A 247,947-nucleotide genomic window follows, 5' to 3' on the forward strand; every position below is an offset into this window, starting at 1 on the left:
ATGGCATGATCTTGGCTCACCACAACCTCTGCCTTCTGCGTTCAAGCGATTCTCCTGCCTCACTCTCCTGAGTAGCTGATTACAGGTGTGCGGCACCATACTTGGCTACATCTATGATTTCTTTCAGCAGTGTTTTGCAATTTTCATTGTAGAGGTCTTTCAATTCCTTTGCTAGATATATTCCTAAGTTTTTGTTTGTTTGTTTTTGTTTTTGTTTGTTTTTTTGCAGCTATTGTGAAAGGGGTAGAGTTCTTGATGTGATTCTCTGCTTGGTAGCTGTTGGTGTAGAGAAGAGCTACTGATTTGTGTATATTAATCTTGTATCTGGAAACTTTCCTGAATTCTTTTATCAGTTCTAGGAGCTTTCTAGGGGAGTCCATAGGGTTTTCAAGGTGAAAGATCATATCATCAGCAACTAGTGACAGTTTGACTTCCTCTTTACCGATTTAGATTTCCTCTCCTTCTTTTTTCTGATTGCTCTGGCTAGGACTTCCCATACTATTTTGAAGAGGAGTGGTGAGAGTGGGCATCCTCATCTTGTTCCAGTTCTCAGAGGGAATGCTTTCACCTTTTCCCCATTCAGTATTATGTTGGCTGTGGGTTAGTCATAGATGGCTTTTATTACATTAATATATGTCCCTTGTATGCCTATTTTGTTGATGCATCTGTTGATATGTTCATGTGAGTTTTGTCTTTAATTCTGTTCATGTGGTGTATCACGTTTACTGACATGCATATGTTAAACCATTCCTGTTTCCCTGGTATGAAACCCATTTGATTATGGTGGATTATCTTTTTGACACATTGTTGGATTCGGTTAGCCAGTATTTTGTTAAGGATTTTGGCATCTGTGTTCCTCAAGGATATTGGTCTGTAGTTTTCTTTTTTGGTTATGTCCTTTCATGGTTTTAGTATTGGGGTGATGCCGTGTTCATAGAATGAATTAGGGAGTGTTCCTTCTTTCTCTATCTTGTAGAATAGTGTGAAAGGATTGGTATCAATTCTTCTTTGAATGTCTGGTAGAATTCTGCTGTGAATCTGTCTGGTCCTTGGATTTTTTTTTTTTTTTTTGGTAATTTTTAAATTACCATTTCAATCTTGCTACTTGCTATTGGTCTGTTTAGGCATATAATTCTTCCTGATTTAAGCTAGGACATTTGTATTTTTCCAGGAATTTATCCATCTCTTCTAGATTTTCTAGTTTATGTGCCTTAAGGTGTTCATAGTACCCATGAATGATCTTTATTATTTCAGTGGTGTCACTTGTAATATCCCCTGTTTCATTTCTTAGTGAGGTTATTTGGATTTTTTTCTCTTCTTGTCTTGGTTAATCTTGCTAACGGTCTCTCAATTTTATTTGTCCTTTCAAAGAACCAATGTGACAAGAATTAAAATAAATTAAAGAATGTATAAGCAAAAACTCACTTGTATGTAAGAAGACTCAATTCCCCCTGAGAAACAGAAAGAGGTGGAGTACTTTAAGAATTAACTGCCTGTTTTTCTGTCTGGCTAGTGAGCCTTATTTCTCCCTTTCCCAGTCATTGTGAAGACCTGTTTCTCTAGCTGTGCAGCTGCAAGGTCACTAGACAGATAAACTCAAGTTGTAAAACATGTTTTTTCTTGAAAAGGAACAAATGGTGTAACACAAGTCTCAACTGAATAACTGTCTTTGTTTCTCACTTCTGTAATATGTTCCCCCACACAGATCTCCCCCAGCCTTATGAAATGCTTAAAAGGTAACTTGACTCCTTGTTTGGGGGCTCAGTCATTTTTGAATGTTAATCTGACTGGGCCAGTGCACCTAAATAATAATAATAATAATAATAATAATAATAATAATAAATAATAATAATAAATCCTTCTCAACCCCTTAGTCTCTCTGATTCCTAAATTATCCTGAAACATTTCTGGTGGCCCATACAGGGATTGGAGATGACAGATTTACTGTCTCCTTTGCCTGTGGGACTAGAGCCCCAGGGCTGGGGGAGACCCAGCATGCAAGGTGCACCATGGAGGTGCTTCACCCAGACAGAGACCAGCTCTCCCTGCATCCTGGCAGCCTACCCAGTAGTGCAAAGAAACTGCAGAAAAAGCTGCAGGACAATACTAGCACTTCAGGAACTGTGGTAAGGAGAAACTGCCCAAGGCAGGAAAGCCCCTCCCATAGGGAGGAAATGGAGCTTGATCACCTCCCAGTGACTGACCACTAATCCAACCCAGAGTGGCTGGGTGTGGTAGGAGTGGCCTGCCAATTTGGATGAACCTCATATTCCCCTAACAGAGTAAAAGTGGTTCACTGGTGGAGAAAAAGGGCTGATAGAGAGGCAAGTGCAGCAAGGAAGAGTTTGCTGGCAGGGTGGCAAGAGTGGCTTGCAACCCCAACTGGGAGTGGGTGTGTGTGGACCTAACCGGGACACAAGAGAGGCTCATTTTGTCCCATGAGGAGTCCTAGGGTAGGAGTGGTGTGTGTATGTGTGTGAATGTGGAAGCCTAATTAGTTTCACCTGGGACATGAGAGAGGCTCATTTCATCCAATGAGGAGTCCTTGGGTGGGGGAGGTGTGTAAAAGTGGGTGAAAGAAATGGTCTTGGAAGAGGCCAATGTGGGGAGTGACGTGGGGGAGGCACAGAGCCCTTAGTGTGGGCTGTGTTCTCTGAGGCAATTGTGGGGAAAATCAGAACCAGAACATTCTGTATGACTGATAGGACCAGCTCCATGGCTGCAGCAGGCTGTAAGAGGTGAAGGCATGTTCCTGGCTAAGCAGTGTCCAAAACTCCTGTAATAGGACCCGGTATGGTGAACCTGAGAGTAAAAGTAAAAGTGAAAGTGCACCACAAGGGAGAAAATGAAAGGAAAAGTGTATAAATGAACTCCATTGGAGTGCACAATAAAGAATTTTCAAAAGGATTTAGAGGTGATTATAGCATAAAACTGGATGCTCAAAATTTAAGAACATACTGTGAGATAGCCTGGCCTGCTTTCAATGAGGGCTGGCCCTCTGAAGGTACAATAGACAGGGTATGAATTGACTGCATGTTTAAGGTGGTCACTGGAGTTGAAGGACAACCAGGATACCCAGACCAGTTTCTGTATATACTCTTGGCTCAATGTGGCACAAACTCACCCCAAGTGGCTGCAGCCTTGCCTAGAGGGATATTGCAAGGCATTAGTGGCTCGAGCAGCCCAACCAAAGGAAGCAGAGGAAACTAAAGCCCCTAGCATCTCCCTGGAAAGGGAATCCTTGAAGCCTTAGCCAAAACCAGTTCTTCAGGTTCCACCTGATGAAAGGGAATGTCTGCCCCATATGTGCCAGTCTACTCATCTTTGGTCAGAATAAAGCAGGAGGCAGAGTCAGGATCATCCGGAGAGTCAGGCTCAGAGAAAAGTGAGGCTCAGTGTCCCCACACCCAGAGGAACAGAAACCCCTGTTAGAGAAAAACAACCAAAAAATGGACTGGGTGAGGCAGCTGGGCATCTCCACTCAGGCCGACCCTGGGATTTGCAGATGCCACTTTGAGAAACCAGGACACAAGTTTATGATGACCAGAGGCAGATACAAGGTGGCCCTAGGCTTTATGTTTATCAGCCTTTCTCCACTACTGATCTCTTAAATTGGAAACAGCCCACCCCCTCCTATACAGAAAAGTCTCAGGCTCTTATTGATTTGGTAAATTCTGTTATTAACACGCATAACCTGACCTGGCCAGATTGTGAATAACTTTTGCTAACTTCATTTAATACAGAGGAGCATAAAAGAGTTAATCCGGCAGCTCTGATCTGTTTAGAAGGGGAGCCCCAGAGACCACCCCTAACCCTCACCAGTTCACCGTGGAGTGATACCCAAATGAGAACCCTAACTGGGAACCAAATGAGGCAAGGAACATGGAATGGCTGCCGCTATATAGAAAGGCACTCCTAAATGGGATAAAGCAGGAGAAAGGAAGGAAATAAATACAAGTAAAATATCAGAAGTGAGCCAAAATTCTGAGAAAAGCCCAAGTGCATTCCATAAAAGGCTTTGGGAGGCATATAGACTGTACACTCCAGTTATTCTGGAGGCTCCTAAAAACCAAATTATGATAAATATGACCTTTATCGGGCAAGCTCAGGGAGTCATAAATCAAAAGTTTCAGAAGCTGGAAAGCTTTGCAGGAAAAAATATTAGTAAACTCCTGAAAACAGCAAACAAAATATATGTAAACCAGAAAGAAGAGGCAGAAAGAAAGAAAAAATAAATAAAAATAAAAACCAAAAGACAGCTCAATTTATAGCTACTGCACTAACAGAAATTAACCCTGGATTTGCTAGAGGGTATAGCTGAGGCAGAGGCCAAGGAAGAGGGCAGACAAGACCGGGAGAGGAAAGCCAGTCCCGGTTGGACAGGAACCAATGTGCAAGATACAGGCAAATGGGCCACTGGAAAAATGAGTGCCCCGATTAAAAAAAAAAAAATGAAGATGACGGTCAATTGTCTAACACCCGAGTGCAACTTTCGGTTGCTAGTCGTGGTGCTTCAAAGGCAGATCTTGATCTGATCAGCTTAGTGGGGGCCAAAAATTTAGAAGACTAAGACAGACCAGGCTTCATCCTTTTAGGCCCCAGGGAGCCTATATTCTCCATGGAAGTACAGGGCCGATTAATGAATTTTTTGGTCAATACTGGTGCTGATTTCTCTGTGGTAACTCATCCAATTAACTGCCCCACAAAAAACTGTCCTACTGTCATACGGGCTACTGGGGCCAAAGACAGGAGACCTCTCTACAAATTCAAGAGATGTGTTATTGGGGGACAAGAATTCAGCATGACTTTCTATACATGCCAAAATGTCCAGTGCCCTTATTGGAAAGAGACTTCCTCCAGAAACTGCAGGCACAGGTTTCCTTTACACCTAAAGGGGATATGACCCTGGAGATAGGGAAGCCAAAGGCAATGGTATTGACTCTAACTGTCCCAAAAACTGAGGAATGGCGGCTCTATAAACTGTGTACCAGGAGGCTGCCAGAGCCTGACCTACACAATACGTGGGGAATGCTTTTCGAGGTACCAGGTGTATGCGCTGAGGACAACCCCCCTGGACTTGTTGCAAACAGACCCCCAGTGATAATAAAGCTTAAATCTCATGCTGCCCCGGTACTAGTCCGTCAACACCCCCCACCCAGAGAGGCAATTGATGACATAACGAAACATTTAAATCGGCCCTATAAACATGGGATTATAATAAAATGAAAGTCTTCCTGGAATACTCCTCTGTTGTCTGTGCGCAAGCCAAATGGTGAATACAGGCCACTGCAGGACCTCCAGGAGGTAAACAAGGCCACTGTCACTATCCATGCCATAGTACCCAACCCATACACAATGCTGGGACAGATTCCTGCTGACGCCGCCTGGTTCACGTGTCTGGACTTAAGGCATGCTTTCTTTTGCTTGAGACTTGCTCCCCAAAATCAGCCTATATTTGCCTTCTAGTGGAGACAATCGCAGTATACCTGGACAAGGCTGCCGCAAGGGTTTAAGAATTCTCCCACTATTTTCGACGAGGCTTTGGCTTCCGACCTTGAGGCTTTTGCGCCACCTAGTGACAATTGTGTGCTATTACAACACATTGATGATTTGCTCTTCGCTGCCCCCACGAGGGAGAAATACCTCTAAGGAACAGAGAGCCTTCTTCACCTGCTTTGTGAAGCTGGTTACTAAGTGTCCAAGGACAAGGCAAAAGTCTGATTTTGGAGGTTGAATATCTAGAATTCATGGTATCCCAAGGCCAGCGCAGACTTAAAAGTGCATGCAAGGAGGCTGTGCGTGCATTGCCCACCCCAGTTACAAGGCAGCAGCTCAGGAAATTTCTAGGTGTAGCGGGATTCTGCCGAACCTGGATTCCAAACTTCTCCCTTACAGCAAGGCCCTTATATGAGACTACCAAAGAAAAAGAAAAAGAGGGCCCCTCCTATGGAAAAAGAAACAAGAAAGGGCCTTGAAAGGTATAAAGGAAGCTCTCATCCAAACTCCGGTGCTAGGGTTGCCAGATGTAAAAAAGCCCTTCCTTTTGTATGTGGATAAACAAAAGGGAATGACAGTCGGACTCTTAGCTCAATTGTTGGGTTCTTGGCATCAGCTGGTAGCATACTTACCCAAAAGACTGGACTTGGTGGCCTTAGGTTGGCCCCACTGCTTCAGGGCGTTGGCAGCTACTGCAATCCTTATAGAAGATGCCAACAAGCTAGCCCTAGGTCAAAAGTTAATAGTTCAGGACTCACATGCTGTAATCACCTTAATGGAGCAAAGAGGACATCATTGACTGTCCAATTCTAAAATGCTAAAGTATCAAGGGCTTCTGTATGAAAATACCCAGATAACACTAGAGACTGTAAATACCTTAAATCCAGCTACCCTGCTGCCTGTGGAGAAACGGGATTGAAAGGACAGTGGGTTGCCTCACTGCTGGCAGGAACTTCCCCACTGTTGCATAAATACGGTGGACAAAGTCTTCTAGAGCCAGGAAGATCTCAGATATATCCCCTTGGAGAGCTCAGATGTTAAATACTTCACTGATGGTAGCAGTTTCATAAGAGATGGGGTACAATATGCAGGGTATACAGTACTGATCCAACACTCGGTGGTCCAGGCTCAGGCCTTACCTTCTGGGACTTCTGCTCAGAAGGCTAAATTAATAGCATTAACCAGAGCACCATTATTGGCCAAGAAAAAAAGTAAACATATATACTGAAAAAAAAAGAAACATATATACTGATTCAAGATATACTTTTACAATCCTGCACACCCATGGGGCAGTATACAAAGATAGAGGAGTTTTGACTACTAAAGGCCAAAGAAAAAAATTTACAATTATTAAAAGCCATATAGGCTCCAGAGAAAGTGGCTGTCATTCATTGCAAAGGACACCAAATTGGGAAAAGCTGAGACACAGGGCAATAGAAAGGCAGACCGAGAGGCTAGGCAGGCAGCAATGATCAAGGCTTTACCTGAAGAAAAAACTTTAGCAATTCCTCTCCTTATAGAGCCCCCTTGGCTGGAGCTACCCAATTACTCTTCAGTAAAAAACTTGGTTTTGTCAGAAAAACAATATATATATATATATATATTAAAGGTGGATGGTGGCTGTTGTCTGACAGCAGGCTAGCCATCCTGGAAGTTGAGTAGTCCACACACGGCCAAAGCTAAGAGGGCCATCTCTGAATAAGTAAATATGAACACAATTTATAACCCTCATTATAATTATGTTAATACTGATTTTTCTGTTGCTTTGTTATTACTGCAAATGCTGCAAATGTCTATGCCCAGAGGAAGGTTTCCCATGCCCACGTGTAGTGTAAGCATGTTTCTAATACATACACTGATGTTGCTATCATTTCTGCCTATGCTAGAAGGGGAAAAATCTTTAGAGGGATGCCCACACTGTGTACACACTACCTCGGTAAAAAATACCATAGTTAAAACTCTACTGTACCATACCTACTATGAATGTACAGAAACCAAGTTAGGGACATGCACATACAACCAGACCACCTGTTCAGTCTATGACTGAGGAAATAATCAGCTGTATGTATCTTATGACCCTGAGCCCTTACCCTGTGAATTCTGGTTTGAGGTACATATTAAATCAGAAAAGAAAAAAAAACTTATAGCTCAAACAAAAGAAACCTCACCCTCCTATAAGGGGCCTATTTCCTTGTACTTTAATTCCTGCCATGCTGCATATGTTCCTAATCCTAAAAAAAACAGAAGCTGTCTGCAATGGTTTAACACAAAAGAGGCTTAGCAGAAGCAGACCTAAACATCTGTATGAAAAAACACAAATCGGATGCCCAGACTGTAATATTCAGTGTTCTATGCTAACACAGCTCCAACACTTATATTCAGGAAGGACTCTTCTGCTAAGTAGTATGCCAACCAAACCAAATTCTAAGACAAGGACATGTACTCCTTTAAATTTTACTTTCCTAAAGCCAGAGCTATCTTTTTGGTCTACAGGACAGATGACACTATTATGGGTTAATAGACAAGGAGCAGACCTTGGAGTTCTACTACTAATTGCCAAAAAGAATAGAAGGACTCAAATGCATCCAACCCTGAAATTCCGGGTTTATAAGTCATTCTGTAAGCATTTTGATCAGTCAGTGACTGAGTTTCCTTCATCAACCAAAAACTTATTTACTCAACTAAGTAAAAACATAGCTGGCAGCTTAGGAATTTCCTCATGCTACGCATGTCAAAAAACTGATATGGGGGACCAGTTGCTATGGGAGGCTAAGAAATTGATGCCACAAGTAACTTCACTTCACCTAACCATGCCAGTGAACCCACAGCCTTAGCCAGTGTTTGGTTGTTAAAAACCTCCATAATTGGAAAGTACTGTATCGCCTAATGGGGAAAGGCTTTTCACAGAGGCAGCAGGAAAAACAACCTGCCTAGGACAACAGTATTATGATAAGACTAAAAACAGAACTCTAGGGAGAAATGCCCAGAACGACTCCTACTTACCAGATCCAAATGCTTTCTCTTGATTCTCTACCCTAAGCCACTCTTGGCATCAGCTAAAGACTCCAAATGCTTGGAAAGCACCCTCTGGCCTATATTGGGTCTGTGGAGCATGGGCATATCGGCAACTGCTGGCTAAATGGACAGGGGCATGTGTGTTAGAAACAATCAAGCCATCCCTCTTTTTAATTCCTCTAAAGCAAGGGGAACTCTTAGGGTATCCAGTTTATAGTAAAAGTTAAAGAAACTAAAAAAATACATAATCACAAAACTAAACACAAATGTGAAAAAGTGTAAACACAGAAGACTACAAAGATAATAAATGGCCTCCTGAAAAAATCATTAAATATTATGGGCCAGCTACTTGGGTGCAAGATGGGTCATGGGGGTATCGTACCAAAATCTATATGCTCAACCACATCATAAGGTTACAGGCAGTCCTAGAAATTATAACCAATGAAACGTCAAGGGCACTAAATTTATTGACAATACAAGCAACACAAAAAAATGCTATATATCAAAATAAATTAGCTTATCTCTTAGCCTCAAAGAAAGTATGTAAACATTTAATTTAACCAACTGTTGCCTAGAAATTGATAATAATGGCCAAGCTGTCATAAAATCCACAGCTAAAATGCACAAGTTGGCCCATGTTCCAGTTCGGACTTTGTCCAGATGGTTCCCGGATTCCTTGTTTGGAAAATGGTTCTCAACCTTTGGGGAATTCAAAACCCTCATTGGTGGGTTTTTGTTTATTCTTGGCATCTGCCTCATCCTCCCTTGCCTTTTAACTCTGTATATTAGGAACATTCAGTCAACTGTAGAGGCAGTAGTAACCCAACACAGTACCACACAGTTGATGGCATTAACCAAATATCAGCTGCTGCCAGTAAAACTATCTTCAGTCTGCACTTTTCTCCAGTGCATTCTGAAACACTGGAATTTCTTTACCTTCGAGGCTCTGAGAAAAAAATATGGCTTATATTATACTGCACAAAGGCATGGAAATTACACTAGCTCTAAGACAAAAAGATGTGGCCTTCTGAGATAAAAGTTTATTTTAATAGTATATAATTATCAGGTCTCTTTTTCAGATGAAAGAGCCATTAGTATGAGTTTCTGATGGACAAGCTTTCTTTACCTTAGGCGATAACCCAGACCTTTGTAAGCATTGTAAAATATTTTCTGGCCTTTTGGCAGTCTTGTCAAGCAAGGTTACAGAAGATAATTTCCCAAAATCAGAGAGACAAACCCCTAGGTAGCCCTTAAATGCAACTTTTAAACACCCTACCTGCCCCTCTTTTAAGGGCTTTCCAATATTCCTATCATGAGTTTCTCTCCCTGTGCCACCCAATAAACCCCCACCTTCACTGTAGGCCCTGCAGAAAATGCCAGATGGTACTACTAAACTTCAGGTTTCCTTTTTATTGCAGGATTAAAAATAAATAAATATACATCTAGTCAAGTTATCTGATTACTCTGATAGATATATAGAGACATTCTGAAATCTAACAGAGGTGTTTCATTTTATGCAGAAAGATGCCACATTACTCCTAAACCCAATTCTATATTTGGCAGAAAATTTGGCAGCTTTTCAGGCAACAGAAAGATTTGAAGATGAACAGGGTATTTACTACAGCCAGTCTAAAAGTATACAGGGAAAAATCTAGAACAATGGAGGGTGAAAGACAAAAGTAAGGTAAACAGCAGAATCTTTATTCCCAACAGGAAGAAAGACATTCCTCTTTGAAAACTTAGTTGGAATACATACACGCAATTTAAATGATTAAGTAGTGTGAGAACAAGTGTAAAGTTTCAGCAAATGTTTAGTATATAAAGAAGAGACAATTTTGCCAGCAAATTGCTACATGATTTCAGAGCTACTAATGCACAGATTAAATCAATGTGTGCATTACAACAAGGTCTGCAATTCCTGGCAGCCATTCCAAGGGACTGGTCTCTCATAGGAGTAGATCTTTAAAATTCTTTTCTTACTATACCCTTACATGTGAAGGATAAGCCTTCATTTGCCTTCTCTGTGCCTTCTATCAAACAAAAACAGCTTGTTTCTCATTACCAGTGGAAAGTTTTACACAAAAACATGCTCATCAATCCTATGTTATATCAACATTTTGTAGGACATTATGCCATGAGAATCCGACCTCATGGCATAAACTTCACTGACACTGGTGAAGAAACTTTAGCATCTCTTCACTACATCTCACTGGGATTCAATCCCAATGTGCAGCAGACCTTGCTTGGAACAGGCTTTAGACCACCTTTCCTCAATGACATTATCAAGGAAGACAGTTCCAGTTCAGGAGTTGATAGGGAAGGCAGCACTCCCCTTTATGGATGGCAGCTTTTGTGTCGGAACACTATTTAATTATAGTAATTCTGCTCAACACAGTTTTAATGTTACTTTTGTAGAAAATATTACCACTCAATTTGCAATTTGTGTTTTTAAACCTTACATTTTTTTAGCAGCAAAAAAAAAATTAAGGTAAACGATGCCCATTTGACTTGTGATTCCTTTCAACCGTATAATTCCCTTAATTGTAGCACAATAAAAACATGCAGCATATCCACCCTAATAATTCTAGGTTGCAACCCCCAATTACGGATTCTTGTAAATCTGTCTGAGTCTTCCGTGGCCACCTCTGGTTTACATTTTGTAAATCTTTTTCTTACTCAGCTTACTCATAGTGCTTGTAGAACCTTAGGCATGATAATTTTTGTGAAAGTCTCCTTAGGTACATTAATCACTTCTGTTGTGGTGTCCTTAGTAGCAATGCACAGCTCCATTCAAACAGCTAAATATGAAGAAAATAGGATGTGTGCAGCCAACCAGGCATGGATGCTTAAAAATAAATGAAACACGGAGATACAAATGGAGGTAGCAATGTTAAAGACTATAGTTCTGTGGCTAGGAAAACAAGTACAAAGTTTGTAGTTGCAGCAGCAATTGCATTCTCATTTTAACTATACTTGTATTTGTTTAACCAATTTGGAATAAAACTAACGTGAATATCAATGAAACCTTGTAAAGTCCCATTTGCAGGGGGCTTTCACATCAAATGTTACTTTTGATATGAATGATTTACAAAGTAAAATCCTTAATTTGAATAAACATTCAAGTATTTCAGCCCTCTTTAAAAACTTGGGTGGTATTCCAGCAGGGTTTAGAGAGCCTTAAGCTTTGGATCTCCTCCAAACAGCACCTCAATGTCTTTTCTGTGATTATCAGAGTGATATTATTGTGTCTCCATTTTATGTCTATTGTCTGTAAAATCAGCTGGACCACCAAATAGCAATTGAGAGCTGCACAGTCTGCAATTACCTTTACTCAACTAATTCAAAAACAAAAAGGAGGAGACGTTGGAGGTCAAAAGAATGAGGGTTGTGACCAATTCAGTAATGACTGGAGAGTCTATGAGCAGACAGCAAACTCTTCTCATGAAAGCAGGATGTTGGCAAACTGATACACCACCTCTGGTGCCAGAAGGAATGCTGAGGGCAGTCATGCCCCAAGCACAGCTTTCCTTGTGGTTTTATATACAGGAACAACTGAAGCCTGTAGTATAAAGCAAGCAAGTACGTGAGATTGCGATAAATCGAGCAGCTGACCAATAATTACCTTTCCTCCCTATTGATTCTGCCTAGTCAATACGAAGTCCTGTAGAAGCTCAGGACCTTTGCTCCCTGGAAGGAATAAGCCCCCTGACTCTTCTTTTAAAACAGAACTTTTTTGTCTTTGTCTTCATTTCTGCATTCACTCCCCTTCATTTCATCCTATAGTAACTGACTGCCACATTGTCGCTATTAAAATCCAAAAAAAAAAAAAAAAAAAAAATAGATGGGCTTGTTGGAAGGCATATGTAATTCAATTACTCAGGAGGCTGAGACAGAAGAATCCCTTACACCCGGGAGACAGATGTTGCATTGGGCCAAAATCATGCCTTTCCACCCCAGCCTGGGTGACAGAGTGAGGCTCCATCTCAAAAAAAGCAAAAAACAAAAAAGTAAAAAAGGAACAAAACAAAACAAAAAATATGATTCAATTAGAAGAACCAAAAAATAAGATGCGGGCTGAGAAAAGTCTAGGAAACATATCTGAAAAGTGACTTTCATGCGAAATATACAAAGAAATAAGTTGACCCAATTAATAGGTAAAGACCTGAATAGATACCTCACCAAACAAGATATGGAGATGGAAAACAGGCAAACGAAATACTGATCGCTAAGCCCCTGTTTCATCTGCTGAAGGCTGAAGCTCCAAGCCATTTTCTGAGGAACAACAGTGGCTGCCAGAGTGGCAGTGGCTCCAAAGACTATTCCAACCTACCCCAGCTCTACCCTTCCTCCAGGGTGCAAGCGTTCCCCAGACATTAGGCATGATCTCCAGGAAACAGCCAGAAGCTGGCTGTTTTCTTTCTCAGGTTTTCTTAATTTTATCTATGCCAACAAGTATCCTTTGGTTGGAAGTTTTATTTTTATTGTAACAATCTTGAGGCCTTGGCAAGTATTAGAAAAGACAGTTTTCAACCTACACTTGTCCCATAAAGAGATAAAATAATGGGCTTGGCCAGAGATGGTGGCTTGCACCTGTAATCTGAGCACTTTAGGAGGCTAAGCCAAGTGGATGTCCTTAGGTCAGGTATTTGAGATCATCCTGATCGACATGATGAAACAAGCTCTCTACTAAAAATATAAAAAATTAGCCAGGAGTGGTGGTGGACTCCTGTAATCCCTGATCTCCAGGAGGCTGAGACAGGAGAATTGCATGAACCCGGAAAGCTGACATTACCAGAGCCTAGATCACGCCATTGCACTCCAGCCATGGGAACAGAGTGAGACTCCATCTCAAACAAACAAACAAACAAAAACAAACAAACAAAACTATTCAATTGCTTTATTAGGCAGTTATTTTAGAATGATTGGTAGAATTCATTATTATTTTAGTATGCTGAAGATAGAAAACACAGTGACAGCAATAAGTAAAAACCAAATAACAAGTCATTATAAATTCCTGGAATTAATTTCATCTATCATTCTTTCTGGCTTTTGTTATTTAAAATGTGTACTGCTGAAATTATCAGATGTTTTATTTGTGACGTCTAAATGCAAAAAGAGACAAAAGTTAGTAAACCATTATTAAATGAATCTCAGTCTTCAAATTTCATTCTGATACAGTGGAATGTTTTGTGAAAGATGAAAAACTAACAGACCAAACACATGTGATTTCAAATTTTGGCTTACTTTTGTAGAAGCAGATTTAAGAACCAAAACCTTCATAGTTCTAATCTTTGTCAATGATTCAACACTGCAAGATAGGTACTGAAGTTGAAATCAGAGCTTTTTGTCAATTCCAACAGAAACTAGCTTGTGCTCTAGAAATTCCTGTTGCTCCCCTGACATCTGTAAAGAAATAATTTGATTGAAAGAGATCTCAACAAAGTGAAGCATCACACTAATACACCACGTTGTCTTAGTAGCTGCAGTTCACTATTTTATTGTAGTAACCATAAAATTAGAAAAAATAGCAGGATAAATGACTATGTGGACCAGCATAATGTTCTGAGTTTTTACCAAGTAGAGCTTATAATGTGTTTTTAAAAATTGATTTTCTGTGGCACAATACATGCATGTTTTTTGGCAGCAATCATAGATTAATGAACAAGCAATAACAGCAAAATAATGCTTAACAACAATTGTCATCTGGGGAAGGCAAATTAACATAAGAATGAGAGCACTAAACAGCTATACTATGTCTAAATATCTTTTTAAATATAATCAAAACTGCAACAGAAAATCTCATTCATTGCTGATGGAATGCATAATTGTACAACAACCTTAAAATATGGCTGTTTTCTTCTGCCACAGTTTGGCAGTTTTTTCCAAAGGAAAACATGATCTCATCATATAGGCTAACAATTGCACACTTAGGTATTTAGACAACAGATTTGGAAACTCGCATCTAACCAAAAACCACATGCATTTATGTATAACTGCTCTCTTGACAATGGCCAAATACTTTAAGGAAACAGGATACCCTTCAATATTAACCAAGCCAGATAAATTCATAAAATGTGATACTATTCATTAAAAGAAAAAGAGTGATTTATGAAGTCATGCAAAGCCATGGAAGCATCAGGTATACATAAAGCTAAGTGATAAAAGCCACTCTGAGGAGATGACATATTGTGTGATTTCATTTCTGTTGCATTACAGAGAAGAAATGTCTACAGAAACGGTAAATAGATTTGTAATTTACAGTGGTTTGTAGCAGGCAGGTAGTGAGTTGAATAGGAGAATGCAATGATGGAAAGAAACACAAATGGGCTGGGTGAGAAGGGACTCATTCTGCTTGATGAGATCATGCTGGTCGTGCGGAAGAGCTAGGAATGTGTATAACAGCATGAATAACTAAATAGGCTTCTACTCATGATAAGAGAGGAGTGTCTTCTTTCATCACACATGTAACTATTTTAGGACAACTTCTGAGGAAGCTTTTGTTGAATGTGATAAAACATACATAAACAAATTTACCATTTCAAACATCTTTGAATGTATAGTTCAGTAGCATTAACTATGCTCACACTGTGCAACCGTTACCACAATTTCTCATTCTCACTGGCAATGTATAAGGGTTCCAATTTCTCCACATACTCTCAAACTTTTCCTTAACAAAAATAGATATTCCAATGGGGATAAAGTGGTAATCCCATGGTGGTTTAGGTGTTTATTGGCTGTGGATTTGTAAATGATTTCTTGGCTTTATCACTGAATGAACATAAAACAAAAGAAAAGATAGATCAATCGAATTTCATCAAAACTAAACACTTTGGTGCATCAAAGGACACTGTCTAGTTAAAAGGAAACCAACAGCATGGGACAAAATATTTGCAAGTCTTATGTATGTTATATATTCCAGTCACCCACTTGGATCTCTTCCAACTGCACTTTCCATTTTTTCTTACGCTAAAACTTTTTAAATAAACATCCACGTTTGCTGTGAAACTTTTCTCAGTCTCTTTTGCTACTTTATTCCCCTCAGCCAAATTCTTTCTTCTGAGGAGGCAAGAGTTGATGTTACTGCAGACCATGATAGATTTGACAGCAGTAACAGATACTTTCACTGGTAACAGGTCGAGGAGCTGGTGGATAGTGTGGCTGGAGTACATGCCTAGTATGTGGTGGGCCTGGCCCCAGGCAGTTCTGGACTGTGGAGGGACCAGAACCCCATTCTGAGAGCACTCTGTGGAATGCTGAGGAAGAAGTTTTGTCTTTTTAGTGAGGTGAAGTTCCTTCACATAATATAAAATTAACTGTTTCTTAATGAATTCTTTAGTGATCCTTAGGACATGCACATTTGTATGCAACAACCACCTCTAAGTTCCAAACTGTTTTCATCATCCAGAAAAGAAAAAACCCTACCTATTAAGGAGCTACTACCCAATCTGTCCTCTTTCTGACACCTAGCAACCAGTAATCTGCTTTTTGTCTCTATGGATTTACCTATTCTAAATTTTATATAAATAAAATCATACAGTATGTGAATTTTGTCTTCAACTTCTTAAATCAAAATGGTTTTGAAATTTCTCCACATTGTAGCATTAGTGTTGTAATCCTTTTTACAGCTGAACATTATGCCATTGTATGGATATACTACATTTTGCTTCTTACTTTTTGTTGGTGAATATTTATTTGGTTTCTTTCCACATTTTAGTTATTGTGAATGCTGCTATGAACATATGTATACAGCTTTTGTTTGAATACCTGTTTTACATTTTGTGTGTATAGCTTGGAGTGGATTTTCTGCGTTCTTTGGTAATTTTATATTTAGCACTTGCAGAACCACCAAACTACTTCCCACAGCAGTGGAAGCATTTTACTTTCAAATTTTCCCACTTCCTTTCAACAACTGTTAGCTTTTGTTTGTTTGTTTGTTTTTTGGAATTATAATGGATGTGAAGTGATATCTTACTGTGGTTTTGACTTGCATTTCCATGAGGTTAAAAGGGGCAGGAGGCATAAGAGTTGGCGGAGCAAGAGGAAGGGTCAGGACAGCCAAGTGGAGAGGGTAGGCAAGTGCCAGGGACCACAGTGGTTGTGGCAGCCTCTGCCCAGTCTCAACTACAGCAGTGAATAGAAAAGTGAGCCCATGTTTGTAGAGTGGATTTTTTCACAATCTAGCTGTTTCAACAAGGAGAGCATGTGATTCGGGGGACTTCTCTCCCTCTTCTCATGCATCCCCTATATTCAGTCCTCACTGGGCACCTGCCTGGAGCCAACCTGGTCTCAGCTCCCAGACAAAGGAGAGCTTCATGCCCTGGGAACCTGATCCCTGTGGCCCCTAATGGACACAGGCCTGGAGGGAGGAGCACAGCTCATATGTGCTACAACAAGGACTGTAAAGTATGGAAGTGGCCACAACATTTAGCCCAGTCATACCAGGCCACATGAACCAGGCTCACCAGTCACGGGCCTCAGCCTCCCTCTTGAGACAGGAACTGCCACAACCATCAATCTCAACAGCCTTTCCAGGATTTAATAGGCCAAACACCTTGGAATTCTGCTGATTTTAAATTCTGCTGTCATTCCACATCTCACGCAACTGTAGCGCTAGAGACTGGAGTCAGAATCTGCAGGTTGCTTTCTCCTGCTGGTGCAGGAGAATGTGCCAAGTCAGTCTCCACTTATGGCTGGTACACAGAGCTCCACTTGTGGCTGCTTGGCCACCAGCATTTAATTATTTCCACTGTTACCTCTAAGGTTTACCAAACTGTATCTGTGGTGTAAGCTGTCACTACCTTCCCTTCCTTTGGGCCTTCCAGAGACTACCTCAAAACACCTATCACACTCAAAAACAAACTACTGTGGATTTGGTCAACTCTGGGTTGACATTTAGAAAAGCTGTGGCCTCAGAAAGCAGCTTCCTTTCTGCTCCAAATCTACTAGGCTCTACAAGGAGCATTAAGATGGCCCTGCGCTCAGACACAGAAAAGTTCTGGGTGCAAGTCTTAGTCCTCCCTTCTGCAAACCAGATTGATGACCTAATACAGTACCCAGCTGCCCAGTGCCTCCCTAAACCTAAACTTAATCATAACATTAACCTTAACCCTGCTTCTACCCCTAATCCTAATCCAGGATCCCTAACACTAACAGCAACCTCAAGCCTCAAACTTGACCCCAACATCAACCCTATGCCTAACCACTCACCAAAACCGAAGCCCCAAAACAAATCCCAACTCTAAATCCTAACTCTAACAGCTAAACCTGAATTTGACCCTGACCCTGATAATAACCCTAACCCAAGGGTAATCCAAACATTACATAAACATGAACTTAAACCCTAAGACTAAAACCCTAACCCTAAAGCCCTAACCCTAAGACAAAAACACTAATCCTAAACAAAAAACCCTATCTCTATCCATTAAAAGCTAATGTTAACCCTAAAATATTACCCCTAACACTAACCACAACACCTAACACCTAGTCCTAAATTCTAGCTCCTAAACCTGCTTTCTGAACAGGAACATAACACTCATATTAAGTCTAATACTAAACCCTAAGTCCAATCCTAGAACTCTTATTACAACCCTAACCCTACACCTACCCAAAACCTAAACCTAGCTGTTACATAAAACCCAAACCCTAATCCTAACATTAATCTTTAGCCCAACCCTAACCCTACACCTAACCATAACCCCTAACCCTAAGCCTAAATAGTAACATTAACTCTAACCCTAATGTGTTACCCAATTTGTACCCTGATGCAAACCCTAACCCTAATTCTAACCAATAATCATAACCCTAACTGTAATCATAATTCTAAACATAACCTTAACCCCTTAATCTAAATTTAAACACTAACGATAACTATAACCCTAAAGCATAACCTACTCCTACCCTAATGTTAACAGTAACATTAAACAATAATTCTAAACATAATCCTAATTCTAACACCATCTCCTTTCTATAACACCAACAGAACCATATCAACAAGCCCAATGAAAACACGAACAGTAACACTAAACACCAACCCTAACACTAACCCCTGACACAAATTCTATATCCTAAAGCTAACCCTAACCCTAAATTTTAACCCATATCCTCTAGCCCTAACCCTAAAACTTACTCTATCTGGTAACCTAAAGGTAATCCTTACCCTAAATACTAACCCTAACTTAACTCTAAAACTAACCTTGAAACCTTAACCCAAAGCCAATCTCTTATTTTTATAAGTAATCTTAATGCTAACAATGAAACACTGAAGAAGTGAACCTAACCATAAGCTCAACACATAACCCTAACAATAACACCAATCCTAACTGTAAAATCGTAAATCCTGAACTTTAACACTAAAAGTAACCTAACTCTAAACCCATCCCTAAAAATAAGCCTAAACCATGTCTCTAAAACTAAAACCTAACCATAATCCTAATCATTTCATAAATTGTAATCATAACCCATAATCCTAACCATTAACCAAAACCCTAACCCTAAATGCTAAACTAAACCTTAGTCGCTAACTGTAACACTAACACAAACGCTAATCCCTAACACTAATCCTAAACCCTAACACTAACAGAAAACTCAATCCCTAATACCTACCCCAAATCCTAACCCTAACTTCAACACTAACACCAACACCAAATGTATGCCCAACCCTTACCACTATTCCTAAAGCTTTTACCGTTAACCCTACACCTTCATGAACACAACCCCAAATATAAACATAAACCTTACCTTACTCTAAACAGAGATTCCTAAGCCCAAATCCTAACCCTAACTGTAAAACTCACCCTAAAAAATACTCTAAACATTAGCCAAACCATAAACCCTAACTCTAACACTAACACCCAATCCCAAGCCCTACTCTAACCCTAACACTAACCCTAATCCTAATCTTTAGCCAAATGCTTTAGCCAAACACTTTAAAGATCATCCTAACCCTAACTAAACCACAACCAGGTACCCAACGTTAAACTGTAAACCAGCACTAAACCCTAACCCTAAAATTTAACACTAAACCAAACACTTTAATCATAACACTAACACTAAACATAACGCTCACCCTACTTTTAACCCTCATTCTGAATCCTAAACCTAACCTTAATCCAAACCGTAATGCGAACCCTTACACTACCACCTAAACCTAACCCTAATTCTAACTATAAAATCTGAAATCCCAAAAACACTTAAGATAACTTTAAATGCATCCCATAACTCTGAAACTCAGACTAAACACTAACCCCAATACCCTTATCCTAACAGTAAAACGAACATAATTCTAACATAATCTTAACCTTGGCACTAAACCCAAAAATAACTCTTACCCTAAACACTGAACCTAATCATAACCTTAACCATAGATCATAAACCCTAACCATTAACACTAACCCTAGCCCTAAAACAAAACCTGTAACCATAATTAAACCTAAACCCTAAACCTAAACCTAATCTTAGCCCCTAACTCTAGAAAAACCATAATACCAACACTAACCATAAATGCTCACCCCTAACCCTAACAATAAACAAAACGCTGACACTAAACTCTAACCCTAGTCCTAAACTGTAAACCCAAACCTAAGTGTAAACCTAATCATGACCACTAACCTCAACCTCAAAACAGACCCAGCACTCTCATGCTGAACCTAAATACAAAGTCCTAATCGTATGTCCAACACTAACACTAACATCTAGCCAAAAATGATGAACATTAACCTTAACAATAACCCTGAACCCTAACCCTGAACCCTGAACCCTAACTCTGAATATGACCATAAGCCCCATCCTAATGCTAAATATTAACCCAAACACTGAAACCTAACACTAACACTCTAACCCTTACCCTCACACTAACCCTTAACACCAACCCTAACCCTGGCCATGATCCTAATTCCTAACCTCTAACTGTAAGCCTGGCTTTTTATGCTAAACCTAAGCATAACCCAACCCCAAACCTAACCTCTAACCCTGATTATGAACCTTAACCCTGAAGTCAACCCTAACCCTAGCCCATAACCCTAATCTTAACTCTAACTGCAACCGTAATCCTACCACAGCACTAAATCTTATCTCAAGTCCAGCGTTAACCCTCAGTCTAATACTGAAGTTGTTCTGCAATTGTAAACCATATCCTAATCCTCCGTTTCTATCCTATCCTTAAGGTTACCCCATTATGCTTAAAAAACTTTAAATACATCCTCTATGACTCTAACCTCTAACCCCTTATACCCATAAGAATACAAGCAGTCATACCTCTTTCTAAGCCCAAGTGAGTATTGAATTAAACATATGATATCACTAGCATAAAAAACTAAATATTACTGAATCTGATAATTATAGACATCATAAAGTTTAACCAAATAATAGTACATGGAATTTTTTACACAGCGAAGACATTATAGACCACAATATTTAAGAAATTTTCTCAGAAAATCAAAGAATTTTTACCATTCCAATGCCATCCCTTTTCAATATATTATGTAAATCAAATGATGGAACCATGTTTGTCTCGACTTTTACAGAAAGTAAAGACAGCATATTTAACAATTAAAAATCCAATAAACTGTGGTTCAAATTTTTTTCACGTGCTAAAACGTCTTTATGCAAAACCCATAACAATCATCTAAATTGTTGAGAACCAAGGCTTTAAGATGAGGAACACTGCACTGATGCTTAACTATATTAAACCCCTTACTAGAAGTCCCAGTAGGTCAACTATATAGATATACTTATATATGTATATTTACACACACACAACCATTCATATGCAAAAGAGAAAAGTAAAACTACTCACAGATCTCATACACAGAAAACCATGAGGAACCATCTAGAAATTATGAAATCTAGTAAACAAATTAAGCAAAATAACAGGAGAAAATTTCAACAAATGAAATCTTTTTTTTTTCCTTTTTATGGCGTTATGCTGTTGTTGCCCAGGGTGGAATGCAATGGCATGATCTTGGCTCACCACAACCTCCATTTCCTGGGTTTGAGTGGCTATCCTGCCTCAGCCTCCTGAGTAGCTGCAATTCAGACATGCCGCACCATGCATGGCTAATTTTGTATTTCTAGTAGAGACTGGATTTCTCCATGTTGGTCAGACTGGTCTCAAAGTCCTGACCTCAGGTGGTGTGCCCGCCTTGGCCTCCTAAAGTGCTGAGATTACAGGTGTGACCCACTGCACCCGGCCACAAAATCTATTTCTATTCACTAGCAATAAACCATGTAAAAATGAAATTAAGACAACAATTTTATTTCTCAAAAAAACAAGAGGCTGGAATCTTTCCCCCTGCCCTGGAAGCCACAGATGCAGGCAGCTGGGGGAGGGACAGCCTTGGAGTTGAGGCTGTGCTGCTACATTGGGACCTGGCTGCAGTGGCTATGGGGCTAACAAGAAACTCTTCAAGTTTCTGAGAAATCAAAGTAGAATTACTTTAAAACGTAATGGATGAAGAAGAGAAAACTTCCAGTGCTTTTGAAAGCCCTAACCCCATGATGTCATATAAATATCTTTTGAGTCATAATTTTTTTATAAAAGAACATGAACAGACATCAGCAATAATGAAACCCTTGTTGAGTGGCCCAGGTCAATTTGCTGAGAAGAAAACCATTGAGGTCAGTTTGAGAGACATCCCTTCATAAGTACTGTCAAGAGCATGCACATATTTTACCTACACATTTTACTACACCTACAGCTCCACAGGGATTTTTAAATTCCCATTTCATCTGAAACTGCACTAGAATTTCTGACAGCTGTAAACTTTCTAGATTGTATGTAAATACAATTGATGTTTTATAAATACAATATATTGATATAATAAAATACATTTTAATCAACTGGAAACTCTTTTCAGTGTTTAAGACCAGCAGTTGAGTTTGTACTTTTTCACAGGTAGTACATTCACTGTATGAAATGTAACTATAAAATTAATTGCTAAGAAGGTTGTCTTCTGTTTTTTTCATAACAGAGTTGAAATTTGTTTGCAATGTCAACAAATTGAGGACATTTTCACAAATGCAGAAATAAACAAATATGGCAATTCATAGGTGGTTTTGCTTTATCCTATGGATACAATTTTTAAAATGAAAAACGATCTAGAAAATGCTGAAAACTAGAAATAATAAACATGTACTACAATTAAACAATTTTGCCAAGTGTTTTTATGTATTTAGTTGCTTGTTAATAAAACTATTTTTATGTTGTGGCTGCCCATAGCATTGATGGAGTTATACAAAAAATTGCATTATAGTTATTTTCATACCTTAGCCGAAACATTGATTTACTTTTAATGACCCTAATGCAAAAAGTGTTTTATTAATGCCTATAATCTCAGCACATTGGGAAGTCAAGCAGGCACATCACTTCAGCACAGAGGTTTGAGATGAACCCAGGCAACATGGCAAACCATCATCTCTGCACTCACACACCAATAAAATTGTCCAGGTATTGTGGCTGAGGCAAAGGTAGAAAGATAAAAGGAGCTCAGGATTGAGAGGCTGCAGACTTCAGTTAGCCATGATGGCACCATTGCAGTCCACCCTCGAGAAAAAGTGAGACCCTGTGAAAGAAAGAAAGAAAGAAAGAGAGAGAGAGAGAGAGAGGGAGAGAGAGAGAGAGAGAGAGAGAGAGAGAGAGAGAAAGAAAGGGAGAAAGAGAGAAGAAAGAAAGAAAAAAGAATATGAGTTGAAAATTTTTAAGTGCTTTTATAAACTTCAATGTTGTATAAATATGTCTTGTCTTGTCATTTTTGTATTGTTACAATTTAAGAAGTTTATTTAAAGACAATTTTGGAATGTTACCAAGTCCAAATTTTAATAAGTAATTGAACTTTACCCAGATCGTCAACAAGTCAATTATACAACTTAGAGTTCTTGTGCGTTATGTCTTCTGGGCAATTCAAAGTACTGTGTTTTCGTTGATTATGAAGCAATTCATCCTTTTCAACTTTCAAAACAGAAAGCAAAAAAACAACAGGCTGAGTGTGGTGGCTTATACCTCTAATTCCAGTATTTTGGGAGGCCAAGGTGGGAGAATTGTCAAGTCAAGGTATTTGAAGCTGCAGTGAGCTATGATTGCACAAGCATATTCCCACCTGGGCAAAAGAATAAGGCCCTATCGCAAAAAGCAACAACAAAAAATCGATGACTATAATGTGTTCAAGACTATATTTAACCAAGGTGCAAGAATTAGACATGAAAAATTATGAAATACTGCTGAAATAAATTCCAGAAACATTAAATAAATATAAAGACACTCAATGTTTCTGGACTAGAAGATGATTTTTATGTGACAATACTGCACAAAGCAATCTACAAATTCATTATAATTCCTATGAAAATACCAAAGTCCTTTTGGTAGAAATGAGCAAGCCAGTTCTAACACTCACATAAACTTCAAGGAATCCTGAATAGCCAAAATATTCTTAAGAACAGAAAGCAACTTGGAGGCTCGTATTTCTCAATTTCAAATATTACGGCTAAGCAGCAGTCATCATAACAGCATAATACTGGCATAAGGACATACTCAGAGTTCAATGGAACTGAATGTTAAATCCAACAATACCTCTATGGTCAATGGATTTTTGACATGTAGGCAAGATCAGTAAATACAACAAATGCTGTTATTCAACTGACTACCACACTCAGACAAAGAAACTGTACTCTTTTCTCACAACAGAAAATTAACTCATAATGGTTCAAAGCCTACATAGTAGAGGGAAAAACATAAACTCTAGAAGAAAACATAAGAATAAATCTTCATAACCTTGGATTTAGCAGTGGTTTCTTAGATCTGATATCAAAAGTGCAGAAAACTAAAGAAAACATTTTCTCAAAATTAAACATTTTTGTGCATCAAAAGTCACTATCAAGAAAATGAAAAGACGTGTTACAGAAAGGAAGGTTTCCATGTTACGTATGTAAAAACAGTCTGTTATCCACAATATATGAAGAACTTGCATAACTCAGCAACAACAACAATAAAAAAAATCCAGTTACAAAATGGAGAAATACAATTCACCAGAAAGACATGTATATCAAGCACATAAAAATATGAACAGTAAAATATATAAGTTTTATTCCATGAAGTGTTTCATACTTTCGCTTTTCTCATAGTCATGAGGTTCTTTGTGGTAAAATTAGTCCTGTCCAGGTCCACCTGAAGAACAGCTAAGGTAACAATACTGCTGGGGAGCATTTTTTCCTTAGAAGAGAAAATAAAATATCTGGCAGGAAATAATGTTTTGAAATTAAAACTTTCATGCTGGACTAAAGTTTCCAATAAAGGTGACAGTTTGTCCCTCAGCCTTCATGGGCCCAAAATTTATCATGCAGCAGGAAGTAAGAAGGGAAGTTATTAAGTTAACGGGGTACATGGATACACAAATGCCCCATTTCCATACCAAAACTGTGACATAATTACATACCCTCACAGTATTTCAATATTTAAATATTAATAATTCATCTATGTAAATAACTAAGCTTACTTTATTTACTTCACACTGTACAGTTAAGGAGGTTTACAAATATTTATATAAATTGTCATGATGTGTGCTAGGACTTTTTTTTCTGTTAAATGTACTGACAGACTACATAAAATGTAAGTATTTAAACCTAACATAACTTGGAGCTAATAACACACAGTTAAGGAAGATAACACGGTAATAGTCTGTCCAATAAATTCTAATGTAATTTCAATATTTACTTGTGTTATTTGTCTTCAGCACTAAGATTTTTTCTTTACTAATTATCCCAAACATGGACTTTCATTTCATTAACTATTATTTCCTTGATTTATAAGTTGAGAGTGATCTCATCCATTAACAAATAATGAACTTCTTTTTATCTTTAGAAACAGTGCATTATTAGCTTTTCTACAGTTAGATATCAGAACCTCTGACTTTAAAGTCTTAGCTGGACAAAGCCTTGGACAATTAGATAATGGTGGGCACTGGGTGAATAGATTGAGAGATTGCACATAAAATTCCTGAGACACCCAAAATCCTGTGTTCCCACAGTTGAAAGCAGACGAGACTCCAGGCAGTTGAGCAGGCTGAATGGGTAAGAGAAACAGTTAGGAGAACTTGGGGTCTGCAGCCATGGTGCATTCTATGGTTCTTCTTCTAAGGTCAGTGGGAAACCATGGGCAAAATTAAATCAGGAGGGTGACAGGATGAAATTTGTAATTGTAAATGAATATTTTGTCATTACCATTACCATTACTAACCCTGTATTTCCTGATTTAATAGTTATGTGATGGTATCCTTGGAGAGTGTCCTCACTTTTCATAAAACCCCTGGGATATTTTGCATAAAGGTTCAAATCTGGCACAGCAGAAACCACTGGAGATTCTGAGAGAAAAGATTATACTAACAGCTATTGGAAGTTTCCTAGAAGTATAAAATTATTGAGAAGTAAACTACTTTTAATAAAAACAACCATGTCCATACCTTGTCACTACTGCAGAGACAACAACATTAAACTTCATTATAGAGGCCAAATCCTCCCCAAATCCAGCTTAGTGGAAGCCGTGAAACCAAGTGCCCCCATAAGAGTAGGAATGTTATGTCAGTATTACTGGTGTTACATCTTTATGATGAGTGTTATATCAGTAACTGTGGGTGTTACATCAGTATTCTGGTTGTTCTATTTGTATTACAAATGTTGTATTATTATTATGGGTGTTAATATTACAGGTGTCACTTCAGTGTTTCAGGTATATTTGTACCTCAGTATGATATATTGGAATTCTGAATGGTGTATTGGTATTATTAGTGTTACAGTTGTATTACAGGTGTCAGGACAGCATTACAAGCGTTATATAAGCATTATGGATGTTTCATTTGTACTGTGGATTGCATATTGGTGTTATGAGAGTTACAATTGTATTATGGGTCTTAGATCAGTATTACAGATGTTATATTTGTATTTCGGATGCTATACTGGTATTATGAGTGTTTTATTGCTGTTATGAATGTCACAGTGTCATTATGGGTGTTGTTAATATTATAGGTGTCACTTCAGTATTTCAGTTGTTATATTTGTACCGCAGGATGATATATTGGAATTCTGAATGGTGTATTGGTATTATTAGTGTTACAGTTGTATTACAGGTGTCAGGAAAGCATTACAAGGGTTATATAAGTGTTATGGATGTTTCATTTGTATTGTGGATTGCATATTGGTGTTATGAGAGTTACAATTGTATTATGGCTCTTAGATCAGTATTAGGGATGTCATATTTGTATTTCGGATGCTATACTGGTATTATGAGTGTTTTATTGCTGTTATGAATGTTACAGTGTTATCACGGGTGTTAGATCAGTATTTCAGGTGTTACATTAGTATTACAAATGTCACATCTGTATTATGGGTGATATAATTATTTACAGATGTTATATTTCTATTACAGATGTTATATGACAGATGATACATTTGTGTCAGGAGGCCACTGTATGGACCTGGCATTGTGGCCACACCTTGGGTGTGGGGAAGGACGTTGGGTTGCATTAAAGCCATTTGATTTTTATTGTTTAATTTTCCACACGAAGCCCTTCCACTGGTCCCTGATTTCAGCAGTCAGCCTCCAGCTGTCCCTCAGCAAGGCGGTGTTGCTCTGGTCTGTACTGAGGAGAAGGCAGCTGTAGCCCTCGGGCAACACGAGCTGAACCCGATGGTGCTCCCAGGGTCAGAAAAGGCGGACTCATGCTCCCCCTGCTGGCAGCCAGAAGAACTGCAAGACCCCCATGGTCAAGGTGAGGCAGCCGTGCGCCCCCTTCTGGCTGAACTGCGGCACCAAATAAAAGCAGAGTTCAGATTGTTCAGTGCCATCATTTTGGAAATTCAAACGGAAATGTTGCCTATTATCCTGTTTCGTAAATTATTATTTATTTTAGGTTCAGGGGTACATGTGAAACTTTGTTATGTAGGTAAACTCGTGTCATGGGGCATTGTTGTACAGATTATTTCATCACCCAGGTATTAAGTCTAGTAATTAATAGCTATTTTTCCTGCTGCTCTCTCTTTTCCCACCTTCCACCCTCAAGTAGGTCTCATGTCTATGGTTCCCTTCTTTGTGTTCATGAGTTGTCATCAGTTAGCTCCCACTTCTAGTGAAAACATGTGGTATTTGGTTTACTTTTCCTACATTAGTTTGCTAAAGATAATATCCTCCAGCTCCATCCATGTTCCCTCAAAAGGCATAATTGTATTTTTTTTAATCTCTGCATAGTATTCCCTGTGGGCATGTACCACATTTTCTTTAATTCAATCTGTCATTAATGGGTAGTTAGGTTAATTCCATGTCTTCTGTTGTGAATAGTCCGCAGTGAACATTTGCATTCGTGTGTCTGTGTGGTAGAGTGATTTATATTCCTCTGGGTATGTATCCAGTAATGGGATGGCTGGGTTGAACAGTAGTTCTGCTTTCCAGTCTTTGAGGAATTGCCCTACTGCTTTGCACAACAGTTGAACTAATTTACATTCCTACCAACAGTGCATAATTATTCCTTGGTCTCTATAACCTCACCTGCATATATTATTATTTTACTTTATGATAATAACCATTCTGACAGATAGGAGATGATATCTCATTGCTCTTTTGATTCGTGTTTCTTTAATAATCAATAATATTGAGCTTTTTAAAATAAGTTTTTTGGCTGCCTGTATGTCTTTTGAAAAGCGTCTGTTCACACTTCTCAAAAGAAGACATTTATGCAGCCAACAGACATATGAAAAAATGCTCATCATCACTGGTCATTAGAGAAAAGCGCCCATCAACCCATCATCTACATTAGATATTTTTCCTAATGTTATCTCTACACTATCCCACCACCCACCACCATGTTATGTTTTCCTCTCTGTGTCCATGGGTTCCCATTGTTCAACTCTCATGTAAAAATGAGAACCTGTGGTGTTTGGTTTTCTATTTTTCTGATAGTTTGCTGAGAATGATGGTTTCCAGCTTCATTCATGTCGCTGCAAAAGACATGAACTCATCCATTTTTGTGGCTGCATACTGTTCCATGGTGTATATGTGCCAGCTTTTCTTTATCCAGTCTATCATTGATGCACATTTGGGTTGGTTCTAAGTCTTCACTACTGTGAATAGTGCTGTGATAAACATACATATGCATGTGTCTTTATAGTAGAATGATTTATAGTCCTTCGGTTATATGCCCAGTAATCAGATTGCTGGGTCAAATGGTAATTCTAGTTCTAGATCCTTGAAGAATCACCACACTGTCTTCCACAAGGGTTAAATAATTAACACGCCCACCAACACTGTAAAAGCCTTCGTATTTCTCCACATCCTCTCCAGCATCTGCTGTTTTCTGACTTTTTAATGATCGCCATTCTAACTGGAGTGAGATGGTATCTCACTGTGGTTTTGATTTGTATTTCTCAAATAATGAGTGATGATAAGCATTTTTTCATATGTTTGTTGGCTGCATCAAAGTCTTCTTTTGAGAAGTGTCTGTTCATATCCTTTGCCCACTGTTTGATGAGGTTGTTTGGTTTCTTCTTGTAAACTTGTTTAAGTTCCCTGTAGATTCAGGATGTTAGTCTTGTTTCAGATAGATAGATTGCAAGATTTTTCACCCATTCTGTAGGTTGTCTGTTCACACTGAGGATAATTTATTTTGCTGTGCTGAAGCTCTTTAGTTTAATTAGATCCCATTTGTCAATTTTGGCTTTTATACCATTGCTTTTGGTGTTTTGGTTTTGCACATGCTTATGTCCTGAATGGTATTGCCTGCGTTTGCTTCTAGGAATTTTATGGTTTTAATTCTTACGTGTAAGTCGTTAATCCGCCTTCAGTTGACTTTTGCATAAGGTGAAAGGATGGGGTCCAGTTTCTGTTATCTGCATATGGCTAGCCAGTTTTCCCAATACCATTTATTAAAGGGAAAATCTTTTCCCCATTGCCTGCTTGTTTCAAGATTGTCAAATATCACATGGTAGTAGATGTCACATGGTAGTAGATGTGTGGTATTATTTCTGAGGCCACTGTTCTGTTCTATTGGTCTATATATCTGTTTCGGTACAAGTACCATGCTGTTTTGCTTACTGTGGCCTTGTAATGTAGTTTGAAGTCAGGTAGCGTGATGCCTCCAGATTCATTCTTTTTGCTTAAGATTGTCTTGTCTATGCAGGCTCTTTTTTGGTTTCATTTGAACTTCAAAGTAGCTTTCTTTTTCCAATTATGTGAAGAAAATTAATGATAGCTTGATGATGATAGCATTGAATCTATAAATTACTTTGGGCAGTATGGCCATTTTTCCAATATTGATTCTTCTATCCATGAGCATGGAAGCTTTTTATTTTTCATCTCTTTTTATCTCTCTTATTTCCTTCAGCTGTGGTTTGAAGTTCTCCTTGAATAGGTTCTTCACATCCCTTGTTAGTTGTATTCCGAGGTATTTTATTCTCTTAGTAGCAATTGTGAATGGGAGTTTACTCATGATTTGTCTTTCTGTTCTCTCTTATTGTGTGTAGGAAAGCTTGTGATTTTTGCACATTGATTTTGAATCCTGAGGCTTAGCTGAAGTTGCTTACCAGCTTAAGGAGATTTTATGCTGAGATGATGGGTTTTCTAAGTGTACAATCATGTCATCTGCAAACAGAGACAATTTGACTTCCTCGCTTGTGATTTGAATGTCCCTTATTTCTTTTTCTTCCCTGATTACCCTGGCCAGAAGCTTCAAATACTAGGTTGAATAAGAGTGGAGAGAGAGTGCATCCTTGTCTTGTACCAGTTTTCAAAGGGAATTCTTCCAGTTTTTGCCCATCAGTATATTGGCAGTGGGTTTGGCATAAGTAGCTCTTATTGTTTTGAGATATATTCTGTACATTTCTACTTTATTGAGAGTTTTTATCATAAAGCGGTGTTGAATTTTGATGAATGCCTTTTCTGCATCTATTGACATAATCATGTGGTTTTTGTCACTGGTTCTGTTTATTTGGTGCATTAGGTTTATTGATTTGCATATGTTGAACCATCTTTGCATTTCAGGGATAAAGCTGACATGATCGTGGTGGATAAGCTTTATGATGTGCTGCTGGATTGAGTTTGCCAGTATTTTATTGAGGATTTTCACATCAATGTTCATCAGGGATACTGGCCTGAAATTTTCTTTTTTTGGTGTGTCTCTGCCAGGTTTTATTATCAGGATGATGCTGGCCTCATAACATGATTTATGAAGGATTTCCTCTTTTTGCATTTTTTGTAATAATATCAGAAGGAAGGGTATGAGTGCCTCTTGTTATGTCTGATAAAATTTGGCTATGAATCTGTCTGGTCCTGAATTTTCTTTCTTGGTAGGCTATCAGTTACTGCCTCAATTTCAGAATTGTTAATAGACTATTCATGGATTTAACTTCTTCCTGGCTTAAACTTGGGAGGGTGTATGTGTCCAGGAATTTATCCATTTCTTTTAGATTTTCTAGTGTATTTGCATAGAGGTGTTCAGAGTATTATCTGATGATCAGCAATGATATTCCCTATGTCATTTTTTATTGCATCTATGTGATTTTTCTCTCTTTTCTTCTTTGTTAGTCTGGCTAGTGGTCTATCTATATTGTTGATCTTTTCAAAAAACCAGCTTACGGATTTATTGATTTTTGAAAGGTTTTTGTGTCTCTGTCTTCTTCAGTTCTGCTCTGATCATAGTTATTTTATGTCTTCTGCTAGGTTTTGTATTCGTTTGCTCTCACTAAACTAGTTCTTTTAATTTTGATGTTAGGGTGTCAATTTTAGATCTTTCCTGCTTTCTCTTTTGGGCATTTAGTGCTATCAGTTTTTCTCTAAACACCATTTTAAATGTGTCTCAGAGTTTGTGACACATTGTGTCTTCATTCTTATTGGTTTCAAAGAACATCTTTATTTCTACCTTATTTCAGTATTTACCCAGCAATGATTTACAGCCTGCTCCTAAATGTTCAGTTTCTATGTAGTTGTGCAGGTTTGTGTGAGTTTCTGAATCCTGGGTTCTCATTTCATTGCACTGTGGTCTGGGAGGCTCTTTGCTATAATTTCCATTCTTTTGCATTTGCTGAGGAGTGTTTTCCTTCCAATTATGTGGTCAGTTTTTGAATACATGTTATGTGGAACTCAGAAGAATGTATATTCTGTTGATTTGGGGGTGGATAGTTCTGTAGATGTCTATTAGGTTTACTTAGTCCACAGCTGAGTTCAAGTCCTGACTATCCTTGTTAATTTTCTGTCTCATTGATTGCTGGCTATTCTTTCTCTGAAGCTATATCCTCAAGGGGCATCTGTCAGATGCTAGCCAGTGCTCTCCAATACAAGGTGTCTGTCGGCCCCTGCCAGGAGGTGTCTCCCAGTCAGGATACACAGAGGTCAGGGATCCACTTGAGAAGGCACTCTGACCATTAGCAGAGCCAGTGCACTGTAATGGGAGGTGTGCTGCTCCTTCAGAGCCATCAGGCGGGGATGTTGAAGTTTGCTGAAGCTGCATCCATGGCTTCCTTTTCCCCCAGGTGCTCTGTCCCAGGGAGATGGGGGTTTTATTTGTAAGCCCCTGACTGGGGCTGCTATCATTTGTTTCGAAAATACCCTACCCGGAGAGAAGAAATCTGGCAGTCTGGCCACATCAGCCTTGCTGAGCTGCAGTTCAAACTTCTCTGAGGCTTTGTTTACACCATGAGGTAAAGCAGCCTACTCAAGCCTCAGCAACGGAAGATGCCCATCCCCCCACCAAGCTCCAGTGTCCCAGGTAGATCTCAGACTGCTGCTGTGCTGGCAGCGAGAATTTCAATCTGGTGAACCATAGTTGGATTGCCACCATCGGGGATGGCACCTGCTAAGCCAGATCACTTGGCTCCTTGGCCTCCGCACTCCTTTTCAGGGGAGTGAACAGTCCTGTCTCCTTAGCATTCCAGGCACCACTGGGGTAATAAAAACAACAACAACAACAACAACAAAACACTCCTACAATTAGTTCATTGTTTTTTCTAACAACCCCATTTTTGTGCTTGAAACCCACGGCCCTCATGGTGCAGTTACCAAACGCAATCTCCTGGTCTGCAGGTTTTCAAGACCATGGGAGAAGCACATTTTAGGCACAGGGTGCATGGTTCCTCAGGCTAACTCCCTCACAGCTTCTCCTGTGTAAATGAGAAAATTTCCCGACCCATTAGGCTTCCCGGGAGAGGTGATGACCTACCCTGCTTCAGCTCACACTCCATGGGCTGCAGCCACCATTCAACCAGTCCCTATCAGATGAACAGTGTACCTCAGGTGGAAATGCAGGAATCACTCACTTTCTTCATCAATCTCCCTGGGAGCTGCAGTCTGGAGCTCTTTTTCTTCAGACGTCTTGCCAGCAATTCCCCCTTTCCTGTTTTTTTCTTTTTTTTTTTTTAATGGTGAAGGAGCCATTAACTGGAAATGTAAAACTATGCAAATTCTAGAAGAAAGTACAGAAAGAAATTTATGTGACCTCAGGTTTGGTCATAAGTTTTAACAAATGACACCAAAGCTGATCAGTAATGGTAAAAATAATTAATAATATTAGTTTTCTTATATTAATAGTTTGTACTCTGAGTAAAATCTTATTCAGGAAATAGAAAGATAAGCAAAAGACTGAAAAGAAATATCTGCAAAATACAGATCTAAGCAAGAACTTGCACTGAAAATACACCGATCTTGAAACTCAAAATTAAGATATACTACCCAATTAACAATGAGTAAAGAGCTGAACACACCAATGAAAATACACCGACAGAAAGCAAACAAAAAGTTGCTCAAACTCATATATCTTTAAGGGACTGAAAATTACAACAATGAGATAGCATGGCCCATTTATATTTGTTGGAACGGCTAAACCATTTTTAAAACATGACAAATGATTTGCTGGAGGGAAAACAGGAATTCATTCATTGCTCATGGAATGCACAATGGTGGAGAAAAAAAGAACTCACATTCTCAAATTAATCTGAAAACCTCTTTCTCACCTCTACCATGCACAGAAGGAGCTATCTGGTCTACCTTTTGATGACAGACACGAGATTCAATGTAATCTGTGCATTCGCCAGCAGCAGTTGGGATCCAGGCAGAAATTAGATGGGCCCCACAATCAAAGTCATCTAAGAACTTTTTAATAAAGAGTGACTTATTCAAGGTACTCACAATAGATGGCAGAGTTCCCGGGGATAGTAGCAGGATGACACTCTTAGCACTCCTTGGGAGTGAGATTTAAAGGAGGGAGAAATTCTCAGCAATGGAGAGAGGCGGATGGTGCAGAGAACTTGAAAGATGTCATCACAGGAACTATGACGTCACTTGGCCTTGAGACACAGCAGCAAGTCCAGTGCCACTGTATGCGTAGGCTGGTGTCCCCACTGGCCAAACCCAATCAGCAGGTAGAGGGCAAAAAATGTCTTGATACCACCTAGAGGCAGGTTAGCAGAGTTTAATCCAGAAATTTTAATTTTATAAATCTTCCCAATTTAAGCCTCCCCTTACAAGGACAAAGCATAGTTTTATAATACTGACCTAGTATGAATCACTAAAACATGCAAGCCGTGCACAGTGGATTGCGCCTGTAATCTCAGCAACTCATGAGGTGAGGCTGGTGGATCATTTTGGTCAAAAGATTGAGACCAGCCTGGCCAATGTGGTGAAACCCTGTCTCTATTAAATATTCAAAAATTTGCCGGGTGTGGGTGGTGCATTCCTGCAGTCTGAGCTACTTGGGAGGCAAAGGCAGGAGAATTGCTTGAACCTAGGGGGTGGACATATGGTTTAGGAGATGCATGTTTTCATTTTATTCTCTTCCAATTTTTCTTCTTTTAGTAGTAAATAGTCATCCATCTCTTAAACATTTTCATTCAGCATATGTTTGTTTTGTTATTGCCAAAGACTGTGCTTTGACAGACATTAAGTCAACCTGAAACTTAAAAAGGAAATTTTACAATTGAATGATGACTTCATAGTGAGCAAAAATAAAAGCTTGCAGGCTCCTTTAGGCATAGTGTCACAATTTAACTAAGGTCAGTAAACAGATGTCTGAATCTCTGCAAAAAAAGGCCAAACTACAGTAACAGAAATTGTCTTCTGCCCTACAACTGGGGCAGAGGAAGTTTTATGGACCACATCCCATGAAGCAAGTCCTTCTAAGATTATCACCCCATTTTTCAGAAGCAGCTAAGAACCTAACAACAATCACTCATAATAGAAATATAGCTTTGTTTTAAATATGAAAAGTTAAGGTAAAAATGTGCAGGCATGGTGTGTCCCGCCTGTAACTCCAGCACTTTGGGAAGCCAAGATGAGAGGATTGCTTGAACTCAGAAGTTACAGACGACCATGTACAACATGGAAAACTCCATCTCTACTAAAAATACAGCAGGGCACTGTGGCTCAAACATGTAATCCCAGCACACTGTAAGACCATGAAGGGTAGATCACTTGAGGTCAAACATTTGAGAGCAGCCTAGCCAACATGGTGAAACCCCATCTCTACTAAAACAACAAATATTAGCCGGGCATGGCAGTGGGTGTCTGTAATACCAGCTACCCAGGAGGTTGAAGCAGGACAATCATTTGAACCCCAAGGCAGTGGTTGCAGTGAGCCCAGTTCACATCATTACACTCAAGCCTGGGTAACAGACTGAGACTCCATCTTAAAAAATATAAAAGAAAGAAAGTAAAAAAAGAAATACATAATTTGCTTGGTGTGGTGGGGCATGGCTATAATCCCAGCTTTTCGGGAGGTGGAGACACAAGAATTGATTGTATCTGGGAGGTAATGATTGTAGTGAGCCGAGATCACACTAGTGCAGTCTAGGCTGAATGACAGCATGAGACTCAGTCTCAAAAAACAAACAAACAAACAAAAATAACATTTTGTGTAGTGCTTTTCTTTTCTTAGTATACTATATCTCATATTTGCATATGAAGGCCTACAAAGTTCTCACGTAAGTTAAACTTGCAAAATAAACTTTAGATTTAAAATGTTTTAAGTGCCTAAAGTTCCAGCTTCATCTTCAGACAGCAAGCACAAGAATAAACAGAAAACTAAGGAAGCAATGGCGTGTGATAAATGCAATACATTTTGTTTTAATCTGTGAGATAACGCTGTAACGACAGAAATTTTTAGCTGCTGCTGATGGAAAGAGAGACAAGGCTGATGTAGTAACAGAGCAGTAATAATATTGGCCACCTGCTATGAATTAGGCATATAAGTTAGCTCACTGAATTCCCTCTACAACCCTGTAGTGTGGAAAATATCCTACAGTTTACAGCTGAGGAATACGCAAAGGACCGCCCAAAGGCACACAAGAAATTAGACACACAGATAAGATGCAAGAAGCACTCTAAGAATCAAAGCACTATCTACATTTTCCTATATGGCGTTGACTGAAGTTAAGAACTATTGAATTAACTTTAGTCATCCCCTTCTTCGCCATAGAAATGGCAGTTTAAACATCAAGAGGAAGACTTTGGATAAATTACGTATAACTAAAATTTTATATATTGCTTAAAATCTATTTCAAAAAATATGCTGAACAATGACGTCAAGTTCTTACATAAAATTTACTGATTCATTGAGTTCCTCCTTTTTGAATTAGTAACTGTGTTCTCCTCTTGCAAGTAAACAGGTTTTCCTGAAAGAAGGAGCCCTTTAAACACCATAATGTTTTCCTGGTAAATACAAAAGCTATTTAATATTTATGGCCAGTATGTCAGACCTAATGACCATTATTTTGTAATAGAAATAGCCTGTGTAGGGGACAAAACTTTCACAGGCAAGTAAGAAATAAGCCCTGTTAGCTAACAGGTGATGTGAAGCTATAACTGTCATCTATGTGGTGAAATTCCACCATCTACACCTGCTAACCAGAGAGGTTTTAAGTTCCTTGAAGAAGAAGATCTGTCTGTTACTATATTGTAAAAGACAATATTGTTATTGTATTGTAGGTATTACTTTCTCATTTTCATTTTATTTAACTTGAATCTATGTAGATATAATATCAAGGCAAAATTTGTTACATAGATGATGGTAGTAATTTATAAAAGAAGGGTTAGTCTCCACAAGATAGTAGTAAAAGGGGAAACCACACACTGGGTGTCTGGACAACATCAAATAACTACTTTGGTATACTCCCAATAGTCTAACTGAAAATTCCAACAAAACGTCACCTCTCCTTACAGGCAATTTCCTAGGAATATATTGAAATATGAAATATATGAAGATTGAGAAAGTACTCACCTTCCAGTCTCAAGGGCAATATATACAAGATTCCAGGAGGTTATATATACAGTAAAAATATTATAAATAAAGAAATACATTAGAAGCCAACAAAATAAGAAGCTATGTCACAGGAGACAGAGAAGTTAAAATTTTCCTAAGTGAAAAAGAAGGTATCTCAAGGGTAAAAGTAATAGGTATCAGAGGCAATAAGTTGCTGTCGACTTCTTGATAATTATAGATTTATCAACATATATTCAAATAAAGTTTAATAAAATATACAGAAAAAAAACTGGCCTTTCTGATTATATAAAATATTAAGGATAATGGTTTCTCAAAAGTCAGTGAAAACCATTTTGTTAATTTTTACATAATTAAAATTACAAAAAAAAGTGAACTATAGACAAGACAATGAAGTGTGACGTATTTTTTTTTAAGAATATGAAACAGACCCAAATTGGGAAGCTGATAACCTGTATCACAACTGAAAACTATGGCTTCTTACCGCATCCAAACATCACTTTTATTCTTCCTTTCATCTTCAGTCGATTAATTCTAATGATGTAGTCATCTGTTAGTTCAAGTTGATACCTGAGAATCAGAACGACTAAATATAAGTTTCTGAGTTGTCTTTCCAGAAAGATGAATATCAATGTACGAGCTTATCTATGGTACAAGTGTACCTGAGGGCACTGAACACGACATTGTGTGAACATCAAAGTCCCTCAGTACTAAAGCCAGGCATATGAACGTCAAACATAAAATGTCCAGTAAAACTCTGCCTTGATGTTGTAAAGCACAATCATACAAAATGGAGGGTTGTGCTGCCATAAGGTTACTGAAAGCATCACTTCCCAGTTGGTCTCAACTGACCCAAAAAGCGAGGAAGAAAATTAAAGTTACACAGCACACAACAGACTCAATCCCAAATGATAATTAGACAGCCACTTTCAACCCACCTGTACTATCTGCCCACCTGTACTATCTGCCCAGCCCAAACAAACATAAAGAATTCTGTGCCGAGGGACCAATCACAGTCCAGGGAACCAGGTGCTAAGAGCATTATATCTGAAGTAGCAATACCCGAAGGCACATTTTCAGTTTTACTTTTCTTTTCCAGCTTTTATAAGCTGTCTTTTGTTTCCAAAAGGATAAAGAAACACTCCTGTGGTGAACAGTCCCCAAACTCCAACACTTGCCAAAGTCATACGGGAATTCCCAAAGCCAGAAAGACACCATGCAGGCCGTGGAAGCTGTCACAATGATACCAAATAGTTCACCAGCTCCATAACTATATAAAATTAACAAACATACTTTAATACATGTATTCCTAAAAATTCAGTAACTACAGAAACTTCATGTTAGCTATTTTAATATAGAAACTGACAAAAAATTGGGTAAAATACATCATTTTCATATGTAAAAAATAAAGTTTCTCATGGCTAAGAGTAATATGTACCAGAGGCAATAAGCTGTGGCCAACTTCTTGACAACTACAGATTTATCAAAATATATTGAGAATATATTGGGAATTCAGAATCTATGAAAGAAGTGTTCTATTTTTAAAAAACATAATTTTTTTAATAGAATAACCTCAAGAAACCTTTGCAAGCTCTGTGTAATGGAATATCCATGATAAATTATGAGGAAGGCAATAAAAAGAGGCCAATAAAATGCCCAGAACACCTGAGTTGAGTCATTTCCTCCTAACACATTAACAGCAAATATTAACTGAGCATTTTTTATGTGTAAGATGCTTTTGAATGCACTGAAAATTTACCACATGGACATAGTGTCTTAGCACTGAGGTGTTACTCACTGATACACAAGGTCAAAGTAAAGCCAAAGTAACCATACTTGTGCATGTTTTCCTTTCCCTATATCAATTACTTAGTTAATTTTAGCTCTTTTCTTTTGATTCTGGCTTTGCAGAATCATCAAGGAATACAAGGCACATGTTCACTGACAAACAATCAGACCACTAAGTATAATTTATACATTGTTAGATATCCCCATCATTGTGGCAGTATGAGTGGGGTAGAGGAAAAGCGATTATAATTCAAACTTTACAGCTTATCAACTATGCAACCTGAGCAAGTCACGATGTACCATGAAATTTAAAGCAAATCACAGCCCTCAATAAATGTTCAAGAAGCCATGAGTAAGAAGAACAGAGGAAGTGCTTTTCTATACCTTATCTTTTAAAAACAACCCTAACTCAAATGCAGGAAAGTATTGGCTATTGATAAACATATGTATTTTTTCAAACATTAAAGTTTGCATAAGATGTTCATCAGAGAATACTTCCATAGTTTTTGTTATGTTTCTACCAAAGTAATTTAAACGTATTACTTCTTCAAACGTGCCAAGCAATTACTTTAGAAGTTTGTTCTTCAGCTTTCAGTCATCGTTCTCCTCAAGACACTTTGTATTGTGCTCCCATCTCCTAAGTCCTCAGTCATGCTTTTATGTTTTTCTTCCTGGAGTTTCTGGGTTTTGAAATTAGTAAAAAAACATAAAGTAAATAAACTATAAAAGCTGAGTTAACAAATTTAGGAAGAATATCACGTGACATGTTTTTAGTTCAACCAACTAAAACTGCTACATGACAATTACTACTGAGAAGTAGAAGAAAAGAGCCAGAAATCCTCAGTGTATTTTATGAACTGACCTAGTTACAATGTGTTGAAACTAGCAGAAGCAGGGGCCTGTGACACATGACTGAGAAGAGTGGGAGGGTCTCTTACTGAGGGGAGTGGAAGAGTGTCAATGAAGAAGTGGTTTCTCATAGAAGACAATTAACACTTAACAATAGTTAAAGGTGATAAATGGTCCGAATCAATTCTGGGATGAAAGAATGATATTAGCTACAAAGTAATAAAAGCACACTTATGGCTGGGAGCTGTGGCTCATGCCTGTAATCCCAGCACTTTGGGAGGCCAAGGCAGGTGGATCACCTAATAATAGGAGTGTAAGAACAGCCTGGACAACATGGTGAAACCCCATTTTTACTAAAAGTACAACATTAGCCAGGCATGTTGTCACACACCTGTAATCCCAGCTACTCAAGAGGCTGAGGAAGGAGAATCGCTTGAACTCGGGAGGCAGAATTCACAGTGAGGTGAGATTGCACCATTGCACTCAGCAACAATACCAAATCTCCATCTCAAAAAAAAAGTGTACTTATGTATTTGAATCTTTTATAATGCTGTTTGTAAGTCTGGAATTTAATTAATAATCTCATGGATATTTAAGGTACAATTCTTTTTTCTTGCTTAATATTCTATCAGCTTTAGCCAAGTTTGGTGTATCCAGTTTTCAACTATAATCCTAGCTTTGCAGAATGCTGAGGCAAGAGAATCACTTGAGTCCAAGAGTATCAGACCAGCCTGGACAACATAGCAAGACCTTGTCTCTTAAAACCAAAACAGCACCACCACCACCAACTTACCAAAAAAAAAAAAAACAAAACAAAAAAAACTATTGATTGAATACTCATCTAGTTCCCAAAGAGAGGGCAAAAGATATGGGTCATTCAGGGCTTTCAAGTGCTTAAGAATACTCATCAAGTTCCCAAAGAGAGGGCAAAAGATATGGGTCATTCAGGGCTTTCAAGCGCTTAAGAATAAAATGATCTTCATAGTGAGACTTCAAATCACCAATTGTACCAATTCCCTAGCCAGGGAGGTGGATTCACAGGTGATGAGATCCAGCCATCCTAAGAAGTACTGCACAACACTGACTAGTCTAAGAACGGTTAAAGACTCCAGGTATTAGCTCCCTCTGCTGGTTATCTGGAAAGCCATGAAGAGGTAAACTACATTGAATTTAGTACATATGCTGAAAGAATGGAAAAGAAGTAGAGAAATTGAGGGTGAAAAAAGTGACACACTCTCTCCGCTTAAATGTTGTTTCTCTTTTTTTTTTTCTCTCTCTCTGGATTAATTTACCTTTTCATTATTGCCAAAATGAGAGTAAGGTACACAGCTAGCTGAAATAAAAAAAATCAAACCTATAGAAGTGAGAAAACAACATTAAATAAAATGGAGACAAATTCTTTAATGAGCAAAAATTCCTAAAGTATCTATGGGTGTCAATTAACGGCACATTCCCCATGGAAAAGACTTCTTGTGCAAACTATAGACAGGTGACCTTGCTGTCAATCCCAGGTAACATATGGATGAAACATCTGTGAGCACGTAGAAAAACTGAATAGCACTGAGAAACACTTTCATCCAGTACAAGTCAAGTCAAACCACAATACTTCCTTTTTTTGAGCACAGAACTGGTAAAAGCCACAGGCCTAGATATTTGAAATCCAGTTCCAATACATAAACACACAAAACTATCAAACCAGGAGGACTGAAGTTAACTTTAAAAACATATGACCTGTTCAAGTATTAACAGCTTCTCCAAATTTTCTGTTTGATGTTACTGTAGCCTGGTGATAGCATCTCATTCTGCCTTTCATCTTAATGTTCAATATTTCAAAAGCACAGCCCTAGTGTTTGTTTCTCTTAATGTGTAACTTCTAATGCTGTGTGATATCACCTTTATAAAAAACAACTCCACCTGGCAATAAACATTAGAACATTTAGATATATATTTAGTAATTCTTTTTAATCTCATCATTCTGAATGTCTAAAATAATCATGCATACAGGCAATCCAAAATCTTCAACTGTCTGCTTCAGCTCTGCTTTTCCTTCTCTTAGCAAATCTATATCTTTTAGTAAAAGAAGGCTTTGAGCATGAATTTTCTTGTTTCAATCTGTAAAAAGCATTAATTTTGGCTGGCTCTGGTGGCTCACGCTTGTAATCTCAGCATTTTGGGAGGCTGAGGCAGGTAGGTCATGACATCAGGAGTTTAAGATTAGCCTGGCCAAGATGGTAAAACTCCATCTCTACTAAAAATACAAAACTTAGCTGGGTGTTGTGGCAGATGCCTATAATCCCAGCTACTCAAGAGGTTGAGGAAGGGAATTGCTTGAACTTGACAGGCAGAATTTGCAGTGAGCCAAGATTATGCCACTGCATTCCACTGGGTGGCAGAGCAAGATCTGTCTCAAAAAAAAAAAAAAAAAGGCATTAAGTTTTAGGCAGCAAGTTAATGAAAACATAACAAATTTAAATAAATATAGTGCTTCCTAAATTCCAAAAACCAATATACAGAAATTGAGAATAACAAGTTTACCTTCAAATTATTCCAACTCAGCTGGGCACGGTGATTCACTCCTGTAATCCTAGCCCTTTGGGAGGCTAAAACAGGCCGATCACCTGAGGTCAAAACTTGAGACTAGCCTGGCCAATATCGTGAAACCACATTTCTACAAAAATTACAAAAATTAACTGGATACAGTGGTGGGCACCTCTAATCCTAGCTACTTGGGAGGCTGAAACAGGACAATCACTTGAAACTGGGAGGCAGATGTTGCAGTGGCCACGGTAGTGCCATTGCACTCCAGCCTGGGCAAAAGATTAAAACTGCATCTCAAAAAAAAAAGAAAAAAAATCCACTTCAATGTATTCCTCAACTATCTATTCCAGCTTCATAAATATTTAGTCTCTCAATTTCTGTTAAACTACATTTCCATATATTTTAACACCCCTTGTGTAATTTATGCTATTTAATTAACATATTTCAGTCCCTTGTGTAATTTTTTGGGGAGACTGGGTTCTGCTCTGTTGCCCAGGTTTGGATCCAGTGTTGTGATTTCGGATAACTGCAAACTCTGCCTCCCAGACTCAAGGGATCCTCCCATCTCAGCTTTCTAGGTAGCTGAGACTAAAAACACACACCACCAAGTTCAGCTAATTTTTTTGTAGTGATGGTGTTTTGCCATACTGCCCAGGCTGGTGGTGTACCGCTGGGCTCAAATGAGATCACCATCTCAGCCCCTCAAAGTGCTAAAACTACAGGTATGAGCCACCATACCTGGTCCCCTTAACTAAAATCTGGTAAGTTCTTCAGGGAAAAAAATAAATAAAATGTACATTTAGAAATAAAACTCCAAAATAATAAAATCCCCATCATTTTTTGTGATGGTGCTTTCTGAATGTTTTAGTTCATGAGTCATTGTGACTCAGAGTTAGCAAGCTCATATGAACCAGTAAATGAATAAGCCAACCTTCCACTTATGTCTTCACAGAGCAGAAATTTATTAACTATGTATCATATATCAAGCAGCATACTGGGAATGGATATAAAAATGTAGACAGATACAGTCCTCCTCTCTGAAGACCTCACAGTATAGTCAGGGAGAAACAATCAAACTAAGATAGGATAATTTTATAACTGAGGTAATAATGACTGCATGTAGGAATGAGCCATAAATGAGCTGCTCAGTGGGAGTCAGAGAAGGCATCACAACAGTGACATCCAAGCTGGGCCTTGAATGACACTATGGTTTTATCAAGGAGAGGAGGAGATTGACATTCCAGGTGAGGAAACACAGTCATGTTGGGTTTTATGAGAATGAGAATCTTCCTCAAAGGCTTCAGATACTCTAATTTGAATAAACAGAATTCTAGTCAGTCACCTATCTTGAAGATGAAGTTATTAGTCTAAATACAATGTAATCACCTCAAATATCTATGCATCCAATATTCAATTTTATAGCTGAAGAAAGCCTTATTCCCAGAAATGCTATAGAAAATTTTAGAGTGGGTGCCCTTAGCATTAAACAACTATGTCTCATTGAGAAGCTTCAAGCAAGTGTGGGCACTAGGGGGAATCTTTTCTACTTTTAACATCTAGCAGCAGCTGTTTTAGATGTATGTTTGAAATACTGCTGTAAATACCGTCACGTCTAAGACACACACTTGGAAAAGGAATAAGATATCTTAAAGGAGCAGCCAACATAAACTCCCTGCCACTCCTCATCATCTTAATCTCCTTTGCAGTTACTTTCCCAGTGATGAGATCAAATGGCCACATGGATGACCCTTGGGGCCCTGGTGACTCCCTCACCCCAGGGATCTTTACTCTTGCGCATTTTCATGTCTCCATCCAATGTCAGCCCACTGCCTTTGATTTCCAGTCTCCACCTGATACCTCACTCTGCAAATCTGCACTCCTGGATGATCTTTATTCTTCCACCTGCCAATCTCTCCAGATCTAGTTCTTGATCACTGAGACTGCCGCCCAAACCTCCCTTTTCCCCTAGGTTACCAGCCACTTGCCATCTTCTCTGCTTACCTTCACTACACAGGAGAACCACAGAATCTCCAATTAAATAGGCTGCATTTCTCAAGGAAAATGAAGTATGCTCTGCAAAGCTCCACTTCCCGCGTATCTCCATCTTTCCACCCTCACTGAAAGGGGCAGCAGAGAGAGACCCTTAAAATTCCTTCCCAGAGGTAGAACAGAAAACTCACCTACAAACATGTGGTTTTGTCTCTCTCAATTCCTGGTTACCCTAACCACAGCTGGGCCATCAGTACAGGTAATCGGTGCACTCTCCTTTAAAAAGCTGTTCTTACCTTATCCATAAGAGCTACTCTGCACCTCCAAGTTGCTCCTGAAACCCTTGATCTGTCTCCTTAATTTGCCTGAGAAGATGAAGCATCTTTATAGCTGAAGCAACCACTATTTCCAGAAATGCTATAGAAAATTTTAGAGTGAGCGGAATTATGTTTCTCATAATTCCAACTTGACTGGTCACCTCTTCAATTCTTGTCTCTCCACCAGCCTCAAAGGACACAAATTGGTGTAGCCTTCTCAAGGCCCATCATTCTTTTTTTTTGCACTCTTCGCCAATGTCCCTACTGCTCTTCAGGGGCCTTGTTCCATCATTTGAAACATCTCATTCCTGGATCTTGAGTCAATCCAGTAATAGCTGTAGAAAATAGCCATTCAGTAAATTTTTTTCTAAATACAACTTCTTGGTGCTTTTGATTTCTCTCAAGGATACTCTTTTCTCAAGGAATGAAGGCTTCAGATTCTGCTTGACAAGCTTTCTCAAAACTTCAGAACATAGCTAATTCTGTCTCATACTCTTATCACTTCCATGAAAAATTCAACTGCAAATTTATTACAAAAAAATAAAAGCTCCAATCGTTATACTATAAGAACAGTAACAGATTCTCTCTCTACAGCTAGGCTCTACATTAATGTTCTGTCCAAATACGTTATATTTATTTAATCTATAGTTTTATATCATTTACTGTATTTGTAGAATTCAATCCAAAGGCATAAACAAATCTCATCAGAAAAAATTGATTTGCACAACACTGAAGTACTCCATTTTTTAATAAAAGTTCCAAGTATTTTTTAATATACCTAAGATTAAGTCTTTAGATGACAAAAACATGACTCTTGTTAACTGCAACATGATACAGATTACCTTTTGACACATTTCTGCCAGAAGTTGCTTTTCTATTTCTCTCTTATATTCATTTAGCTTTGTTTCTAAAGACTCAAACTTTGTATTCTAAGGGTAAGCAACTGTCAGTTGATCATCAATAAGCTGAAGGTTGTCAGCTATTAAAAAGTAACACATAAAATTAGGACACAGAAGCATGATCAGGTGTGTAAGAGGTCAGATTTCTGGTTCAAAAGTAAAGAGTATAGTTAGGGGAAAGCATACGTGTCATCAATTTACTTTGAAATATAAAAAAAAAGTAAGATAGATGAATAGATGGACAGATAAAAATGATGAAGTATATATAATACAAATGTAATAGTGAAATTTAGGTGGTAGGTATGTAAGTGTTGACTAGAATTGTTTCAACTTTTCTATGTGTTGAAAATACTCAGGCATTTACCAACATCCACCACACGCAGATTATTTATTTATTTATTTATTCATTCATTTATTTTGTGGAGACAGGGTCTTCCTATGTTGCCTGCCTCAGCTGATCTCAAACTCATGGCTTCAAGTGATCCTCCTGCCTGGGCTGGGATCACAAGAATGAGCAGCTTTGTCTGGTAATAGCTTTTAAGAATAAATCTTCAAGAAGTCCTTCCCAAGCATGATACAAAACCTGGAAACAATAAGGAGAAATATTCATCAATCTCACTACATAAAATTTAAAAATTTACATGTGGCATAAAATAGAAAAACATACACTCAAAAATTAGTTGCAGTAATATGGAGGCATAAGCAGGACTAAAGTTACAACATTGTAATATCGTTAAAGAGCTCTTACAAATCAGTTAAAAGAAAAGAAAACAAAACTGAAAAATGTGAAAAAAATGGACAGATTGTAGAAAAAATAAAATGTCAAACAAAGATAACCAAGATTATCAGATGTTGAATAAACATGAACAAAATCATAAATGCAAATTAATAAAGCGAAGAAACCATTATTTTCCCTATAACACCATTAAGATTAAACTTTTGATAATGCTAATGTTGGGAATGGAGTGGAAGTATAGCTGTGCTCATTCACTTGGGAGAGGAATGTGTCAGTGCTTACATATATTCAAAATGCAGTAATCTATTCATTCCAATTCCATGAATTCACACAGCTGTACTTTTACAAGCACACAGAGCGTGCACACTGCATACTGGTTGCCTCTATTGGAAAAAAGCATACAATAAGACAACTCAATCTCCATTAATAGGGGGTTAAATATTTACTTTAAAAATAATGAGTCTCAATATACTGCTACAGATAGATATATTGGTTGATAGAAAAAGCAAATTGCCAAAAGGATCTATAATATAATTTTATTTGATTGTGTGTTTTAATTAGAAATACATAGAGTTTTAAACTCCATCAATTCTGCAAAAATAACCAAGAAACAAAATTATTAAAATTGTAGTTATCAGTTGAGAGTCAGATTAGAAAACATGGGCACAAATTGCTAGTTTGCTTTCACTTTATATCCTTCCAAATAATCTGAAACTTTGCTTTAAACGAGAAGCGTAAATTATTTTTGAAATTTTTAGTTTCTTGAAACTAAAAACATTAGTCGCTCAGCACCTCATCCCCATCCCCATCCTCTTCAGTGAGTGGATTACAGTTAGATTGTTTTGACACAGTCTGCATTCTATCCAGGGATCAGCAGACCAACATTTGCAAACACTAATGTTTATTCTTGGTGATGTAAAACTTTATGGGTTTGACAGTAGGTCTTTTCATTCTCTTAACAGTGTCTTCCACAGAGATGTTTTAATTTCAATTAAGTCTAACTCAATTTTTTTCTTTTATGTATCTTGCTTTTGGTGTTATATCACATCATGAAACTTAGGATCACATAGACTTTCTCTTGTTTTTATTTGGAAATTTTATAGTTTTGCAATTTACATTTAGATTTATGGTTCATTTCCATGCACATGAATATTCAATTATTTCAGAGCCACATATTCAAAAGACTATCTTTCCTCTATTGAATTGCCTTTGAACCATTGTTAAAAAAAATTAATTGACAATATTTGTGTGAATCTATTTCTGGATTCTCTATATCTGTTCCCATTGATGTATGTGTCTATTCTTTTGCCAATTATAGATAAGGATTTTAACTTTCAGAAAGCAAAGTGTCAGTGTCCAAATTTTCTTTCTTCATCCAAAATTTGTGCATATCATTGTCTGTGTATCTTTGGCTGTCAAACGAAATATTAAGAGGGGGAAGAACGGGTGACTAGAGTCTAGGAGGAAAGTACTGTTAGTATCTACAGCTTAGCATCTCCTGAGTGTAGATATACTAAAATAGGATAAGATCACAGGTCTCTGACTCAGGGGGCAGAAGACAGTTCAGTACAATATATCTTCCTATAAGTTTTCTGTTGTTTAATTAGAAGCCATTGCTTTTTAAAATGATTTTAATTTACCAGAAGTTATTTTATTGTTAGCTAAGGGTTCTATCCAAATTTTGCCACTAGGATGACTAGCACTACTCATCATTTTTCTGACTTCCAGAAATTTTACTGGGATGCTAGGTAAAGCTGGTAAGGGTTGTCACCCAGATATCTTTCTGAATGAGATGGATGTAAAGAGACTCTGTAAAGATAGAAAGACTATTTCTAAAGATAATGTAATATAGTAAATGTATAGATTCTTTCCTGTTAGGGGGCTCAGTCAGTCTGGGGGGAAAAATATTAAAGATAATTATAGTAATAGCCACAAACCATCTTGGAAGGCCAGAGACTTTGCATAACCTCAGTAATAGATACGGTTGAAGGTGACTTTCTTTACCTTTAGTTAAATAAATTAAAGTACTGACAAAGGAATGTGGGGAGGTTATGCAGCTAGCTTGTTTACTCATGTGGTCTGAAGACTAACCTTTGAGGTACCCTGGGTGCTTAAGTGCTTAGGGAAGTCCGCAATGTCAGTGTTGCCCCAGTGATGTTGACTCAAGTCTTTGTCAATTAATCTTTACTGATAAGTGTGAGTTTCACTTGCTGGTCAGGGCCACTGTTGCCACTGTTTACAAAACTCTACTGGAGTCTGTAAGTGGCTCAGACACTCAGCTTCAGCTGGACTGGCAAAGCAGAATATTTATGTTTCAGTGTACTTTATTCATCCGTTGCGGGTTCAGGGGTCTGCAAGGGACAGACCCCCAAAGTTGGTGCCACAGCATGAGAAGTGTGAGAAGTGTTACCACAGTTTCTCCTTCCTTCCTTCCTTCCTTCCTTCCTTCCTTCCTTCCTTCCTTCCTTCCTTCCTTCCTTCCTTCCTCCCTCCCTCCCTCCCTCTCTCTCTCTCTCTCTTTATTTCCTTGGTGGGGAGTAAAATGGCACCTAGCTAGGTCACCCAGGCTGGAGTGCAGTCACATGATCTCAGCTCACTGCAAATATCCCCTCCCAGGTTCAAGTGATTATCTTGCCTCAGCCTCTAGCATAGCTGGGATAAAAGGCACTTGCCACCACACCTCGCAAATTTTTGAATTTGTAGTAGAGATGGGGTTTCACTGTGTTGGCCATGCTGATTTCTAACTCCAGGCCTTCAGTGTTCCTCCTGCTTCAGCCTCCCAAAGTCCTGCATGAGGCACTTTTCCTGCCCCATAGATTGTTCTGTAATATCTCCTTTTCTTTTGAAGTAAAAATTAAGCAATAGCTACTAACTATATACCTTTGAATTATGCTGTTCATTGTGATAGTCAATAAGCACATGGAGCTAATTAAATATAAATTAAAAATTGAATTATTCAGTTACACTAGCTACTGTTCAATTGCTCAATAGTCGCATGAGACTAGCAGCTACCACATTAAACAGTATAGATAAAGACATTTCCGCCATCACAAAGAGTTACAGTGGATGGTGCTTATATATAACAGAAGTTATATTACACATTACTGAACACATATTTTCTTCTTTAATGACATATTAATACAGTTAATACTCTATCAATTGTACTTGAGAGGCATACCTAGTATACAAAGACACTTGGCCTAAAAGTCAGATTTTTGAAGTTTTTTTTGGTTTGTTTTTTGTTTTTTTTTAAGAAGTGTTCCCAATAGTGGATATTTTTACAAACAGTATCTTTCAGTGTGTCTGTAGGGCCCTTGATACCGTCTGAAGTTTTCTTATTTGACTATCTGAAAGTTATTACAAAAATGAAAACATGGGAATAATGACCTGCAGAACAGGTGAACTATTGTTTAAAAAGTAAGATATGGTCAGCAAGGAAAAACATGTAATTTAAATCTAATTAAATTTCTTACTCTTCTCCCTCAAAATTAGCTTTATTACTTTATAAGGAAAAGTACATAGAAAAACCTTGCTATAGTTTACAAATATGTAGGCTCCTATATTTTTGGTTTTCTTTATCAGATCCTGAGACCTGTTAAAAGGAAATAGTTTACCTTTATAAAGCTATTCAGTTATAATTAACAAACCGAAGTAGATTATATAAACTAAGTAATCTTACCAGTGATTTCTAGAAACTGGGAGTAGGGTGAATTTTATAGAGTGCAATCAATCCTGCATATTAAATACCTTAAGAAAATAAAATGTTACTAATTAGACACAGTTTTATAGCAATGTTTAAATGATACGTTATAATATATTTATGAATAAGAGATTAAGAAAATTCCTTCAGAAAAGATAAGATTACAACTATGCTAACAAAGCAAAATACAAGCTCTTTCTTACACTATTAGATAAATTACAAAAAGTTTGAGTTAAAATAATAAAATTTCTTTCTTGATCATGTAATTAATCTCTAAGTGTTTTACATCAAATGTTATTCAATTACAACTTTTTAAAAGTAGTATTTAAAAATGTAAATAAACTAAATTTTCACTGTCCTTACAATCATGACTAAAGTGCACTTAAAATTCTGTTAAACAGATATTTTGGGCAAGCATTTATACATATTTCTGCTACAGTATATATCAATAATTATGTCTACTCTAAGAACATGAATATGTTTTCAACTGGATTTCCTTTAAAGAAAATATTTTACATTGTTATTTTATGTTAGCAGAAACCATTTAGTTGTTTGAGTGGGATTAATTCCTGTTATAAGAATTTTACAATTGCTAAGTACACGATAAGTAGAAGTATATAATTATTAGAAAGTTAGAGAAAGATATATCAAAAAAGAATTCCAGACAAGGCACAGTGTCTCACAGTTGTAATTACAGCACTTGGGCAGCCTAAGAGGGGAGATGACATGAGCTCCGGATTGAAAACAACACTGCCCACCAAGAGTAACCCAGACTCTATCAAAAAAAAAAAAAATTAGCAGAATGTGGTGGTGTGTGCCAGTAATCCCAGCTGCTTGAAAGGTTGCAGTAGCATAATTGCTTGAACCCAGGAGGGGCAGATGTTTCAGTAAGCTGAGATTATGCCAATGCCCTCCAGACTTGGTGACAGAGAGAGACCCTACTTCTAAAAAATAAGTATGTAAATAAATACATTCATAAGGCTGATAAGTAAAATTTGGTTGTGTATGAAGAAACTCAGCACATTTAAAATTTGAATTCAAAAACTGTACTAAGGCTACGCATTGTGGCTCACATCTGTATTCCCAGCATTTTGGAGGCCAAGGCAAATGGATCACTTGAGATATGGAGTTGGAGACAAACCTGGCCAACACAGTGAAACCCCGCCTCTACTAGAAATACAAAAATTAGCCAGGTTCTTGGGCAAGCACCTGTCATGCCAGATACTTCGGAGGCTGAGGTGGGAGAATCGCTTGAACCCAGGAGGTGAAGTTGGCAGCCTTGGATCAGGCCACTGCACTCCAGCATGAGCAACAGGGTAATACTCCATGTCAAATAAAATAATTATCATACTAAGCTTCTCGTGTCCTTAAAACTTTGGAATATGAAACTCTTAGATAACTATACACAACCTAAAGAAAGTAAAAACATATACACACCACCAAGAGTGAAATTTAATGTAAACGATAGACTTTGGCAATAAAGACTTTTTGGGGAAGGTTTATCAATTGTAGCAAATGTACCACCTTGATGAAAGATGTTGACAGTGGGAAAGACTGTGCATGTGTAGGAGCAGTGGGTGTATAGGAATTCTTTGTACTTCTCCATCAACCTAGCTGTGAACTAAAACCTGCTCTAAAAAACAGTCTACACACACACACACACACACACACACACACACACACACACACATTCACAGGGAAAGTTTGCTGCATCTTCCTTTAAAATAATAAACTGGGACAAATGTTTAACCATAATGGTGAAGAAATATCGTTAAAATAATTAGAAATGTATTAAAAAATAAAATGACAGTCACTTTATTATTTGGAAAATTTACAGATTTTTAAGGATTACATCACTTAAGTTACTTGATTCAACTCTTCACAGTCTGGTTCCTCATCTGTAACACACGAAACATCTGTCGTGTGTCTATCACAGTGTCAAATTCAGAGCAGACATTCAACAGATGGGCAGAGTCTTATTAAAAAACATGGAAAATAGATAAATCAATTTGAGCTCTTAAACATTTAGAGATTGTAGATCATAATTTTACAAAAGACTAAATGTGATACCAATAAATTAATTTCAAATTTAGTAATCACTTGTTATATAACAAATGCATTATGTGCAGGTACAATGGAAATTCAAAGAGGAATGAGAAGTGGACCTAGTTTAAAAGCAATTATCTATAATGCAGCATGTTACACTCAGCTGAAAAAAAAAAACTGTTAATAAAAAGTTCAAAAACAGAAAAGGAAATATGTTACCTTTTCTTTTGCTAAACCAATTTCTGGAAAGAAAACAGAAAGTGAAGACGCATAGCCATATCTTTGTTAGTGATCAGCCACTAAAGAGTTAGGGGTTCCTAGTAAGAGGGAGTTCCCTTGCAGTGAAATGGACAGAGGGTGCAACTCTCCATTCAATACAGGGTGCATCGACTCATGAATTGGGTGGTTTTGAATTTGTGTCTTGCAAGGGAGGAAGGAAGAAAGAAAGGAAAACAATTAAGGAAGGAAGGAAGGAATAAAGGGAGGGAGGGAGAAGGGGAGGAAAGGAGAAAGCAAGAAAGAAAGGAAGGAAGAAAGGAAAGAAGGAAGGAAGGAAGGAAGTCAAAAAAGGTAAAATAATTTCAGTAGGATTGTCTCAGTAGAGATACACAAAGATGTGTTACATTCATTGGAAAACTTCCTTTTCTTTCCATAATGTTTCTAGATCCATGGCCAGAAATTAGGAATCTTCCCCTACGCAAGCCGTACCCCATGAGACAAGAAGGTCAGTGTGTTCTACAAAAATGTTTCTTTCCTCAGCTTCCAAGTGAAACGGGTGGTTAGCCAGACCCATTTGCAGACTCTTCCTTCACTTCCCTAGAAGTCCATTTCAGCAGCTTATGCTTGGGATATGAAGTATAGGAAAAAATTCTGCTAGTTCATCCCACCTCTATGGACTGTTGCAAAATATAACCAAAATATTTAACAACAAGGGACTGCTATGTGTGTTACAAAAATATCCAAAGATAAGACTGTTGCCACTAAAAATGAGGATTTCAAGAAACTTTTAAGGAAACAGAGAAATGCTCACACCATATAACTTATATTTAAAAAGGATATATGCACAGTATATATCTACATATTTTAAATGTAAAATATGCTTATGGAATGCATATTGCAATGAAAACACGTTGAGCTAATCCTGTTCCTAGCTGTTAATCCAAATATAAAGTATACTAACAAATATTTGCTGCCCAAATGAAATATTCAGGCATATCAATATAGTTTAAAGATGAAAGTGTTCATTCTCCAGTTGAACTATTAGAACACTAGTTTTATCTATATGTTGCCAATGTCCCACATCCAAACGCATTACAAACCCACTTGTTAGTTTAGGAACCTGTAAACCAGATTTATAAAAGAGGCCTATTCTTACTAAAATGTGTTCATTATATAAATGCTTTCTGCTCCTGTCTTACTGGCAGCTCAATTAATTATTCGAACATTCTCCTTTAAGTCGACTCAAATGTAACATTTTCTCAATGGTTTCAAAGAGACCGTAATGTTTCAGGGTAGAGTTTTGAAACCCAATCATTGGATGAATTTAAATGTGAACTACCTATTACAGGTTAGACTTCTAAAAGTTATGGAACAGATAAATCTAAATCCGATACTTTGAGTGTGCCCAGTACACCCACATTCATCAACATTTCATCTAGCTTTTTGGGCAGCTCATCTTGACTCAACAGACATGGGGAGCTAGTTGGATTAGAAGACAAAATGGTTACAGGTTACTTGGGGGGTAGAGGGAAGGTGAACGACTGAAAAACAACGCGAGATTACAGCTGTCGCATTGCATCCTGCCCCTCTTGGGGACCTACTTAGTACAGTCTTCCTGGTCTGAAGATACATGGCACATGCATTTGGTGGCCTAGCACCGGCCAGAATCTCCACCCCTATCTCGAGGGAGCATATCCAGGGTATCCAAAAATCTGCCCCCGGGGCTCTCGGCTGAAGCAGCCGGGTGCCGGTCTTCACAGCGGGACTGAGATTGTCTTTCCCTCCTTGGCCTGTCGCTTCAGGTAGAGGATGGAGTGAGTCGAAACAGGCATTTTGAATCCCTGTGGGAGTTCACTGGCCCTGCCTGACGGTACAGGCTGGTGCTATATCTCCACCCCTCCCTCGGGTAGCCCTATCAGATCTGCCACGCCCTGGCCGGCTCATCCACTCACTGAGAACTTCCAGCTGCAAGTTTCTGCCCTCCTGGGGTCTTTGCTTTGGTGGTTAACAGCCAAATATTCAGCTGACCCAGGGTTTCTTAATGGAGCCACTGTTGCCTTTTGGAGCCGGCAGATTCTTTGTTTTGGGAGGCTGTCCTGTGCTTTGTAGATTCAGCTGTATCCTTGGTCTCTATTTTTTCAATAGTACCTTCTCTTCCAAGCGAGACAACCAAAAGTGTCCCCAGACATTGCCAGATGAACTCTTGGAAGCAAGATGGCTTAGGGTAGAGATCCACAAAGCTAAATGTTTTTGAGTAGCCACCATTGTGTATTGTGAGGAAAGGCGAGCCTGACCTCATAATGTTTACATGTAAATAAAAAGAAAAGCAACCGAACCTCTCAGAAGCAATAATGAACACGTTACAGCCAGATAATTGAGCAAGAGCTAAGAAATATATATATATATATATGAATATATATCTTACGTAAGATATATATATATATGAATATATATCTTACGTAAGATATATATATATAAATTGAGTAATGAGTTTAAAGGAGAGGTGGTTGAATATGGAAGGGATTCAGATCATCTCTTGGAAAAAGTGTAAACTCTTCAGGGTCTTGATGCGTAGGATTTGGGTGGTGGGTCAAAAGAATAGCATGGCAGGGATGGGGAAAAATGAATAAAGTAATAAAAACCAACCAACCAAACAAACAAACAAAAATCTAGGCCCTTCTGGGGGCAGTGAGGAATCTACCCTGAGTCCAGAGTTGTATGCTGGGAATATAAGCCTGAAAAAGTATCTAAGTCCTGTGAGGACCAAATTTGATCAGTTTCAGCTTTGTACACAGCATTGAAGAAGTGTACAGTGAATTTTGATCACTGGCTGTGAGAAACTTAAAGTCTTTGAGAGGCAGTATGAGTGACAGGACTTCTTAGGAAGTGGAGAACCTATAGGTTTTTGGTGGAAATAATTGAGGAGGAGAGACTTAGTTGGATTTTAAAAAATAGGTAGGAGTTGCAGGCAGAATCAGGGAGAACATTCCAGGCAGGACGAGAGAAATAATAGTAGCTCTGAAGTGGATACAGTCAAAGTGGATTTGGGGAAGAAGAAACAATAAACAACTAAACTCTAGTGGAGGTGGAACAATAGGGCTGAGAAAAGACATGACCAATGTGAGAGTCTGCTTTGAATACCAGTACATGATCCTGTAGTTGAGATGCATCCAGGCTTTTGAATGGGATAATGAAATGATGAAAGCAGTGTTCTAAAAGTAGGTTGATAGCTTGTAAATGTTGTTAGGTAGTATCACCAGTCCACTGTAGAAAAAGTAATAATAATCGGCTGGGCATGGTGGCTCACACCTGTAATCCCAGCACTTTGGGAGGTGGAGGCTCAAGGATGACTTGAGGTCAGGAGTTCCAGGCAAGCCTAGCTAACATGGTGAAACCCGGTTTCCACTAAAAATACAAAAAAATTAGCGAGGTGTGGTGGCATAACATCTGTAATCCAAGCTCTCTGGGAGTCGGAAGCAGAAGAATCACTTGATCCGAGGAAGTGCAGGTTGCAGTTAGTTGAGATCACACCATTGCACTCTAGCTTGGGCAACAACAGCAAACAAGCAAATAAAAAGATTGTGTCTGAAGATCCCCTCACTCCCGACCGCACTCCCACTTTTGATCACACAGTTGAATATATGAATACAATTAGATAAAATGCTCTTCAAAAACTAGCATAACTTCTCCCAAAGGTGGGATAATTGCTTATAATATTAACAGAAAATTGTCACATTAGACACCTATCAACAGTGTTCAAACTGCCCCTCCTTATTGCAACAGACATGTACCATGCTAGATCAGGGACCCCAGGTCTATGGGATGACTGAAAACACTGCTGTTGGCAGGAAAGAACAGTTTTTCCAGAAGCTCTTCTGTAGAGTCTCTACAGAGGCCAGCTACAAAAAGGGATGTGTTTGGAACGACAGTCCATGAGTTTTGTCGTGCATTGTCCTGCAAATTAAACTAAGAGCAGGGACTTCCAAGTTCATTAAGCATGCTCTTACTCTGCCACTGGTGGTCTTCTAGCCACCCATTAGATTGTAGTTTTCAGTGACTTCAACTGAGCAACCCTGGGCTTGACCTATGTAACGGTTTGGAATAAGTCTGTCAAGTTCAGCCTCAGGTAGGTACTGTATTTCTTGAAATCCATATGAGACAAGGATAAATGATCACAGCATTCTTTCCTACATTCTTTTCTACACAGCATTCTTCCCCTTTTCTTTCCACACTTAGTCTCAGAAAATTTCTCAACCCCAGTTCATGGCAGTCAATACCAGTTGATTAGATTTCACTCATGAGAAGAAACTCATTTGCCATTCCAAGCCAAATTCCTTTTCCATTAGGCAGCTTATTGTATTTAAAGATAGTACTATGCCATACCCCGCTCCCCTTCCACCCCAAAAAGGTCTTCTCAGCACCATTTAAACATCCTCAGTTCCTTCAATTGCTTTTGTCTTCTTTCCAGAGCTTTCCCCAGCATAAATCTTGCCCTCCCCTCACCTATAACACACACAGGTCAGAGTTATGGATTAATTTACGATAGATTTCCAGAAATGAGTTTCTTCCACAAAGATGATATGATTCCCAGAACTCACTTTCTTCCCCTAAGAGAGCATGAACATTCTCCCCGATCTTGCTCTTAATACCACCTAGAATTGCCTTAGCTTTTTGACCAAACTCTCAGACTTTTATATCTTATAGAGCTTGCAGTAAGTTAACACTTTTCTTGATGTAGGTGAACTGTTCTTAATCTAGGTTTCCCTTGTCCTATTGTTGTACAGTTGATTTCTAATCCAAAGCACAGGGCTTTCTTTACTATTTGCTTAACTTCTATCTTGTTAATTGCATTCCACTCTCTTAGCCACAGAGATCATTTTGAATCCTAATTTCTGCCTTCTAGTGAATTCTAATAAATAAACCCTTGGTGTTATTTTTAAATGTGATAAATTGTCTTCATTCAAGTTATTGATTTAAATGCTTAGCTAGACTAAGTTACGGTCAACCCCAAAGCCTGAGATAGATATATATATATATATATATATATATATATATATATATATATATATATATAGTGTGTGTGTGTGTGTGTGTGTGTGTGTGTGTCATACTTCCACTCACTGGAGGCCTTTTAGCCTTTTGATTCTATACTCACTGATGTCTGGTCCCATGCGTATGTTGATTACTAGTTAGTGTATGTAGACTCCTTAAAGTTAAGGTATTGGGAGATCTCCTCATATCACCAAGTTGATTTCTTTAGACTTCTCCCTGTCAAAGACCAGGTTGCCCACCTATCAGAGACAGCTGCTGTTTCCGTCGCAAATAAGGGTCCTGGCTCCCTCTCATCAGCCAGCAAGCCCAGTTTCTTGTTATGCAGGATTTCTTCATAGGTAACTTAAAAAACTTCAGTAACTTCTCACAAAGTTGCTGTCGACCACCTGAACATAAACTTCATCATGGAGCCTCTGAAACCCCTGAGACATCAGCATGAGAAGTTTCAGAAGGCTCTTTGCTCTGTTGAGTCTACTTAACACTGAAATCTTGCCATGTCTGTCATTCTTGCATTTCAGCACTGTCTATGCTGCAGGCTATGCCACTACCCTCCAGTACCATTCAGCCAGCATTGAACACTTGCTGTGTACCAATTTCTGTATTAGTGGTGGGGATACACAGTGGAGAGGAACCACCCCTTTCTCACACTCTCATTTCCATATTGCTGCAGATATCTTCACCTTGATGCCTCATTGCCTCTGTGCAACAACTTATCTACAGTGCTTTGAAACGCATTCCCCCGGCAGATGAACTCCCTTTGTCCCCAGTCTCTTAAGATAATGTGCCTTCTACTCATTTGCTGACACTTCCTTGAGTTTCCTTCCTTTTCTCTCATATCTACAGGTTTTTCTGGCTTTGGCCTATTTTAGTTTCCTACTGCCACTGTAACAAATTATTACAAATTTAGTGGCTTAGACAAGTGTATCATCTTACACTTCTGTGGCACAGGAGTGCAACACAGGTACTTGTTGGGCTACAATCTAAGTGTGCTCAGGACTGTGTCCCTCTTGGATGCTCTAGAGGAGAATTTGTTTCCTTGTACTTTCTAGCTTCTAGGGGCCTCCTGCATTCCTTAGCTATAGCCCCATCCTCTGTTTTCAAAGCCATCAATATCACATTGCTTTTCCATTCTTCTGTGACTTCCTCCTGACTTTCCTCTTTTGCTTCCATCTTCTACCTTTAAGGCCATTTTAATGGCATTGATCAAGGTGGATCATCCTGGGCAATCTTCCTATCTTAAGGTCAACTGATGAGCAACCGTAATTTGTCTTTGTCATGAGCCCTAACATACTCACAAGTTTTACAGATTGGGATCAGGGCATCTTAGAAGAGAGGCCACATTCTGTTTGTTCCCCTCAGCTAGACATTTGGAAACTATCCTAGGTTCTCTTCTTGTCCTCAATTTCCCAGTGTAATCTGTCATCTAATTCTGAGTAGCTACCTCCTCAGGGTCCCTGGGACAAGTGTTCCTTGGAGATTCTTCAAAGGCCCCTATTTTGGAATTCTAACATTTTGTGGGTGAAGGGAAGGTGGAGGATGTCACAGAAATTTTATAAAACAAGTTGAAATTGGGCTGGGCATGGTAGCTCATGACTCTAATCTCAGCACTTTGAGAGTCTGAGGTCTGCAGATCACTTGAGGCCAGGAGTCAAAGACCAGCTTTGGCAATATGGCGAAACTCTGTCTCTCCTAATATTACAAAACTTACCCCGGCATGATGGTACATGCCTTTAATGCCAGCTACTCAGGAGGCTGAAGCAGGAGAATCCCTTGAACCTGGGAGGAGGAGGTTGCAGTGAGCCGAGATCGCTCCCCTGCACTCCAGCTTGGGCGATAGAGCAAGACTCCATCTCAAACAAACTAACAAACAAAGTAGGTTTAGTCTTTTCAAATAGTCCCATATTTCTTGGAGACATTGTTTGTTCCTTTTTATTCCTTTTTCTCTATCCTTTTCTTCATGCTTCGTTGCATTAAATTGATCTTCAGTCTTTGATATCCTTTCTTCCACTTCATCGATTTGGCTATTGATACTTGTGTATGCTTCATGCAGTCTTTGTGCTGTGTTTTTCATCTCCATCATGTTATTTATGTTTTTCCTTTAACTCTTTATTCCAGTTAGCAATTCCCCTGACCTTTTTTTGAGGTTTTTAGCTTCCTGGCATTGGGTTAGAACTTTCTTTCTTGCTCGGAAGAGTTTGTTATTACCCACTTTCTGAAACCTACTTCCATCAATTCCTCAAACTCATTCTCTATTCAGTTCTGTTTTCTTGCTGGCGAGGAGTTGTGATCCTTTGGAAGAGAAGAGGTGTTCTCGTTTTTGGAATTTTCAGCCTTTTTGCGATTTCTTTTTTCATCTTTGTTCATTTATGTGCCTTCATTCTTTGATGTTGGTGACCTTTGAATATATATATATTCAATATATATATATAACATTATATATATATAAATTTATATATATAAAATAAAACTTGAATATGTAGTATATATGTGTATTCCTATATAGAGAGGAAATCCTTTTAGTAGATGTTGATACTATGCCTTTCTGTTGTTAGTTTTCCTTCTAACAATCAGGCCCTTCTGCTGCAGGTGTGCTGGACTTTGCTGGCAGTCCACTTCTGACCATTTTTGCCTGTGTATCACTATCAGAGGATGCAGAAAAGCAAAGATTGCTGCCTGTTCCTTCCTCTGAAAGCTTCATCCCAGAGGGGCACCTGCCAGGTGCCAGCCAGAGCACTCCTCTATGATGTGCTTGTCAATCCCTGCTGGGAGGTGTCTCCTCATCAAGAGTCATGAGCTTCATGGACCCACTTGAGGAGGCAGTCTTTTGGAGATCTGCAGCTCTCTTCAGAGCCAGCAGGAAGGAAGGTTTAAGTCTGCTGAAGCTGTACCTACAGCCACCCTTTCCCCCAGGGGCTCTGTTTCAGGGAGTTGGAAATTTTGTCTATAAGCCCCTAACTGGGGCTGCTGCCATTCTTTCAGAGATGCTCTGACCAAAGAGGAGGAATCTAGGTAGGCAGTCTGGCTACAGCAGCTTTGCTGAGCTGCGGTGACTTCCCAGTGGCTTTGTTTATACTGTAAAGGGAAAAACCACCTACTCAAGCCTCAGTAATGGTGGACATCCCTGTCCCCACCAATCTCAAGCATTCCAGGTTGGCTTCAGACTACTGTGCTGGCAGCAAGAATTTCGAGGCAGTGGATTTTAGCTTGCTAGACTCCATAGGGGTGACATCCACTGAGCTAGACCACTTGGCTCCATGGCTTCACCCAATTCAAGGGAGTGAATGGTTCTTTCTTTCTGACATTTCAGGTGCCACTGGGGTATGAAAAAAAAAAAAAACTCTTCAAGCTAGCTCAGTGTCTCCCGAAACCTATTTTTACATTTTTAATCAAAATGTACATTTTTATGTCTTCTTACAATTTTTAACTTTTTACTGTTTTTATACACCTTGCATGAAAATTTATGTTTAGCACTTTCAGTTACATGTTATAATACTTTTATAATACATGTTATAATATACTTTTGGCAATTTTTACGTTAATGTAAAACCTGTTAAGTTTGTTTGTTTGTCTGTTTTTCTTGTAAATGTCAGTAATACTAAACCTTTCCTATGTGTACAACTGAATGATAAATTTGTACATTCACATACTTAACTATTAATGTTTGTTGGAAGCTGCATTTGCTATAAAGGTATTTTACGATAGCTCTGTTTTGTACTAGATGTCCCCAGACAATAGACAGAGACCCGGAATCCTCCTTCTGAAAGAGGACACTTATGCTGGGAAAGCACTTCATGTCCCCACGATTTCCTTGAGCTTATCCCATTGGTCCTTTGAGGAAGTGGACAGCAGTCTGGACTTTCTATGGTACCACGAGAAAGGCAGGAAAAGGCAGATCTTACCAGATGGCTGAATTAGTGTTGTCTTTTGGATATTCCAGTTGGAATTGGCAAAGGGACTGCCAGACTAGCGATATATGAGGAACAGAGAGTAAGAGAATGAGAGAGAGAGAGAGAGAGAGAGAGAGAGAGAAAGAGAGAGGAAAGAGGGAGCCAGTGTTAGGGGTGGATTCCTGAGACTTGAGGGATTTAGAGCCCTGGCCTGAGCCTTGCAGTTTCCTTCAGGTCAGTTGTCCTTCTCACACAAATCGCTTGAAGAGTAAAATGAGCAAAAAGATGGGGCAGGTGGCCAGAGACTCTCAGGATCCAGGAGTTTGCTTAGGATAAGCTGCCATTGCCCACAGCTTCCTGGGATGTAAGGGAGCCTCTGCCACCAATACCGGTCCTGGGTATCAGCAACCAATGTAAGGATTAAAGAAAGAGGAGAGAAACCTGAAGGGTAGCTTGACAGTCAACAGGGACAGGTTTATTTTTAATCAGTGTGAGAGGGGCGGCTGGCCAGGTTAAGTCAGAGCCACACTCTGTTAACAGACTAAGAGTATTCCGTGATTCAGTCTCACAGTGCTTATCAGAGGGTTGGACTGCCTCTGTGTCTCTTTGTTGTGGTTATCTGACAGAGAGTGTTGTGTGTCTGTTTTCATACAGCTTTCTAGAGTTGCAGGCATGTCCCCCATGTCTGCTTCTAGCTTCCGTATCTTAGTGCACCTGAAGGGAAAGGAATGTGCTTATTATTTGTAGTAAGAAGAGAAGTGATTTCCTTGAAATGCATGAGGCTAAAAAGAGAGCTGGAAGTTAATGTGGCAGTATTTGTTCAAGATGAAGGTGCTCCTGCTCTATCACTTTCTAGTCAGGTAATTGCACAGCTGTTAGTTTTGTTTTGTTTTGTTTTTTGGAGTAATTATATACTTAGATGTAAATTCTGTTGTCTGCAAATTCAAATCAGAAAATTTATATGATTCTATTTGATGTCTTTGCCATACACAAATGCATGCTTACATATATTATAACACCTGTGAGTTTTAAAAATTATTTTATGGTAATAAATAGTGATTTCTCAGCCCTCTGAAAAACAAGATTAAATTATTTTGTGTATTGAATATTCACAATTATTTAGGAAATCACTGAAGTTTATATTTTCTTAAATTTACTTTTCTACTGGTTAAATTGAAAGGTATTTTAGTAAGAAAACTGTAATAGAAAATTAAAATTACTGATAATATAAATCACTAAATGGTTTAAATTATTCTATTGAAGTTGTGGAAGTGTTGTTGTTGTTTTAATTATAGCAGCATAAAAATATACAATAAAATTTACCACAGCTCTTTATTTTCTCTCTCAAAGAGGAATTGTATTTAATCATTTTCTTTGTTAGATGTTTGCTCTTTATAAGAACGAGACTCTTTTTATTCAAATAGAAGCTGTTTTGTAATCTTGATTCTATTACACCAATGAATACTTCTTTTTCACAGAAATGCAACAACTTGAGCAAGAGTGATCAGTTACTAAGAGGAGTACCTAACGTCCTTAGAAGAAAAGATTCAGATCATAGGGATTTTATTTACAGAAATGTATTTACCTGTTTGTAATGTATGCCAGTTTAGGTAAGACATTTTCATGTTATATCAATGATGTTTTTATTTTTAAATATAAAATGAGAATCATTTTTTAATCAAGTTATTACATGTAATGTGTCCTAAAGTACAGGCAATATTCCATATACATATATACATATAGATACATATATATATATATATAAAAATGCATAGCAAATCTGTGTAACTTTAATGTATTTCATGTATTCTTAGGTTATTTATGCATTTGTTTTATTTTTCTGGTAATCTTTAAGATTAGATATTGTGCCCGATTGATGTTATCTTTCTCTCTCTTTTATTTATTTATTTATTTTGGAGATGGAGTCTAGCTCTGTGTCCAGGCTGGAGTGCAGGGACAAGATCTCGGCTCACTGCAACCTCCACCTCCTGTGTTCAAGTGATTCCACAGGCTTAGCCTCCCTAGAAGCTGGGACTACAGGTGTGCCACCACGCCTGGTTAAATATATATGTATATATATATATCTGTATTTTGTAGAGACGGGGTTTCACCATGTTGGCCAAGATGGTCTCAAACTCCTGATCTTGTAATCTGCACATGTCGGCCTCCCAAAGTGCTGTGATTACAGACTTGAGTCACTGTGCCCAGCCGATGTTATCTCTTAATGTTGCTTTTTGAAAAGTACTAACTTCCAGGTCATATCCCACACTATCTAAATCAGAATTTCTAGAACTTGGGAAAGGTATCCACATCCTTAGGGGATACCAATTAGTTGTTTTGCTTTTCAGGTTTAAAAATGACATCTATGAGAAACTTAGCGCATATGTATGCTTTTGTTAAAATAAAGAAAAAGAAATTTGGTGATAATGTAAATAAATAATTCACTTAAAATTTTTGTTGCTATTAGCATAAATTAAGAAATGCAGGTTTAAGTAAATGTCTCTTAGGGTAGTCTGATTTTCCTCACATCAGCCTATTGCACAGTAGTCCTAAAGGCATGGATAGATTGTCAGAAACGTACAACAAAAATATTTGTACTGTATTCAATGTTAGTGCAACATTTCAAAATTACTAATTTATGGATCTATTTAAAATTTAATTACTAGATAATATCTCAGTGATATTGATAAATATTAGGTCATATTTATATGAATGACTCAGACAATTAGCAGATCATTTTAAGTAATTTGTTTAAATTACAAATATTTTCCTATCAAAACTAATTTCTATGGTCACACATTCCTGTAATGAAAGTGTTATTTGTATTATTAATATTTACCTTCAAGAGGAAATACATTTTACCCTTTACTCTTCCTGCTCTAACGATCTCTGTGCTTTCTTTTCCTCAGCCTTGCCTGACTACCTCTGAGATGCTGGGATACTTTTAGTAGAGTAGGAGCATATATTATACAAACATAAACACAATAATTATTTTGAATGTAAAAGTATCATACTCAAGAACTCACAAAAATTTTGTCTTGCACAATTTAACTTGAGATTTTAGTTGCTTTTACAAAACCCATGATTGGTTTATAATATAACCTAAGTTTAATTTTAATTGAGGAAGTTCATTATACATTTATACATCTTAAGGCATTTAGGCAGTGTGTTTTAGGTATTAGGAATTTTTAAAATTTGAGAAAACTGAGTCAACACAGTTGCATCGCATCGTGTACCATTCCCTGTAAGGCCCCCAAAGTACCCAAGAATGAAACATACTAATGTTTCTATGACGAGAAATGAATATTCCCTTTATGGGTGAAGACTTAAATAGCTTCCCTCAATTAAGTCTTTATTACATCAGAAATTGAGTTACATAACAACCTTATTTTTAAAAGCCTTGCTTACTTGAGCTTTTCGAATTTCAGATAAAGTATTTTGAATCCCTCCTAATTATGATTTTGAAAATACAGTACTGAATAAACAGTCCAGGTGGGATAATATTAAAGGATTGTAATAAACAAACAAACAAACAAAATACAGAGGGCTCTGCTGCCTGTTGTAGGGAGTATGTGTCTTAAATTTGGAGAGTAAAAAGCACTTGCAGTAGAAAAGGGTTGCTTTGTTAATTTTTTTTTCTAAGTAGTTAGTGGGTACAGACTTAGTATTGACATAACTTGGCTTTTCTAGCATTTATGTGAGATATTCACTGTGACTTGATAAACCATTAGAGAATCACAAAAGGCATACATTTGTAACAACTCACAGGCTATAGCATAGAAAGTTTCACAATAGACCACAGTAAGGAAGTATTCAAAATTATCTGTATAAAAACTTTGTGGGTGCTCTATATTACAAAAACGGCAATGCAGAACATATGTGTGGACAGATTTATGAGCTCTTTATGAGTTAGTATAGTCAGGTGTCGGTAATTGGATATTTGAGGAAGTGGAGCAGGAAAGAGACAACACCTACGCCCCGGATGTGATTTGATAAGCTGAAGGAATAGTAATGCAATTTACTGACAGAAAAAGGAGAACCTCTTCGAGCGGATTGCATTTTAGAAACATATGGGAAACCAAATAAAAAATTGTAATGGGGAGTTGGATACATATGTCCAGAATTTGGAATCATCTAAAAGGATACATGTGTTACTATAGATGTAATAATGAAAAAAGTCATTGGAAGGAATGTCTTAGAATGGAAACTTTTTTTAAAAAAGTTAATGTTAACATGGTAGATAACATTAAGTTATCTAAAAGCAATCCGTAGCCTCTAAGTAGTTTAAATTAGTATGTAAGAAGAATAATTTCTTTCTTTTTCTTTTTCTTTTTCTTTTTTTCTTTTTCTTTTTTTTTTTTTTTTTTTTTTTTTTTTTGGGAGAGAGTCTCGTTCTGTCACCCGGGCTGGAGTGCAGGAGGACAATCTCGGCTCGCTGAAACCTCTGCCGCCTGGGTTCAAGCAATTCTCTGGGTCAGCGTCCTGCGTAGCTGGGATTACAAGCGCCTGCCACCACAGTTGGCTAATGTTTAAAAGAGATGGGGTTTCACCGTCTTGACCAGCCTGGTTTTGAGAAAAATCATAATTTTAAAAAACTGTGCTTATGCTAAAAACAGATCCTTAGCATTCTTCCAGTATTCTTAGTTGTGTCATTTGCTTTAAAATAAGCCTAAGAATTGCACCAGAATTAGCTGCACAACTCCGCCAGGAAATGCAAAGTTTTATTGTTATAGGATTCTAGAAACAATCATATTATATATCTGGAAACTCTATACACACATGCCCACACACACAAAAACACACACAATTTTCACTGAATAGACATCATAATAAGCACACTGAAAACCTAATAAAGTTATTATAAAGCTGTAGAACACAATGATTAAAAGCAAATGATAATCTTAAATTTTAAAGAACTGAAAATATTAGAATTTAAGAATTAAAATGTTCTAATTGTTCTTTGGTCCACTATCATAGATTTCAAGCAGATTAATTAATGTAGTAGAATGACATTAATAGTTCCTATCAATGGGATTTAATTTATACCATTTTGAAAATAGTTTGTTGTCATATATTGTTTACTGTGTGACTTCTTGTATTTGCTCTAAAGTAAGGCTAAATCACATCTTAGCCTCATCTCATCCAAGGAAGTGATTACAGTAAAGGTATCCATGTTGGGTTAATGTGTAAAATAGTGGTTGTGGATTAATGTGGGTTTGATGTAGGAATTTATTATTCTCCTTATTAAGATTAGCTTGAAATGTACTGTGTGACGAATATTTAGTCTATTCAATAAGTGGTATTCAACAGATATATATCAACAAGTGCTATGTACCAACCACTGTTCAAGGTGGCAGATAAAAATATAGGCAAAGATAATATTAATCCAAATTGCACATGAAAACATTTGATACTATTGATAATGTGGCAGATGAAATGATTTTCACTTTATTATAATTTTTAAGAGAATGAGATAATTAAATGTGTACTGTAAGTGTTACAAGAAGCCTATCCATGTTATTCTTTACTGAAATAATTAGATTACAAAAATCACCTTTTTCAAAAGAAATTTATATTATAAATGCTCCCATGGCAAAAACAAAAAGCCTGGTCTTTGACTTGGAATATATTCTTATTATATAAAGTAAGATACATGGCAGAGAGAAGAAAAAACAATTTTATTCATCTGTCCTGGTAATGACAAAAAAGACAGAAGTCATATTTTTTTTGCAATTTTAGATTGGACTCCTAAGAATAGCAGACAGTTGGCAGTGTAAATATGTTGTAAATTAGCTAGCCCTGAAACAAAATGACTGATCATTAGCAAATCGGGCAACTTTTATTATTGCCATTGTAAGTTGCTTTACCTATCATGAGTGTGCTCTTATACTATTAGAATTGAAATCTATTCTGTACTGCCAATTTATATCCCTGTTTTATAATCTTGGGATTCTTGCTTTACATTCTAAAATGTTGTCTCTGAACAATTAGTGAATATCAAGTAAGTTTTTTATTTTTTTTAAAGGTAGTCTTAAAAGTCTAATGATCTTTAGTGAAAATAATGAGGAGATTTGGATATGGTGGTTCATTTCTGTAATCCCAAGTAGTTGGAAGGATGAGGCAGGAGTATATTACTTGAACCCTGGAGTGTGAGGACTGATTGAGCTATGTGCTATCATCATGCCACTGCAGTCCAGCCTGGGCCACAGAGCATAATCTGAATAAAAAATAGAACTATAAAAAGTAATATAGCATTGCTGTTTTTAATTCACTTGTAGTAATGCATAGATAGCATATTTAGCCAAAACGTTTTAAACTGGTAATATGCCAAGAGGTCAGATGTTTGAGTCAGATTGCTAGCTAGCTCCTCAACTGGCTAAATCTGTAGTATTTTGCAAAGTATTTCTCCTAAATGTAATTAGTTTTTTTATTTGTTAAATGGATTTACTAATGCTACCTGCTTAGGAAACTAACTCTGATATTAATTAGTTTACCTCAAAAACTTGTTCTGAATGACATATATTAGGCAATAAAATATTAGCTACTACTTGATATTACAAATTCTTTTCATCTGTTTACTTTTAAAGCTCATAGTGAGCACAATAAAATTCCAGAAGACCGATGATGGCTGTTAGATATAACAGAACGCTCTGAGAGTCACTATCAGAAATGAGCATATCAGTGCATAAAATGTATGGTAGCTTTATTTAGCAGCTGTTTCATTGTTTACCATAGCATTTTTTCTTACAATTTTGTAGAAGCCTGTGTCAGAATCAAGAAGTTTTTTTTAGAAGATGATAATCATGGATGATTGAAATCATACTGAAAATTATTCTAAATTCTATTATATTTATAGTTGTATTTTCTTTCAAAGGATAATGGAAGTCTTAAAAAGAAAATGGATACTTCTCTGCCAGGGGAGATACTGTGATCATGAAGGTGGCTTTCCCAGGGCAAGGCTGATCTATTGCATTCTGGATGTGCTGACTCCTACGATTTCCCCAAGTGTGGGAAACTCAACTGCATAATTTGTGGAAGTAATGACTGTGTTTGCACTTTCACGTGGAAAAAGAAAAGGAAAGGAAAGGAAAGGAAAGGAAAGGAAAGGAAAGGAAAGGAAAGGAAAGGAAAGAAAGAAAATTGACTCGTTTAGTGGATATAGAAACTTGAAAGAAGACCATATACTGGAAACAATTCCATGTGTCTAAAAAATGGTCTCCTCCAGTACACAAAAATAAAACATCAAATGTTTATTTCTTAGAAAGATCAAATAGTGCTAGGATGACACTTACAAAAGCTTTCAAACTTTGGATGAGTGGGCAGGGGGAAGCCCCCAAAGGGCAGCAGATAAATCTGGGAAAAAGAGAAATAATTTTTAAATGTGTAAGCCAATGTTTATGTATTAATATTGCCCTTAAAAATATTTATTTTATTAAATGGTTAGCATTGGTTTGTTTGGTCTTAGAAAGTATTTCCTTTTGGAAATGACTTGTGTGAAATGGTCTAGAAATTATGTAGCTAAAATAATTCATATTTTTCCCTGTATTACAAATCATTTGCAGGCATTGCAAACATATTAAAGATGCCAGCTTTTTTGCACTTCTTAACGTTTATTCTAAATGAAGAAAATTAAATATAAGGTACAAAGTTACTTTTATAATCAAATAAATCAGTCTTTTTAAATATTTAGAATTTGAAGCCAGATGACAAAGATGCCTTAGATGAGCATAAGTCCTCTCCAACAGAATATGCTCCATTATATCCTCATCCAACAGGCTTTATGTATCAATAGGTAAATAAATAAAGTTTTTATTTTTCTTTTTTGAACTCATTTTCATCTTTACTTACGTGGTTTTCAATTATTATTTTCTTACATATTTTGTAACGTATCAGCTGTGACTGTAAATTAAGAAAAACATTATCTAGGGCAGCTTTGGCAAGATGATCAGAAGAAGAATGCTTCAAGTGGGGTCATGTTTTATTTTACCCTTTTGATATTTTGTTTGTAATTAGGTACTACCTTGTCCTAGTTCATAAAAATGTGTCATATTTCAATAAGATCATAAAGTAATTTATTTAATCTCTCTCAAAATCCAGTGACAGTAAAAATTAACAATTTTACGAGTTTTCATACAAAATTTACCAAAAAACAAATACTGACCAAAAATATAAATAAAAACCATTTCTGAGCACTTCTAAGTTAAAACAAATATTTTTATTAAAATATTATGGGAAGACTAGACACGACGTGAGTAATGCACTTTTCTCTTTCTTTCTGTCTTTCTTTGTTTCTTCCTTTCTTTCTCTCTTTCTTTCTTTCTTTTCCTTTCTTTCTTTCCTTCTTTTCCTTCCTTTCTTCTTTCTTTCTTTTCTTTTTCTTTTCTTTTCCTCATTCTCTCTCTCTTCTTTCTTTCTTTTCTTTCTTTCTTTCTTTCTTTCTTACTTTCTTTCTTCCTTTCTTCCTTTCCTTCTTTTTTTCTGATGCAGTTTCACTCTTGTTGCATGGGCTGTACTGCAATGTTTGCGATCTTGGCTCACTACAACTTCCACCCCATGAGTTCAAGCGGTTCTCCTGCCTCAGCCTCCCAAGTAGCTAGGATTACAGGCATGCACAACCACGTGTGGCTAATTTTGTATTTTTGGTAGAGACAGGGTTTCCCCTTGTCAGCCAGGGTGGTCTGGATCTCCTGACCTCGTGATCCACCTGCCTTGGACTCTCAAAGTGCTGGTATTACAGGTGGTGAGCCATGGCACCTGGCTAAGTTAATCATTTGAAAGGTTTTCTTGTGCTGTAACATTTAGCATGACTTCTCACCAAGTTCATGTAGCCAAGGGATGGAATCACCCAGAGTAACAGCTTTATTGCTCAGAAACCTTATTTTTTAAAACCAGAAAAATGTAAAAAACAAGCAGATTATAATTCTACACGTTCTTCACCTTTAATATAGTTTAATTTCTTGTTGAGATAAGGAATATTGCCATATGTTTAATAGAAATTCTAAAATATTAAAACCAACATGAACACTTTTCATATGTCACAATGTGTGGAGCATGGTAGACTGTATTTTTTTTTTTTTTTTTGGACTGGGGCACTTTTGTGATAGAATTTACTAAGTGATGCTTGTGATGCTTTTAAAACATGGCTTCATCTAATTCCAGTGAAGTGCATATTATCAGAATCCACAGTATTTTGAATTACCAGTGTGCCAAGATTTCTGACTGCTTTGCTACCCAGTCACAATTTTCCTTGAAAGCAGTAAGGCTCGTAGTTTATTTCTATGTTATTTTAAAGTGTTTGTTGTTAGAGGTAGGGTTTACTGAAGATATAAGCTCCTTCCGATTTTAAATAATTCATACAATTTTTTTCATTCAATATAATATCTCTATGCCCATTGTTGGAAACAATAGGATATGAAGTGTGTTGCACAGTGTGAGGAACAGCAATTCGTTTGTTTGAACTGGTTAGAATATACTATGTTTTTATCTTTTTATAGTATGTAAACATTAGCATTGAACATTATGAATGCCAAATGCAGTCTACATTAGTCAAGACCTATAAATACACTATCAGGGCTACTGATATTGGTACATTGTAATCCAACTATGTCATGGGCCTTCCTATTTGGCCTATTGTTATTTGCAGTCTACATTTCTCTCCAGGCCTAGACTTAGATTTGGGAATTTCTGTTCCTTAAAGAGTACAAAAGAAATAAGTGTAGATTAATTCTATTCCTGCTTTACTGCTGCACCTCTATAAGGTTGCCATCTCAAGTGAATACATCATGATGTCCTGGTTCTAATCACCTTCCAATCATCCTGGAGAGGATTCTTCAAATGGGAACCAACATGTCCTTTTTTAATGTACCCCTTAAATTTGTACTATTAAGAAGATGCCAGGATGTGACTCAGCCCATTGAAAGTCCATGTGTCACATACAGGCTTCTGTTTGAAAGTCCAGTTTTCTATTGTTCACATGGCCAGGACGTTGATTACTATTTACTACTCATGAATTCAAACAATTGCCTTTATAAATCATGGTTTAATGTTTTTAATCCTTTATTTAAAAAGAAAAAAAACAGCATGCAGTTCAATCATTGAGGTAATTTGCTCATTCCATCTTCAATTGGTCTTTTTATTTCTGGTCTCTGTGAAAGCCTGCCAACAGGACATTGTTCATCCACCTTGAAACGGCCATTCATCAACCAAGCAGGTTGTTGTTGTCAATAGGGAGCTCTTCAAAGGGCATTGCCCATGTGACAGTGGGATCCAGTAATTCCTGAGGTGGTTCCAGACTACATGCTAGAAAATTCCCTACTACCTGCTCTTGAACAGGATGAGCAACTCCTTGCACTTCCCTGGTAACGTTTTTCTCCTATAAAGCCATTTTTTATGTTATCTTGGAAGTGTTCTGAGCACTTCCTCATTAGACTGTTTCCTTACTTTGCCCAACACGTTATAGGTGTTGCAAGTTTTATAATTATTTTATGGTCTTCAGTCAAAGAAGCAGGCAAGGCAAGCTAGTAATTATCTTTCCAATGGCACGTATTATTTCATGGCATCCAGGAGTGCCCTGGACCACAATTTCCAGCTAATGCTGAAGAGGGGCATGTGTGGGTTTTCTCTCATCACCTTAGTCTGCCCAAGAACATGTGCCAGTACTTCTAAAATCAGAATTTGGATCACAAAGCCCCAACGTGTGGAGAGAAAGAGCTTTTTACAATTCAGAAGTGGACAGCTTTAGTGAAATTTCTTATTTAAATAGACCATTATTTATTGTTTCTTTAAATTGATGCATTATAATTTTACCTATTTACAAAGTAGAACTATTATTTTGATACATGCACACAATGAGCAATGAGCAAATTTTTAAATGGCTTATTGGTAATTGGTATATTAGTCATTTCAGACATATATGACATATTTGTTTCAAGAACTTTCCAAATCTAAACTTCTAGTTATTTTGAAATCTGTAATAAGTTATTCATACCTATAGTCTCCCTTCTATACAATCAAACTTTAGGACCTATTCCTTCTAACTTTATTTTTTACACATTAACTAGCTCACTTATTTGTTTGCTCAATGTCTTTCACAGCCTGTAATAATATGTCATGCTATTCTCTACCTCCATGAGATGAAATTTGTTATTTCTGAGATATGAATAAAAACATGCAATCCTTGTCCTTTATATTTTTTGGCTAGTTTCACTTAATACTTGTCCTTTAAATGAAGGCTTTTTTCTGACTAATGTTTAGTTAATGTATTGAGGTTTTTATACAACTGAAATAAGCACTCACCTAAAATTTCTCTTAACTGTTGCCAAAACTCTCTGGGTACATAGGATTGCAGTTTGAAAACGGCTAAATGAACAAAGATGTCTTGAAGGTGTCCTAGGACATTAATATTGTACGATTTTCTATCTCCTGTCTTACTTAACTCTGGTTTGTCTTCAAATTAATAAAAATATTCTAGTAAATTATCTTGGGGATCAACATTAAAGACCAAAAAAAAAAAAAAAAAATCAGTAATGCACTAGTTTAACTTTATAAATATAAGGAAAAAAGTTGAAACAAATACCAAAAGTTACTGAATAAAATGAAATACATTTTTATACTCTTAATTTTAAAAGCACTTTATTTACTTTTTATTTTTTACTATTATTGCTTATTTGAAACATGAACTGTTATAACTGGGTTCACGGAGAAGTTATCATAAAAGAGTAGCAAAGAAATAACATACACTGCAGGTAATATAAAATAGTAAAATTTTGTCAAGTATGCAGGAGTGAAGACAAATGAGTCCTCTTCTACTTTGGGGGAATACGTTACATAGGGTTTGTAAGATGGATTCAGTATCTTTTTTGAGAATAATGCATTTTCCAAATTACATAAGATTATTTACTTGAGGAGATCAGTATTATTAAGACTCAATAAATATGCCTATTAACCGTAGTTGTGGAAGGAATGAGAGCATAGACAGAAGCTCTAAAATCAAAACATGATTGTAGCCATAGAGCAAAATACAGTTGGTTTACAAGTGTCTGAGAGGTTTCTGTATGCTTTTCATTGTGTCTTAGGTTTGTGATGAAGAAATAAACAATGCCCAGTTCCTGCCCTGGAGAAGCTCATTGCATAGAAAAAGGAAAAAGGCAGATATACATGCCACAGTACAGTGCTGAGACAACATAAATCACAAGCAACCAAGTACAAAGGTAAGATATGTAATTTGAAATTTTATATTCTGTTTCTATTGCTTCTTGCTGTTGTGAGTAGCCATCTCTATATGTGTTAAATTCAACACCCTAGGGGTAACACGGACTATGGTACCAGAACTTACATTCCAATTTTTCTTCCAATAGTGGCTGTTAACCAAGTATTGGTGAATATCCTATATGAAGATTCTGCTAAAAGTAAAGCTACCCTGACTGCGATGCATGGATGATACAATTTACTGCGTCTAGGAAAGAGAAAGAAAGTGTGTGGGCCGGGCGCGGTGGCTCCCGCCTGTAATCCCAGCACTTTGGGAGGCCGAGGCGGGCGGATCACGAGGTCAGGAGATCGAGACCATCCCGGCTAAAACGGTGAAACCCCGTCTCTACTAAAAATACAAAAAATTAGCCGGGCGTAGTGGCGGGCGCCTGTAGTCCCAGCTACTTGGGAGGCTGAGGCAGGAGAATGGCGTGAACCCGGGAGGCGGAGCTTGCAGTGAGCCGAGATCCCGCCACTGCACTCCAGCCTGGGCGACAGAGCGAGACTCCGTCTCAAAAAAAAAAAGAAAGTGTGTGTTTTGTAATTTCCATAAATGATAAGTGTTGATACACTAGTAGCTGAAAGACAAACTATTTCTGCCCACTGAAAGGAAAAAATGAAGAATTATAGGAAAACCATTTACTACAGTTAAACTAGACTGATTTTTAAATTTACCTTCTGTCGATATCTATACAAAAAGTAAAATAATAATAATAAAGGGCTTGAGCATAAACATTACCAAAATTTATGTATTCCATGTTCACTTATTTGGAGGTATATCCTAAATAGGTGATCTGCTGACCTAACTTCTTTACGCTTTATTATAAAATGAATACTTTTCATAGGCAGTGTGATCATAATTCTTAACTAATATTTTTTACAAATTCACATAGCATAATATGAAGAACAAATTTGTTTCTTTAGCAGAAAAAGCTTTCATTTGGGAAAAATATAGAGAGAATTTTAAAAATAAGCACAGCTTCTGAAATGCAAATAATATAAATATGTCAGTTATAGTATCTCAGAGATTTTAGCTATATTATGAAAACATACTTCCTACATGATTATTTTAAAGCACAATAATTTCAGAGACAAAAGAGTAGCTGCTATCAGAATCTTCAAACACAGTAACAGAAATTAATAATTAGAATTTACCTCACCGTTCTGCTTCTCATCTTCAAAAAATCATTGTCTATATTTTTACCTATGCATTCAATTGCGAGAACACTGCTTCCAGTGGAATATATATATATATATATATATATATATATATATATATATATGTGTGTGTGTGTGTGTGTGTGTGTGTGTGTGTGTGTGTGTGTGTGTATAGCTGCTGGATCACAAAATTCATGTGATAGGTGGCACCAGCAGTTTGAGTCCCACAAATATTTCTGGTGGGTGAGATCTAACAGAGTGCAGATATTCCCCCTGAAAAAGTGCTTCACAACCTGAGATAACAAGAAAAAATAGTGCTTGTACTATGAAAATAATAACTCTGCCTACTCTTCTTTCCGTCAAGTGACAAATTAATATTAACAACAACTCATTTATCAACACTGCCGTTTTGAAAGAGTACTTTAGATTTTTATATTAACAACAAATCAAGTGACTATTATAGATTTTTAACTTCAGACCCTTTAGGTCCATATTTTAATGACATAACATCTGTTTGTTTAAAAAGGAAAGTATTTGTTTAAAAAAACCTCTTTTGAATATACATATAACTATGTCAATTCAATTGTTAAATAAATTAACATACAAAGTGTTTTTAAAAAGAAAACTCTTCTCTCTACATGGTTGCCACAAGACAAATAAAGATCTGATCTTTTAAGCAGTGAGTTTAGTACAAAACTCCTACAATGTGCTAGAAAATATGCTCACACAGAGAAAAACATAAATATAATTTCACATTTATCAATTAAAGTTATGTACAGAATGCTGTTGTTAATTGTATTCTAAAACCTCAGTTTTCTCTTGAAATAAACTAAATTTTGTTATCATTTGTTAATTTACTTATATTACCTCCCACCCTGAGTTTCAGTTCCATGTAAGATTTGAACATTGCTACTTACTTTGCTGTACTGACGTGGATATTTAGAAGTAATACAATGCACCCCAAAGTTCTCTTCTCGTATTATGAAAGTGGGTTTCATTGAATTACTTTCAAAGTAAACTATTATTAATGAAGAAAAACAGCTTTATAATTTAAAAACTCACTAGTTACTGCTTTGTCTATGTAATATATTGCATTCAATCAGTCTACTATCTTTCTGAGGTTCTTTCCACAGCCCATAGCTAGTGCCACAAGTAGATCAAAACCAGGATTGATGGCAATGGTAGAGCTACAGACTGGAAGAGCTGGCTCTGCTGGCAGTTCTTTACTTCTTAAATACTACAGTTAAACTTGATGCAGGGAAGAGAACAACATCAATTAATTCCTAGTAAGTTAGAAAAAGAAATCACATGTTATTAGTAGAAAACATATGTTAAGAAAAATATGTCTTTTCAAGAAAATACTTTTATGTTTATTTGACATAAACATCTCATTATATCTTGAAACAATTTTGGATTGTGTTCCAAAGAAAAATCATTTAAAAAAAACCGAGGACAATCAATAAATGTAATTCATTTCCAAAATTAGATTTTTGAAGAAATTTCTAAAACTTGAGAGTTTTACCCAAAAGAAAAATAACATTCTAAATTAACCTACTCTTTTAATTACACATTAATGGAAGTAAATTTATTTTCAAAAAAAGAAAATGCATTAAAATTACGTTATTTTTCTTGAATTATGAGACATATAAACAAAGTCATCAAAAAGATGATATAAAAATAAGTTTTTGCAAGATGGATGTTTTCTCAATTAGAAATTCAATCAAGGACAAGGCATGGTGACTCATACCTGTAATTTCAGCACTTTTGGAGGCGAAGGCAGGGAGCATACTTGAAGCCAAGAGCTTGAGACAGGCCTGGCCAATATGGTCAAATCCCATCAGGTGTGGTGGTGCTCACCTTTAATTTCAGCTAATCAAGAAGCTGAGGCAGAATAATCACTTGAAACTGGGAAGCAGGGGGTTGCAGTGTGCCAAGATTGCACTGCTATACTCCAGCCAAAGACACAATGTGAGATTCCTTTATAAAAATAAAAGAAAATAAATTAAATCAATTAAGAATTGAGATATACTGCTTATTTACTTTTCAATGCAGTTTGTGGCAACTCTGAACTGCAATTACAAAAATGTCCTAAATAAAGCGCAGCACACATTTCAAAGTTACTATAACCTCACCTCTGCAGAAAGAAAGCTTTTTATTTTTAAATGCTGCTCCTCTTCCTGTGTCTATGTGTCTTTAATGTTCAATGTGAACATTGTTGATTGTGAACATGTACTGCTTGTTTTTGTTTTTAATTTCTGTGTTAGTTTGCTGAGGATGATGGCTTCCAGCTTCACCCATCTCCCTTCAGAGAACATGATCTCCTTCTTTTATTGGCTGCATATTATTTCATGGTATATATGTGCCATGCTTTCTTTATCCAGTCTGTTACTGATGGGCATCTGAGTAATTCAATGCCTTTGCTACTGTAATTAGTGCTGTAACACACATACACATGCACCTATTATTAGAATAGAATGACTTTTTTTTGAAGGGGGGCTATATACCCAGTAATGAAATAGCTGAGTCATTTGGGTTTAAGCAATTGTCCTGCCTCAGCCTCCTGAGAAGCTGAGACTGCAAGTGCCCGCTACCATGCCCAGCTCCTTTATCTTTTTAATTATTGTCACATCAAATCTAGAACTAAGCATGTGAAAAGAAAACTAGGTATGAGGAAAATGAAAAGCAAACCACAATGAGAGATATAAATGTATATTAAATAGAATGGCCTGTAATCAGAAAGAAATGACAGATGTTTGTGAATATATGGAAACATTGGGAAGCACATCCAAATTGCTAGTGGGAATATAAAGTGAGGTTGCTTCTTTAGAAAACAGTCTGTTTCTTAAATAATTTGAGTACATTTGCATATTTTCCAAAAATCAAGGTGTATTTATGCTAATTTGTATAGGAATGTTTGTAGTAGCATTAGTCACGATATAAATGTTTCCATCAACTCCTAATGTGGAGGTAGACCTAGGCCGATGCTACCCTTGCCGTGCATTGGCATCATACGTTCACCTACCATATATCTGATATGATTGATGCAAATCCATATATTCTATAATGAAACCACCAAGATAAAGAATTTAGACAAAATACTGAAACTTTTTTGCCTCAGTATGCCTGGCTTAATAACAGGAAAGAATAGCAAGCCTGTTGCAGAAATCTCAAGCTTAGGAGACCCCAGCATTGTAAAGAAAGGAAACTCTGCCTTAGAAGGAGGCATTGTCTTTACCTTTCATGGGTGTTTCTTATACATAGCCCCTTGAGGATAATCTGCAACAGAAGGCTGTAAGTCACAAACAGCCTCATACTGTATGAATCCATTTATATGAAGTGTCTGTAATAGGCAAATCCATAGTGACAGAAAACGGCTTATTGGATACCAAGGGCTCTAGGAAACGGGGAAGCTGGGAGTTAATGGTAATGGGTGCAGAGGTGTTTTCATTTTTTTGATGATGGAAATCTTCTGTATTTAAAAAGTGGTGATGTTTGCACACCTTTGTGAATACCCTGAAAAAAAACAGAGTATGTACTTTAAAATGGCTAATGTGATAGTTTGTGAGTTATCTCTCAATTAAAAAACTGTTGAAAGCTTGGTCAAAGTTTTGAGCACTACGAGCCTTAGCAGGAATGTAGATGCAAGTTAAACACGAGACAAAAGTATTGAATGGGCCTCAGTCACATAAAGTGGCAGAGAAGTGAACAACTGAAAAAACAATGTGAGCTAAACTCAAAATTGGAATTGAATAAGAAAGAATGCTTTCTCCAGTCTACACAGCAAAACTGGGGGAAATGGCCATGTAGGTGGATGATGGTTTACTTATAAATAATGCCTAGAAATATGCCCCTAAATGTTAAACCATTTTATATAAGAAGGCGAAACTCAGAATCTAGAAAGAAGTTGGCAATATCCGTTTTAAATTATAAATTGTGGAGCATACACCTGAAGAATTTAATGTACCTTTTAATCCTTGTTATACATAAATAGAAGCAGACAGAATTATCTAGTTTGACAATAAAACCAGCAGGATAAATAATTTAGACAAATTATGTAACTTTTTATTGCTTCAGTCTCCACAGTTTAATAAGAAGACCAAATAATAAGTCGTGTTGCAGATATTATGTCTTTGAACCTTTTAGAATAAAGGTCATGCCAGGCATGATTACTCACACATTCAATCAAAACAATTAAGTGTGGGGGGCCAAGGCGGGTGGACGACCTGAGGCCAGGAGTTTGACATCAGCCTGGCCAACATGGAGAAACCCCGTCTGCATTAAAAATGTCAAAAACAAACAAACAAACAAAAAAACTGCCAGTTGGTCTGGGAGGCCCCTGAGTTCCCAGCTACTCAGGAGGCTGACACAGCAGAATTGCTTGAACCCAAGAGGCAGAGGTGGCAGTGAACTGAGATCCTGTCACTCCAGCTTGAGCAACAGAGCAAGATTTAATCACACTCCACCCCCGGGCCATAAATAGATAGATAGATAGATAGATAGATAGATAGATAGATAGATAGATAGATAGATAAATTTAAGTGCAAATATATCAAGTATTGTTTATGCCAGTTCACCTGACAAAAGACAAAAATCCATGTTCTGATGGAATTTACATTTTGGCTTTAGTGAAAAGTAGTGACAACAGCTAGTGATTTTATTTTTAAGTAATAAAGATAAGGTTGGTGGGTTCATTTATAAGCAGGTAAATAGTATAAGCTCAAAGGAGATCTGAGCAAACTTATTGAAACAACAAGGAGTGCAAAACCTCTGAAGTTGTAGCCTACACTGAGGCTCAGAACAAGAAAGAGGACGGTAGAAGAAGATAAGCAAAATATAAGAAGAAGAAAATAATATGCAGTGGTTTATTACATTATAAAGACCATGGTTTTATCTTAGGACAAAGGGAAGCTGGGATTGAATGCTAATAGGTAGATTTACTTTTTAAGGTAAGGACAAATAGTGATGGTTGCATAACGTTGAGAATATCGTGAAAATCACTGAATTTGTACTTTACAATGGCTAATTTTATAGTATCTGAGCTATAACTCACATAGTTGTAATAGTGTAATAGTTGTAATAGTGGAAGATAGGAGATCACTAAAGAGGCTGAGTTAATCAGATGGGAAATGTGGATGACCTGTATCTGGGTGACAGCAGGAGAAACAGGGAAAAGTGGTGAGATTCGGGACCCGTTTTAAAAGGAAAACATGCAGAATTTGGGGATTAATAGAAATGATGAGATGTAAAGAAAAGCATCACTGTTGACCTTACAGTTTTAGGCCTTTGCAGCGGGATGTAATTACTATCAGGTGAAATGGGAAACACCTGGGGAAAGTTTTTTGGCAGGAGCATCAGAATTCAGTGTGTAGCCTTGAGATCAAATTGTCTGTTAAACATGAGTATGTGCATTAGAGTCATCCATGATTTGGGCTTTAGTAAGAGACTGGCTGGAGATAACAATCTGGGACTCAGTACCATTTAGAAATCCATGGTACTGAAGAGATAACTGGGAGATTGAGAGTAAACTCACTAGGAATAGTTCAAAGAAGAGACAAACTAAGAAATAGTTGTTACATTTGGCCAGGACTGGTGGCTCACACCTCCAATGGCAGCACTTTGGGAGCCTGAGGCAGGCAGACGGCTTGATCCCAGGAATCAAGACCAGCCTGGGATACAAGGAGAGGCCGTGTTTCTACCAAAATTAGCTAGTCTGGGTGGCCTGTAGTCACAGTCACCCTGGAGGCTGCAGTGGAAAGATCGCTTGAGCCTGGGAGGTTGAGGCTGCAGTCAGTTCTTGATAAAGCACTGCACTCCAGCCTGGAGAACAGAGGCAGACCATGTCTCAATAAACACACAAACAACAAAGACAAGAAATTTAAAAAACAAACTATTATATTTGGCAAAAAGGGAAGCTAATTATTTTAAATATAGTACATTTGGTAGACTGTTGGGGATGAAAGCCTGACTGGTAAAGGTAAGTAGAATTTTCAAATGAGAGTGTAATATCAATGGTAAAAATATTCACCTGAAATTCAAGGTAAAATTTTAAATTTAGCAATTAGGGTGTCACTGATGACCTTTGAGAAAGGACTATGACTTCACTGTTGTGGGATAAAACTTGAGGCAGAATAAGAACTGATGGAAAGGAAATAGCTAATAGAAATTCTCTGTGCAAATTAAAGCAGAGAAAAAGGTCAGTACCAAAAGAGACAGTTTTTTTTTGTTGTGGATCATAAAATATGGAGTTTTTTATACATGTGTGATAAGGAAATCAGGGCAGTGAAGAAGAGAATAAAATTAATTATGCAAAAGAGGAAAATATCAATCATATTGATGAGTTGGGTCCAGGAGGATGTATTTTAAAATGTGATAAATGTTTTGTCTTTGAATAAATAAGTGCATATAGATAAAGGTGTGATTAGGATCAGAATAATGAACAACAGAAGTTGAGGAATTTAATACTCTGCAGCATAAAACTTAGCAAATTGGAGGAAAGCATATTTATGATAAGTTATGAGAATAAAAGCAATGCAAAGAAAGTTCAGGAAATAAACATCTTATCAAATAAAAATAAAATAGTAACTTCTTGATTCTTCCCTTCCACTTACTTAAACTACTGCTTCTATTTTTCCCATTGTTATATTTTAACAAAAGACCAATGTCTTCTGGGAAAATATTATGTTTTCTCTCTGGTAATTTGCATTAGATTCTTACACCTTTCATGCCTTTTTATTATATTAACAACCTTTTTAGTCAGAAAAAGGTTTCTGTTCCAATATTTACTTGAGTTAAAAGTCCTGTTGCCTTTTCTCTTCCTTCTTATTCATTTTTGTTTAATATTGCTTCCCACACATAATGACTAATTGACCTTGACAGTATATCAGTAATTTCTCTGGCAGTTTGTCTGCAAAGAACCTAATAAGAGCTATTTCACCCCACCCCTACCCCCCCCCAACAAAATAGAATTTGGATCTTCTATAACCATTCAAATCTGGATTTCATATCTATTTAAATTGAAACTTTTCTTGATTAATAACTTCATTAATAACTTGATTAATAACTTCATAACTTTACTTGATTAATAACTTCATAACTTCTGCATTAAATCAAGCCAAGAATCAGTATTTTAAATGAAAAATGGCCAACAACTAACAATAAGTGGTACTTAAAGGGCTCACTATTTTCTATTCCTCTCTCAATCAGAAATACCTGTTAGATACTTTTCTCAGTGTCATCATGGTTAGATTTGGCTTAGACATTGTGCCCTTTTGTTTTAGTTGATGTCAGCAGGAGACACTGGCTGAAGGTCACAAAAAGGAAACTTAGGAGAAATGTGCACCTTTTTTCTTACTACTTGAAGACAGGACTATCATCTTGGTATTAAGGGGTAGTCAATGCCTCATACAAGTTTTATTGTCTATTTCCTTTAAACAATATGTACTGAAGAAATAGTACGTCAAGTTACTGGACATATTGACTGAATTATGTCAAATGCTTTAATTGACTAAATTATGTCAAGTCATGGTTTAATATTTCTTAAACAAGACATAGATTTTTAAGTTGTGATTAGTGAGCCGTATTTACTTTTTTATATTTTCCATGAACAGTGAATTATACAGAATCTGGTTTTCTTCTGTTTGGATTTGATACTGAGCTATACTGGATTCACTGACAAGAAGAGTTTGAATTAGCAGCATGCTGAGAATGGACACAGTGTTTGAAGAGACTGATAAAGAAAGTACAGGAGGAGTTTTATTTTTGGAAGAAGAAATGGTCCTTGGGCACAGACCCCATATGAGTTTTCCTTTCAGCGTTCTCTGCTCAGCTGTTCTCTGCTGTGGTGAGGCGCCTATGCTTTGTATATGTCTGAAATTAATTGAAAAGCTAGTGACAGATTCTGATGTCATTTGCCATGAGCTTTATTGTTGTGCAGGTAATTTTGGATCAAATCACCCTAACGTTTTTCAACAAAGACTTTAGAAGAAATAAAGCTGCATTACTTTTTCTTGGCGCATTCTTCCTTTAGGACCTATAGTGAGGTAAGTGACACAAATATCTCTCATTCTCTGTTTCCAAACAGTAAATAGAATATAAATAGTTCACGAACAAGATTAAGGAAGTGATAATCATCGTTCCTCTAACTGAAATGCACCCTCTGTTTAGATTTATTTACTTTTCACAATTTTGAAAATTTTCCCATGCAATTTTTATCAGTCATAAGGTAATGATAGTTTTTTAACAATGCAAATGGGATTAAGTCAGTCGTTTTTTCTGTTCCTTTTAATATTATTCTAATTCAGCCTCATGGGCATTCCAAATAGTTATGAGGGATAGAAATATAACATTAAATTAAGGGATGAGAGTAGAGTGAGAAGAGAGTATGGCTCAAAATTAATCTCATAAATTTTATTTGTCAACTGACGTGATTTAACACGTTAGTGGTAGATTTTCTAGATATCCCTAAATTTGTAGCTATGACTTGGAATATCAAAACATAGCTAGGCAGTTCATTTCCATCTGACTTCTCTCTGTTACTATGCTGATTTGCACGAGTACTGTAAATTTTGTAAGAACTAATTTCATTCAGATGTGCATTTAGAGTTCCAAGATAGTAAAATGTATAAAAATTATATACATTTTATATAATTAGGAGGCAATGGGGATAAGTGTTACCTTTCAATAAAAAGGTAAGTGCAGAAGTTTATAAACACATGCAAAAATGTGTAACCTCACGATTTAATCTTCTATGCAAATACAAATTAGTAATAGGAGGAGCAATTACTAACACTAGGAGCAATTAGTAAAAGCAAGAGCAATTAGTAACACTAGTAACACTAGCAATTAGTAACACTAGCACTAACAGATGTGCATGTAGAGTTCCAAGATAGTAAAATGTATAAAAATTATATACATTTTATATGATTAGGAGGCAATGGGGATAAGTCTTACCTTTCATCAAAAAGGTAAGTGCAGAAGTTTATAAACACATGCAAAAATATGTAACCTCACGATTTAATCTTCTATGCGAATACAAATTAGTAATAGCAGGAGCAATTAGTAACACTAGCAGGGCAATAAACATTCCTGCAAAGCCAAAGGCTTAATCTGAGTGACAATGCATGCAGTGATTCTGGACCATACTCTGGAGCTAATTTAAGTTTAATTGACTGAATCTCCTGAAAGAAAAGGACTTAGGCAGAAATAACAAAAAATGAACAACACAATAGCCAAAAAACTCAACAAATAAATAAAACTCCTGACAATATCAGAACCAATAAATCTCCATGTAGTAAAAACACACCTCATTTTGTTGCTATAGTTGTTGTTGTTTGGAGACAGAGTCTCGCTCTGTCACCCAGGCTGCAGTGCAGTGGTGTGATCTCACCCCCCTGCAGCTTCCAACTCCCAGGTTCAAGGGATTTTCCTGCCTCAGCCTCCCGAGTAGCTGGGACTACAGGTGCACACCACCACGCCTAGATAATTTTTGTGTTTTTAGTAGAGATGGGTTTTCACTATACTGGTCCGGCTGGTCTTAAGCTCCTGACCTCGTGATCCACCCACCTTGACCTCCGAAAGGGTTGGGATTACAGGTGTGTACCATCGTGCCTGGCCAACTTTTTCTTTTTTACAAGGTCAACTTATGAAATTTTATAAATTTCTTAAATTTCTTGCAATAGACCGAGCATGGTGGCTCACACCTCTAATCCCAGCACCTTGAAAGGCCGAGTCGGGTAGATCACCTGAGGTTGGCAGTTCCAGGCCAGCTTAGCTAACATAGTGAAACCCCATCTCTACTAAAAATACAAAACTAGCTGGGCGAGTGGCACGTGCCTCTAATTCCAGCTACTTCAGAGGCTGAGGCAGTGGAATCGCTTGAGCCTGGAAGGTAGAGTTTGCAATTCTGTGATCATGAGAAATGTTAAGATTACTATATGCATATATATGTGTGTGTGTATATACATATATATAGTAATCACCTACATATATATACACACAGCCACAGACATGCACACACCCACACACACACACGTGCACACACACACACACCCGTTAGCTCTGTGTATATATTCTTTTGAAAACAGAAGATACTTATTTTTAATTAGGTTATTATTTCCTTGTTCTTTTGAATCATTTTTAGTTCCTGGTATATTTTGATTAACTCCTTGTCTGATGTACAGTTTGCAAATATTTTCTCTCATTCTATCACTCTGGTGATTTATTTTATTTTATTTTCATTTTTGCTGTATGGAAGTTTTCTAGTATAATGTAACCTCATTTTTCTGCCTGTGTGTTTTTTGCTTGTGCTTTTGAAGTCTTATCCAAAAAACATTCCTGCCCAGACCAACGTCATTAAATGTGTTTTGTGATTTATTCAACTAGTTTGACAGTTTTGTGTTTTCATTACATCTTTATTTTTAAATGTTTTTTAAAATATATTCTTATAGGTGAGGTCTCACTATATTACCTAGTGTGGAGTACAGTGGCATAAGTGTTTCATGCTACAGCTTTCGACACCTAGGCTCAGGTGATCCTCGCATCTGAGACTCCTGAGTAGCTGAAACTACAGGGGCACACCACTGCAGTAGGCTTTTTAATCCGTGTGAGTTAATTTTTGTACGTGGTGAGAAATAGGGTTTTAATTATATTCTTTTGCATGTAGCTCTCTTGTTTTCCCAGCACCACTTATGGAAGAGATTGACATTTTCTCATTTTGTGTTCTTGGCACCTCTGAGGAATATCAGTTGGCTATACAGGTGTAAATTTATTTTTGTTCACTGTGTTCTATTGTATTGGTTTATAGCATTGTGACATCTCCAGTTCTGTGGGTTCACTCCCCAACCGCACTGCCATCTTCACGATTGCTTTGACTATTCAGGGTTTTTGTGTGTGTGTGTTTGTGGTTTTGTATTAATTTAGGATTTTTTCAATTTCTGTGAAAAATGCGATTGGTGTTTTGATAGAGATTGCATTCTATCTGTGCACTGCTTTGGCTCATATAAACATTTTAACCATATTACTTTTTCCAATCAACGAACATAGAAACATAGATATATTTTCATTTAGTTATGTCATTTTAACATTTTATTAATGTTTCATAGTTTTCAGAATGCAGATTTTTTTACCTCCTTGCTTAAATTTACTCCTTTTTATCCCCCATAGCTATTGTAAATGAGATTGTTTTCTGAAGTTTTTTTTTTAATACATACTTTGCTATTAGTGCATGGAAATGCTATGGAATTTTATATGTTGATTTCATAAACGGAAACGTTACTGACTTTCAGAATTAGTTCTAACTACTTTTTAGTGGTATGTTTAAGGATTCCCTTATATGTCATTAGCATATATGGACAATTTTACTTCTGCCTTTCCAACTTGGGTGACTTTTCTCACTTTCTCTTGACTAATTTATCTAGTTAATGACTTTCGGTTTTATGTTACTATAAGTAGTGAAAGTGAACATCCTGGTCTTCTTTCAGATCTTCACAGCAAAGCTTTCAATTTTAACTCTCACTGACTGTGATACTAGCTAAGGGTTCATCATATATAGTGTTATCTGGTTATTTGGGTCTATGTCATTTGTTGTGTTGAGTTACAGTTGTTCCACGCATGATTTATTAAGAGATTTTATTGTGAAAAATGTCGAATTTTGTCATTTTTTTCATATATCGAAATGAATGCATAGACTTTGTTCTTTATTTTGTTGATGTAATCTATGACATTTAATAATTCTCGTGTATTAAACCATTCCTGCATCCCTGTAATCTCGTTTGATCACGGTGAATGATTTTCCAAATGTGCATTATAAGTCATTTTCCCAGTATTGTGTTGAGGATTTTTGCATTATGTTTATTAGATATAGTGGCCCATAGTTTTCTCTTTTTTCTTGTATCCTTGTCTGGTTTAGTAATCAGCGTAATGCCGTCCCCATGGAATGAGTTGGAACGGTTCCCATATCTTCCTTTTTTCTTTTATGTTTTTGTTTTCACTAGGTTAAAAAAAAGTGGCAGTAGTTTCCTTTTTGTGGTAGGTAGAATGCAGCAGTGAACACATCAGGTCCTGGGCTTATCTTTAACAGGTGACTTTTTACAGCTGATTCGATTTCTTACCATTAATTTATTTCTTGGTGTCAGTTATGGTATCTCTTTTTTGGCTCTGATTTTCTTTATTAGGGGCTTTGTTTTTTTTTTACTTTTAAGTTTAGCTTTTTGTTTTTCTGATTCCTTGATTGAAACATCAAGTTGTGTATTTGATATCTTGTTTTACATGAAGGCATTTATTGCCATAACTTCCCTCTTAAAACTGCTTTGGTTGTTTCCCACAGGTTTTGCGGTGTTGTGTTTCTATTTTTGACTCAAGAAACACGGTGTTTTATCCTTATTGTCTTCATTGATTCACTGGTTGTTCAGGAGTATGTTGTTTAATTTTGATATACTTATGATTTAGTGATTTCGGAAGAGATACTTGATATGACTTTGATCTTTTCAAATTTGTTAAGATGTGACTTTTTTTGCCTAATGTATGACGTATCCTGGAAGATCTTCCATGTTTGCAGTGGAGAAGAATGTTTATTTTATAGCTCTTGGATGGATAGTTCAGTAGCTGTTTTTAGCATTTGCCCTACTCGGCATTTTAATCCAATGCTTACTTATTGAATTCAGTCTGCATTATCTATTCTTTGCAGAGAGTAAGGTGCTGAAGTTTTCTATTATTATCTTGCACTTTTTATCTGTCTTTGGATCTATTAACATTTGTATTATATATATGCATATATTACTTATATACTTGCATTCTTGAAATAATATTTTCTTTTCTTTCTCCTGCTTAATTCTGTATCCTCTCTTTGACTTTGATATTTGGTGGTTAGGTTATATTAAGTCATGCAGATATTTTTATTGATATTGAATATGATTGGAAGCCCTTGATATTCCTGTAGCAGAATATTTATATTTCTATGTAAGTTTGGAAAGGTTTCTCATTATTTCTCTAAATAAGCTTTCTACTCTTTTTTATACATTTTTTTGTTGAGATGGAGGTTTGCTCTTGTCTCAGGTTGGAGTGCAATGGTGTGATTGTGACTCACTGCAACTTCCAAGTCCTGGGTTCCAGAGATTCTCCTGAGTTCAAGTGATTCTCCAAACTCAGCCTTCTGAGTAGCTGGGGTTACAGATGTCCACCAATATAACTGGCTAATTTTGGTATTTTAATAGAGAAACAGTTTCACCATGTAGCCAGGCTGCTCTCAGGCTCTTGGCAACATGTGATCCTCCCACCTTGGCCTCCCAAAGTGCTGGGAATACAGGCATGAGCCATTGTGCCCAGCTCTACCACACTCTTGAATGCTAGTGTCTGATACCTTTGCTGTTTGGATGTTATCCCATTAATCTCATGAATCTTATTTATATTTGCTCCTCTGACTGTGTACTTTGAATTGACCTATCTTTGAGTTTTGCTGCTTGACCATTTCTGTTGGCATTGCTGTCAACTGCATTTTTTATTTTGTGGTGTTTTATTCTTCAAGATTTTTGTTTGTTTTTTTCTCCCATTATTTTAACCTCTCAGGTAAGTTTCTCTGATAAATTTCAGAATCCTTTGTGTTTTCCTGAAGTCCACTGCATTGTCTTAAAATAATTATTTTGAATTCCTTGTCAGGCAATGTGTCCATGCCCGTCTCTTGTGGGTCAGTCACCACTGACACCTTATTTTGACCACTCGATGCCATCATCTTTCTCTCATCGATCCTAATCCTTGGGACTACGCATCAATGTCTGCACAGTGATGTAGGTGCCTAATTCAATGTTCATGGTTTGGCTGTGTTTGGAAGCTTTCTTCCACGGTAAGCCTGTCCAGAGATTCAGGGCAAGGAGAAGAAGGAAATTAAGGTGTTTAAGTCTAAGATAGCTTCAGCCCTGGTAGCACTAGGGGAAACACTAATGAGCAGACTTTCATGGTTGGTGTAATTTGACCGGCAAAGCTGAGTCAATGCCAGGCTCCATCTGTAGCACACAGTTGAGCAATGGGTGCACTCAAGGTCTGTAGCTTCCATGGTCTGCCCTGTGTCGTTTATTTGGTGCCTGAAGTTACTGCAGTCAATCAACAGGAATATTGACAGGAACTGAAGTCCATTCTGCTGAGGTCATAGTTTCTGATCTGTTGCCGGGGTTGGTCTATAAGGTTAACCCTGAGTATCAGCCTCCTAAAGTGCTGGGGTCAGGGGAAAGGGATATAAAAGTCCCAAGGCAAAAAAGCTCTATGCCTACTACCTTTGCACAAGCAATCCTCCCACCTCTGCCTCCTGAATAGTTGAGATACAGGCATGTGCCTCCATGCCTCCCTAACATTTTTTTGTGTATTTCCTTGTTGTTACTGTTGTTCTTTGTTGTTGTTGTTGTTGTTGTTGTTGTTGTTGCTGTTGTTGTTGGGCTCAAGTGATCTACTCACCTCAGCCTCCTAAAGTGCTAGGATTACAGTATGAGTCACTATACCCAGCTAAAATTACTTTCTAAGACTTAATTTTTAGGTCATTTATTTTTATTCAGTCTTATTTCTCATAAATACAGTTCAGAATGTTATTGCTTTAGAGTTTCTCTTTGGGTATTCCTGAAGGAATAAATGGACTGTTGATATTCATTTTCTAAATGGTGTTATAAAATGAGTAATTACTTTAGGTAAGTGATGACTATTTGGCCTCTTTTTGTTTTCTAGCTTCATTTCATTGTGTATGAAGAGTGTATTTTTTTAACCCACCTGCATATGTGAAATGAAGTTTTACTCTTTCAACTGAATGTAGTACAGAATTGTTTAAACTGATTATTCAACTACTTCATAATTTTGGTTTTCTTTCTTGTGCATATTCGTCTAATTATTCGCAGAACAATGTCAAAATTAAATTAATTTGCTTATGAAAAATTTTTCTGATAAAATTACATACATACATGCAAACAAAAGCACATACACATGTAACACTTAATTTCTAAAACTTTTAGTTTTTCTTCTTCTCTAGTACCTGGTATTCCATCACTCAGCAAAATCTGTTCAGTTCTACTTCCAGGATTTACTTTAACTCCACAGCTTATTTCCTACTTTCTGTTATCACCATAATCTAAAACACAGTTTATATTACATTTGCCTCCTATTTTACTCTGTAATTTCTTACTTTACACTCTAACTTTCTATAAAAAAGAAGCTACATTTTCAAGGTCTAATTCAGGTAATTTGATTTTTTCTTTGTTGAGAAATCTTTCTATGTGCTGTCACACCTTATAGCATCAGATATGAATGTATCTATCTAATTTCATCTGTTCCAGCTATTTTCTTTGAGGGAATATGTATAGAAGTTTATAAATATGAATATATATGTATTCCCTTATTATTTGTTTTTCCCAGGAGTAATATATGTTTTGCATGCATAGATTTACTAAATCCCTGATAATGGAAAGTTAGCACTTTTTTTTTGTTTCTTTTAAGTCAATTATTTTCTGAAGGAGGTGGGTTGGGAGGCATATATGTTAACATGTCAAGTTTAAAAGAGAAAGTGGCCATTACTAATACAAATTATTCTCTAACATTTTCATATTTACCGTTAATAGCATCGCTGATTATATGTTCCCTCTTATCAGTTGTGTATGGGGCCATTCACCGCAACATACTAGCAATCCACACCTGCAACAACTTTGCTGCCATTAAGCTATGGGTAATAAAATTCATCTTTGTCATGATATGGCATTCCTTGGTGACTATCTCACGTGTAGTGACTCTGGCATTTTTCCCTGCATCTCTGAAACTGAGGACCCTACACTTTCTATTAATCATATATTTTGTATTATTTTTGGCATCATGGCCGGAGATTTGGAAAACTGGAGTTCATTTTCATAGCAACACAGAAAATAATTCCAGCATGGCGGGTACAGTATGGATGCTTATCTTAACCATGCTAGTATAAGCTGCCATCAACTTCTCTGCTGGTCATCAGTTAAGCTGCAGCTGTCAAATAAGAAAATAATTGACAAGAGACAGAGGTGGACCACACAATCCAACACTGCAGCTTTCCGGTTTTAGAAAATGTGATAATAATATTGGTATTTTGGTTCTTTGGAGGGAAAATTTTACTGAAGCCTTGCGACTCATTAATTGCCATGTAGCTCATCATAACCTACCTATTAGCCATTGGCTTTATGCTCCTCTTCTGTCAGTGTCTGCATCCAAGGTGATCAGACAAAGTATTGCCAGGACATACAGAAAATCATCCAGAAGCACTGTGATATTGTGTAAACATCTAGAGAAAACTCAAAAGAATAAAAATAAGCAGCTGAGGAATTACTGTCATTCATGGAGAAGGGTTGGATGTTATCAATAAAAAGTATGCAATATCCATAAAATATACATATATACTTTCACAGAACAAAGAGTAAAGAGGCTGGATATGACTTTATAAAGATACTCATAAAAATATAAACAGCAAAGTCTTGGAAGTAGTTTCTAATAAAATTGATTTTTCTCCTGTTACTATGCATTAGCAATTTTTATTTTCTTCAATATAATTGTACAAATTTTTAAACAAAACAAAACAAAATCAAAAATCCCTCTGGGTCCAAAATCTGGGCAGAAAAAAAACCCATAATGCATTTTTCACCTGGTACACTTTTGGAACATGTGCCTTTAATTTAACAAGTGTTTGTAATCTAGCATATACATTATCAGCGAATATTTTCTTTTCAGAAAGAGTACTTACCATAGTTTTCATTCTGTACTTAAGGAGAACCTGAAAGAGAAGTCTTATGAGCATGCTCCTACTTATATTAATTTAAGGTAACCAAAGTGTTTCTCATTAAACTGACTAACAGAAAACCACTCATATTAATGCATCTTAAAGCACAAAACCTGTTCTCTTAAAAATAAATCATCAGGTTAATAACGTAATATATTAATTTACATTCCTACCAATAGTGCACAAGCATTCTCTGTGCCCTACATTCTCAAAAACACTTGTCGTTTTTCATCTTGATAGTAATGGCCATTCCAACATGTGTGAAAGCAGGTCTCATTGTTGGTTTCAATTTGCATTTCCCTGATGGTGGTGTTGAGCATCTTTAAACATGCAGTTGTTCAGAAATTAGCCGGGTGAAGTAGCACACACCTATAATCCCAGCTACTAGGGAGGCTGAGGCAGAATTGCTGGAAACCAGTGGGTGGAGATTCAGTGAGCTGAGATCACATCACTGCACTCCAGCCTGGATGACAGAGTGAGAATCCATCTCAAATCAATCAATTAATCAATATTTAATTTAGAGTTGTTTGCTAGTTGTATGTCTTCTTTTGAGAAATGTAAATTCAGGTCCTCTGTCCATATTTCATAGGCTTAATTTTTGTTGTTGTTGTTGTTAAGTGGCTTGAGTTCCTTGTATGTATTTATTATTCACCTTTTATCATGTATGTGGTTTGCAGATATTTTCTCCAAGTGTTTTAGTTGTCTCTTCAATCTATTTGTTTCCCTTTTCCCTTTGCAGTGCAGAAACATTTCAGTTTGATGTAATATGATCCAATTGTTTTTTGTTGTGCTTTTGTAGCCTGTGCTTTTGGGGTCATAGAATTGAGGTTTCAAAAATAAAGTTAAATTAAACATAGAATTACCACATGATCCAGCTACTCTACTTCAAAATATGTGCTCAAAGCATATAAAATTAGCATGTCAAAGAGATAGCTGCAGTCCTATATTCATCTCAGCGTTATTCATAATAGCCAAGATACAGTAACAACCCAAGGGCTCATCAACAGATCGACAGATAAAGTGTGGCACATATATACAATGAGATATACTACACAGCCTTAAAAACAGGAGGAAGTCCTGTTACTTATTTGTGACCAAGTGAATGGAAATGGAAGATATTATGCTCAGTGTAATAAGAGAGGCACAGAAAGACAAGTATAGGGTGATCACAATTATATATAAAAAAGTTGAACTCATTCAAACAGTGAATATGTCAGATATGGTGGCTCATGCCTGTAACTCCAGCATCTTAGGAGGATGAGATGGTTGGATCACTTGGGGTCAGAAGTTTGAGGACCCAGTGAGCCATACTTGTGCCACTGTACTCCAGCCTTGGCAATGCAGCACGGCCCTGACTCTAAACAAACACGGAAAAAAAGAGTCCGAGATTGGAGTGAGGGGTGGTGATAGGAGTGGATAGAGAAAGGGGAGATGTTCATCAAAGGGTAAAATATTTCAGTGAGAAAGGAAGGAGTTCTGGAGATCCACTGCACAGAATGGTGACCACAGTTAATAAGTCAACTTCAAAGTTGCTTAATAAAGAAAAGGGCAGGCATGTTGGCTCATGTCTGAAATCCAGGCACTTTGAACGCCTATGGTGGGAGGATCACTAGAGGTCAGGAGTTCGAGACCATCCTGGCCAAAATGAGGAAACACTGTCTCTACTGAACATACAAGAATTAGCCAGGTTTGGTGGCATGCGTATGTCATCCCAGCTACTCGAGTAGCTGAGCAAGAGAAAAACTTCAACTCGGGAGACAGAGGTTGAATTCTATCTCAGACAAATAGGTTGTTTAAAAAGTAGAATTTATATATTCTTACCACAAGAAAGAAATGGTAAGTATGTGAGGTGATAGATATGGTAACTAGCCCAATTTAATTCTTTTGCAACATATACATGCATTATAAAATCAGTTTGTGTCCCATAAATATTTACATTTGTTAATTTAAAATAAAAATTGTAAAAGAATGAATTATAATTAAAATAAAATGGGCTTAATGTATATAGACAGTAATATATGCTAAAGGTTTCTTCTATTTTGACTATTTGGATTCTGTTATTTCTTGGGGAAACAATCACAGTGGGAAGGGATGAAGAACGCTAAAGCTTAATGTTATATAATTTACATTATTTTGTTGTTGTTTTCTCCTTTTTTTTTTTTGTTTTCTACCAACCAATGGAGACTACTTTCTTATTCACACTTTCTTTTGTGTTTCTTTCTCATGAGAAATCACCACCAACAATAAAGCTCCTGTAGATTTGTGTATTATTTTTCTGCTCCTATCTATGACTCTCTTCACCTGTCCTTTGGATTTCAGAACTTCTTAAAAGACTGATTTACTTATTATTTGTTATCTCTCTGTACCATTACTTCTTCACTCTACCTACAGGATCATTATCCTTACTCTTTTATTTTAGTTTAGTTTAATTTTTTTTGAAGACGGAGTCTCTGGCACAATCTCAGCTCACTGCAACCTTAGCCTCCCAGATTCAGGTGATTCTCCTGCCTCAGCCTCCTGAGTATCTGATGTTAGAGGCATGTACTGCCATGCTTGGCTAAATTTTGAATTTTTAATTGTGATGGGGTTTCACTGTGTTGCCAAGGCTGGTCTTGAACAAACCTCGAGTGACCCACCACCTCAGCTTCCCAAAGTGCTGGAAGTACAGGTGTGAGCCACCAAACCAGGCTTGATCATTTTCTTTACTAGATCTACATGCTGTTAGTCTTAGTCCTAGATACGGCACTCTCAACTCATTTGTTTATTTGCCGTGATAACAAGACTCATGGAAAGAGTTTGCCCTGACAAGGTTTAATTTTATTTCTCTTAACCCTCTTTTCTTCAGGCATTTACCCTGTTTTTTAGAATCATATCTTATACTTGTCACTAAATCCCATATTTCACTTGTCTGTTGCATATTACTCAAGCAGTCATGTGTATCTACAGAACTGATTCACACCCTCATTCCTGAAATACTATTTTGCTTTGGATTACATGACTCAACTTACCTCTGATTTCTCTATTTAACTTTACGTGCCCTGTCTTTCATTTTATCTCATAGATGTCTGTTCATGAGACCACTAAGGTAACTACACAGAATACCTCTTCCTCCTTCCCTTGCTCATTTCCCTTTTCCCTTCCTTTTTTCTTTTCTTTCCTTAAGAAAATGTTCACCCAGCCTGGAGTGCAGTAGTGAGACCTGGACTGACTACAGCCTCAAATTCCTGGGCTCAAGAAATCTTCCTGCATTTGTCTCCACAGTAGCTGAGACTACAGATGCACACCACCACACCTGGCTTTTTATTGATGTTGTTTTGAGACAAAAGCCTCTTCTGTTTTAAACTTGTAGTTCTAATGAATTCAACCAGTGTTATGACCTTTGGATTCCTATACATTATGCTTTTATTTTTTTACAAGCACCCCAAGATTAAGATAGCTAAATTGATAACTTCCCCTGAACTTCTTTACACTTTCTACATGCCTCTCTCTTCCATCACTATCTTGTCTAAAAATACATCATCTGTATAACATAAAAACTGAGGTATTCCAAATATATTATTTTCCCTCATATCTTTCATATTTTATCTACAATAACTTTTTTATTATATACCACTTACAAATTTTTTTTCTTGTTGCTGTTTATACATTCCAGTTGAGGTCATCATTCATTGTTCCCTAAATGATAGTATCAACATCTTAATTTATTTCCTACTTCAACTGATTTCTCACTGAGGGTCTAGAATTATTCTTCTTTTCAATGGATAAAACACATCTCTTTTCTTTTTCTTTCTATTCTTCTTCCTTTCTGCTTTACTATTAACTGTTATTGTATACAGTGAGGAGCTATTTCAGTGTTATTTACTATTATATCCACCATTTTAAGCTAAAATTCAGAGATATAATAACTTCTCTATAAGTGCTTAATATTATAGTAAAAAATGCAACTTTGTAATTTCAGTGTTAAATATTTGAATACCACGTCTATAGATTATTTATGAAACAAGATTTCAGTTGAGTTGCAGATAAGCTTATGTTAATTTTTTATTCACTCCTTCCATTTCTATCCATCCTAGCTATAAGACATTTAGAGGTGGGAACTTGGCATACTCTTCCCTATACTTGAGAGCCTGTTGAAGTCACATGAATAACGAAATGTACACTGACCATTTAATTCATATAACTAAATATAAATATTTTATATTTAAAATGTATTGAAAAGTTTTTATTGCTTAAATTTATTATGACAGTTATTATTTAGATTTTTCATTATTTAAAACTCAAACAATACAGGAAACAAACATGTAGGGAAATCTCAAGTAATTCATTATTTATTGTTCTTTTTATCACAGAAGACACAAGCCATCTCCTTACTGGTTAGGGCCATATTATCCAGAACCGTCAGAACATTTCACTTTTCATTTCCCATTGAAATCTGAGGAGTGTGTTTTGAACTCTATAGTGAAATGCCTACAACTACCCAGTGTAACTCTGTCTTCTTAGGAGGGTATGATTCTGCAAGATGAATATGATAATGTCCTAAAATATCACCCTTACATTTAATTATATAAAACACCACTAATGCAATAATAATACATGAGCTGAACGTTACATAGTCTAATTATAAAGTTAATTTTTACACTCAAATAGTTGAGTTAGAGACTGTGAGATTAAACTGGTGGAAGATGGAACTTAATTTTTTGTAACAACTACCATACCGTGGTGAAATGAATTAACTGAGCTCTTAATAATTTGGAAAATAATAAAGTTATATCTATTAAAATTACTAACAAAAACGTACATTTCTTAACTGTTTCTTATTATGTGAAAGACAGAATGGCTCTCGTGATAATGATGGAAGCAGCCTGAAATAAAATCTAACAAAACAGTCTGGACATGATGGCTCATGCCTGTAATCCCAGCACTTTGGGAGGCTGAGGCAGGTGGATGACTTCAGGTCAAGAGTTTGAGACTAGCCTGGCCAAAATGGTGAAACCCCCTTTCTACTAAAAATAAGAACATTAGCCAGGCGTGGGGGTGCATGCCTGTAATTCCAGCTACTCAGGAAGCTGAGATAAGAGAATCCCTTGAACCTGGAAGGCAGAGGCTGCTGGGAGCTGAGTTTGGACCACTGCACTCTAGCCTGTAGGACAGAAGGAGACTCCATCTCAGAAAACCTCTCTGAACATTAAAAAGCAAGGCAAATTTAATCAAGTTTCTATTTTATGCTGTCATTAGAGTTCATTGGGTTAAAAGTGCAGAGATATAAGGAAGAGAAAAAGACCTCAGACTTGACTTTTGGAGCTCTGGAATCTAATAACATAACTCAGGAGTGTGTTTAATGAAGAAAGACCTGACCTCTAAGTCTGGGCGAGACAGTATGTGTCATTTTAACTTCCCATCATCACCCACTCCATGGCTTCATGGCCACTGTGAAGAAGATTAAATTATAGATGCAGCTTTTGATGCATATGGGGAAAATAGAGAGCTTATCTCAAAGAATTATGGTTGTGTGATTTAAAATGTCTGAGGTTCCCTTGGAGATTATTAGCTCAGAGGCTTTTCTTTAGCCCACCTCAGAGCTTTCTTGTGGGCAGAAGTTGACTCCCAGGAGGCATTTATGGAAAGGAAATATACTAGTCAGAGCCACTTGCAGCAAGGAAAAAGAGTCAGGTCAAGCGGTACACAAACAAAAGGCCTGCAAGAAGAGTCTGGGAAGAAAATTGAGGCGGAAAATCAGCTTTGAAAAACTCTCACGGTTTATTGTTGTTTGTTTTGGATTAGGTTTTAAATAGAGACAGAACTTGCCCTGTGGCCCACGTTGGAGTCCGCTGGCATGATCGTGATCCACTGCAGCCTCAACTTCTTTGGGTTCAAATGAACTTCCCACCTTAGCCACCTGAGCATCTCGCCTATCTGGACTCCACCTATCCTCCCCTGTCAGCATCTCACAGCATAGGCATGGGCCACCAGAACCAGCTTATTTTTGTATTTTTTTAAGCAGAAGAGATCTTACCATGTTGTGAAGACTGGTCTCGTACTTCTGGCTGAAGTGATTTGTTCTCCTAAGCCTTCCAAATTGGTGGGATTACATATGTGAACCACCACACAAAGACTCCTACTGGTATATTTAGAAGGATATAAGTATGCCGGTTTTTGGATGCATGCATGGAGAAGACCCCAAAGCTTTTCACTTTTCCCTGAGTTTGGGCTAAACACTAGAGTTCCTCAAAGAGTCCATATCCAAAGTCTGGGCAGTTTTTCTTTTCTTTCTTTTCCTTTTTTTTTTTCTTGGATTGTTTTTAAAAAATATGTCGAGAATAGTAGACCATCAAAAAGGTGACAGAACACAGATTAAGTGGATATACAACACAAAGAATGCAGACCACAAAAATAGCTCTGGAGGGTTGCTACACAAGTAAACAACCCACAAACTAAGGAATTGTGGATGTTAAGAATTTGTTATCCAAATATGCTGAATACTATCCAATATTTCAATTCACTTCATTTTACTATTCTCAAAGACCTAAGGGAACCCAGGAGTACAGTGATTCAAAACTGAAAATACCAGTAAAGACATACAGATTATTTTAAAAATGAAATCAATAACCTTGAAGTTACTAGGAAGCTGTGTGATTGAAAGTCAGTCACTCAATCACATGATCCTGGGATTTTCCTCTACATGTGGGACTACCCATACCTTGCAGCATTGCTGTGAGTTCACCTGAGCAAGACACCTGCACATGGTGGTGCTCAGGAAATGTTAATTTCCCTTTATTGAAATGGAACAACCCATGGGTATTATGTCTTGAGGTCTGGATTACAGTTGAGCAAGATACAGAAGACGTTGTAAACCCTGAGGAGGCATCACTGATCACTGGGAGTCTGGAAAGGCAGCAGAGAAAAAGTGACCTGCAGCTGGAAATGGCCAATGGGTCTGTTACAGGAAGTTACACAGGCATGAGTGGGGCAGAAGAGAGTTCTCCCATCCACCTACCAGGAATGTCAGGCCATCGGGTAATGGTTGGACAGTTATCACATTGCTTTTCTAAAAATAATAATTTAGCAGCAGAGCCAGGGATAGACAAGTTCCTACTGATACACAGCTGGTAACATTAAAGTGTTAACTAAAGTCACACTCCCGGGAGGGGGAAAAAGGGCTTCTAGTAAAATTTTACATACTGGGTGAGTGAACTGAGACATGCACATTAAGAGACGAAATGGTACAGCATGACTTTCTGGGGTCACTCCACCAAAAAAAGGGAGGAAGCTTCAGATGGGCATGCATATAAATGCTCAAACACACTGCCTATGCTCACTTCTCAAGGGTAAGGAGGGCACTGTGCCTGCTGGCAGCCCACACTTAGGAAAGAATCATGGAAAAAGGTGCACCAGATGCTCAAGGTGGGCCAGCCTATAAAGTCCCAGAATGAAGAGAAATGGCCACACTTGTTCTTCAAGTCACCCACTTGGATCTCTTCCAAGTGCACTTTTCATTCTTTCCTGCTCTAAAGCTTTTTAATAAATGTCCACTCCTGCTGTGAAACTTGCCTCAGGATTTTTTTTCCTTCTTTATGCCCATCAGTTGAACTCTTTCACCTGAGGAGGCAAGAACTGACATTGCTAAAGACGCAGATGGATTTGCTGCCAGTAACTCCGATACTTTCCACCAGTAACAGATCTAGGAGCTGGTGGACATAGTTGCTGAAGCATGTGTCCAGAATGTTTCTGCCCAGGCCACAAGCAGTCCTGCACTGTAAAGGGACTTGAACCCCAAGCTCAGGGGACACCATGGAAAGAGACTTCAGCCCGCTGATGGAATACTGGAGATAGGAATTTTTTATTGAGGTATAATTCCCATAATATGTTAACTGTTTTTTAAGGTATAATTCAGTGACACAGGAATGTGCATGTTCTACCACTTCTTAATTCCAAATTATTTTCATCATCTCAAAAGGAAATCCCCTACCTATTAAGGAGCTACTACCCAATCTGTCCTCTTTCTGACTCCTGACAATTAACAATCTGTTTTCTTTCTCTGTGAAATTATTTATTTTGGATATGTTTATAAATAAAATCATACAATACGTGACTTTTGTGCTTAGCTTCTTTAAACACAATGGTTTTGCAGTATCTTCACATTGTAGTATGAATGTCTCAATCCTTTTTATGGCTAAATATTATGCCATTGTAAGGATATGCTACATTTTGTTTTCCTGTTATTTATTGATGGACATTTGTGTTTTTTCCATGTTTTAGTTATTGTGAATAATTCTGCTATCAATATATGTGTACACTTTTTTTTAATACCTACTTTACATTGTTTTGTGAATATACCTGGGAGTGGATTTGCTGGTTTCTATGATAATTCTATGTTTAGCTTTTTGCAGAAATATCAAGCTATTTTCCACAGAAGAGGAATTATTTTACCTTTGTGATTCTCCATTTCCATGTCAACACATTTTAGTTTATGGTTTTAAATAATAATAATTATAATGAGTGTGAAGTGGTGTCTTATTGTGGCTTTGATTTGCATTTCTCTGAGGTGAGTGATGTTGAGCTAATTTTTATGTGTTTTTTTGTGTATCTTTGGAGAAAAGTATTTTCAATTAATTAATTTATTTTTTTAATTGGATTGTTTGTCTTTTTGTTCTTGAGTTGTAAGAATTCTTTCTATATCCTGGATAGTAGACATTTATTCTTATATATGGCTTGCAAATATTTTGTCCTACACTGTTGGTTTTCTATTGACTATCCTGATAGTGTCCTTTGAAGCATGAAAGATTTTAGTTTTAAGGAAGTTCATTTTATCTATTTTTTTCTTTTGTTTTCTGTGCATTCTCTGTCCTACCCAGGAAACCATTGTCAAATTCAATGCCACTAAGCACATAAAAATATGTTCCACATCATTAGCCGTTAGGTAAACAAATATCTAAACCACAATGAGCTTACCACTTTATACCCACTAGAATGCCTTTATTTTTTATTTATTTATTTATTTATTTTGGAAAAAAGGAGAGTTGGAGAATATGTGGAGCAAATGGAACCCCTGTGCATTGCTGGTGAGAATGTGCAATGGTGGTGGTGGTTGCACGATAACATAAACATACTTAATGCCACTTACCTATACACCTACAAATGTTTAGATTGGTGAATTTTATTTTATGATTCTTTTACCCCATACAACAAAGGCTTCCTGAGAATTGGTCCTGAAATAGTTTAATGTGTAGTGAAAGAAGATCCTTCTCTTCTAGAGTGAGTAGGAGCCTTTTATTTTTCTTGAGACAGAGTCTTGCTCTGTCACCCAGCCTGGAGTGCAGTGGCGCAGTCTCCACTCACTGCAAATTCCACCTCATGGGTTCATGCCATTCTCCTGCCTCAGCCTCCTGAGTAACTGGGACTACAGGTGCCCACGACCATGCCTGGCTAATCTTTTTGTATTTTTTAGTAGAGGCAGGGCTCCATCGTGTTAACCAGGATGGTCTCTATCTCCTAACCTCGTGATCCACCCACCTCAGTCTCCCAAAGTGCTGGGATTACAGACATAAGCCACCACGCCAGGCAGAGTAGGAGCCTTTTTATTCACGCTGGTACTACACACTACTGGCTCTTCCAAACACATAGCATGATCTCACCAACCAGAGGGAGCTTAATTCTAACTGGCCCATTTGTACTTCTTTCCAACATCCTATTCCCCTATTCAACTCACTCCCTGCCCTCTACAAACCACTGTACATCAGAGGTCGGTTTACCTTCGCTGTAGACTTTTCATAATGTCATAGAAATGCGATCATACAGTACATGACATCTTCAGACTGGTGCTTTTTGTTATTATTGTTTTCTCATTATTCCATAATTGCTGCCAAAAGAAGCATGCATATGTTTTGCCACAGAAAACTGATCGTAGTCTGAGCTCTACTTAGTAAACATTAAAAAAAATATGCTAGTACCTATTGTGGCATTGATCCTGTTTTTTAATTGATGATTTCTACAATGAGATAGTAAGTTGTAGCTAATAAGACAATGTGCTGAATTAGTGTGATACTTCACTATGTAGAGATCTCATTCAACAAAGTGATTCCTTTACAGGTGTCTGCAGGGGTCTGTCCCACAGACCCTGACTCAATGGTGGGTGAATAAAGTACTCTGAAACGCAGATACTCTGCTTTGCCAGTCCAGCTGAGCATTTGGGCTGCTTACAGACTGCAGGCAGAGTGGTGTAAACATTTTTGACTGTGGCCCTGACCAACTACTAAGACTTGCATTTATTCAGTAACGACTAATTGACAAAGGCTTGAGTCAAAACCACTAAGGGGTAATTGACAGTGTGGACTTCTGATTAGAAAGAAATTAAGCACCTGTGGAAAGTCAAAGGATAGTCTTCAGACCTCACGAGTAAGCAAGCTAGTTACACAAACACCCCATATTCCTTTGTTTCTACTCTAACATATTTAAATAAAGGGAAAAGGCTGCCTTCATCCAAGTTTATTACTGGAGCTGATGCCAACCCCGCAGTCATTCCAGTAAGGTTTGCATCTGATAATTTTCCCCACCATCCTGACTGAACCCCCACAGATGTGAAAGCAGCAACAGGAATTGCTACAGTACAAACTAGTTTCTTTGGGAACTGAAAAAAACCATTGATTTCAATTTCAGTACATATTTTGCAACACTTAATATTTGATACAGAATAGAACTCTGGAGGTTTTCCTTCTTAAATCTGCTTTTTCAAAGTGAGCCAAAATGTGAAATCACATGATTTTGGTCTGTTAGTTTTTCCTTCACCTTTCACAATGTGGCACTGATTTTGATTGACATTTGAAGACAGAGACTAATTTATTAAAATATTTCTCCCTGTTCTTTTTCTTTTTGCTTTTAAACATCACAAGTGAAACTTCTGGTAATTTCAAGAGTGTACACTTTAAATAAGAATAAAAGCCAGTGGGCATCTGGCAAGATGGTTGAAAAAGAAAAGCTTTTGTTGGCAGCTCCCACAGAGACCAACAAAAGACCGGTAATTTCTGCATTTCCACCTAAGGTACCCAGTTCATCTCGTTGGGACTGGTTAGACATTGAGTGCAGCCCACAAAAGGCAGCAGATACAGGTGAGTGTTGCCTCACCAAGGAAGTGTGAGGGGCTGGGGACTTCCTCCCTAGCCAAGGAAAGCCATCAGGGGCTGTGCTATGAAGTCCACATCCTGCACATTTCTCACAGGTTTTGCAACTCACAGACCAGGAGATTCCCTAGTATGCCTATGCAACCACAGCCTTGGGTTTCAAGCACAAAACTGGGTGCCTGCTTGGGCAGAGGCTGAGATAGCTGCAAAAAAATATTATGTACCCCAGTGGCACCTGGAACCCCAGTGACAAAGAACCATTCACACCTCTGCAAAGGGGGCTAAAGCCAGGGAGCCAAGTGGTCTCACTCATCAGGTCTCACTCCCATGCAGCACAGCAAGCAGAGATGCACTGGCTTCAAATTCTCACTATCCACCTAGAAGTCTGAAGTCAACTTGGAATGATTAAGCTTGGTGGGGAGATGGTTGATCACCATTACTGAGACTTGAGTATAAGGATTTCCCCTCACAGTGTTAAGAAAGCTGCCAAGAAGTTTGGACTGCATGGGACTCACACAAGCAAGCAAAGCAGATGTGGCCAGGTTGGCTCTCTAGATTCCTCCTCACTAAGTAGGGAATCTCTGAAAGAAAGGCAGCAGCCCCAGTCAGGGACTTATATGTAAAAGTCCCATCTCTCTGGGAAAGAAACTGTGAGAAAAGGGATGGCTGGGAGTGCAGCTTCAGCAGACTTAAACATTCTTGCCTGCCTGCTCTGAAGAGAGCAGTGTATCTCCCAGAAGTGTGCTCGAGCTCTGCTCAGGGACAGACTGCCTTTTCAAATGTGTCCCTGACTCATGTGTCTCCTGACTAGAAGACACCTCCCAGCAGGGCTCAACAGATACTTCTACAGGAGAGCTCTGGCTGGCACCAGTTAGGTACAACTCAGGATCAAATCTTCCAATTACTGTTGTTCTGCAACTTCAGATGGTGACACCCAGGCAGACAGCATCTAAAGTAGACTGCCAGCAAACTCTAGCAGATCTGCAGAAGAGATGCCTGACTGTTAGAAGAAAAACTAACAAACAGAAATCAGTCACATCAACATCAACAAAAAGGACACACACACAAAACCCAATCCAAAGACTATCGGCATCAAAGATCCCAGGTAGATAAATCCACAAAAAATGAGGAATATCCAGCATAAAAGTGCTAAAAATTCAAAAATACTAGAATGCCTCTTCTCCTCCAAATGATTCCAAGCACTCTGCAGCAAGGGCACAAAAGTGGATGGGGAATAAGGTTGATGAATTGACAGAAGTAAACTTGAGAAAGTCGGTAATAACAAAATTCTCTGAGCTAAAGGAGCATGTTCTAACCCAATTCAAGGAAGATAAGAACCTTGATAAGTCATTACAGGAACTGCTAACAAAAATAACCAGTTTAGAGGAGAACATATATGACCTCATGGAGATGAAAAACACAGCGCAAGAAACATTGTGAAGCAAAAACAGGTATCAATAGCTGAATTGATGAAGATGAAGAAAGGATATTAGAGAATGAAGATCAACTTAATGAAATAAAGGATGAAGACAAGACTAGAGAAAAACGAATAAAAAGGAACAAACTAGCCTCCAAGAAATATGGGACCATGTCAAAAGGCCAAACCTACAATTGATTGGTGTACCTATAAGTGATGGGGAAAATGGAACCAAGTTTGAAAACACACTTCAAGGCATTATCCAGTAGAACTTCCACAACCTAACAAGACAGGCCAACATTGAAATTCAGGTAATACAGATAACACCACTAAGATACTCCTTGAGAAGAGCAACATGAAGACCTATAACTGTCAGATTCTCCAAGGTTGAACAAAAATAAAAAATGTTAAGGACAGCCAGAGAGAAAGGTCAGGTTACCTACAAAGGGAAGCACATCAGAATAACATCGGCTCTCTCTGCAGAAACCCCACAAGCCAGAAGAGAGTAGGGGCCAATATTCAGCATCCTTAAAGAAAAAAAAAAATTCAACCTAGAATTTTATATTCAGGCAAACAAAGCTTCATAAATAAAACAAAAATAGAATTGTTACAGACAATCAAAGGTAGATGGTTTTTGTCATCACCATGCCTGCCTTAGACAAGCTCCTGCAGAAAACAGTAAATATGGAAAGAAAAAACCTGTACTCACCACTGAAAAAAATGTCAAAATATAAAGACCAACAACACTATGAAAAAAGTGGATCAACTAGTATGCAAAATGACCAGCTATTATTGCTATGCCAGGACCAAATTGACACATAACAATATTAACCTTCGATGTAAATGACCTAAGTTTGCCAATTAATGTACACAGACTGGCAAATTGGATGAAGAGTAAAGACCCTGTGTTATTCTACATTCAGGAGACCCATCTCATGAGTGAAGACACATGTAGGCTCAAAAGAAAGGGATGGAGGAATAGTTTCCAAGCAAATGGAAAGTTAAAAAAAAAAAAAAGGATTGTAATCCTAGTCTCTCCTAAGACAAACTGTAAACCGACATAGATCAAAAAAGACAGAGTAGTTGCATAATGGTAAAGGGATCAATGAAACAAGAAGAGCTAATGATCCTAAATATATATGAACCTAATACAGTAGCACCCAGATTTATAAAGCAAGTTCTTAGAGACTTACACAGCCTAGACTCCCATACAATAATAGTGGGAGACTTTAACACCCCACTATCAATATTACACAGATAAATGAGACAGAATATCAACAAGAATACTCAAGACTTGAACTCAGCTCTTGACCAAGCAGAGCTAATAGATATCTACAGAAGTCTCCACCCCAAATCAACATAATGTACATTATTCTCAGCACCATATAGCACTTATTCTAAAATTGAGTACATAATTGGAAGTAAAACACTCCTCAACAAAAGCAAAAGAACAGAAATCAAAACAAACCGTCTCTCAGACCAGGGTGGACTAAAATTAGAACTCAGGATTAAGAAACTCATTCAGAACTGCACAACTACATGGAAACTGTAAAACCTGCTCCTGAATGACAACTGGGTAGATAACAACGTTAAGAAAGAAAGAAGTTGCTTGAAACCAGTGAGAACAAAGACACAACCTACCAGAATCTCTGGCACACAGCTAAAGCAGTGTTAAGAGGAAAATTAATAGCACTAAATGCCCACATCAGAAAGTGGGACAGATTTAAATCAACACTCTACAGTCAGAATGAAAAGAACTAGAGAGACGGGCATGGTGGCTCCTGCCTGTTATTTCAGCACTTCGGGAAGTTGAGCCAGGCAGTTAGCCTGAGTTCATGACTCCAAGACCAGCCTGGACAACCAGCATGGTGAATCTCTGTCTCTACAAAAATGTAGCCGGGCAAAATGGTGCACAACTTTAATCCCAGATACTCAGGAGGGTGAAGTTGGGTAATCTCTTGAACCCAAAAGATAAAAGTCGCAGTAATCTGAGGTCGCACCACTCCACTCCAGTGTGGGTGACAGTATGAGACACCTTAAAAAAATGAAAGAAAGAAAGAAAGAAAGGAAAAGAACTAGAGAAGCAAGAACAAACAAATTCAAAACCTGACACAAAAAAGAAATAACTGAGTGCAGAGCGTAACTGAAGGTGATAGAAACAGGAAAATCCTTCCAAAAATCCATGAATCCAAGAACATTTTTGTTGTTGCTGTGAGGATTAACAAAATAGATAGACTGCTAGCCAGACTAATAAAGAAAAAAGAGAGAAGAACCAATTAGACACAGTAAAAAAAAGGACAATGGAGATGTAACCACTGATCCCTAGACACACAAACTACCATAAAAGAATACTGTAAACACCTCTATGCAAATAAACTAAAAAATCTGGAAGAAATAAATTAATTCCTGGACACATACACCATTCCAAGACTAAATCAGAAAAAAAGTAGAATCCCTGAAGAGACCAACAAATTCTAAAATTGAGGCAGTAATTAATAGCCTACCAAACAAAAAATTGCCAGACCAGAGAGATTCACAGCTGACTTCTACCAGATGTGCAAAGAAAAGCTGGTGCTATTTCCTTCTGAAACTATTCCAAACAATAGAGAAAGAGGGACTCCTCCTGAACTCATTTTATGAGGCCAGCATCATCTTACTACCAAAGCCTGTCAGAGACGCAACAAAAAGAGAAAATTTCAGGCCAATATCCCTGATGAAAATTGAAGTGAATATCCACAATAAAATAATGGCAAACTGAATCCAGCAACACATCAAAAAGCTTATCCATACGATCAAGTCAGCTCCGTCCTTAGATTGCTAGTCTAGTTTCAACATATGCAAATCAATAAACATAATCCAGCATATAAAGAGAACCAATGACAAAAACCACATAATTATCTCTATAGATGCAGAAAAGGCCTTTGGTAAAATTCAACATCACTTTTTGCTAAAAACACTCAATAAACTGGGTATTGATGGAATGTATCAGAAAGTAATGGGAGCTGTTTGTGACAAACCCATAGGCAATGTCATACTGAATGGGCAAAACCTGGAAACATTCCCTTTGACAACCTAAAACAAAAGGCACAAGACAAGCATGGCCTCTCTCACCACTCCTATTCAACATAATATTGAAGGTTCTGGCCAGGACAATCAGGCAAGAGAAAGAAATAAAGGGTATTCAAATAAAAATAAAGGAAATCAAATTGTCCCTGTTTGCAGATGACATAGCTGTATCTTTAGAGTACCCCATTTTCTCAGCTCTGTACTCCTTAACAATAGACAAGGAACTTGTCTATTGTATATGTTTCTTAAGCTTGTAAAGAACACCAGCAAGGTCAGGCTACAAAATCAATGTGCAAAAATCACAAGCATTTCTATAAACCAATAGTAGACATACGAGAGCCAAATCATGAGCGAACTCAAATTCACAATTGCTCCAAAGAAAATAAAATTACTAGGAATGCAGCTTACAAAGCATGTGAAGGACTTCTTTATGGAGAGCTACAAACCACTGCTCAAGGAAATAAGAGAGGACACAAAAATATGGAAAAAAAATTATGTTCATGGACAAGAAGAATCAATATCGTGAAAACGACCATAGTGCTTAAAGTAATTCACACATCTACAATGATCTGATCTTCGACAGGCCTAACAAAAGCAAGCAACGGGGGAAGGATTCCCTGGTACTGGGAAAACTGGATAGCCATATGCAGAAAGCTGAAACTGGATCCCTTTCTTATAGCTCATACAAAAATTAACTCAAGATGAATTCAAATCTTAAACGTTAAATCTAAAACCATAAAACCCTAGAAGAAAACCTAGACAATACCATTCAGGATATAGGCATGGACAAAGGCCTCATGACAAAAACACCAAAAACAATGGCAACGAAATCCAAAATTGACAAACGGGACCTACTTCAATCAAAGAGCTTCTCCACAGCAAAAGAAAATATTGTCAGAGTGAACAGGGGACATACAGGATGTGAGAACATTTTTTCAACCTATCCGTCTGACAAAGATCTAATATCCAAAATCTACAAGAAACTTAAAAAGATTTACAAGAAAATAAAAAACAGACAAACCCCATCAAAAAGTGGGCAAAGCAAATGAACAGACACTTCTCAAAAGAAGACATTTAATCAGCCAACAAACATACATAAAAAAAGCTCGGCGTCACTTGTCGTTAGAGAAATGCAAATCAAAACCACAATGAGCTATCATCTCACACCAGTCAGGATGGCGACCATTAAAAAGTCAGGAAACAACAGATGCTACTGAAGTTGTAAAGAAATAAGAATGCTGTATACTGCTGGTGGGAATGTAAATTAGTTCAATCATTTTGGAAGACAGTGTGGTGATTCCTCCAGGATCTATAACCAGAAATACCATTTGACCCAGGAATCACATTATGTGGTATACACCCAGAGGATTATAAATCATTCTGCTATAAGGAAACATGCACATGTATGTTTATTACAGCACTACTCACAGACAAGAAAGACATGGAACAAACCCAAAAGCCCATCAATGATAGACTGGATAAAGAAAATGTGGCACATATACACCATGGAATACTATGCAGCCACTAAAAAGAGTAAGTTCATGTCCTTTTTCAGGGACATGAATGATGCTGGAAACCATTATTCTCAGCAAGCTAACACGGGAACAGAAAAGCAAACACTACCTGTTCTCATTCATAAGTGGGAACTGAACAATGGGAACACAGGGAGGGAAATATCACACAATGGGGCCTGTCGGGGAGTAGGGGGCAAGTGGAAGGAGATCATTAGGACAGATACCTAATGCATTCAGGACTTAAAACTTAGATGATGGGTTGATGGGTGCAGCAAACCACCATGGCACATGTACAACTATGTAACAAATCTGCATGTTCTGCACATGTATCCTAGAACTTAAATTATAATTAATAAAAAAAGTCGGGATAAATAACAAATCAAATAGTATCCATGAATTTATGATGACTCCCTATTTGGTTTTTACTAAATACTTTTTCTGTGTTTTGTGTCTCCAAGAAAGCAAAATAACAATGCATTGTACCAAACATTTTAAAAGAACTTACTAAAAAGCAATTCGAGTCAATCAATTCTTTTATCTCTTAATGAAAACAAGTGTGGGTTAAAAACCAGCTCTCCTAATGCTTGTCAGTGCCTCAAGGTGCTTAGGATAAAAATAAAACTTCCAAACTAAGGACACTTGGCAGCCTCCAGAACTTTAAGAAAAGCTGAGATATAAAGTATCCAGCCTCTGGCTCTTTCTGGGACAGCATGTCCAGTACCTTGGGGGCCCCTGGGCCCTGAAGGAAGGGCGGAGGTCGGGTAGGTGAGGGTGGTCTTTGGAGCCACTGCGGCTACTCATGGGACAGGTTGGAGTCTCAGCCTTCAGCAGAAGCAGCAGGCTTTCAGCCAGCAGTGTTTGGGGTGCCTGCCTGTTTTCCATCTCTATGTGATGTATCTGCTCAGGTTTTTACCCTGGACTTGGGTTGCTTATCTTTGTCAGTTTTAGAGTTTCTGTGAACTTTGTGCATACAAGTCACTTTTCAGGTGAGTTTGCTACATTTTTCTATCTGTGGCTGGTTTTTTGGTTCTCTTAACCAGATTTTTTTTTTTTTTTTTTTTTTTGAGGCAGAGTTTCATTCTGTCGCCAAGGCTGGAGTGCAATGACCCAATCTAGGCTCACTGCAACACCTATCTCCCAAGTTCAAGGGATTCTCCTGGCTCAGACTCCTGAGCAGCTGGGATTATAAGTGCATGCCAGAAATTCCAGTTAATTTTTTGTATTTTTAGTAGAGATGGGTTTTCACCATGTTTACCATGCTGATCTGGATCTCCTGACCTCAGGTGACCCAGCCGCTTCGACTTCCAAAAGTGCTGAGATTACAGGCTTGAACTGCCATGCCCAACTGTAGAAGGGTATTTCACAGAGTAGACATTTCAGCTTTCAATAAAGCCACTATTATCCTTTTTTTTTTTTCATGGACTTGCTAATAACTCATTACCAAACCCAAACCCATGAGGACATTTTCCAATTACAACTTTGCATTGAAAAATTTTAATGTATGGCTATTTTTGACTATTTTTTTTAGCTATGAAATTTGTATATATGTCCATTTGTTTCCATATAGTTTCCAGCTGTTTTCTTGCCCCTTGTGGAATAGACTTACCGTTTCCAAATTTTTTACATTTTTTTGACATGTTTGTCACAATTTTGACAAATTTTTTTTACATTTTTGACAAAATCAGTTGACTTGGGCCTGTGTGGGGGCTGTCTATTCTGTCCACTTAACTACTTGTCTGTTAAATCATCAATGCCACACTCTTGTTTGCTAAGCTAGCTTTAGTGTAAGTATTCATATCCATATGTGTAAGTCCTTTAGCTTTTTTCTTCTTCAGTCTTATTTCATCTATTCTAGGTTTAGGAAGAGATTGTTGATATATTTGCCTGGAATTTGATTGGGATATGACTGAAATATTAATACATGTGTACTTCTCCAGAACAAGACACATCTCTTCCTTTATTTATTTATTGAGAAAGAGTCTTGCCGTGTCACCAAGATTGGAGTGTAGTGGCACGATCTCCGCTCACTGAGATTCTCCCACTTCAGCACCACAAGTAGCTGAGATCACAGGCATGCACCACCAAGCTCAGCTTAATTTTTGTATTTTTGGTAGAGATGGGGTTTCACCATGTTCCTCAGGCTGGTCTCTAACTCGTGGACTCAAGTGATCTGCCCACTGTAACCTCCCAAACTGGTGAGATTATAGGCATGTTCCACTGTGCCTGGCCTGTATGCATTTACTAATATTTCTTTTGATTTCTCTCAGTTGTGACTGATTGTTTTCTGAATGAACTTTGCCTATTTTGTTACATTTATACTTAATGGATTCAATTTTGTAGGAAGTATTGTAAATGGTGGTTAAGTATTTCAAATTCCAATGATTTCTATTCATTATTGCTGATATAGAGAAAATCAACTGAGTTTTGTCTATTGACGATCTTCTTTGCTTCTTTTTATATCCATTCAAGGTATGGGAAGGTTGGCTCTATTTCACTTCCACTTCCTGAGATGACCGCCTGGATTAACCCACCCTGAATTTCAAAGATTTCCCAGGGCTACTACCGGGGGAGGGGGCATGGGGCAGATGCACTGAGCTTGCAAACCAACTCTCTGAGGGGCAGGGTGTTCTCACAGTGACTTGGACAGAGATTCCTTCTCCTCAGGACACACCCAGAAGAGGCCGTTGTTTTAGGGTACCTGGGGAACCTATGGCCACGTTCATGGTGCAGACTAATGCTACTTCATTTCAGGACCCACCCAACAGTGGCCTCAGCTTGGGGACATCTGGAGTCGCATCCACCATGAGGACGAAGCCTCCTTCTCTTCTGGACCTGCCCAGGAGTGGCCGTTGCTACAAGACCTCTGTTGCTACGTCCAGGGTGAGAATAAAGACTTCTCCTCAGGACTCTCCCAGGAGAAGACATGGCATTGAGACATCTGGTGGCCAGGTGAGGAAAAGACACCCTGTCTGCAGCACCCAATACTGATGAGGGGCACTGTCCTGGGCCTTACTTCCCAGTCCTGGCCTCCACTTCTGACTTTACAAAAGTGTCCCTTGAGTGAGGCAGTGACCACGCATTTTAACGGCTACCAAAGTGTGGTTTGCAGATGATCTGGACTTGTTTCTGGGGGTAGAGTCTGTTACAGAGAAAGGAGAGGTGCTGAGTGGAGCCACCGTGACAGGCTCTATCAATACTTTTTTTCGTGCTTTAATGACTCATTTTTCTTAGAGAACTAAAGTATATAGTTGAAACAATATAGAAAAATTTTAAGTAGGCATATTAGAACTCGAATTATTATTTAAATTTAAATATATGATGTATGCCTGGTTAGCAACATTTTTTCTTTTCCTGAGACAGTCATAGTTTAACTGAGAATGCATTGGTAGTGATAATGAAAATGTCTGTTTTATAAGGATTGACATCCTACATTAGCTGAGATATACTAACAATATCAAACTTTGATATTATACCATAAAATTAATTGAATTCTGAGCCAAATATGAGTGACAAATGGTCCATGACACAGCCCTACTCTGGAGATCCTGAGAACATGTGCTCCAGGTTGTGTATTCACAGCCTACATTTATGCATTTTAGGGAGACATGAGACATCAATCAAACGCATGAAGATGTACATTGGTTTGGTCCAGAAAGGACGCACAACTTGAAAATAGCCATGGTGCAGGTCTGGGCTTTCAAGTTACAGGTAGATTTACATATATTTTACTTGGCAGTTGGCTGAAAGAGTTAAGTTATTATCTAAAAACATGGAATCAGTAGATGGGAATGACTGGGTTACAATAAATAATAAAGGCTGTAGAGACCAAGTTTTATCATGATGATGAATCCTCCATGTAGCATGCTTGAGAGAATAAGAGGTAAATATTTCTTATTAGACTTAAGGTATAGGTCGCTGTTAATGATGGTCAACTTTTTCTAAAGTTCAAAAGGGAGGAGCGTGTAATGAAGCATGTCGGTCCCTCTTTCCTGTCAGGACCTGAACCAATTTAGGAATGCCCCTGGTCAAAAGGAGGGCTCTATTCTGATGCCTGTGGTGGGGGCGGGGGAGGAGGGGCAGAAGAGTTATTTTTTTTTTTTACAAGTGTTTCACTTCTGTTTACAAAAGTATAACCTTCTAAATTGTTATAAATTATAATTAGTCTAAGACCTAAAAGGGATTTCTTTCATCAAAAAAAAAAAAAAAAAAATAGAACATTAAAAAACCTAAGCCACGACACCTTGCCAGATTATTTTTTTCTTTCTGTTTCTACAGTTGCCAAGGATGCTTTGCTTATAAGTCATATAGTTGACTCATTGACCATCTGGGTATAGTTCTGTTGCTTCTTCCAAAATTGTACCTAGTAACCTTCAAAAATTGTTATGAAAAAGTGTCTTAAATTGTAGAAATAAACAAAATGAAAAGACACTTTTAAACAATGCTGGGATTTATCAAATGACAGAAGAAATTTCTACTGTTTTTTTTTCTTTTTGAGACAGGGTCTCACTGTGTGGCCCAGCCTGGAGTGCAGAAGTGCCGTCATGGCTCACTGCAGCTTCTAACTGCCTAGCTCAATTAATCCTCTGTCTTAGCCTCAGTCACCATGTCTGGCTAACTTTTTGTATTTTTAGCAGAGACAAAGGTTTGCCATGTTGCCTGGGCATGTCTCAAACACCTGGAATCACAAGATTTGCCTGCATTGGCCTCCAAAAGTGCTGAGATTATAGGCATTGATAAGACATTTATGTTAGGGTTAGATAAAAATCAATATTTTGGCTAAGTTATGAAGATGCATATAATGCAATTATTAATTTATGCCTAATTTTCATCATTTTCTTTCCTTTTTTTTTTTTGAGACGGAGTCTTGCTCTGTCACCCAGGCTGGAGTGCAGTGGCGTAATCTTGGCTCACTGCAGGCTCCGCCTCCCGGGTTCACGCCACTCTCCGGCCTCAGCCTCCTGAGTAGCTGGGACTACGGCCGGCTACTTTTTGTATTTTTAGTAGAGACGGGGTTTCACCATGTTGGCCAGGATGGACTCCATCTCTTGACCTCGTGATCCCCCCGCCTCAGCCTCCCAAAGTGCTGGGATTACAGGCATGAGCCACCATGCCCAGCCAATTTTCATCATTTTCAATGTCAACATTACTCATTTTAAAATCATACTCAAGGCATAAGGCAAAACCACTTATGAACTGGCATATTTGTTTATTTCTCTGTGAAAATGTCCTTAGTTTGTTCACAGTACAAAAAAAATTCAATTATGTTATGCAAAAAACAGAAGAGAATCTTCTTTGCAATTAATTTTATAGTTACCTTGATACAGGGAATGTACTATCTATAAAAAATAAATGTTAACTGAACTACAGTTAGTTAAACACTGAAAAAAATTAAGTTTATTATATTTTATTTTATCCTATCAATTAATTGTATTTATATACAATCTAGAAAGTTACAGCCATCAACAGTTCTAATGCAGTTTCAGGTGAAATGGGAATTTGGAAATCTCTGTGGAGCTTTAGGTGTAGTGAAATATTTAGGTAAAATATGTGCATGCTTTTGGCAGCACTTGTGAAGGGATGTCTCTCAAATTGACCTCAATACTTTCCTTCTCAGCAAAATGACCTGGGCCACTCAACATGGCTTTCATTGTTGTTGATGTTCGTGCATGTTCGCCTTTTACCATAAATTTTTGACTCTGAAGATATCCATTTGACATCGTGGCTTTAGGGCTTTCAAAACCACTGTAGGTTTTCTACTCTTCATCCACCACGTACTTACATAATTCTACTTTGATTCCCCAGGAACTTGACTACTTTCTGGTTAGCCCTATGGCCAGTGCAGCCCAGCTCCCAGTGTAGCAGCACTGACTCGACTCCAGGGCTATCCCCCACACCCAGCTTGTGGCTCCTATGGGTTCCAGGGAAGTTGGAAGACAGGCTGCTTGTTGTTTTCACAAATAAAATTGTTGTATTAATTTCATTTTCATATGGTTTATTACTAGTGTACAGAAGTAGATTTTATTATATTGATATTTTATAATGTATGTTTGTTTAGTTTGTTTACCAGATGTCATGATTTCTTGTTGGTTTCTTATGATTTCTTTATAGGAGATCATAAGACCCAAGGGTAGATAGTTTTACTTTTTTTATTTTTATTTTTCCACATATGAATGGCCAAAACAATTGGAAATATATACATATTTTGCTAGAATATCCATCCAAAACAATTGGAAAAATATATATTCACATATATATTTATATATAAATATCTATATGTAAAAATATATATAATAATATATGTGCATATAAATATTTGTATATGTATATATGTGTATATATAAATATTTATATGCACATATACTACATATATCATATATATATATATATTTCCAATTGTTTTGGATGGAAATTCTAGTACAGTGTAGAATACAGTGATGAAATTTAGCATCAATGCTTTGTTCCTCATCTTAAACTTTGATTCCCAACAATTCAGATGCTGATTGTTACAGGTTTTGCACAAAGACGTGTTATGTGAAAGAAATTTGAAGCACAGTTTATTGGATGTTGTTATCATTAAACACGTTGACTAACTTTAAGTATTTTCCATAACAGTTGAGATAAACATGTACTGTTTTCCCATGATTTAGTTTACATGGTATATTGAAAAGGGATGGCTTCAGAATGTTGAAAAACCCTCAATTTTCAAAACAAACAAACAAACAAACAAACAAACAGAAAAATCTTAATCATTGAGGTGCATAATGTCTTCCCCATGTAGCAAATTTCAGGTACTAGTTTTTGGTTAAACATTATAATGACTTTAATTGTCATATTTCTTAACATTTAGTGTTTTGTCCTAGTGATATCATCTGTTTAATTCAATTTTCAATTGGAATTAATGAGAGGTAAGGTTTAGTGTACTCTTAAGGGCATTAGGGGTTAGAGGATAGAGTCAAAGGTTATATATTTAAAATTATTTTGAAGGGTGATATGGTAATACTAAGGATGGGAGAGAAGTTTGGGATTAGGAATAGGGGTTTACAATTGCAGAAAAAAGGTTAGATTGAGGGTTAGGTCTGGGGTTGACTTAAAGGTTCGTGTGGTGGTAGGATTAGGGTTATGGTTAGGATTAGAATTTGGGACCGTTGTCGAGGTTAAGGTAACGTTTAGGGCTAGAGTTAGAATCAGGATTAGAAGTTAGGTTTGGGTCAGGTTATGCTTAGGCTTAGGGTAAGAGATAGGCTTACAGTTAGATGTTGGGGTTAGTGGAGGGTTAGGTTCTGGGTTAACTCCATGGTGAGGGTTATGGTTAGTGCTAAGGGTGAGAACTAAGGCGACAGTAAGGGTTAGGGTAAGAGGGTTAGTGTATTAGCGTTAGGGTTTGGGTTTACTGTTGGTGTTAGGATAAGAATAAGGATTTGGTTTAGGGTTTAGAGTTCAGGTCCTGGTTAGGGTTTCAGGTTAGCATTAGGGTTAGTGTTTAGGGTTCAGTGTTAGTTTTAGGGTTATTGTTTAGCACTTAGGTTTAGGTTTAGGGTTGGTTGAGGGTTAGGATAAGGGGTTAGGGTTTGGCATAGTGTTAGAGTTTAGAACTCTAGGATAAGGGGTTAGGGTTAGGTTTAGGGTTGGGTTAGGTTAAGGGTTAGAGCTTAAGGTTAATGTTGGGACTGGATTTATTGTATAGGATCATAGTTTGGATTTAGATTTTAGTGTTAAAGCTAGGGTCAGATTACTGTTTGGGTTACGTGTTTGGGTTAGGGTTTATGATTAGGCTAAAATCAATGTTTAGTATTAGGTTTAATATCAGGGTTTAGGGTATGGCTAGGGTTAGTGTTCTAGGTTATTTGGGTTAGGATTAGTGTTAGGGCTTTTGGGAGTTAAGGTTAGTGTTAGGGGTTACATTTAGGTCTAGGATTAGGTTTACATTTTAGTGTTTGTGTTATGGTTATGATTAGTTGTGAAAATAGGGGTGGGTGTAATATTTTGGGTTAACTTTAGGTTTAGGATTAGGTTTACATCTTAGTGTTTGTGTTATGGTTATGATTAGTTGTGAAAATAGGGGTGGGTGTAATATTTTGGGTTAACTTTAGGTTTAGGTTTACTGGTAGAGGTTTTAGCTTAGGGTTAGTGTTAATTGTGAGGGCTAGGTTGAGGGTTTAGTGTGTATGCTTAGGTTTAATGTTAGGTTTTGTGTTAGCATTGATTCCTACTTTTAGTTTCAGGATTATGGTGATGTTTATGTTAAGATTATGGTTAGGTTTATTTTTTAAGCTGATGGCTTTGGTTAGGGATAGTGTTAGGTTTTGGGTTGAGTTGCGGTTGGAGTATGCATAGGGTTAGGGTTAGTGTTAGTGTTACAGGATAAGGCTATGGTTAGCGATTAGGTTTAGGGTTAATGGGTTAGGGTTATGGCATAGGTTTAATGTTAAACTTAGTGGTTAGGGTGAAGCTTAGTTTTAGGCTTTAATTAGCGTTAAGGTCAGCATCTGGGTTCAGCATTACATGTTAGAGTTTAGGTTAGGTTTTATTGTTATGGATTAGTCTTTAGGGTTGTTGTCAGCTTTAGGATTTTGGAATTAGTGGTTGTGTTTGTTTGCAGTTGGTGGTGTGTTTGCATTTAGGGTCAAGGTCAGAATTAGAGCTTAGGGTTAGGTTTAGCATTAGGCTTGCGTTAAGGATTAGGGTTACATGTTAGTATTTAAGATTAGGGTTTTGGTTGGGTGAGTGTTAGTGTTTGGTTTCAGTGTTTAGAGTTATGGCTGGCATTGCAGATGGTTTAGGGTTACAGTTAAGGTTTTAGGTTTGGGGTTAGGAATTGGGTTTCCATTAGGGTTATGGTTAAGGATTAGGTTTGTAGTTAGGGTTGGTGTAGCGTTGGTGTAGGTTATGTTTGGGATTATGGTTTATTACTAGGGTTTAGGTTTGTGTATCTGTGTTTGGGTTAAGTTTGGTGTTTTGGTTAGTTTTATAGTGCTAGGCTTAGAATTATAGGGCTAGTTTTTCAGTTAGGGTTTGGGTGAGGTAATGGTAGTGGTAGGGTTATAGTTTAGCATTAGAGTTAGGGTTTTTTGTGTTAGGGTTTGAGTTTTTTTTTGTTTTGGTTAAGGTCGGCTCAGCACTACTTTTGCATCAGTGTCAGTGTCATGTTTAGGGTTATGGGTTGGAATTGGGTTTAGTGTTATGGCTTAAGGTCTGGGTTGTTTTTGGCATTGGGGTTAAAGTTAGGGTTATGGTTGGGGTTGCGTTTGATGTTGTGGGTTAGAGTTAGGGTTAGTGTTAGTGTCAGTGTTTTAAGGATAGGGTTATGGTCAATGAATTGTTAGAATTAGGGTTAGGGGGTAGAAGTTTGGATTAGGGATATTGGTTAGATGTTGGACTTACATTTTTAAGGTTAGAGTTTTAGTTTTATGGTTACAATTAAGGTTGCTTTTAGGGTTAGTTTTGAAGGTAGCTTTTGGGGTTAGAGTTAGAGTTGGGATTAGTGTTCAGAGTTTACAGTTAGTGTTCGATTTAGGGTTTGGTTTAGTATTTAGGTTAGGGTTTTGGTGAGTGTTATGGTTTAGGGTAGATTCAGGGTTTTAGTAGGTTTAGGTTTAGTGGTAGGTGTATGTTTAGGGTTATAAGTAGGGGTAGAGTTACATTTAGGGTTAGGGATATGTTTTGTTAATGGTGCAGGTTGGGTTTATGTGAGGATTAGGATTAGGGCTTGAGGGTTATTGTTAGTGTTTCAGCATTAGTATTAGGGGTCATTTTTAGGTTTACACATCTTTTTCTTTTTCAGCCATCTCCACCCATGGACCAACCAGCCCATTCTCTCTGCCCATGTGCATTCTGAGGTCCATATATATTCCATACTTATTTAGGTTATTTATTTAATTACATATGTATTTATTTATATTTGTATTTATTTATTTTTACTTGTATTGATTTATTTTTATTTTGTTTTTTTTGGAGATGGAGTTTCGCTCTTGTTGCCGTGGCTGGAGTACTATGGTGTGACCTCGGCTCACTGCAACCTCTGCCTCCCAGGTTCAAGCGATTGTCTTGCCTCAGCTGCTGAGTAGCTGGGACTAAAGGCATGCACCATCACATCTGTCTAATTTTGTATATTTATTAGAGACAGGGTTTCTCCATGTTGGTCAGGCTGGTCTCGAACTTTCAACCTCAACCTGACTTAACGTAGATTTACCAAGTGTGTGCCACCTCTCCGCTGTGAGGTGTACACTTATTGGGATTGCATGGCTGCAAATAGATAGGTCTCCTCCAAACTTAAAGCTGCAGATGCATTTCAACAACATTCCTGCAGATAGAAGCTACCCACTCTGAAACTTCTCTCCACTGAGGACTTCAGAGATGTTTTAACAACCTACTTTTCCACTGAAGCTGGTCACTATTGGTTCTGTCTTCAGTGAGTGTTGCACAGATGCAGGTATGTCCTGTTTTTGAAATGGAGTTACCTGCTTTCTGTCTCCTGAGAGCTGTACTTTCACTCAATGAAGCATCTATTTACCTTGATTATTCTCCTGTTGTTCACATACCTCATTGTGCCTGGATATGTGTCAAGAACTCAGGACCCACTTAATGGTGAACCCGAAAGATTGCTAACAGAAACAGCGCCGAAACACACAAACCCACACTTACCACATTCTCGGTTACAGGGATAAAACAAAAAAGGATAGAAGAGGTTCAGGTAAATTATGGGTGATTTATCAGTTTAATTTTGATGAAATCATATGTACATTAAATTTTTAAAATATATCTTTAAAATACATAATTTATTTGATGGGCAATATTTAAACAATAGTAATATTTTAGCTGTCTTTCTCGGTCATTTTTATTATTATTATCCTAATAGGAAAAGGTTAAAATTGTCACAGCAGAGACAGGCACTATATTATTGATCTCTTAAGGTGTCATTAACTTCTTAATATAAGACAATTTATAATCTATATAATCAAAATATAAAAATGAAGTCATCTCTTTGATTTAAAAGTTCTCAGATGAAGCAATTGTCAAGTACATATTTTTATCTCTATGGATATTTTAAGGCAACTCTAAATATTTTTTAAAAATATGACCAGGGCACTGTTATCACACATAATACAAATTAGTTTACAAGCTTGGGAAAAGGGGCAGAACCCTGTCCTTACAAAAAAATACAAAAATTATTCAAGTGTCGTGATATCAGCCTTGTAGTATCAGCTACTTGGAAAGATAAAATACCATTTCATTTGTTAACTTTTGATATTTGTTTACACTTTCTTCATTACATTGTTCAAGTTAGAGTAGTTCATCAATGATGTCTTTTAGTTTGTAGAGCAACATTTATCTTTGAGATTTTGTATAATAGTCACCTCAAAAGTCAACATTTTCATCATCAAATAAACATTTTTATTATCAAATGAATATTTTAGTCACTGACAAAAAAGTACTGCTTCCTAGTCCTGCAAGAAAATATATTTATATGATATACTTATATGTAAATACATAATATATAACTCTATATAATATACATATATGTTTTGCAAGCCTGAATGTAATCATAATTTTTGAGCCTTTTACAAAAGTGACCAATAACACTTGGTCCGTTTTTAGATTTGAAAATGTTCAATTGGGCCAGGCTTAGTCATGCACACTGATAGCCTTAGCACTTTGGGAAGCCAAGGCAGGTAGATTACTTGATCTCAGGAGTTAAAAAAAAAAGCCTGAGGTACATGCTGATATCCCATCATTACTAAGATGCAGTAGAATGGCTGAATGTTATGGTCTGCACAAGTAATCTCATCTACCTTTGACACTGAGGTGAAAACATCCCCTGAGCTGTAATTGTTTTGCTACTCTGCAGACTGAGTAATGAAGAGAACACATGCCACACACACACACACAAAACTTACACACACAACCACACACACACACACACACACACAGAGAAAAAAATGGCTTAATAACATCTTAATTTTTTTTTCCTTTGTTTCACTCATTTTATCAAGGCCACATTTGTGGCATGTATGGTAATAAAACACTGTTGCACAACTTTTTATTATATGATGTAGTACATAGCTCTTTCTAGTTTATAGAAGAAGCTGCACCCCTTCATAAGAGTTTACTGTTCTTTCAAGAAGGTAGTTCTTAGATAGCTCAGAGACAGGAAGAAAAAGGGATCTTCTGATTTCTGGGCTGCCTTCTGTTTCACTCACAGCAGTTCCACTTCTATGTACTAGAATATCACTTAGATTTCTTTTAAAAGTCATTAGTGCACCAGTAATGCACTGACTTCCCATTATAACTTTCAGTATAAGTTTCTAAATTTCATAGCTAAACTGTAAGCCTACGTTATGAGTATGATTTGCATATATAATTCTAATTTACATATTTCAGTTCTTTATCCTCACATATCCCTCACTCTTGTTTTTTCTTGTGTCAACAATTTATTTTCTTTCTTTTTTTTTTTTTGCAATCCTTCTTTGAGAATTTATTTCATCTCTCTTCTTTTTTTTATTATTATTATACTTTAAGTTTTAGGGTACATGTGCACAATGTTCAGGTTAGTTACATATGTATACATGTGCCATGCTTGTGTGCTGCACCCATTAACTCGTCATTTAGCATTAGGTATATCTCCTAATGCTATCCCTCCCCCCCTCCCCCCCTCCCCCCACCCCACAACAGTCCCCAGAGTGTGATATTCCCCTTCCTGTGTCCATGCATTCCCACATTGTTCAATTCCCATCTGTGAGTGAGAACATGCGGTGTTTGGTTTTTTGTCCTTGCGATAGTTTACTGAGAATGATGATTTCCAATTTCATCCATGTCCCTACGAAGGACATGAACTCATCATATTTTATGGCTGCATAGTATTCCATGGTGTATATGTGCCACATTTTCTTAATCCAGTCTATCATTGTTGGACATTAGGGTTGGTTCCAAGTCTTTGCTATTGTGAATAGTGCCGCAATAAACATACGTGTGCATGTGTCTTTATAGCAGCATGACTTAGACATTTATGCAGCCAAAAGACACATGAAAAAATGCTCATCATCACTGGCCATCAAAGAAATGCAAATCAAAACCACAACGAGATACCATCTCACACCAGTTAGAATGGCAATCATTAAAAAGTCAGGAAACAACAGGTGCTGGAGAGGATGTGGAGAAATAGGGACACTTTTACACTGTTGGTGGGACTGTAAACTAGTTCAACCATTGTGGAAGTCAGTGTGGCGATTCCTCAGGGATCTAGAACTAGAAATACCATTTGACCCAGCCATCACATTACTGGGTAACAAGTTATTTTCATTAGTTTTCTCTATTCAAAACACTCCTTTTTCTGCAATCTAGTCAATGTTTCTGTTCTTGTTCTTTGAACTTATAATAATACTTTGAGCTTCTGTCTTCAAAACTTTCACTCAAAAATTTATGTGTGCGTACATCTACGTGTGATTATTTGCAACAGTTTGGCACCAGGGATGGGTTTTGTGAAGACAAGATTTTTCATGACCTGGCGTTGTGGAGACAGTTTTGGAAAGATTCAAGTGCCCCGCATTGTTTTTTTGCTTTATTACTGTTATTATTACATTATAATATTTAATGAAATAATTATACAATTCACCATAATGTAGAATCAGTGGGAGCCCTGAACTTATTTTCCTGCAGCTAGATTGTTTTCTCTGTGGGTGATGGGAGACAGTTACGGGTGATCAGTTTTTTGATTGTTATAAAGAGTGCAAAAGCTAAATTTCCTGCATGTGCAGTTAATAGTTGTGCTCTCACTTCTATAAAAATCTGATGCTGCCACTGAACTTACAGAAAGTGGATCTCAGGCAGTAATATGCACCATACATAGTGGTTTAAATAGAGATAAAGCTTCCGTACTTGTTCACCGCTCACCTGCTGATGTGTAGCCCAGTTCCTAAGAAGACACAGATGAATACTGGTTGAGGAAACCCCAACTGAAGCCAAAGAGTTTGAGACCATAGTGAACTGGAATTGTGCCGTGCATTTTAGCTTCAGTGACAAGGAAATAACCTGTCCTCACAGGAAAAAGAAGTAAAGAATATATTTTATAATTTGTATTTTAAATACTATCTTTTGATACAAACGTGAGAAATCTTTTACAACTTTAAATGGGGACATTAACAGTCATCAAAATGTTCTTGATTCTTGGGAATAGGATATCAAATGGAAGGTGCAAATGCACATCATTGTAAAATGTGATAAAAAGTACGTTTTTTTCAGCTTTGAAAAAAAAAATTATCTCTTTGAACACAACCAGAAGACATTAGAAGTGTTTGTGCTCATGCAAAAAATTAACTTCTGCTTTCTCTTTACTCTTTTAGTGGTATCAGAGAGGTAGTCAAGATGATAACTTGTTTAAAGGGAAATGCTATTGACAAAATAGAGTGACTGACTAGGGAAAAAAAGTGATTCTTACTAGGTTAATAATTTTGGATGTAAAATAATCTCCCAGATTGCTTTCATCCCTACTCTAAAATAAATTGCAATTTAATGATTGAATCTTGAAGAGTTGACAGAAGAAAGCATTTTTCTCTTTCTAGTATAGATACATCTATACTATAAGCAAAAACTTATAAGTCTAAAAGCGAAAAACTTCCTTAATTTTATGGGGTTACAACAAATTTTAACAACCACTTGTTTCACAAACAGATTTCTTTCTTTAGGCCTAACCAGCTAATTTTATTTCTCTGCAATTTGATTGGGAGATGTAATGGTAAAATATATTTGAAGATATTATATGTTAAATAACATGTATGTCTTTCTTGACCTTCATAACATCTGACCTCCAAGCTGCCTGCATTATTTCGCACTTACCTGCCATTTAAATTGTGGTTTATTTTTAACATCATACTGCTTGCTATTTACACCTCTGAGACTTGAAACAATTGCTTTTCACCCTACCTGCCACTCAATCCACACCTTTTAAATTAATTATATATAGGTTTTACCTTTTTATAAGACAGACAGAACAGCCTTGCCAACAGGGTGAAGCCCCATCTCTACTATAAATATGAAAATTAGCCAGGTATGGTGGCAGATGCCTGTAATACTAGCTACTGGAGAGGCTGAGACAGGTGAATCGCTTGAATCTGGGAGGTGTAGGTTGGATCTGGGAGGTGTAGGTTGCAGGGAGGCGAGATTCTGCCATTGCAATATAGCCTAGGTGAAGAGAGTGAAACTCTGTCACACAAAATGGACAGTGAGGATTAAATTTATTAATATGTGTGCGGCTTTTTAATGTATTACCTTGTCTTTAAGCACTATAAGTATTAGCTGCTATTATTATTGCTTACTATATATCTTTAGTTTATTCACACCAAATTCTGCTTAATCGCATACAAGAAAACATTAGAGAAGTAACACAGATAGTAGTGGCTATATGGAACCACATAGCCATCAGTGTCTGTGTCAGTAATGTTTTCTGGTGTGCAACAAATAAGAGACTTTTTACATACACACGTTCTTCAAACATAGATTTCTCTAAACATATATTAAAATGTTTGAAAACAAAAACAATACTACAGTAAAATGTAACAAATTTAAAAGCCATTAGATTATAACTGTCTACATAACATTTACATTTTACTAATGATTTATGCAAAGTTAAAGTAAACTACACAGGAGGATGTGGGTGCATTATATTTACATACTACACCATTGTAAATCAGAAGCTTGAGCAGACACAAATTATAGTATTTAAGAGGGTTCTGGAGCCAATCCCCTACAGATACCAAAGGATTGCTATATATAAATATTTTAAGCTTTGGTAAGAAAGTATTGCTTAAGTTAGTTATGGCATAATTACCCTAATGATGTTAATGATTATTTACTTTTCTTTTTAAAATAAATTTAAAAGATTATAAACTTTAAAATTATCATTAAATTGTTTTAATGTTTGTTCAGGAAATGAGAACATTTGTACCTGTTCTCTGTTTATGGTATGTTAACACAGTTAAGCACTTGCTATTTAAATAATTTTCTTTTGTTTCTGTGGCCAACACAAATGATTTGAGTACGACTAAAATAATGTGCAATTACATTCGGTGATTATTTTGAATTTCCTTGGGAGCTGGATATGGGACCTTACACAGCAGCATGCATTGCAAAGCTGGAACAGAATAATTTCAAGTCAGAAAATCAGTTGATTCAACAGAAAGAGTAACCTGAAAATAAAACTACAAAGATCACAAAATACAGACTTGCAGATGTGCCTGTACACAGTGGTCTAGCAAGCAGTGGGTATTATTATTCTTATATTATTCAAACAATGGTAGGATGATGACTGCGATTCCTGGTATAAATTTGATGATGAAGATTTAGCAGAATTTAAAATGGATGATGATCAAGAAATTTTAAAAATCAGTGTTTGGATGGAGAGTACATAAATATATTTGATCATACGCTGAAGTGCATGTCACATAGACGGTAAAAGAGCTGGTAAATTGCTTATATAATTTTCAAACAATAAACAAATGGACATGATAGATGAAGATGATGAGATGATAAGATATATATTATGGCTAACTCTTGTGAGACCTCATCACATTATTATGTCACCAGCCTTTGAGAAAAGTGTATACTAACAAAATGTGACACTTACGCAAAAGTGAAAGCAATAAAGTTGAGAGCATTTGCAGTTTGTGAAAGAACTGCTTATATATATTGGTGTTTATTGAAGTCCTGTTCATGATAAGCTTTTTGATTACCTTCTTAGTAATAAAAATAATGTATGCTTGGCTTGTATGATTCTTTACAAGGCATCAACATGTGTTTAATACTTTTCTTCAGTCTTCTTTTAGCTTTTTTCATGGCATCATTAGCCTTAATTTATGTGAATGTGTAGCCTTTCTATTTTAGTTATTTCAAAGTAAGAAAAAATTAAGATGTCTGTACCTTAAAATAGTGGACTTTATGTATGGAAATATGAAGCACTTTTATTTATTACACAAATTATTATTTTTTACTGAAGCATGAGCTTGAAATGCGGGTTAGTGAAGCGGCAGGATAATCACTGAAAATTGGTCTTACCTAGCAAAAATTTTATTAAGAAAGAGCTTGAAAATACAAATGTTTTTGACTGTATATATACTTTTTATTTAGAGCAGAATTATTTTTCTGCCTGCATCAAATTAAATGACTATCATTAGCATACAGTTTGCACCTATATTCCTCATTACCACTGGATTTTACATTAAAAAAATAGCTTGTGGTCCTGCCAGTGACTGGTATTTGGCTTTGGATTTTATTCACAGGGAACTTATAATTGGTTTGGTTGTCTATTATCCTGCTTTACATTTTCCTAACCATAAAAATATTATTTCAGATTTTAAATATGCATAAACTTTTTTTCAGTAATTGTGAGAGAATTCTTAGTACATTTAAAATTGTCTAATCTAAATGTGTGTTTATTATGTAAAAATTGGCTTCTACTCCAATACATTTATATTACACCTTTTTCCACTTTATCATTAAGTATGAAGTTTTACCTTTACTAGATAAAATATTAAGTGACAATTAAAAAGATACAACATATTTTAGATGACATTTTTTGCCTCACATTTGTAATTCCAATAATTTGGAAGGCCAAGGCAAAAAGAATGCTTGAGGCCAGGAATTTTGAACCTGGTTTGGCAAAATGTGAAACACTATCTCCACAAAAGCTTTTTAAGAAATAGGAAGATATCGTGGCTCACACTGGTGACCTTAGCAATTTGTAAGTCCAAGGTGGGTGGATCACTTCAAGCCTATAATTTCGGGCCAGCCTGAACAACATAGCAAGATTCTGTCTCTAAAAAAATTAAAATAATTCATTAAATTGAATAATTATCTGAGCCTACTAGGCGTTTCCTGCAGAACCAGCTAATTGGGAGGCTGAAGCGGCAAGAACATGGGTAGCACAGGCTGTCACTAAGAAGATCAGACAGACATCTTATTCTTTTTTATAGCTAAGTGGATACAGCCTACTGAACATTTATGTTTTTCATATAAAATTTCTTATTTTCTTGCTTTTTTATGACTAAAAGTAGGCTTCCAGTTTGGAGTCAGGGGACACCTTTAGCTGAGCCATCTCCCCCTGAACACACCAAGGCATTCTTCCTCCCTAAACTGTCACCTATCTTAGCTCCCCAAAATGCTCAGCCACAATTTGTCTTAGATTATCCTACATTTAATGTGATTTTGTCTTCTGATTCTCCTATTAACTCCCTCTTTCCTCCACACCCATGTCCTATCTTTTGCTGCTCTCAGTAATCATTCATCCTCTCGCATCACAAAAGAAGTCTGTACTCCCTTCAGCTAGAGCAACATGAAAATTCCTGAGAAGAACAAAAAAAAAAAAAATTTTAATTTTGCACTTTTTTAATTTTAAAAAACTGTCAAAATTGAGAAACCACATGCATCTGGTAGGGGCACCTGTTTCATCTTCACAGAGTTTACTGATTTGAACATTTTTGTTACATAATGTTAATACAGAAAATTCTGAATTAAACAGGCACACACACAAAAAAACAAAACCTAAACTATATTAAACCAAGGCAATTTTCTAACAATGACTCCTCTTTCCAGTATGAGAGAACTGCCTCCTACAGTATGAGAAATATCAATACTATATTTCTTTCTTCCACACATATTCAACACTTACCAATGCTAAGGAGTTCGAATTTTAATATACCAACTGTCAACCATGAACATATAAAAATTCTGACTGTAAATGATCCATGGTTATTTTACTCAATACTAAAATTATTTCACAAATTCAAGTCCTGTTTTATAATGATACCATTATTTGCATGGCACAAAGATTATTCCTTACAAAATCTATTCTTTAATAGAGATTTGGTTCTTGGAGCCAAATTAAAAAAAAATATGCTGCTTAGACACACATACATATTTACTTTTCTTAAAACATTTTCTCAATATTTTTATTTTTATTATTTTTTTAATCTCCCACTCTTTGGGATCCCCTTACAAGTAAGTCACCCGCTTTTAAAATCTCTTTCATCTTTAACATTTGTCAGATATTTAGAGACATACCAAATTAAATCATTATATATTCTTCTGATATGACTGAAACATGTTTTGAAGAGATATGCATAAATATAACGTTTCATTCTGAAATATAATCAGTTAGTTTTATTCATCTTTGTCTTCACCTTAACTTTTGAAGGTAAGTTTCAAATAACATAAAATTACATTTGAGTGTATAATTGAATGGAATTAAATATGTTTATAATGTCATACGATCATCATCTATCAATAGTTCCTAAATATTTCTATTGCCCAACCAGAAACTCCATATCTATTATACAGTTCTTTTTATTGTCCAGCCCCTGACAACCCGTAACCTACCTTTTATCTCTATGGCCATGTCTTTTTACCACACAGGTTTAGCATTGCATCAGTTTTCAATCCAACATGCCAAACTAGTTTTAAAATCATTCATATTTCTTTTTCTTTCCTTTATTTTATTTTATTTTTTTGCATTTTGCAATTACTAGGCCTTGTGCTCCTCACACCAATCTAGTTATAATGAGTGTGTCAGGAAGAACATTGGATTTATTTCAGGGATTGAGGACATTATTTCCTTATTTATTTAAATAATGATGCAGGCAAGAGATTTTTGCAGCTTACATTGTGTAAGTGAGCAGTCTATATTTTATTTTCACTGGATACATTTCTCAGATTGGGAAGGAAACCCTTTGGGCTAGAATTTTGTTGGTTGCTAGGAGACCAAAGTCCCCTTGTGATGTCATTGTTACTCAGTTTGGGAACCATTGTGATGGTCTAGATAAGTGTACATGCTTAGGCCTTCTGAAGCAGCATTTGAAGCTGCAGTCCTGAAAACCATGCAGGCCGGAAGAGTAGATAAAGAAATATTTATTTGAGATGGCACATGTTTCTTCAGAAACTCAAGATGTTTCCCCCAAAGATGAATTAACTGCTTCAGAAGCCTCCACTAGGTCTCCATTGTGTGAACACACCTTCCCTGGGGACTCAGACTTACGGTCAATGATTGAAGAACATGCTTTTCAGGTTTTGTCACAAGGATCCTTGTTAGAAAGTCCAAGTTACACAGTTTGTGTCTCTGAGCCAGATAAAGATGATGATTTTCTTTCTCTGAACTTTCCCAGGAAACTTTGGAAAATAGTGGAAAGTGACCAATTCAAGTCTATTTCATGGGATGAGAATGGAACTTGCATAGTGATTAATGAAGAACTCTTCAAGAAAGAAATTTTGGAAACAAAGGCTCCTTACAGAATATTTCAAACTGATGCTATCAAAAGTTTTGTTCGACAGCTCAACCTTTATGGATTTAGTAAAATTCAACAGAATTTTCAAAGATCTGCCTTTCTAGCCACCTTTCTGTCAGAAGAGAAAGAATCGTCTGTCTTAAGCAAGGTATTTGACATATTTGAGTTACCACTTTATGTAAAGTATATATGTAATTTTACTTTGTACATCAGTAAATATGTTAATACATGCAGTAAGACCAGCTTTTGAAAATTATATAAAATATTAAGGTAGAAATTTTGTTTTGAAATTATTGTGTTCAGCTTGAGCGTTAACCTTTTAGTGTTTTAAGAAATTTTGCTAACAACTTTGAATCTTACCAGTGAATTCCAAATAAATGTACCAAAGCCACTTAATGAAATATTACTATTAATATATAACATGTTTTCACTTGAGGGCTTAACAACTTGAGTGGTTTTTCACAATAAGCACATTCTTAAAAATAGTAAACGATGTTTATGAGTTATTTGATGACATTAAATTTGTGTGATGAAAGAGAAATCTGATATTTGATGTGTTATGTTTGTTATTTTCACTTGTCTCTTGGCTTAAAATGGCACTGAATTATGTTTTTCTTTGGTTTTAGTTAAAGTTCTATTATAATCCAAATTTCAAGCGTGGCTATCCCCAACTTTTAGTAAGAGTGAAGAGAAGAATTGGTGTTAAAAATGCTTCACCTATATCTACTTTATTCAACGAAGATTTCAACAAGAAGCATTTTAGAGCAGGGGCTAACATGGAGAATCATAATTCTGCCTTAGCTGCTGAAGCTAGTGAAGAAAGTTTATTTTCAGCCTCTAAAAATTTAAATATGCCTCTAACAAGGGAATCTTCTGTCAGACAGATAATTGCAAATTCATCTGTCCCCATTAGAAGTGGTTTCCCTCCTCCTTCACCTTCAACCTCAGTTGGACCATCAGAACAAATTGCAACAGATCAACATGCTATTTTAAATCAGTTGACCACTATTCATATGCACTCTCATAGTACCTACATGCAAGCAAGGGGCCACATTGTGAATTTTATTACAACCACAACTTCTCAATACCACATCATATCTCCCTTACAAAATGGTTATTTTGGGCTGACAGTGGAACCATCTGCTGTTCCCACACGATATCCTCTGGTATCAGTCAATGAGGCTCCATATCGTAACATGCTACCAGCAGGCAACCCGTGGTTGCAAATGCCTACGATCGCTGATAGATCAGCTGCCCCTCATTCCAGGCTAGCTCTTCAACCATCACCACTGGACAAATATCACCCTAATTACAACTGATCTGCCATTAAAAGAGGACCAGATTATGAATGACAACAGAGACTAACATTTACATTGACAAAAAACCCTAAAAATTTCTGCAATTATCTTATTGAACAATAAAATTGCATGTTTACTTCTATGTTTGCTTTTCCTTTATTTCTAAAAGTATGGTTAAGAAAAAAATGACATTTTGTTTCAGTGGGAGGCTATTGTACTACTTTTTAGCAAAAATATATATGGGCTTTTTGATCCTTTGAAAGCAAATTTGACATGTGCCTTTGTAAGTTAAATAATTTATCTCTCTAAAGAGGAAGAAATAATAAAGTTTTGTGGTCCATTTTCTGCTGAAACAACACAATACCACTGCCTGGGTAATTTGTAAAGCAAACTTATTTTGCTCACTTTCCTGGAGGTGGGGAAGTCCAAGGGGTTGCATCTGGTGAGATCCTCTTTCTACGTTACAACATGGCAGGTCGGCCTCCTACGGTGAAGGGCATGAGATGAACAGAAAATCGGGGCCAAACTCATCCTTTGATCCAAAGGCCACTCACACAATAACTAACTTGTTCTCCATATAATACCATCAAGTCAGTCATGAGGTTGCACCCACATGGCTAATCAACTCTTAAAAGTCCTACCTCCCAACACTATCACAATGGACACAGAATTTCAATGTGAAATTTGGAGGTGACATACCAAACAATGACAGCAGGCAAGGGAGAAGAAGCAACCGGAGTTAGGAAAAAATAATAAGTGACTTCTCAAGTAGTCTGGCATAAATCAAATGAGGGTATAAATTTGAGTGGCACAAAGGGAATAAATGGACACATACACACAGACAAACACACACACACAGACAAAATTTAGAGAAGAGTTAACACATACTATACACTTCAGTATTTTCTCAATTACATTTCCCCAGTTATTTTAAACTTGGATTTTAGTTGGCAAAGATTGTCTTCATTGCAATTCATCCCTAGTGAACTCAGTGACCACGATCACAACTGTTTGTGTCATCACTTGAATAATAAAGTTTACATCATATTATGCTCATGGATTGCATCACTGTCAGAACATTGTGGAATTTTACAGCTGGCATTAACAGTACACCTTTTTGATCCTACATCAAAGCATTCCAACCTGTTTGTGCCTTTAATTACCTCCTGTTAGAGTCCACTTTTCATGTTTTCTAATGCACATTTCCTTCTGTTTTTTTTTTTTTTTTTCTCTGAGACAGTCTCTCTGTGTTACCCCCGCTGGAGAGCAGTGGCATTATTTGAGCTCACTGATACCTCAACCTCTAGGTTCAAGCAATTCTTGTACCTCCATCTTTTGAGTAAGTAAAATTATATTTGCCCAAGATGCTGGGCTAGTTTTTGTACTTTTAGTACAAATGGGGTTTCACCATGTTGGCCAGGATGGTCTTGAACTCCTGGCCTCAGGTAATCCACCCACCATGGTCCCCAAAAGCACTGGGATTACAAGCTTGAGCCACCAAAGACCACCTCTAATGCAGATTTTCAACACGTTGGTTCCATGCTCCATACAAAGTCAGATTTAATTGTTTTTGTCAGGATTTATTAACTTTTAGATTCTGAGTCCAGATCATGAGCATGGCTGAACAAATCCATTCCAGACCTGATATTTGTTTTCCTTTCAGCTTCATGTCTTTGTGTTTCACCACAGTCTATTTGGAGCAACATTCGGAGAACATCACTTTCAGCCATGCCCTTTACCATCTGGTAACAAGGCTCCCATTTCTACTTGGAGGTAAAAGGCTCTCTCCCTGTTTGCCTACTTAAGACTCATACAACACAGATATCACTCCTTCTAGGAGGTGCTTCTCATCTATCATATTAGTTTTCTTGTCTGTCTGTGTGCCTTGGACAACCAGCACTGATGTAATACAGTATCTGACACATATATGTATGTGAGTGTGTGTGTATATACACACACACACACACACACACACACACACACATGTATGTGAATTAGTTGATGTTGACTGCGGACTTACAATCATAAACTCTATTTTCGTTGTCAAAAACACATATTCTTGGTATTGAGGCATTATTTGTTATTCTTCGTTCCTCACCACAACTTATCATAAAAGCGTACCTCACAGTATCCTTCACTAGAGATGCAATATTTTGGACTTACTGAGGCTAGCGTCCCTGCTTATCCCTTTGACTATCATGCTTTCTTTTTACATCTAGTTATGATTTTCCCCTGCTTCTTCTAAAAATTCTTTTTCATCTTCTGCTTTGAGTAGCAGGTCCTTGTCTGAAAGAACTAGCTGTATCCTTACCACTCCTTCCTTTATTTGCAGTGGAGATTCCTGGTTGCTGTGATGAAATGGGATACACTGGGGATCCAGCTGCACAACTTTTCGGAAGCAGCATTCACTGTGGATTTGGTATATTATGCAGCTTTTGGTGTCACAGGCTAAGGTCTGACAAGATTCACCATGCAGTTTTCTGGGATAGCAGAAAATGAACATGGATTTGGACAGCCAGATTCCTCAGGATGGAAACCTAGTGGTGCCATCTAACCATATACGTATATTTCCAAGTTGTGCATAAGTAGAAAAAGTTTAGAATCCATCATCTAAAAAGGGAATCCTGATTTCCTTTCCTGGCAGACCATGACAGAAAGACAAAGGTCATTTCACCTATATCCACATGCTATTAACTTTTTAGTTCTCAAACTGGGTTTTCAGAAGGTAGTGTGATAGACATGGTTAAATGGTTAACAGGAAGAATGTTTAAAAAAAAAATTCCGGCTGGGGTGGTGGCTCAGGCCTGTAATCACAGCATTTTGGGAGGCCAAGCTGAGTCAGGAGAATCGCTTGAACCCAGGAGGCGGAGGTTGCAGTAAGCTGAGATCCTGCTTTTGCGCTCCAGCCTGGGTGACAGAGTAAGACTTCATCTTAAAGAAATCCACAACAATAAAAAGGCTAATGCCAGACACAATAAAAAATGAAAAGAATAACTTGGGTGAACAGCAAGGCAAGAAAGAAAAAAGGAAATGACAGTTTAGAAAGTGAGGATAAAGTAATGAAAGATGGAATGAGACAGGTTAACATGTGGAATACATTATTGTAAGTTTAAGGCCCGAATAAGACGAGTGTCAAACAACAAAAGCAACAGTAAAATAAGCACAGAGAGGAGGAGAGAGAGTGTGAAGGAGGAAAAAGAGTAAGCAAATGCAAAACATAAAGTGATCAGCATGATTAGAAAATCTGTCCATTCCCACCCTCGGAAAATTCTTTGTATTTTGAGGAACATCCTTACAAGATTTTAATGTAACCAATCACAGAGCAGTCTAACCCAGAAAATATCCTAGCTTCTTCTAGGATTCATACAAAGACATTGTACCTTCTTAAGTATTCTCTCTCTATCTAGGTTAAACTAGCTTAAACTGTTTCAATAACAAAAATTACTTTGAATTTTCTGCCCAAAAGGAACATCACGGACGTTCTTCATCTTGAGTCATCACTTGAGTAATAAAGTAGATGGAGAAGATGTACTTTCTCCCTCACATAAATGCAATTAATATCCGTGCGTGATATATATAAAGCAAACATAAGACTGAAGGATGGAGCAAGAAGATAAACTGGTGAGGAAATTTAAGATGCAACAAGTGATAAGATGGTTGAGTTCCCTGAATTCTTTTTGCCTGGTGTTATCACAGACTTGATCCTGAAGGAGCTGGTACCGACAAATATAAGTAGGTATAGACAGAATTGTCCCCCAAAAGCTCCAGCCTCTATAGACACAGGTCTAGGAAAGGGACACCTTATTAAGACAAAAATCTTTGTACAATAGCCATCCTACTTTCGTCAAACATTACAACACAAAACAAAACGACCCAAAAAAGCTAGCCAGGACAACAAAGTTTAAGTTGGAACATAGAGAGCACCAGGCATTAATGAAGCAACCCAACCCTCTGCCGGAGTGGAATCAGGGAAGGTAAAGTAGAGAGCTAGAGTTTTCAACCCTGCCGTGTGGTAACAAGATACCCTTCCACTTCTAGCCAGGAAGGTACAAGTAACACCTAGGTTGAAGCTGGAATCTGCATATTTATTTATCAGTAATGAGGAGCACTGCCTTGGGTGTCAAAGGAAGTGAAGACGGGAAGTTGGAATTGTGGCCCTACTTGACAAGTATACACTTCCCTCTGTTAGGGTGGTATCAGACAAAGCCAGCTACAGATGAACAAATAGGATGTCAAAATATGGTCCGGAGTCTCCTAACGGTCCCCCAAATGTTTAACTTTCAAGTAAAAATCTGAGACAGAAATTCTAGTGCTACTGTTATGGGATCACTGTGGTGTCAATTTTACTTGCCAGAAACCTCTGTGACCACGATGCCTTTCCTTGAGTTCTTGTCCTGTGTGCAGGGAGAATGAGATAGAGAGTCAAGTGAAGGGTAAAGAAGAAGAAGAGTTCTATTTAGTGTTAAAACAGTTCAAAGTATTGGTGTTCACTCAGGACGGTAGCAGAAATACTAAAGGGAAATATTAGGGAAAGATATAGGGAATAGTCACAAACCTTTTGGAAGGCTGAAAGGTTACATAGCTTGTAATAATTGAACAGGCTGAAGGCAGCCAGTTCTTACCTTAGAGCATTAGGTCATAGGATAAATACTAGGGACAATAGAGGCTTCCCCATTTAAGCTTGTTAACCTTACCTCCATTAACTAACCTTTAAGGCAGATTGCCCTCTTGGAGGAAGGTTGACCAAGGATATTGCCCTTTAATGGAATTTACTTTAGACCACGGTACCTGAGCTTTAATCATTCATAGAACTACTCTCTCAACCATGTTAATTATGTACAAGTGTGCTGACTCAGAGTTTCTGTTGTTAATCACATACTAACTAAGTGACTGGAGTGCAAGCTTCTAAGGGCCGGTCACAGTAAAAAACATTTCTTGATGTGCAGGCGCTTGGACACCCAGCTGTACTGGCAAAGCAGAATATTTGTCAGTTTATGCTTTATTCATCCATCTTTTGGGTCAGGGTCTGCAGGCAGACCCCTACAGCTAGTGCCCTCTTGTGAGGAGCAATACCTCACAAAGGAGTGGGTAGCTCTTCTCTATAGGCAGGTCTTCCCATGGTGTGTTCACTCTATAGAGAGGGAGGCTCCTCTCTGCAGGCAAGTCATTTACATGACTCTGCAGGTCTCTGCAGCTCTCTGCTGCAGCTGCTGCTCCCAGCGGAGAGGGTACTGCTCTCCTCCCATGGTCTGCAGGGATCAGCAGGAAGGGTACCCCTTTCTGCAGCAGACTGGCTTTTTAGTGTCTTCATAAGAACTTTCACAGAGCAATAGTTTTTAATTTTGATTTGATCCAGTTTATCGGTTTTCCTTTTATGGTTTATGCTTTTGGTATCAAATGTAATAACACTTTGCTACAACTAAGAGGCTTCAATTTTCTTATGATTCTTTTATTCTGAAAATGTTTTATAAAATGTCTTATAATTTTATATTACATTGAAGTTCATGAGCCATTTTGAGTTAATTTGTGTAGAGTAATGTTTATGTTAAGGCTTTATTTCTTAAATTTATGGATGTCCACATGCCATAGCACCATTTGTTGAAAGGCTGTTTTTCCTCCACTGATTTTTGCTTGCCAGATTTATGTCATATTACCTGGTCATATCCACACCAGTGTGGCTCTATTCCTGGGCTTTCTCTTCTGCTCCATTTTTTACACGAATCTGTCTCTATGCCAATACTAAACTGTCATGATCACTTTAGCTGTTTAATAAGTCTTTGAAATGTTGTTGATGGATTTCTCCCACTATATATTAAACACTAATAATTGTCTTAGCTATCCTAGTAAGTTTGCATTGTCTGCAAAAATTCTTGCTGAGATATTGATAGGAATTGCATCAAATATATAGATCAAGCTGGGGAAAATTAACATGATATATTATATCTTTACATCCATGAACACCGTGTATCTCTTATTATTTCTATTTGATTTATTTCACCAGTATTTTATATGCTTCAGCATACAGATCTCATACCTGTTTTCTTTTGTTTAAATGCATATCAAAACATTTGATGTTCTTTGGAGCAGCTGTAGATGATACAGTTTCTAATCTGGGGAAATGGCAGAGTGCTAACTAGTTTAGATTTACTTTGTCTGTTCAGTTCCTAGGAGGGTGGTTTGTGGTAGATGGTTAACTCCCCACTGAAGCCTTCTGACAGGATAGGTTAGAGGAGGGTAGTGGGGACAGCAGGCAAGACACACAGTGCAATCTGTCCTACTTAGCTCTGGCTCTTTAAAAACTGTGGTTGTTGGGTCGACCTGTATGCTCAGCTTGCTACCGGAGTCTGCTGACATAAGGGAATTAGAATGCTCTCCTCTGCTTTCTCCAGGAGGGTGATAGAATATTCTCTCTGGCCGGGCACAGTGGCTCATGCCTGTAATGCCAGCACTTTGGGACGCCAAGGTGGGTGGATCACCTGAGGTCAGGAGTTTGAGACCAGCCTGACCAACATGGAGAAACACCATCTCTACTAAAAATACAAAATCAGCCGGGTGTGGTGCCACATGCCTGTAATCCCAGCTACTTGAGAGGATGAGGCAGGAGAATCATTTGAACCAGGGAGGTAAAGCTTGCAGAGAGCTGAGATGCTGAGATTGTGTGTCATTGCACTTTAGCCTGGGCAACAAAAAGAAACTCCATCTCAAAAAAAAAAAAAAAAAAAAAAAAAAAAAAAAAAACACAACAACAAAAAAAGAACGAAAAGAAAAAAAAAAGTTGCTGACTAGTTTGACTTCATGGGGAATGAGAGCATCACTGACATGTTGAGAAGACTGTCTCTGTACATGGCTCCACAGAAATGGCAATACTAGTTAATTTTATTTTATTTTATTTATTAATTATTTTCTGGTAGTGTTTATCTGGAATAGTTTGGTTATTACCTTTAGAAGTGTTTCATGCTATTGTGTGTGGTTAGGTCATCCTCTCCTTGTCCTTTGGTTGAGAGAGAAGAGGATTTCCTTGAAGTCCTTTTCTTCTGTGCCTATTGGAGATTCTGGATTGGAAACTTCTACAGTCCATCATCTGCGATATACGGAAGACACTAGGAAAACCAAGTAAAGTGACCATGATACCACTCTGCAAGTCCTTATGTCCCCAGACAAACTGTCTTCCTTTTTCTATCTTTCAGATCCTGTCCTTGTTTTTTGTCTTTACATCTGTGGTGTTTCAGTTGTTCAGAGGAAACAATGGGGTGTTGCATTGTAACTAGAAATCCTAGGAAGTGAAAGTTTGAGAATGGCTTTTAAAGTACCATGCAAACCAAATCTCATAATGCAAAACATGGGAAGATATGGCATGACATAATTTACCCAAAATAAAGTGATTTTTATAAAATAAAGTCTTCACCAAATTTAAATAATCTCAAAGAAGTCTGCTGAGATCAGCTTGGTCATGGAGACCTTAACCCAGCTGTGCTAGAGGAATTAAAGACAGACACACAGAATTATGAAGTACAGAGTGGGAATCAGTGGGCTGACAGCCTTCAGAGCTGACAGCCATGAACAGAGTTTTACCCACATATTTGACAGTAAGCCAGTGATAAGCATTGTTTCTGTAGATTGTAGATTCAGTAAAAAGGAAGACAAAGAGTTGGGTTCTCACTAGTTATCTGAAGCAGGAGCAGGTCCTTGAGGCACAGATCGCTCATGATATTCTTTGTGGTTCAGGAATGCCTTAAGCGGTTTTCTGCCCTGGGTGGGCCAGGTGTTCCTCGCCCTCATTCCAGTAAACCCACAACCCTCAGTGTGAGTGTCATACCCATCATGAGCATGTCATAGTGCTTCAGAGATTTTGTTTATGGCCAGTTTGGGGGCCTGTCTATGGCCAGATTTGGGGGTCTGTTCTCTACATATTCCTCTTTTTGGTTTTTCCAATTCGATAAAAGCAAAGGTGGCTTTATCACGGTGAACTACGTCTCACAGGACTTGGGATCTGCATCTGCAGACTATACAAAGACAAACAACACAGATTTAAAGCACAATCATCTTTAAATCAGAGTCTCCAAGTGTTTTTGTCCTTTTTAATGGGTTAATAGCAGCTAATCCATCCACAGCTCTTTCAAGCACTCCTGTTCCTGGCATTAAGATCAAGCGTGCCTGGGATAATTCAAATATTTGCTCTTCTTAATTTTGCAATATCCAAAGACATATTTGTAGAATGTCCTTCTAGATGCGTTTTTATTCTTTCCCAAATTTTGATCAGATTGCCGTTCTAGATGCTTTTTTATTCTTTCCCAAATTTTGATCTTATTAAGAGCCAATAACAGTTTCCACAAATCCTAATGTTTAGCTCCTAGAGCGGGTTGTATCATTTGTTGTTGAGGTGCCATTTTACCTCCATGTTTCCAGAAGATCTCTTGCTGTATCTCTTACCATTTCTACCATCTGACCATTTTGGTCAGACAAGCTGAACATAGTGTGGCCTTGGCACACAGACCGAGAGGTGCGATTTAAGCTAAACTTCCCCTTAGGGGACAAATCAATAAATATTCCATAGGAATCGTTGCAGAGCACCTCTGCATGTTCTGCAATGCAATTTTCTAAAACAAGTACATTCATTTATTCTGGCCGTGTCTATTTCTGTTTACAATTAGATTCTTGAGGGCAGTATGCCTCAATTCTAGGAGCAGATTCATTATGATAAACACTGAGACCAGAAAGCATATGTAACTGTGTCAGCCCTGCAAAGGAATACTCATGGCAATGGTGATCACCAGTATCATAGCTATCATTATATGGGGGACTCATTGTCCTACTTTCCTCAGGTTTTCTTTTGCCATCTGTGGCAGCTTCTTGATCTGTCCCCAGGTAGGTGGCTGTGTTCAATGCGTGTTGCTCGTGATAGTTGGGGTACTCCTCAGCATCAACTTAGAGAATGCTGCCACCGCTGGATCTTTGAGATCCTCCTAACACCTCTTCCAGGGTATCTGGCTCATAAGCAGGGCTTTAGGCATCTCAGTAGCACCCACATTGGCAGTTGATCAGTCCTGGAGAAACACAAGCATAACCTCTACCCCATGTTATTATTTTACCTATTTCCTAATTTTCTGTTATTGGATCTCACCACCAAACCAGTTTTTCTGCTTCTGTCTTTGCAGCTGGTTTCTGCAGATGCTGATCAGCTGCTGATAGCATCTGGCCTCTAGACAGGCTCAAAAAATTTAGAGTCAATAATGCTACATTCAATTTCCTATGTGGTATCCCGTAGTCCTTGATTCCCCCTTTGGCTTTTGCAACTGCTCTTTCAGGGAGAGATTCATTCTTTCCGCTACGGCTTGTCCTTGAAAATTATATGAGATACAAGTTATGTGTCTAATATTCCATATAGAGAAAAATGTCGCTACAGCTTCATTAGGGTAGCCTAGGGCATTGTCCATTTTAATAGAAGCTGGACTGCCCATCAACACAAAACACTGCAAAAGTTGACATTTAACACAGGCAGAAGACTCTCCTAATTGGCACGTAGCCCAGACGAAGTGAGAAAAGGTGTTTACACATACATGTACGTAAGTTAGTCTCCCAAATGAGGAAACATGTGTGACATCCATTTGCCAAAGATCCTTAGGTTCCAATCCTCAAGGATTAACTCTTCCTGTAAAAGATGAGGAATGCAAGCTGGGTATTGCTGGATAATAGCTTTAGCTTCTTTCCAGGTAATGCTGGACCTGCATTTGAGACCAAAGGCATTAACATGGGTTAAATTGTGAAAGTGTTTGGCATTAGATATTGTAGCAGCAAATAGGTGGTCAGCCATTTGATTCCCTGCAGTCAAAGGTCCTGGAAGAGATGTATGAGCTCTAATATGAGTAATGTAAAAAGGGTGCATTCTACTCCTAGCTGCTCTTTGTAATTGGGTAAATTCATCAGTCACTCATCTGTGTGGAATCATGCTGAGCATTTTCAACCGACTGTGTAGAATGAACCACATATGAAGAATCAGAAATCACATTTATAGGCATATTACAAGCAGTCCATACCTCAATTACAGTTACAAGCTCCGACTTTTGAGCTGAAGTATAGGGCATTCAGAAAACTTTACCTTTCGAGCCAGAATAAAAAGCTTTGGTATTACTAGACTCCTCTGTGAAGATATTTTTAGCATTTTCAATAGGTTTAAATTTGGTTATTTTAGGGAGAATCCAATGAGTTAATTTCAAAAATTGAAATAATTTTGTTTTTGGAAAATGGTTATCAAGAATACAAAGTCAGATAAATGTGTTTGTCAAGTAAGGCTATTTGTAAAAGCCTGTTGTATTTGTGTCTTTGTAAGGGGGACAATAATTTTTCCAGGATGATATCCTTGTAATTTAATGATCTAAGTTCTTCCATTTCCTATCATAGTAGTGATTTGATCCAAATAAGGAGTCAAAGTCCATGAATTAGTACGTGGAAAAAAAATCCATTCTACAAGGTATTGCCCTTGAACAATAACACCAGTAGGTGAATGCTGAGTTGAAAAAAAAAAATCTGTAAATCTAGAACTGGAGCCCACACTTGTCCCATTGTAACCCTGATGCTTCCGAACTTCTCTACTTACTCACCATGGGGATTTCTTAAGAGTAGCCAGGTGTCCTTCAGTGTAGTTCCACATTCTCCCACCCTCACTTTGGTGACTCTTTGACCTGGGTTTGATTCCCCCGTATGGTCACGACTTGCCGAAGCCACATCAGTCATGGAGACCATAACCCAGTAGCGCTAGTGGCATTAAAGACACACACACAGAAATAGAGAGTGTGGAGTGGGAATCAGGGGGCTGACAGCTTTCAGAGCTGAGACCCATGAACAGAGTTGTACCCACATATTTATTGACAGCAAGCCAGTGATAAGCATTATTTCTATAGATTATAGATTAACTAAAATGGGAGACAAAGGATGGGCTCTGGCTACTTAACTGCAGCAATAATTTGTCCTTGAGGCAGTTTCAGGAATGCCTTAAGAAGTTTTCTGCCCTGGGTGTGCCAGCTGTTTCTTGCCCTCATTCTGGTAAACCAACAACCTTCAGCATGGGCATCATAGCAATCATGAGCATGGCCTGTTCCCAACAAATTTGTTATAATATATGTAAACTAGCCAATGATTTATAGCATATTAATAATATAGATCAATGAAGAAATGATAAAATACCTCTCCTACACTTGGAAATGAAATAAAGTTGGCAAGGCTTCCAGAAAATGTAATCAAAAATATGTACTTCCTCAACTGCAGAAGGGTTATAGTAAAAATACCTTTCTCAGAGGTTTTATTTGTTAAGTGGCAAATGATTTAATAGAAATCAAGCACTTATGTCTAGTTCACTGGAGCAAAGTTAAAAGTTGCAAAAGCAACTCTTATGAAAGCCAGAGATTATAACTGTATGACAAATTTTAAAAAATCACACTGACTATCAAGAAAAGAAACAGCTCTGAGGTTTGGACTTTAGCAATATTAGTTTGAGATTAAACTTGGTCGTTCATTGAAACAGTCAACAGAGCAGTAAATTTAGATATATTCCCAGGAAAGAGACCATTTCTGTGTTCAGCGGGGTTGGGCTCCCTGCCTAAATACTTGGTGAAAAAAAGTGTGGTTCAGACATTTAAGTAAAATATTTAAGTCAGTACAGAACATCATGTCCTGCAGATAGCAGGATCTAACACAGAATGCGGTTTTTTATTGAAATTGATGAGAAAAGATTTTTATCTCAACCTCTATCCTGTGGGATATGCAAGACTGAGGTTAGATTTTTCATGTTACCTACATAATATAACTACCCCCAAAGCAGAAACTGGTATAAAATACTAGATTGCACAATTAAGTTCCTAAAATCCTGAAAAGATTAACATAAAACTCCCCCCATAAGTATCACTTTACACTCAAGAACTAAAGATCGCTTTACCACTTCACAGACAACATTAACAATTCACTGATGGATGTTCCACGTCCTAGGAGGTAGCCAGGGAAGACACACTTAAGGGTCGTACCCAAGGATAAAAAGTTGAATAAAAAATGAGTAAGTTTAGGTGTTCTCTGAGATGAAGAAATGGAATCTAAAAGCAAAAACAGGTGGTAGGAGGACAAAAATAAATTTTTAAAATAGACAATTATACATTTTTGAAAAGTGAACCATATATGAAGGTTCATGAACCATATATTATAGGAACTCAATTTTTTTTTTGTTTGTTTCTTATGCAGTAGATTCCACACAAATATAGCAAGAATAAGTACTTTCCTAAGTAGATCTGTAAGTAAGTTTGCCAGGTGCAGGGTGATAATAATACATTTGAAATGTCACCTTTCAATTTAAATTTAATTACTTGTGGCTGGGCATGGAGGCTCACACCTGTAATCCCAGCGCTTTGTGAGGTGGAGGCAGGCAGATCAGGAGGTCAGGAGATCGAGACCATCCTGGCTAACACGGTGAAACCCCATCTCTACTAAAAATACAAAGAGTTAGCCGGGCGTGGTGGCAGTGGCCTGTAGTCCCATCTACTCGGAAGGCTGATGCAGGAGGTACTGGGTATTAGTGATGGTAATCTTTGTGTTTTTCATTATGAAATAATGTATGTAACTGTTGGGTACATCAGTGCTTTTAAATGGGCTGCTTAATTTAGGATTAACTATGTATATTCATGTTAAGAATTAACACGATTTGACTGTTTCCTGTATTTTATAGTATACATGTGCAGAAATATATTCAAAATTGAGGAAGGAAGCATACCTTTATCAGGGTGCTATTAAACTTGAACATCAAGTATCATATATCAGTTGAGGGTTTTTTTTTTTTGATTACTCCATAAAAACGCCTATTTGGGGTGTTTTTTTTAAAATTGGGAGAAGCTGTCTTCTGTGTAGGACGGCTATTTCAAAATATTTTAGTGTTTTGTTTCCTGTTGCATGACAGATTTAACTTTTTTTTTTTTTTTCCAGCAGTCGTGGTACATCAGAGTCCAGTGTTCTAGAAGAGGCAGTGTCTCCACCCTAATTTTACTTTTCTAATTCTGGTAGCTACAGGAATTTTTGAAAGTTTTGTTTAAGTAGTCTGACATTTTTATGTAAAGAGCATGAAATCGTGCTATGTATAAATTTTCAACATCTAAAAGTGAATCAACATTTTCAATCCTTGAATCCCAGCATTTTTGGGAGGCTGAGGTGCATGGGTCATGAGGTCAGGAGATCGAGACCATCCTGGCGAACACGGTAAAACCCAGTTCCTACTAAAAAGTTAAAAAATGAGCCAGGCATGGTAGTGGGCCCCTATAGTCCCAGTTACTCCAAAGGTTGAGGCCAGAGAATGGGAGGAACCCAGGAGGCGGGCTTGCAATGAGCTGAGATCCCACCAATGCACTCCAGTCTGGGCAACAGAGTGAGACTCTGTCTAAAAAATAAATAAATAAATAAAATAAGAAAAAAAGAAAATATTTTCAATCAGTGCCAAGGGCTTCTTGAAGTTCCAATCAAGTGTTACAATAAATATTTGTAGATAATGGTCGATACTTATGCATACTTATTTTAAAGATATATTTAGGTGGGAATAGTTGTGGATGTATTAAGAGTAATGAAATAGAATGTTAGCTTCATTTACTTGTGTTTTTACCATATAATAAATCCTATCATTTTTTTTTTTTTTGTCCTCAGTATGGTGTCACATTTGAATAATGTGCATAACAAAGATTTCACATTGTTATAAAATCAAGTCTGTGAATGCTACTTGTTTTATTTCTGGCAAAAATCTCTTCAGCAATTTAAGAAAATATTATAATTCACTGGTGCAGTATTGGGCATAAAATTGCCACTAGCACTTTGTAGTTATCTGTATAAAGTTAAAAGTTTTCTGACCAGTTTTGTAGCAAATTAAATCCATCTACCTGTAAGATTAACAAGGCTGAAACTTGGGCAAAGTACAAAACAAGGGCCCCTGTGCAGTTGCTTATTTTTCAAATGGATGGTACAAAAGTTGATGGAAAGATTTACTCAGGAATATAAAGAAACCTAGTTCTAACAGTTACTCTCTAGAGTAGCAGAGCTAAATATGTTACTCAGGATTTTATTTAACCTGTTAAATTATTAAGGGAAAGACCACAGTTATGATAGAAAAAAATCAAAAATTTTGTTTCGGGTTTATTTGGTATCTTCATAATGTTCTCAGTTTCTTCCCTGGGGAGTTTCTGCCTTAGCTTACAGGTTTTATAGTCAGTAATTCTTAATGAATCAATAAATTCTTTAATGCAAATTTCTAATAGTTTCTCTTGGCTGACTAAAGGAACCATTCAGGGTTTGTGTATGGAACACGCTGTGTTGGGAAACCAGGTACATTTTGACTTTGTCACTAGATTGAAGCATGCCTGCAGGGAGAATTCTTGGACCATCCTTCTTGAGCACTGATTACATGGGGGAAAGGGAATGATTTTGAAATTAGGTATGCATTAATTTTATAAAATACATTGCCCTAAGAACCATTATTGGAACATATATGTAATTTAAAAGCCTAAAAACTGTGGTGACTTCTAAAAATAAAATTTAGCAAGTACATCAAAATAAACCATCAGGTATGCTTTTAACACCAGGATACTTCAGACTTACATAAAATATTAATGTCAGTACTCATGTACTTGTTATATGATGATAAGTCTTTTCTTTCTTACTCCTAAAATAGTAAGTCATCTCAACCTTTACAAACTTTGACAAATCAAAATCTCTTAAATATTTTATCTTAAGCAAAAAACTATAAATTTTTCTCAAAAGAGTGAAACATTTGAAAGACGCAAGGATCCATATAAACTTTGGATTTTTAATGCCTTTTTACCTTCTTGTCTTCAATGGGGAAGAAAGATACCCATTGCAAGCAGTTAAAATAAACCACAGAAGCCCTGGATGTCTTCCACCCACAGATTCCCCTGTCCATGGGCATTGGCAACTTATCTGTTGACTCCTGGTCTTGCTTCCACTGAATGATTTTTATGTATTTCTCTAAGGAATTTTCACAGTGAGCACATTTGTCTTTGGTTTCTTCATTACTCATTCTTAATTCATTTTTTAAATCTAATTCATTTTTTCAGTGTTCACTTATTCCTGAATCATCCTCTTTAAAACACATGGGCACCAAAGCAGGAAATACACAAATACATTTGTAAAATATTTTAAGTGTTTAAAAAGGCCGTAATATAATCGCAATTTTTAAATTACAGCATGTATGTCAGTGAACTGATTTTTAAAATTGAAGTCATTGCTATCATCAACAGAAGGCAAATAGGTCATCTCAATGAAGGAAGCGATTAATTTCCTTCAAGTGGCCTGTGCTTTAGATTTGAATTAACCAGGAGTCTTGGGAACATCATATGTTGGTGTAATTCAAGCAAGACTTAGAATGTGTGTTAACTGGACAGAGAAATGTATCTGCTAAGCCAGAATCAGAACACAGAAGGGAAGCAGAGGTGCAGAGGAAGGAGGGAGGCGGTGTATGTCCCTGTAAGCAACCTTGGAATGGAAGCCACCTCCACCCTTGGTTTCTTCTACTGCCTGCTATCTGACGTTGACAACCTCTTGTTTAAGCTCCGTTTTTTGTTTAATTGGCTTTTGTTTATGTTTTTTGTTTTTTGTTTTGTTTTGTTTTGTTTTGAAACGGAGTCCTGCAAGTGGACGGCGGCCCCTCCTAGGGTTTTAGCAATTACTCGGATGTGGACCCTTTCCATAACTTTTATTCTACTCCTGATCTCTATACATAGCCTCACATCCACATTTCTGATAGTTTCCCTCCAAACACATGCAGAAACTCCACAGCACCAGCTTCATCACAGGAGTGATTATCCCAGTTCTTCGCTCACGCTCTATCTTCCATCCACCCAGTAACCAGCGCTGGCACATTCCCACTCCCTGTCCTGTGGCTGCAAGAGGGGTCTTCCTCATCATCTGCCTGGAATACTGAAACAGCCCTGTCAAGGCTCTCTGTGAATTCAGTCTCTGCCTGCCAGATACCTGTGGTCATCTGCACTAGGCATTCCCTGAAGGGAAGATATGTATCTCATGTGCAGTGTCTCCGTTCTGGCAGAGTCCAATGCCTTGGTATTCTGGGCTCTGATAATCTGCCTTTTTCTTTCCAGATTGATTTCCCACAACACCACCAACGTTGTACTAGAAATGTTTCATCTGTACCAACCTGCTTGCTGGGGCTGGGCTATGGCTGTATCTTCCTTGCTTGGCATTTGCCTTCACTGTCTCCTCAACCTGTGGCACTCTCATTCTGTCATAAAGCCTGATATGCTGTTGGAGACCCAAATGAAATTTCATCTCCTCCTTATTTCTGAATTGAAAAGTAACCACTCCAGCACCTTACTTGCACAATATCTTGTACCTGCTTCTTGAAAATATACACATATTTGTTTCTCCTACTTCTATTTTTTCCAGGGAAGGCCCATATTTTAACAAATTGTCTTTTCCCTCTGCATCTTGGCATGGGTCCCTACATCTCAAATATTTAAATAGACCTCATTCTCAGAGACAACTATGCTGACCTTTCTCTTCTGGTTCTAGCCATAACCTATTTTTTTTTTTTTTGGTAAGTTAGCAATGCAAATAAGCAGAAAAATATATAGGTTCACCATAGGACTCTGAACTTTTTGCTCACCTTGTTCTAAAGTCATCAACAGGGACTGAGTTAGTTTCAAAAATAGGAGAAAAGCAACACAGTTTTTTCTCTATCTACTCTATCTACACCTGCCATCTCTTCTCAATCCTTCTCATAAAATTAAAATAACTGAAGAGACAGTTGATCATTTCCACAGGCAGAAATGTAACATCCTCTGTGCTAGAAGAACAAGAAGAAAAAAGTTACTCATAAATGAGGTTTCTTTCTTATATGGAATAGTAATTTCAAGATAGCAATGTTATTTAAGCACCTCTTTGTTAAGAAAGAAAGAGGAAGAAAAACTACTTCTTTGCTCTGGTGTATATTTTGTAACTACACAGTGGAATACTGAAGGATCTTTGGACACAACGGAAAGAAATGAAGTACGTCCATTGGGCACCTTATATCAGAAACAGTAAATTTCAGACTTTTCAATTTCCTTTGAGCCCAGATGAACAAGTGAAATGAGGAATATAAAAATTTCTCAATAACACCAATGCTACTCACTATGCTGTTTAATAAATTATTTTTATTATTCTTATTTTTTTTTAGATGGACTCTCACCAACTTGCCCAGGCTGGAGTACAGTTGAGTGGTCAGCTCAATGCAACCTCTGCCTCCTGGGTTCAAGTGATGCTTCTGCTTCAGCCTCCCAAGTAGCTGGCACTACAGGTGCATGCCACCACGCTTGGCTAATTTTTGTTTTTTTTTAGTGGAGATCTGGTTTCAACCATGTTAACCAGGATGGTCTTGATCTCCTGCCCTCATGATCCACTTGCCTCAGCATCCCAAAGTGCTGGGGTTACAGACGTGAGCCAACGAGCCCAGTCAATAATTTTTAAAGCCAATATTATAATCGACATTCCATCTCAGAGGCAGAACACCAAGTTATTCAGTTGAATTCCCTCATCTTATTGTGTTCTTTTTACTCCCTTTCCCAGGTCTGTGACAAATGGCTGCCTGTCAGAAACTCCCTCTTGTGGCCATGGCCCCTACTCACCTGCTTCAGCCCACCCCTGCTGCAGTACTGAGTAATAGCTTACTGATCATCTGCCTCAGTGGCTAGAAATTCAGGATGAAACGAGTTTGGTTTGATTCACTGTCATATGATCAGCCCCAAGGAAACTGCCCAGCAGAGACAGGCTCTAGATGAGGACTTACAGAGTGCTTTCCAGAGCACATTTACTCTTGAATCAGCAAAATCAAACTTCTCAAAACCCCTTGCCTCTTTAAGTAATTCTGTATGTTTCTGAAAGCCATGACTTTAACCAGAAAACTGCTAACCAGATGTTTGGAAATGTTTGTAAGATGATGTATTTCCAACATTTGGGAGGGATGAAGAGGTGGCCTTACTTGTGAAAACAGCTTTCATATTTGAAGAGTAACACTATGGTGCCAGAAGAAAAGGGCCTGGCTGTTTGCTCATCCCTAGAATAAAGGACAAATCTCCTACTGTTGTGGGAATTAAGGAACAGGAGAGACCAATGAGTGGAACAGGAGGATTTTATTGGATGTAGCTTGACTTAGTGGAATAGCATTTAAAGGCTGAGCCCTGAACAAAGACAGGGCTTGACTTTTAACACAAGCACCCAAAGAGGGTTGGCCAGCTAGTGGCATGAAATCTGCAGGATGGGCAAGCAAGCTTATAGAAGCAGAACAAAGACACTTTTTTAAAGAAAGTGACAGGTGTTGTAACTCACGCATGTCTCATGACCTTTGCAATAATACTTGGATAGAAAAACAACAGCAACTTTCAAAATGTTTGTAAACCTCCAGAAGTGGTTATAAAAATAGCTGTGAGAGCAGCACAAAGAATATTGGTGTGGCATGAGAGTTCTAAAGAGGGGAAATTGATAAGAAGAACTTGTTTTTCTCATTCCTGCTTCTCAAATCCATTCTTTCCAGGCCCTAGCTCTGCTAATAGTGCTATTAGAGCCCCAACAGGTTCTGGCTTATCACTGGGTGTTGGAGTGAGTCACCTCAGTACAGAGAAAATTTTTTGTGTGTGTGTGGTGTTGTTTTTTAGCATTCCCCAATTCATTTCCACCTTTGATGCTTTTCTTAAATGAGGTTTAATAGAGAATATAATCACCATTTAATTCTTCAAGGTGGGGCAGTTCCCTATTTGTCAGTGGTTGGTATTTAGTTAGAGCCATTAGTTGAGCGGTCGTGCATGGCCTCCATGGCTGCTTGAATGTTTCTAACAAGGAAGGTCAGAGACAAGAGAGAGCAAGGGAGAATCCTAGTATGGCTAGAACTATTTTTGCTAAGGTCTTAAATTCTTCAAGGGATGAAAACGAGACCCTGAATAGGAAAACTGGAGACTATCCTTTCCAGGTCTGGGCTGTAACATGGGCCAGTTTTGGGATTTTGGCAGTTATATTCTTGATGACCTTTAATTTGATATTAATTTCTAAGCAGCAATTTTTTAGACTGAACTTTCCACATGCCCCTCCTTCCTGGACTAGGAGGTAGTTTAAGGCCAGTCGATTTTGATGAGTAGCATTCTTCATTTTTGTGGCTTGTTGGGCCAGCAGATTTAGGGCATTTGCAGTATTATTAATAATAATTTTCAGCACCACCTGTAACCTTATGAGGTGGTAGAGCATGAAAATAGGGATGCACTATCACCACATTCCATTTTCTGCCTGGGTGGCTGGGCCATGGTATTCGATTTTTTTTTTTTGTAGGGGACCATTTATTGTTTTACCGATTTCTTATGGTTATGTCTTTTGAATTTTTGTTTGTTTTGTATTTGTTTTATCATAGACTGGGTATCCTAAAGATTCTCCCTGTTCCAAGGGGATTAGAAAGAAGACAGCCTAATTGTTCCTGGTACCCAGGCCCCTGACCATTTAGCCAGCAACGGCCAATATGCCTATGGCCCACAGATACTATAGAGGCCAGTGGGCACCTGCCAGGTATTGGGAGCTTTAAGTTGGTACAAACAATGGTTTAGAGAAGGGAATCAGGAAAATGGGCTTGGTTGGGGTGGTTTGGAATTATTTTTACTCCAACAGACAGTGTTTCTTAGTGTTTTAGTGTAATATTGTTCTAGGCAAGTTGACTTTCCTGCTGGGTCTGTAAATGTGTTTCTCCGACGAGCAATGCAGAATTTTCTGATAATGGAGGTCTTTAAGAACCAGATGCTCTTGCTTGTGAACACAGGTTCGGGGGAAGAGACAGTACGAGTGAAGTTATTTTGGGGCATTAGCTTTCTTGCCTCCCATGGCCATTGGTGCCCCGTCAAGCATAGCATGAGGAGTTATGTAGGCTGCCGGCTATGTTTTCAGCCAATTAAGCAAACGGGATTGTGGTTAAGGGAGAGGGCTCAAATATTTTCTGGTTGATATTTTTAAGGAATGACTTATAAACTTGGAGTTTTTGGGTGGAATGTATCCAAGATTTCTTGATAATATATCAATAGACTTCTGAGTCTGTTTTCTGGCCACTACCTTGTATTTCCAGCAGAGTCTTTAAACCTGCATTCCATATGGGCAGATCCGGTTTAAGATGGTGAGATTTACAAGATTGCAACAGCTTGTCTTACAATTTTTTGTTCAGGTATTTTGGTAAGTATGACTGGCCCCGGCGATTGCAGGTTAGAGGACTGAATTATGCAGTTCCAGCAAGTTGTCTGAGAAATTGGCAAAGCAAGCAAGGGGTGCACATATATTTTTGTGACAACTATTACGGTGCTCTTCAGAATTGGAGATTATGGGAAAGGTTGTGCCCATCAATGTTAACTGGCACATATTAAAAGATAAGGACATAACTCCCCTGTGGGAGGGTGAGGCCTTGGTTTGGTGTGGCAGGTTTCCTTCTTTTGACCCATAAACTTTAAAAGAGGTCCCAGGTAGGAATTTTGGGTTATAACATACATAACGCTGGCCGTTTCCTGGGTCACAGACTGAGTAAGTTGTCTGGTTGTGAGTACAAGTTCCTAGGTGGGTCCCTGTCTACTTTTGATAAATGTGGTATAACAGGGTTTTGGTTATGGTGCTCCCTGACTGAGTATTGTGAGTGTAGTGGGGGCACTCTTCTATGGTCTCCTTTTCTGACACAAATAAGGGGAGTATTACAGTTAGGAGGGAAAGAAGTGGGCTTAGTTATCCCTGTGCCTGGAGTAGGAACTAAGTAAAGAGTAACATGTTTATATCCAAGAGGAAAAGAAGAGGTTTTTACCCAGCGGAGGAGTTTGAAGAAAGTGACAGAACGATAGTAAAACAACGATTTGATTTAAGATTTTAATCATTATTTTATTATTATTTTACTCCAGCTTTGACCGTACGTAGACTAGTCAACTTCCAGGATGACTAGAGCAGGGCTGTTGACTCCTCAGATTTTAGCTGAGCAGAGACTGGTCAGCTTTTGGAGTGACCAGAGCAGGGCTGTCATCATTTCTCATGGCAACTTGGTCCTGTCACAGGATTAACTGGCTCCAGTGATCTGGGTCATGTTGGCTGCCAGTTTTAACTGACTGTGGAGGATCCAGCGCACAGTTTCTGCAACTTTAACTGCCGTGGAAGTGGACAAGGTTAGAGTATAGGGCCCATCCCATGTGGGTCCTAAAGTGGTTGGATTTTATTTCTTATGTGCACAGAAGCCCCAGGTCTAAAGGAGTATGCTGGTTTTGCTAGGCTTATGGGCAGTTTTTCCCATACTCAGCCATGGACCACTTGCATGGCTGTCTTTAAGGCCTGCATTTGCCTTCTTAAAGTTAATTTCCCTAGTTCACAAATGTCACCCCTAATTTGAGCTATGATTGGGGGTGGCCGGCAGAAGATTCCATAGGACAAATATCCAGTTTGTTTTGTGGGGGTATACCTGACTCAGAGGAGCACCATGGGCAGGACTTGATTCCATTCCAGATGGGTTTCTTGGCAATATTTTTTAGAAGCTGTTTGAGTGTCTAGTTCATGTATCCTACTTTTTCTGAGCTTTGTCACAGGTAGACTGTGTTTAGTTTCCATTTTATTTTTAACAGCCATGTTAGTCCCTGAATTATCTCAGCTGTAAATTCCAGCCCATTTTCTGACCTCAGAGTTAGAGGCAGTCTAAATCTGGGGATAATATCTCTTAACCGTACTTCAGTTACTTCTCCTGATTTCTCTGTTGGGGTGTGGAAAGCCTCAAACCATCCCAAAAAGGTACAGACAAGCCCCAGTAGGTACTGATAGTCCCCTGATTGGGGCAGTTTGGTGAAGTTTATAAGAAGTTTTTCACAGGGTGTGGCTCCCGTTTCCTGAATTCCCAGGGGCCTAGTGGGCCCTTGTCATAGCTTGTTCTGGGCACAAGTTAGACATTGTTTGCAGATGGATCAAGTGATGGCAGGCAGCCGCAGCACATAAACATGGTGTCCTAATAGTGTTTTCAGTGACGTTTTACCCATATGGGTTCCTTGATAGAATTGTCTTACAAATTTTAGAGCCACTGTTTCATGGTTGGCTAGCCTCCTGTTGGAGAATTTTCACCATAACATTTTATATATTTTCCAGACTCTTGGGCAAAGCAGGGCTTCTCATTTGGAGGTAACTTGAAACCTCCGAGAGGAGAGGCTTTGGAAGTAGAGGCATAGCTATGGCTTTCTTCTTAAACTGAAGGGTAGTCATTGCTGCCCCTCTTGCCTCTCTGTCTATCTTTTTGTTCTTTTTGGCCTCCAGTGTTCCTGCCTTTTGGTGCCCCCTGCAGTGCATAACAGCCATCTTCTTCGAAGCACATACAGCATCTAAGAGTTGCAGAATTTTTTCTTTGTACTTTATTTTTTTGCCTACAGCCATTAAGAGTCCTTTTTCTTTATATATAGCCCCATTGTCATGCAACGTGGCAAACGTATATTTGGAATCTGTATAAACATTGACCATTTCGCCTTTTGCTAGCAAAATGGTCTCCTTAGGGCTATTAGCTCTGCCTTTTGGGCTGACATTCTGGTGGGCAGTGGCTGAGCTTCTACCACTGAGTCTAATATCATCACAGCATACCCAGCTTGCTGGACACCTTTCAGTGTAAAGCTGCTTCTATATGTATAGCATTTAACATCTGGGTTCCAAAGGGGTTGTTCTGTAAGGTATCTCTGGATTCAGAGTACCGTGTCTACTGTTTCCATAGAGTCATGAAAGGGGACTCCAGGTTCAATCGGGAGCAGGAGATAGCCAGCTTAAGGGTGTTTATTATTTTGAAAGTTATGTGGGAATTTTTGCATAAGAGCACCTGGTACCGAGTCATTCTCGGACTTGATAACTAATGGTGCCCTGTCTAATCCATTAAAGTTAGAACTGAATGCGGTACCTGGATGGTCAGTTGTTGTCTTAGAGTCAGTTTTTTAGCTTCTTGTTCCAATAAGGAGGTGGCAGTTAGTGCCCTAAGCCAAGGAGGCTACCCTAGGGCCACAGAGTTCAATTGTGTCGATAAGTACACCCCTGGGTGATGTCATGATTTCATGACTTGACTCAGGACCCCTATAGCCAATCCCTTTTGTTCATGAAGAGAGGCTTGATTATATTTGGCAGTCCTATGGCTAGGGCCTTAGTTAAGGCTTGTTTGGGTTGTTTAAACACCTTCTTCTCCTGGACAACCTCCAAAAGGAGGGGTTCCCTTTCCCCCCTCTTTGTGCCCTTATGTAAGGGCTTGGCCATTAGTAACAAATCTGGGATCCATATACAGCAGAACCATGCTTTCCCCAAGAATTTTCTTATTTGGCACTGGGTGGCCTGAGTTGGGAGTGCATAAACACGTTGCTTTTGCTCACTGTTAAGCCAGTGTTCCCCTTGGCTTACTATGAATCCCAGATTTTTTATGCTTTCTTGGCAAAATTGGGCCTTCTTTCTGAATACCTTATAACCAGTTTTCTATAAACATGGTGGAGAAAGACTTGGGTTCCTTGGTAGCAGTCCCCTGGCGTTGGGTCTGCCAGGAGAAGGTTGTTAACATATTGTAGCAAGGCACAGTTGTCATTTGGTGGGGTGTGGGCCTTAAGGTCTGATTCCAGTGTGTTTCCAAAGACTGTGGGAGTCTAGCCCATGTGAGCTCCTCCCCCATGCCTGTGACTGAATCGTGCCATTGAAATGCCAAGATGGGCTGACTAACTGGTGCCAGGTGAAGACAGAAAAAAATATTCTTTAAGTCCAGGCTAGTAAATTAGGCAGCACTTGCCAGAATGAGTCCTATTAGTGTGTATGGGTTTGGTACCACCAGGTGGATGGTTACAGTAGCCTGGTTCACATCATGTAAGTTTTGCACTGGCTTATATTTACCAGACCCTGGATTTTGTATCGGTAGGAGTAGAGTGTTCCAGGTTGACTGGCGCCAGACGAAGTTTCTGTGTTTGAAAAGTCACTTTAAATGTTTGTGAATGCCCTGTGTGTCTTCTCAGGGAAATGGGTATTGGAGAACCTCAACTGTGGTTGCTCCCGGTTTTAGCTTTACTATTACTGGTGCCTGATTTAGAGCCAGCCCCAGTGGGTTATTCTTAGCCCATAGTCCAAAAATTTTACCAGGTAGCATAAATAACTTCTCCAGCCCAGGCTTTTGAGACAATTCCGGTGACTGTTATGTGTATATTCTTTATTCCTCAGCCTGTGTAATGATGAGGGTTAACACCATGACCTTTGGGTGAGTTAGGTTTAAAGTTATATCCTAGTGTGTCCCAAAAGCAATCTGTGCCTGCAGTTTCTGGAGCAGGTCCCTTCCAAGTAAGGGAACTCGGCAATTTGGGAGGTATAGGATTTCATGTTGGACTTCTTGTCCCCCTATGACACAACTCCTTGGCCAGAAAAATGGCCTCTTTTCTGGGACCTCTGTAGCCCCAATAATAGTTGCATCGTGTTTAGATAGTGGCTCTATGGGCTGTATCACTTCTGAGTGATTAGTGCTAGTGTTCACCATAAAGTCCATCTGTTGATCCCCTACTTCTGCTGTGATCACGGGCTCCTGGGGGCCTTGGGAGATGCAGCCCAGTCTTGCATTGTCTTCATATTTTTCAGTCTCTACCAGCCTCATCAAGTTGATGCCTGGCCCCCTTAGGGTGTGGTGGTCCTTGGCTGGCCATTTTATAGATTTATGTCCACTGTTATTTCTTTTACTGCCCTCTAAACACTTATTTTTCCAGTGTCCCCTCTTTTTGGATTGTGCACATTGATCCCTATCTAGTCTCAGCTGACTTTTGAGTCTCTGCCCTGTTTGGCCCCTTCCACATCTGCATCTGTATCTGCGTCTGCTTGTGACGATAGCTTCCCTTTCCATGAGGGCTGCCGCTAGCAGATTGGCCCGCTTCCTGAGTCTCCAATCAGCCTCCCTTTGTGCCTCCTGGTCACAGTTAATGTACACCTTGGTGGCCACTTCTAAAAGCTGGGTTGCCTTTATGCTTGCAAAACCATCTAGCTTCAGCAGTTTTTACCTGATATCCCCCTGGGCTTGTCCTACAAATGCTGTGCTTACCATCTGCCGATTCTTAGTATCCTCAGTGTCGAAAGGAGTGTAAAGCCAGAATGCCTCACAGAGTTTCTAATAAAATTGGCTAGGGCTCTCATCAGTTTCTGGAAGCACTTTAGAGATTTTTCATATACTGACTGCTTGTTTTCTGCCTTCCTTCAGACTTTGCAGGAGGGCTCCTCAGTACCTCTGCAGGTGCTGAAACTGGGTCAAAGCATGTGAGTCCCAGTGGGGGTCTTCCTCTGGGAACTGGAACTGAGCGTATGCCTGGAATGGCACATTGGCTTCTAGCCAGTGGAGGGTTGACTGAGCCATCCATCGGTGCTCTTTAGTGTTGAACAGCAGCAACAGAAGCTGTTTACTATCTGGCCAAGTTGGATTATGTGTCTGGAAAATAGACTACATCAGATCTAAGAGGGCCTGGGGCTTCTCCATGTAGGAGGGAATATGGTATTTCCAGTTTAGGGGATCAGTGATTAAAATAGGCTGGCAGATGGAGGTCCATTGCCCCCCATTGAATATGGCCATGTTCATCATAGTAGAGGGGTCCCCAAGTCTCCCTGAGAGGCATCTGCAGAACCGGGGCATGGCCAGACCAGAGGCAGCTCTCTTGATTATTCTGACAGTCCTCCTTGACCTCCTGGGACAGGGGCTCTGATTTCTCCCTTTGGGGTGAAACCTGGGGTGTGTCACCTTCTGAATTGACTCCTCAGAGGCCGTTGGCCTCGGTAAAGGGAGGCAGATAGGGGTATAGGGAGGAGGGATTTCTGTCTCCTCTTGTGGTTTCTGTAAAGCCAGTTTTTCTTGCCCTTTTTGTGGCTTTTCCTTTCTCTCCATAGCTGGTGGTGAAGCTAATTCCTCTTGTACTTTAAGCTCGGCTCAAGCCACAAGTGTTTTGCAACAAGCCATCAGGTAGGACTGTAGCCATCCTGCTCAAGTTTGGAGGATATTTAGCCATGAGTGAAGATAAGAAAATTAGTCTAGATGCCCTGGCTGTCCTCTGACCCCAGTCACCACTTGATGTACATGGCCAATTGTTCCCCTATCTGTTGTTCTTTCAGCTGGCCACGTGACACTAAAAGAGGGACACTCCATTTCACAAACGGTCTTTTATCTCTGGGGAGTCAACTTGATCCTATAATTCCCTTCTTAAACTTTTTAACATACATTATAATGCGGTGGGTTTTGACGACTTCCCTCCCATTTCCTCACAGTTATGGCACCATGCACTTACACTTTTACTTTTGTGCTTCACACTGATTAGACAGCCTCCCTTGCAGGAGTATTTCAGATGCTGCTTAGCTTTAATGGAGGGTTTGTATAAACCCTGAACCCAGACCACCACAATCACTAAATTGTGGGGTGCCTCACTAAGCCATATGTGCTAGTTCCAGAGGACGTTTGCCCGTAGTCCTGGTCAGTCCCACACTTCACTCAGGATGTACGGTCTACGCTAAGAGGCCTGCAGCCCCACACACATCACCCTACTCTTGCACACACATTCACCCACTTCCCTACCCTCAGTTCCTCTTCATAGGTTGGGGTGTAGGTTTCATTTGAATTAGCGAGCAAATCTTGCGTCCTGGGTCGGATAACTAGGTACACCCTGGGAGGTGATCCGGCTCCCATTCCATCTTTATGGGATGGGTCCTTCCTTGGGCCCCGAACCTTCCCATGGTTCAGCAGCACGCTGTCCGTGGAATTGTTCTGTAACCCCTTAGGTTCCATCGTGCTGGAATAGCTTCATTATTCCTTCTAGAAGTGTTTTGTGGATTTGTGTGTTGGGAAGGTCATGCTCTCCTGGTATTTTGACTGGGAGAGAAGAGGATTTCCTCGAAGCCCTTTTTATCTGTGCCTATTGGAGATTCTCAACTAAAAGCTCTTACAGTCCATCATCTGGGATATTGTATGGAAGACCTAAAAGAATCCAATAAAGGTATCATACTATCACTCTTCAAGTCGTGAAGTCCCTAGAGAAACTGTCTTCCTCTTTCTAGATTTCAGAGACTTTGTTTTCTAACATTATGTCAGAAACACTGGCGTGCTGCATTGTAACTGGAAATTCTAAAAAGTGAAAGTTATAGAAAGGCTTTTAAAGTACCATGGAAAGGAAATCTCGTAATGCAAATCATGGGATGATATTATTACACAGAATGACATGATGTGATTTACCTACAATAAAATGATTGTATAAAATAAAGTCTTCACCAAAATTAAATGATCTCAAAGTCTTCATAATATATGTGAAACTGATTGATAGCATATAAATAATATAGATCAAGGAAGAAAAGATAGAATACCTGCCATACACTTGGGAAGATAATATAGTTGGCAATGCTTCCAGAAAATATAAGCAAAAATATGTCTTGCCACAATTGCTGAAAGGATATAGTAATAACACCTTTCTAAGAGGTTTTATTTGTTATGTAATGAGTGAATTAAAAGAAATCAAGCACTTATTTCTAGCTCTCGGGAGCAAAGTGAAAATTTGCAAAAGGAACTCTTATGAAAGCAAGAGATTATAAGTGTAAGACAAAATTATTTTAAAAATAAACTCAATATCAAGAAAGAAATCGTTTCTGTGGTTTGGACTCCAATAATATTCATTTGAGATCAACATTGGTAGTTTGTTGAAATAGTCAATTGAGGAGTAATGTTGGATATATTCCCAGGAAAGAGACCATTTCTTTGTTCAGTGGGGCTGGACACCCTTCCTAAATAATTGTTGAAAGTAGGTGTTGTTCAGACATTCAGTGGGAACATTTCAGTCAATACCAAAAGCCATGCCCACAGATACTAGGATCTAACACAAAATGAGATTTTCATTCAAATCCATGAAAGAAAGATTTATAACTCAACCTCTATCCTGTGGTATATTCAAGACTGAGGAGAGGATTTTCACAGTACCTAAAATATATAACTTCCTCGAAATCAGACTGGTATAAACTACTAGATATGAACAATTAAGTTCTTAAAAATCTGGAAAGATTAACGTAAAACTGCCCCCCAACAAGAATAACTTTGCATTCAAGAACTTAAGATTGCTTTACCACTTCAAAGGCAACATTGCTAATTCAATGGTGGACATTCCATGCCCTACGGGCTAGTCCAGGAAGACACTTAGGCGTCACACTCAAAAACAAAAAGTTAAATCACGAGTCTTCATAATAATTAGGCTTAGGTATTGTTTGAGATGAAGAAATAGAATCTAAAGGCAAAAACAGGTGAGTAGCAGGACACAAATAAATATTTTAAATAGACAATTATTCATCATTGAAAAATGAAGCACATGCTAAAGGAAATCAAAGAATTTTTTGTTTGTTTCTTATACAGTAGATTCAGTATAAATATAGCAAGAATAAGTAGTTTCCTAAGTAGATCTCAAAGTAAGGTTGCCACATGTAGGGAGAAAATACAGGAATTTAAATGTCACATTTTAATTTGAAATTTGACAATTTGTTGACAAAAAACAAATAATTATTTTTAGTATAAGTCTGTCCATGCAATAATGAGAATATTACTAAGTTACAAGAATATTGACAATTATACTAAAATGCTTTTTGTTGTTTATTTAAAATGAAAAGGTAACCGAGAAGCCTTCATTTTATCTGGTGACCATCTATGAAAGAGAAGTTATGAAAGTCAAGCTCAGAGTAGGAAGCTTTCATCTACATTCATGAAAAACACCGTAAGACAAAAATGTGTAGAAAGGGCAGCAGGCAGAATACAAAAATAATCTCTACACAGAATATGATTCCACATACACTGTTGGTATTTAAAACAAAGTTTCAACTCACAAAGATTATGCAAATATCAAAGACTTATCAAAAGACCAAGGAAAAGAAGAATAAAAGTTTCCTTCTTTCTTTTTACAGAATGAAGGAAAGTAAACCTCTAAATGAAGGAGGTATTACAAGAATTTTTTTTTATGGGGCTAATAAATGTTTTACTTTGTTAGAAAAAAGTTAACTAACTGGGTCCTACTGACTAACTACAGAAAGGGTAGAAATATCGTGATTAATGTCAAAAGCAGGAAAAGAAATAAATATGAGTAAGACAATTAAATCAACACAGTTAGGGAAAACATGTGGTGGGTGGGGAGAGGAAGAGAAAAACTAAGGCAAATGGGAGGCAAAGGCAGAGACAAAGAAAATCCAGGGTAGAACAACTGTCTAATCGGATATCGGTTATGGAGATAACAGAGTAACCATATTAGATATAAACTGTTTAAATTTCTGTGTTAAAATATAAAATACTCATATTAGATTGAGAGAAAAAATTGCTTTTACCTTGAAATAATGACACTGAAATATTGAAAATGAAGGTTTAGAGAAAATTAACAAGTATTTGTCAAAAAAGTAAGGCCACTGATACTATATGAGGCAAAGGAGATTTTTAAGAAAAATGCAAGCAATAAAGAGGGATAATAATATATAACTTGTAAGGTGACAGACAAAATAAGAAATATCAACATATGAACAAACTTTTAAAGATAATATAACAGTCAGGAATTTAAATGCCTCAGTAGCATTGACTCAATATACACTGGAGGCAAATTTTATAAATGTCTATTTAGGTAGACAAATCCCAGTTGTAGTGAGAGGTGTTTATTATATTACTCACCGAGACTGATGAGTACACAGACATTTAAGAGTTAATAGAAAGACTTTGCAATGTTTGTGTACTTACTTTTCTTCAGTTTTTTAATGTGAAGCCAAGTAGTAGAGCACACTTTTAGGATTCTACTAGCTCTGCTAGCAGAGCAAGTATTAATACAGAATAACCCTCTTCCCCTTTAACATCAAGTACGTCTCATCTAACTAGCACTTTGTTTTGCCTTCTCACATGCTCACTAGACATCATGCTCAACCTTCTCTTCCAGATCCACTTTCTCATGATACTGTTTTCTAACTGGTCTTACTTGGATGCCAGCAAAATGCAGGCTTACCAGGATATCAAAGCAAAGAAAGAACAGGAACTACAATATATCCAGTTTCAGTAAAAGAAGTAACTCAATTCTTACACACGAATGTTTGCCGGGGGGCTTTCAGTCAATGCATTTACAGCCCTGACAAATTATGAGACAGCTGCTCTGCATTACACATGAGTATTCCACCAAACTAATGTAGACATTCAAACACCTCACTTTCTCTCTCAAGCTGCTGGGATGCAGCGCCTGGAATACCTTGCAGTGAGGAAATCTTTTTCTTTAGAGCAAATATTGGAAGTTTCATGTTAGCCATTTTAAAAGGCAACACTTTGACAAAATGACCTTTCACTCTTTGGAAACTGGGGGCACATTCACATTTACTGCTAGAACATTTCTCCCAAAACACTCAGTGTAATATGTGGTACTCTTTGATATGGACTGGTGACATGCCGGCATCAAAAGATGAGACCATACATTTACATGTACGTCATTTATTCTCAGTTAAGTGTTATCTACATAGGAAATAAACTGAAATTGTTGTGCAGTTTCAATTCTGACTGCTGACATTTATTAAACTTTGGCTCAAAGGTAGTGTGATTCGTCTCATGATTGACTTTTTGTACTAGCTTTCTCTCCCAAGTCCGTGTTCCATTAATTTCCTCAGCCAATAAGAAAATATTTTTCAATAATGCTAAAATTAGCTCCATTTGCTGACCCTACTACTAAAGAATCTGGATTCGGATTCATTGACAAGAATTCCAGAGGCACTTTTATCATAAGTTTTATTTCAACAAAATACTGATCCAGTTTTTATTATCCTCAAGAGTTAAATGTCAGCTCTGCCTTAAGGAGTATTTGGTATATACATTTTTCAGAATTTGTATCATAACCAGAGATGCAAATATCTTTAATAGAATTTTGTTCTGTATATTTTTTTTTAATTAAGAATTGTTACCTTACTCAAACGACCACCTTTTTAAACCATTTTTCAGTGGTCTGTGTAAACAGTTTCATATCAATTATCTGAAACCTAATTTAAAATTGGCCACAGACATCTAACCTCCTACTGTTAACAGACTTGAAGATGTAGATAATTTAAATTAGGGTTGGCATTTCATTTTTTCTTACCTATATCTTAATTTCTTGGAATAATAAAGTTTGATGTTCCACAAGAAAACTACTTAAGTCATTTTCAAAAGAAACTTGCCATCTGCATTACTGTGTTCCAGACATTAGGTGACTATAGGTACTGGGTGTTAGCAATGGTAAACTCCGTGCAGTTCTTTATGAAATGCTATATGTAACTGTTGGGTACATCAGTGCTTTCCAAATGGGTTGCTTAATATAGGATCCACTATGTATGTTTATGTTAAATGGTAACTTGTGATTTGGCTGTTTCCTGGGTTTTAGAACACCACAATGCAGAAATATATTCAAAATTAACAAAAGTAAACTTTTATCTGGATGCTATTAAATTTGAACATCAGGTATCATACATCAGCAGATCTTTTTTTTTTTTTTCTTTTTCTTTTTGTTACTCCATAAAAACACCTGTTTGGGATTTTTTCTTTTAACTGGGAGAAGCGCTCTTCTGTACAGAATGGCTATTCTAAAAATAGCTACGTGTTTTATTTTCCTCTTGCATGACAGATTTAACTATTCTTTCCAGCAATGGTGGTGCCTTCAGAGTCCAGTACTCCAGAAGAGTTAGTGTCTTGAGCCTAATTTTACATTTCTAATTCTGGTAGCTATTATCAGAAACTTTTGAAAGTTTTGTTTATGTAGCCTAGTATTTTTAATGTAAAGAGAATTAAATTTTGCTATGTATAAATTTTTGTAACCTAACAGTGAATCCATACTTTCAATCAGTGTCAAAGGCTTCCTATAGTTCTACTCAAGTGTTACAATAAATAATTGTAGATAATAGTCAATATTTGTGTATGCTTAAAGATCTATATTGGTGAAAATAGTAGCGGATGTAGTAAGAGAAATGAAATAAAAGTATAGCTTCATTCACTTGCCTTTTTACCATATGTACATCCAATCTTTCTTTGTCCTCAGTGTGGTGTCACTTTGGAATAATGTGCATAGTAAAGATTGCACATTGGTGTGGAAATCAAGTCCGTGAGCGCTACTTTGTTTATTTCTGGCAAAAATCTCTTCAGCAATTTAAGAAAATATTATAGCCTATTGGGCTGTATTGGGCATAAAAGTGCCCCTAGCACTTCTGTGGTTTTCTGTAGAAAGTAATAGCTTTTCTGATTAGTTTTGAAATAAATAAATGCCACCTACCTACGAGATTAACAAGGCTTGAACTTTTGCAAATTACAAACGATCAAGGCCTGTGTGTAGTTGTTTATTTTTCAAATCAAAGGTATAAAAATGGAAAGATTTACTCAGAAATATATAGAAAACCAGTTCTGTCACTCTCTAGAGTTGCAGAGCTAAATATGTTACTCAGAATTTTATTATATAATCTGTTTGAACTCCTTATCTGTCAACATAATTCTGAATTTGGATTCTCTGCATCTGACCTTCCTTAGTGAGGCCTAGGATTTGTCACTACTGACACATGGCCACTCCTAATTGAGGTGCTGACTCTGGATCATCACCCTTTATTCTGGCATGACAGAAAAACCGTCAGCAGTTCAATTAGTGTGCTATCTGTCACACTGCTTACTGCCTATTGTTTAAGTAGCGTTTTGTGCAATTATTTGTCACATGAATAGATAGAGGAAACTGTAAATAATACACAGATGAGATCACAAGCACCTATAAATTATCCATAGTGATTCTGCCACAAAATCTAGGACACTCTAGAGGTCTGAGTAGAGATTTTTTCCAGTTCTATGTTGTAAAAGCTAACTTTTAAAAAATAAAAATGAGATCAATTGTAAAGGAGGAGCCCTGTTTTTAAAAACTAACGAAATACTTGAAGCCCATTCATTAAGTATGAGGACCAAAATTTCCACAATAAATATGCCATCTCAGTATGTTCCTGATGCTATAACACAGTACCTTGGACTGGGTAACTTATGAAACTGGAAAGAAATAAATTTCTTACAGTTTTAGACACTGGGAAGTCCAAGATCAAGGCACTAATAGGTCCAATGTCTGGTGAAGGTGGGTCTCTTCTTCCAAGATGGCACCTTGTTGCTGTGTTCTCCAGAGAGGACAAATACAGTGTCCTCTAATGGTGGAAGGGCTAAAAAGCCTAGCTACTTCCATTGAGTTCTTTTATAAGGTCTCTAATTGCACTCTTAACCTCCTCCCAAAGTCCCCACTTTTTAATTCTATCACACAGGGGCATTTAAATTCCAACATATAAATTCTGGAGCGACACATATATTCCAGCCACAGGTGTCAAATGGAAAGACCACAGGCAATATTGTACTATTTCTAATGCCTAGAAAAATGTGTATCTTAATGTTTAGGTAGAAAACAGAAATATGCTGGGAAAAACGACGTCTCGTTGTAAAGATCACAGCCCAACTCTTCGGAGGAAAAAACACAGCTTACCCTTCTCAAATGTAAGCCTAGATTTGAGGAATATAGTAGGTTATACTTATCTAAAAATTTAGTAGAAAAATAAGAAGGCTTTTTTAAAAGAACAGCTCCTTTTAGTATAATGAATGAGACATTTTATGACTGGAAAAGGGGGTTTCACTTGACTCGATTATTCTCGGTTCATACACTATAGTACCAAATACATTAGGAAAAACCAGTACACTGGATTACCCACCGGTTTCTATTCAGAGTTTTGTCTGATGACAGAGAAACCTTTACAAAGGAGTAAATGTTATGTAACTTCTCATCATATTGAAATTAGAAGCTGGGGAGCAAACCTGGTTACCAAGAGTCATCTGGTTCGTCATGAGAAAAGCCTGTTAAATTAACAAAGGAAAGAGAAAAATTAAAGGGTAAAAATTTTGAAAATTTGTGTCGGACTTTTCTGGTATCTTTATAATGGTTTCAACTTATATCCTGGGGAGTTTCTGGCCTAGCTTATAAATTACATTAGGAACAATTTCACACGTTAAAAATATCAATCCATTCTTTTTATAGTCAGTAATTCTGACTGATTCAATAACTTCTTACGGGCAACCTCAAATTTCTATCCATTTCTTTAGCTGACACAATGAGCGATTAGCTGTTCACATATAAAACACAGTGTTGGGAAACCAAGTCCATTTCAACTTTTTCCGTAGATTGAAGCATGTCTATAGGGAGCCTTCCTGAACCACCTTTCTTGAGCTCTGATTATGTGGCAGAAAGGGAAGATTTTTGAAATTTGGTATGTATTAATTTTATGATATAAGTTTCTCTAAGAACCATTTTTGAAACATATATGTCATTTAAAAGCCTAAAAACGTTGTGACTGATAAATACAAAATTTAGCAAGCACATCAAAATAAACGATCAGGTATGCATTTAACACCATGATACTTCAGACTTATATAAAATATTAATGTCAGTACATATGTACTTGTTATATGATAATAGTTGTTTTCTTTCTTGTTCCTAAAAAACATGAAAAACCCTACCTTTACAAACATTGATAAACCAAAACCTATTAAATACTTTGTCTTAAGAAAAAAAATCCATAATTTTTTTCAAAACAGCATTACCTTTAAATGACTCAAGGTTCCATGTGAAATTTAGATTTTTTATGCTTTCCACCTTTTTGTCTTCAATGGAGGAGAAAGATTACTCAGATGTGGATTCCTGTTCCAAGGAGTTAAAATAAACCACAGAAGCCCTGTGTGTCCCCCACCCACAGCATGTATGCTAGTGAAGTAAGTTTTTGTAATGAAAGTCATTGCTGTCATCATTGGAAAACAAATAGATCATCTAAATGCTGGGAGCGATGAATTTCCCTCAAGCGTCCTATGCTTTAGATCTGAATTAACCAGGAATCCAGGGAACATCCATGTGTTATGGTAATTCAAGCAAGACTTAACAACTGTGTTAAGTGGACAGAGTAATCCATCTGATAGGACAAGAATGAGAACCCAGAAGGGAAGAGAACCTGCGGAAAAAGGGAGGCACCAAATGCCCCTGGAAGCAGCCTTGGACTGGCGGCCATGTCCGCCCTTGGGGTCTTCTGATGCCAGCTAGCTGACATTGACAGCCTCTTCTTTAAAGTCTGTTTTCAAAGCAACATTCTGAAGCAAAGCACAGTCTACATTTTTTACAGACTTATTTAAGGATCAAATAGAATGCACAAAAATTACCTTCAAAAACAGTCATATACTATGAAACTCCTAAGCTCCATATTCTGTGCAGCCTTTCTTACTGCTTGTAAGACAAGAAGAGAACAGGGGTGCCTTTCAGGGCACATGCCACTCTTCTGACTTTGGACACTAATTGACTCCCTTCCCTGACCTCAACGTACTTATGAAAGCTGTACAATGCTGGAACTTGTACAGAGAAGCAACTCATTACCCTTTTGTGATCTAGATTTTCTAGCTCCCTTTGTTCCCTTGCTAAAATGTAGGTTACTCTGCCGTTTTTCTTCTCTGCCTTTGTTCTTTCACTTGCTGTTGCCATATTTTTTCTTCTTGCTTTTGTTCCTCAATTGGTTTCTGAACTATACCTAACAGTTCAGAAAATAAAGAGTAGCTGCCCGTATCAGATTGTTCAAATGAATGTGAGACCAGTCTGCAGGAGTCCTTGCCAAGACCCGGGGAGACTCTGCTTGGCTTTTGTTTGACACGTGACCTACTTCAAGTCGCTGTTCCATGTTCATCGACTTCAAGCCCCCAATCCCGCTCCTTGCCACTGCATCCCACTTCACTTGGCTGAGATGAGTTGTACTCATCCCAGGGTGACTTGTAGTCACCCTCATCATGACCGACTCCAAGTGACATATCCTCCCTCCATGTCGCAAGTTCTTGTCCTTTACACGGATCTCCTTCCCCTTTTTCAAAGCAAAGCCTACATTTCTGCCTCTGCCTTTGATTATAATCCCTCTCCTAACTTTAGGATCCTGACTGAGCCACTGATCCCTATTTCTGTACAGAGCAGTTTTATAACTCTTACTCTCATAAAGGTGCTCAAGTCTGTTCTCCCCTGAAAAAACAGAACAGACATCACACACCTGCACTCCCCCAGACATTCTAGCCAACTCACTTTTCATTCCCCACTTCCACCAAATGGACGGCAGTCCTTCCTGGGTTTTTCACGATTACTCAGATATGGATCCTTTCCGTATCTTTTCTTCTACTGCTGGTCTCTCTACCTGCCCTCACATCCACAGTTCTGACAGTTTCCTGCCATATACATGTGAAATCCTCACAGCACCAGCTTTGTCCTGGGTGGGATCATCCCAGTTTTTTTGTTTGTTTGTTTGTTTGTTTTTCTCATGCTCTTTCTATCCTCCATCCATCTAGCAACCAGTGCTGGCATGTTCACATTCCCTGTCATTCAGCTGCACCAGGGGCCTTTCTCACCATCTCCCTGGAATACTTAAAGAGCCCACCCAGTCAAGACTCTCCGTGAAGTCAGTCTCTGCCTTCTAGTAACTTGTGGTCATTTGCACCAGGAATTTCCTGAGGGGAAGGTGTGTATCTTCTGTGCAGTGTCTCTGCTCTGTTAGAGTTCAACACCATGGTAGTCTGGGCTCCAAAAATCTGCCTTTATCTTTCCATATTGATTTCCTATAACACCACCAGCTTTGACCTAGAAATATTTCATCTGTCTCAACCCACTCACTGGGGCCTGGCCATGGTTATGTCTTCCTTGCTTGGTATTCACCTTTACTGTCTCCTCGGCCTGCGGCCCTCCCACACTGTCATAAAGCCTGTTATGCTATTCAAAACCCAACTGAAATGCCATATCCTCCTTATTTCTGAAGGGACAAGTAACCAAACCACTCCAGCAGCTTACTTACACCATATCTTGCACCTGCTTGTTGAAAACCTACACATACTTGTTTTGTCCACTTCTATTTTTTTCCAGTGAAGCCCCATATTTTAGTAAATTGTCTGTTCTCTCTGCATCTTGGCACAGATCCCTACATCTCAAATGTTTCATTAGACATCATTCTCAGAAACAATTATGCTGACCTTTCTCTTACAGTTCTGACACATAACCGATGTTTTTAAAGCTAGAAATGCTAATACGAAGAAAAATTCATAGGTTTACCAGAGGACTCTGAACCTTCTTGCTCTGCCTTGTTTTAAACTCATCCGCAGTGACTGAGTTAATTTCATGAATAAGAGAGAAGCAACACAGTTTTTCCTCTCTCTCCACCCCCCATCTCTTCTCAATCCTTCTCATGAAATTAAAATACAAAAGAGGCGTTTGATAATTTCTGCAGGCAGAAAGGCAACTTTCTCTTTGCTAGAACAAGAAGTGAAAGTTACTCTAAGATGAGATTGTTTTCTTTTATGGAATAGTAATCTCAAAATAGGGATGTTGTTTAAGCACCTCTATATTTAGAAACAAAGAGGAAGAACAAACTGCTTTTCTGCTCTGGTGTATGTTTTGCACCTGCACGGTGGAATACAGAAACCTCTGTGGACACAAAGGCAAAGGAATAAAGTATGTTCATTGGGCACCTCATATCAGAGACACCAAATTGCAGCCTTTTCCATTCCATCTGTGCCCAGATGAAGAGGTGAAATGATGAATATAAAAATTTCTCAATAACAACAATGCTACTCACTATGCTCCTTAATAATTTTAAAGCTAGTATGATAATGTACATTCTCTCTCAGAGGCAGAACACCTCACTACTCAGTTGATTTTCTTTATTCTATCACATTATTTTCATTCCCTTGCTCAGGCCTGGGACAAACGGCTGCCTGTCAGAAACTCCTTCTTGGGGCCACCTTCCCTAATGATCAGCTGCAGCCCATTTCTTCTGCACTCCTGGGTAATGTCTTCCTGGCAATCTGCCTCAGTGACTAGAAATTCAGGAAGACAAGGGCTTGGTTGGGTTCACTGTTGTGCATTCAGCCCCAAGGAAAGTGCCAAGGAGAGATAGGCTTTAGATAAAATCTCTCTGAATGCTCTCCAAAGCAGATTTACTCTTGAATCAGCAAAGTCCAACTTCTCAAAACCCCTTGCCTCTTTAAGTAATTCTGTATGTTCTCGAGTGCCATGACTATAAGCAAGAAACTGCTAACAAGAGGTTTTGGAAATGTTTTGAAGATGATGCATTTTCAATATTTGTGGGGAAGAAAGTGTGGTTTAACTTGAGAAATTTTCTTTCGTGTTTGAGAATTAAACACTTTGATCCCAAAACAAAAGAGCCTGGCTGTTTGCTTAGCCCTAGAGCAAAGTGCAAAGCTCCCACAGCTCTCTTCCAGTCTCCCTGCACCTCCAGCAAGGAAAGTGGGTAATCTGAAAGAAGACTGGATTGAGAAAGTGGGCCAGACAAGAGAAGTCTGATGGCCAGTTTTTCTCCAGTGTTAAGTTAACTCAGCGTAACAGCTTTTCCAAAAATTAAAATACAAATATTTTCCCTAATTTCTTAAGACACGAAGGAAGCATATAGGTGGAAAAAGAAATAATATTTAAATGTTTCAATCACATAAAGTTCTCTAATGGGAGTTAACTATTATTTCAGTGTTTCATCATGATCTCTCAAGATGATAAGGCCTTCATGAAATAGTTTTTGCCAAAGAGTTTTGGGGAAAAGTCTACCTAGTATGCTAGACACTGAATAGTTAATGAAAACACTTTCAAGAAACTCATCTCGGAAGCCAAAATGAGAAGTCCTTCATTGCAACGTGTGCTTTCCTCAGCATGGTCTTTACAAGATAACACAGAAGTTACTTCAGAAACGTCATTAACGACATAACGACACTATAAACCCCACACCAATACTTTGACTAGATTACACCTACAAAAAGACCTTCAGTGATACATGAAATAATTCACAGAGTACACATTACACAGATGTGACCCTGCAGACTGTTAGTTAAAATAAATAACTTACTTGGGTATTGATATGAGATGGGCACAGCAGCTGCAGCAGCACCCACAAGAGGCATATCTCCAGATATGCGTACACATGAGACATATCTCCAGAAGAGAACTCATCCATTTCAAGATGCCCGGGCACGTTTCCTGCATCTGCATGAGGCACAAATGGTTTTCCCATGAGTCGTTCCTTAGCAATAACCTCCTTCAGAAATAAGGAGGATATGGCATTTCAGTTGGGTTTTGAATAGCATATCAGGCTTTATGACAGTGTGGGAGGGCCACAGTGCCATGTGGGGGCAACTGGCTGGAGCATGGGAACTGCAGCCAAAGTAACTAGGTGGACTTTTTCCTGAGCGGATTTTGTGAATTTCCAAACATAACCACTTGCCAATGTATTAGCTTGTCAGAGTCTTCTTGTACTTAAAAGAATTAACTTTGTTTACAAAACTAGATTTCCCAACAAGAAAGTCAACCCAGTGACAGTGAAGAATCCATATGGCTTGTTGACAATAATCTGAATTCTTTTGAAATGTCAGTGATTTCACCCAAATACTTTAACAGATATTCACGAAATTTACGGAGCCCTCTCATTGACTTTTCAAAATATTATACTTCCAGATTTGAAGATGACTTTTACAAGACTAACCAATGGGTTACATACAAATATAAAGATTTCTCAAGCTGGAAAGAACCACAGAGATGATATGCTCTACATGCTTATTTTACACTTACAAAGTGACTACAAAGTGAGACAGTCTAAGGCAGGGCCACAGCCAGAACACCAGTTTCTGGACTCTTAATATTCTTTTATCTCCACTCTTTCACTAAAAATGAGGTTTTCTGGATCTGAGGAAATCAACAGAATCAGTTAATTTAAAGAAAAATAACATCCTTGTATTCCATATAAAGGAAGAAATACATATTTTAAAATCACTTATTTTAAATCTTATAAGTTAATGTATTTATGAGCTTAGCTCAAACTTTAAAATTAGTCATGCTGAAATACTTTAAAAGTAAACAGACACAATCACAAAAACTTCATGATAGAAAAATGAGCTGATATAGCTGTATTTGTAGTTTTGTCACAGAATAAAAATGATCCAATTTCTAACTGCTGTTTTGTTTTTATATCAATAGATACGCTTCACCAAAATGAAACTTTCCAGATCTTCAACTTATGAAAACAGGTATTTATGTTGCAACTTACATTTAAAAGATGAGTCGAATTACTCATAATCCTTAGAAGTTAGCTTGTCCGCATCTGAAAATTCACTTTTACCTTGAAGTTCAATCTGTCTCTGGGAAAGACTAGATTGGAAGAATAAAATTCAAGAATGTGATGTTTTAGTAATGGAAAAGCCAAGAGCGTCAGGTGGCAAAAGTCCTTCTGTTACTCAAGAAAATGCTCTGAAAAATTCCTTTTCTCTTTTTTTTTTGTAAAGATTAACTCCACCTCACCACCACAATGAGGTATTTTTCTCAGCAATTGACACCTGTTTACTCAGTTACTCCCTGTAACTATGTTATGCTGTGAAGTAGGCAATACAGTTGTTAAAGAAGAATAATGTTGGACTCTGAATGTTATTCCGAGGAGTTTCATTTTTCAATAGTAATAAAACATTTCTAAAAAAATTCTGCATATTACCAGCATGAACCAGCTGAGGTGGCAATAGCAAAAACTTGAGTGATTAGAGTGCCCTACTCAGCATATGTGTATGTTTTATCCTTCCTTTTGGCTTATCACAAGTACAAAAAAAGAAAAAAAAAAAAACACCTGGCCATGTGTGGTGGATCATGTCTGTAATCCTAGCACTTTGGGAAGCTGAGGCTGGAAGATCACAAGGTGAGGAGCCTGAGACCATCCCGGCCAATATGGTGAAAACCCATCTCTACTAAAAATACAAAAATTAGCAGAGCATGGTGGTGCGTGTCTGTAGTCCCAGTTACTCATAGGGTGAGGCAGGAGAATTGCTTGAACCCAAGAGGCAGAGGCTGCAGTAAGGTGAGACTACACTCAAGCCAGGGTGACAGGGCAAGACTCTGTCTCAAAAAAAGAAAAAGCTTTGGAAACATGACTGGTGTTGCTGGAAACAGCAGACTAGAGAGGTTGATGTGGGGAAACTGGGGGATTTATTTATGTGCACCAGCTCAGCGAACTTATAACCAAAAAGGCTGAGTATTGAATAAAGACTGAGCAGGGCTCTTTATAAGCAAACTTTCAGAAGCAGAAGTAAAGCAGTTGATTATACAATGAAAGGTTATGTAATTTATAGCATAACTTTTGACTTTGCATAACATCTTGCCTTGCATAGCTGGGTTTTGCAGCTGTGTTGAAAGAAAAATGAACCTACAAATTTTACTAAATACAAGCATTGGTAAACATAGTCATAATTAATGCTTCAGAAGAAGGAGAGACAGTAAAGTAATTTGCTTTTAATTTCAACTTTGCTCCAGTAAGGGGTATTTGCAACCCATTCACTTGGCCTCAACTTTTTAGACACTGTTATTTTATGACTGTCCTTGAAGTGAGCTAGATAGATGGAGAAAATACTTGTTTTTTTTTTTCTTTGTCATACGTGTCTTGTCACATTTTTCTATTTTTTTTTGATACCATTTATAGGAGAAATTTAATAGAAGGCATTCGTATTATTTTATTCTTTATGGGAAAGCATGTTTTCTTCTTTGGTCAAAGGTTGATATTTAGTTAGGGCTATTAACTCAGTAGCAGTATGCCTGGTCATATTGTTTTTGGACTATGTAGTATGTGTAGAAGTTGGGAATCCTTTTATGGGTACTTTTTTTTTTTATCAAGGTTAAGTGGGGAAATAACAGCAAAGCAATGAGTAGCATATTTATGTTTAGTGTGGTTAGAAGAGATTCATACCCAGGGGAGGAGGTTGAGTATAGTGACAGAATAACAGTAAAATAATTAGTATTACAGTGAAAATTAGATTTAAGATTTTTAATTATATTTAACTTGCCTGATGAGTTTTTAAGTTTTGGCTGTGCGTAGACTAGTTATCTTCTGGAGTGTGATTAGAGCTGGGCTTGTTGTCCTCTTCTTCATCTTTAGTCTTGTGTGGATTCGTCGGCTTTTGGAGGGACCAGAGCAGGGCTGTTGTTCTCAGTGACAACTCTGTCTTGTTGCATGATTAGCTGCCTGTTTCAGCAAACCATGATGGATCGATTAAGGCATGATTCCTGCAATTTTAACAGCAGTGGGAGTGGATAAGATTACAAAATGGGACCCATCCCTTATGGGTTCTAGAGAAGTTGGGTTTCATTTTTTAACCCAAAGAGAGTAGTTAGGTTTAAAGAAGCATGCTGGGCCTGTCGGGCTAATACGCATTTCTTAATGTACCTGACGCTGAATACTTCACATGGCTATTTTTAAAACCTGCATTTGCTTTTTGAAGATTAATTTCCTTAGTTTGCAGAGATTACTTTTAATTTGACCTAAGATTTGGTGTGGCTGATTGAAAAAAATTTTATAGGGTGAATACCTAGTTTGTTTAGTGGGGGTGCACCTGACTCGGATGAACACCATGGGCAGGATTTGATTTTATTATAGTTGATTTTTGTGATAATTTCTTTTGGTAAGTGCTTCAGTGATTTGTTTATGCATTTGGTTTTCTTTTTTTTTAACTTTGTTGTTGGTAGGCTGTGTGTAACTTTCATTTTATTTTATGCAACTTTGCTAGATTTTAAATTATTTCAACTATAATTGCTAAACTCTTGTTTGACTTCAAAGTTAGAGGCAGTTTAAACCTGGGGATAATGTTTTTAAACAGTATTTTAACTACTTTTTTGCCTTTTCAGTCCTCATTGGAAAACCTTAACCTATGTTGAAAAGGTGTAAATAAGTGCTAGTATAAAACAATAGCACCTGACATGGGACAGTTTTGTGAAGTTTACAAGTAAGTTTTTACAAGGCATAGCTTTTATTTTTTAGATCCCTGGGGGCTGGGTAGGCCCTTGCCCTGGGTTGTTTTGAGCATAAGTTTGTTTCGGGAATTCAGGGACCCTGAATGGAGGGACTGGCTGGAGCTGCGACAGAAGAACATAAATTGTGAAGATTTCATCGACATTTATCAGTTCCCTAATAGTACTCTTATAATTCCTTACAGCTGTCTTACTTTAGTCTCTTAATCCTGTTTTCTTCGTAAGCTGAGAATGCATGTCACCTCAGGACCACTACTGTATAAATTGATTGTAACATATGTGTTTGAAAACGATGAAATCAGTGCACCTTGAAAACGAACCAAATAACAGCAGTTTTAGAGAACAAGGGAAGACAACCATAAAGACTGACTGCCTGTGGGCTTGGGCAAAAAGAGCCATATTTTTCTTCTTGCAGAGAGCCTATAAATGGACTATAAATGTGCAGGTATGACAGATATCACTAAATTCTTTTACTAGCAAGGAATATTGATAATTGATCCTCTGGGAAAATAATTGCATTCCTGGGGGGAGGTCTATAAATGGCCACTCTGGGAGTGTCTGTCTCATGCGGTTGAGATGAGGACTGAAATACGCCCTGGTCTCCTGCAGCAACCTCAGGCTCACTAGGGTGGGGAAAAACCCCACCCTGGTGAATTTGAGGTCAGACCATTTCTCTGCTCTTAAACCCTGTTTTCTGTTGTTTAAGATGTTTATCAAGACAATAAGTGCACAGCTGAACATAGACCCTCATCAGTAATTCTAATTTTTCCTTTTGCCTTGTAATCTTGCTTTGCCCTTTGCCTTGTGGTCTTTATTGGCCTCAGAAGAATGTGATCTTTGTTCTCCTATTGCTTTTTGAAGAGTGTGATCTTTGGGACCTACTCTCTGTTTGTACACCCGCCTCCCCTTGTGAAGTCCTTAGAAAAACCTGCTGGTTTTGTGGCTCAGGTGGGCATCAGGGTCCTACCTGTATGTGATGTTATCCCCAGTGGGCCAGCTGTAAAATTCCTCTCTTTGTACTCTTTCTCTTTATTTCTCAGGCTGGCCAACACTTAGAAATATAAAAAGAACCTATGTTGAAATATTGGGGGCAGGGTCCCCAGATATAAGTTAAGTTTGTTCACAAACACCTTGAATGATGGCAGTGAGTTCTGGCATGCAGAAGTGGCATTTCAGTAAGTTTTTAGTGCCATTTTTCACATATGAGTTTTTTGTATAATTTGCTTGAAAAATTATTTCCGCAATGGCTAATTTACTGTTATACAACTTTTATCAATTTTTGTTAATATATTTTCTAGTTTTTTTGATAAACGAGGCCCTCTCATTTGGAGTGTAACTTGGGATATTTTGGAGTGGAGGTTCTGGGATGAGAGGCATATTTAAGGTTCTTTTAAAAATTATGGCATAATTATTTCTTCCTGTTTTGCCTTCCTGTTAACTTTCCTATTTCCTTTGGCTTTTGATGTCCCTGCATTTTGGTGCCCCCAATAATGCATTATTACTACTTTTTCTGGAGCCTATACAGCTGTTAAGAGCTGTAGAATTTTTTCTTAGTACTTTATTTTTTTGCCTCCAGCTGTTAAGAGATTTTCTTTTTATACACATTTCTATGAACATGTAGTGTTGTAAAAGTATATTTAGAGTCTGTATAAATATTCAGCTTTTTGTCTTTTGGTAGCAAAAGGGCACTTGGTAGGGCTATTGATTTTGCCTTTTGGGCTCATGTTCCAGTAGGCAGAGATTGAGCTTCTACCATTGAGTTTAATGTTACCACTGCATACCCTGCTTGTTGGATATTTTTCTAGCTGAAAACTACTTTAATTTATGAAGTATTAAACATCTGAGTTTTTGAGGGGTTGATCTGTAAGGTCTCCTTTTCCAGAAAATATTTCATCCACTTTTTAGACACAGTTATGGAGGGGAGCTTCAGGTTCAACTAGGAGCAGCGTGGTTGGGCTTAAGGGGTTTACTGCTTTTTAAGTAATGTAAGGGTTTTCGTACAGAAGCCCTTGGTACTGCATTATTCTCAGAATTGATAACCAGTGGGACCTTCTTTGGCTCATTGATGTTTCGACTGAGTGTGGCACCTGGACGGTTAGCTGCTGTCTCAAATTAAGTTTGTTAGCCTCTTGTGTTAGCAAGGCAGTGGTGGCTAATGCCTTAAGGCAAGGAGGCCATCCTAGTGCCACAGAGTCTAATTGTTTAGTTAAGTATGCCGCTGGACAATGCTATAATTTTATAATTTGGGTTAAGAACACTGAAGCCATTTCTTTTCACTTATGGATGTATAGAAAGAAAGGCTTAGTTATGTTTGGCAGTCCAAACGCTGGGGCCTGAGTTAAGGCTTTTTTTTTTTTTTTAATTTGTTTAAATGCTTTTTGCTGTAGATCCTTTTCCAGAGGAGGGTTTCTTTATTTTCCCCCTTCATAATTTTATATGATGGCTTAGCCATCAGTGAGAAATTTGGGATTTAGATATGGTGGAATTTTTCTGCTTCTAAGAATTTGTTTTCTTTAATGCCTAGTGGTTGGGGTTGGGAGTGTACAAATGGCCTGCTTCCACTTATGGCCAAGGTGGCATTCCACGTGGCTTACAATGAAACCTATATATTTGAAATTTTTATGAAAAATTGGGCCATTTGTTGAGATAATTTGTAACCTGTTTTTCATAGGAGATAGAGGAGGTCTTGGGTTTCTTGATAACAGCCCTCCTGGATTGGTGCTACTAAAGAAAGATCATCTACATACTGCAACAAGGCACAGTTATCCTTTGGCAGGTTGTAGGCTTTAAGGTCAGTGCTTCCCTAAAGATTGGGGGTGAGTCTTTGAACTTGTGAGAGCCTGGTCCAGGTGAGTTGCATAGCTTTTTTGTTTGATTGAAAGGCAAATATAGGTTGATTAACTTGGGCTAAGCAGATATAACAGAAAACATTCTTTAAGTTTAGGACTGTAAATCAGGTAGCAATGCTGGAATGAGATTTATTAAAATACATGCATTTGGTACCACTGGATGGATGGTCACTGTGGCCCGGTTTGTGGCACACAGGTCGTACACTGGTCTATACTTATTAGACCCTGGTCCTGACAATGGTTTTCATATTGGCCAAAGTGGAGTGTTCTAGGGCAATTGACATCAAACAAAGATTTCATGTTGGTAAAGTGGGTTTAAATGTTTACAGACACCTTGAATAGCCTCTCGGGGGACTGGGTACTGTCAAACATAAGTCAGAGTTTCTTTTGGTTTTAACAGGACTACCACCTGTGCATGATTTACAGCTAACCCAGGTGGGGTGTCTTTAGCCCATACTCCAGGAGTGGTATTAAGTAACTGAGAGAATGGTTTTTTCATTGCACCTGCATGTCTAATCTGCTGCTTGCACTTGCTTTGTATAAAGTTTCCATTTCTTAGCCTGCAGGATGATAAATGTTAACACCAGGGTTTTTGGGTGAGTCAGATTTAACGTTATACTTTTTGCACATGAAAAGCAATTTGTGCTTGCAGTTTTTGGAGTAAATTTTTTTCTTAGCAAAGGAACTGGACAATTCAGGAGGTATAGGAATTCATGTTGGATTTCTTGGCCTTTTATAACACACCTCCTTGACTGACAGAACAGCTTTTTCTCTGTGACTCCCATGGCTTTTATAATAATTTTATTGCTTTTGGATAACGGCCCTATGGGTTGAGTGACTATTGAATGTGTACCCCTGGTGATTACCATAAAGTCCGTCAGCTGGCCTTCAACTTTTAATGTAACCATGGGCTCGTGGAAGTGTAGTAAGAAGGAGCCTGGTCTCTCCTAGTTGCTATATCCTTTAGTGCAAGCCAGCCTATTTAGATTAGTATTTGGTTTTACCACATTGAGGCAGCCTTTAGCTGGTGACTTTTTTATACAACAGTCCTTATTATATTTTTTACTCCCTTCTGGACATTTATTCTTTCAATATTTTTCTTTCCCATCGCACATATTGTTCTCTCTTTAGCCTCAACTGGCTTTTTGGACTAACTTGACCTCTTTCACATGCACATGCAAGTCCATGTCCTTGTATATACCTGGTCACTTTTTTTTTTTTTTTTTTTTTTTTTTAATGAAAGTGCTGCTAAGAGATTGGCCTCTCTTTTTTAGCCTGTGATTTACATTTTTTTTTTTTTTTTTTTTTTTTTTTTTTTTACTTCCTGGTAATAGTTAACATATATTTTGACAGCCATTCCTATAAACTGGGATGTATTCATGCCTGCAAAACCCTGTAGCATTTGCAGCTTTTGCTGGATGTCACCCTTGGCCTGTCTTATAAATGCTGTGTTTACCATGTGCTAATTTTCAGTAGCCTCAGTGTCAAATGGGGTTTAAAACCAGATTGTTTTACAAAGCTGTTTAAATAAAACTGGCTTGGTTTTTTATCTTTCTGAAGCATTTTGAATTTTTTTATATTAATTTCTTTTTTTTCCACAAGCTTTTGTCTCTGGCAAATGTGCCTCCCAGTACCTCTGCAGGCACTGATGCTGGCTTGCGTTATCTGGGTCTTAGTTGAGGCCTGCTTCTGGAAACTGATCCTGAGTATATGCCTGAGCATTTTCTGTGTTTGCTCATGCATTGGCTTCTAGCCAATGAAGGGCTGCCTGAGTTATCCCCTGGCATTCCTTTGTATTAAACAACATTAAGAGAAGTTGCCTGCAATTTAGCCAGGTTGGATTGTGTGATAGAAAGATGGACTGCAATAGGTTTATGAGAGCTTTGGGCTTTTCCCTGTAGGAGGGAGTGTGATGGTTTAAATTTAGTAGATTGGTGGTTGAAAAGGGCTGAGAGAGGAAGGCTTCTTGCCCCCCACAACCTGGATGTGGCGCTGGTCATTATAGTAGATGAGTCCTCATATTTCCCTGAGAGGCAGTTGCATAGCTTGAGGATGACCAGATTTGAGACAGCCTGGTTGACTATTGTGACTTCCTTCCCTGGCCTCTCAAGTCTCCGATTCTTCTCTCTGTGGTGAAACTTGGGGAATGCTGGCAATGGAACCAGGCTCCTGGGGGACTGTTGGCTTCAGCAAAGGGAGGTAGGCTGTGATATATGCAGGAGAAATTTATTTTCCTCTTCTGGCTTTTGTAAAACTGGTTTTTCTTGCTGTCCTGAGGACTTTTCCTTTAACTGAGTGTTTGCTGATGAAGCTGCTTTTATTTCACTTTTGGTTCAGCTAGCGCTATAAGTGTTTATCAGTAGGCAGCTAAACAGGGCTCGGTACATGCTGTTCCTGTTTGTATTATATGTAATTATGAGTAAATATAAGAAAATTGGCCTGGGTGCCCTGGCTGTCCTTGGACCCCTGTCATTACCTCAAACTCATTTCCAGTTGTTTCTCTGGGTAGTCTTTTTGGGTCATCTATTTAACGCCAAAAGAGGGCTATTTTAGGTTACAGAAAGTTTTTCACTTTTGGGGGGTTAGCTTAATTTTATAGTTCCCCGTAAAACCTTTCTCATTTTTTTTTTTTAGCATATATTTGAATGGTATATGTTTTGATGACTCTCTTCCCATTTTCTCCCAGTTATGATGCAGTACACTCGTGCTCACTTTTTACTTTTGTTTTGCACCAGCTAGACCTAGTCCTATTATGGGGGTTTTTAGATATCACTTAGATTTGGAGAGTTTCTTAAGCCCACCACAAGTGCTGTAGTTGTGAGGTAGCTTCCGTTAGCCATATGCGGATCACAACTAGTCTTAGTCAGCCACACATTTGGCTTGGAGTACAGTCTTCACTAAGAGACTTGTGGTTCCTCACTTCGTGGCTGATGAGCCTAGTTAGGCCTCTCCATTCACACACTTCCCCACACCATCCTGCTACCAGTTCCCATGTTCCCAGTTGGGGTGGTGAGCCACTTTCCCTACGTCCAGTTTCCTTCTGAGCTGACTTAGCAGGCTACTCTCACATGCTCTGTTGGTTGGGTTGTAAGTTTCTTCTGAATTAGTGAGACACTCTCGTTGTCTGCAGCCCTTCTTGGTCGGATTACCAGTTATGCCCTAGGAGGTGATTAGGCTCCTTTTCTGTCCTTATGGGACAGGTCATCCCTTGGGTCCCAATACCTTACTGTGGTTTCTGAAGTGAGCTGTTCCTGCAATCATCCTGTAGCCCATTAGATACCATTGCATTGCTGGGTAGGGGCACTGGGTCACAAATGGGCTGATCTCCCAACCAGGCTGAATTTCTCCCGATGGTGCTGCTGGGTCTCAGGACTCCTGAGACCCAGGGCTTAAGCTCCTAGAGGCAAAGGAGACAGTAAACCTGTCATCTCCTCTCCTAGCTGGCTGGTCAATAATGTTGCAAGAAGCAGAGGACCAAAGAGACCTATATGGGGAAAAAGGAAGATTTAATTAGGTGCCCTGGCTCAGTGGACTGATATCCCAAAAGGCTGATCATTGAACAAAGACTGAGTGGGGTATTTATAAGCAAAATTACAAAAGCAGAAGTAAAGAAGCCACTTAAACAATGATAGGTTACATAATTTATAGCATAAGATTTGACTTACCGTAACTTGTAGCCTTGCATAGCTTGTGGCCTTGCAGCTGTTAAAAAACTAACAAAAAAACAAAAAACAAAAAAAGGAAAAACAAAAAAGAGTAACTTTTAATTGTACTAAATACAAGCATTCGGAAACATAGTCAAAATTAATGGTCCAGAGAAGGAGAGAGAGCATTGGTATCCATTTTTCTTTTCAACTTTGCTCTGGAGTTGGCTGTTTGCAACCCATTCCTTTGGCCTTCTCTTTTGAAACAGTGTTATCTTATAACTCTTTTGAAACAGTGTTGTCTTATAACCTTCCTTGGAATCAGCTGGCTAAGCAGAAGACATTTTTTTTTTCCTTTTCTATTTAACCCTCGTCTTGCCACACTGGCACTTTTGGAAGAGAAACATATTCAACATGCAGACACTGAAGCTCCAGCCTGCAAGTATACAGTCAGTTCTCTGTGCTGTAGGGCTCAGGTATGGTTAGAAGTCTTCTCATGACTCAAATCACAGCCTGGGTAACCCACTGGTCTAGTTCCTAAAAACATTCACTTCTATTGTTTCAATAATCATGCTCCAGATCCCACTGCCACGTTTGAATTTATTGCAATGATATGGAAGTGAGAACCTTACCCAGCCCAGGCACTGTGGCTCATACCTGTAATCTCAGCATTTTAGGAGGCAGAGGTGGGCAGATTAACTGAGGTCAGGAGTTTGAGACAAGCCTGGACAACACAGTGAAGCCCCATTTCAACTAAATATACCAAAATTCACTGAGTGTGGTGGCCCACACCAGTAATCCAGACTACTTGGGAGGCTGAGGCAGGGGAAACACTTGAACTTGAGAGGCAGAGGTTTCAGGGAGTGAAGGTCATTCCACTGCATTCCAGCCTGGGTGACAGAGTGAGACTCTGCCCTCACTCACCAAAAAACAAAAACAAAAAACTTATCTGCTTATATTTCAATGCCAAAATATTTTTAAATGACTGTTTCTTGATGTGTATAATTGTTCCAACTTCCAACTGGAGAAATAACCTCCATTTGTTTACTTTCACAGATTGTGTACATTTGTGTTTGATCTTAATGAGCTGAGTCTATTCACAGAACTATGAAGATGCTTATTAATACCGTATTGTATGTTCTATATGTCCAGTTTAGCAAATATGCCTTACCCACTTATTTGCTAAAAAAATCCTTTTTTTCTCCTCATAATTTAGATGATTCTCAAAGATGACACATCATTTTGCAATCTGATTCTAACTTCTATACTGCCAAATGGTCTGCAAAATTAATCTAAAAAAAAAAAAAAACGAACAAAATAAGTGAAGGCTGACAGAGTAAGTAACGTGATTCAGCTGAAGCTAGTCAATCAGGCAGTTGTGCTTACCACAACTTCTGGTCTGTAGGGATGGAGAGGTTGTGCCTTGATTCAGTGAGTGATTGCTGGGGCATTCTGTCAGAACAAGGCCTGGGGGAAGCACCATGTGATCTGCCCAGGCCTAAGGTTCAGAAGGAACCAAGGCAAGAATATTACCAATTGCATGAAGATACCAGCAGGTTTCTAAAGAGCTCTATTAGTTTGAAAATAAATTGTTATCCTTGCAGATAGCAAATAACGATGCATAAGATCCACAAAACTAATGATTCAAGCACCTAAGTTAATTGCAGTGGCAATAATAAAATGCGTGAAAGCAACAGGTAGCAAAGGAAAGGCAATTATTACTATTGAAACACCTCTGTGTGTTAAGAAAACACTGTATGTAGCCAGTCTATCCCGCTGACCCTCACAGCAACAATGTATCATGGGTAGGGGGAGGGGAGGGTAGCTATTCGTCTCCAGAGCAGCACACAAGGCTTTGTCCAGGTGGCTAAACTTCCAGATACATTTCTCTTTTAAGGTTTCTTTTTGCTTTTGGAAACGGTGTGGATTAGCGTTGTCTGGAGGAAGTGTGCCTGTGTAGCCTGGAGGCTGCACTACCTGTGAGTGCTTCCAAGGTGCCATTCCTTTATTCGTTAAGTGTTTGCACTTGAGGTTGCTCAGAGACAACTCTGTCCTCTGCAAATATATGTCTTTCTGGAGAACTGGAAGTAATGTTTTTGAAAGCTTTCAGCAAGTGCAGAGATGGTGAGCTCTTTGCTGGTAGTGGGCTTTTGGCAGTCATGTTAATGACTCTCTGATGGCAACTTCTGAAAGGCTCTTCCAAGTGTCTGGCCTCTTGCTTAAGCTCTTTGACTCTTGCTTAAGCTCTTTGACCCTTGCTTAGTATTAACTACAAACTCAAGGTCAGAACTGGAAGGACTACCTTCTACACCTCCATTTGGATAATTTGGGATCCTTGATGTAACCATACCTGCTAGAACTCTTTTCTGTCTAAAAGAATTGTTCAAGAAAGCCTGATGTATAACATCATTGCAGGGTACCATATTGCCACTTATTAATCCACTGACAGAATGATTGTTCAGAGACTGTTTTGGATTGGAGTATACTTTATTCTCTACGTCTGCAGAGTACAAAAAGGTAATTTCAGATGTCAGTGGACAAGGAAGAAAAGAAAATTCATATACTTGAGAATATCATTTTTTTTTTTTTTTTGAAAAATTGAAGAGAGCAATAATAAGGACAAACTTGCACATTAAACAGTTTCTGAAGCCATGGTAGTAACAACGACTAACACTTATTGAGGGCTTATTGTACCAACTACAGCTTCATATGTCTTTTGTAACCTGGTATAATTTCAGAATCCATTATGAACAATTGGCACATCACAAAAGCTCTGAAAACCAAAAATGTATTCATAACTCATGTGGTGGCAAAGCGTAGCCAGACTTGAACTCATTTGGTTGAAAAGTTTGACCTGGCCGGGCGTGATGGCTCATGCCTGTAATCCCAGCACTTTGGGAGGCCAAGGTGGATGGATCGCAAGGTCAGGAGGTCGAGACCATCCTGGCAAACACAGTGAAACCCTGTCTTCTACTAAAAATACAAAACATTAACCAGGCATGGTGGCAGGCACTTGTGGTCCCAGCTTCTTGGGAGGCTGAGGCAGGAGAATGGCATGAACCCAGGAGGCAGAGCTTTCAGTGAGCCAAGATAGCACCGTTGCACTCCAGCCTGGGTGAAAGAATGAGACTCCATCTCAAAAATCAAAAAAATAAAACAAAATGAAAAGTTTGACCTGAACTGATGTGAACCCATTTAGTATCCTTATTTATCCCAGCATGAATATTCATACAGTTGACTGGAAAATAATTAATGCATTTCACTACAGCAGGCGCTTCAGAACTTGCATGCTGTGGATTTCCTATGCTATGAAATCCACAGCATATGGAATGAGTTTCAGGCAAGGAGGTAAGAATCTGCCTCCACAACAACACTGTGTTCAGGGAACTCTCACAGCTCCCATTTCATAGATGGGATCTAAAGTTTACTGAGGCTGAGTTACACATTTAGCAGGTCCAATAGCTACTGGACTTCCCTAAGGCAAAGCCAGTACATGCATCTCACTCTCCTGCAATGCCTTCCTACGATGCTATTAGAAAGAAGCCTGCCCTCAGCAGTGCACATGCATGCAAACGTTGTATTCTCATTCAACTGCTTTTAACATGAGACTGTGGTTTCAGCTGTGAGAAGTTTCACAGACAGAACTGACAAAAAAATGAAGTACAGAAATGAGTAGAAATGAGTAAAGAGTTAAGAATCAGTCAAGCTCTTGCAGAAGAGAGCAAGGGACTTATGAGGAAAGATTGCAAATAGGAACAAGGAAGGCTCAGAATAAGTGTGAGAATACAGTTGAACTGGTAACACATACACACTTTCTTTGAGCTTGAAAGCAACTGAAGAAGAAAGCATCTAAGCTTCAACATCCTTCTTATGAAGTAGGAAGTGGCAGAGATGTATCCCCAGTGAAGACACAATAATAAAATCATAGCAAATCACCATTTATTGAGTATTTTCTTATGTCCCAGACACTGCATTGAAACCCACCTCATGTCATCATTTTCATTATGGCTCAATAGGCATAAATTTCCCCTTGCAAATGAGGAAACAGAGGCCCAAGGAAGTTAAGTTAACATGTCCAAGATCAAACAACTAACTTCAAAACTGGGGTCCAAAAGAAGAACAGTTCTCTGATTCTGAGGGCAACGTTCTCTTTGCTAAATAACCCTTCTCCTCCTATGAGTGCACATCTGTCTATGAAGGAATCTGTAAAACTACTGAACTGGTGTTAACATTGGGGTAACAAACAGAAAACAAAATTCTAAGATAAACTTGGAGACTTCTATATCACCACCACAGCTTTCCCATTAGGGACATGACGTTCTCCTGAGCCATGAGGCACCTATGAAACAAGTCACTTTTGTTGATGGTCCAGATGGTATTACCAAACTGGATAGGGAGTTTTACTTCTAAGATGACACATATTTCTGTGGCTTTTCCTCTAACAAAATAATTACTTAATGTTCAATAAATTGGGATCATTACATTTTCACAAGCATCAGAAGCTTTACAGAAAGAAAACATATTCATGGGTTTAAAATGTCTCTAACCCGTCTGAGTTTGCTTCAGTTGCAATTTTAAATCAGCCACATGAATAGTTAACTTTGTCATGGAAGCTTCGTAATCTAGTATCTGGGCCTTCAGCCAGGCAGAATGCACAATATGACAAGATTCAGAGTAGGAAAATAAATTATTTTAAAACAAATCACAGCTTGCTTCAAAAGGAAAAGTTTTCTCATCCTTTTGTAATCTTTATTTGGGAAGATTTATGCCAGTAAACAACAGGGTCCCTATTTTTAAAATGACAAACAGAACACAAATGAGGCGTGTTTCACAGGTTTCATCATCATTTTCGGTCATATCAAAAAATTCTAGAGCATGTGGACAGAAGACACAGTGAATGTTTGAAATCCTCAGGGTGAGAATCAAGGGAAAACAGTGGATACAATCAGGCACTCTGAAAATTTTACGTTTAGGTGTGTTTGCTTTCTTCTCCATGTTATTACTATTATGAATATAAGATCATATTATCACTAGAGAATTTTCTGAGATGACAAACAGTACCTTTGTTATATTTGGGGGAGTAATGTTTGATGTAAAAATAAATCTGATTTGCACAGGTGTGACTTGGGCCAAGTTTACATATTGATGAAGTGTACTGGTATCATAGTGGGACCGGCAAGGAGCAATACTCACTGCATGTTGCAGTTGTATTGCAGAGCTGGCCTGTGGTTCTTGAACTCCTCATGCTCAGCTATGATAGCATTTTCTGCTTTCTGCAGTTCTTTCTGAAATACCACAATTTCATGAGCCAGCTGATCTAGACCTAAGAAGTTCAAAAGAAATCCTAGTCATTATCTACCTTAAGTTTTCTTATTTCATTTAACAAAAACATTTAAAGGGGTTTTACATTGTTGTTTCTTTTCTTTGTACTCATGCAATAAATATAATATTAATTCTATTTAATGAGCTCAGCGTAATCCTGACACCCACATTTCAGAACAAAAGAATTTGGTGCATTTTAATGTAAACGTGATTACTCTTGGAGTCCTACTCCATGTAAAAGACCCTTTTCAAATCCTCAAATTAACCTAAAAGGTTGTTTCTCTCCTCTACCATGCACAGAAGGAGCTCTCTATCTGATCTCCCTGTTGATGACATCCCCAAGATTCAACATAATCTGTGCATCTGTCAGCAGCAGTTGGGATCCAGGCAGAAAGCAGATGGTTCCCACAGTCAAAGTCATCTAAGGATGCTTTAATAAAGGGTGACTTTTGCAGCATGCCCACAAATGATGGCAAAGCTCACTGAGATAGTAACAGGGCCACTGTATTAGCACTCCTTGTGCCTGGAGAATCAGAGGAGGGTGCAATTCTCAGCGCTGGAGGGAGAGAGGTGGTGCAGAACACTGGGAAGAGGTCATCACAGGCACCATGACCTCGCTTGGCTGTGAGGTACAATGGCCAGTCTTCGGCCAGTGTATGTGGAGTCTGTAGTCCTCACCGGCCAAACCCAATCAGCAAGCAGAGGGCAAGGGATACCTTGAAACCACCTACAGGCATGTTTGCAGAGTTTAATCCAAGGATCATAAATCCTTCAAATTTAACTTTCCCCTTACAAGTACAAAGCATAGTTTTATAATACTGCCTGAATATAAATTACTAAAACATGGAAATCAGGAAGAAAGATATATGGTTTAGGACATGCAAGTTTTCATTTCTACTCTCTTTTAAGTAGTGAATAATTACTCATCCTTTTAGCCTTTTCATTCAGCATAAGGTTTTGTTTTGTTATTGGCAAGACTGGGTTTTGACACACTCTAACTCAACCTGGAATTTAAAAAGGAATATTTACAATTGAATAATGACTTTACAGTGCTGCAAAATGAAAATCTGGTATGCTCCTTTAGGCATAGCGTCAAAATTTAATTAAGGTCACTAAAGAGATGTCTGAATGTCTGCAATAACTACGCTAACAAAAATTATCTTCTGCCCCAGAGTTGACACAGAGGAAACTTATAGAACATATCCCATGAATCAAGTCCTTCTAAGATTATCACCCCATTTTTCAGAGTCAACCAAGAAACCAGCAACAATCACACATTATAGCAATATATATTTTTTGAATATGAAAAGGTAAGGTAAAAATGGCCAGGCATGGTGGTCAACACCTGTAATCCAAGTGATTTCAGAGTCTGAGGTGGGAGAATTGGCTGAGCTCAGCAGTTTGAGATGAGCCTGGGCAACATGGCAAAGCCCCATCTCTACTGAAAAGATAGCCATGCCTGGTGGCTCGTGCCTGTAAATCCTGCACTTTGAGAGGCTGAGGCATGCAAATCACTTGAGGTCAGAAATTCGAGGGCATCTTGGACAACAACATGGTGAAATTCCATCTCTACTAAAAATACAAAAATTACCTGGGCATGGCCTCAGGCACCTGTGATCTCAGCTACTTGAGAGGCTGAATCAGGAGAATCACTTGAAACCAAAAGGCAGAGTTTGCAGTGAGCTGAGACCATGCCATTACACTCCAGCCTAGGTGACACAATGAAACTTCATCTCCAGGCAGGGTTGGGGGGAGTACAAAAATTACCTGGCGTCGTGACACACGACTGTAATCCAAGCTACTTGGGAGAATGAGACACAAGAATCGCTTGAAGCCAGGATGTGGAGGTTTCAGTGAGCTGAGATCATGCCAGTACACTCTAGCCTGGGTGACAGAATAACACTACCTTGTAAGAGAGAAAATAAAATAAAATCTGAACATGTGAAGTGCCTCCATTTTCTTAATATACTATAGCTCATATTTGAGTATGAAAGTCTACAAAGTTCTCACATATGTCAAAGTTGCAAAAATAAATTTTATATACAAAATATTTTGTAAGTACCTGATGTTCTAACTTCCAACAGCAAGCACACGATGAAGACAAAAGTAAAGAAGCAATGGCATGTGAAAAATGCCCCGTATTTTGTTTTAATCTGTAAGACAAAAATGTAATGACAGAATTTTTTCCTGTTGCTGATGGAAAGAGTGAACAGGCTGCGTGTAGAAAATAATAGTGTTGACCACCTGCTATGACCTAGGCATGTCAATTAGCTCACTACATTTCCTCAACAGCCCTAAAATTTGGAAAACTTCCTAGAGTTTACAGCTCAAGAATCTGAGTCACAGAATCTGCCCAAAAGCACACAAGCAACTAGACACACAAATAGGTTTGAAGCAGGACTTCAGGACCCAAGGCACTATCTGCATTTTTCTGTGTGACATTGATTGAAAATAAATATTACTTAATTTACTCCAGCCATCATCCTCTTAGCCATACAAATAGAAATCCAAGCGTCTCTAGCAGATGACCTAGGATAAATTATTTATCACTAAAATTTCATATATTGGTTAAATCTGTTTCAAAAAACAATAATTATTTCTTCCTTTCACCTTCAATTAGTCGATTAGTACTAATGATATAGTCATCCTTTAGCTCAAGTTGTCACCTGAGAATCCGAATGAGTTTCTCAGTTATCATTCTAGAAAGCCCACTATCAATGCAGGAGCTTATGCGTGGCACAGGTATATCTGAGAGCACTTAACCTGACACTGTGTAAACTTCAAAGTCCCTCATTACTAAAGCCATAGATAAAATGTCCACTAAAACCCCACCTCAATCCTATAAGACTCAAACACACAAAATAAAGGGTCGTGTTGTCACAAGGTTACTGAAGTAATCACTTTTCAGTTGGTCTCATCTGACACAAAAAGCAAAGAAAATTAAATTTACACGGCATACAATAGACTCAATTGTAAATGATAATTAGACAAACACTTCCAGTCCTCCTGTAATATCTGCACACCCTCAACCAATGTATGAATTTTTGTGCCAAGGGACTAAGAACAGTCCTGAGAGGCAAGTGTCAACAGCATCAAATCTGAATTAGCAACACCCAAAGACACACTTTTGCAGTTTCACTTCTCTTTCCCAGCTGTTACAATCTGCCCTTTTGGTTCCAAAAGGAAAAAGAAACATTCTTATGGGGATCAGCCTCCAAACTCTAACACTTGCCAAAATCATATGCAGATTCCTAAAGCCAGACAGACACCACACAGCCCGTGGAAGCTGTCACAATGCTACCAAATAGTTGACTAGCTCCATAACTACATAAAATTAACGCACATACTTTGGTTTATTTATTTCTAAATATGTGGTAACTACAGCAACTTCCACGTTATTTGTTCTAGCAGAGGAATTGACATAGAAGATGTGGGTAAAACGCCTCATTTAAAAATCGATTTTAAAAGCTGCTATATTTTTTAAAAATAGAATTTGTTTAAATAACAACCTCAAGAAACTTTTGCACCTACTATGTAATAAAATATCAATGTCAAATCATGAGGAAGGCAATAAAAACAGGCCAAATAAATGCCCCCAAAACCTTTGTTGCATCATTTCCTCGTGGCACATTTACAACAAATATTAACTGGGCACATTTTATGTGCCAGATCCTTTTCCACCCACTGAAACGTTACCACATGGGCACAATGTCTTACCCCTGTGATATTATCCACTGATACACAAAACTTAGTGCACAGAAAAGCCAAAGAATCTGTAACTGCTGTTATTCTCCTTTCCCTTTATCACATTTGCCTCACATAGTTAATTTTAGCCCTTTTATTTTCATTCCTGCTTTGCAGAATTGTGAAGGAATTAAAGGCACATGTTCACTGAAAAATACTGTGACCATTGATATAATTTCTATATTGTTAGATATCCATCTTTGTGGCAGTATGAGTGGAGTAGACAAAAAAAAAAGTCACTAAAAGTGATTATAAACCCAGTTTTACAGCTTATCGAGTAGGCAAGCTGAGCAAGTAACAAGGTACCCTGAAAATTATAGTAAATCACAGACCTCAATAAATGTTAGAGAAGCCATGAGTAAGAAAAGCAGAGGATTTGCTTCTTTGCACCTTATCTTTTAAAAGGTACCTTATCTCAAACACAGGTAATTATTGGGTATTGATGAAAATAAAATATGTATTTTTTTCAAACACTAAAGTTTGCATAGAATGTGATTCATAGACTACTTCCTCAGTTTTTGTTATGTTTACACTAACTTATTTTAAACATATTTCTTCTTCAAAACAGTCAAACATGTACTTCAGCAGTTTGGTCATAGGTCTCCTCAAGACTCCTTATATTCGCTCCTGCCTTCTAAGTGCCTCAGTCATGGTGTTATGTTTTTCTTCCTGGGGCTTCTGGGTTCTGAATATAGGAAAGGTATAAAAACTAAATAAGCTACAATAGCTGAGATAACAAATTTAGAAAAAAAATCCAGTGTTTTTGATTCAACAGACTAAAACTGCTACATGACTATTCCTGCTGGGAAGCAGAAGAAAGAGCTAGAAGTCCTCAGTGTATGAACTAATCTACTTACAGTGTATTGAAACTAGCAGAGCCACAGAGCTGTGGTATCTGACGGAGGGGAGTGTGATCTTCTCTAGTGGGAAGTGATTTCCTATAGAAGACAATTAAAACTTAAAACAATAGTTGTAGGTGAGTGATGGCCAAAGTCAATTGTGGGATGAAAGAATAATCCTATTAGTTACAAAGGGACAAAAGTGGATTCACCTGCTTGATTTCTTATAATGTTCTTTCTAACTGTGGGCTTTAATTAATTATCGCATAGATATTTCAGTGAGAATATTTACTTTTGTCATTTAATAATCTATCAGAGGTAGCCAAGTGTGGTGGCCAGCACCTAAAATCCCAGCTTTTCAGAAGGCTGAGGCAGGAGGGTCACTTGAGCCCAAGAATTTGAGACTAACCTGGACAACATAGCAAAGCCCTGTCTCTTAAAATCAAACAAACAAACAACAAAAACCTAGAAAACAAAAACTGTTGATTAAACGTGGGAAAAGTACCCAAAGAGAGGGCAAAAGATAGATGAATCAATATGGGCTTCCAAATACTTAAGAGTAGAACGGTCTTTATAGCGAGACATGAGATTAACCATAGCACCAATTCCCAAGCCAGGGAGGTGGGTTCACAGTGGTTGAGATGCAGCCATTCTGAGAAGTCCTACAAAACACTGACTGGTCTAAGGAAAGTTAAAGGCTCTAGGTATTAGCTCCCTCTGCTGGTAATCTGGAAAGCTGTGGAAAGGTAAAAACGACATTTATTTTGTATATATCCTGAGAGAGAGAAAACAGGAGTGGAGAAAATTGAGGTAGGGAAGTGATAAACTCTCTCTGCCAAAATGTTGTTCCTTATTTTTCTCTCTCTCTCTCTCGATTAGTTTACCTTTTCATTATTGCCAAAAGGAGACTAAGGCAGGCAGAGGTTGTCATCCAACAAATCAAATCTATAGAAGTGCAAAAACAACATTAAAGAAGATGGAGGCATATTCTTTAATGAAGTAAGATTCCTGGAGTATCTATGGGTGCCAATTAAGAAAACATTCCCAGTGGAAAATAAGGCTTATTGCACAAACTATAGACAGATGCGCTTGCTGTCAATCCCAGGTAAGATCTGAAGAATGAAATATTTGTCAGCACTTAGAACAAGTGAATAACACAAGAGAAACAGGTTCACCCAGTGCAGGTAAAGTCAGACTACCATACTTTCTCTGTTGAGCACAGAGCTGGTAAAAGCTGCAGGTGTAGAAATGTGGAACTCAGTTGCTCTACATAAACACATAAAACTATCAGACCTGAAGGACTGAAGTTAACAGCAAAATGTATGATCTGTTCAAGTATTAATAGCCTCTCCAAATATTCTGTCTGGTCTTACTGTAAGCTTGTGATAGAATCTCATTCTCTTTTTCATTTTAATGTTTAATATTTCAAAAGCAAAAGCCTAGTGTTTGTTCTTCTTAATTTCTACTTTCTAATTCTAGGTGCTATGACCTTTATAAACAAGAACTCTACTTGGCAATAAACACTAGAATATTTTGACATATAGAGTAATTTTTGTACTCTCATAATTCTGAATTTGAAAATTAAACATGCATACTTAAAATTCAAAAGCTTCAACCCTCTGCTTCATCACTGCTTCTCTTCCTCTTAGTAAATCCATGGCTTTTACTTAAATTTGCCTGTGGCCATAAATTCTCTTTATTTCAATCTACATAGAAAATCATTAACTTTTAGCAAGAAAACTGATGAAAGCCAAATGGGTGTAAACAAATATACTGTTTCATAAATTCCACAAAGCAACAATTTCAATTTCAAGAGAATCCAACTTGGCTGGTTACTGTGGCTCACAACTGTAATCTTAGCACTTTGCGAGGCCAATGCAGTCAGATCACCTGAGGTCAGGAGTTCAAGGTCAGCCTGGCTAACACTGTAAAACCACATCGGTAACAAAATGCAAAAATTGGCCTGGCATCATGAAGGGCACCTGTACTTTCTGCTACTCAGGAGGCTGAGACAGGAGAATCACCTGAACCTGGGAGGCAAAGGTTCTGGTGCTCTGATGATTACCACTGCAGTCCAGCCTCGGTAACAGAAAAAAAAAAAAAAAAAAAAAAAAATCCAACCTCAGAGTTTGAATCTTTTCAATCTGTTGGAAAGCAAAGTTTCAAAATTTAGTCAACTAGATGTTCTAGCTGCATATAAATTGACTCTCCTACTTTCTGTTAAACTGTACTTTCATATGTTCTTAACATCCCTTATGTAATATATGCTACTTAATGCTTTAACAATTCTCAGGCCTTTATAAAAAAAAAAATTGACAGTACCCTGTCCTGCGGCCTAGCCTTTAGTGCATCTGTGTGGTCTTGACTCACTGCAACCACTGCCTCCTGGGCTCAAGGTACCCTCCTATCTCAGCCTCCCAAGTAGCTGGGACTACAAGCACACACCAAGAAGTCCAGCTAATTTTTTTGCAGAGATGGGATTTTGTCATGCTGCCCAGATGGCTCTGAAACTCTGGATTCAAATGATATGCCCACCTTGGCCTGTCAAGTGCTGGGACTACAGGCATAAGCCACCATACCTCGCCCCATTAACTAAAACTTTCTAAGTTATTCAGGAAGAACCATTGAACAAAATGTGCAATCAGCAATAAAGCTCAAAGAGAATATAATTGCATAGTTTTTAGTGGCGGTGCTGTCTGAATGTTTCAGTTCATGGGACATTCTGACTCAGAGTTAGCAAGCTTATGTGAAGTCCTAAATGAATGCACTATCTTTCCATTTATGTTTTCACAGACCAAGAGTTTACTAACTACCTAACACATATCAAGCAGCATACAGGAAGATGGATATACAAATGTAGCCAGATACAGTCCCCATCTCTAAAGACCTCACAATTTAGTCAGGGAGAAACAATCACAATAAGACATGATTATTTCATAAGTGAGGTAAATAAACACTGCACGCAGGAATGAAATCCAAAAGATTCGCTCAGTGGGAGTCAGGGAAGGTATCAACGAAGTGACTGTCCAGCTGTGTCTTGAAAGACAGTATGCTTTCATCAATAAGAGAAAAGGATCGACATTCCAGGTGAGGAAATACAGCCATGGTGGTTTGTATGAGGATGACAATCTTCCTCAAAGCCTTCAGATACTCACAGTTAAATAAACAGGAATCTAGTCAGTCACCTATCTTGCAGATGAATTTATTAGTCTAAACACAATCCAAACATCTCAAAAAACTGTGCTTCCAAAACTCATTTTTATAGCTGGAGCAAGCCCAATTCCCAGGAATGTTATACAGATTTGTAGAGGGTGCGCCCTTGCATTAAATGACTAGGTCTCATTGAGAAGCCCCAAGCAAGACTTGATGCTAGGGTAAAGCCTTGCTACTTTTGACATCTGGGAGAAGCAGTTCACGATGTAGGCCAAAAATACTGCTGTAAATCCAGTGTGGTCTAAGACATACCCTCAGAAACAGAATATGCTTTCTTAAGAAAAAAAAGATTCACTCCCACTTGCCAACATAGAATCCCTGCCACTGCTCATCCTCACCTTCTCTTGTCCGTTTACTCCCGGGATGACCAGATCAAAAGGCCACATGGATGACAATTGCAGCCCTGATGACTCCTTTACCCCAGAGACCTTGAACTCTCCTCATTTCCATGGCTCCATCCAATGGCAGCACAGTGCATTTTGTTTCCAGTTTCCACCTGAAACCTAGTCCTGCAATTCTCTACTCTTGGACAATTGTTATAATTCCACCTGCCAGTCTCTTTGGATCTAGTTCTTGATCCCTGAGACAGCTACTTAACCCTCACTTTCTCCATGGTGTAGCAGTTACTTGCCCTCTCCTCTGCTTCCCTTCACCATGCAAGATAAGCCCAGAATCTGCAGTTAAATAGGCTGCCATTCTCACATCAAGTAAGTTAGGCTCTGCAAAGCTCCAGTCCTTCAACATCTCCATCTTTCCAGCCTCACTGAAAAGTGCAGAAGAGACAGATGCTTACAATTTCTCCCCAGACCTGCCAAAAAATAAAAATAAAAAATAAACTCACCTACAAGCACATGGTTTGGTCTCATTTAATTTCAGGCTCCCTCAACTACAGCTGGGCCCTCAATACAAGTGATCAGTCCTCTCTGTTTTAAAGAGCTGTTCTTCTGTTACTCCCATGAGCTACTCTGTACCTCTAAGCTGCTCCTAAAACCCATGATCTAATGCTCTAATCTGCCTGAGAAGATGGGAGCTTATTTAGGGTGTGTTTCTCTTAATCCCAACTTGACTGTTCACCTCTGACACTCTTCCTTTTCCACTTGTCCCAGAGGAAGCAAATCTGTGTACATATTTCAAGGGCCACCCTTCTTTTTCTTTGCACTCTTTACCACAATTCCTATTGCTTTTCTGGGACCTTGTTAGCTCAATTGTATCATCTCATTCCTGGATCTTGAACCAACCTACTAATAGCTGCAGGAAATAGTTACACAGTAAAATATTTGTAAATACCACCTCTTGGTGTTTTGAATTCTCTCAAGGATACTCTTTTCCCAAAAAATGATGGCTTCAGCCGCTGATTGACAAGCCTTCTCAAAATATTTCCTGAACACAGCTACATTCTTTCCATACTTTCTTTTTGCTCTATTTTAATTTTTGCTATCTCAGCAGCTTAACAAAAGTTTACCTGCAAATTGATCACAAAAATTTAAAAATTTTAACTATTACACTCCAATAAGTGTAACAAATACTCTCTTCACATCCAGGCTCAACATTAATGCTCTGTCCAAGTACATTACATTTACTTCATCTTTAGTTTTATCTCACTCACTGTATTTGTAGGACTCACTCAAAAGTCATAAACAAATGTCAACATAAATAAAAATAATGTGCAGAATGGTAGAGTATCCCATTATTAAAATTTCTAGGTTGTTTTTGATATACCAAAGATTAAGACTTTAGAAGACTGTTGGGGAAACCACCCCCACACCACCCAGCAGGTACCCTGAGTCTAGCGGCGACAAAGCTGATAGAAAGAGAGAGACCGAATAAGTGTTGAAAAGGCAGGTCCGGGGGACTGGAGTATTGGAGGCTTCCTCATGGCCCAGAAGTAGACGATAACATTGATAGTGTTTCTCCCTGGTAGGTATGACTTTAGACATATTTTTCCATCTACTTTTCTGTATTTTTCAAATGCTTTCCAATAAAGGACTCTCCAGCCACATGCAGCCATTGACACTGGAAAGGTGGTCAGTCTGAACTGAGATATGCCTTAAATGAAAAAAAACAAAGAGATTTCAAAACTAACTGAAAAAAAAAAAAAAAAAAAAAAGAAAGTGAATTATCTCATTCGTACTTTTTTTTATTAAACACATGTCGAAATCATATTTTAGATGTATGGGATTAAATATCTTAAAGCTAATTTTACCTACTTCTTTAAGTAAAGAAGGACTCTCCAGCCACATGCATCCATTGACAGTGGAAAGGTGACCAGTCTGAACTGAGATGTGCCTTAAATGAAAAAAAAAAAAAAAAAAAAACAAAGAGATTTCAAAACTAAGTGAAAAAAAAAAGGAAAGTGAATTATCTCATTCGTATTTTTTTTTTTTATTAAACACATGTTGAAATCATATTTTAGATGTATGGGATTAAATATCTTACAGCTAATTTTACCTAATTCTTTTTACTGTTTTCAGTGTGACTACTAGAAAACTGAACATTATATATATGGTTCAACTGTTGGACCGCACTGCTTCATAATTATCAGTAATATGTTTCTAATGGAATTAAACCCACACTTAATTTAAGGCCTAGTCATGTAATACAAATTTCAATTTATCTTCTAACATGTTACCATTACTATTTTAGAATAAGGAAGGTCAAACATTAATTAAGCACATCAGTTTAAACAACTTTCTCCCGTCTCTATTGAGCATGAAACCAAAAGGCAGGATGGTATTTTCGACCGGCCTTCTAGTACAAAAAGCTCTAGAGAATGGATGGTAGAAATTGGACTTCACTGGCTACTCTGAGGCAGACTGAATGTTTTCAATTTGCTCTCCCTCTGAGGACCTTGATTTCCTCAAGTAGAATATGAAGCAATGAGTCAATGACTTCTCTACTGCTCTGAAAAAAAATAGTCTATAATCTTGTACCTTGGTGGCTATAAAGTTAAAACAAGACATGAGGAAGGACCTTCCAGTTAAGAGAGGTAAAACTCAACAAACAGGGCCTTTGAATGGCTGCATGCTTTGGCCAATGTAGCCCTGGCATGCAAGAGGCCAGGAAATGACACTGGAGAGCACTTCCTGGCCTCCCAGGATGATTCCAGAAAAAGTAAATTCCCTTGTTGCTTGCAGGTTGCGTCCCCCTAGTTCAAGAAGGAACCACACAATTTGGTAAATCAGGTAACTTCCTTCATTCAAAATGAAAACAACAGAATTGAAATTAAGAAAGGAAGAGTATAATTACCTAGAGAATCTCTCATAAATGTCGAACTTGTCTGCATTTCCATGTTACAACTCTTCTTAGCTTGATGATAATCTGCCAATTTTTTACAACTATTTTTAACTTGATGATATTTTAGCTTGTTGATGATTTAGGTTTATAGAAACCTAAAAAAAAATGCATTCAGGTTTTTTTTTTCCTCAGAGCTTTCAGCCACTGTGCAGTCACTGTATACACAATCTTAGTTATATGAAAATATCATTTTATACATCATATATCGTTCCTTTTTGTAGAGACAGAATCTTGCTCTCTCACGAAGGCTGGAGTGCAGCGGTGTAATCATGGCTCATGAAAGCCTCAAACTGCTGAGCTCAAGCAATCCTCTCACTTCAGCCTTCCAAGTAGCTGGACTAGAGGCACCTACCACCACCCACCACATAAAGCTAATTTTAGTTTTTATAGAGACAGGGTCTTTCTATGTTGTGCAGGTTTGTCTCAAACGCATGACCTCAAGTGATGCTACTGCCTGGGCCTCACAAAATGCTGGGATCACAAGCATGAGCCACTGTGTCCAGTCATAGCTTCTAAGAATAAATCTGAGGAAAGGCCAGTCCAAATATGCTACAAAACATGACAGGAATAATCATAAGTATTTATCAATTTAACTATATAAAAGTTGAATATTTACATATGGTATAAAATTTAAAAATTCACTGCAATAATATGGAGTCATACGAGTTATTAAGAAATCATTTTAAGCAGATAGAGAAAACCTAGCATTCTTGGAACGTTTTTGTCTCATTTAAAGCAGCTCCAGAAAAGTTTCTTGTCTAGCAGCAAAGCCCTGGCTCTTGGAGTCTGGCAGGCAAAATTTGATATGCAATTGCCCGCCATTAGAAACTGGGTCCACCAAAACATGGCTTCCTACCCTCTTTCCTTGACTTACCCCCTCATGTGCCTGGCCACATGGCTGCCCCCACATATCCTCATGTATGCAGAACATCATGGCACCCTGCATCTTCATATTACAAATGTAATGTGGGAGGGCCAGTTTTTTAGGGGCTGTGTGAGTGACATTCCTGATCAAACCAATCCCCTGAGCCTATGCAAGTCAGGCACCACCTCCTCCAGTCTCCTCATGTAACTGGCTGGTTTCCTGCCTCACTTGGGGTTTCCTCTCTCAGCTGTATAGGGAAGCTTCTTCCTACTTTCTTCTTCCTTCTTTCTCGCCTATTAAACTCTCTGCTTCTTAAAACTATTCCAAGTGTGTCTGTGTTGTTTGACCCAATTAGCAGCATACAAAAGCCCTACTCTTTCTCCACTCATCAGAGCTGAATCATTTTGGTGCATTGGCCGGGAATCCAAGGTACAGTCTTTGTCCGGGTGGTGAGTATGCAAGCAAGATTAAAACCTGTTCTATCATTCTGAGGTTCTCTGAGCTTCTATATTAAAATAAATCCAATAAATCAATGGGAATCCATCAGCCTAGTACATACAGTTAGCGCTGACTGCCATAAAAAAAACTTGTATGTGAGACTTGCTGGAGAGAACATGCAGAAAAACTACATTACACATGGGCATTGAATTTCTGGCCAGGGCACACCCTGGCATAATTCAGAGGCCTATGGTCTGGATGCAGCCTCCAACAGCCCATTCAGGGTGTTTGCAGAGAATAATTAACTATCCTTTTGCAAAAGTCTTCTTCTCCATCTCCAGCCTCTCGCTCCTTCTCTGCATGAAATGGGCAGGGATTATTACAGCCTAGGAAAAGAGATTTCCCCTTTTCATCTGTGGTGAGATTACTTGCTACCACTTCTCTGGTGAGGACATAGCATTTCTAAGCCAACATTGCCACCTACTGAGAGTGGAAATCCTCTAAGAAGCACACTTTGTTCCTGTTTTTCCAATACATCTCCAAAGCTTTCTTTTACACTGTTAGCATTAAGTGCCCTCTTCTGAGATGGGCACTTTCTACCTTTAGCAATTAGGAGTAAGATGTTTTCTGAAGACCAATTTTAGTCTCTATAGTGTCCCACTGGCAGGAAAATAATCCTCAATTAGGTTTCTATATTCCTTTAAAGCATCTATTATCTCTCCTATTAAGATAGGATTTAATTAGTAAGAGGACTTTAAGTCCAGAAGTTAATGGGAACCATTTCACTATGGGTGAAAGCTTTAGTACTGGCCACAATAGCAGAATATAGAGTTCAATCTAGCAGACACATCTCTAAAGGGGTCTTGCCTAATTGCATGGTTTTTCCAGAAATCCATTTTTTAAGAAAGTCATACAGGCAACACCACTCTAAGAATTAAAAGGGAAATAAAAGACAGAGGAATACACTGCTGTGGACGGCATAAATAAGACATAAAATTTAGTTTCTCTGGTGCCATGGCTTAAAGTGTCATGACTGCAGTCATGGGTGTCACTTTTAAATGGGAGCTGAAATTCAGGAGCAAAGAAAGAAAAATAGTTACAGAATGCCCCCTACAATACTAGTCTCCATTCCGGATCATATACTGAAAAGAAGGAGACTAAAAGGATGTTTTTATCCTTATGTCTCTTTCTAGATTGCTAACAGATCATCTTTAGCATCCATTCCCTTGGAACATATATATATATATATATACATACACACACACACACACACACACACACTTTTATATATGTATAAATGTGTATATATAGATGTATAAATACATATAAGTATAAATATACATATTTTGTGTGTGTGTGTGTGTGTGTGTGTGTGTGTGTGTGGCAGAATCTCACTGTTTCACCCATGCTGGAGTGCATTGGTGAGATCTCAACTCACTGGAAATTCCACCTATTGAGGTCAAGTGATTCTTCTGCCTCAGCCTCATGAGAAGCTGGAACTACTGGCGCACACCACCACACCTGGCTAGTTTTAGTATTTTTAGTAGAGATGCAGTTTCACCATGTTGCTCAGTCTAGTCTCAAACTCCTGACCTCAAAATCTGCCCACCACAGCCTCCCAAAGTGCTGGGATTACGGGCGTGAACCACTGTACCTGGCTGGGAGTATTTTAAAGCAACTGGACTCATTCAGCCCTGAAACTTTGAAGGAAAATTTCTTATTTACTTTTGCACAATGGAATGGCCTTCTTACTACACCTTTGTAAGTGTTGCAAAATAACCAAGTCCATTTAGCGATCATATCAGGCAAGCCCAAAGAGAAAAATTTCTCAAAATTAGAGAAGCAAGTTTCAGGGGAACCATCTGAGTATTCCCTTATTTGGGGCCCCTTCAAGTTTTCTTCTCATTGGAGGAAATTTGGAAAGTAAAGGGAGGCTTACGCCAAATTTCTGATGATCCTGATAGGCATATAGAAGCTTTCCAAAATTTAACTTAGGTATTTGACCTCTTATGAAGGAATGTTTTTATCCTCCTAAGCTAAACCTTAACTTCAGCTAAAAGAGGCAGCTGTGCAAGCAAAAGAAAATTGTGGAAATGAGCAATATGTCTTCTATAGTAGGTGAAAAGGGAAAAGAGCAACTAGGGTAGGCAAATAAATAGGGGAAGTACTATTCCAAATAGGAAAAGGGGCAATACCTCTTGAAAAGCTTAACTGGAACTCCTTTCTATAGTGTTTTTCATTTTTTGTGTGTGTGATTTAAAATGGCATCTGTCTCTTTCATAATGTTTGTCCAACTTGGGAAAAGTTAATTTTCCAAACCTTAAAATGCTTGGCTGACAGTTGAGCTAGAAGAAAGGAAACTTAGAAGCCTGATATGCTGGCAAAAGGGAAAAATTTCTTACCCATTTGGCTTTTGGCTTCTCTCTCACTGAGCAAACTGGTAACAAAGAAAAAAGAGTATTATTGTTTATATTCTAGGTAAATTTATAAATAACAAAAAAAGATTTGTGAGTTTGGTCTTAAGTTGTAGACAATTTGTGTGCTTTGCGTGTCCTTCTGTACGGTTCTATCAATAAAAGGGTATCTTAAGTGGGGTGAAGGCCCAGGACCCCATGAGCCTGCTGTTCAAGCCAGACCAACTTAATGGCCAGTAACAAACTGGGCTACAGTCCTACATCTTGTTCCATGTCCTCGGGAACATAACCTGTAACCATGTGGCAATACTTTGTTTTAGTCTCTGCCATTTTAGAAAGGTGGTTTTTTCTTCCCATAAGTCAGTTCATAGAAGAGGGCCACAAAATCTGATAAGCCAGTTTTTCAATCCGGGTGGTCCCAGCCGATCTGTCAAACACAGGGTTTACAAAATATCTCAAGCACTGATGTTGAAAGCAGTTTAGGGAAGGTCAAAATCTTGTAGCCTCTGCCTCCCTGACACCTAAGCCATGGTCCCTAACCTTGTGGCTAGCTTATTGTTCTGGTTTCCAGGCAAGAGGAAAGTATATCTTGGGAAGCAGCTGTTATCCTCTTTGTTTTAGACTACAGACGGTATACAAGGCTCCTCCTAAAGTTGGCTCAGCCTAACCCAAAGATGGGCAAAGACAGCTTGAGGGTGGGAAGTGAAATAGATTTGTTTAGGTCAACTCTCTTTCACTGTCTCCCTCACAGTTTTGCAATGAAAGATTCAAAAGCTATCATTCCTCTGAAAATACCTTGGACACTTGCGGTTAAGTCATAGCCTAGATTGGTTTTATCTGTGAGGTTACATTTTCTAAAGTTCGAAAACCAAAAATCTTAACTACTTGACATGGCTAAAGTTAAGTAATAAGAAATTTTTTAAGAATTTTCTTAAAAATGTTCAGCTTAATTAAAAGTAGATATTCAAGTTATTGATACATTTAAAATTTTTTTCTGAAAAAAATGGTCTTTTCTTCTCAGTAGACTGAATTATTTTTCCCCATTTTTTGTCTTCACCCTCTTAATGCACGCCTGAGAGGCCCTAACGTAACTTCTGATAGCACGGGACTCCTGGGGAAAAACAGAGTAGGTGCCAAATTCTCCATATGAGAAAACACACACGCAAACAAAACAAAACCAAACACACATGTTTTGCTCATGAAACCCCCCAAATTGAAAGCAGATGTTTCCCTCCCAATACCAAAGGCTCCGTACTGTTATGCATTGTGTTATTTACCTTTGTGAGTATTGAGGATATCAAGTTCCTTCACATTATGAGACCTCTTTGGTGTGTAATAACTAGGTAGAAAATGCCCTGTATGAAATGGCTAATAGTAGTTATAAATCAGAGAAGCATGCTCTTGTCTACCTAAAACATAGAGAAACATCCTCACCCCCGCTCCCTCCACTAAGAAACAAGACTCCCAAAGGGGATGGATTAATTGCCTTCTGCTGTGTCTGCTTATTACTCCCTAAAAACTGCAAATTAATGATCCTATTCCTCCAAGGGCTACAACCTGAAGCCAGTAATCCAGTTAAGAAACTGGCACATAAAAAAAATCTCTGAATTTTCCGTTTGTGTCGCTATATATGTGGTGTGTGTAATGCCTATAAAAGCAAACTCTAATTAATTGTCTTAAAGAGAAGTAAGCACTTGAATATGTTTTAGTTCACGTGAGTTTAAGTAATATAGTCTTGAGAATTACTGGTAAGATGCAAGTGTTGTCAAAATGAAAATAGGTCATTTAAATGATTCAATTTAGACACCAGATTTGCTAAATGTTCCAAGGTTGTTTCTCACCTGCTTTACAGGTTGGTAAAACCTGGGATACATGGAGTGAGAGGCTGAAACCTCACACTTTATCTGCACTTCTGTCTGAGTTCTAGGATCCACACCATGTATGTAAGTAAAATGGCCTATTAACCAGGGTGTTCATCAAAAATGAAAGTTGCTAAATGTTCACAGTGAACATTAACTAAACTCAAAAGGTTATTGTATGGTCTTTTTTATAACCTTAGCATTGAAATAAAGGAATACCAATGAGATCTTAAGAAACGAATCTGCCATTTAGTAAAAGAGTTTTGAAAGGTTTGTAAATATTTCACCTCATGGTCAAATTGGTTGAGGTTAAATGAAAGGATCTATAAGATTTAATTTAAGCAAATTGAGGTTAACATTAACAAACTGATGAAAGGGTAAAATTTGGCTTTGAGCAGGATGTCATACTCAAATGACAAGTCACATCATAATAAACACTAATAAATGATTTTTACCCTTTGAGCCATCATTTTGGCAAAACAAGTAATTTGTGGAAATCTGGATTCCTATATAAAACCGAGTGTACTAAACCTCTAACATTTAACAGGCATCCTAAAACCATAATTCAAGTTGCAAAATTGTCCTTCCTAATGCCTGGCTTTCTGGGTGGTGAGAGGACTTCTGAAACATTAAGAAAAGACATATACAGGGCTTGTTTAGTCACATGGTATTGCCAAAATGATGTCCAATTTCCTTTAAGTTAAATTTTAGTGAATAATAGTAACAGATGTTCCAAAATTGTGTTGGATTTCTAAAATTCTAACGTCTAAGTGTACACTATGCACCATAATTAAGGGTAAATTTGTCGTAAACTATGGAAACAAGAAATTTCTAATTTCTTCCCATACTTTCTTTTTGCTTTATGTTATTTTTATTTTTTACTATCTCAGGAGCTTTACAAAACTTTACCTGCAAATTGATCACAAAAACTTAAAAATTTTAACTATTACGCTATAAGAAGAGCAACAAATACTCTCTTCACATCCAGTACATCATTTTTACAGCTGGAGCAAGGCCAATTCCCAGGAATGTTATATAAATTTGCAGAGGGTGTGCCCTTAGCATTAAACAACTGGGTATCATTGAGAAGCCCCAAGCAAGACTTGACGCTAGGGTAAAGCCTTGCTACTTTTAACATCTGGCAGCTGCAGTTTGCGATGCAGGCCAAAAATACTGCTGTAAATCCAGTGTGGTCTAAGACATGCCCTCAGAAACAGAATATGCTTTCTTAAGAAAAAAGAGATTCACTCCCACTTGCCAACATAGAATCCCTGCCACTGCTCATCCTCACCCTCTCTTGTCCGTTTACTCCCGGGATGACCAGCTCAAAAGACCACATGGATGACATTTGCAGCCCTGATGACTCCTTTACCCCAGAGACCTTGAACTCTCCTCATTTCCATGGCTCCATCCAATGACAGCACAGTGCATTTTTGTTTCCAGTTTCCACCTGAAACCTAATCCTGCAATTCTCTACTCTTGGACAATTGTTATAATTCCACCTGCCAGTCTCTTTGGATCTAGTCTTTGATCCCTGAGACGGCTACTTAACACTCACATTCCTCCTGGTGTAGCAGTCACTTGCCCTCTCCTCTGCTTCCCTTCACTATGCAAGATAAGCCCAGAATCTGCAGTTAAATGGGCTGCCATTCTCACATCAAATAAGTTAGGCTCTGCAAAGCTCCAGTCCTTCAACATCTCCATCTTTTCAACCTCACGGAAAAGTGCAGAAGAGACAGATGCTTACAATTCCTCCCCAGACCTGCCAAAAAATAAAAATAAAAAATAAACTCACCTACAAGCACATGGTTTGGTCTCATTTAATTTCAGCCTCCCCCAACTACAGCTGGGCCCTCAATACAAGTGATCAGTCCTGTCTGCTTTAAACAGCTGTTCTTCTGTTACTCCCATGAGCTACTCTGCACCTCTAAGCTGCTCCTAAAACCCATGATCTAATGCTCTAATCTGCCTGAGAAGATGGGAGCTTATTTAGGGTGTGTTTCTCTTAATCCCAACTTGACTGTTCACCTCTGACACTCTTCCTTTTCCACTTGTCCCAGAGGAAGCAAATCTGTGTATATATTTCAAGGGCCACCCTTCTTTTTCTTTGCACTCTTTACCACAATTCCTATTGCTCTCCTGGGACCTTGTCATCCCAATTGTGTGATCTCTTTCCTGGATCTTGAACCAACCTGCTAATAGCTGCAGGAAATAGTTACACAGTAAAATATTTGTAAATACCACTTCTTGATGCTTTTGAATTCTCTCAAGGATACTCTTTTCCCAAAAAATGATGGCTTCAGGCTCCGACTGACAAGCCTTCTCAAAATCTTTCCTGAACACAGTTAATTTTTCCCATACTTTCCTTTTGCTTTATTTTAATTTTTGCTATCTCAGCAGCTTAACAGAAGTTTATCTGCAAATTGATCACAAAAAAATTAAAAATTTTAACTATTATACTCTAAGAAGAGTAACAAATATTGTCTTCACATCCAGGCTCAACATTAATGCTCTGTCCAAATATATTACATTTAGTTCATCTTTAGTTTTATCTCACTCACTATATTTGTAGGATTCACTCAAAAGGCATAAACAAATGTCAACAGAAATAAAAGTAATGTGCACAATAGTGGAGTATCCCATTCTTTATTAAAATTCCTAGTTTTTTTTTTTTTCTATACCTTAGATTAAGACTTTAGAAGGCTGTTGAGACAACCAGCCCCACACCACCTAGCACGTACCCTGAGTCTGGTGGAGACAAAGGGTTAGAAAGAGATAGAATCAGTATTTAAAAGGCTGTTCCAGAGGACCAAAGCATCGGAGGCTTGCTCACCGTTCAGAGTTCCTGGGCTCCACCCAATTTGTTGGTTTACAAGCATTTTGATCTTAGGACAGATGGGAGCAGAAGGAAGGGATGAGGAAAAGGATTAATCAGTGTAGAGGAACTCGTGAGTCTTTCAATAAGCTACATAGTAGTGGCAGTTTCTGTGAATTTCCTTGAGCCAAAGGCATGTGTCTAAACTACTTAAGATCTTTAACTTATCAGAACTGAAATGGGTGAGAGCAGCTTTCAGGAGGAGCCAAGATGTTTGATTATACTCCACCGCTTCAAGGGAGTGTTATCTCCCTGAGCAACCTGAGGAATGCCGCTGAGTGCTTATGCTCTGGGGGCATAAAGACATGGAGGCAATAAGGAGACTTTTCTCCTCAGCAGCCACCCATGGCTCCCCATGGATGTCTCACATAGGGGAGAACAACTCAACTGGCACCACAGAAACTCTCCTTTCCACATGTCTCTCTTTTTTGTCTTTATTAATTTTTTGATTAATAACTGCCATTGCTATCATGGCTGGTGTCTGGCCTCTCACCCAAGGGGCTGTCTGCATCTGTTGACTAAAAACAAATAGCATAAGCAGACACAAACCAAAATAAAATTTGCAATTGTTGATCCACCTATGGTTTTAATCTACTTTAAAGGAATGGTATTAGAAAAGCCATCAGTGGCTCCAGCAAGAATATCAGCTCCAGGCAACAGGATAAGATGAGCCTGAGATGACTCAAAAACTTGTTTTTTCAGTTTGGCAATATCTAGTGTTAAACTATGTTCTTTTCCTTGTGGGTGATGTCTAATCATCTCTCAATGATGTTCAGTGACATTATAGGGCTAGGAGAAACACAAAAATCCAAAGTATTCCAATCACATTGCATTTGACTTCTACACTCCAAGCCAGTAGTCCAATCCCCCATCCAAATTACTGTCTGACAGAGATCATTAATTTGATTTGCCAATTTTTGATCTACTTGGCTTTGGGAATTCCAAAGCTTAGAAGAATTTTTCTGCCAACTATCCACAAAGCCCGCAGTTTGAATAGAAGAGTGCAAAGCAGCAACAGTGCAGAAGCAGTAGCTGTGACAGCTATAAGGCCCATGACCACAGCTATTAAAGTAAATATGAATCTCTTTGATCTATTAAATATTCCTTTTAGTACTTCAGTGATAATATGTATGGAGGGAGAGTCCTCCCAAGGTCTATTGAGGGAAACAAGTATCTGAATTCCTTCTCAGGCCCTAACCAGTAAAAATGCTATTATCTTTATTAAAGGTAGAATTAATGCAGGTAAAAAGGTGACAGTTAAGGCAGGGTATGGTTTCGGAGTCAGGTAGGAAATTAATTTTCCCGGCTGCCAACATAAAAGGAGGTTTAACAAAACTCTGCAATGGGACCGTCTGATTAGAGGTCATGGCTACAGCAAATGAAAGTTTTTTACTATGAGTCTCTGTTTTATATTCTCCTATCCAAATCCAAACTGGGGTTTGAGCCATCATTAATTTCCACAGTTCTGGATGTTCTGGTCTCATAACTGGATCGATCATTTTTGGGCTTGGAGGAGCCATACCATTCTCCTCCCACTTAATAGGGTAATTTGTTTCAATTCTTCTACATAATTTTGGTGCATTATCTGGGTAGTCATTTGCAGGAGTCCCTCTACAATCTTTGCGCTGGCCAGTAAAATTTACTGCAAAGTGTCCCCTAGGGACCCAATCAATGGCGATGTTATAGGAATTATTTTACAGTAGCGCAGCACTGTTTGCAATACAATCTTCCCAAGTTAGCACCTCTAACTTTTCAGGCCATTTAGTGGCCTGCCTAGGGCAGGGATTCATATTAGGTTTAAATTCAGTAATCTGGCAACGTGTCATAACATAGCCGTGCTCAAGTATTTAATAGTGTCCAAAGATTAAAATGTTGCTTCATTGATTGCATGAATAGAGGCTTTTGATGCATTTTGTGTAGGGACATTTATGTCCCACTTTATCATAATTTAAACATCCTGCTGCCAGCCCCAGGCAGATGGGAGGAAAGCGATAATCAATGGAAACATTCACCAACATTCCCGCCTGCTCTAGATGAGTAGGACCTTGCTTATCTGTTGGTCCATCCACCAGGAGGGTCTAACCACGCAACAGGCCTAATCAGTAGTGGGAATGGAATGTAGACCCAGTAAGTGTAATTTTGATCTGCCTCTCCCTTACTAAGTCTAATTGCTGCCTGACATTCTGTATTAGCATTTTCATAAGCAAGCAGCTGAATAATCACTTTCCTGGCATGAGAATCTGAAACAGTCTTTTGAGCCGCGTCTTGGAAACAGGCGATAAAATCTGGATAAGTCTCCCTTGGACACTGTTGAAATGAGTTAAAAGAAGGATAAGTAGTACCAGGGTCATGAATGTTTTCCCAGGTTCTTAGGCATAGAGTTCTGAACTGACCAACAGCCTCATCACCCATTACCATGGGTTCATTTACAGTACCCCATGCCTGTCCGATTCCAAGCAATTGATCAGATGTGATATCAATGGCAGGTTGAGCTTGAGCATTTCTGTGTGCCGTATTTGTTGCTTCATCCATCCACCAGGGTTTAAATTGGAGAGATTCCATAGGTTAAATGCCAGTTATAAGCCACAGATTGTAACAAGGAATGAACATAAGGAAAATTTGGCCCCTATTTTCCAATTGCTTGCTTTAAGTCTTCTAATATTTTAAAAGTAAATGGCTCCCAGAGTGCCTCAGGATGTTCTCCAGGCTCCTCAGCAGGAAAAATAATTACTGGATACGGCCAAGCATCCAAATCCCCCATTTCTCGTGCCTGGCGAGTAGATGCCTTGATTGTCTCTGTGCCATAATTTGTATTTGGGCTGGATGAAAGCATTCCTTTACCACAATTAACAGGTGGACAAGCCTGGATCATTCCCTCACTGTAACTGGCTGTTGGGTTAGCCTGAAGCTTCCTTTTGCCATAGTTAATGGCTGGGTGTGCAACAATGGGAGCGGCAAGCCAAGTCACAGGCTCCTTTAACAACAATTCATAAGGCTAAGGCGGAGCTGGCCGTTCCAGACGTTCCCATAAAGGCGCAGTAGTTGGCACTGTTTCTGCTGTAGGTGGAACTCTTTCTTTCATAAGTTTTTTGGGGGTTAGCATATAGAGCTTCTGGTTTCTTCCCCTTATTTAAAACTAGACTGTGATGGTTCACTTTGCTGATCGTCAGACTCATGGTTATTAAACTTTTCTATGTCACCCTGAAACTCCTCCTCATCCTCTGGGTGGAAGGGCTCCAGTGCAGTTTTAATTGCTGACCACACAGACCAAGCAGAGAAGGGAATATCATGGCCCTCTTGCTGTGCTTGTTTTAAGTCTCATCCAACTTTATCCCAATCTTCTACATTCATGGTTCCATATTCCAGGAACCAAGGAGAAAACTTTTCTAGGTTATGGAACAAAGAAGTGAGATTTTGGGTACTCACAATTATCCCTCTGAGGCACAATAACTGCTGCAGCAGGCTAAATAATTGGCAAACTTACTTTCAGTCTGACCTATATTTTCTTGAGGTTACCCTGGAATTCTCTGAGTGCCCTACTTACCCACGGAGCTTGAAGTGAAAATGTACTCGGGCCTCCTTCATCAGGCGTCCTCCACTTTCCACTCTCTGTCATTTCTTTACCAGATTATTTGTAGAGATTACTTGGAGCACTGTGTTGTGTGCCACATGGGGAAACCATCCCCTCACCACCCAGTGGGTCCCCTGAGTCCCGTGCAGACAAAGGAGTTAGAAAGAGATAGAATCAGTGTTTAAAAGGTGGGTTAAGGGAACTGCAGTGTCAAAGGCTTGTTCATGGCCCAGAGTTCTTAGGCTCCACCCAATTTGTTGGTTTACAAGCTCTTTGTTCTTATGTCAGATGGGAGGGGGGAGGAAGGGATGAAGAAAAGGATTAATCAATGAAGGAGAAGTCATGAGTCATTCAATAAGATGTGTAGCAGTGGCAGTTTCTGTGAATTTTCTTGAGTAAAGGTGTGTGTTTAAACTACTTAAGATATTTAACATATTGGGACTGAAGCAGGTGGGAGCAGGTTTCAGGAGGAGCCAAGACGTTTGATTACACTCCACTCTTTCCAGGGAGTGTTATCTCCCCGAGGAACCTGTAGAATGCCACTGAGTGGATATGCTCTCTGAGTGGTTACGCTCTCAGGGCATAAAGACATGAAGGCAATAAGGAGACTTTTCTCCTCAGAGGCCACTCATGGCTCGCCATGGGTGTCTCACACAGGGGAGACAAACTCAACTGGCAACCCAGATACACTTTTTCTCACAGAAGACAAACAAAAATGTCACTCTTGTTAACAATAACAAGGTAAAGCTTACATTTTGACACATTTCTGCCTGAACTTGCTCTTTTATTTCTCTCTCATATTCATTTAGCTTTATTTCTAAAGACTCACCCTTGATATGCTGAGAGTAAGCATCTGCAAACTGATCATCAATAAGCTGAAACTTCCCAGGTATTAAAAAATAACATGTCAAAAGAGGACATAGAAGCATGGTCAGGTGTGTAAGAGGCCAGTTTTCTTTTTCAAAGGTAAAGAGTATACTTAGGGGAAAGCATGGGTGTCTGCGATTTACTTCAAAATACACAAAAAAAGAAAGATGGATGTGTGGATAAACAGATAAAAGTAATGAAGCATATATAATGCCAATGTAATAATGGAATTTAGGTGGGAGGTTTATAAGTGTTTGATAGAATTCTTTCTACTTTTCTATATGTTTCAAAATGTTCATCATAAAATGTTGGAGGAAATAGAAATTGAAGAGTACAGTTAAAGTCAGAAAATACTGCTGTCTCTTCCTATTAACTAAATGCTAAGGAAGAGAGCTCTTTATCGGACTTTTGTTAAAATTGACTTCAGATTCAAAACAATAACTGTAAAGGAATCAAAGGTCATGTTACTTCAATGCCTCCACTTTGCAGATAAAGAACACATACCAATATAGCTGAAAAAGTGATTAAATAACAGCATAGCCAGGACTAAAATGAGACCGACTGACTCTTTCTTCCATTAGTCAAGTGGGCCTCAAACCAACTATGGACTAAAATCAACCACACAGCAGAGTGCAAATCTGAACCCAGGGTACAATCTTGAGCATGTGTAACACACCAAAAAAGTATGCCCAGTGGGAAAAAGGCTGGCAGAAGTAGACGATAACATTGATAGTGTTTGTCCCTGGTAGGCATGACTTTAGACATGTTTTTTCATCTACTTTTCTGTATTTTTCAAATGCTGTCCTACACAAGACCCTCCAGCCACATACAGCCATTGACACTGGAAAGGCGACCAGTCTGAACTGAGATGTGCCTTAAATGTAAAAAACACATGAGATTTCAAAACTTAGTGCAAAAACAAAGCAAAAAGAAAGTGAAATATCTCATTCATATTTTTATATTGAACACATGTTGAAATCATATTTTGGATGTATTGGATTAAATATATTGTTAAAGCTAATTTTATCTATTTCTTTTTACTGTTTTCAATGTGGCTACTAGAAAACTGAACATTATGTATGTGGCTCACCTATTGGACAGCACTGCTTGATAATTATCAAGTAAAATGTTTCTAATGGAATTAAACCTACACTTAATTAAAGGCATAGTCAGATAATACAAATTTTGAATTTATCTTCTAACATGTTATTGTTACTATTTAAGAATAAGGAAGGCCCAAAAATCCATTAAGCACATCATTTTAAACAGCTGTCTCCCATCTCTACTGAGTGCAAAACTGAAGGGCAAGATGGTATTGTCGACCCGCTGCGTAGTACACAAAATCTAGATCATGGATGGGAGAATTCGGACATCACTAGCTGCTCTGAGGCAGATTGAACGTTTTCAATTTGCCCTCCCTCTGAGGACCTCGATTTCCTCCACTGTAAATTGAAGCGATGAGCCAATTACTTCTCTAGTTCTCTGCAAAACAAATAGTCCATAATCTTCTACCTTGGTTGCTGTAAACTTAAGACAAGACACGAGGAAGGACCTCCCAGTTAAGAGAGGTAAAACTCAACAAACAGGGAAGATTTTGGGCCTTTGAATCCTTGCATGCTTTGGCCAATGTAGCCCTGGCATGCATGAGGCCAGGAAATGACATTGGAGAGCACTTGCTGGGCCCCCAGGATGATTCCAGAAAAAGTAAATTCCCCTTTTCCCTGCAGGCTGCATCCCTCTTGTTCAAGAAGCAACCACACAACTTGGTAAATCAGGTAGCTTCCTTCATTCAAAATGGAAACAACAGAATTGAAATTAAGAAAGAAGACTGTAATTACCTAGAGAATCTCTGATAAATGGCAAAGTTGTCTGTGTTTCCATGTTACAACTCTTTTTAGCTTGATGATATTCTGCTAATTATTTTAATAAATGCATACAAAAACCTAAAAAAAAATGCATTCAGTTTTTTTTCCTCAGAGCTTTCAGCCACTGCTCAGACACTGTTTACACAATCTTCGTTTTATGACAGTATCATTTTATACATCGTGTATGTTTCTTTTTTGTAGAGACAGAATCTTGCTCTGTCACAAATGCTGGAGTGCAGCGGTGTAATCATGGCTCGCTACAGCCTCGAACTCCTGAGCTCAAGCAGTCCTCGCACTTTAGCCTCCCAAGTAACTGTGACTAGAGGCAACTACCACCACCTGCCACGTAAAGCTAATTTTAATTTTTTGTGCAGACAGGGTCTTCCTATGTTGCGCAGGCTGCTCTCAAACCCATGACCTCAAGCGATCCTACTGCCTGGGCCTCGTAAAGTGCTGAGATCACAAGCATGAGCCACTGTGCCCAGTCACAGCTTCTAAGAATAAATCTGAGGAAAGACCTTTCCAAGCATGCTACAAAATGTGGCATAAATAATGATAAATATTTATGAATTTAATGACTTAAAACTTGAAAAATTTACATATGATATAAAATAAACAAAGCACACTGCAATAATATGGAGTCATAAGTGTATAGGAGTTATTAAGAAATCATTTTAAGCAGATAGAGAAAACCTGGTGTCCTTGGAACGTTTTTGTCTCATTTAAAGCAGCTCCAGAAAAGTTTCCTGTCTAGCCGGAAAGGCCTGGCTCTTGGAGTCGGGCAGGCAAATTTTGATATGCAAATGTCCGCCGTCAGAAACTGAGTCCACCCAAACATGGCTTCCTGCTCTCTTCTCCTTGACCTTGCCCCCACAAATGCCTGGCCACATGGCCTCCCCCACATATCCCCAGGTATGCAGAACATCCTGGTACCCTGCATCTGCATTCTAAAAGTCTGGGCGGAGCGGGGGGAGGGCCAGTATTTTAGGGGCTACATGAGTGAGGAGACTGGTCAAACCAATCCCCTGAGCCTATAGAAATCAGGCACCACCTCCTCCAGCCTCCTTATGCAGCTGGCTGGTTTCTGCCTCACTTAGGCTTTCCTTTCTCGGGTTTGGAGCCCCTCCTTCCCTCTCTCTTTGTACAGAGAGGCTTCTTCCTTCTTTCTTCTTCCTTCTTTCTGCCTATTAAATGCTCTGCTCCTTAAAACCACTTCACGTGTGTCTGTGTTATTCTACCCAATTAGCAGGATACAAAAGCCCTAGTGTTTCTCCACTCGTCAGAGCTGAGTCATTTTGGTGCATTGCATGGGAATCCAAGGTACAGTCTTCCTCAGAGTGGTGAGTATGGAAGCAAGCTTAAAACCTGTTCTATCACTCTGAGGTGCAGTTAGCCTCTATATTAAAATAAATCCAATAAATCAATGGAAATCCATCAGCCTAGTACCTACTGTTAGCGTTAACTGCCGTAATAAAAACATGGATGTGAGGCTAGCTGGGGAGAACATGGAGAACACCACATTACAAATGGGTATTGAATTTCTGACCGGGGCACATGCTGGCATGATTCAGAGGCCAATGACCTGGACGCAGCCTCCGACAGCCCATTTAGGGTGTTTGCAGAGAATCCTTAACTATCCTTTTGCAAAACTCTTCTTCTCCATCTCCAGCCTCTTAATCCTTCTCTGCATGAAATGGGCAGGGATTGTTACAGTCTAGGAACAGAGTTTTCCCCTTTTCCTCTGTGGTGAGTTTACTTGTTGCCACTTCTCTGGTGAGCACATAGCATTTCTCAGCCAACACCACCACCTAGTGAAAATGGAAATCCTCTAAGAAGCACACTTTGTTCCTGTTTTTTTCAGTGCAAGTCCAAAGCTTTCTTTCACACTGTTAGAAATCAGGCTCTAGGCCTCTTCTGAGATCGACAGTTTCTGCCTTTAGCAATTAGGAGTAAGATGTTTTCTGTAGACAAATTTTAGCCTCCATAGTGTCCCACTGGCAGGAAAATAATCCTCCATTTGGTTCCTATGTTCCTTTAAAGCTTCTATTATCTCTCCTATTAAGACGGTATTTAATTAGTAAGAGGACTTTAAGTCCAGAAGTTAATGGGAACCATTTCACTATGGGTACATGCTTTACTACTGGCCACAATGGCAGAACATAGAGTTCAATCTAGCAGACACTTCTCTTAAAGGGGTCTTGCCTAATTGCATTGTTTTTCCTGAAATCCATTTTTTAAGAAAGGCATGCAGGCAACACAAGTCTAAGAAATAAAAGGAAAATAAAGGAAAGAGGAATAAGACTGCTTGTGGAAGGCAATACCATTACCCAAAAGTTTAGTTTCTCTGGTAACATGGCTTAAAATGTCATGACTGCAGTCATGGGTGTCACATTTAAATGGGAGCTGAATTTCAGGAGCAAAGAAAAACTACAGTTACAGAACACCCCCTAATGTACTAATCTCCTTTCGGAATCACATACTGAAAGGAAGGAGAGTAAAAAGGTGCTTTTATTCTTACCTCTCTTTCTAGATTGGTAACAGATAGTCTTTAACATCCATTCCCTTGGAATATATATATATATATATATATATACATATTCGTATATGCATATATGTATATATGTATATATACGTATACACACACACACACACCACACACACACACACACACACATATGTATATTTATTTATATGCCTGTGTGTGAGACAGAATCTTACTCTGTCACCCATGCTGGAGTGCATTGGTGAGGTCTTGGCTCACTGGAAACTCTGCCTCTTGGGGTCAAGGGATTCTTGTGCCTCAGCCTCATGAGCAGCTGGAACTACTGGCACGCACCAACACACCTGGCTAGTTTTAGTATTTTTAGTAGCGATGCGGTTTCACCATGTTGGTCAGCCTAGTCTCAAACTCCTGACCTCATAATCTGCACGCCACAGCCTCCCAGAGTGCTGGGATTACAGGCGTGAACCACCGCACCTGGCTGAGTGTATTTTAAAGTGCTTGGATTCCTTCAACCCTGAAACTTTGAAGAAATAGTTTATTTACTTTTGCACAATGGCATGGCCTTCTTACTACAGCTTTGTAAGTGTTGCAGAATAACCCAGCGCATTTAGCAATCCTATCAGGCAGTCCCAAAGAGAAAAATTACCCAAAATTAGAGAAGCAAGTTTCAGGGGAACCATCTGAGGATTCCCTTATTTGGGGCCCCTTCAAGTTCTCTCTTCTCATTGGAGGAACTTTGGAAAATAAAGGGAGGTCATGCCAAATTTCTGATGATCCTGATAGACACATAGGCGCTTTCCAAAATTTAACTTAGGTATTTCATCTCTTTTGAAGGAATGTTTTTCTGCTCCTAAGCCAAAGTCTAACTTCAGCTAAAAGAGGCAGCTCTGCAAGCAAAAGAAAATTGTGGAGATGAGCAACATGTCTTCTATAGTAGGCTAAAAGGGAAAAGAGAAACTTTCCCTAGGTAAAGAAATAGGGGAAATACCATTCCCTATAGGAAAAGGGGCAATACCTCTTGAAAATTTTAACTGGAACTTCTTTCTATAGTGTTTTTCATTTTTTTTTTTTTTGTGATTTAATATGGCTTCTATATCTTTCATACTGTTCATCCAATCTTGGAAAAGTTAATTTCCAAACCTTAAAATGCTTGGCTTAGAGTTGAGCTAGAAGAAAGGAAATGTAGAAGCCTGATATGCTGGCAAAAGGGTAAAAATTTCTTACCAGTTGGTCTTTGGCTTCTCTCTCCCTTAGTAAATGGGTAAAAAAGAAAATAAGGATTATTGTTTATATTCTAGGTAAATTTATAAATAACGAAAAAAGATTTATGAGGTTGATCTTAAGTTGTAGACTATTTGTGTGCTTTGCATGTCCTTCTGTATCTTTCTGTCAACAAAAGGGTATCTTAAGTCAGGGTGAAGGCCCAAGACCCCATAAGCCTTCTGTGCAAGCCAGAGCAACTAAATGGTCAGTAACAAACTGGGTTACAGTCCTACATCTTGTTCCATGTCCTTGGGAACATAACCTGTAACTATGTGGCAATAATTGGTTTTAGTCTCTGCCATTTTACAAAGGTGGCTTTCTTCTTCTGCTAAGTCAGTTCATGGGTGAGGGCCACAAAATCCGATAAGCCAGTTTTTCAATCTGGGTGGTCCCAGCTGATCCACCAAGGGCAGGGTTTATACAATATCTTAAGCACTGATCTTGAAAGCAGTTTAGGGAAGGTCAAAACCTTGTAGCCTCCACCTCCCTGACACCTAAGCCATGGCCCCTAACCTTGTGGTTAGCTTCTCATTCTGGGCTCCAGTCAAGAGGAAAGGATATCTTGGGAAGCAGCTGTTATCATCTTTGTTTTAGACTGTAGACTGTAAACCAGGCTCCTCCTAAAGTTGGCTCAGCCTAAGCCCAGGGATTGGCAAAGACAGCTTGAGGGCAACAAATGAAACAGATTTGTTTAGGTCAATGCTCTTTCACTGTCTCCATCAAAATTTTGCAATGAAAGATTCAAAAGCTGACTATTATTCCTCTGAAAATACCTTGGACACTAGCTTTTAAGTCATAACATGAGTTGGTTTTATCTATGAGATTATATTTTGTAAAGTTCAAAAGCCAAAATTCTTAACTGCTTGGCAGGGCTAAAGTCAAGTAATAAAAAATTTTTTAAAGAATTTTCTTAAAACGTGTTCAGGTTAATTAAAAGTAGGTGTTCTAGTTGTTGATATATTTAAAAAATTTTGGGGGGCCGGGCGCAGTGGCTCATGCCTGTAATCCCAGCACTTTGGGAGGCCGAGGTGGGCAAATCATGAGGTCAGGAGATCGAGACCATACTGGCTAACATGGTGAAATCCTGTCTCTACTAAAAATACAAAAAATTAGCTGGGCGTGGTGGCAGGTGCCTGTAGTCCCAGCTACTCAGGAGGTTGTGGCAGGAGAATGGTGTGAACCCAGGAGGCGGGGCTTGCAGTGGGTCGAGATATCACCACTGCACTCCAGCCTGGGCAAAACAGTGAGAATCTGTTTAAAAAAAAAAAAAAAAAAATTGAAAAAAAAGGCTCTTTTGTTCTCAGTCGACTGAATTATTTTTCTCCATCATTTTCTGTCTTACCACTCTTATTGCATGCCTGAAAGGTCCTAATAAGGTACCTTCTGATAGCATAAGACTCCTGGGGAAAAACAGAGTAGGTACCAAAATCCCCATATGGGGAAACACACACACACACACAGATAGCAAAACAAAACACCCATGTTTTCCTCATGAAACCCCCAAAATTGAAAGCAGATAGTTTCCTCTGAAAAGCAAAGCCTCTGTATTCTTATGTATTGTGTTATTTACCCTTTGTGGCTCTTGCTGATATCAAGTTACTTCACATTATGGGAGAGCTTTGGTGTGTAATAACTAGGTAGAAAATGCACTGTATGAAATGGCTAGTAGTAGTTATAAATTAGTGAAGCATGCTCTTGTCTGCCTAAAACATAGAGAAACATCCTGACCCCCCACTCCTCCACGAAGAAAAAGAGTACCAAGGGGGATGGGCTAATTGCCTTCAGCTGCATCTACTTACTAGACCCTAAAAATGTATGCTAATGACACTGTTTCTCCAAGGGCTACAACTTGAAACCAATAATCCAATTAAGAAACTGGCACACAAAATAACTCTGAATCTTCTGTTTGTGTTGTTATATATGTGGTGTGTGTAATATCTATAAAAACAAGCTCTAATTAATTGTCTTAAAGAGAAGTAAGCACTTAAATCAAATTTTTTTTTTAGTTCCTGTGAGTTTAAGAAATGTAGTCTTAAGGATTATTGGGAAAATGTAAGTGTTGTGAGAATGAAAATAGGTCATCTGAATCATACAATTTGGACACCAGGTTTGCTAAACATTCCAAGGTTTTTTTCCTGCCTGCTTTACAGGTTTGTAAAACCTTGGATACATGGAGATAGAAGCTGAAAACTCACACTTTATCTGCACTTCTGTCTGGGTGCTAGGATCCACACCTTGTATATAGTAAAGTTGCTTATTAACCAGGGTTTTCACTGAAAAAGAAAGTTGCTAAATGTCAACAGTGAACATTAAATTCAAAAAGTTACTGTATTTTTTAAATAACTTGAGTACTGAAATAAAAGCACACCAAGGAGTTCTTAAGAAACTAATCTGCCCTTTGGTAAAAGCGTTTTAAAAGGTTTGTAAATATTTCACGTCATGGTCAAATTGGTTGAGATTAAGTGAAATGATCCATAAGGTTTTATTTAATCAAATTGGGGTTGACATTAACAAATTAATACAAGGGTAAAATTTGGCTTTGAACAGGATCTCAGAGCCAAATGACGTGTCATGTAATAATAAAAACTAATAAAAATGGTTTTTGCCTTTTGAGCCATCCTTTCGGCAAAACAAGTAATTTATAGCAATCTGGATTGCTATTTCATAAAATCGAGTGTTCCAAACCTCTAAAATGTAACAGGCATCCTAAAAGCATAATTCAAGTTTCAAAATTGTCCTTCCTAATGCCTGGCTTTCTGAGTCGTTTAGAGGGCTTCCAAAACATTCAGAAAAGACATATACAGACACATTTAGTCACAAGAGATTGCCAAAATGATGTCCAATTTTCTTTAAGTTATAATTTGGTGAATAATACTAATAGATTTTCCAAAATTTTGTGGCATTTCTAAGTTCTAAGGTCTGAGTATATGCTCTCAATCATAATTAAGGGAAAAGTTCTTATAAACCATGGAGACAAATAAACTTCTCTCTCAGTCATAGTTTTAACTGTAACTATCCTGGAAATTTTGTCATTTGCAGACAATGGTCTTGTTTAGGGTTCCTTCTGAAAAGAGGGTTTTTAATCATGCTATATTAAAGACTTTAATAGGTGTTCTCAAATGCAGGTTTTTAATAGTTTTGATGACTGTAACGTTGGGATAAAGACAGAATGTACGACACTCATAAAGGTCTGACATGTTCACAAATATCAAGCGAAAGAAGAGTTAACTAACTGCACTGCGCTCAGAAAGTTAAAGCAGCATTTTTAACTTAGTTTGGAATATTAATGATCCTTGTTTTGATTTTCAGAGTCAAGAAAACTTACTTTGAAGTATTTGCAGCCCTTGCAAATTCAGTAAGACATTCTCCTGTCAACAAAATTTGGACCATGTTTGTTTTAAACTGTAAGTACTCTTAACTTATGGCAAGACTGTTGTCTCCATGAGTGCAATAAGAATCATTTACTTTTTTAAAGAACACAGTTGGAAAAACTGGTTAATTGACCAAGGCATTGACCGAAAGAATGTGTTTCCTTTTAAGGAATCAAGCTTGGCACTCAGAGCTGATAAAAGCCCATTAGGGAGAACTGGCCTCATACCTTGTCAAGCCAGTCCCTGCACAGTGTTCCTCACCTGTGGTCAGTAAAGAATTGCACTTTCTACAAGACCTTGGAGCTCCAAATTTATCTGGGACCTCAAGAACAGAGGATCACCCAACTTACCAAATTACAGGCATTTGAGAATAGGAACCATGGCTAGTCTCAGCTTTAAAAGTTTTATCTCAAATTCTTTCCAGAGCAGAGTTTCATCAAAGCTAATCCAATAGGCTGATATAAAAAATAACCATTCTAGCTGCACTTAATGCAATTATCAGTCCAAGTATAAGACTAAAGTTTATTCTACAAAAAAGACACAGGGTTCTATAATTTGCCTTTTTTTAAACAAAAAATGAGGCCTGAAGAAATTGTGCTCCAAAGCTTATCATACACTTGTCATTAAATCTTAGTCCACTTAATAGATTGTAAGCCTTTTGTCTACCTTTTAGACTAAGCGTGCTTAATCCTGAGAGTCAAGTGGTAATCTCCTACAGCTTGGGAGGAAAAAAAAAAAAAGGATAGGTAGTGTAAATATCTGGATCTATTTCTGGGACATTATCCTGCAAATTCTGCCAGGTAATAAAATTGAGTGCAATGCCCATAACTCAGAGCTTTCTTTGTTTGGGAAAATAAAAGTAAATAACTTCATAGATCCCAAAAGGGAGATTCTGTATCTTAGATAAACACCTCTACTCAAGCAGAGAAAAATCTACGGGCAATTAAAAATCAAATTAAAATTATTGACAAGCTCAGGAAAAATGCAACTTTCAGCCCCTGGTAGCTACAGTCCCTCTTTAATGAATTCCAGTATTCTTTATAAAATTGGCTAATCCCTGTAATAAGCCCTCTCTTGCTTATATGTCTTGTGCTAATATTTGAATTTTGTATACTCAAAACTGTAACTCAATTTTTTTTTCTCCTGTCGAAGCCATCAAACCTACATAGTGCTGCAAACTGAACCACACATGGACACACTGCTCTTCTGAGGACCCCTAGGTGAACCCCAGAAGGAACCCTCCCTGCTGTTCCCCATTTGCTGTGCCCTTTTAGCATGAAGCATCCAGAAAGAGTCATCGCCCCAAACCCTCTAACATCAGTTAAGGTGACTTCTGCAGACGGGGAGAGATGGAATGTTAAAGGAGTTATTAAGAAATTATTTTAAGCAGATAGAGAAGAAAAGAGGCCCTTGGAAATTTTTTCTCTTTTAAAGCAGCTCCAGAAATGTTTCTTGTTTCACAGGAAAGCCCCAGATCTTAGATCCAGAAAGCAAACTTTGATATGCAAATGCTGGCCAGAAGAAAATGGGCCCACCCAAGCGTCGCAATTCCTGCCTTCTTCTCTTTAACCTTGCCTTCACATGTCCCTGGCAGCATGGCCACCCTCATACATCCCCACATGTGTAGAATGGTGCCCTGCATTTTCATATTGAAAGGCTAGGGTGGGAGAGCCAGGTTTTTCAGAGGCTATGTGAGTGACATGCCTGGTCAAACCATTCCCCTGAGACTAGGCAAATCAGACATCGTCTCCTCCAGCCTTCTCCTATAACTGGTTGATTTCCCCAGCACTTGCAGTTTCCTCAGTCAGCTTTGGAGTCCCTCTCCCTTTGTCTCAGTACAAGGGAGCTTCTTCCTTCTTTATTGTCTATTATGCTCTCTTCCTTAAAACTCCACGTGTGTTCATGTCATTTTTTCCAATTCGCATGAGACAAAAGCCATGGTGTTCCTCCATTCTTCAGAGCCATATCATAATCAATACTAAAGTAAAGACATTTTCATAATTTCAACGAGCCCTTAAAAATCAGGTAAAAAAAGAAAAAATGGGAAAAAAATAGATAGTTTGCAGCAAAAAACAAAATGTCAAACAAAGATGAACAAAATGTTAAACAAAGATGAACAAAATTTTTATATGCTGAATAAACAAGAACAAAATTATAAATGCAAATTAATACAGCAGTGAAGCCATTCTTTCCCCTATAACACCACTAGATTAAAGCTTTGATAATGCTAATGTTGTCAAGGGAGTGGCTGTATGGGTACACTCATTTACTTTGGAAAGAAATTTGTCAATGCTTATATATATTCAACGTGCAGGTGCCCTTTAATGCGCTCATTCCACTTCTAGAAATTTACACAGCTGTACTTTCACAAGGTCACAAAGGGTGCACACTGCACGAAGGTTGCTTCTAATGGCCAAAAGCAAACAATGAAACACCTAACTCTCCATCAATAGGGGGTTAAATACGTTCTTTTAAAAATAATCATGAACTCCTTTCAGTGAGGGGATTACAGTTAGATTGTTCTATCACAGTCTGCATTTCCTCCTGGGATCACTTGACCTAAATTTGCAAACATTAACGTTCACTCTTGGTGATGTAAACTCTATGGGCTTTGACATTGGGTGTTTTCATTCTCTTAACAGTGTCTTCCACAGAAATGTTTTTAATTGCAATAAAGTCTAACTCATCTACTTTTTCATTTGATATGTCTCGCTTTTGGTGTTACAGCTCATCATGAAACCCAAGATCACATAGACTTTCTCCTGTTTTCATCTGGGTGTTTTATAGTTTTGCATTTCACATTTAGATCTAGAGTTCATTTCTGCGCACATGATTATCCAATTGTTCCAGCACCACTTGTTGAAAAGACTATCTTTCCTTTATTGAAATCCTTTTGCAACTTGGTAGAAAACAAGAAATCAATTGACCATATTTTTATTAATCAATTTCTGAACTTTCTAAGTCTGGCCCCATTGATGTATGTGCCTATTTGTTTGCAAAATGCAGATAAGAATATGAGCTTCCAAAAAGCAAAAGACCAATGTCCAAATTTTCTTCCCTAATTCAAGTTCTGTGTGCATCATTTTCTCAAGTATCCTTATCTCTAAAAGCAATTATTAGGAGTAGAAAAAATAGGTGACTAGAATCTAGGGGGAAATGTACCCTGGACATTCAACAACTTAGAAGCACCTGAGCATAGATATAGTCAGATACGATAAGAACATAGGTTTCTGAGTCAGGGTTACAGACAACAGTTAGGTACAACATAACTTCCTACAGATTCTCTGTTGGTTAATTGGAAGCCAACAATTTTTAAAATAATTTTATTTTGCCAGGAGCTATTTTATTGTGAGCTAAAGTTCTACCCAAATTTTGTCACTGTGCTATCTGCCATGCCCGCTACTCAATGTTCTCTCACTTCTAGAAACTTTATTGGGATGCTAGGTAAAGCTGGTAAGGGCTGCTGACCAGATTTCTTTCTGAAATGGCGGCATTTAAAAAAACTGTAAAGGTAATAAAAATATTTTAAAAAATAATCTATCTATTCCAATTACATAGTCCTCCTTTCTTTTTCTCTTTCTTTCTTTCTTTCTTTCTTTCTTTCTTTCTTTCTTTCTTTCCCTTCCTTCCTTCCTTCCTTCCTTTCTTTCTCTTTCCTCTTTCTCTTTCTTCTCTTTCTTTCTTTTTCTCTTTTTCTCTTTCTTTCTTTTTTACTTTCTTTCTCCTTCCTTCCTTCCTTTCTGAATTTCATTTCTTTTCTTTGTTGTTGTTTGGCATGGTGTCTAGCTCTGTCACCCATGCTGGATTGCAGTGCCATCATTTCAGTTCATGACACCCTTTACATTTCAGGTTCAAACAATTACCCTGCCTCAGCCTCCCAAGTAGCTGGGATTACATGCACTTGTCAACAGACCTGGCAAGTTTTTGTATTTTTAGTAAATAAAGGTTTTCATTATGTTGTCCAGGCTGATCTCAAACTCCTTATCTTAAGTGATATACCCACTTTAGCCTTCCAAATTGCTGGGATTACTGGCAAGGACCATCATGCGTGGCCCGTAGATTGTTTCTTAATATCCCTTCAAGCCAGAAATTTCCTTTGGTAGTAAGAGTTAAGCAACAGATACCAGCCATGTACCTTAGAATTATGCTACCCTGTATGGTAGTCATTATGCACATGTAGTTTATTAAGCATAGATTAAAAATTCAGTTATTCAGTCACACTAGCGATAGTTTTAAGGAAAGAAATAAAGGGAAATTGCATTCCTAGTCTCTGACAAAACAGATTTAAAATATTTTTACTTAGCCTTCCTAAGCCTCCTGACTGTGTAATTTTACCATCAGCTTTCACTGAAGGTAATTATTGCTTGATGAAGACTTAGTAGTGCCACTTTGTAAATTGTGCCTTGTTGTGATTTCTGATCACTTTTTTTTCTTTTCCTTCTCTCTTATTTAACTTTGCATTTGTGTGTTTGATGTTTTCCTGTAGTGGTATTTGCTAAACCATTTATATTTTCTGTGTAGTCGAAGTTCATGTAAAAACGTTTGAGGCACTATGTGGTGGTTGTAAGTTGATAATAACATCACTGAAATTGATTGCATGTATATATATGCATGTATATAATATATATATAATATTTATATTTAATATTTGTGTGTAGATGTATATAATAATTTTATATAGTATATATCTGTACATATATGTTATATATACCTGCATACTATATATACATTTTATATAGTATATGTGTGTATATATACCATAATATATATCATATATGTGTATGAATAATATATAAAATATGTAATACATAATACAATAAATAGATATAGGTATGAATGTGTGTATATATGTTATATATAGTACATATTTGTTAATATAAAATATAACATATCATATATAACATTGCATATAATATATACTGTATAACATTTAACATTTATAATATATAACATACAAAATATATATGTATTAAATATAACATACATAATATATTTAAGCAATGAAAAGTGTATGTGTATATACCTATATATTATATAGCTTATATAATATATATTTCATATTATATATTAGATATTATATATATGCATACATAAGATATATATACACACATCTATACAGATATTTATTTATTTATTTTAAAATATGTAATTTTGTAATATGTATTCCTTGTCAAATTAAAGCAGCCATTATTGTTTGCAATCATTTTATCTCTTCACCTTCACATTAAAGATACACATTATTAACACACCTCCATTACAGTATCAAAATGTTCTTTATTTTACTGAGCGCTTTTATCAGAGCTTTATCCTTTCTTATGTTTTCATGTACTCATTTGTGTTTTTGTCTTCCAGCATGAACTCCTCCCTTATCATGGTTTATAAGATAGGTCTTATGGCAATAAAATTCCTCCGATTTTGCTTATTTGGTAAACTTCATCTTTCCTTTATTTTGGAGAAAACTTGTCCTGGGTGCATTACTCTTATAGGCAGGATTTTTTTCTTCATATTACTATTAATATTTAAATGTTATCTCACTCACACATTAATTGCAGTGTCTCTTCTGACAAATCTGCTAGCTGTTGACGAATGTCATGTAGGTGATTTTATTTTTTGTGATGTGTGTGTGTGTGTGTGTGTGTTTCTGCTTTCAAGACTGGCTCTTGTGTTTGTTTGTTTGTTTTTAATTTTGAAAGCTTCACTACAAAATATTTTAGTGTCATTTTGTACAAGTCAGTCTGGTTGGAAAAGTCTGACCTTTGTATGTCTAAATACTTACATGTTTATTCCGGTTTGGAAAGCCCTCTGCTATCATTTAAAAACTGTTATTTCTACCTTTTTTTTTCTTGTTTTGTTATTCTGGTGATGAGCAACATTACTGTCTTTATGCTGTTTCATAAGCTCTCTTTTTCTTCTTTTATACTACAGTTTTCTGCTGAGACTCTGTATTTTGAAATGACTTGTGGTTTACTTCCCAGAATGTTTTGTGTGTGTGTGTGTGTGTGTGTGTGTGTGTGTGTGTGCGCCAGATCAAATTTGTCATTGATGCTCTTTTTTATTTTAATATTTGTAAAATATATTTTAGCTTCTGTTTTTTGTTTGTTTGTTTTTTCATCATTATTATGCCAGGGTAGGTCTGGCATCTTTCAGTAGAGGTACCAGTCTGCAGGCCTAGCCCCTGAGAGCCTTCTCGGTGCTCTGTGGTATGCCGATGTTAGGATTTAAGGAAAGTTTGGTTATCATTTTCGTCTCCTCCAATCAGTCATTTTCTCTCTCTGCACTTTGCTAACAGGTTATTGGAAGGATGACATGCCTAGTATAAAACTCCCATTGCTCTCCTTTTTAATAATGTCTTTTCTTACTGTGTTACCATCCGGTACTGCTATCACCCATCTGGTTTCAGTCTTATGTATGAGCATATGTTTTCAATTGTGGGTATTTGTTCATATTGATTATTCTATCAGTGGGTGGTGATTACTGAAGTTTTGCATTTCCCATTCCTTCTCCTTGCCTCTCCTCAACCTTTTACTTCATGTTGAAATTATACATGTGTTTATCAATTTATAAATCTTGATACCGTTCTTTTCTTATGATGGTTGTAAATTTTCTAGTTCTGTAATATCTGTGCTCCTCAATATTTTGTTATGAATATAGTTTTCTGACAGAATACAGCCTGACAGCCATTATTATTAGAGAAAGTTATGAAATGCCCAGCTGCGTAAATATTGTACAATGTGTCCCTTAGTGTGGATGGAGATTTGGTTACTGCATTAATCTTATATGTATTATTATTATAATATGCTTGTGACCTTTTAGGCTTTATAAATTCTGTTTTTTATGTGTGTGTGTGTGTGTGTGTGTGTGTGTATATATATATATATATATATATATATATACAATTTCAAGTTGTATAAATCTTAAATGCTACTCAATATGAACTTATTGGTGAGGAGTGCCTATGTTGTGCAGTTTTCCTGAAGACTAATGCATATTCTTATTGTCAGCCCACCTATATTGTACATGTACAGAAATTAGTTGGCAGTATACTACCTATGTATTTTTTATACCTTAAAACTTGCATGTATCAACTTTACCTTTCCCTTTTTTTGTGAGATGCAAGCATCTAGGATTTATAAAAATATATTCTCTTCCATTGTAAGAAAATTTATGTGATCAACCTAGTTCTCATTCTCACCTAGAATTTAATGGAACTAGAGACTTACAAACCTTTTTTTTCCCCATATGATTACATTGTTTTTGCTGCCAATGTGAATGCATATATTATTGAATATATATATTAGCTGACAATTCACATTAGTAATTTTTTTGTTCTGGAGTATAAAATGCAAACTCTGAACTGCAAGATCTGTGCTAATTTTCTTTGCTGGGTATGAATGCATTGTGGCCTGGTTTGAAAACTCCCAAAATTTCCCTCTTTGACCATGGATGTATTTATTCCACTATGATAAAACTCTTTAGAAGTTTAGCTTGTAAGGAAATCCTTTTGAGTAAATACATTTATATATGTTGATGGGTTTTTTGGCTGTATTAATATGGGATGGCGTTTAACATTGGATAAAAATAAATTTCTGAGATATCAATTTTTTCTTGTTTGAATGTATATATATATAATGCATATATGCATACATATTTGAAAATGTATATAAAGAAAAGTAACAGCACACACACACACAAACACAATCTCCTTTCCTTGACCATGGAAACCATGTGCTCACTATGTCAAACCAGTCTCTTTCTTGGATATGGGTGTGCATTTCACATAAAAATTTTCCAGCCTGTTTAAATTTACGTGTAAATGCAGCATGTCTACATTCTTTTTTTGTTCTTTCTTAACATTTTTATTTTCTTTTCAATACCAATATCACATGTCGTTGTTTGTTACATGGAATTATTGCGTGATAGTGGGTTATGCAGTGTGGATTTCATCACCCAGCTAGTGAGCATGGTATCCAATAGGTAGCTTTTTAGCTCACTTCATTTTTTTTATTCTGTACATTTCCATAGTGTCTGCTGTTTCCATATTTATATGAATGTGTTTCAATTCTCATCTTCTGCTTATAAATGAAAACGTGGTATTTTTTTCTTTTCCTGTAATAAATATGGCCTCTGTCTGCATCCATGTTGCTATAAATGTAATCATTTCATTCTGTTTTATTGCTGCATAGTATTCCTTTGTGCATAGATACATTTTTTACATCCCATCTACCACTGATGAACTGAATACTAGTTTTCTTTATCCACTCCACCTAGGTTGACTCCATGTTTTTGCAAATTTGTGGAGTGCTGCATTAAAGGTTTGAAAGCATTTGTGTTTTTGTTGGGATAATGTATTTTTCATTTCTGGACATATATCAATGATAGAATTTCTGTGTGGAATGTTAGCTTCATTTTAAGTTATTTGATAAATCTTCATCATGCTTTTTTAAGTAGCTGAACTCTTCTGCATTCTCATCAGCAATGGAGAAGCATTTTTAATTCTCTGCAGCTTCATTAGCACCTGTGTTTTGTAAAATTTTTTGACTCTTAAATAACAGGCATTCTGACTGTTGTGAGATGGAATATAATTGTGGTTTGGATTTGCATTCATGAATAAATTAATCATCTGCATTCATGAATAAATAAATCAATATTTTATCAGATATTTATTAGCCATTTTCATGTTGTTTAGAGAAAGGTCTGTTCATTAATTTAAGTACTTTTAATAGTTATTTGTTTTTTGCTTGTTGATGTGTTAGTTTCCTGTAGATGCTGAATTTTAGACTCTGTTGGTGCAGCTGGGAAATATCTTCTCTTGTTCTTAGGTTTTCTGTTTGCTCCACACTAATCTTGATGATAATTGGCTCAATTTTACAATACCTTCCTAAAAAAAATAGAGCATTCTGTGCTTGTCAGGCCTCTGAGCCCAAGCCAAGCCATGCATCCCCTGTGACCTGCACGTATACGCCCAGATGGCCTGAAGTAAGTAACTGAAGAATCACAAAAGAAGTGAATATGTTCTGCCCCACCTTAACTGATGACATTCCACCACAAAAGAAGTGTAAATGGCTGGTCCTTGCCGTAACTGATGACATTACCTTGTGAAAGTCCTTTTCCTGGCTCATTCTGGCTCAAAAAGCACGCCCACCGAGCACCTTGCGACCCCTACTCCTGCCCGCCAGAGAACAAACCCCTTTGACTGTAATTTTCCTTTACCTACACAAATCGTATAAAACGGTCCCACCCTTATCTCCCTTGGCTGACTCTCTTTTTGGACTCAGCCCACCTGCACCCAGGCGATTAAAAGCTTTATTGCTCACACAAAGCCTGTTTGGTGGTCTCTTCACACGGATGCACATGAAAGTGCTCATTTTACAAAGATAATGGATTCGCTCCTGTAACATGCCTGGCTTCTCTGTAAATTGATAAAAGCTTATATTTATATCCATATAGGCCTTTTCTTCCACATTGGACAGAGATGTCCTTGCTCACTTTGTAAATTCTGTGCTACACATGCATAGGTATTACCATAAGCCTGTAGGTTGCATAAATCCTGGTTGCTCAGTTTTATTATGATTATGATTATTCTTCTTTAACAAGGATGCATAGTGTCAGGTAATTCAAACCTAGCTTTGTTCTAACTTTGATGTAAATCAAAGTTTCTCGATTGTATACAGTTAGGAAGAATATTTCCAATGTCTGCAAGAATACTCACATACCTTGGTTATTTTGCACACAAAGTAACCCGTGTGTTACAGAAACATTGGCCACTTGTTTCTTTATAAAACTGTACATCTCTCCTAAAAGAATATTGAAAGCTGCTTGAAGGGAAATGCATTCTTTTTACCTTTATACCTGCTGTCTTTGACCGTCACTGAAAATCAACACAAGCTTCCTGGCTGTATGCAAACTGAACTCTTTATTTCCTTGTCCTAGATTTAGAACTTTCTGATAAGTTCTGGGTTAATCCTACCAGGTCACTAATGTGAGCTTCTTGTTTGTGAATGAACAGACACATATACACACATTTGAATTTTTAAAATTTTTGCATATGAATAAGAAAGCTTAGGAGCGATCTTCTGAATTCTAGTTTTTTGGAACTGAGATGCTAAATTTAAATTTGTATGAACAATGGCCTTTCCTTTCTCTCAGATAGATGAAAGCTTTTGAGACATTTTTTGAGACATTTATCCCTCTCCAACATATACATATATATATTTTTTGAGGCAGGGTCCCATTTTGTTACCCACTATATAAGTTCATGTCAATATAAAAATCCAAGTAGGTCAGTGTTCCTATATTATATTTATGTATACATATATACATATGTGTCTGTGTGTACTTATGTATGTATGCAATGTAAAGAAGAATACTTACAGCTAACTTTACACACTATATTCAATGTAGACATGCTAGGCTTTATAAATCACATAGATAAATGCTATATTCTTGGAATGAAAAGTGTGGTGTTTGTACCTACCAGTCATTTTCATTACAAGTAGGAACACTTTCATAAGGCTAGGGCTTAATAGAACAAAAAAATTCATATTTAGGAATGAGAAGAAATGGTGCCAGAAAACAAAAATGGTACTCACTATGGAAAAAGTATAATCAGCTGCACTGAAAAACCTCAAACACAAACAAAGAATTACAAAAATACATCAAAATATCAAAGAGGTAAGCTCATTTATCTTGCTCTTTTGGGACAGGGCAAGCTCATTTGTATTCAGGACAGTAGGACACAGGCTTTATGCAGTAAGGATCTTACACCCATGGCAACTAAAAAATTCACAGAAGAGCATACGGGTCTACAGCCAGAGCTCATATATATGTAACAATACTTTTTCAAACAAAGGATTGGATGTTTACTACAGAAATAAGATGTCAAAATTCAGTTTTTGCTACATAATTACTGATTACTTGACCTGATATGAGCATGCCCCATGCCTGTGTAAACTCTGCCTTCCACTTGTCATTAAGGTAAGTAAGCTGTAGCTTTCAAAGCTCAGACCTTCTTTGTATATGAGTGACATGCTTCAAACAACCCAAACACTCTTAACTTAATCAAAATCAAAAACAAAAACAACAACAAAAAAATTCTCCAGGTTTATATTTGAGAGTTTTTAACCTTAAAAATAAAAGTTAGTTCAGGTAATATGTCAGCAAGAAGGTCTTATTTATATCCCTACTCTCCTGTTATGAATTATAATTGGCTGACCAAGTGGGCGAAGGATATGAACAGACACTTCTCAAAAGAAGACATTTATGCAGCCAAAAGACACATGAAAAAATGCTCATCATCACTGGCCCTCAGAGAAATGCAAATACAAACCACAATGAGATACCATCTCATACCAGTTAGAATGGTGATCATTAAAAAGTCAGGAAACAACAGGTGCTGGAGAGGATGTGGAGTAATAGGAACACTTTTACAGTGTTGGTGGGACTGTAACCTAGTTCCAACATTGTGGAAGTCAGTGTGGTGATTCTTCGGGGATCTAGAATTAGAAACACCATTTGACCCAGCAATCATATTACTGGGTATATACCCAAAGGATTATAAATCATGCTTGTATAAGGAAACATGCACATGTATGTTTATTGTGGCACTATTCACAATAGGAAAGACTTGGAACCAACCCAAATGTCAAACAATGGTAGACTGGATGAAGAAAATGTGGCACATATACACCATGGAATACTATGCAGCTGTAAAAAATGATGAGTTCATGTCCTTTGTAGGGACATGGATGAAGCTGGAAACCATAATTCTCAGCAAACTATCACAAGGACAAAAACCACACACTGCATGTTCTCACTCATAGGCGGGAATTGAACAATGAGAACAAATGGACACAGGAAGGGGAACTTCACATACCGGGGCCTGTTGTGGGGTTGGGAGAGTGGGAAGGGATAGCATTTGGAGATATACCTAATGTTAAATGATGAGTTACTGGGTTCAGCACACCAACGTGGCACATGTATACATATGTAACTAACCTGCATGTTGTGCACATGTACCCTAAAACTTAAAGTATAATAATAAAAAAATTGCTGACCTCATAATTGAAAAAGAATCTTTTGTTGAATACCTAGTGAGATCTCTGATTATGTAATCTTAGCTGTATTTCTGGCATTTTTGATAACTTTCTCATGCTAAATACCTGGCTTTTAAAATTTCAAACTTCATCAACTTAGATAGGGATAAGAACTTCCTGGCTTTACATAAGCTTGATGGCTTTCTTGGGGTGGATCTGTGGTCATGGGCTGTATGTGGTCTTCCTGGCTTTGCCAATCTTCACACTTCTCCTTGATTTAAAAGATAACTGTCAGAGCTGTACAAACAATAGACTGCTATTTTATTGAATATTGAATTCTACTTTCTGATTGAGAAACCCTGGACCCTCTATTTTAAAGATATAAATATAACAATTGAGATTTATAAATTATAGACTAGCTTTTTGGATAGGAGCATGTCTATGCTTTTATCTCTTTCCTGTGGACATAGATTGACCATTTAAATACAACCCAAACTCTTCCTTTTTGATAAAGAAGTATTATCTGTAAATATACAGAAAGTGCAGTTCTGGACTATGGATGCAACTTCCGATCTGTGTAAACCATAAACTTTCTCTGTCTATTGAGATCTAAAGTTTACACTTGGGTAAGCTATGACAGTCTTTTTTTTTTTTTTTTACCTTTTGGGATAGAGTCTTGCGCTGTCACCTTGCTGGAGTGCAGCAGTGCAATCACGGCTCACTGTGACCTCTGTCTCCTGGGTTCAAGCAATTCTCCTGCCTCAGCCTTCTGAGTAGCTGAGATTACAGGCACCCACCACAATGCCCAGGTCACTTTTCTGTTTGTATGTATTTTTAGTAGAAGTGGGCTTTCTCAGCATATTGGTCAGGCTGGTCTTGAACTCCTGACCTCAACTGATCCACCCACCTATGCCTCCCAAATTGTTTGGATTACAAACATGAGCCACTTTACCCAGTCTGTAACAGCCTATTATAAAATGTGGTGTTGGGTTTATCCAAAGCTGTGTGTTCTTTTTGGCCTGGATATAGCTACAACATTTCCAGCTCTCTAAACTCTAACCTCCCTTACATGCTCTTTAAAGTATAAATATTGCTATATCAGAAGCAGGCAAACTGTGATCTCTTAACCGTCTTTAACCAACTGTGGTGGGGGCTTACTATGAGCAGAGAGAGACTTATCATAGAGTAACAGTTCAGAGCAAGAGCTTTGGCGTCAGACTTGGGCTTGAGTGCAAGCTTCACAGTCAACTGTAACCTGAGAAGGGAGAAGAGTGAGCCCTTCCCAGTTGTTTTAGATGATATTGCTAGTATGGTAGCCTGCATATGGCTAAATGCTCAGCCATGTAAACAAAAGTCTTATTATTAAGTTTTCCCTGGGGCTATATATTTTACTTCAGCTAAATGCTGATATTCATAGAATCGTGTAGAAGAATAGGTAGGTATAAAGAAATGCAATGGTGCATTTATATTTTACAGAGTTCTTGAGGCTCTTGAGATTAATGGTGGCAGTAAATTCATCACTTTTTAAAGTAATTCTCCTTGGAGATGGTGAATTGGGAGGTGAAGTTGGGAGAAATTCACTTATAAATAGATTTTTAACTAATAAGTTTGATATAGAGCTATTTAAGACAATAGATGTGAAATTTTTAAATAAGATTTGGAAGTGGATAAACATTTTGGTGCCACGCAGATTTGGGACATGTCAGGTCAGGAGTGATTCTAAAGCCTGAGGACATCATTTTACAGAGATTCTGTCTGCCGCCTGCTTACTTTTGTTATCGATGATTCACAAAGCTTCCAGAACTTTAGTAACTGGAAGAAAGAATTCATATATTATACAAATGTGGAAGAACAAGAGAGCTTTCCTTCTGTGGTTCTGAATAACAAGACTGACATAAACAAACAGCAGGTGTCTGCAAAATAAACCCAAGCTTGTGCATGGATGACGGCTATTATTTTTACTTTGAAACAAGTGCAAAAGGTGCCACAAGTGCAGCAGCAGCCTTTGAGGAGGCGGTTTGAAGAGTTCCTGTGAACAAGGTTTGTTGGATCAGTTGACACACACAGACACAGTCAATCTTCATTGAAAGCCCAGGACTAGCTCATCTTGCCGTGAATTTTTAGAGGTTGTTGATGCATTCTAATCAACTCACAGGTATACACAAAATCACCACGGGGATAAAAAAAGAATTAGCGTTTGCAGCAGTGTATCATCTACTAATAAAATTCAAAGAATAGATTGTCCTTCTATATTAGCTGGTGGGAGAAGGGACACAGCCACTCATGGAAGAACATATTTTCTCAATAATGACACTTTACATCTATAAAGTTGTATTAAAATTGTAATGTTTTCAAGAACATTTCTTTGATTTACATATATAGATTACAGATCTCAGAAATGAGATAACCAAGACTAATTATAATTAAAATAAGAAACTTGACTACTCTAGAAGTTATACCTGAATTTTTTTCTTGGGAAAATGTAGTACTACTTTTTACATATACAAGATTTTATGCAATTAGCATTGCATTCTTGGTTCAAGGAAATAATTTCCTAAAGCAAAAATGTTAGATATTGAAGACTAAAATCTAATGTATTTTCAGTAGATTGTTACTTCATTTACTTCATCACTCTCTTCAAAATTACTTAACCTTCCCTATTTTTATTCTACATTTCATTAGAATTACTCTCACTAGTAATTACGTAACACTTCTGTGCCATGAATGCACCTCTACCCCCATAGATCATGTTCCACAGCTCCAGGAGAAGGGTGGGCCCCCAGTGTACAAGAGTTGCTTCATACATTTAGTCATACATCCAGCTAAACTTGGGCTATCCATGAGTGGAAATCATTTCCATAGACACAGTTCAGTTTTAAGAAAAAAGCTAACTACTGAACTTAGAGAACAGACAAGCGTGCATTTGATAACTGATGTACCAATTACAATGTGCTGTGTGGAGGATACAAAATTACACTTCCACTAATGGACTAGTTAATATTTATGTTGCTTTCTTTAACCTTAGGGAAAGCCTCCTAGTTGCAGTTAAACTATTGTTTTTTAACATAAGACACAGGCTAACCTTATGTCTCCCGAGAAAATACTAAGGATTGTACTTTGTCAGAAGGTACATAAAGACAACTTTATTCAGCTGTGTATTTACTTAGTATCTTATCTATCACTGAACATTGTTTAGTTATTTATCTCAGGAATTTTTGTTGTTGTTGTTCTTCCAAAGAGACTCGCTCCAATGATCATACTTGTTGAAGCAAATTGTGGTCTTTCATAGATGAAGTTCATATGCTGTGCAGTTGGTGACTCTCTGATTCTACGGAGGCTAACTGAAGCCTAGCCTAAGTGTGAATGAGACCCTCAACTGGGGAATGATGGGGATATCAAAGAACACTCTGGGTGAGGGCAGCTGGCTGTCATATAGGGAAAGGGTTTTTAAAAAATTACATTGAAACATTTCTCTTCTTGGCTCCACCCACTGGGAATCAATGTAAAAACATTCTGGTAAGCTAAGTTTTTTAAAGTCTAATATCCTAAAATAAGGGTCGAATTTGCCATCTGAAAACATTTTATGGAAAATACAATAGAAGTTTGCTGGAGAACAAAGCAGGCGGTGAGTGTGCAGCTGGAGTGGAGATAAGCTGCTGCAGAGCCTCTCTAGACAAAAGAGCCATAGATTGTCCTCCATACTTTGATGAAAGGGTGGAGCCCTGTGATACAGGAGTTGCTCCATACGGTCTGTCATACATCCAGCGAGGTTCGAGCTATGAATGAAAGCTTTTCCCTTGAGAGAGATTAGGATTTTTTTTTAAGGCTAACTACTGAACTTTGAGAACAGACAAATGAGCTTTGCATTATTGATGCAACGTGCTGTTCAGAGGGTACAAAATTCCAAATTCATTAATGGACTAAATATTTTTGTTACTTTTCTTCCTTAGGGAGAGATTCCTAGTTGAAGTTAAAACATTCCTACTCTTTCTTGTCTTAGAGAAAACCTTCTTATGTTTCTGTACAAACTAAATTTTCACTTTCATATTATGACAACACCATGTTAGTTGTGTCACAGTATCCATGTATTGCAGAGTAGTAAAGTGTTAAGCAGAAAAATGCACCAGTGTGGTACCCACAGAAAGATGGTGTCTGGACACTCGGTAGTTTCTGGAACTCAGAACTGACAGACAGGGAATGCTGAAGTGACTGAAAGTTTGAAGAGTGCAGGGACAGCATGGGCAGAACAGAAATTGATAGTGTCTATGTCCACGCCAAAGAAGTATTCTAGGAATTTTCCAGCTATAGCAAGAGCACAAACCTCGATGTGTGCATATTATCTGGATTATTTTTGGAGCAGGAAAGTAGATAACCAACTTAGTGCTAACATAGATGTGCTCAGGGGAACCAAATTACAAAACTGATCTCACCCTATTCCTCTTGCATTAAATAACCTTCCAGAGATATCACTTACAAGATCCAAGCTTTTTCAACTTATCTTTCTTCATAATCTTCTCCTATCTATCAGCTCTCAGTTCTACACTTGTGCCCCAGTGCCCTTCTTCATGCCAGCACACCCGCAATGCTTTCCTCTGCAGCCCACGTTGGAAGTCCCACTCAATGCTCCACTTCCCTTCCAGCTCCTTCAAAGTACCAGTCACACAGAAAAATTGGCATTTAACTTTAATAATATACACATAGGAAGTGTATTACTAGTTTCTACGTCACATTCACCATCTTGAAGAAAAGGTTATTTTCAGCGTACCACTGTTGTTCAGCTGAGCCATGACTTCCCACTGTCAGTCATCCTACTGCTCTTGGCTGGCTTGCATCACAGCCCTCTGAATTATATGTTCACAGAGGCCAGAACCAACAATATTAAAAAATACATGTTTGCTGAAATTACTCTCAGATTTGTAGATGAGTATGTACCTTTTTCTGCTCCCAAAGCTCCGACATTTAGTGTGAGTTAAGCTGAGTGCTGTATAACAGGTTAGGATATCATACAAATTTGCACACTACCAATAGAGAAAACAGGACAAAAACAGTTGTAGTGGGCAGCACTTTAAATAGTAGGTTGGAGGGCTGTTCGTGGGGGCTTATGCCAGTAATTGCAGGACTTTCAGAGGCCAAAGTGAGTAGATCATGAGGATAGGAGTTCCAGAACTGCCTGGGAAATGTGGTGAAACCATGTCTCTACTAAACACAAAAATTAGTCAGGCATTGTGGTGGGTACTTGTAACCCCAGCTACTTGGGAGCCTGAGGCAGAGAATTGCTTGGTCCCAGGAGGTGGAGGTTAAAGTGAGCCAAGATCACGCCACTGCACTCCAGCCTGGATGACAGAGAATAGATCATATATATATATATATATATATATATATATATATATATATATATACACATACATACACACACACACACACACACACACTATATATACATAGATACATACATATACACACATTATGTTATATATTGTGTATATCTATATGGGGCACACACACACACATATATATAAACACACATACATACACACAAACACATATATTAGACCGAATGCAGTGGCTCACACCTGTAATCCCAGGGGTCTGGGAGGCCAAAACTGGTGGACCACAAGGCCAAGAGTTCAATATCGGCCTGGACAATATGGTGAAACATTGTGTCTACTATAAAATGAAAGTTAGCCAGGTTTGGTGGCAGGCACCCATATTTTAAGCTACTTGGGAGTCTGAAGCAGGAGAATCACTTTTACTTGGGAGTCGGAGATTGCAGTGAGCTAAGATCATGACACTGCACTTCAGCCTGTGTGACAGAGTAAGACTCCATTACAAAACAAACAAGAAGGACAAAACAAAACAAAAAAGAAGGACATCAAACTACCACAATCTTGAACAAACGTCTTTATTGAAGAAATCTAATAAATAAAGTAAAAATGATGGTAACAATTTAACACAAGGACACAAGAAAAAGCTTAGAATTATTTACTGAAAGGCAATTAAGATTGGAACTAAATCATTGAAGTTCTCATCAGTATCACAGATGGTATTACCTGCTTTTCAATGAACATTAATGAATTTATACTAAGATCTTATCCTGGGAAAAAAGAAATCATTCTCACCCTTTTCTGTTTTATTGTCTTATCCTCTCAAAGTGCTGACATTACAAGCATGCCCAGGCATATTCCAAATGTTTTATAAAACTTCTGCCACTTCCTCCACCTTTTCTTCACCAAAAAAACAAGTATTACTTAGAATTTCAATATATAATACAAATAATACAACTGTCATAACTGAAGCACCTGTGTTGATATCAGTACGTACTCATGGTCTGGATTTTTTCAAAGATACTAAGCACTGAAGAAGTGTCTTTTTGGCTTCTTGAGTACTGCTGTGTATACTACTATACATTTTTATAGTATCTCTGCATGCATAAACATGTTAATATGAATATACATGCTATCATATTTTCTTCCCCACTGCAGAATAGTATTGTTTTGAATCTGTCTACCAAATCTACACTGACATTTATTTTTGGGTAGTTACATAAAGATAAACCTATCTGGGATAGGCATGGTGGCTCATGTTTGTACTTCCAGAACTTTGGGAGGCTGAGGTAACTGAATCACTTGAGATCAGGAGTTGCAGACAAGCCTGACAGACTTGTAATAGATGTAGTAGGCTTAGGTCTCTAATAAAAATATAACAAAGTACAAAACTACCTGCCTACTAAAAATACAAAAATTAACCAGGAATGATGTTGGGCACTTGCAGTGCCAGCAAATCAGGAGACTGAGTTGGGAGAGTCTCAATGGTTGCAGTGAGCCAAGATTACAACCTTGAGCCTATGCGACAGATTGGAGACTCCGTCTCAAAAAAAAAAAAAAAAAAAAAAGGAGTGGACCATCCGTCTTTAGTGACTATTTGGTCACAGAAAAATCAATTCCTGCCAGTTTATGATCTTTGTTAACAGAACATTAACTTATTTGTAAAGTAGATGGAAACATCTTAGATTCAATTATGAAGTAGTTTTCCCTGATATAGGCTGCTTCCTTGGCCTCTTTAGGGTTCCCTAATAGTGTCAGCAATGAACACCAAAAGGGGAAGAATGAAAACAATTTATTTTCACAACCATTCATAATAACTACCATGAGTTGTGTTTCTAAATACCTATTCAACTGTCTGTGAAGACTCACTTGCCATAAGAGTTGCCAGAGATACCTCTGATATGGAAAAGTTTGTCTGAAAGGTAAACATACAGCCAAAGGAAATTATGTTGATAGGCCAGTTTCCTGACAAAGATCAAATTCATTTTGTAATTGTCAGATTTAAAAAATTATAGTAAATATCATACTTTTATATGTAAATGATAAACACCAGCAAAGAAGTGCTTTATTTCATCTTCTTGCCTTATGTCATGAAGCATAATAAATCTCATATGTAACATAATTAAGGCAAAATCTTTCACAAAAATAAAAAACAAAAAGAAATCAGTTCCTTGATGCAATAGTCTTCAAATTAGAAACACACAATATATTAGTGATGAAAGAATTGAATACAAAACTGGGTTTAAAATTAGCTTAGTTTTATCGTAAAGAGAAAATAAACTTTCAAAGTCAGAAAATAACTATAAAATAAAGTTAAATAACTTGTGATATGATTCAGATAAACTTTTTTGTGGTATGAAACTTAGTTTTATAACTAGCTGTTTTACAATATGTCCCGTTCCCCAGTAAAATAAATGTAGCACCATAAATGATAACTTTTACTTTTATACCTGACTGCGAAGTCTGCAGACTTGGAGCATGGCATCTCTGTTCCATGTTCTTCTAGTTTGTGAACCCAAACTTTAGTTATCTTTACTAAAAATGTCAGGATATGTCCTGCAGTGTTGAATGCTGACACAAATCCCTCATTGATCTTGTCCACAGTTTTCAAGTACATGTTGCTCAACAGCCACATGTTCTCATCTATGAGGTTGACAGCAGCATGAACTACGAACTCGTTCAGATCATGATTATTGTCCTAGATGACAGTGTGAGAAACAATGGTTTAACATTTTCATATGGCATGAAGAATGCTGACATTACATTCTGTAAAGTGTGTAGGTTCTTTCTTTGTGGAGGAAAAAAACTGTTTGCTTTTTGTTTGTTGTTGTTTCAAGAGAAATATAAGAGATCTGTTTTCATGTTCTATTTTATTTTTAAATTTGATATCTAAATCTCAAAGAACAGAAACAGTCAACTAATAAACAAAACGTGTGTATAAGTATATATCCTGTGAAGAAAAGGTGCCATTTACAGCAGGTCTCAACATCTAGGAGGAAGCTAAGAAAGCCAGGCCTTTTGCAAAGTAGCACCATGTAAGCAGTAGAGACAGTTGAAATGGCACTTGTAATGGCTACAAGAAGCTTCTTTCCAGTGCATGGAGCTTACATGCAAGTGGGTCCTGGGAGTAGCTGGAGATGATGCTAAGCCACAGCTGCAAGCAGTTGTGTTTGTCAACAGCAGGACACAGTTCTGTCAGAGCTGCTAGTGTCCTTTACCTTTGCTGAAATGGCTAAACTGAACAGAAGGTGGGACTGTCTGATTATCATGAAAAGAGGGTATTCACCACCTGGAACGCAATCTTACTCCAATGTAAGACTGAAATAAGAGTTTTTGAAGGACACCTCACTTATGGCTTGAAGTTTATCCTCTCAAAATGTTTTTGGTGAAGTCTTCAGTGACAGTACCTCAGAATGTGACCTCATTTGGAAAAAGGGTTGTTGTAGATGTGGTTACTGTGTTTACATTGCAGTAGGGTGAGTCTCTAATCCAACCACTGCTGTATTTAAAAAAGGGAAAATTTAGAGATGCACACAAGAAGAAAAATGCCACATGAAGACTGGAGTTACATTGCCACAAGCCAAGGAACTTCCAAAAGCTGGGAGAGAGGCCAAACAGATCCCGGTCTTGCTGCATGCATAGGGAACAGGGCTCCACTGACACCTTGATTTCAGACAGCGGCCCTCAGAAGTGAGATAACCAATTTCTGCTGTCCAAAGCCATTCCGTTGCTGGTACTGAGTTACAGAAGCCACAGGAAACCGGGACAGGCTCTTTGCTGAAGAGGTTGTTCCCATTCCTGGGGTGGATGAAGGTGGCTTGTTGCATTGAAATCCCCTGCACTATAAAATCATGTTTTACTTCACTCATGTTGCCATGAAAAAGCTAAGGGGATCCTTAAAAGAATGCATTTTTCTCTTTCTGGCTCACAGCAGTGTTTTTCTTTACAATGATCATCAATCCTGAAGGATTAGGAGAAAACTGTGAAAATGCCTTAACAAGATGAGCTGTAGCAGGAGAAAGAACTAAAATCAACTTATGCAACAAAGTATTTTTATGTGTGCTCCTTGTCCATCACAAGGCCAGTGGAGTGCACAGAAGCTATATATAAATAATGGCATCCCAGAAAGCAATACTACTACAAGTATTCAAAACGAGTTTTAATGATTAGTGTCCTCAACTTAGGAGAAAATAATGTTGCAACAACATCTGGCAGATAATCCCAACTATCATATTTTGGTGACAAGACCTAAAGAGTTGAAAAGTATGACACAGTGAACATTATACATTACAATTAACTTAAACCATTAACTCCTTGAAAGACATCAAAGAAAATTTGGGGCATTGATAGAAACAGACCAACCGAGCCCACAAATTATTAGAAACATAAATAGGAAATGACTGCGTACTTCTCATGTGAAAACTCTAAAGTCTGTTTATTCTGAATGGCAACATGGTCTCTGACCAAGCCTGGTTTTTGAACCATTCTTGATGAGAAAGGTGAGTGTCATCACCTCTGGTGCTGCTTTTGAGCTTCCTGTGCATTGCCATGGTGTCGCTAGGGAGGGAAGCATGCATGCACAACCCATCCCGGAAGTGCTGCTGAAGGTAACTAAGGGTCTTTTTTTTTTTTTTTTTTTTTACCCAGTATTTCCTCATGAAAGACATATTCATGAAAACTGCCCGGACTTTCATGGCTGGCATTTCAAGGTAGCAACCCACTACAGGTGAACTACATGTTTGAGTGCGTAAGCAGCAGCAATTCATAGTGTGTGACATATGAACTGAATATCATAGGAATGCCAGAGGTCATGCTAGTCTATGCTGAATTGAAGGATAAATAAAACAACTCCAAAGGTATTCCCTGGCTGGCTTCTATCCATCTGTGTGTGCTATAAATATAAATTTTTACAAATGCAAGAGACTATGATATGCCTCTTGAAACACCAATTTATAGACAGGAAGTTTTGTATTCTGGAAAAGATGGAAGAAATAATCCATAAGGAAATACAATCTGAGGCACTGGAGATTTTGCAATGAAGTTTAACAGATTGGGCCAGGTGTAGTGGCTCATGCCTGTAATAGCAGTGCTTTGAAGGGTGAGGCATATGGGCTGCCTTAGCCCAGGAGTTTGAGACCAGCCCAGACAGCAGGATGAAACAAGGAATACACCTATACAAAAAATACAAAAATTAGCAGAGCATGGTGGTATGTGCCTGTAGTCCCAGCTACTCTGGAGGCTGATGGCAGAGGATCCCCTGAGGCCAGTGGGGGTCCAGGTGGCAGTAAGCTCAGACACAACCACTGCACTCTGTCCTAAGGGACAGAATGAGACCCTGTCTTGAAAAAAAATTCTAAAGACTGGCAAAAGAAATAGAACTATAAGAAACTGGGGAAAAATATAAGGTATTTCATGGTTTCTAGAACCGATAGTAACTGAAATAGAGATGAATCATGGATGGGTAGGAGTGTGGATGGATATAGACCATGGTAACCCCAAAGTGTGTATTTTAACACAGGGGTTTTGTAGTCAAACAACGTTAAGTTTAAGTCTAGCTCCTATACTTACTGGCAATTTGAGCACAAGCAGCCCTCAAACTCCTAATGTTGGTTTTCTCCTCTGTAAAATAGTGGTAACTTTGTAGCCCCTCATGGTGCATTTATGAAGGTTACACAATCTAATGTACATAAAGTAGATGACACAATTTCTGACTCAAAGTATGTGCTCAATTAATGTTATCTAGAATAACCTGGAAGGCCATATGCACACTGGGATGTGGTGACTACTAACTTCTGAACATGGGGTGGAAACCGAATAAACCAGGACTTAGTCAATATCCTGCAACTTACAATTGAGGTGTCTTAGAAGCCTAGACTCATCAAGATTCACTGGGCCTTCTCCTGATTCACATACACACAATGAAATCAGAAGAAACCTGATACGTACTTGCTAATGAATGGCATATAATAATGTTATGAAAGAAATCAAGACACTGCTGGCACTTTTCACTTTAGAATTGGAAGGCTATACATGTGGAAGGAAAGGCAGATAGAAGAGTCTTGGTATGGTGAGGTAGGCTTAAAATACTATTTGAGGTGGGGGAATGTAGCCTTACACACTTTATTGCTACCATCTAAGGCTGCTTTCATTCTTCAATGGCGGAGTTAAGCACCTGCAACAGAGACCAGTTGTCCCACAAAGCCAACAATATTCACTATCTGATTCTCAAAAGAAAATATGTGAGGCTGTTTCAGGAGAAAATTGAGAAAGAAATTAAGATAGAAAACGTGGTTAACAAAGATGAGCAGAAATGACACAAAAGCTTTGCAAAACTAGATGAACTGGCCATAATTCTCCAGAGAAGGTAATGGAAGAAAGTATGGGGAGTTGAAATTTGAATAAAGTAGACAATGATATCATGAATTTTTGCTGCATTAGATTTCAAAAATGAGGTGGTCAACAGAAGGGCTTGTTATTTTCTTCAACATTTAAGCAGCAGCAGCAAGAAAAAAAGCAAAAAGAAATGTGTGTGTGTCTCAGTTTCAGTGTGTGTGTGTTTGAGTGTGTGTGTGTGTGTGTGTGTGTGTGTGTGTTTACATTTAAGGGAGATAACATGCATCTCTACACTCACTTCTATAGGGAAAGCCACAAATGGGTGAGAAGCATGATGCTAAGTCAGCAGGAAGACAGACAGAAAGGGAACCAAAAGGCTAATTGAGGGGGCTATTACCAACTACCCAGATGGCAGAAGATAAGACAGCACTTTGTTTATATACATCCTGTGCTTGAGTTGAGCTGCCAATTTGGTTTTGGTTTTGTAAACAGCTGAAGAAGCAAGAAGGGCTGTAATTTTTCATTTACTTCCACCAAGGAAAAACTGACACAGTGAGAGAATTGAAAACTCTAAGAGAAAAGGACCCAGTTGCCTTGGGAAGGGAATAGCTGCAATCATGTACCAAATACTTGAAGGTGTCCGGAAAAGGTAAGACATACACTAGGATTCTGCACTGTCCAATCTGTGAGACTTTCTGCAAGGATGCAAATGTTCTACACTTGTGCTGACCAATATGGGAGCCAGTGAGCATTATAAATGGGGCTAGTGTGACTGTAAAACTATTTTTTAATTTAATTTTAAATGAACAATAATAGCCACATATGGCTAGTAGTTATGGTACTAGACATCACAGTTCTAGATCAGTGATTCCAAGATGGTGGTATGATCTTTGCTTACTGCAACCTATACCCACTGGGTTCAGGAAATTATCCTGCCTCACCCTCCTGAGTAGCTGAAATTATAGGCATGCACCAAGAGGCAAGGCTATGTTTTGTATTTTCAGTAGAGACAGATTTCAAACTCCTGGCCTCAAGTGATCTGCAGAACTCAGCCTCCCAAAATGCTGAGATTACAGGCCTGAGCCACCGGGCCAAGCCCAATTCCAAACATTTTATAAAGTTCTGTGACTTCCTCCACCTTCTTTTCACCCACAAAGCAAGTACTACTTAGAATACCAATATATAATACAAACAAAGCAATTGCCATGACCCAAGTACCTGCATTGGCATGAGTGCATATTCATGGTCTGCTTGATTTTCCCATTGCCTTAAATAAGAGCATTTGAAGCCTCTCCAAGGAAGGGTTGGCCCAGAGATGTTGAGGAGAAAGCTACAGAGAATTTGAGAATAGGTTAATTTGAAAAATTGTGGACAAGAGAGGGGTCTAGGATAATTTCCAAATGCCTATCTGAAGGGAACAAACAGAATAGTGGTCCTTCTTCTAAGACATCCTCATCCAAATCTATGGAACTTGTGAGTATGTAAGGGCTCATGGCAAAGAGGAATTAAAGTTGGTCAACAGCTGACCTTAAGATAGGAAGATTGCCCTGGACCATCCAGGTGGACCCAATGCTATTACAAAGGCCTTAAAAAAGAAGATGAAAGCAAAAAAAAGGAATGTCAGAGGAAAGTGATGGAAGAATGGTCAAAGCAATGTGATGTTGAAGGGTTTGAAAATGGACAAAGGGAGCACAACGAATGAATGCAGGAGCCCCCTAGAAACTGGAAAGCACAAAGAAACAGATTCTTCCCAAGAGCCTCCAAGGGGAACTCAGTGCTTTGGACACTTTGAATTTAGCCTATAAAAGGCCAGCATTGGATTCTTATGCTACAAAATTGTAAGATGATACGTTTTTCTTGTATTAAGCTACTGAATTTATAATAATTTGTTACAAGGGCAGTAGAAATCTAACATAGGACAAAGCACACACACAAGAAAACACACAGATATGGGAGAGAAGGAAGGAAATTTAAGGAAGCTTCAGCAAATGAGTAGAAGGCACATTCCATGAAGAGACTGGATACAAAGGGAATTCATCTGCTGGGGCAATGGGTTTCAAGGCACTGTGGAAAAGGTGTGGTACAGAGTCAATAATGCATCAAGGTGAAAACATTTGGAGAAATTTGGGGATGAGAGTGTGAGAAAGAACATGGGCTGGGTCTTCTCCACTTCTCCACCTTCCAACCTCTAACACAGAAACTGATACACAGTAGGTGCTCAGTGCTTGCAGAATAGAACTGGAGTGTGGGGGAAGGGGCTTCAGGTTAGACAGTGTTGTCAGAGTATCCTGAAATTCAAGAGTGACAGACATGGGGGGATTTCAGTGTTAAGTAGCCTCAACAGTGCAAAGAACCTTCTGAAAGTTTCAGTGCTGAGGCCTCAGTGGTTTCAAAGGCTCCATGATGAAGTCTTGTTCAGGTGGTCAACATCACCTTTGTGAAAACATAATCGAGATTTTTTTAAGGTACTCATGAAGAAATCTTCCACGACAAGAAATTCATCTTGGTGACTGATTAGAGGGAGCCAGGAATCTCACTTACGGTGAAAAGAGCAACTCTCCGGTTGATTAGGGCAACCTCGTCTTTTAAGAGGGAAAATGCTAAAAAAATCCAGTTGGTGATAAAGAGAGCTCTCTGACTACCATAAATTTGAAGAGTCCACATACAAGATGTCAGAAGTAGGAAACTAGCTAATAATGAACATAAGCATAGGACCAGAAATCAGTGTGCCTATCATCAGAAAGGCAGAGACCTACAATGAGCTGAAGTGTGGTGTGTGTGTGTGTGTGTGTGTATATATATATCCATATATACCCATATGTGTATATATATCCATATTATCCATATATATATCGATATATATGCATATATATCCATATCTATCTATCTATATATATATATGTAAAAAAGAGGCTTCTTAGGCTATGATAGGGAAAAATAAGAGCCAAGGATCAACTGCTTTGAGCACCTGGTACACACTGAAATAATAGAGGCTACCAATCTGCTTGATTTCTTCTTTCTCTGCTAGAAAATAAATAAAATAAAATAAAATAAAATAAAATGAATAAAAAATCAATATTTTTTTGTTCTGTATTGCATTAGTAATCTAGGTACACACAAAAAAATGAAGTTACAGCATTTTGAATTTTATTAGTAGCCATAAATATTGAACTATATATGGAGAAACGAGTGATATATTTTTTAAAACACACTTGGGAGCCTTTAACATGTTTTTGTTCTTATTTTACTTAGAGTCCTGGGATACATGTGCCGAATGTCCAGTTTTGTTACATAGTAATACCTGTGCCATGGTGGTTTGCTGCACCTATGAACCCATCATCTATATTTTAATCCCCACATGCATTAGGTATTTATCCTAATGTTCTCCTTTCCCTTGCCTTCCACACCATGACAGGCCTCAGTGTGTGATGCTCCCCTCCCTGTGTCCATACGTTCTTATTGTTCAACTCCCACTTACTGGTGAAAACATAGAGTGTTTGGCTTACTGTTTCTGTGGTAGTTTGCTGAGGATTATGGTTTCCATCTTTATCCATGCTCCTGCAAAGGACCTGAACTAATCCTTTTTATTGGTGCCTAGTATTCCATGGCATATATGTGTCATGTTTTCTTTATCTAGTCTATCATTGATGGGTATTTGGGTTGATTTCAGTCTTTGTTATTTTAAATACTGCTGCAGAAAGTATCATAATGGTGCACAGGCAACCTACAGAAAGGGAGAAAAAATTTGCAATCTATCCATCTGACAAAGGTCAGGATATACAAGGAATCTATCCAGAATCGACAAGGAACTTAAATTTACAAGGAAAAAGCAAACAGCCCCATCACAAAGTGGGCAAAGGATATGAACAGACACTTCTCAACAAAAGACATTTATGCTGCCAACAAACACGAGAAGCAGCTCATCATCACTGGCCAATAGAGAAATGCACATCAAAACCACAATGAAATACCATCTTAGCTCAGTTAGAATGGCAACCATTAAAAAGTCAGAAAACAACAGATGCTGGCAAGGATGTGTAGAAATAGGAAGGCTTTGACACTGTTGATGGCAGTGCAAAGTTTCTCAATCATTGTGGAAGAGAGTGTGGTGCTTGCTGAAAGATGTAGAACCAGAAATACCATTTGACACAGCAATGTCATTACTGAGTATACGCCCAAAGGATAATAATTGACTTTTCAAACAGCAAACATGGAAGAAACAAGGTCAAGCTGTCTGTGAACCTTGGGATATAGGTATATTAAAATATTTCAATAGACATTTAAATAAATCCATGGTGTCAGGTCCTGGTAAATCATATATTTTGGATGAACAAATGGGATTGCCTAACTTTGGGTCAGTGCTGTTTTAAAAATTGCAAGAAAACTGCCATATTATCTGCTAGGTTGAAAGCATTTCCTATTTTCAGAAAGAGGAAAAAACGCACATCTCCTTGGCTACAACAGGGTACAATCAGAGTGACCCAAAACAACAAGAGAAACATGTATTAAATGCCTCTTTTCAGTCATATCCCATGCACTTTTATTATACACTGACTAATTTAATGTGAATCCTAAGATAAGAACAGATTATTATTCTTTCACATACTCCTGGTTATACTGAGAACAAGAACAAGTCATGCCAAACTTACCGCTTGTTTTTTCTTTCTTTTCTTTTTTCTTTCTTTCTTTTTTTTTTTTTTTTTGAAGGGAGGTGTTGTAGGTAAACTGAAAAACCGAAATTCATTTTAAGAAATAGTTAGGTATCCTCCTATGGACAAACAGGAGACCTGGAGCCTCAGTGAAAATTCAAAATATTGCTAGCATGATGTCTTCTGTTAGAGCAGATAAACCATTGGTGTCATTCACTGTGGTATCTCTACAGCTATAAGACTGACAGAAACTGAAAAATTACTCATAATTGCTGAATGAGTAATTGCTCATAGCTGACTTCAGGGTCAATACTCAGAGAACATTGGGTGTTCCATGTCACTGTATGGCACAGAGTTCCTAGGAAGGCTTTGAGGTTGAGCTTAACCCAATCTAGATCGCATTTAAATTAACTTGAAAGAAGACAAATTACAATATTCAAAGATAATACCAAGGGCTGCTAATTTATTAGAAGGCAGAAATTGGATTCAAAGTGATCTCCATGGCACAGAGACTTAGGTGACTCTAACAAGATTGAAGTTAGGAGAATAAGAAATGAAACCCTGGGCTTAAAATCAACCTTTCAACAATAGGACAAAGGAAACCTAGATTAGATACAGTTTATCTGTATCAACACAAAAGTGTGAACTTAATGCAAGCTCAGTAGAGCTAAAAGTCTGGTAGGTTTTTCAAGTAAGCTAATGCAATTCTGTTTGGTTTTAAGAGGAAAATCAAGGAGAATGGTGATTTTCTTTTTGAGGAGATCAATAAGTCTTTCCTGTGTGTGTTAAAGGGAAGAGGTGGGCAGCACTGAGGCTAGGGAATGCTATGCAAAAAAGACAAGAGCAACTGAAGGGACTGAGGGTGTTTAAGTGTTTTTTGGGGACCTTTTTGTGGTGGAAAGGGAGTAGGGTACAGCACAGTACTTTCATTAAATACAATAAGCTGTCTAATGGGAAAAAAAAGAGAGAGATTTAGCTCAGGATGACAAATAAATTTCCTTCATGAGTGAATCCTAATCAACTGGTAGTGACTGCCAGGAACTGGTGCTCAGAAAGATTCCAAAACTAAGTGGGATTGGTAGGAAAAAATGCTGTGATCAATTATCTATGTCTGCTATGAATCTGGGGAAGTGTAGTGCCTACATGAGGGCCAAGTATTTGCTGACACTGAAGTAGAGAGACTTGTTCCAAACTGTTACATAGGTTAAGCCAAGGGCTGCTCATGTGGACTCACTGAAAACTATAATCTAAGGGGTGGCTGGAACACCACCAGTGCCAGAGTGAGGGGATGCTGAATGACCATGGAAGTCACTGTTATTATTTTAAGTTTCAGGTAAATGCACAATAAAACTCATGGATTCCAGTGCCAAAGACATCCCTTTTTTGTAACAAGCCTCTTTGCAGCCTCTATAGGAGAGATTCTAGAAAAACTGCCCGGTGCTCCTGACAGCAGTAGTTTCAGTCGTTCCATAGACCTGGTTTCATGAGTCTAAACATGGTATAGCATGGGACACGTCTATTGCAAGGAGGAGGGGCAGGTTGACCTCTATTGATAGGTCTCTAATGCAACATTTTCCTATTAATATTATAAGCAATTCTCCCATTTTTAGAAGTTGTGCTAGTGTTTAGACAAAACTTTCTCTAATTATATTTCTGTATTCAACTGTGGGATACAAAGTGTGGGGGAGGACAGGAGTGAGAGGGTTTTCAGTCACAGATTTATTTTTTGTTTTTAAATGGTGGACTGTTGATTCTATCTAACACATTTACAACCTATAAACCTATTTTTAGAACACTGTTTTCATCATTTCATCATTCCACTCAAAAATATGGATGTGTGTCAGGTACAGGATCATGTATTGGTATTCAAAATGGACTCCCAAATTGAAAACACATTTTTTTCTTCAGCCCTATTATTCCATCTCTGCTAGAGTTGAGTTGTTTACTTATATTTTCCCCCAAGTTTATGTTAGTTGTATCCACTTCAGGGCTACTGTGGGAAAGAGAGTTTCTGGTATGCCAGATAAGTTAGTCTCCCCTGTGTGAGATGCCCATAGGGAGCCATGGGTGACCTCTGAGGAGAAAAGTCTCCTTATTGCCTTCACGTCTTTATGTCCCAAGACCATAACAGTTCAGCGGCATGCCACAGGTTGCTTGGGGAACTAATACTCCCTTGAACAGTGGAGTACAGTCAAACATCTTGGCTTCTCCTGAAAACCACTCCCACCCATTTCAGATCTTCAGTTAAAGATCTTAAGTAGTTTAGAAACACACCTTTGCTCAAGGAAATTCACAGAAACTACCAGTGCTATACA

General features: G+C 37.9%; 1 protein-coding gene, 2 long non-coding RNA genes and 13 pseudogenes across 8 annotated transcripts, besides 2 other annotated features; 10 read left to right on the forward strand and 6 right to left on the reverse strand.

The window, feature by feature from the left end:
* On the forward strand, positions 21,955–22,283 carry ELOCP13 (elongin C pseudogene 13; annotated as a pseudogene).
* Positions 34,334–52,031, reverse strand: OFD1P4Y (OFD1 pseudogene 4 Y-linked; annotated as a pseudogene).
* On the forward strand, positions 62,245–68,558 carry USP9YP14 (USP9Y pseudogene 14; annotated as a pseudogene).
* Positions 65,199–99,024, forward strand: LOC124905304 (uncharacterized). The gene is made up of 9 exons (XR_007068457.1): positions 65,199–65,239; positions 67,641–67,803; positions 68,457–68,558; positions 70,921–71,124; positions 72,841–72,975; positions 81,778–82,010; positions 82,104–82,209; positions 87,821–87,948; positions 96,717–99,024. It is a non-coding gene; the product is annotated as an uncharacterized LOC124905304 (long non-coding RNA).
* On the forward strand, positions 67,569–67,930 carry RNU1-48P (RNA, U1 small nuclear 48, pseudogene; annotated as a pseudogene).
* On the reverse strand, positions 72,072–75,453 carry USP9YP5 (USP9Y pseudogene 5; annotated as a pseudogene).
* Positions 88,970–90,766, forward strand: XKRYP1 (XK related, Y-linked pseudogene 1; annotated as a pseudogene).
* PRYP5 (PTPN13 like Y-linked pseudogene 5) lies at positions 110,416–110,881 on the forward strand (annotated as a pseudogene).
* Positions 110,801–170,121, forward strand: HSFY1 (heat shock transcription factor Y-linked 1). 6 transcript variants are annotated; one of them, NR_003510.1, is made up of 6 exons: positions 127,849–128,458; positions 131,272–131,381; positions 131,941–132,027; positions 133,075–133,229; positions 163,831–163,916; positions 169,694–170,121. NR_003510.1 is itself a non-coding variant. In XM_017030085.3 (3 exons), the coding sequence occupies exons 1-3, from the start codon at positions 110,970–110,972 to the stop codon at positions 129,627–129,629; spliced, it is 987 nt and encodes a 328-aa protein (XP_016885574.1). In that variant the 5' UTR covers positions 110,801–110,969; the 3' UTR covers positions 129,630–129,750. The 6 variants fall into 6 exon arrangements, 4 of the variants coding, with proteins under 4 accessions (XP_016885574.1, NP_689797.1, NP_001412327.1 ...); XR_007068453.1 differs by lacking the exons at positions 163,831–163,916; positions 169,694–170,121 and having other exon boundaries at positions 133,075–133,230; XM_017030085.3 differs by lacking the exons at positions 131,272–131,381; positions 131,941–132,027; positions 133,075–133,229; positions 163,831–163,916; positions 169,694–170,121 and adding exons at positions 110,801–110,995; positions 128,937–129,750 and having other exon boundaries at positions 128,191–128,458.
* ELOCP7 (elongin C pseudogene 7) lies at positions 113,484–113,814 on the reverse strand (annotated as a pseudogene).
* On the forward strand, positions 124,089–125,299 carry USP9YP1 (USP9Y pseudogene 1; annotated as a pseudogene).
* On the forward strand, positions 159,383–159,918 carry GPM6BP1 (glycoprotein M6B pseudogene 1; annotated as a pseudogene).
* TTTY9B (testis expressed transcript, Y-linked 9B) lies at positions 162,364–171,679 on the reverse strand. The gene is made up of 5 exons (NR_002159.1): positions 171,538–171,679; positions 169,764–169,864; positions 169,289–169,402; positions 168,570–168,706; positions 162,364–163,506 (listed from the first exon to the last, which is right to left on the reverse strand). It is a non-coding gene; the product is annotated as a testis expressed transcript, Y-linked 9B (long non-coding RNA).
* On the reverse strand, positions 168,568–210,236 carry OFD1P5Y (OFD1 pseudogene 5 Y-linked; annotated as a pseudogene).
* Positions 172,557–173,310: a recombination feature, noted in NCBI's record as "recombination_hotspot; A01756/A01184 sub-region, recombines with A01756/A01184' sub-region within the AZFc P1.1b recombination region". NCBI's record gives the evidence for it as "EXISTENCE:polymerase chain reaction evidence [ECO:0000082][PMID:17877719]".
* Positions 172,653–172,654: a recombination feature, noted in NCBI's record as "recombination_hotspot; WHT2825 sub-region, recombines with the WHT2825' sub-region within the AZFc P1.1b recombination region, resulting in a large deletion together with a 31 nt insertion". NCBI's record gives the evidence for it as "EXISTENCE:nucleotide sequencing assay evidence [ECO:0000219][PMID:12297986]".
* Positions 230,804–235,742, forward strand: RAB9AP4 (RAB9A, member RAS oncogene family pseudogene 4; annotated as a pseudogene).
* TRAPPC2P7 (trafficking protein particle complex 2 pseudogene 7) lies at positions 235,213–237,348 on the reverse strand (annotated as a pseudogene).

Source organism: Homo sapiens, chromosome Y (genome assembly GCF_000001405.40).
Source record: "Homo sapiens chromosome Y, GRCh38.p14 Primary Assembly".
NCBI classification, from domain to species: domain Eukaryota; kingdom Metazoa; phylum Chordata; class Mammalia; order Primates; family Hominidae; genus Homo; species Homo sapiens.

Bases quoted from the DNA above. Each gene is read 5' to 3' on its own strand.
- HSFY1 (NM_033108.3), top strand. From the start codon at position 127,946: ATGGCACATGTTTCTTCAGAAACTCAAGATGTTTCCCCCAAAGATGAA. The intron at 128,459-128,936 runs GTATTTGACATA...CTTTGGTTTTAG, and splicing joins AATCGTCTGTCTTAAGCAAG to TTAAAGTTCTATTATAATCC.